This window comes from Periplaneta americana, chromosome 10, assembly GCF_040183065.1.
Source record: "Periplaneta americana isolate PAMFEO1 chromosome 10, P.americana_PAMFEO1_priV1, whole genome shotgun sequence".
Classification (NCBI taxonomy): domain Eukaryota; kingdom Metazoa; phylum Arthropoda; class Insecta; order Blattodea; family Blattidae; genus Periplaneta; species Periplaneta americana.
In genome coordinates this window covers 120,622,591-120,882,627 of record NC_091126.1, presented here as the reverse complement: position 1 = coordinate 120,882,627, position 260,037 = coordinate 120,622,591, and the positions used below count along the sequence as shown (strand labels likewise).

Genomic DNA, 260,037 nt, shown 5'->3' with positions numbered 1-260,037 from the left:
TATTTATGTGGCATATATGTGCTTGTCATTGTATATATTAGGTATTGTCAATATAACAACCCAGCTTTGAAGAAGGACATGAAATGGAAAAAGGAAAACATTATTAAGTTTGGTACATGGAGTGTACAAGGATGAACAATTAGATGACATTTTGGCAAAGAAGGAAATTTCCATAGCTGTATTATCTGAAACAAAGAAACAACTACAAGGCAGAAAGATGATCCAGAATTATATGCAGTTTTATTTAGGTGTGAGGCGTGAAATTCATGCTAAAGCAGGAGTAGTGTTAATGATACATAAAAAATTTCAAAATGTAATAAATGACTACAGTTTTTGGGATGAAAGGATTATACAACTATTAAAATATCCAGAGGTTACTTGTCTGTAATAGGAATCTATGAGCCAGTAGAAGGTGATACTGTAGAGACTAAAACATTCTATAATAAGCTGCAACAAGTTTTGTCCAAAGTTAATAAAAATTATTTTATCATATTAATGAGAGATTGTAATGCATGGATTGGAAATTCTAAAGTAGATCACAATATTGGCACCTTCAGCAAACAAACACATGAAACTCTTATTTGATTGATTTTGTACTATATAATCAACTGAAAGTTATGAACACATTTTTTGCTCATAAAGATAAGTCATAAATATACCTGGGAGGCAAGAGGACAAAAATCCATAGTTTATTTTATTAAATGCAACAATAAACTGTCAGAATTAGTACTAGATACTCGAGTTTTTCATGGCCCAGAATTAGAAACTGACCATTATTTACTTGTATGCCCAGTTCATTTAAGACTAAGATGGTATAGAAGAAAGCAAACACCTACAAATATAACTTGTAAGTCATCATTATAAAGTCCATTTTCTACCTGATTCCTCTATAAATGGTTATATCACAACAGGTTGAATGGATTAAATAACATATCAGTAAGTGAAGAAGAATGGAAGAACATTACAGATATTGTTAAACAAGCAGCATTCGAGAGCATTGGCACTAAAAAGAAATGGCAAAGAAAAAGAGGTTTAAGGAAATGGGATGAAAACATACAAAAAATCATTGTGGAAAAGCAAGAGCCATATAAAAAAAATATTTGACCACAGGGAAAGAAAACAACAAAGCTTTCTACCACTTCAAAAGAACAATTGCTAAACATGAGGTACGTGAATATCACAAACAGCCTTGTAATGAATTTATATCTTTTCTAGAAAATGAAGTACAGGTTGTCCTCACTTAATGTTGAGGTTAGGTTCTGAAAAATGACGTTAATTGAAACAATGTAATGCGAGACGATTTTTCTCGTAAGAAACAATAGCAAAAGAAGAGGTTAGGTTCTAAATTATACTAAATACATTATGAAATACACAATTCTAGCATACAAAATATTTATTATTAGTACCGTACAGTACTGTACATGTTACTTACATTCTATGCCCATTAATCCTTCACAACAATTTCTGAACTGTATTCATCGTTCTTTAGCTGGAATCACTAACCACTTCCTAAGTCATCTGTTCACCTCCTTCCTTGAAGAACGAATGGAGGATTGATTGTTTCATTGCATTCTTCTTCTTTTCTTGATAGATTTCTTGGTAGCACCTCAGATTGTCCATCACATTACGCTGAACTTTTGAGAAATTTTCATGAACCAAGTCTTGTCACCCAACATGTGGAGCCCTTCCCCAATAAGCTGAAACACTGCTGCCAACCCCTTCAGTGTCAAATGTCGCTTCTGTTCTTCTTCTTTCTTGTTGCTTTCATTTTCTTCAAGATTTTGAAGAGAGTTCTGTCCGATCCTCATTGCTAAGTTCTTCTGCATGACTTTCTAACAGTTCTTCTATGTCACTTGGTTCCAGTTCTGGGAAACCTGCCACTCTTGCTATATTTAGAGTTTCTTGATTCACAATGTGTAAATTTTCTAAGACATGAAGTTGTGTGGCACACTGAGGCCATAGTTTTTTTCACACACTATTCATGCACATCTGGGAAACCATTCAGGATTCTGCAATGTTTTCTATTCCTTTGAGGATATTATAGCTCCGTCAATATTCACGAATCGTTGGTTTATCTTCACCATTGGTGGCCTTGACAAGTTGATCAAAAGTCCGGCATACATAATATGCTTTGAAAGTGACAATGACACCCTGATTCATCGGTTGTATTAAATCTGTAGTATTGGGTGGGAGAAAAACAACCTTCACATTCTCATGCTAGGTTTACAGATGTGATGGTGCATTGTCAATAAGGAGAAAGATCTTAAAATCAACATTTTCTTTCACACAATATTCTTTCCAGGCAGGCACGGCATAGCCTGTCAGTCATTGGCTGAAAATGTGTCCAGTGATCCAGGCCTTTTTATTTGCCTTATAGATGACAGGAAGGTGTTCTTTTGAATACCCCTTAGAAGCACGCGGATTTTCAGCCCTAGAAATTAACAATAGCTTTATCTTGAAATCACCATACGCATTTCCACCAAGAAGCAAAGTCAGATGAACCTTCGCTACTTTAAATCCTAGAGCTGTTTTCTCTTCTTGTGAAATGTAGGTTCTAGAAGGCATGCGCTTCCAAAATAACCCTGTTTCATCAACATTGAAAACTTGCTTCGATGTGTATCCACCGTCTTCAATTATTTTCTGTAATTTTTTAATAAAATCGTTTGCTGCAACGCTGTTGGAACTTGCAGCCTCACCAGTAACTTTAATGTTGTGAAAGCTATAGTGGTGTTTAAGCTCTGAAACCATCCTCAACTGGCATTAAATGTTACTTCATTCTGCTCTCCACCTTCACTTTTCACATGTTCAAACAGTGATTTAGCTTTGCATTGTATGACTGCTAAACTAACTGGAGCATTGCGTTGGTTTTGGTCTTCAATCCACATTGCAAGCATTTTCTCCATTTTTTTTCCATTATCACGTTTTGTGTATGAGTTACTTTAAAAGCGGGTGAGTGTGCTGTAGACATCGCATCTGCTTTAGACCTGACTCTCAACTACGGCCATGCTTCTTGACATTAGTCTCTGTAAACAGTGTGCTTCAAGGAAATTCGAATCAGGATTTTAGGCCAAAAATTTGAACACTGTAGCTTCTGAAAAATTAAGTTTCTGTGTTTCTTTTTGCTGAATTCTAGGAAATCGTCTTGTTTCATAACTGTCACGACAAATTTCTTTTCTACTCTGCTTTTGTTGACAACATCAACCCAGTCAGTGGGTAAGAAGACTTGGCTTGCCTTTGGTACGAGGGCGAGTCAAAAAGTAACCTTAATAATTGTTTTATTAATTGAATATGTACAATAAGACTACGAACATTTTATCACTTTTAACATAGTCCCCACTACATTCAATGCAAGTGTTCCTGTTATATAGATATTATATATATGTGTGTAGTACTACAATCTAATGCGAGTCTGATTTGTTATTTATATATTAATGTTACTTTTTGACTCGCCCTTGTATTTCTCAATCATTGCAAAATCTCTATCCGAAGGGAATCGTGTGTGACCAGTAATCAAAAATCTGTGTTCAATTTCTTTGAATTTTCTCACCACATTCTTATGCCTGCTGTAGGTGCTTTGGTAAGTGGGTATACGTAGTATATGGTCATAAACACCTGCTATCACTTCTGGTGGATATTTCCGATAATTTTTATGGTGCCCCCTTTGGTCTTTTTTACCTCTAGCAACTTGCTGTACAATGTTTTCCATTCTTACTCTTGATTTTTGTAGCCCATGTACAGAGAGATATGCTGCCTTACAGACTTGGATGACTTCACCTTGCATCTTAACAGAATATGTAGCAGTGTTCTTTCGAGAAGACAGTTCCTTTTTTCTTCTCTTCGGGTAGGAGCATTTAGGAGGTGATATTGAGATACACGAGGAGATGTAGTTGTTGTGCACATCAAAATTCCCAATGTTCCAGAAGCAGTGGAATATTGTGGAAGCTGCATCTTTTATCCTCGACATGCATTTCAGACGGCAAGCACATGGAGGTCCCAGTTCTCTGACAGCTATTTTCTTTTTTGTTGCATCACTCGTGTACTTTTGACCCTTAAAAATAAAAGTGATGTCCATGTTACAACGTGTTTATGAACAAATTTTATTATTAATATAATATTAACACAATTTGTGTGCTGACTCCCCTAAATATTAAAATTAATAATTATTAATTACAATAAAACAATATATTTTTCTAATAATATTTGATTTTAGCTAATTTAGCTATTTTAAAGTGCATACCAGATTACCCCGGCATTTATATTTAGCCCTTTTATTCGACTCTGGTGTCCGCTGCTGCCATCGTTGCTGTTCATCCTTTGCAGGAGAAATGGGCAGCTCTCTAACAACAGGAGTAAAGTCTTTCTCCTTTTGGGACAAAATACAATACAAAAAGGATGAATAGCATGAACCTACAAAACCACACTGAATAATACAGCTATATAATGACAAGCCACAATAACCTCTAAAGCTCTTCACAAGTATTACAATCATTCGTGGTTAACCCAGATGTTCCTGAATTATTTTTTTTGTTTAAAATTTCGAAAGATAGTGTGTATATTGTTCATAGTGATCCTTAGTAATGGACAATTATGTTTTTGAAGTAATAACCTTCCTAGGTTTTGCAGAAAAGTGCGTCCTTCTGGAAGGACGTCAGGATAATATGACTATAATTTCATAAGAAATGTGAAGAACGATTTTTCGTAATAGACAAGCGAATTTCAGCAGTGCGTACCAAACGATTATACTCATGGTCCTCCAAAAACCTAAGAAATATTAAAAGTGACATTTAGGGGCCTAATCATGTTAAAACTATAGATACCATTGCGCACAATTACATTTATTGGTATTTATTTAGGAATGATAATATGTTGGAATACCACAAAACAATTGAGAACATGCAGACATAAATAAATATCGCAAAGTATAGCATGAATTATCTGTGGATATCCATTCACTCATGCTTATCTCTAATCCAATAACTATGTTTTTTTTACTAATCCAGTAATAATGTTCTTTCACCAATCATTTCACTTGATGTGAAAAGACACAAAACAGCTGACATGGAGGGGCAGATCACACTTGAGGCACATTGTGGTTGCTCTTTTCTGGAATATCCTGCATTTCAGTTGCTTCTTATGCGTATGAATGTCCACATGCAGATCATAAACGTAGTGGTTCCGTCCATCATACCAGGATTCAATTTTCGATACCTTGGAAGGCCTACCTTTGCTGGTGAGAACCCGTTTGTTTGATTCCAGAATAGCTGTAGCAACTCGTCTCTGAAAATACAGATGATCTATATTCTCTTCATTGCACCTGTACAAAAGCAGGCGTTCTGTTCAGCGAAATCTATGAGATGAGCAATGATTGGGAAGTACCATTTCCTCCCTCAGATGGACGTCGGATAGAGAGACATGTTCTGGTCCCCGCGATCAATGCCTCCCATATGATTGCTGTATGACTAAAAAAGACGAGGTTGAGGCACAGCTATCCTTAGTATCTTATCACTTGAAAAGCGCCCAACTTGTCTCAGAGAAAAAATTTCTCTAGGTCATCGTTATCAAACACATGCCAGTTCATCATGATGAAGTCGAATCTGTCTCTCGATATTGCATTTGACACTAGTTCATTGTGACTGTCTTGTTCCCCTTGCCAGTACATTATTCTTCTGAGAACTACTACGTAACCACTAAGCAGGACTATAGCTAGAAACACCATCATTTCATTTTCAGAGCAGTCTCCTATTCTGTTCTTCTTTGCCGCGTACTGATTGGTATAAGTGACCATCATGTTTAGAATTTCGTCATCGAAAAATTGTGTGAAGTATTCTAATGGACTTCTACCGGGTTTGAGTGGTATTTCACACATCATAGGCCATTCCGTGTTTGGAAGAGTTGAGTCTTCATTTTCAGGTTCCCCTGTAGTTTCTCTCTCGGCAGCCTGTGTCCCAGTAATACCTTCCTTGTTTGTCTGCAGAGTTGGAGGGACCATTGTAGAACTGGTGCTTGGGAGTGTTGACCCTGCTTTTACAGGTTCCCCTCTATCTTCTTTCTTGGTAGCCTTTGTCCCAGTAACGTCTTCCTTGTTTGTCTCCAGGGCTGTAGAGGGCGTTGTAGATCTTGTCCTACACTTTCTAGATAGCTGAGATGGACCAGGTAACAGACGGCAATCCTATGTCATATGATGATTCCTCACATACATTGTTGATAGCCATGTCAGTTACAAACACATCGGCACTCATGGGTTGTCTTCTGCACCCGAATCCTCATCAGTCAAATCATCACTTGCATTTAGAGGTGGCAAAAGTGCGACATCTACACCACTGTTTGGAATAGTTTCACTACTGTCTATAATTTCCAGAAGTTCATGCTGTGTAATTTTTCTCCGGGAAACACAAAGAAAATATCATATTATCCTGACGTCCTTCCAGAAGGACGCTAAAAAATGTAACGTTATTACTAGTTATGAATGTACGTTCATGCATATTTCACATAAGTGTATTGAAAGCCCTAATCTTTGAGATATTGCACCATAAATTTCAAAAAAATAATCCGTAAATTACGGTAAATATAATTACCCATTTATAACAAGGTCAGTCAAATCAACCATCGCTGCTGAAGTCCTACATTCAGGTCTAAATTTCTCGCTCACAACTGACGATTAACATGCAGCTGCTGAGCAGTCGTCAACAATGGACATTCAAAAGGCGCGTGACTAACAATAGTGATATTTGGAGTCTAATATTAATTATTATGTCATTATTTCTTAAGCTATGCATTCCGTCCTTCTGGAAGGACGTCGGAACATCTGGGTTAATGATTTCGTGATTACATATATTAATATTATTTATGAATACAGCATGTTCAGCAGTCATGATAAGTCACATTGTCACATATAATAATGTGGCATGCAACATAATAATATTTTGATGATGACGAGAGATTACATGAGTTTGGCCGACAATCACATTAGCAACACTGTCATCACATGAGGATTCACTCTCATTAGAACAATCAACCTCCGTATCGGTTCCTAAATGCATTATTTCACCTAAACAACTCAAGTTGTTTCCTCTGCAAGACGCCATCTTGCCTGTGGCTTACCATAATAAAGCACAAAAGTGACCTGTTGGAGCTTGGTGCAATACGTAACAATGGACTGTGTGCTGTCACCTCTTGGTTTCTTTAATCAGTACTCCGCCAGTGGCTTAGCATTATCTAGATTCAAGTGCCTCAATTATGTTTTAAATTTTCAAACTCTAATAAAATAATATAAATGTGATACTACAACAGAAATGCATAAAGTTTCCAGACTTATGGCTGGCCTCAGTGTATATTGACCCAAGTCATGCTAGAAAGTGCATTAATGCTTGTGAGGAAAAAATTCTTGCAATTACAGAAGAGTTTATCTAAATGTCCCAGACAGCAACACATAATTTATCGAATAACTAGAGCATTGAGTTTCCCCTCTGGTAACTTGGATTCGAATCTCAGTGAATCCATGTGGAATTTGAAGTTGACAAAGACGAAAAGTCCAGAAAGCACTGCAAATGAGACAAAGAGTAGTAAAACTGACAACTTAGAACTAAGGAGAGAAGCAAAACAAGAATACAACTAATTATTTGTCAGATGAAGGAAAGATTTTAATTCACAAACCTTTTAATTGCAGTTACATTATTACAACCAGAAATATTTCACCATTATTACTGTAGTTTTCCCAATAGAAACTTGACTGAGACCTGTGAAGTGTATCCCATCATCATTGACTTAAAAAAAAAAAAAAAAAAAAAAAAAAAGCAACTGAAAACAGAGTTACCCATAATTTATAGCACCAAAGAATTTTATTCTGTATCTGAGGCTGTAGGTTTATGTGATTTCATAGATGTAAACAACTTAGAAGACACTTCCACTGAATGAAGCTGATAATACTGCTCATAACCATCCCAATGACGACTTCATAGACTGAGTATTGTTTCTCTACATTGAAAAGTGTAAAAACATTGTGAGAAATACCATGGAACAAGAGGGACATTAGCAATTAATTTAAATGCAAGTAAATTGCAGGCTATCTTAATAGAATATCAAAGATCGAAGTGTGGCAAACAAAATTTGTCACTGATATTGTAAATAATACCACTATTCCATACAGCTCGACTGTGAAGAACCTAAGAATTTATATGGATTGTCACCTAGAATGGAAAGAACAAGTGAATAACACTTAGAAAAAAAAAAATTTTCGATTATTCATTCATTAAAGCAACTGAAGTTGTATTCTTCCCAATAAACTAAAATTAATCCTTGTACAAACATTCTACTTGACTACTGTGATGTTATATTAAGTAACCTAAATGCAAATTTGAGCAGCAGGCTACAACATGTGCATAATGCGTGCATCCATTACATTTACTATGTTCGTATGTGATCATGTTTCCCCATCTTTCCAAACTCTGTCTTGGTTAAGGGTAAGTGATTGACGAGCCCTGCATTCTCTTATTTCAAATTCTATGCACCGCTACATCTATCTACTTGGCTTCTCGTTTTCAAAATTTATCACATATCATCAGCTAAGTACCAGGTCTCATCACAACAATTTGCTCATTATATCCTGCCACAAGGCATCTTTATTTTCTTCGTTCTATACAGTTTCAGTTGCTATAAATTGGAGCTCGCTTCCTAGTGAAGTAAGGAGTTGTTGAACAATAACTTCATTTAGGTCAAAATTACATAAATTCTTGCTTAACAGATTAATATTTGTTACTTATAATGGAGCTAACATCTGTCCATTCTTATTATTACCATTAATTTCTTTAAATAGAATACAAAACCTCTAATGGCAAAATCTCATTACATTAATATTATTCTCATTATATTAAAATATTTTAGAATATATTTTGCTCCCTATAACATAGTTCCAGTAAACTACTATTAAATTAATTTTCATCATTTAACCAACTAGCTATTTCAACTTAATTATAATATTTTACATATTGCATTTAGATTGAATTGAATTATATTAGCTCATAAATTAAGTTATTACTTTTTCGTATAGGCTTTATCTCCAATAAACATGTACTAGTCGTTAAAATTTCACTCGAGGATGTTGGTGTAGAATCTTTAGTGTATTGTAAATATTTATAATTGAAATATGTATGTCACTATTGTATTGATTAAGGCTGGCTGAGTGGAAGAGAAAGCCTTATGGCCTTAACTCTGCCAACAAAAATAAAACATTCTATTCTTTCTTAAGCATTTTCAAGAAAGATGTTTAATATAGCTATGTGCAATATTGTTTGGTATTTTATAACAGCTGATCTTGTACATAGTTATGTTCCCCCTCTACCCCCATTGTAAAAAGGAATGCCCTTTCTCATATTTCGTTACTTATTTCTTTCTGTTGGGGTTAAATCTATGTTGCATAGTTTGAATGTCATTTTCAGAATGTAAAATTTATAGATTCAAATTATGTAATTGCAACCAACAATAAATTATACCACAAACCGCCCCTGGTAGTAACAGTTTTGAGTAATATAGGCTGTAATTCTGAAGTGAATATTAAATTGTTAATTCTGCTAGCAGGATATTTTAGAATTTCTGAAACCATTCAAATATAGTACATTTTCTTCCAAAGAAAATAAATCAGTAACATGCATGTGCATGTTTTCACTGTGCTTCAGGAACAAAGTAAATTATGTCTTCTGGAAATAGAAAGGAAGTATGATGCATTTCATGTCTTCTGAAGAATGTGTTTGATAACTGAGAGGAATATATTTTAATTAGAAGTGAACGGTATTGTATGTGGCATTCAAGAGTGTGTATCCAGTGATCATTGTATTAGTATTACAAGTTGTTTCATTTGCACATTTTAAATATGGAGCACAATGTGCTGTGTGTGGAAGCATACCTCTTGTTTACGTACTATTTTTCAAAATATTCTGACATTATCAAATGTATATTGTACTCTTTTAATAATTGCAGAATATTAGCTTGGGTGTAGAGTGTAATTGTGTTACCTCTATAGCTTTATGTACAATCTTTATATTATTATTTTAATAATAATATAACAGCTTGCAAGAAATAAGCAGATATTACAATTACAAATTGAGGGGATGGGTAGAAGAAGGACGCAACACGAACTAAGCTCTGCAGTGCCATCTGTTGGTGGTTGAAGGTTTTCACTTGGCCGTCTTAAAATGTCGTTTTTAGGAGTACAATAATGACCGATCTACAGAAAAAAGGACATAACTGGCTTATGTCCGTCTTCCACCCATCCCCTCAATTTCAATCTCGATCTCCATTTCTTTTATATACTAAATTTCAATTCTCTTAATGACTGTAAATGAAAATAACAGTATATATATTTCATACATTGTTGAATGTAATTTGGACGTATTTGTTCATGCCATTTTCACCAAAACATTTTGTATAATTTTTCACAAGATAAAGTCGAGCCAATTCCATAATTTAAATATAAAGTCCTGCTTCTTCTGAGAACAAGATGTCAGCCAAAGCAAGTGGGGAGAATCTTATTTAATAAGAACTAATGATGTGATTCCCAAACTGTTGGTCAAGCAACTGAAATTGTGTGGTGGGTGAGCTGGACATGTGAAGTTGACATCTTTAGTACTGAAAACATTTAATTTAATTAGTAAACCACCATCCTTCAGTTTACGATCCTATGCAGTAAGGTGCAGATCATTAAAAAATGCTTGGACTTAAGAATACCAGATAATACACTTTTAAAGCTTTCAGTAATTTAATATGTATCATACTGTAATATATCTGTACAATATATACAAAGCCATTCATTTGTTTGGTACTGCTCCCAGTCACAGAGTGCTGGCAGCATCAGGTAGCTGCACACACAGAGACCCAGTCCATTCAAGGTCACCAATAATTATGTCAACTGCACGGGACTGATTAATCAGTGCAGTGTTTTCACATATAGTGTTTAAATTTTACTTTCTTATGTATTCTGTTTGAGTCATGGTTCAGAGATTTAATACAGAACAAACAATTCTCATTTGTTGTAACGTTATAAAAAACTGATCAGCTCCTCAGTGTTGCAGAAAATTTCAAGAACGTTTTCCTGGAGTTGAGGCACCTAATAGGAGTGCAGTTCGTAAAATAGTGGACAGATTAAAAAGTACGGGATCAGTATTGGACAAGAAATTAAATCGAAGACTTAACATCTGAACAGAGGAAAAACCTTAATGATATTTGTATTCAAGGGCTACAGAAATCTCTCACAAAGCTGATCCAACAAGTGGGGGTCAGTTATACATCAGCTCAGCATGCTACAAAATGACTGAAACTTAATTTATACAAGATTACTGAAGTGCAAGCCTTATACCCCAGAGACGTGCAGAGTAGAATAAAATTTTTGAACTGGTTTCTTCAATCTGTGAATTGATGGTATTTTAGGTCCACAATTAATATTTTGTAGTGACGAGGCATGGTTCCACTTCTATGAACGACTTAACAGCCAAAATAATAATTGGTACTGATCAGCAGAAAATCAAGACTCATACATGAAAATCCATTACATGATCCGAGAGAGGGGGGGGGGGAGATTGTTTTAATATAAGTTATGTAGTTGCTTTGCTGCTGAATATATAACATGATGACAACATACCACAGACTAAGTCATACCTATGTTACCATCTTACCACATGGTTGCTTTTTGAGACCATGTAGGTTTCTTTTTAGCCTTTTGTTTGACACAAGTTTGTTTGGTATAGTACACAATGCGTGGGTTTTACTTATCTGTTGTTGCACTACACCAATGACACAATTTTGCTGATACTTTACATTGTAATTCTCAGTCAGGCAGTCCGTTGTCTGAACTGTATGAGAAATACCTTTTTAACCGTGGCTAGATACACAGTACAGCAAAGTATTTTCCTCGTTGAAACTTACCTCCTGAAGAAGAAATTCTATTAATTATGTTTATGCATGTTTCAGCAATGTTTTTCAGAGGTTCCACAATCATCAAAACTTTTTTTTTTTACAAATGCTTGCCTTTCACTCATATGAAGCCAGTTGTGTGTGCCAATTTACCGATAGGGTGCACCATAGGAAGCTGGTCTATCCTACACCCTTCTTGAGATGATAGTGGAGATTTGTTGGGATGCCACAGGGGAACTGGAGCTTCCATAGAAAACCCTTGTGTTACCTGGGCTACAGACTTGTTCAACAAGTTTTAAATCGGAGGTACACCAGGGGTCGAACTCAGGTCCATTGGATTATAAGCACAGTGCTCTAGCCACTAGACCACTTTGGCAGTGACCATCGCAATATTGTATTGTTGTATTGTTTAATAAGTGGTAAGGAACAGATTCTTTTCTCAATAAGAAAAAACCGTGTGATGCATGCTCTAACAGAAAAAAACATTTGAGGATTTTATGTGAGGATGGAGTTGACCCAAGAAAAGGTACCCATTGTGCTCTTTGTAGAGGTGACCTGTATCAATGACAGCCATATTTGTATAGTCATGTCAGTTTATAGCTCTTTTGTTTAAATATGATTTTGTAATTAATGTATGTAAAGCTCATAGTAAGTTGTCCTCTGTAGTGTCGTGGTTAAGGCATCATGCCTGGATTTGCATTTCGAAATGAGCACTGGTTTGGGTCTTCATGGGATAAGAAATTTTCTCATGAAATTTTGGTCAATGTGTGGGATCAGTACCCACCCAACATCATAATGAATTTGGGGAGTTACGATAGATAGTAAAATCCTGTTCTGCAAACCAGCTATGGCAACTAGGGAGTTTATTGTGCTAACCACACAATACTCCCGTACCTCTGCTGAGGCATGTTGACCTGAAGCCATCAGTCAGCTGGTCCTTTATGGACTGATGTGCTCGGGATTATTAAATGTCCTAGTTATTCATAAAGTTTGAATACCTGCTATATATTACAACTGCATGCATAGAAACAAGACAATGCCATATAATATTCCAAGTAAGTATTTTGTGTGGATCCTACCTACAATGTATTTCAGACAAGCTGCATATTCATGTTCTTTTGTTTGAAACCTTGTTACACTCATCTATACTGAGAAATTCTATCTCGTTTCAGATTCCCACAGAAAAGCAAAGCACTGACAAAGAAATATGTCACAGCCATAAAGAGAGATAGTTGATGTCCAGTTAATTACATATATTTGTGTTCAACATATTTTGATGTAAAGAATATGTACAAGATCATTGATGGAAAGTGTGTACTGACAAATATCATACCATCAATATTTTTATTTTATGAATATGTACAAAAGAAGCAAGTATAGAGACATCGCCCAGGAAAGGAACCAAAAAGAGGAAAATTGAGTGAATCTTGAAATGTTGGAATTATTGTACAATAATGATGGTTTTTTTTATTTGGTTCTTTATATGTAAGCTCATACAGAAGTGTACCCACAGTTTTCCTTCTATTACCTGAAGTATTTTGTCGCAATATTCCTAGCAAAATCAATGAAATACTTACTTATATCTCAACAAATAAGAATGGAACAGTGGGAGGGATAAAGAGTCCGACAGCCACTTCTACAATTTTTGCGCAAAGCAGGTGACACTTCTAACAATATTTATGTAGATGCAACAGCATCCAAGAATCTTATCTGTTGACATATTATAAAAATACAATACATTACATAAGAGCAAATAAAACAGTGTCTTTAACCTTCATTATATCTTCCCCCCTCCCTCCTCTCCACAGTATATTCGAATCCCATTCCTGAAAAGGACTTGTCACAGATTTACAATTCTGCCACTGACAGGTACCCAAAAATTTGCAAACCATTTTTTCCTTTCTTAATTTTTACTCCTACATTTTCACCCTTGACAAATGGAATAAAAAACAAAATTTGGGAATTCTGAGTCTATTTTGAGTAGAGAATTGAAACTTACAACATAATTATCACTTTTTGAACATCTTTCACCTTGTCTTCTGCGGAGCAAAATGATCAATGATTTTGGACGATAAGCCTATTTTCTCCAAAACTTTGCCATCTATGAAGATAATTGCTAGAGATTTGAGATTGAGAAAGTTCTTAGTCATCTTGTGCAAGTGCAGATATAAAATTTGTGTAGTTAACTTTCTTCTTATTCATTGACAATTCGAGAGTATTTTGGTTATGTTTCTCTTTCAGAAATTAAATTAGAACTTCAAGTGAACCAACACTTCAACCACTGTACAGTCCCTTGCAAAATTATTAGATGCACCTTCATTTTTCGTAATTCATTCATCTCAGAAAACAAATTTTAATAATATTCTTCATCTACCATTGTTGTAATCAATTTCATTACATTGTTATTGTTAAGGAACACTGGTAGTAGTTGTTGTGCACAACAATTAATTAATTTTATGCTTACATTTTATATTTGAAGTTGGATAAGCACAGTTGCATCATTGATTGTAACGAGAGGAGACTTGTTTTCTGGCTCTCCTTTTGCAATTTATTTTCACATCTGTTTCCTGATGAATTTAAATGTAAGGTTACATATTTACTGTGTATTTGTTGAGTTGTTTTGAGAAAAATAATGGGTAAAGCAAGTGATACGACACCACGAAAAATTTCCGAAGTGAAAGCACTGATTGACACCAAAATGTTTTCTAACACAGAGATTTCTCGAAGACTGGATGTGTCTGAATCAACTGTAAGTTGAATAAAGAAGAAAATTGACTTTGGCGAGAATTTAGTCCCTCAAAAGAAGAACAAATGTGGTCAGAAACAGATATTTACAACAAGATCAGAAAGATATTTGAAGAAGGTTTTCCAGAGAAACTGGTTTGCTACTATAAAAGAAATTAAATTCAAGCTCGAGAGCAGTGACATCTGTGCATCTGAAAGAACTATACAAGCTTTCACAATTGAACTTAAAGGCCTACAGACCCGCTCGGAAGCCCAAATTAAGTCCTGTTATGAAAGAGAAACGTCTCAAGTGGGCAAAGGATCACAAAGACAAAGATATAAACTTTTTTTTTATTTGTTTTTTTTTTTTAGTTGGTTATTTAACGACGCTGTGTCCACTACTAGGTTATTTAGCGTCAATGAGATTGTTGATAGATGATATTTGGCGACATGAGGCCGAGGATTCGTCATAGATTACCTGGCATTCACCTTACGGTTAGGGAAAACCTCGGAAAAATCCAACCAGGTAATCAGCCCAAGCGGGGATCGAACCCACGCCCGAGCACAATTTGAGACTGGCAGGCAAGCGCCTTAACCGACAGAGTCACACCGGTGGCCTAGATTTCTGAAATTCCTCCGAGAATGTCTGTCAGTTCTGAGTTAGAGCATACCCTTAAACCAAATAATCACTTTTTTTTTTTGTTTTATTTCAGGTTTGTTTTAGTGACGAGAGCACATTTGAAATTTTGGGAAACAAATCTCAATTTGTGCGAAGGCTTTCTGGTGAAAAATATCATCCAGTTTGTGTGGTACAGACTGTAAAACATCCCTCCAAAGTCATGATTTGGTCTGTTATCAGCGGAGGGCACTGGATGTTTGAACGTGGTCCAGGGGACAATGCGACAGGACCAATACAAGGAAGTGCTGAAAACCAGACTCCTGCCTCAAATAAGACAATGGTTCCCAAATGGTGAACCCTTTACTTTTATGCAAGCTGGAGCCTCCTACCATATTGCACGATTAGTAAAAACGTTTTTGCAGGGTAAGAACATCCCAATGTTGCCATGACCAGGAAATTCACCGGATGTGAATCCACTTGAGAATGTTTGAGAGCTGGTGGAAAGAAAAATTGCAAAAGAAGTTATTACCACAAAAACTCGGCTAATTGAGAAGATCAATGAAGTCTGGAATCATCACCCACAATTGCAGGAGACTATGCAAGCATGTATTAATAGCGTTGCTTACGAGATTATACAAGCTGGTGCATAGCGCTTGAAATAGGGGTCTGAAGTGGTTCCCTCGTAATGCCAACTCCGCCGCTCGGAGTGCTGTTCTATCCTAAATATTCATAGCAGAACACTTAAATGACATTGACATTTGGGACATTTAAAGGACTCACCATTGCTTATTAAATGAAGGGCTCGGAGCAATAAGGTGCTAACCCTCACTTTTGTGAAAATTGAGATTTATACACAAACATACGTGGAATAATACTGTGCACTTTCTGTCAAAAGATGGTTCTGGTATGAGTATAAATTTCGCAGCAGTAAATGCATATCCTTTTTCTAATCAATGTTAAGAGTCATTTGTTTTGAGCAATAAGGCGCCAACCTATACCAAGTTGGAAGGAGAAAGTAGCCAAATGAACATATTCTGAAAAAAATAAGTTAATTGAAACGATGACGTGAGTAACTACACTGATGATAGCATCGACGACCCAGATTATATTATATCTGACTGGAAATGAAGGCACATCGGAAGAGGTGAGGATTATTTTACGATGCTTTATCAACATCTTGGGTTATTTAGCGTCTGAATGAGATGAAGGTGATAATGCCGGGGTTCAACACCGAAAGTTACCCAGCATTTGCTCATATAGGGTTGAGGGAAAACCCTGGAAAAAACCTCAACCAGGTAACTTGCCCGGGAATCGAACCCGGGCCACCTGGATTCGCGGCCAGACGCGCTAACCGTTACTCCACAGGTGTGGACACGGGGATGAATATTGAAAAAATGTATTAGGATTTTTGTTGCAAATAGTGTCCTGAATCACGTTCTTAAGGCTTGACCTGATCTTTTGATACACCCTGTATAATCTTAAATGCTAATACAAAAAAAAAAAGTTTACAGTAACAAAGATGCATCAGTTGGACTTTAAAAATTTTCGTCCATTGACTTATTCAATACTGAAGAAAAAAAATAGTTTCAGATTCAAAGAAACCTCTCCAATTTTCAAACGCCTCTTTGTTTAAGATTGACTCAGCTTTACCAGGTATTTTAGAGGTTGGTTACACTTACTAGCATGAACTGTCATTACATTCAGTACACTCTCAAAAAATGGGGTCGTCATAGTTCAACAATTTCAATTTGTGATTTACAACCTAAATATTCAACACAACTTCATATAGAGAGTCGAAAATTATCAGATGTAATGTTACTTCTGGAATAAATCCCACCAGTACATAATGTTTTCTACAGGAATCTCGTTACTCACGGTACTGCAGGTGAAGAACATTAACCTGAAAATGTGGATATACTTGATGATATATAGTGCGTGGTAAAATTGAATTGCTGTAATGCCATTTAAATTTCGGCCAGTGTATGGGAACAGTGCCCACCCAGCATCGTGATGCACAAGGGAAGCTGCGATAGGTAGCGAAATCTGATTACGAAAGCCGCTATAACGGCTGGGGGGATCACCGTGCTAACGACACGATACCTGCATTCTGGTTGGATGATCATCCACCTCTGCTTCGGCATGTGGACGTGACGTCAGCATCTGGCTGGACGATCATGGTCCTTCATGGACTGTCATGCCTCGGATTATTATTATTATTATTATTATTATTATTATTATTATTATTATTATAAGCAAATCTTGTTGTAAACACAGTATAATACAACGTTAAATTAGAATGTCCAAGTGTAGAGGACAAATTAAGATGATATTCATTATAATTCTAATTTAGTTAGGTTGTATAAGTGTTCAGAATAAAATTATGTTTGTAATTCATTCGTAATCCCTCTCAAAGTAGTGTCCAACCATCTGGTGCAATAAGGTGCTAACCAACATAGACATCCCCAGTTATCAAATATGTCTGTAATATAGGTCTTCCAAATTCGGTAAAATGTTTCAAAATTACATAAATGTAACTTAAGAGTCACAGCTTCACATTGAAAGCAGTTTCAGCATTTAAATTTCAATATTTGGAATTATGCCTTTTTCTAAACTTTAAAATGCTCATATCTCAGAAGTAACTACGTGTGGGTTAACACCTTATTGCACCGAGTCCTTCAAATGCTTCGTACAATATTTTATGGATAATAGACGTAATTTCCAAACTTCTACGTCTCAATTATATTACAATAAAAGGCTGTCATTCCTGATATTAAAAGATATAACATATTATAAACTAAGGTACTACCTTTCTGTTGTTCAATTCATACACCGTACCTTTTCGGAAATAATGAAAGAAACTTAATATATTTTACATGAACACTGTAGTCTACCCTTTTCACATATTCATTTATTATTATTATTATTATTATTATTATTATTATTATTATTATTATTATTCCAATGAATTAAGGTACTGTATTATCTTCCATTTCCCTGACTTCATAATTTAATCATTTGTAAGTAGGCCTAACTTATCTCTTTCTTTTTTAAAAATATATTGACGTTGAAGTGTTATGATTTTTACTAAAGCAAACAGCAGTCACAATACATGATTAGTGCAAATGTGCGATTTTTCTTGCACAATTTGCAGCTGTGAAATAAATATCTAATAGGCCTGCTGATTAACCTGCCACTTACAAATGGGTTTTAAGGAACCCGCAGGTTCATTGCCGCCCTCACATAAGCCCGCCACCATTGGTCCCTATCCTGTGCAAGATTAATCCAGTACCGGTAGTGGGTAGTAATAGTAAATGCTATGATATTTTAGTGTGTGTGTGTGTGTGAACAGTTTTTAAATTAGGAGTTAGAATTAAATTAATTAGGAAGTTAGACTGCAATATATGTGATTAGAAATGGTTTTCGAATTCGACCATTTCCTAAAACATAAACAAATATCTCAGGAATAATATTTTTTAGAATTTTCCGCCCATAGGCAAATGCGCATCTTCTCCCCGATCCCCATTTCATTTTTAGTAATGTCTGAATCTCGCTCCCCTGAGCTGTTTTCTGTCGTCACTCATGACATGTCAATTTAATGAAAATATAAAGTAAAATTTTCGGTACACCATGCAGTGATAATTGTACTTTATCACAACGAATAATTGTAGTAATTATTATTTATTTATTACTCGTAATGTCGTAATAATATTTGATTTGGCTTGGAGGATGAGGGGAGTACATTACACTAAACTCAGCATGCTCATCATTAAAATCGCATTGCTGCGTATGTTGTATCCTAAATAATGCAAATCGTATATGTGTCAATATTCACCAGTAATAATTAACCATTGTCGTGGAATATTTCGCCACTATAAATGATGATGGTAAATCATACTCTTTTCCTCGAATAATGCTACTGATTGCCTTAAGACAAAACAAGCTAAGAACTATATTAATTTTATTTTGATTATGATAATAATAGTAATAATAATAATAATAATAATAATAATAATAATAATAATAATGTCTGAAAGTAGCAGAAATCGGTAGTTCACTTTCAGCAATTATAACAAATTAGAGGGAACGAAATCTGAAGGAAAAACGCAGAACTGAAAATAATCAACTTGCCAAAGTAAATGGACCATATGAACAATGTAGTTTGGAAGCAAAATTTTTAATTCAACAAATTCAGACTTTCGGGAAACAAAATTGTAAATTTCATTAAATTACTCTGAAAATCTGCATACTGATATTTAACAAGTCATCAATAAATCTCAAATAAGACTGTAATATGCTTGGCATATTTATAATTTTCGTACTCGATCAATAATGCACAATTAATCAAACTATTTTCACGATACACAATGCTTAGTAATGGAACTATTCATCATTTCTTAGCCCAGCGAGGCAAACCTAGCGGCAGAAATTGTCATGACTCTCAGAGACCTACTCTCGATCGTGCTATGTGCCAGCTTGTATAATCTCGTAAGCAACGATTAATAGTATGCCAAGGCGAATCAGCTCTTTACTAGCTGCTGAAGGTGCTCGACGAAATACTGAAAATATTGAAAATATGTGTTTTATATACAGAATTGTTCATATGTATCATTTACAATAACATGTATATTATGTTACAAAATAAAGGTGCATCTAATAATTTGGCCAGGGACTTGACTTCGAGATCCTCAGGAAACTGTGAATGAAGGTCTCCTGCCTTCCTCAGCTGATTAAGCTACAACTTTTTAATTTGGTTCAAAGCTTTAAACTTTCAATTTATTTGGATGTATTTCTGTCGCCTTTTTCCAACTCATATTACAATTTATCCGTGATGATGACGAAATATTTATACTGAAGCTGTCTCCAATGCTCAAATGCATGTTGCCTCTTCAGAACTCACAATTCTACAGTTTTTCATTTTCTTATTTCTAACATCACATTCATAAGCTAAGACATTTTGTAAAGTCTCCACTTTTTTTTTTCAAAATAATAAGTTAATTTAATTTACAGATTTATTTTTTAATTTTCGGCAAATAACGAACAATGTATTGTATACAACTCGTACAAAAGTAGCTTCATTAACTCGTGAGTCATAGATCACGATTGGAGAGAGTGATCTAACTTGACCCACTTGGTAATAAAGCTTCACTTTTTTTGCCATTATACGTAATCTAATTAGATATTATAAACAAAGAGCCTATCAAATTTTATATGGTTAAGGATATTCCATTTTTCTCTAAACAAAACCGAGACATCTATACGAAATACTGGCAAAAGGAAGAGAATGATAATATGCCTTAAGAAGCAAGTTGCATTATTAAAACGAAGCAAATGGATCAACCTATAAAAATAATTATTATAGATTAGTATTTTTATTGTACTAGTAGCAAAATAAGGTCAAACTATTATCTTCCTTTTTTATCATCATTTTTTAACCTTCCAGAGTATCTATAGAATACCATACTGCAATTTAAAGAGCTGTCAATTTAAATGACCTGTATGTGATTTATCGATGACAGTTTTCCAATTTTTGCTAAAAATACGTGCCTAGCGATACTGTGTTACGAAACAAACAAGAAAGTGTGACTCCTCCAGGAAATTAGGGACATATGGAATTCCTGCAAATCAAGCTTTCAAGTATAACTCCCTGTAAAGTTGATTTGAACAATTTCGAAGGAAAAATTGTTCCCGGGCATCGAACCAGTGTCGTATACTGGTTAAAGGGTTTGGGCTACCGCTGACCCTATTATTACACAAAATATATCTAACAATTACTTTAATTTTAATTACTATGGTAAAACTAATAATACAAAATTATTACATTATGTTATATTATAAACTTTTTCTTTTGTAATTTCCTTGGGCTACCGCAAAATACGCCCCTGCATCGAACCCGGGACCTTTGGTTAAACGTACCAACGCTCTACCAACTGAGCTACCCGGGAACTCTACCCGACACGTACGTACGTTTAACCAAAGGTCCCGGGTTCGATGCCCGGCCCCGGAACAATTTTTCCTTCGAAATTGTTCATATGGAATTCCTATTATCATAAGATCTTCTATAACGTAATAGCTATTTTGCAATGTTTTGGTAGCAACAAGATGACGTCAGGTCCATTAAAGCGGCTTCAATCCGTCCAATGGTATTAACACAGTTTAGTATATACAGTTGCGAAGCTCAATACTTAATAAATATGCATACATAGATAGTTGCTGACCACCAGGATCACTACTATCGCCTCAGCACAGACCCTTTCCCGAGCAGACGATAATGTATGTTCGGGTTTTCTATTTCAGTGTATGGAGCTCAGTGAAATATTATATTATAACTTTACTGTGTATCATTGCTAAGTAAAATACAGACAAATTGAATGTGCGGCGTATCATACATGACATTATGCTTAATTATAATGTATAATTGCGAATATAGGAATATAAATAATACGGTAACCTATAATTTCCATATGACATAACATAGGCCTAGCTATGTAATGGCAGGGCATTGCAGACTTTGTAAATCTAGTTGCTCTAGTAATAGCGCTGTGAGGTTACCGTATTTCAATATAGTCAAGTGTCCGAAGGCAAATAAGGCAGCACTCATAAAGCGGTGGAACTAGCGCTGAGGTAGTTCCTGCGATTTCGGAAGTGAAAATCGTTGAATTTATAAGAGACTTTTTGTGCAGGTGCAGGTGATCGTATAAGCAAGGCGTAATGAAAGCTAAAACTAACCAAACCTAACCTGTCACTGATCCGTATATGCAAGGAGTATGAGTACAAAGGAACTACCTCTGCGCTAGTTTAGCCTACTAACATAGTACATTAATCAGACTTCAGATTGGAGTACCGTAAGAAGCGAATAAATACAACTGAAGTAGATACAAATTATCACACGTAACTTTATGCTTAATTATAATGTATAAATGCGAATACTGAAATATTGGTACAGTAAACATAACCTATAATTTCAACATATCAAAATATCCGTGCGGTGCAACTGAAAATTATTGAATCGTGCATAAATGAATGTACAAGAATTTCGCAATTTTTAATCCAAATAAAGTCAGGTATTACACATACGAACAACGTAATTTTCACACCAAAAATAATATTACACCTTAACTCGCAAGTGAATTATGTCTGAAGTGTCTCATAATCATTGTTTTAAATTTATTAATGCAATTACACTACATTTTAGAGAAATATAGGCCTATCTTACTCTTTATGCATTACAACTAATTTATATGGTTGAAACGCCACCCTCCTTGATCGGGTTGAGCGAGTCACATGGTCTGATTATATTAAATCACGAAGGCAGTGACACAGTCTATTGTCAATTGATAAATGAGGTCTATTCAGTCAATACTTAAGGGGAGGTGGTACACTCTATCTCCGCAATGTTAAATTTGCTATCTTTATTTTGGATTTTCTCTAAAACGACCAATCCTAGGGAAATGAAATTTGGTACACTTATATATTGATGGTTTCTGTATTGATTGACATTTTTGTAAATGGATCAGGACACATACACATTATATTTTAACCTGCCATGGTGTACCGCCTCCCCTTAACATAAAAACACAATAAAATATGTTATAACAACATTTAAACAGATTAAAAACAAACTTTTCGCCAATTTTGATTGGTATCTTCATGTCGCGTAGGTCGAGTAGAACATGTTATAATAAGTGAACACTTGGTATATAAAGTTAAAAACAGAAGTTAAAACTATAATATACTTAAAACAGAGAATATAACTTAGCAAAAGCCACCACGATGTATGAAGAGGCACTATGTTAAAAGAGGCGTGTGTGACCCAAGGTAACGGTAAACACTTCCGTCATTGCAGGTACAGTTTTCAAGGCAGATTTGACGATGCTACAGACAGGTCGGTCGTGTGGCCGGTTATGGAAAGCAGCAAAAATCCTCTAGCGCTTGAAAGTGGAACTAAACGCTGGCGCACAGAGAAACAAAACACAGGAAAATTCGCTCAGTGTCCATTCTTTATAATCCCTATTCGCTGGGAACATAAACATATTATGTTTAAAGAATGGACACTGAGCGAATTTTCCTGTGTTTTGTTTCTCTATGCTCCGGCGTTTAGTTCCACTTTCAAGCGCTAGAGGATTTTTGCTGCTTTCCATAATCGGCCACACGACCGACCTGTCTGTAGCATCGTCAAATCTGCCTTGAAAACTGTACCTGCAATGACGGAAGTATTTACCGTTACCTTGGGTCACACACGCCTCTTTTAACATAGTGCCTCTTCATACATCGTGGTGGCTTTTGCTAAGTTATATTCTCTGTTTTAAGTATATTATAGTTTTAACTTCTGTTTTTAACTTTATATACCAAGTGTTCACTTATTATGTTCTACTCGACCTACGCGACTGAAGATGCCAATCAAAATTGGCGAAGACGTTTGTTTTTAATCTGTTTAAATGTTGTTATAACATATTTTATTGTACCATTAATGAGGTGGGCGAGACCTCATTCATATTTGATACATATTTTATTGTGTTTTTATGTTAAGTATTGACTGAATAGAACTCATTTATTAATTGACATTGAACTTAACGGAACCAATATGTCTTTAAAATTACAGTCTATTTTTCCTAGTACTCACAGCGCTCCAAGCGGCTAGCAACTATCGCGAGAAATGAAAAAAATCATCCCAAGCTTCGCAACTGTATATACTAAACTGTGATTGTAATAGGGATGGTTACATTTCAAACATTCATGTAAACATGAATATAACGGCTATGTGCAGAGAAGTATTTTGAAATTCCCGCTATTTCCTGTGCAGGAAGTAGTTTGAAATTCCCGCCATTTTTGTGCATGTGGCGCTCCACTGCTGGCGATAAGAAGCTTCTTGATATATTCACGGCCGACTTGATGCTCGCTTATTTTCTCCTTTACCGGCCTTGACAATTCATTTTATCCCTGTGTTAAAGCTGTAATCGAGAAAATATGAAATTCCCACCAGATGGCACTGACTCCCAAGGTTCACTGAGGAATGTGTGTATGGTTTCTTGTACGTTTATAATTAGTAATATTGCGCTTCTTTCGACTGCTATGTGAGTTTATTGTGATATGATTCAAAATGACATATTGTTGTGTACCATTGTGCACTTCGAATAGAAAAAAAAGTGGAGGAACAATATCATTCCACAAATTTCCGACTGACAGGGAAAGATGATTATATTTCGTGACAAGAATATTGTACGAAATGGAAATATAAAAATTGGAGTTGTATCCTTCGAAGAGGTGGAAAAATTCAAATATTTTATTTTATTAGGTTATTTTACGACGCTTTATCAACATCTTTGGTTATTTAGCGTCTGAATGAGATGGTAATATTGCCGGTGAAATGAGTCCGGGGTCCAACACCGAAAGTTATCCAGCATTTGCTCATATTGGGTTGAGGGAAAACCTCGGAAAAAACCTCAACCAGGTAACTTGCCCCGGCCGGGAATCGAACCCGGGCCATCTGGTTTCGCGGCTAGACGCAATAACCGTTACCCTACAGGTGAGGACAAAAATTCAAATAACTTGGAGCAACAGTAACAAATATAAATGACGCTCGGGAGAAAATTAAACGCAGAATAAATATGAGAAATGCCTCTTATTATTCGGTTGAGAAGCTTTTGTCATCTAGTCTGCTGTCAAAAAATCTGAAAGTTAGAATCTATAAAAACAGTTATATTACCGGTTGTTCTGTATGGTTGAAAAATTTGGACTCTCATTTAAGAGTGTTAGAGTAAGGTTCTTAGGAAAATATTTGGGGCTGAGAGCCTTTTATGTTCCTGTGGCGACGAAAATTTTTTCTTGGTGACCTGGCTACTTTTCTGGCGTCTTTAATGTTAAAATTATAAGAATAATTTAGTTAAAATATTTTTTTCACAAGAATATGATCAATTGTACGTAATATTCGTCAGTTATTGTAGTCACGTTAATTTTAAAAAAATGGCAAATTAACGTTCAGATAACTTCCCCATGACACGGGGATCAACAACGTGTATGTATGATTTGAGATGTTTTAATAACATAATTAAGTGGAATTAATGCATATAAATATACTACATTAATGGATGAAATAAGTGGATCTATTATTAATTAAACTTTTAGTTTAAAATACATGAAATCCATATCTATACATTATTTCTAAACTTCGATAATTCATAGAAACGATGTTGAGCAGTAAGCCGTTAACTAATAATAGCGGGGATTCAGCGATTAAGATTTAGCGGGCCTATTAGCAGATTCTTTCACTTGGTTCCTTTCTTTAACTTTGATAACAACGTTTATGTAGAAGATGCCGAAATATGAGAGGTGCAGAAAGTATAACAAGGGGTGGGAGAAGCTGCCCTGGGCTAAAGATAATTGTAGTTTAATTAAAATTATATACGTATTGAAGCCTCAAAATTCGGTGTCGGTATTTAGTCATAATTCAAAATCACTACCATGTGTAAAAATGCATCATTAGACTACAGACACACCTAATGCAGAAAATTAATATTCTCAGGCTGGCTTCAAGAGACTGCAGATTTTAAGAAAGTTCAAATGAAGCAATTTGTAAAATATATAAAATTTTGTAAACAACAGAATACAGCAATAGAATTGTTACAAATTTGTGAATAAATATAAATGGTTATGTTCACAAGTACACTGTAGGTTTTTTTAAGTTTATTACACCTTTCACTATCGATTTCGGAGATAATTGCCTACTTTCTGGCGCCTTGTTTGTGTATAGTTGGCAACATTAGTCTGAAATCATCTGGCAACCCTGATTGGAAAGTGTGGTCAAGTGCCAACATGGCGAAGTTGACAGTTGGAGTTGTAATATTTGTTATTTTAGTGGACAGTATAAGTAAACAAACATTAGCCATATCTCTAAGCGCAGCAGATAGAAGATTATATGATGATCTGAAAGCAGGCCGTGGGTTGTATAATAATGATGATAAGGTTACTGTTTTGAATGCAAAGAATTTCAAAAGTAATGTGTATGGGACTAAGAATGCATGGATTATTGAGTTTTATAACAGTTGGTGTGGGTTTTGCCATAGATTTGCGCCTGTTTGGAAGTCATTAGCAGCTAATATTTATGGTAAGTTGAAGTCTTCCGTTAACCCAAAATTACAATGATATTATACAGTGTGCGGCATAAGTTGCTATCCCACTATGTTCGATTGACTGCTACGCCTTAAGATTACTGAGTGGTATACAATTCGCAACGAAGCTGATCCTAATTTTTTTTGACTACGGTGGGTACTTTCACCAGTACGACTTAAGTTATATTATTATATGCATGGAAATTTGGTTACTTCAGTAGGTTATTTTTTATTTTTTTACGACGCTTTATCAACATCTTTGGTTATTTAGCGTCTGAATGAGATGAAGGTGATAATGCCGGTGAAATGAGTCCGGAGTCCAGCACCGAAAGTTACTCAGCATTTGCTCATATTGTGTTGAGGGAAAACCCCGGAAAAAACCTGAACCAGGTAACTTGCCCCGACCGGGAATCGAACCCGGGCCACCTGGTTTCGCGGCCAGACGCGCTAACCGTTACTCCATTAAACATTTTTTGGGTAGCACCTTATGCCGCATTTTGTATATTGGAAGGGCGCTTGCCTGTCGATCTGGAGTTGAGCTCGGGTGTGGGTTCGATTCGCGCGTGGGCTGATTACCTGGTTGGGTTTTGGTAAAATCGTAATCCAGCGAACGCTAAGCTCCGCCCACGACCTCTTTCCACTTTTCCCCTACTAGCTCACCAGACACTCTACGTGATAGCCGAGTGTTGTGTCGAATGTACATTTCATGTGGGTGGGGATAACTTCCCCTACTGGCGTTCGCTATATTGCGACTTATCCTGGGTTTTTTCCGAGGTTTTTCCCTACCATAATACAAATGTCAGGTAATCTATGTGAATGCTGGGCCTCATCTCGCCAAATATCGTCTCATCGATGCTAAATAACCGAGTATTTGATATAGTATCGTTAAATAACAAACTAAAAAAATATATAGTATGTAATGGACGTCTCTTCAGATTTGAGAGTGTGCTTATCTTGTGCGGTTATACAGCATTTTTCGTCACGTCTATAGGAAAACAACTTTAAAAGGTTTATCTTTTTTTTTTTTTTTTCGGAAAAATGAAGTACATAACGAAGATTCAGTTCATCATCATCATCTTCATCGGTTTTACGACTATTTGGGTCTGCCACATAAAATGCAAATGTTCCTCTTTGTCAGTTAATTTGTAATTATGTAGTAAGTAAGTATTGACGAGACCATCTTCTCGCCCTAGAGGTCCAAAGCACATAAGTTAATTACATTACCAAATTTAATTGAATGTTCGTATTGACATATTGCCAGACTTTTTACGCTCTAACGACAAAGAATGCATCCTGGGCCTCTGTTGCGGGATGATGGCGGCCTGGCCTAGGCCTATGCTTATTACATAATCAGGAAGTTTATTCTACAGAACTTGACCAAAGGAGACATCATTTTTGTTTAACAGTTGCGTACTATGAATAGTATATAGAGTACTAAACATATGGGTGAATGTTACTTGGATGCTCTACATTGACCAGCATATGTAGTTTTTCTTTCTGGCAGCCAGTACTTTCCACAGAAGAGCCTAGAACTATTCACCTGTTGTATGTAGTACTGAATGGATGTAGTGCTGCCATAATGGCACGTACTGATTTAATTATTTAAGTAACTTAAATTTTCTCGAGAGTTCCAGGTGCAAGTTTCTGGACAGTGGGTGTTGAGGGCCTGGACTGCATCAGTATTAGGGAGACTTACGTTTTTACCCGAAACAGTACGGAATTTTTTTAGTTTGTTCCACGTATGGTACAGATTTTTAACCATATACCAAATGTTCTGGTTCTGAAGATGAAGCATGAAGACTTAGAGCAGCCGTGGTGAGAATGTGACTCGCGAGACATTGTGGCTCCCAGTGATAGCTGTGCTTGCTTCTAACCTCCGCCAACCCCCACCCTCTCACTCACTGGAGTGAAACTCCGTTCCATTTGTGTTTGTCTCTACCTGCGAGTAGCATTATCTCTCTCTCGAAACCATATAAGGAAGTTCCAAGTAGGATGGGAAGACGCATTTTTTTGCTGTCAATATGATGAGAATATTAAATGTATGACTTGTTCACAAGTACGAGTATTATGAGGAAAACGGTTGTATAACATAAAACAGCATTATACTACATGTTACTGATGAAACATTAAAAGGTTAAGTGTTATCATCATCATCATCATCATCATCATCATCTCTGTACGTCGACCCTTTTACAGCAGATGTACGAATAATGCGGTTAGCTCTTCAATTTGAACTCAATGATTTACTATGTGATGTCAAATGAAAGCTAGATGTAAGGACTTGACAAATGTTGAACTTTCAAATCTTTGCCAAAAAATAAATATCCGAAGCTTCGTTCTTTCCCTTGCTCTGTTGAAGCCATGTTCGCTACAACTTACGTTTGTGAAAAATTATTTTCAACAATTAAAATAATAAAAACCAAATTTAGATCACGACTGACAGACAAATATCTTCATGATCAACTACGACTGGCAGTAAGTGATATAATTCCTGATTTTGAAACTTTGTAGCAGAGACATTCTGAAGACAGTTAATTTTAGGTTGTGATATTGTTCATTTTTTCCTTCGTTACACGTACTAAACATAGTTTGTAGCCTTGTATTGTATAAAATTATATTTAAGTGCTTGACGTAAGAAAAATGAAAATCCGTTAATAAGTCAGACAGTTGCTTCACTTCCCTTTTGGGTGTCCGCCTCCCTCTATAGGTGCTATGCACATTGCAGGTTACACAGTGGCTCGGCGCACGATCACATTTTCGCCACCGCTGACTTAGAGTATAGGATATGTGACATTTTATTTTTTATATGGTGCAACAGGTGTTAGGTGAATTGGATGACATCTTTCCACATTTTGTCCATAATGAATTTCATGTCAATTGAAATCTCAGTTATATATATATATTTAGAGATATTTATGGTTTCTGATTTGTTTTGTGGAGAAGGAAATGAACAGTTGAAAGCAAAGTTCGATACCGTACCATGACAGTATTGCAGAGATGGCTGTAAACTATGGCACTGATTGGTGCACAAACACTATGGTGCATTCACTTGGAGAGGTTTTTTCTATCATGAACATTAAATGGAAGGATGAGCGAAACAGTTCTTCAGCTGGTGAAATAAATGACGTATACGTCATATTTTAATTATGATGAACAATGCATTGATTTTTATGATTATTTGGGGGAGGGGGCTATATTTCCATCAAAGGAAAAAAACATTAATTTACCTTAATACGATAATTAAAAAAAAAACATCAATTATTGTGCTAATAAGTGATTTAAAAATGTCTCAAAATAGAAAGTAAAGAGGAAAAATGACCTCCATGTCACCAATTTTATGAAACCTTTTTTAGACGTTCTGAGTAGACATACATAGTTGTTTTTATTGTCCCCAAATTCTTTTCATTTAATAGTTACAAAGTATACAATTTTCCATAAAATTTTGCACATTGTTTCATATTAACTTTAATATTTCATATTCTAATTGTTGTAGGAGGTCCATTTTAGGCTCGTTTTAAACGTAATCAAATACGCTTTTGACACATGCTACATTTTATCTATTCGAACATCATGGTCTGGAATTTAGGTTAAGTTAGATTTAAGATCTCTACTGGCACCACATACTCATAATCAACTTATATCATCAGGGTAATGTAATTCCGCCTTCCAGGTGCCCCAACCTCAGAAGTAGCTTACAACTAAGCCAATGCCAGGAGAGAAGACAACCTGGTGGCATTGGTAAATATATATATATATATATATATATATATATATATATATATATAAATTTAAAATGTAAGGAATTTCGCTACTCTAAAACAATATAAAAATATATGCTATAGTTACATTCTCCATTTAATTTCCAGTATGTGTATATATATATATATATATATATATTAATTTAAAATGTAAGGAATTTCGCTACTCTAAAACAATATAAAAAATATATGCTATAGTTACATTCTCCATTTAATTTCCAGTATGTGTGCAAAATTTCAGGATGGAACTCGAAGTTCATTTATTTTATTTTATTTTATTGGGTTATTTTACGACGCTGTATCAACATCTCAGGTTATTTAGTGTCTGAATGAGATGAAGGTGATAATGCCGGTGAAATGAGTCTGGGGTCCAGCACCGAAAGTTACCCAGCATTTGCTCGTATTGGGTTGAAGGAAAACCCTGGAAAAAACCTCAACCAGGTAACTTGCCCCAACCGGGATTTGAACCTGGGCCACCTGTTTTTGCAGCCAGATGCGCTGACTGTTACTCCACAGGTGTGGACTCGAAGTTCATATAAAATTAATTGACTTACCTAATAAGATGTTATGCAGCCGCTGTGTCCCTCGCATGTTGTAATGGAGCAGTGTATAGATGAACATCAATCACAGAAGAGTACATTAGCACACGTCTCTTGCATTAAACTAATGTTATTTATAGGAAAATAAACTGTACAGACTCAGTTCAAAGTAATTGCCACTATTTTCTCTTCATGTGAGACAGAGTGTTGTTTTTTTTATTGCTTTGTTAGTTGAACTGGGGATGGAAGAAAAAGTAGGTATTGTTAACGTTAGGCTGGGAATACACGGACACGCTGCGGCAGTAATGCGGCATTACATGTAATGAGCAGCATGCAAGCCTCGAACATCTTTCTAGTTTTCTAGTTCCATTCTATCTAGCACAATGCACGACCATGGAAAACGAGGAAGCTTTGCTAACTGCTATTTGCGCTTTGGTAGTAGTAGGATACATTTTCAACAGAAAGAAATGTAGACGTACAGACTGTACAAGAAGCGGCTAGGGAGTAATTTGTTACATGCTGTAAACTTTCAAGAAATAAGCGGTCAGTATAAAAATCTTATGACTACTTGGCTGATTTCTACCAATTCTGGAGAATTTTATTGATAAAAATTGGGCCAAACTAAAAAGTCAGCCACCAACGTGCGAGAACCAATCTGAAGTCAAGATAGGGCAGTAGGCCTATTTATTGTACTAAATTCATCCTTTGAAGAATGTTATTGTGTAATTAACAAAGCATGTAAAACACCATTTTTGGTTGATTGTCTGTATATGTCAATATTCCAGGTTCGCTCTGACTTTACGATTCTTGGTGACAGGGGATTCGTTTACAAGCCTTCAATACCTTTTGCGAATTTCAAAACAGATTATCGGAGAAATAATTCCAGAAGTTTGCCCAGCAATTGTCAGTGCATTAAAGAAAAATACCAAGATGAGTTAAGTTACAGTACCAACATAATGTGCTTCTTTAATGGGGATATTTTAATTGCAATAAAAATAATGAAACATTGAGAGAATTACAGTTAAAAAATTCGAAATAGGCCTATCACACAAAGAAAAATCAATAATATTTCGAAGTCGCGTTTTAATAAAGAAACACATACAATAAAACTACAAACATTTTCTTTTTCGAGTAATCAAAATTTGATTGCCAAATAAAAAAAATATGGTCGACACTCGCAACTGCAGAGGTTATATCAGCATCACTGGTGTGCCGGAATTTTGTCCTGCAGAAGTTCTTTTACATGCCAGTAAATCTACTGACATGAGCCTGTCGCATTTAAACACACTTAAATGCCATCGACCTGGGCCGGTATCGAACCCGGAACCTTGAGCATAGAAGGTCAGCACTATAGCCAGGCCGACTTTGCCAAATGATGTTTTTAATTTAAGTGTACAGTCAAAACGAGTATTTTAAATCAGCCAAAGAAAATGATTTTAAAATAAAACGTAGGAATTCAAAATGTATACAACAAAAATTGTTATTCAATTCATTAAAAATAATAAGAAAAAACAAGACATTAAACGTGCTGGTTTTGACTATCGGAGTAGCCTATGTGATGAACATTCTGGGGACGAAGTTTTGGCTGGATGATGTTGGGGAGAGCCAAGAGAGTTTAATTCAAATCCGAAAGTGACAAGGTGTAGTGTAGTAAGAATGGAATTGGAGATTTTGTCATTAAAAGTTGGCTTGAGAAGATTGAGTTGGAGGGCGATGCGGTGATTCGGGAGCTGAAGCATAGGAAGTTGAGAGAGTAATTGGTTGAGTAGGTTGTCTAGGATAACCGATTTGGGAATAAGACATCAAATGAAAGTGCAGATAAATTAAAACATTCTTGTCCATAGTAAGTTGGTATTTCAAAGAAGTTTCGTTTTGCTTTCACCTGAATGTCATAAATAACTTGCTGAATTCCTTTTCTTGTAGTCGCATGACGCGATTATTTTCGATAAAAGAAAGTACAAAATGATTTGACTTCACATTGTTCAACGGTGATCTTTAACATCCCAGAAACCATCGGCGTGGTTCAGGTGGTAGCACGTTTGCCTGCTGATCCGGAATTGCGCTCAAGCATGAGTTCGATTCCCGCTTGGGCTGATTACCTAATTGTGCTTTTCTGAGATTTTCCTCAACCGTAAGACGAATGTCAAGTAATCTATGGCGAATCTTCGGCCTCATCCCAATTGCCAATTTGCTATCACAAATTTCATCGATGCTAAATAGGGCCTAACCAAGTAGTTGGTAGAACGTCGTAAAATAACCAATTAAGAAATTAACGTCCCAGCAGCGGTTTGCATAATTCCAACGGCGTTTGCTAGTAATTCTGTACTATCATTCTGCTTTTTCGCTCGTTTTGGAGCCCTGTCTCATCTTGCGTATTCACTGGCACGATCCGTTGTTTTTATTATAATAGTCAATATTACCAGGATTCCACAAGACGGGACATAATTTATGAGGTCCAGTCTATTTCAGACCACTCCATGCTTGAGGTGTGCGCGCTTCACGAGACAAACGGCAACGAACCCTTCCACACTGCGGCAACGAATCCCTGTGTGTTCGCGAGAAAAACCGACAGGGAACGGATCGCTGCGCGGCATTTGAGGTGTGCGCGTTCTTGCCGCAGCGCGTGCTTGAAATCGCGTACAAACGAGCAAATGAAGCCTCGAATTCTGTTCGACCCTTGTAAGGGCCCGTGTATTCCCGGCCTTACATGTAGTGGTCTCTCACTCCACGTGTCGATGCATGCCTCATTTTCCAGCGTAAACACAGCACCAATCATTGGTTGGGGCGCGGAAGAATTTTGTGGTATGTTTGTTAATATGCGAAGTCTTTATGTACCTATGAAATGAGGATTAGTGTAATTTTCTGCAAGGAAGTGTTTACTCAACAGCGTGATAAATTCTTTTGTGATGGTAAGATATATCTCTTGACAGTTCCTTATTGCTGAGCGGAGCTATGCATTAGAGTGGATCGAAAATGAACTAAAAACACATGTTTTTGGAAATTCAAAGTTGCATAGGGGAAAAAAGTTTTATTACGTCCCAGTACTTAAGCACAAAAAATTTCAATTTTCTAAAAACATTTTTAACCAAAGCACAGAGTTTTCGTAAAATTATTTCCATTTACTAAATAATTATTTGACAGCCCTCCATTTGACATAGACTGTAACCTGAAGTTCTTATGACTCATTTAACACTTGATAGATCATGGTCATTATTATTATTATTATTATTATTGTTATTATTATTATTATCCTTTAGTACTTAGTGTTGCATATATGCCAGAGACTGACATTTAGTATGTCAGGACAACTCCAATCACTGGCAGCAATGAGCTTGAGTTGCTACGTAACCAAATGATGTTAGAATTCATGGTTTGCTCGCTTGGTCTTGATAAAACCGGATCACTAACAGTAATGAGTGAGTGATTCGGTGTTTACTTGCACCTATGGGTTCTCTTTTCTTGCTACTTTTTTATGCATCAGCGAGTGAGCTAGTACATATCGCTGTTTATTGAATCATATATCTATATTTTATAATGTGTTTACTTTGGTGATCAATAATAATAAGTTAATAATAATAAAAGAATGCTGTCCACACCTGTGGAGTAACAGCGCGTCTGACTGTAAAACCACCACTAACCAGTAAGAAAGCATTTTTAGTGCCTGTGGGGTCAGAGATTTTCGAAGGAGGTCGTACTTCGACATAACTTAACGATCGTGTTTTTTATTTAAACGGCAATCTGTTTGCTCGTGACGTCTGATGTGGACTCTATGGCGGCAATACATCGATTCATTACTACTTACAACAGATGAATAGTTCCAGGTTATCCCGTGGGAACTGTTGGGTCCCGGAAAGTAAAACCATGTAATTAATACTTCATACTATTCGTAGTATGCAATTGTTAAAAAATATGGCGCTTGCTTTGGTTTAGTTCTTCTGTAGAATTACCGTGATAGCTATCTTTAATTTGTGCTCAAATTGTCGACTGATTCTCAATAAAGAATGCATGCACCTTGGACCAAATAATCGAAGGTGACATAAGTACAGAACACATGTTGTAATTGCTGTTCTTTTTAGAACTGTGCCCTTGCCCTGCACTTTCATACCCCATCCATAGGGCTTGTCTCATGCAATAGTTACACTCCTCCTGTAACTTGTAGTGGATTCATTCTACATCTCGTGATTGTGAAATTGGACGGAAGATGATTTTCTTGTGAGTGCAAGAAGGACATAAGTATCGGTCCCATGTTCTATGGCAGTGGTTCTCAAAGTGGGGTCCGTGAGCTCCTGGGGGTCCCTGAAGCTCATTTTGGAGGTCCGCGAATATTCTGGATAGGGACAATTTTTTCTTCTTTCAAAAGATTTTTATTTATTTTTATGTGGCAACAGGGCTTGAAGTGGGGCGGGATGACATCCCGGTTCCTTTTGAAATGGGTTAAAACCATCCCATTACTTCTTAGCACTGGAATGTTTTCTTTGTACTGTAGATGTGTTGATTTCAAAATATATTCTTTATTTCATATGCTCACATGAAATCTAAACGGGTTGTCTATTGTCATAATCACTTACTGACGACCTTTGGCTATGTTGGCATCATATAAATTTAAGAAAAGCTTCATTTTCATATTCTTAAGACTGATAGCCTAATAAATTATAGTAATCCGTGGCGCTACATCCCTTGTAGGGTCTAGACCAACCAGCTGGCTGCTGGTCTCATGCCCACATACCGAAGCAGAGGTGGACGATCATCCAACCAGAATGGAGGTATCGTGTGGTTAGCACAATGATCCTTCCAGCTGTTATAGCTGGCATTCGCAACCGGATTTCACTATCTATCGTAGCTCTCCAAGTGCATCACGATGCTGGGTGGGCACCAGTCCCATACACTGGCCGAAATTTGATGAGAAACTTTCTTCCCCCATGAGGACTCGAACCAGCATGCATTCCGTAACGCGAGTCCTAGGCAGGATGCCCTAGACCACAATGCCACGGCGCGGGACCCTAATAAATTATACAATGTCGAAAACAGTTTGTACTCTTGCCTTCCATCCTATCCCATCCTGCGGTGGCCTATTTCTGTTAAGCCTTGTCTTCACTGATAAATATTTAACAACAACATGTTGAATTTAACATATATATAGACATTTCATGCTTCAATTGACTTAACATGTTGACTGAGTATCTTGAAGTTAACACTTTTAACATGTTGGCGTGTTTTCCAGCAGCAATGAAAAAGTCAAGTCAGTTCACTTGCTCGTGCAGCATCGGTACAGTTCAGCAAAGTTCGTACAGTTTCCGTACCAACAAATCCATTAACTAACTTCTGATTTTGTGATGCTTAACTAGGAGCACCTCTTGATCATTTTTATATGATCCTTGGTGTTGGCTGTAAGTTATTCGAAGTAATGGAGTGGACGAAAGAAAATACATTAGAATAAACTTGAAGAATTGATTAATGCACTGATGAAAAGGTCTTGTTTATGTGATGTCTCTATAAAAGAATACAGAGACATGACAAAGAAAGCTGACTGTTTTAGAGAACTGGAATTATTATTTAACTGTTCTCGAGAACACAGTAAAAGAGCTTTCGCACCCTCATCATATCCTGAGCGTTAATGCTATATTTACGTCAGTAATGACATATTTGGTGATGTATGTTAACGTTCGTAAAACTTCGGAAAGCATCATTATACAATATTTACCGCTCTTTTAATATTTATCATGTCGTAGCTCCGATGATAATCAACTGCACTGTAATTTTTTTATTAATAGTTCAGTGTTTAAGGAAGGCATAGAAAAAAAATTCTAAATTAAAATCTTATTTTAAAAGGAAGAAAAAAATTTAACTTCGATGTGATGTGTTCAGATTAGACATTTATACCTTCAAAAGTTGATAAGCAATAAACCTTTTTGTTTTTTACGTTAGATGGGGGGTCAGAGTGAGAGAAATGTTGAGAAAGAATGGAAATTACTTTTAAAAGTGGTTGCTACTTAAAATCCTTACTGGTGTCAGAAGTATGGCAAGTTAAACAAGGGAGTGTTTTCACATGGCAGAGTACTCACAACTCAACCTTTCATCTGTTGGAATCTCAACGAAAAATTCTTTTCTGAGCCTTCTTTTACTTCGGCCAGAATAATTTGTCCATCCTGAGCTGTTCTAAGTAGATGAATATCATTCACAGTGTTCCACTATTGAAATAACGTGAGATGAATGGCTCTGATTGGCTTTTTCACCAATGACGTCAACATAGCGTTAACATTTAGCGAATGGTGAAGGTGTGAAAACTCTTTATAGAAAAAAATCTCATCCCTGTGTTCGCAGTACAACCGGGAGCTACAAAAAATGTAAAAAGGCAGGAAGTCTGGGAGCAGCGTAGACGACGTATACATCTCGAAATAGTTTGCATTTGAGGTGATGAGTTTCATGAAGGGAGGAAATAATCCAAATAAAACAAGGACTGATCTTCCTTCACAAGTGATAAGTTTAATCATATTAAGTCATACAGAATCTAGAAATATTTTGTAGTTAATTACAGAAGCCAAGAAACATAGCGTTATTCCAAGGCGCAAGTGAGGTGAAATGACTGCTCTTAATTGTTTCTTTCTTTGATATAATGGGAAGTATCTATTGCAACACTATATTAAAATCGTGTTCTGATATTTTCAGAAAATTTTTTAATTCAAATCGTTTAACTTTAAGCTTGTTTAGAATGTCTTCTGCATTATATCTTTCATTAAGATATTGCCGCACCCACATTCTCATTTTCTTCCTTTTCAAAGCTTTGTAACAGACAATAGAGACAGTTATAAAGCCAAATCATCTTCATCTGAGTCCATTATCCAAGGTTTGAAAATAAGGCACTACTTACATTAAAATCTCGTAGACTGTGAACTACGCAAGTTTAACATGTTTAAAAGTGTGAACAAAGTGTTAAATGAAATTAGCATTAACATTTTCAATCAACATGTTGGTATGTTAACAGAAAACAGTTTAACATTTAACATGTCATTGAATGTTTATCAATGGAGAGGAGGATTTAGACCAGTTGTTTACAACACAATTTTAAGTTCTTCTATTGTTGTCACGTCTGAATTGTTAGTTGTAAAATTGAAAACCTTGGCAGAAAATGAGGTATACACTCCTCCTCCTCCTCCTACTTCATTGGACAAGAATAAATTTGGTATTGAAATAACATAGCCGGCAAACTACAAATACAATTTATGATGGACATGGGCTGCATTCTCACATCCGGTAATCTGAAAATTTGTAGAATAATGTGAGAACTTCGAAAATTTTTCACCTATCCCATTTAAGCGACAGATCAGATGTTTACAGTAAATAGTCGTAAAAGTTTCTATTGTTAATGACATGTTCCAGCTGTAAGCCAATGAGAATTAAGAAAAAAATGGACGTAAAATCAACCAATGAGGATACAACATAATTATTATATTTTATTCTAGTTCAACCAATGGGAATGGATCATTGCTTCAATCACAGAAACTGCACGAAATGTTATTTCAATACATCATCAGTTCTCATTTACTGGTGAAAATGGAGAACTGGATAATTTAAAATAAGAATCCTAAGTTAAATAAAACTGACAATAACGAACCGTGTGCAAGTTTAAGTAATGAACCGTAAGTAAAAGTGAAACAATTGATGTAAGTTCCATTTCTTGCAATAAAGACAAAACCACCGAATGTGTGAATACAGCTGCAATAGAAAACAGCATGATTCAAAATCAGAAGCATGAAAATGGCGTTAATTATTTCTCTAATTATTGGACACATTGGCTAGAAACATTTAAAATTTACGAGTGGTTGAGAATTGAATCTGTTTTTTGAGAAACCCTTAAGTCATGAAATACAAAGTTTTGGGAAGACACAAAAAATTGTTTAAAAGAAATACATGAGTTACATATTGGAATATTTGAAATGGGAAATGTTGGTAAAACATAACGAATATTTCTGTATGCAAAATAATATTTTTTAAATAGAATATGACTCAATATTCATGTTTGAAAATGTTTGACTTATGGGGTTTCTCAAAATCTGATAAAGATTTATCAAAACAATCTCTTTATTTCATGAAATAATTGAAAATTTGGTTAAAAATGATACGAATTTGATTCTCAAAACCAGTATTTAGAAGCTGACTTCATAATTTTTTGCTTCATGTGAACAAATTTTACTCTAACCTGTATGAAATGTCACTAAGGACATAAATAATAAAGTTCTGCATGAAATAATCTAATACAATAATATATTACACAAAATAGGGGCTACAACAACATTCTAACAAATCCAAAATTCAGACACAAAATAATTAATTTGGGACCGAGTTGCATGTATCAGCTCTAGAATTACCACAGTTATCCAAATAACTGTCCACCATCTAAGGAACCATAACAAATTTCATAAGCCATTCCCGGTTTCACCTTAATGCGGCTTGCACTGAGACATGCATGATTTAATATTTGAGACAAGCATATGATCTAATAAAAGCGCCCCTTCCATCTCCAGTCGAAAATAATTAATTTATCAAACACAACAGCTTAAGCTCTAGTTTTGTCCATTCTGTGTCAGCCTTGTCACTGACTTATGGGGCTTCTCCACGAAACCTAATATTCAAGCACACGTCACAACGGAAATACCATTTGACTTGTGTTTTTCTACATAATGATATATCTATCCCTATAGAACAAGAATTAGCAATAAACTTAATTTTGTTAAAATTTGACATCTGGGGTTTCTCAAAAAACCGATTCAATTAGTGAACAAGGACTAGGCTATACAATATGTAAGTCAGTAGAAACATTAGGGCCCGCAAAAACACAAGGTTTTGAATTATTATCTAATGAATGGTGTAAAGTAGAGGTAGGGTCGGGGAATATGGTGAAACAAAAGAGAAAAAAAGAACAGTCAATTAGGAAGAAACTTTCTTGTCATAAACTATCGGCAGCTCATATTAAAGCTAGTGACATTTTATGCCTTGCTAAAAAAGAAACAATTGAATGTCTAAGTCAAAATACAAGAAAAGCAATACATTGCAACGTGTCGTATATTTAGAACGGCTTATCAAATAACGAAATTGAACTGTTCCATGACAGATTTAACAGCTTTGATTGATTTACAAGAACTAAATGGCTTAGCTGTGGGCTATATCTTGCAGTCTAATCATTGTGCACTGATATTTGTGTACATATAGCATATGAAATTAGAAAGAAACTTGTTAAGTATATTACTGATAATGATCTTAAGATAGGTTTCATGGTCGATGAGACTCTACACGAAGTAAAAATGAAGCTCTTATAATCTGTTTATGTTGCAAACTGCCTGATTCCATGGATACAAGTAATTATTTTTTTGATATAGTGGAATTAGAAAATATTAGAGCTGCAACCATTAGAGGCGCCTTTTTCAACAATCTCCAGAGTAACGGACTTGACAATAACTTTTTATCACGAAATAAGATTTCATTTGCTTGTGACAGGGTCTCAAATTCACTTGAAAGACATGCAACTGTTGCGCAGATTTTGCTCCAAATGTAACCTCAATTGATTGTTTGCCATTGTAGTAATCATCAATTAGAAATAGCGGTGAATGATACAGTACGGGAAATGTTAACAGTGTGCCACATGCAATCATTTTTTGATAATCTCTATTCTGTTTACAGCATGTCTCGAAAGAACAAAGCTGAATTAGAAACTGTTGCTGCACAACTAAGTATGAGATTAAATACCATAGAACAAGTGTTAAGAACGATGTCTAGTGCGCGGTCTTTGAGAGCCAATGAATAATTACCCTGCTCTTTATAAGTATTTTCATAATGTATCTGTAGACTTGAATTGCACAGAAAGGAAGAATCTCAATATTCTGGATCTGGATTGAAAACAAAATTAAGCAACATAAACTTTGTTCCAAATATGGAACTTTTGTTCGATGCTTCAACAGAACTTAAACACTTGTCCTTAAAATTACAAGGAAAGAAAATCACATTGCCTGAAGCATATCATTTAGTTTCTCTTAAGTATCACGTCTTTCAGTCAATAAATATTTCAGGTGCATATTATTATTCTGAAGTTCTAAGGACAGTTGATAAATTAGAATTTAAAGAGGTTAGCCCAGAACATGAAAAATTGCAGAAGATTAGTGAACAATAGTTCTTTCAGAAATTAAGTGACAATATAAAAACTTGAATCGTCATCACTAGTTTCACTTGAATTGACTGGAGTAGTAACACAACATGCTCAAACAAGAAGAATACAGTCAGTTACTGAACAACATGAAAATAATGGATAAATCTAAGTCGGTAAAATATCAAGATTCATGTTTTGCTGATAAAAAGGTTAGGGAACTCGCTGAGTCCTTTATTGTATGTAAGAAAACTTCAGTTCATGGATTCTGTGAATGTTACATGAATATAATGAATGGTGTCTACTCTCAAAAAAGCTGAAAGTTAGAATTTATGAAAGTTATATTACCAGTTGTTCTGTATTGTTGTGAAACTTTTCACTTTGAGAGAGGAGCAAATGTTACGGATATTCGAGAATAAGAGAGATGAAGTTCCAGGAGAATGGAGAAAGTTACACAACGCAGAACTGCACACATTGTATTCTTCCCTTAACATAATTAGGCACATTAAATCCAGACGTTTGAGATGGACAGATCATGTAGCACTTATGGGTGAATCCAGAATTGCATACCTGTGATAGTTGGAAGACCTGAGGGGGGAAAAGTCCTGTGAGGAGGCCGACATGTAGATGGGAGGATAATATTAATATGGATTTGAGTGAATTGGGATACGATGGTGGGGACTGGATTAATCTTGCTCAAGTATGGACCAATGACAGGCTTATATGAGGGGCGGGAATGAACCTCCGGGTTTCTTAAAAGCCATTTGTAAGTAAGTAGGCCTATAATGATATAAGGAAGTAAGTATAATGAATGGTGACAACAGGTTTCCTGATGAACTAAAGCCATTGATCATAGCTGCAAATACTATTGTTATTTCAACTGCATAGTGTGAACATGCATTCAGTAACATGAACAGCATTATTTCAACCATTTGAAGCACGATACTTTTAAAAACAGCATCTAGTTTAATGTTTACTTCATCAGTGAGACCCCATCTTAGTGCTTTCGATACAGAATATTATGTAAAAGAATTGATAAAGAAAGATCGTTGACATGCAGATTACCAGTCTTGTGCAGCCCCCACAGGTGTTCTATTGGTAAATTGTAAAAGCAGTGAAAACATCTGGAAAATATTCTAAGGATAGGTTAATGAATTTGTGACTCTATTTTAAGTGTGCCAGAGAAAATGAAAATAGTGGACGATGTCATAGCAAAAATTGGGAAAATAAAAGTGAAAAGAGTTGTTAAAAATCTATTCCATAAGAGCCAACTTTCAGCGATAGTGGCACAAGTCAACATTCAGTAAATGTAACAGTGCAATTATTATGTATAAATTGACATTTCTGTTGCGTGAGGCACAGAATATGCAGTAAGCCCTACTTTGTTCACTAGGAGGGCAGAGTAAGATGACCTGCGTCACCTTATTACACTATTCATATATTTCCACAGACAGCCATTACAAGGAGTACCCTTGGCTCTTAAAAACCCGTCATTGACAGCCAGACTTAAATTAGTGAACTTCTGATCCACTACCAAGCGTGTTAAATACAAGATATGAAGGAAACTACGAAAGTGTAAATATTATTCACTAAATTTACGAAAATCTGTAATGGTACGGATTATCCAATCTTTTCAATTAACATTCAGCCTACCCCCTTCATTACCATGGATAATAGAGGTACTACTGTAGTCTGCATTTGTTAAGATTACTTAATAGATTTATATGTTCTGGAACTAAAGATAATTACAACAAAATCATATTTAGTATTCTACACAAATTTTATGTTTATACATTTTCTTCGAAAGTAGTACTTATAAACATTTAATTTCTCATACCTCTTCATTCAGCATGTTCTTTATGCCATAAGAAGTACCGCAATATAGTTGGTATATTATTAAATTTATTAGTGCCCAGAAGGATTTTCGAGCATAACATAACAGTGTATGTTCTCCTCTTTAAATAGCAAATGAACTCTTCCTCTCATTCCACATGATATAATCGTTTTTAACTCGTATGCACACACTGCTTTGATAAGCCATATTCTCACGTTAGAAACTTAACAAACCATGTGCTTCTCAGTTCAGAAGCCAGGTCATTGGATATTTTAGGTGGTGTTCAGTTAGGGGACGTAACCCTCAAAGGGTATAAATTACCTTCTCAGATAATAGTAATATATTTAAATTTTATACTAAATCCGCCAGAATAATCCCGAAACATTTTTCCTGAAAGAAACAATTGGTTCAGATTCATTTAGATATATGAGAATTTTAAAAACGAGAAACTAGGCTACAAATTTTATGTTCATACATAGGCTTAAACACCATCCAATTTCTATAAAATAACCCAATTGGTGCCTCACTGAAAATGTCATTGAAATCGGATTTTGTGTTATTTAAAACTGGTAGTAATACTTTCCATTAGGATTATGTTGTTTTGTTTAGTGGAAATGAAAAATAAAATAATAGAGTTTACGGTTTATTAAAATTTAGTGTGGAAGTTGCGGAAAATAGTGATATCGTAAAATACTTCATTTATATCAAAAGTTTGTTTCTATAAAATTCTTTACAATATAGTTTCACTGGTACTATTGTTCCAGTTACTTTGTAGTATAATGTTTATTGCACTATTAAAGTGTATTTGGGCATTAATTAACTTATTGTATATATACGTAAATATAATACATCAACCATATACACGCCCTGTTTCAATGCTTAAATGATTGATACATATCAAAATGTGCCACAATAATATGCATAAACAATATAAGTGCCCTATCTCAGCGCTTAACCGATTGATGTATAACTATAATGCGATCATGTCTATTTTGACTAAGTGCAATATTGAAATATCGTCAATAATAATGCTTTTAACTTAATTTTTATACATATAGTATGAATCAGTACATGAAACATTATTATATGTGTGGTTGTCAAGTCCACAAGAATTAAATATATGTCTCTAGAATTTAAAATGTTTCAAAATCTTCTACCACATTTTTCTCATGTTGCATAGCCTGTTGATGCATAATGCCCGAATATCTATAACATAATTCATAATCATTTTCCACATATCAGCTTATTCTATAAATTTTAACATGGTTGAATAATGTTTGAAACCAGTTGACAATTTATCATAAATGTAATAATTTGAACATGTTAATGCACATTTATTTGAAATGATTAACCATGCATGTGCAAGAGTTCAGAAACTGGAGTTCATACCTGTTTTAGAAAGTATATGTAATATTCATTCAGTTAGTCAGCAACTGTATGCTTAGGAGAGCACACATAAAAATGTAGCTTCGAATAGCAGTAACCTATACAGTGAAGTCAGTGGTCTAAGCTGAAGTAATACAAAGCCATTTCGATCAACAGTGAGTAGAACAGAAGAATGGGTGTGGATATAAAGTTGTATTGGGCAAGAATTGAAAGCTTCAATGTAAGAAGAATTAATGAAGAGAGAAGACAGGAGGCCAGTGAGAAAGTTGAATTAAAATGGACGGTAGGAGCAATTATAGTAATGATATTAATAATGAAGAGGAATTGAATTGAATCCAGGTTCTGGAAGCAAGACAAGCGAAAAGATGGGGGAAGTGATTAAAGAAGAAATGAAGGTAGGATTCACTAAAATCAACCAAGAAATAAATCAGAAGTTACAAGAATTCAAACAATCAATTGAGGATATTAAAATGCGCTTAGAGGCCAACAATTTAATGATCGAGGAATTACAACAAGTAAGAAAACCAGTTGTAAAATAAAATAATGTATTTGGAAGATAACCAAAGAATGAAGAATCTAATAATTTTCGGACTAAGGGAAGAAAGAAGAGATTTTGAGAAGATACGTATAACGCAGTATGTGAATTGTATAGGGACCTATTCGAGGTAGTTGTCGAAGGCCACATTGAAGAAACATGTAGATTAGGCAAGGGAAACATATGTCTAGTACTAGTAAAATTTCAAAGTTTAAGAATGAAAGAAGTAATTATGAATAAATTGAAATACATTAAAAGTACAAATTTGAGATTTGAAAATGATTTTATGTCGTAATAATAATAATAATAATAATAATAATAAAACGTTTGGTATCATTTCTAAAAACAACAAGAAGTAAAGGGCATTTTTCAATAATGATTAAAGACAAATTAAAAATTAACGAAAGAGTGTGATCTTGAATGCTGTTGAAAAACTGAGTTTTGGGCTAAATTGAACAATCGAAGTTAAAGAATCAATTAATACAGAGGAAGGGCAACGAACGGAGAAATATGCAAGTGACAACAGAAATAAACCAGACATACAATGAAGAGAGAATTGGAAGAATGGCATCTAAGTCCGAAGGAGGAAACGAGACAGCAAATGGAATCAGAACAGATGGGAAGGCGAAAAGTTTAAACGTAGAATTGGAAGTATTAGAAAATAGGACAAAGATGCAGAAAAAAATCATTGACGTGAATTTAGGGAAAAAATGAAGACCTTTTCTCAAGATAACAGTCTACTGGGCCAAGTCACCGAATAGTCTCAGAGTTAAACCTTGAACATTGCGAAAGTGAATGTGTTGACATAGGACTAATGTCAAAGCGAGCTTTAGCCAAGGTCAGGAATGTCAATGACCAGAATAGAATGGATGACAGCAGACTCAAATTTCAATGGCCGAACATAGTCATCAAACTCAGAGATGAGAGTCTAAATAGAAAGAAAATGGGAAGCTTAGGAAATTTATTAGGAAAAGCGTACAAAAGGCACACTATAAAGAGAAGCAACATTAGAAATGCAGGGACATAAAAGAAGAAAGATGAGGGAAAAAGTAAGAATGTTAAATCAGTAATCATAAGTGAGGGAGGAATAAGTAGAAGAAATGAAAAAGAATAAGGGTGAATCAGATGCAGTGAAATTTCAGTAACAAGGTTGAAAATTCATGTGATGCAGGTGGGAGAAGAGAACGGGGAGCTGTGGATAGAAATGGGATAGGTAAAGAGAAGAAGAAAGAAGGCAAGGGTAAAACAATGTGGAGCAATGTAGGAGCTACAGTTCCCAAGGGTTTCGATGAGTTAATGAAACTGTTTGGTGGGGACAGGAAAATGTGAAATATCATAACAGGGAAGACAGAAGGTTACAGTGTAAAGCAAGGACTTGTGAAAAGTATTAATAAGAAAGGATAGAAAGTTATAAGTTGGAACTAAAAACGAACATATTGTAAAGGTGAAGCAAGGATTAATAATGTAAAGGTAGATCAATAAAAGTCAATGAAAGGAGTTAGTAAAATTGTACAAATAGAAATAATTGAATTAATGATAATAGATCGGATGTAGATTAAGATAGAAGTATTATTTGCGGTTAGAAATAAGAGACTGTAGTTAATAGTGAAGGGGAAAACGAACCTGTTTCAATTGGAAGCAATGAACAGGGATAAGTATTAGTAGGCATGGTTAGATCAATATAAGTTGACTGAGAAAATGATCAAGTAAAGAGTAAGTAAAAGTCTTAGAATAAATTGGATTAAAGGTACTAGGTTTGTAGAAAAGATAGTTGAAAAAAATTAGTCGTGATAGAAATTAGATGTAGTTAACAATGAAGAGAGGATTGAAAGAGGGAGATAGTACTATAACAAAACAGAGAAAAATAGAGAATATTAGGGTTAGTTCTTAAACAGTAGTTAGGCATAAGACTGACAAATACAGGAGGGAAGAAATCAATACGATGTAATTTACAAGATGGCGTAAGAGTGTTTTGTGTTAATGTAACCATACAGAATGTTCTGCATTGTAAGTATGTATGTAATGAATGTAGTAGTGACACTGTATACAAAATATGAGGTCAACTGCTACTTGAAAAAAATTGCTGACATGAAATATATCATTCATTTAAGTTATTCGTTAACTCGTTCAAGCAGTCTTTGACGAAGTAATCTTAACAGCATCAGTAGTATTCAGACAAGAAACATTCCAGAAAGTTCTTACATATCAGATATCTTTGTTCCTTTTTGTAATGTAATTTTTCATCCATAATAAAGCTTTGGTTATTCAGAAATGAGGTTTTATAATAGAGCTTTTATTTTCATGTTAGCACATTTATGATCTTAGTATATGAATCTTTTGTTTCAGAATGGAAGGATGTTATTACTGTTGCAGCTGTTGACTGTGCAAATGATGACAACAATCCACTGTGTCGTGAATATGAAATAATGCATTATCCCATGTTAAAATTCTTCTCTGCAAACTCAAAACCTGATCATATGGGAGTTACAGTAAACAAAGGCAAGAATGTTGATGAAGCACGTTCCACTCTTGTGGAGATCTTGGAAAAAGAGCATATAGAAGGTAGAGGAATTGGTTGGCCAAACATTGCTCCATACAGAAGCAGTGACATTAAGAACCTATGGAAGTTAGTTCCATCATCAGTGAAGTTCATAATTCTAATATTTGAGGATACAGAATCTTTCATTGGCACAGAAGTTATCTTGGATCTGCACCATATAGACAGCATCCAAGTGCGGTCTGTGCTTAATCAGAATGAGGCTGTTTCCAAGCTCATGGGTGTGTCCACATTCCCAAGTCTAGTAGTTGTTGAGAGGAACATGCAAACATTTTCACTTTCTGTTAGTGATGAGAGTCGAGAATCATTTCGCAAAGCCATCAGAAGTTTTCTGCAATCACGTCACATAAGTATTCCAGAGGAAGAACCATCAACATCTCCTGAAGAAACGCATAACATGGAGATTTCAGATTTATTATCGATTATGGCAGCTGAAGAAGAGAAGAAGAAGCAGCAAGGCATCAAACAAATGGGAGACATAGTGTTTCAGGTGGATCTGGAAAAGGCAGTTGCCTATAGCCTTCAGCATGAGGTATCTTCCTTCAAACTTATTTCAGGGGAGGCTTTCACTTCTCTGAAGGATTATCTTAATGTTTTGGTTAAGTATCTTCCCTTCAGCAGCAGAGGGGTGAATGTCTTGAGTAACCTCAGGAATGCTGTGTTTAGTCACGCAAATGACATTGGGGGGGAGAGAGTACTGGAATATTTGAAGAAATTTGACAATGGAGACTCCTCTGTTTTCTCATCACATGAATGGATTGGTTGTAAGGGAAGTAAACCACAGTATCGAGGTTATCCTTGTGGCTTATGGACTTTATTCCATACTCTGACTGTAAATGCAGTGCTTCAGAATCAACAATTAGACAGTTTGGAAGTCCTAAACGCTATGTTAGGTTACATAACATATTTTTTTGGCTGTCAAGATTGTTCAAAACACTTTCAAGAAATGGCAGCAAGATCAATGCATTCTGAAGTAAATAGTCCCAAAGAAAGTATCTTATGGCTCTGGAAGGCCCACAATGAGGCGAACAAGAGATTGTCAGGAGACGTTTCAGAGGATCCAGAACACATTAAAATCCAGTTTCCATCGCGAACTAACTGCCCTACATGCAGAAACAATGACGACTTCTGGAACATTGATGAAGTCTTGCATCACCTCAAACAGATGTATGGCAAGAGCAACATCAGCTACATTGGAATCAGCAGTGACAAGAGGCCTCAGGAATACACCCTCTCCAACGAAGAGTCAAGATTTGCAGAACAGTTCATTGCCAATGATGGAGAAAGGAAAAGACTCGGATGGAATTTCAATTTCTTTGACATTAGTTTGTGTGTAGTTTTGTACGCATTTTCAGCCACAATTTTAGTGTTAGTTTGTATAAAATTTGTAATGAGAAGAAGGTACAGAAAAAAGTTGTATATACACGACATATTGGGCAAAGTGTAATTAGATGTCCTTTTTTAGGCAGTGTAAATAATTAAATGTTTACATAAGAGCATTTTATACTATGTGTCATACAACGATTTGGATGCATTTAGAACATAGGCTTCAATGAATTATTTAAATTAATTTTTAGACAGGAGTGGGCGAATGTTTTTGACTTTGTATGAAAGAAAAAGTAGTAGTTTTAAATGTATGTAGCTTAACATAGACATAATGTCCACTGTGAAGATTTCTGTGATAACTGTATACAGTGCCTTCCTACTGTTAATGTATGTGTGAGTGGTTTTATTTACAAACTTCACGAGATAAAATTATATGTTGAAGACTGAAATAACATGTAGATTGATCATGCTTTGATTACCGATGGAGTCATCCTTGGCAGTCTCACAGTTACTGTGTTGGCCATTGGACCTAAGGTTCACTGTTTCAAACCTGCCAAGGACAATAAAATCCCAGGAGGGAAGTAAAGTTGTGGGTCCCATGTCGAAGATTAATAGCACATAAAAGAATACTGTTCAAGTTAAAATTTCTGACCATTTCTTACCCACATATTTTGATGCTGAATAACCTCTGCATTTAAAAGTGTCACCAAATAAAATACTATGACAGCTACTAATGGAACCTCTGCATTTGAAAGTGTCACTAATTAAAATATTATGACAATTACTGATGGAAGGAATGTGAGTATCTATTACTTTTGTCCAGCCATATATTACCAGTGGTGACTGTGGGAAATGCTAAAAAATATTACTTAAGGCTAAATTGGATCCTACAATCACTGGAGCTTTTGAGTGGCTATTACTTCTGCTGTACTATGTACTACCTTTCTCCTAGCTTTGTAGAACATGCATTACTTTACAGTAGCTATGCAACTCAAATGATACTGAGAGTCCAAAACAACTTTTACCATTACATTCATGCAACACTTTACTGCACCTTTGTACAGTTTCTTGCCTAGGATTGTAAATTCAACAACATCCACAATCCTCGTATTGCATATCTTGCCTTCTCCCTAAAGGAACTTTATTAGTGATGACTTCAAACAAAACGAAAGTTGGTGGCATTATACAATGCAGATATTCAATATCATTATACTAGGCTATTCCCTAATCTTTGTCATATAAAAGCCTATTTTTGGAATACATTGCACTGCGTAAGAAAAACATTGTAACTCACTTTTCACAGTTTTACAGGCAAGCAAAAGCAAAGTTTGGGGACTCGTAAAAAATCAGGATTTGATGATAACTTTTTTAACTTATCAATTATTTATTCCAACATTAATAGTTAATACATTGGTGATAATTTTACATTTGAAGGCTTATAAATATGTTTTACATTTTGCATCTTATGTCTTAGTGTCACGCATGTTTTACACATTCTGCTGGTTAACATAACTAGGTACTAATTTTACTTTTACTTCAATACATTTTCGTCATAATATTAAGAATATGTGTATGGACAACAGTATTATACCGTACTGAACCTCAGATGCAGTCATAATACAGTAGTATTATACTCAACCTCAGATTTCAAGAAAGAGACAATCATTACAATGTCATATAAATCATAATACAGTGCTCAAAGAAAGTGTTGCATATTATTTTATTGCAAACTTATGGAAAAATATGGCTATGTAATATTTTTGTGAGTCACTGGCGTAGCTCAGTCTGCTAAGGCACTTTCCTACCGATTCAGAGTTGCGCTCGGGCATAGGTTCAATTTCTGCTTGGATTGATTACCTGGTTGGGTTTTTTCAGAGGTTTTCCCCAACTGTAAGGCGAATGTCAGGTAATCTATGGCGAATCCTCTGCCTCATCTCGCCAAATACCATCTCACTATCACCAATTCCATTGACGCTAAATAACCTAGTAGTTGATACAACGTCGGTAAATAACCAACTTTAAAAAGAAATAAAATAAAATTTATTTATTTTTGTGCTAAAAATATTGCATATTTCTTCATAAGTTTGCAATAAACTAATTGTCATAATATTTTTAGCAAAAAAGAAATATTGCAGTATTTCTTGGTAAGTTTACAATAAGATAATTTGCAACAATTTCTTTGAGCACTGTAATTGAACTTCAGTTGTTAGGGTAATTTAATTATAATTAATAAACTGTTTTAACTTTTTTATATATAATAATGTTACATACATCATGTTTCAAATACAAATTCACATAATCACACAACAATATTGGTTACTAAGAAATGGAATTTATGTTCAAGGAAAATATAAATTATAATTCAGTAAGCTTTGATACTGCTATCTTATCATTTTTTTTTAAATTAGAGTTAAATTTCTAGCTGGTTGCTGTGTGTGTGTTTCAGATTCTCATAGAATGCATGATATGGAACAAAAGGATATGAGATCCTTCTGTTTTACACTTGAGATAGGTATTTCTTTAGAGTAAGCGTATCGCATAATCTTTGGACACCTTTTCTGGAATTGAACAGGTCAAGAGTTGGATCATCTTTGTCGAATCCATACTAGAAAGTGTTTTCTTTTTGTGGTTTTCCATGACAAACAGTAAATTATTTGGGCTGATTGCAAAAACAGTATTTAGACAATATTTAAGGTTGAACAACTCCTAAGTATGACTGCCACTTGTGAAGACAATGTTTAATAGCAGACACTGTCTGAAGTCCCGAAGTTTTAGCAGTCGATGTTTAAACAAGTCATTTTTGTTATCTTTGTACTTAGTCCATGTTTTGTGAATTTCCAGAGTAAAGTCCAATAAAGGAGGTGCCAGGAGACAGATGAAATGATGAGAGAAATTCATGCTACACAGTTGCATGTATTAGAATTACAGGAAAGAAAGGTGTTGTTGGGCATGTTTTTTACATGTGAGGCAGTTATCGAACTTCCTGAAGGCCTCCTGTTTGCTTTTCTTGTCGAAGTTGCTTTTCACTTTGAGCTTTAATCAGTGCCACAAGGTTGCAAAGATATCAAACGTAATTTAGCACACACCTAGCCACTAAACAGTCAATTTTCCACTTTTATATTTATTCCACAGGTATCATTTCACACTGAGCTGCCTAATTGTTATTCTGATGAATAAAATTGCAAAATTATAATTTTTAACTTACCCAATAACATCTTGCTACTATGCGGCAAGTTCTGGGAAAACTGTTATTGAAAACATTAGTTTTTTTTTTTTTTTCACTAGACTGACATCTTCTCTAAAGTATCACTGCTATACACTTCACTCTCAGCATCATCATAACTTTTCATCACATCCAATAAGACGGTCTTCTCTTCCATTAAGAAGTTCCCCACACATTTAACCATGGTGTTTATGTCGTAAATCGAGTATATTTACGTTTGGCACCCATATTAATGAAGTGTTTCCATTGGCGGTGATTGGCAAAGAGTCATAACGCAAGATATTCCATACTTCCTCTTCCCAGCTGATATCGTAACTTAAACGATGTCTTGCTACTTGCAAATCATCAGCTGAACATTGTTTAAGCAATGGAAACTCGCACATAACTTAGATGGTGTTTAGGTAGACAGTGTCTAAGACTTGAAACAGGTCATTGTTTCTGCAATCGGCTCTTTTATTTTAGATCAATTCTTTCACCATTGATGTCGATGGACCAATTTCTAGTATTAACATATTGCTTGAAATGAAAAAAGTTACTGCTGCCCATTTGCTTTACTATGTATAGTTTTCTAGTGACCAGCAGATCTCACATGTACCATTGTTGGGGTGTGAAAATCTGTTTTTTCCTTTGAAGAAGGGAATGGATAGAGTCTCCCTCATTGTGAGTATCGCCTTTTTCAAACAATTGTGTGAAATATCAATCTGATAATGCTTAGATGCATGCATACACATGGTGGGCAAACACCTAGGCCTATTTCTGTTTTGACTACCACACCGCCAAAGTTATCTGAGTATAGGATTACTGTACTTTTTTTTTTCCTTTCTGCTTTTGTTTTCCAATTAAATCAAACAACTCTCAACTTCATTTGCCTATTTCATACCGTATGTAATAGTAAACATTTATATTTTCCATATCAATTGTACGTGGTTAATTTCCTTTTCTAATAGAAAACACATAATCCATAGGGGTTTGTAAAAACCTTCTGCATATCAAAAACTACACGTACACTTTCTGAATTATTTTCAAGACACTTTTCTTTGTCTCGTTTTTCATTCCTATGTTCTTCATAAATCACCTTTCATAATTCTTTTTTTACTGTTCAGATTTTTATATGAAGTACACAAATTTCACTGGTGTTTTTTTAGGCTTAAAAAACTTATACTCTGTGTTCAGAATTTTTTGTACTGTCTTTCAGTAGTGAATTTTTATTTTTTAAACCATTAATTATGAAGTCTATGCATTTTTGAATAGGTTAAATTACTGTTTACATGGGCCCATTGCCTTTCAGATTGTTTCCACAAATAATGAGATTTAACTTTTGGTAGTGAATCACATGAATTATTTATCGGGAATAAAATTATGGAGTTAAATCATGAGAATCATCTGTCTCAAGCCTGGAAGACCAAGTAACATATGTCCAGGTACAATTTAATAGTACTGTTGAATCTTCGTGGAATAACATTGTATCTCAACATAGAATTCTTTCCGTAGTAAAAGCAATGACTTTTTAAAATAAGATAAAAAAAAAACAACATGGGAACTAACGAAAATAATGTAACAATAATAACTCAAAATCCACCAAAAGTGAGTTACGATGTTTTTCCTTGCACAGTGCGATATGAAAACCTTCTGTCCTAATTTAATGCCCAGTTTATAAATAACTATGATTTTCTCCATGCTGTCATTGAGAACTCCAAAGGGGATAACATCATGGTTGCAGAACATTGACTAGTATATAGTATTACAAGGTATGTAATAATGCCATCATTATTCACGTATGAATTTTGTTTTGTGAGAACTTCTGTCACTCTCACAACGTTCTTCTATTAAATTTACATCTAATGGATGGGTCATCCTAAAATTAAGGGCAGATTTGAGCACCTATAATTAAAAAAAAAAATAAAAGTATAATTTTGTTGTTAACAAATTATGTACATGAGTTCCTTATAAACCTTCATTTACTACTATACATACTGCCATGATCAAAATTGCCTATTTAAAATGAAAATAAAATGTCTTATTTTTCTCTGAAACACAGAGGTGACCTGGAACTTAAGTCACCTTCATGATCACTAGATTTTGTGTTACAATCTTGAAATAAGTACTCCACTGTGGGGTTAAATGATACCTACGAAGTTTACTTTCTTAATTTACAAGTTTTCTGAGAAACAGTCATAAATAGTAATATGATAAGTAATTTTAAAATTTCTTAATATTATGTAACACAAAAAAAATAATACAGTTCATATGTATTAGGATATCATTACAGTCAGATTTGCCTTCAAATGATCGATAGTGTTATACTGATGCCTTATATTTGCTACAGGTTGAACTGATTCATGATATATGGAAGTTGAGAAAATAATTCTTTAATAGGCCTAGTTATTTCAGTTGTTCCTTTCCTTATTTTAATAATATCTTCTACCAATTATTTTGCATTCACTTTCTCTTTTTCCACTGCTCTAATAGCATTGCTTGTGGTTGCTTGTTCTTACAATAAAATTATGAGTACATTTTGTCATCAAATACTTTATTTTGTTAGTTTTATGCAAGCATCACAAAGACTATAAATTCATAGAGGCTACAAAATTTGATTACATTCAGTCTGTTGAGCTACTCAACAAACATAGTGAAATTCTCATATTTCACACATACACATGTGTTTCGCTTTTATTACGTGCTACAAGCCAAAGAGATCGCAATACACAAAATATGGAATAAGGAATTTCATAGTCATGACTCAGACTTTTTATGTAACACTTTAAATTGTTACTCATGATTTCCCCTTGCTTCTTTACTGTAAGTACTGGTAAAGTTATGTCCTCCTTCCCTGACACTAATCTGGTTACATCATATCTTTCGAAAAATGTATAACTTCATTTTTATGTTTATTATATAAACTTAAAAAGTGTCCAGCTTCTTTTCTTTTTTGTTCCTGAAAGCTTTTCCACATACCAATATCATAATACGCTCATAACATGCTATTTTTTTTTATCTTCCCACTCAAAACACTTGACAGTATATATAACATTTATTTTTCTTGTAGTTGAGAGTTATTTGACGAGGAAGCACTTCCCTAAACTGAAACTGCCGAACTACTTTGGGGGGGAAATCTTTTCACACCCTAACAGTTGTTTAACTTTTTGAACGTGGTGTGTCATTCTGGAAGTTTTCTTTAATTCTATAATATCTTGCTTTGTTAGCTTCTTGAGTTTTTTCTGTAGTTTCTTAATTTTTTTGTAAGCCTTAGCCTTTCTTTATTCACTCACATTCGTTCTACTTGTTTTCTACTTCTGCTAAGTCCTGTTTCTTTATTGTTTCCAATTAGCTCCACTAGCACTAGCTGGGACAGTAGGCTATCTTCTTCAGATCTTTTGAAAATAACTTTTACCTCTGCTTTCTTCTGGGTACCTTCTGGTTCTGTCTGCACAGTTCCTTTGAGCTCTCTTTGATTTTAAATTTCACTTATTGTATTCCATAGATCTCACATTAGGATTGAAACTTTAAGATGTTAAACAAGTCAAGAGTTATGCAATTTTTGGCGAGATTATCGAACACTTAAATCATATATGGTCTGAATTTTTTCTGCTTCTTTTATTTTAGGATGCCTTTCTCGTTCTTTATGTTTCACTTCTTGATAGAGTATCAGATCAGATCTGATTCTCTCTGTAGGTACATTTTCTTCTGTTTTTCTTTTTTTCCTTTAAAGTTCTCCTTCATACTCTCATATACAGAAATTGAAAAGAAGTAACATCTTTTTAACCTCCACCTTTCCCACACATAAGGAATATTTTTCATATATTAAATAAATTGAAGCCTACAGTTTTCTACCTTGAACTAAATATTTAATGAGACATACTACCATGATAAAATAATAATTACTTGAAAAATCTGTTATTAAAGATTTTGTTCACCATTAATAATGTAAGTAGCTTCCCTTGGAGGTGACATATTTCATGTTTTTCCTGATCTGTATGTAAATCATAACCTCAACTCCCATGTGCTTTTGTATATGACATTAAAATTCAGTTCCACACCATCCTATCAAGAAAGTAATGTTTCACTAAAATAGTTTAGTCAATAAAGAGGTCATGGAGATGACAAAAAGAAAAGGTAGGTAACTTAGCGAAAGTGGTTTCTCAATGTTATTTGAGAATCTAGTGGTATTTTTAAGAAACTTGTCTGAATTTCAGTGGAGGTGACCAAAAACTAATTACACATATTCACATAAAAATCTACAGCCATCTAGTAATGAGGATGTTTTCTTTTTACATTTTCTGATAAGTATACAGTTGTTGCTGTGATTGTAATATGTTAAGAGTAATTTGAATTTATAATCTTAGAAATGGGGTAAAACAGAGGTAGTTACATGCATAGAGGTGACATTAATCTGTAACATTTAAAGCCCCAATAATACAAAGCCATTTAAGAACAAAACCTCCTATGTGACAGTACTGGTACAGAAAATAATTTTTCAGGAGGAAGAAAAAAATAATTAATGAATGGTCGTACTTAAGAGTATGAAGTAATTCGGTAGAAAACGTTGGTGAATATGATGAACATAAATGACATCATCGGGGATCAGTGTAGGCCTATTATTTAATTAATTTTTTCTTCCTCCTGAAAAATTATTTTCTGTGCTGTCACATACAAGGTTTCATAAAAACGACGAAATGTTTTTTTTCTTCTTCTATTTATTGGTGATATATTTTAATTTTCAGGCCTTAATGTTTCTGCTTAAAGAATAAGTTCGCGAAATTTGCCCTTAATTTTAGAAAGACCCGGATGTATTTCATTGATAAAATTGTGATTCTTCTATTTAAAGTGTGTGACACAAATCATGCTGTCTTATTGAGCACTCTTAATTTAATTTCATAATTTTAAATATAGATGTATTCTGCTCATACATTAAATTTTTTTACTACTGTGTGTTCTGTTTTGTTAGGAAACATTGTAAATGTGATTTGTAAATTCCACAGTTAACAAAACATATTTTATTTAGAAAAAAACTCCCATTATTGTTGAAAACATATCAATACCATGGTTGAGAAAAATACTCTATTTAGGACAAACTTCTTTTGTTGTGCAAAACATTTTTTTTTTTTGTGCTTAATTTTAATTTGTTGTGGGAGGGGAGATTTTAAGACGAATTACATACCAGTATTTTAATATTTCCTGAATAGCTGTCTACATCTGTTTGTATATACTGTATATGTATAAGTGCATGTGTGTGTGTCTGTATATGACAATATGAAATGGTTTACGAATACAGTGAAACTTGTTCAAACCAGAACCTGAATAAAACAGAAACTGTCTGCTACTGCTCAAAATGGAAATAATTTTTGTCACACTACTTTAATGTGAACTATATTTTGAAACTGTATGTGCTTTCAAGCAGTGTACGAAATATGTAGGTCACTAAGCTAAAAATAAGTTTTCTTTGCAAAATTTTATAGGATGCGAGGTTGTGTTGGCCTGGTGGTCATAAATGTTATTACCCTGTTGACTAGGCAGAGTCCCATTGAAGATTTTCAATGCTTCACGCCCATATACTGTCATAGCTTAGCAGAACACATGTGTAGTGATTTCGAGTTAAAAAAAAGTTGCGTAAAAATGTGGCAATATCCTTAAGTGTTGAAGTAAAAGTTGTCGAGTTAAAGGAAAATGAGAAACGAAGTGTATGGGAAATACTGTTGATGTTCAGTTGTAGAAAACTCAGGTGTAACACTTCGAAAAATAAAAGCCAGATCATGAGTGAGTGGCTATCAATCAATAATGGTGACATAAAAAAGGAAACAAAACAACTGGTTATGTGAAAATAAGTCAACTGTTGTGGGAGTGAGTTCTTATACCCTTCCAAAGATCATGTCAATTTCTGGACCTATTTTGCAAAGCAAACCCTTGAACTGGCAAAGAAATTAGATAAGTCAGAATTCAATACTTCTAATGGATTGCTCCTAGTCCAATTAAATGAATAATGTGTAATGATATACAGCATAACATTATTCTATATTGTTAGACATTAAATTTAGTGTAATTTGTAAACTATAATAGTATTTAATGAGTGAGTTACGGTAACATTTATAAAGAAAATGAGATTCTCATCAAAATGATTCACCAATGAAATAAGTGACAGAAAGCTGATTTAATGTCAGTAGTGTTAAACAGAATATTTTGTACTTCTTGCAGTTTGCGGTATTCCATTTTGTTTTCCATTTATAGAAATGATAAAATATTCCATTTTAACTTCATACCTGAATAATATGGAAACCTATCCACAAGGGAAAAAAATTCGGACCATGTCACTTCCGTCTTGAACAGGTTTTACTGTATTAGTCTAAAGTACAAAGTGAAGTAAAACGTTAGCCAGTGTTTTTCTATGACGAAACAAGAGAAAGCTTTTTTTCCTATGTTTTGAACAAATTTACTATTTAGTTTACATAAATCACAGTAAAGGATTCAATCGAATATAGTTTGCATATTTATGAAGGTTGTTTTACATTCCAGAATTTGCCACTTATTAGACATATACAATTAATAGAGTTTGTACAGATTAATAAAAAGAAATTGTTGTATTTCACTTGGTATGGTTGTACTGGTACTTGAGCTATGATGGTTTATTTTCTAATACCTGATACCTCTCTTCTCCAAGCATTTTACCACTGTATTGTTTATATGGTTCAGCTAATTACTTACAGCATTACATAGCTTATAGCATTAATATTGTATGTCGACATTTCTAACTTTTGGGAGACCTTGAAAGAAGTGTTTCCCATTGCATACACCTTATAGCATAGTGCACTCTCGAGCTAGCATCTCTTACCTGCAGGTCTCTTACAGCACCAGCATGCACCCGTGGCTGCTGGCGGGTATGCTGTCTCCTTATCCCTTCTGCATAACAAGCATATTTTGTTGCACTCTATCCATTTCAGCGAGTGCTTACGACCATTGCCTTATAGGAGTAATGCAGGAAAATATAATTATTGTTATATTAATAATGCCTCATACAGTACAATACAATACTTGTGCAAATGAATATTTAGCCCCATACTACTAGTACATCACCATATCTCAGTGTTGACCAGAAATGGACATACAATATTTGTGCTTTGAGCCATCATGTTTGCAGAGTCAGTTTGGGAAATGAGACATGTTTTATTTAAATGTGTTGGTGGTGGTAGCAGTAGTTTCAGTAACAGCAGTAGAAAATGATTTGGTTATTGGATCTCTTCCATTAACACTGTCGAGCTTCCTTACTTTGATGTGTTGTGTGTTTGGTTCTGAATCGATTTTTGAATTTAAATTTTCGTTGTAGTAATTTAGGAAAGGCTGAAAAATTGTTTAAGGAATATTGTGCAGACTTTAATACAAATCATTAACCCTAATCTGAAAGGTGTTATTTCGTGCGATAAAGGTTAATGATGTATCTTTTGAATCTGCCATGCATAAGCATTTTCTACTATTTCGTTGAATTTTAAATATATGCAGGGCTCTAACACATGCATTTTTGAGTTCTATAATTATTTCAGTACTTTTTATGGAAACTAACATTCATAAAAGTTGGAGCCACATGACATTTCTCACAGACCTGTTATCCTACTGCCTTTATAGATGTCAATCACTTGCAACTGGATGTATTTAGGCCTTTTCTAGTATGCAAGGAATATGTCATGCCTCTCATGCAGCTTTCTGCGACAGGTATTGTTATGCATTGTTAGCATGCAATTCTGTAAGTTTGAGAGGTCTGAAGTCCTTTGAAAGAGACTTGAACTGTTTTCATTAGTACTGAAAATTTGTTTAGTTTTTACTATTTGGACATGACTGTTACTAAAAATTCATTGTCACTATTGAAGAGGAAGTGACAGTGTGGAGTGTCAAAAATGACATGGCATTTCGAAAGATGATTTGAAAAGAAAATCTTATTGAATTTTGGAGTTTAGATTTTAGCTGGATATTAAGAGTTGATTGGCCTTTATTCTGCCATATACAATTAATTTTTAAGCAATATAAAGAAAACTGCAGCCATAATACTGACGTAGATGGAAAAGAGGGGTACAATAAATCTTGACCTTCGTGTTATTAGCTCAATAAATAGCTTTGTACTTCCAAAATAATTTTAGTATGACTTTAAAGCTGAGAATAACATCTCCAATCTCGAACATTTAAACTTATTTTTTGCTCTTTCATGATGGACAACATACTACAATAGTCCTTGAATAGTGGACCTCCTTTCCTGTAATGATGCAGATAGAACCAATCTTCAAAGCATTATATTTCCTGCAGACATATTGGGAAAACGGAGCCAAGGTCACCCTAGTAAAAGAATACTGGATGGACAATGAGACAGGAACAGGCCCTTCGAACTAGATCCTTGACTGTTTGATGATAATTAGGGAACAGATTTGTAGGTGCTTAAAAAAGAGAGCTTTAGGACTGTATAAAATTTAAATTAGGACTTTTAGGAGTTTATGTAAAATTAATAATTTTAATTTTAGTAAATATTCCATTTTAGTTAGAATTTGTGTACAAAGAACTGGTGCTGAAAATGAGTGCTACTGAACTGAAGACTAAAATTCTATCAGTGAAAGAGACTGATTGCTGATTGGCCAGTTTCATTTCCCATAATGGGGTGCATTGACGCAAAAACTAATTTGTTTGCCTAATCCCTTTTATGCTCGGATGGACTTTTCGAAACAAGCTAAGGTTCCAGGAAATTAGGTAAAATCTTCTCTTCCCTTCTAAGACTAATATGGAACGAACTTGCCAGACCAGTGTTTGTCTGTAAGAGAACTTTTTTTATATTTTAAATAGCATTTTTGTAGTTTTTGGGCATTTTTTTATTTTTTGTACTGGTATTTGTATTTTAAATATATGCAAAATACTAAAAAGCCGCTTTTTAGGCACAAACAGTTTTTAGCACTTTAAGGTTCTTTAAGGCGTTTTAGGTTCTTTAAAATTTTAACAGGGGGGTCCTATGTACATGAAATGTAGAGATATCTGAATAACATACGTCTTTGACGTAGCAAATCCCGAAGCTCTCTCATTTATAGCTTGCACTTGAACCATAAGTCCCACGAAATAAATTGGCTGGCAAAACGTTAGCAAGTAATAGAGCCAGAATGGTCAGTGAACCCTTGTTCACGTGTCTTCCAGTTCTATTACTTGGAGTTGCTTACAGAACAAATGTCACTTATGCAGTCAGGAGATAAGAAAATTAAGTTTTATTTTGTTTGTGTAAACTGTCGTCGTAGGTTTATTCTTTAAGTTAAATTATTATTAATTAATTACTTATTAATTATTGCTATGGTGTTTATTAAGTAATCATATATTTTTCTTAGTATTAATATTTATTATGCCTTAGAAATCAAAGCTGTGCAGAAGAACTTCGCACATTCGAGCTTGAGAAAATTCTTCCTGATGTGTACACTTTTTTATTTAAAAAATCAGTGTGAAATACTAAATGAAATTGTAGCTTCATAGTACCATACAGAAGTATTGACTGAAGCACAGTCGAGAATGGCAGAAGCTACCAGTATCCCCGAAAGAATTATACCATGGTTTCTAAGTGAATAGAAGTCCGCCTCCTTGGTCTTGAGGTAGTGTGCTGGACTCCTGATCAAGGTGGTTCGGGTTCGATTCCTGGTTGTGAAGTCAGGGGGATTTTAATTCGGACCTTTTCACAGGGACTGGTTGTCTCTTCATTGTCCAGGTGTGTATGTTGTCTCACAGTGGCCCCCGGGTATCCTGACCCCGTAAATAGGGGAATCCTGCAGTCTGTGCGTGTGTTCAGTAGAGTTGTGGGTCTAGGTACAATAAGCCTCAGGCTGCAATACCGAAATTAGTACAAAAAAAGTGAATGGAAGAAACATGCTGCTGAAGGAACATCATTTGATACCTTGTGAAAGAAACACAATGGCCCAAAAAGAATTACTGCCATGTATTTCGATAAAGTCACTCCATACCTTTTAAATCCAAGAAGGTACAGTGCTAACACTCCCTAATTCTAATATGTTTGAAGAACATTGTTTATAAAAAGGAGAGCACAAATCTACAAACAAATTAAAGAAAACGAAGATTAGCAGGCCAGTATTACATGATAAGTTTATGTAAGGAAAATTCATGTATTTATTCATTCATTTATGATGTTCTGCCCAAGGACAGGCCTTTCATAACAAACCCAGCATTTTCCAATCTCTCCTGTTTTCTGCCTTCCTCTGTTTCTGCATACAATCCATGGATTTTAATGATGTCTATCATCTGATATCTTCTTCTGCCCCAAACTTTTTTTCTGCTCACCATTCCTTCCAGTACATCCTTCAGTAGGCAGATTTTCTTAGCCATTAACCCAACTGATTTCTTTTCTCTTTGTGATCAGTTTCAGCATTATTCTTTCTACATCCATTCTAGCACAGCTTCATTTATTATTCTGTCTGTCTATTTCACACACCCCATTCTTCTCCTTATCCACATTTCAAATGCTTCTAGTCGTTTCTCTTCACTTCATCGTGTCCATGTTTCTGCTCCATACAGTGCCACACTTCACACAAAGCACTTCACTACCATAGTCTCTTCCTTAGTTCTTTTTCCAGAGGTCCACAGAAGATGCTTCTTTTTCTGTTAAAAGTTTTTTTTTAGCCATTGCTGTCCTCCTTTTGACTTCCTGGCAGCAGCTCATGTTACTCCTTATAGTATACCCCAAGTATTTAAAGCTGTTCATTTGTTCCACTGTCTCATTTCCAATTCACAAATTTACCTTCTTTATTTTTCTTCTGATAACCATGGTCTTTGTCTTGTTTGCATTTATTTTCATCCCATACTGCTCAGAGCTGTCATTTAGCTCCAGTAGCATATCCCTTAGTATCATCTCTTTGTCAACAATGTTATATCAGCAGCAAAATCTTATGCTCTGTATTCGTCTTCCTCCTACAATCACCTTTCCCATGTTCTGAAAACAGTTCTCCACTAAATCCTCCAAGTAAATGCTGAACAGGATAAGTGATAAGGGACATCCTTTTGATACTCCTCTCCCTCTTTATTCAGCTTTCCTCTGATATTTCTTTTCCAATCCTTACCAGTTTTCTTCAGCATCTCCATAAGTTTATTCCAATCCACTTTGTCAAAAGCCTTTTCCTAATCCACAAATACTACATACACTTCTTTATTTTTCTCTGGGTAACTTTTGCTGATTGTTCACAGCAGTCCAATTGCATCTCTTGCACCTTTTCCTTCCTGAAGACATAGAATATGAATTGATTCAGTATTCATAGTAGAATCTTCACACTGTGCGATATCAGGCTGATAGTCCTGAACTCATTAATTTCTTGGCATTTTTCTTCGGTATTGGCAGCAACACTGTTTCGTGAAATCTTCAGGTCATTCGCCTATTTCATATACATATTTCATTGCATAATTGTAAAGTCACCTCTGATTGAGGTTCTGGCTGATATGTACATCTATTATCAGGCTGAACATCTCACTTGATATGTGTTAGAGGAAGAGCAATTATATATCTGAAGTTTGATTAATGTAATATGTTACTAGTCAGTGATGTATGCAATGGAGGGGGAAAGGAACTGGCCACTCTACTCCATTATCTCCTGACTTAGTTGCCTCATGCATGATGTCTTATTGGTGTCACTTATGAGATTCAAACCTATCTTGGAACATTTGATAAACAACATTAACTCAATAGGGATGCAATCAACTCCTATTGCTTTCCCATTCTTCATTTTCCTAAGCACTAAACTTCTTCTCTTACAATAGAATATTCTTTAAGAAAAATGAGGTATCGTAGAATAGAAGATCCTTTAAGGAAACTGAAGAGTTATTATTTGTAATGTTTCAGACAACAAGGATGAAGGATATTCTACTGTGTATGAAGTTCAAATTTACATTCCAGCCATTTCACACCAAAAATCTGGTCAGATGACAACTCTAGAGCCCTATTGACACTAGTGTCTAGACTCTAGAGCAAGTGGTTCTCAATCTTTTTTTGTTCACGGTACACTATCCTATATACTGAGTTCCTGCGGTACACTAACGTACAAGTTGGCAACAATGCAAGAGTCTCGGTCTAGCACTCTCACAGATTGTCTTCACCAATCAGTTGTTTGTAGACTTGGAGTCGTAACGCCATTTTGTCAGTATAAACAATACACTTCGAATGAGATATTCTGTATACAGTACTTCAGGAGCATGAAATATCAAGATTAGGTGAGCACAAATTTAAATTTTCATTACAGTGTTGTCATGCGACAAAATTAAAAATATTAATGTACCAGTACTGAAATAAAAAAAATTAATGTGCATAAAATGACCAAAGACCATATTTATTTTATTACACTTTTACCCAGGCAGTGTAGTCCACACCTGTGGAGTAATGACTAGTGCGTCTAGCTGCAAAACCAGGTGGGCCAGGTTCAGTTCCCGGTCAGGGCAAGTTACTTAGTTGAGGTTTATTCAACCCAATATGAGCAAATGCTGGGTAACTATCGGTGTTAGATCCCGGACTCATTTCACTGGCATTATCACCTTCATCTCATTCAGATGCTAAATAACCTAAGGTGTTGATAAAGTGTCGTAAAATAACCTACTAAAAAAAAAAGACACTGTAATTCAGTCTTCTGCGTTTCCTTGTTCATTCACATACATTTCCTCATGCATGTATGTACATGAGAGGCAATCTATTAAGACATTTCTACCCTATGCTGTCCTTAAGATAGGCCTACGGTTTTTTAGTGATGAAAATGTCCTTTTAGAAATGCAAGTAGTTACAGGGAGAGTTGCCATTATTGTGAACAAGTTGTGTATTACTGGAAGTAAGTCACTGTTATAATGTTGCAGAGCTTGAACATCGTTTTTTCTTTTGTCTGGAGAGAGGAAGTTACCCCCAAACCTCCCCTCTCATTTGTGCCAGTGGTTACGCCAACATTGCTTAGTATCAGAGATACGACTAATAAAATAAGAGTTATTTTCACATATACCGAACATTTATTGCCTCAAAAATCTGAAAATCCGTGCAGAAAATAATGCTGATTCACATGGCAGTCTTAACTCATTTTCCCCAAAAATGTGAGTTGCCTCTTCTGTGCTTAGTATGGCAGTATAGTACCTTTAATCCTAGTGATCTGACATCTATCAAGATTTATTTCTTGGAAAGAGCTATGTAATTGGATTCTACATTATTTCTTACATAAAACATCTACAAAAATTTAACTTCTGTGCCTTTTATCAATGATTGCACAGGCTGTTTAAGTGGATAAGTAGAAAATGTCTTCCACGGATTTTTTTATAAATGCATTCTCAGTACATAAAACTTACTTTTATGTTTTATAATTTATCATGTGGCCTGTTGGAAATATAAACATGGTTCAGTTCTATTTTTTCTTTTAGCAAGTAGTTAAAGTGCACAGTGTTAATTTAAAGATTTGAATACGCTCTCTTAACAGCTCTGCTACACTTTCCTGTTCACTTAACTATTTGAGGATCAAATATTCATGACGTTGCAATATATAATTTATGGCAAAGTTGTATGCCACTGAACGAGCTGTTTATTACATTCTTTGCTTTGTGTGATATAAATGTTTATTGAAAATTCGTCAGAAATTATGAAATAGGAATGAGTGAAGATTAGAGTTTGTATATAACAAGATGTCAAGGCAGTTTGCGTGTATAGAAGAAGTACAGCATATTTATACATTTGGTAAACATTGTTAGGTTAGGTACAGGAACAACAAGTTACTTGAATTTTTTTACATTAATTTCACAAACTTAAAATAGTGCATAATAAACTCGTTAATTTAATAAGACCATGAATTCCTAATAGCCTTCCGGATGAATTGTTACACATGAACAAAGCAAGACCAAGGTAAATCTTGTTTGCTTACAGAACTATGCTTCATATGTGAGATGCAAATATGTAGGCTAGTAAACTTGTGCCCAGGTGGCAAATCCGTAGGGGTAGAAAAATTTTGAGAAAGAAAAAAGCCGAGCTGAAAATAAATTTTTGATATTTTTCTAATTTGCAGATGCATGCTTTAGATAATAGCATATCAGTGACCTAGAACTAATATCACAAAAGACATAAAACTGTTATTTATACATTCTATCTATTTGAATCATTGAAAAGCACAATAATCAGTAAGAATGTAGAATGTAAGATCTAGGCCATCGATATGTTGAATTGTTATTACATGTCACTTTTTTTTTTTTTACAGTTTGACTACTAAATATCTAAGATTTGCTTGCTTGAGGGTGAGGAGCGCAAAATTTTCGGAACCATGGGCATAGCACTACCTAAATAAAAAGCTGAGTAAACTACATTCACTTTGGGGTGAGTGTTTTTCGGACTAAGAGACCATGGTCTACTGGCAAAGCACTTCAGGGCGTAATGATCTCAGTGTACCATGGACGACTGATGTTTCGATTGGTTTCGTGTCATAATTTATACACCACAGCTGTAAATGAAACATTTGAACATAACATTGCCAGTAGACCACGGTCTCTTAGCCAGAAAATACTCACCACATTTATGCTGGCAGTGAAAACTTACATTCGAAGATTACATTCACTTTGTTATTAATTAGTGTATCTGACAATATTTTGAGATTCAATAGTCCTTTCACAGATTGAAATAATTTCAGGGAGAATTTGAAAGAAAAGAGCATAGTAATGAATATGCCTTGTCTGTTGTAAATGTATAGCAATAAGCATGTTTGAACCAGTGGCGAAGCTAAGGTGTAAATACTGGGTAGGCTGAAAAAATCTGCTTACCTTATATCTTTTTATGCAGCAAATATTTCTCGGTTTTTCTATCAAAATTTATTGTGACACAGACCCCACAAGATGATGACCACTCATTTCCATCTCCAAACAGAATATAGGTATAACAATGTAACTTATTTGTCTCAGAGCACCCTGTTGGCCAAGAATATTTCTTATACCATGAGAATTGAAATTTTCTATTTTGTCTTCCTCCATCCGCTATTTTAATATGTAAATGTAGTGTTGATCTCCTATCTTTGTAAGCTCATTTTGTTTCATACACCCAACTTGAAAACGGTTTCACTTTTAATTTGGCAAATAATGACTTCAACATTCTCTCGATATAAGCCATTTTACACAAAATTAGTATGTAACACACACACATGCATGCATGCCTGCACTTTTGATTAAACTAATACTCAACAATGCAGCTCATTCACAGTATACCAATATAGTGCGACATATTATATCCAGATGTTGAGCTAGCCACACCTGCTGCTGAGTCATAGCGAATTGATACCCCCCTTCTTCCTGGCCTTCCCTCAAACATGTGAGTGCCACTGCCTGTAAGCAAGGCCATTGCGTATCACTATGAGGCTTCTGCCATAAGCCTCTCGCACTGAACTATTTAGCCAGAATGACTGCCAACAGCGAATTTAATATATGGAAGGATCGAAGTGAAACTGAGTGTTACTAGATATAATAACTCAAATTTTTTGGGTAGGCTAAGACTCAAAACCTCTTACAAGCGTCTCCACTTTAAACAGATATAATATGGAAAGTGTTAAGCTACAGCTTGTAATGAAGTCTATGGAATGGGATGGTGGTGGCAATGTTATTGTGTTGTTGTTGTTATTATTATTATTATTATTATTATTGTTATTGTTATTATTATAGGAGTTGCCGTACATGTATTTTCACTTCCTGTTTTGTTTAACTCTAAGAGTAAACAAATGTTTGGTGGTAAATATGTTCGTGATTTAAGTGGTATGAAATAAAGACTTGTCTATCTAACATCATACTTCAAGTTGAAAGAGGTATGAAACAGTATGCATAAGATTATGTCAGTGTAGAAGAAGAATTATGTGCTATTAATAATTACTGAGATAGACTGTTAAAATAGTAATAGGAATTACAAGCTCATATCATTGTTCTTTGTGTAGTACAGATCTTTGTAATATATTCTACTGTTTTTTATTTTAAGCATAAATAATATGTAAAGCAATGTGAATGTAATGTATAAACAAATCTCAGTTTTTTTAAATCTGAATGTCGTACAAATTGAAGGCTTTGGTTTGTGAACCCCTTTTTTACATTACCGCAATTTACTTTTTTTTTTCCACCATTTGCACTATTTTTGTTCAATTCCTTCATGTGTATACTAGTTCCCTTACTCCATATCGTGTTTTTCTATTTTGTGAAAAGCCTAATAGAGGGTCCAGTTGTAATGGTTTATAATTTTAATATGTGAACCATCCGCGATAGTTTAATTGAAGTATTTACTGTTCCAGTTTAAGGATTTGATTTGTTTTTGCAAGAATAAACTAAAAAGAGATATAAACTGTATTCATAAATGAAGTAAAAGTGCGTTTAAAAATGTAATTAACTTACTCTTCCATTTTATAGTACCGGTATTTCTAATATTCCACATATAATTTGGAAAATCATTGTAGGGTAGAAATTAGTGGTAGAAAAATTTATTTAACGATGTTCGTGACTTTTTGGATCTTGGATTGATTAGTCAAGAGAAATAGATTTCGAAACCATATGATGATTATGAATTGTATAGAGTTTCCTACTTACAAGTCACCCATGCTAGTCATATGCCAACAGGAGAGCGGTCAAGCAGGTTCCATGAGTAGAAACCATTGGATGATAGAGTATGAGCAACAGAAAATTCATTCACTATATTCACTTCTGTCTTTACACAAGATCTGAAAATACCCTCCATCATAGTCCAGACACAGTTGGCACCTCTTGAGTAAATTCTGGAACATTCCTAGTTACCAAAGCCCAAATATTTTATTTTAATGCTTCTACTATATGCGGATTATTTTCACACACTTTCTCCTTCAGTGTTTCCCACAGATAAAAATCGCATGGATTTAAATAAGATAATTTCGCAGGCCAGAATCCTCTGCTACTTATGTTACAAACAAACAAGTCTCTTTTTGCATTCAGTGAATTTTCCGGCCTTTCGATTTTCCTTTTATATTTTTATATCTTTACCATTTGATATTGCAAACTACAAAGACTAACGACTTCTTGAGGTCAAATCCATGATGTCTTGCACTCGTGATGTATATGGTTACCCTATCACTCATCAAATTGCAAACAAAATCTCTCCTTTCACCAACAGAAACAAACAAAAGAGATAGCAGGGCAACTTAAAAATAGGGGACTCTATAAACGTTGATAAAATTTTCTTTGCACTGGCATCATGGAATATTCAATTCGTGTTCTGGTATTTCAGCTGTTGTGTAGTTAATCTTTGAATGTATGTTTTTGTATGTTACAAAATTATTATTAAAGTTGTGAGCGTTTTGCACTAAATGACTGAAAAGCGAATGTATAAATAATTGTATTTTGTTTTTGATATGGAGTTGAGATTCAGGAATTAGGATGAAACACAGGCAGCATTTCATATCAGAATTTTGGGAAAGAATTCTACTTGACGTTTATTTATTTAATTCTTCAGGCTTAGTTCATTATAGTTATTTTACATTTCCACATTGATCAAGGTGTTTGTTTTGACAGTGATTTTTGCATTACATAATTCTTAAGACATTTGGTTAGGAAATTAAAATACAGCTAGAATTTTTTAATGTCGTTATGTGGGCTATTTAATGAAGTTTTATTGAATGAAGACTGAGTTAAATAGCAGCAGATGCTATGTAAATGTTTTTAAATTTCATCTTTAAGAAAATAATTAATTTGAAGGGACTGCATTTTATATAGAATACTATAAAGTACTCTGATGTATATAAAAGCAGGTAAGCTAAAATATAACAATTTTAATACCTGCTACAGACTTCGAAAATATTTGTGAATATATTTTTGTTGTGTGAATAACCTTTAACATTCTCTGGTATGAAAATATACACTTCAATGATTCTATATGCAGATGAGTTACATTCTTGCATCTGACGTGTATTATATATTTCATTCTTGTAATAACATGAGCACTTAATGTTTCTTAGTTGTGACATGTAACTTATTGGAACCTCCATTCACTTCGTTCTGTAAAAATGAAAAGTACTATACCGTAACATGAATGCTATTGCGTTGTTTTCAAGGTTGTGACTATGTAAAGTATTAATAATATTTGATTTGTTGAGTTTTAATTTTTATTGTACGCTTTAAGAAATTTTGTATGGAACTACTGTATGTAAGGAAAACCATTATTATTATTATTATTATTATTATTATTATTATTATTATTATTATTATTATTATTAATAAACTTGAATCCTAAGAATAGTTTTTTTTTCTTTGCCATTACATTACCAGCAAACCTTCCATGTTATTGGTTAACACAGACAGATATGAAGGAAAATGGCATTCTTTGTTCATTTAACAAAGATTTCATGAAATTATGCGTTTTTAACATAATTTTTAAGTCAATGGTTCCCATATTGGTGGCACACGGACCTCTGGAGGTCCATACAGTTTATCCAGGCTATCCATGGCACTATATCTACAGGAAAAAAACTTCATTGATGAACTACGACTGCTTTTTATTCAAAATCTTTATGTAGATAGATGAACAAATTTTGGCTTCCAAGGTTATGATGTGAAAAATTTTATGGACATGTGGAGTTCAGGGTGATAGCCTCACTAATATACGACCAAGACGTTTTTGTGAAATTGAATATTTCACTTCGGTTCAATATATAAAATTATGAAACTGCCCACTGACGAAGAATTGCTGCCAGAAGATAAATATTATATCACTGAAACTATGCTTTATTTAGCAACTAGCTTCAAAGATTACTTTTCTGCACCCAAATCCTGCAGATAAGTAATCCTTTTGAGTTGATACTGGTAATCTATAACTAAAATTTATTTATGAAAAAGCAAGCTGCACTTATTGATGTGACTTGTGATGGCTCAATGGAAACATTTTTTTGAAGAATACACCCTGGACCAATTATGGGTGAAGGTTTTTCCCTATTTATAAGATGTTTGACGAAAAAAAGCTTTGAGACATTTAATTCCCTTTTGTTGATATATTTTCTATACAGGATAGAAGGTAACCTCTGCACCAAAATGAAACTGATCATGAGAAGAGGTTTGAAAAATCTAAATAAGTTTTTTTCTAACATTCACCGTTTGAGGCGAAACTGTTACGTTTCTCTGAAGCATTTGGCAACATCACGGCTACTGCAATAACTCTAGCAAGAGCGCTCACCCATCCCTTACCTTCCTTTCCCTTCTTCTGTACTCTGTCTCATGCACTCAACAGTGCACTACATTGCAAGATTTATTTTAACGATTTCGAAATTATTCAATTTAAATTCGTGGCTACTAACTATTCAGGTTATTTTTACCTCTCTGGTTGTATAGCAATCAGCCATTTCTCTCTGGCCATTACCGCAATAGAGCACTGCAAACATTGGGCAAAGACTATTTTTTGCCTGCTTAACAGTCCTTCATCGAAGGAAAAGTGAAATAAAAGTTTTGTTATATTTAACACATTGTAGAATCACCTCTTAAATGTTGGTGCATGGGTCCCCTTCCACTCTGTGTACTGTTATATAAAGAACAAGCATAGAAATTGATTTGATGTTCATCCAGATTTGAAATTAAAGTAGGAAATATTGAACCAGATGTGGCAGAGACTGTTTTAAACAAAATCAGACATGGTTTCTTCCATCACATTTAAGTTAAGTAGCTGCTGAACATATTATATTTTATTCACTTGTAATAGAAAACAGCATTTACATTAAATTTATCTTTTTTCTCTAAATAAATCATTTTAGTTTTCATTTTATGGTCTGTACTTACTTATTAACCTTGTTACTTTTATTAAATTAAAGAAACTAGAATGGGCTGGTCATATACAAAGGCTCTCAATATACAAATTACCAAAAACAGTGCTTACAGCAAGTTTTATGGGAAGTAGGCGAATTGGAAGGCCGAAGAAAAGATGGGAGGATGGTATTAAGGAAGATGCTGCAAACCTGCATAGCTGTCGCAACTGGAGGCTTGCCGCCCAAAATAGAAATGACTGGAGGCAGAAAATCAGGGAGGCCAAGACTCGAACTTGAGCCAATTAGTCATTGGATGGATGGACTTACTTATTAAGGGCCATTCCACACTTTATCCAAGAAAAAAAATCCTTTTCATAAACACTTAACCATATGGGCTACTGGAACTTAATTCTAGGGTCATATGAGAAGGTGGCACTCAGTCAGAGCAAAGAACAAGAGAAATTTTGCTACTTGCAATAAATTGCTTTCAAAAATTAGTGTCATGTGTAATTTATTTCTGTCCTATGAAATTATTTCAGTACCGTATAATGATTAGGATACGCAAAATATGAAATTTCATATTCTAAACCATTCCTGCTTGCATTATGGGAACAAGGATTCACTGTGTAATCTCATATATACACGATTTCCCCCCCCCCCTATTAATATTTGTATGACTACCACTGAAACAGGCTTTCCGGATATTGTGAGTCAATAGCAGTGGTGTGTGGTGATAAATAATCCTGGCGGTGCACAAATATTTATTATTATGATTATCATTATTATTACAGTAAAACCGTGATAAGACTCTGTTCAAGGGACCAGGTGTAAAATGCGTATTAGGCAGGTATACTCATTTTGACTTATATACAGTATCTATTAGCATTTTTCTTTATTGAAATACATGATTCATGAAAGGTAATATAGTATTACTCCATTATGTAATTACTGTACTGTACATCAAAGACACTTACAATATGTACTGTACTAAATTCTTTCGAAAAAAAAAAAAAGCCATTTATAGCCGTGTGTGTGTTCTCCAAGTCCTCATGTTTACCACACTTCAGTTTCTGCGATTACATCCTCCCGACGCAGCTGTAGTGATTGAGTCGCGATTTTTTATTATCGTCAATGATGGGATTTCTGATGAATCAGAGTGTTGTTTCTGAGTAAGAGTACTGTTCTCATCGTACTTTCGTGATTTCTAATTTTTCCGACACACAGAGGGCTTTTCGTTTAACACTCAATGTAATCACATTCACAGACACTTCAATACACAAAAGGACAACAAACTGCCCAGCAAAAATTTCCATAATTTTATTATGGCCAAGTGAGGAATGCTGTTTGAGAGAGAGGTTTAGCAAGAGAGTGAGGTATTGTAACTGTATGTAGGCTTTAACCACGCAGATAAGAAGTCGAATAAGAGAGCATAACAAGAGGGTGGGGTATAGTAAGATATGAAGTATGAAGGTTTAAATGCGCGGGTAAAGGGTCGAATACCAATACTTTTCAGGTTAATGGCACCAGTGAGTTCAATGACCAAGATGTTTTCATTGCTGAAAATTACATCCAAAATATTCCACAAAAACAGCGTATTATGCAGGACTTGAGTGCAACAAACGGGGTATTTTATAAAGGTGTTATATATGAAATGTGCAGGGACCGGACAAAAAAAGCGTATTACATGGGATAGTGTAATAAGCGGGCGCATCGAGGTTTTACTGTATTATTATTGTTATTATTAGTGCTGTCAATCGATTAATAAATTAATTGAGCTTTGTTCGATTTTGAAAAAATGTTTAATATACCTACTGTAATACACAATTATTGTTAAATTTAATTTATGTTCGGTGATAAACATAATTAAGTATAAAATGTTATATATCTGTATATACAGATCGCTATATTACCAAAAAAAACTATTTTAATTATTTACTAACATATTTATTATGTAGACTTATAATTTATTGTGTCAATTTCTCCGGGGATTTTTAGACAAACACAAATAAAAAAAGTATGGCAACTCACCTAGTTAATAGTGATTCATCCATCCTTTAGTCTCTCATCTGAAATAATATTGATCAACCAACTTATCCCTTACTTTCTATTTCACTATTTTGTATGTTGGTTGAGCTTTTTTAAAACAGAAATCGGTTGGGCTATGAAGTGATTTAAATTCGACTGAGATGAGTGGGCCATAGGAGCAGATGATTCAGTACTATTGTGTAATGTAATGGATGGGCGTGTTTCAAGTGCTAATTCAAACTTTTTGCACTGCCACTATCACTAAAAGATTTTCCACAAATTTTACAAAAACTTTTTTTCTGTCAAGCATTTTTCCACGATCGTTCAATTTAAATCCAAACGTTTCACCGAGTTTACCTCTCAAATTCTCATATGACATAATGGAGTTTTCACTTTTCACAGAAATCTGATTTCTTTCTTTAGCAAACTAAACACACAAGCATCATCTACAAACTCAATAAAGAAATGCAGCATTGCAGTGGTCAAAATAACAGACTAACCCCTATTGTATTTGGATTACAAAATTGTAGAAAGAGAAGAAGATAGTTACTCTCTCACTTGTCACAGTGTAGCCAAGGCTAAGAGATGGGGGGGGGGGGGGCGAATCCCAGAAAAGTATGTATTTCTTATGCTAGGAGACGAGCTGACAGCAAAGTGAAAGTTTTCTTGGAAAACCATAAAACTTAATAAGGATTTTGCAGTGTGTTTCAACTTTCAATAGAGGTAGACCAGGTCACTGGCCTTATATCTCCATCTCTTTCTGAACTCGATTATTCAATTAAATATTTTTGATCGATTAATTTTACAACAATTTGATCGATTAAATCCCGCAACACTAATTATTATTATTATTACTATTATAGGTACCTACTAACTACTAAATAACTATTAACATATGTTATATATAGATTTACATTATTTTGTTAGTCAAGACATTACAGTTAATCAGTTTCTTATGCAGGTTCATTAATAGCAAAATAAAGTGTTCAGTTTATATTGTAGCACACCGTAAATAATATTGTTTTCGCTATATCGCGTTTTATAACGAAGCTCACACACTTCTGTACAAAGTGATCTGTTTCTTTTGTAGCACAGTATAAAATATAATATTGTTCTGGCAATGTTTATAGAAAATTAACACACATTTGTACAAAAAAATCGGATCTTCTCCCTTTCGATTTTGCAAATTTGTCTGTGACTTTGTTGTTGAAATTTGGGATTTCAGAAATACTTTTTTTTTCTCTGGATAACATAGAAAGATAATGCTGTGGAGCATTGAATTGCTAAAAAACATTTTGACATGTTTAATCATAGGAAAACATCGCTCTGCCTCTGATGTCATCAGAATTGTAATTATAATCTTCGTAAGTCTTAGACATTCCCCATATGTTTCAACTAATTTTCTCTTATGTACGAAAGAGAAGAGTGCATTGGCTCTGGATATACATCTGAACTCTTCCTACAACAATTCACTCCCAATTCTGTGTGGAGCTTTTTCTAATCCAACTGAACTGTTAAGTTAAGGTATTTGTCAGGGAAACACTGCACATATCTTGGAAAACATTCTGGCAGAAACAAGTTAGCAGCTACGAGATGACCTGTGAAAGAGTACTTTTTGTTTGCTTGGCAGATAATTATTATATCACAGACTTTGGCTTCCATGATTCTCGAAAACTTGCCTTCTCACCTCTACTTTGCTGGACTCTCTTCTTCAAGATTATTTCAATTTGTGCCTATACTGTATCATTTCTATTTTTTTTTAAATCACGTATGAACTATTCTGTGTTTCCTTTAGCGACAACTGGGTCTAATTCTCTCATTTGCATTTGTATGAAAAGTAGAGTATGTCAACGTAAGGCATGATTTAATGAAACAGTGAGTTAAAATACAAAATCATCTTTTAGTATTCTTTTCAGCTCAGTTACCTGTTCTATTGTGGTTTTGTGTTTGATGTCTTCCTGCATTTCGATTGTCTCCATATATTCCAGGATGTTTTCTCTGTACTCGTAAACAGAGTTGGCTTCGAAAAATTAAAGGACACAGTATATCAAACAGCTCTGAAACAAAATATCTGAAATTCGAAAGTGGTTAAAAGCTTTTATTTTTTCCTATTTACCAGCGTCAGAAGTATCAGATGTCTTTGCAGAGCAAATATCAGAGGCTCCTCCGGTTAGTGAATCTTTTGAATTTTCTCATATTCTGAAAAACTATATTTTATTTATTTTATTAGGTTATTTTACAACGCTGTATTTAGCGTCTGAATGAAATGAAGGTGATAATGCCGGTGAAATGAGTCCTGGGTCCAGCACCGAAAGTTACCCAGCATTTGCTCGTATTGGGTTGAGGGAAAACCCCGGAAAAAACCTCAACCAGGTAACTTGAAAAACTATATCGAAACATCAATTTTCCCCCCTGAATTATGGGCTGAAACACCACAATTTCAAACTGTATGAACTACAAACTCTGCAGAATGTTACCACAATGAACTGCAGTATGAATTTTGTAAGACATGAGCCCACCCAGTAATTTGTTGTGTTATTATTAGACTTGCAAGATTTATTTATTTTTACTTATACGGTACCTCAAGTGTACGAGCTCACCTATTGTTTTCAAAAAGTTGTCATCACTGGTCACAAATGTATTAAAAACACAGACTACATGTGAGGTACTAATAATGCGAGAAGTAGAAATAAGGACAGTAAAAAAAAAAAAAGCTGAATGGACACACATCTTGAATCAGTATGAACAATGCACCTCGAACACTACTTGACCATGTGAGCACAGGTTTAAATTTTCATTACAGCATTGTCATGCGACAAAATGAAAAGTATGTAAAAAAAAAAAAATAAATAAAGTGCGACAAAATGACCAACGGCCATTTTCCTTTTATTTTACTTTTAAGCTGGATACAATGTATTTCAACCTTCTACATTTCTTAGCTACTTCCTTGAGCACATCATTTTCATTCACAGAAACTTTCTCATATATGTATGTACAGTACATGATAGCCAGTCCATTAAGGCGCTCCTCCCCTGTGCAGTTCCTGAGATACCTATGATTTCTTAGTGATGAAAGTGACCTTTTAGAAGTATGAGTAGTTGCAGGGATAGTTGTCATTATTTAAACAGGTTGTTTATTACTGGAAGTAAGTGACTCTTATAATGTTGTAGAGCTTCAACAGCGTTTCGTTTTTTCTTTTTTACAGGGCGAGTTTTTACCCCAAATCCCTCCCCCTCACTGTATCAGTGGATTGCATATAAATCACTTACCTGTTTCACTATTTCTGTAGAAATGTGGAGATCTGGACAGATAATTTTTGTACATGTGGACATTTAACAACGAAAGCCATACTTTTACACCTTCATAATCACAATCACTGTTCCCAACATGCAGCAGGCACAGTTCACAGTGTATTAGCGAAAGTGTTGGGGGAACAAGGTAGTAGTTAAAGCGCAGTGTTACAAAGCTGAAGATCACTACTTCGATCTGATCCTTCTATCTGCACTTAGTTGAGAGTGTTTCAGTCTTTGTGAGAAAATAATATGTAATGCTTCTTTACAGTGTGAAGAATTCAGTAGTGTAGAGGCCTAGTTTCTGTGATAAGGCCTTTGAAATAACGCATAGGAAATATTCTTTATTACAGCAAGTGTTTCTGCATGATACATTTGTTACAAGTGAATCAGTTGGTAGGACAATAAGACTGTTTCGAGGTAAATTTCCTTATGTTAATTAGAGAAACTGTTCAATACCTGTGAAAAGTTTGAGAGAATTGGGAACATTACTTGAAAAGAATAGAAACATGAAATGCCAGGTTTTGATGAAGCAGAAGCTAGACGAGCTAGTTGAACAGTTTAAACACACACCAACAAAATCATATAAATGTCTTGCCCAAGAGATTAGAGTGTCTAAATCGTCAATACGAAATGCTACAAAATTGCTTAAATTAAAACCATCGGAGATAACCTCAGTACACCAGCTTATTCCTAGAGATAAGGCAGTAAATGAAATTTTTGTCACTGGATTTTGCGATCAGTTGAAGATAGCGAGTGTATGTGTGTGCTGAAGGAGATGATTTTCAACACTGCTGTAAATAAGGTAAGATTCCTTAAATAAAAACCTTTGATATGCATGCATAAGTCACTCTTATTACTGGTCTTGCCTAACACTGTTTAATAGCAAACAGCAATGTTGTGGTCAGTTACTAATGTGAAAACTGTCTCACAAACAGATAATTTCACTATATATTTATTAAGAATGTTTTCTATGACCATATTTATTTTTAGATGAAAGTCAATTTTAACAGTTCCAATAATAATGTTATTACAAGCCTTGACCATTACACACTATGTAGTAGGAATGCTGCTGGCAACAGAATCAGTTGCTTGTGGGAGGGAATGGTTTTTCTGACTCATTACCAGCTTGCAAAGCAATGACCCACAAGAACTTGCACAGAAATGTAAACCCATGCACCATTCAGTCCCTATCCTTACTGTTTGAGTGGCTGTACTATTTAACTTCTATGCAAAATATCTTACAGGAGCATCAAAAGAAAACGTATTGTACTAAGTATCGAAAAAAGTGCAAATAAATGAAAGGTTTGGCAAAATAGAAACTGTGTAGACTGTGGCTCATCTCACATCAGAATACGAGATTGGCATTACAATTGTGCCCGACTTAATAAAAGACAAGGATAAAGTACGAGTATATAAATCTACAACACGAGGCTTCTGCTATTCCTATTTTAATGCAGACAACCATCACAAGTAATTTCCTTGGCTCTTAAAACCCGTTGTTGACAACTGGACTTAAATTAGTGAACTTCTGATTCACTATCTAGCATATTAAGCACTAGATAAGAATTATGAAACTGTAGATATAAGTACAATGCACTTAATTTATGAAAATCTTTTATGGTTTGGATTACCCGATTTTTTGGATTAACCATTCAGTTCATCCCTTTCATTACCACGGATAATAGATGTTCTACTGTACATTGATTGAATTAATATGCCTTACATTTAGTATCATGAATGAATAAGAGTTGTATAACAAAATTATTTTAAAATGAAATGTGTTTACTACCACTAAAAATACTGGTAGCATTTTCAGTATGTACTGAGTTCAAAATTACACAAACTTATTATTTTGCACATCTGCAATTGAATCGGTTACAGTATTTGGAAAAAATACGAGGGCTATTCATAAAGTAACTTCCATTTATTTTTTACAAACCTGTGAATGACGTTACAGAATTGGGTTACAATGCATTTGAAAGTATACACTCTAGTTTATTTTTCCACATAATTTCCAGTCACATTGAGACACTTATCATAGCGTTTGACGAGCTTTGAAATTCCGCAATTGTAGAATTCGGCTGCCTGCGACTGAAGCCAACCTATGACACTGGTTTTCAACTCTTCGTCATTGTCAAAGTGCTTCGAACCAAGCCACATCTTCATGTGCATGAAGAGATGATAATCGCTAGGTGCCAAATCTGGGCTATAGGGAGGGTGATCCAATACTTCCCAGTTGAACTCTTGCAGTTTGGTCTCAGTATGACGTGCTGCATGCGGCCGGGCATTGTCATGCAGGAAAATCACCCCAGAGCTCAACATGCCACGACGTTTGTTTTGAATGGCCCTTTTCAAGTTTGTTAGTGTGTTACAGTAACGCTCAGCGTTAATTGTGGCATTCTTCTCCAAGAACTCCACTAGCAAAATTCCTTTTCTGTCCCAGAAGACAGTTGCAATGAGTTTCCTCGTGGAAAGTGTTTGACGACACTTTGTGGGTTTTTTCGGGGAATGAGTATGGCCCCACTGCATTGATTGAAGCTTTATTTCTGCATTCATATACCGCACCCAAGTCTCATCTCCTGTCACAATCTGATCGAGAAAAGCAGGGTGTATCGAAAAAGGCCGAAAAAAAATTTTTCTTCCGAAATTAAAGATTTAAGAGTTCACGAAAGTTGCATAATGGTGCCAACATTTCGAACAAAAAATGTTGACGACCTAGAACCACTTTTCACCGAGCCACAGAGGGATTTGTTTTGATTACCTACTATAATTTTTTCTAACATAAGCATGTTTGCAAGTCTTCACTTGATGCAGACTGCTATTTGTTATTATTGACAGATAAAATAAAGTGAATATTATTTTAAGTTCCAAGAGATGGCAAGAATGCAAAATTAAAAGTACAAATATGTTACAGGCTGCATCAACCCATAACTTACCACGGGTGATGACTGCTAACAAATTCCATGCATCCACCCACCGACTACTATTTGTTTATTCTGTTCTTATTTTCATTTTACTTTCCGGAAAAATAATCTGCCTTCTTCTCACAGGATTGAAGTAGCTTTCTTGTATTCAGTGTGGATCAGATAAAAGTATTTCTCTTTTTCACCAAAAATTGTAGCCCAAGCATTGTTGACCAGTGGCGTATACTGGTTAAAGGGTTTGGGCTACCGCTGACCCTATTATTACACAAAATATATCTAACAATTACTTTAATTTTAATTACTATGGTAAAACTAATAATACAAAATTATTACATTATGTTATATTATAAACTTTTTCTTTTGTAATTTCCTTGGGCTACCACCGGTAGCCCCGGTAGCCCGCAAAATACGCCCCTGTTGTTGACTGTCTTTGCCAGTCTCTCAACTGATTGTGTATGGCATGGCAAACGAAGGTTTTTTTTTTCCCCCACCAAATTTCTGATCATACACCATACTCTGCAAATCTTCAGTACTTAAATAATGGAGGTTCTGGTATAATGAAGGTCATAAGTAGGGTGCAGATGTTGATGAAAAGTTATCTTATTTTTCATATTAGGATGATGCTTATTATAGTCCCGTCGCTCTAATTTCCAGCAACCAATCGCATTGCAGGTCGGCTACATTTAAACGTGTGCATCTTGTGATTCGCTGATTCATTTCTTAAGGCTCGATAAATACTTAATATAATCGCCTGCCATTTTAGCTCTTTAGTTGGTGTTCGCAGAAAGCACACGAAGACGTTATTTGCCGCTCAATTATTTGCTGAATTACATTGCGTTTGATTTATTATCATAAGAGTTACGACATGATAATGTTTAACAGTGTTGCAAATAGATTCCTCGTATGGTAGCTCGGCAATGTAAGAACAAAAATGGCGAATGATACTACCTACCTAGACTTTATAGAGCCTTCACTTTCTAAGACGTAAGCAAAGAGGCGGAGTCATGCTGGAAATAACAGCGTCGGGACTATAATATAGAAATCACTCCTAGATGTTAATATCAACGTAAAAAATTAATTTCTTATATTGCATTTTTGAACTAATAGGTCATTTTTATATTTTTTTCGGCATTTTTTTTATCAATTTTAATACTTTGAAGAACTTTTAGATCATTTAAAATGCATTTTACTTTCTTCTTTGCTGATAGGCCTGTTAAATCTTTTTCTAAGTAAATAGATCAGTAGTAATTACTTATTAAATAAGTGAATAACAGTGACGTTCGAGTTTTATAGTCTGGAACAAACCCTATGTCCATCCCTCATTCCACCGAAGGCTTCACATCACACAACGGAAGTAATATAAAATGCTTGACAACAGCTTATTTTAAGTGTGGGCTTTGACCACTACTGTTCTTTTGTCGGTACTAGTGTGTCTTTAGAATTTATGTTTGGAAGAGGAAAAACTTTCACCATTTCCTTGACAACAGGACGTTGTGTCCCCAATACGGTTTAGAAGGGATGTACTGTAGTAGACAGTATTTTTAACACAAAGATTGCAAGAATGCACGCTGTGCCCACAATTTGTTTTGTCATTCACACACCCTCATCTGGAAGGTCTGGTAACAAAAGTGAAGGGCGGAAGGAGAATGAGACAGAGAATGAGGCACTGACATGGACCACCCCTGATTGAAACACATTGTAAACCTCATTAAGTTTTCCCTTAAAACCTTCATTTTGTTGTATGCCCTTTTCCTTTATCTTAGTCAAATTCCAGGAAGTTGCCTTTCTCCGAGATTTGCAGGACAGTTATTGAAACAAGGTGACTAATTTTTAAGAAGTTGTGTTGCGAATACTCTGAATAATATTTAAATGTCATTTTTTTTTTCCATTACTTTAAGGGCATTTCATTGATAATTTAAAGTCGATTTTTAGGTCATCAACATCCTCCCCCTATTCATAAGAATGGAAAGACAAAATATGAGTTCTTACTGCTCATTCAGTCCTAAAATGTATTAAATATTATTAAATACTGGTACTCAGTCTTTTCTTATATGTATTATTATTATATTCTATTTGTATTTATTTATCTGTATTAATTGAAGAGTGTGATCCAAAACTCGCTCAGTCCATTTGGCCATTTCTATGATTTATACATATATGATTGCACTTGAGACCTCTATCATTATATTTTAAGCTTGTTTTCTTCCAAAACAATGCCAATCCTTGTCTAAAACTTTGAGATACTGTGCATGTCACTTGAAATCGCTCAGTCCTTAGATGAATGGATAGAAAAACAAACCCAGTCCTTTGATAAAAATGGACAATGCATTTTGGGATCACACTCTTCAATTTTATTAATCTAGTCTGCCTCTCTTCAGTAAATAAATTGCACAACTACATTTCATTCGATTCTTCCTCACTCCTCTTATGTTTCAAGGTATGTTTTCCCATGTCCGTCACGGGGGGGGGGGGGGGGGAGGATCAGTAGTGCTTGGCCTTTTATTCTGAATGATATGTCTGACAAATTTCTCGTGTTTATTCAATATGCTGAGAAAACTGGTATCCTCTGAAAATTATGGATCTCAAAACTGTAATTGTGGCTAACAATCCTTTACTTTTAAACCATTTTCCTTTCTAGGTCTAATGATTTTTACTTTTTTATTATTGACATATTTTGCGACAGATGCAACCCTTTTATCATGAGTACCAAGAAAAGAAAATATTTTTTTCTGATATAATTTTTCAAGAACCAGAATGCATTAAGTGGTTTCATATCCCTTGCATATACTTCCTTTTCATTAACATTAATATATGATTGCCAAGTATTTGAAAGAAGTGTTCAATTTATGCACACTGCTTTTAACCAAAAACATTGCAAAGAACTGGCTTCAACATTGTCATTGCTCGTAGAAGAAAGCCCAACTTCATCATTTGAAGCAGATGTTTCCATTACAGTTTGGGGAACAGTTTTCAAAATGTGCTTTGTTGCAGATCTGAACCATTATGGGAGACTTTAACAATAGCTGTTTTTATCTTATCTTATATCGTCCCTCCTCTGGCAATATAGACCTTAAGTGCAGGGGCGCTTATTTTCACTTTCGCTAGTTTGCCAGAGGAGGGATGATATATTAATTTCTCCAGACTGCTTTCACTTTCTGATCCTGGGATATGTTTGTCTCAATCGCTGTCATTATTGTAATCCATAAAATCTGACAATAAAGTTCTTGGTTTGTTTTCTGATCTTTTATCCAATGTTTTCCTCCAACAATATATTATCTGACAATTTTTCCTACTTCGACTGGTGACAACAAAATATTTATCATCACAACGATTCATCTATAACAAATTTAATTTTCGTAGGAATTCAGTGCATTCAATTTCCTTCATGTCTGTATTGTTATTACTGTTGTTGTGAGAAATGAAATTTGAAGAAAATTTTATTATAGTAGACAAAAAATAACCCATGCAAAACCAGATATACGTAGTAAATAAATATCAGTCACTAAAATCACTATTTTAATTTGTTTCTAATATATGGAGTGTGTCTATTTGCCTATTTTATATTAAAAACAGAAATACCTACAGAAAATACTCCTATTAAAAACATTTATCAAACTCTGTCAATGTGAGCTTGCTTTGTAGAAGAACCATTTTCTCTCTACTACAGAACATCTTAACAACACTTTCAATAACTCGTTTCTTTCATATTCTAGAATTTAACAAGAGTGGAAATATACATCTTATAAGCATCCTCATTAATAGTGTGTTGAAACATGTTAGTTTAGGTGTAGAGGCTTAAAAGCCTTAAATGGTCAACATAACATTTCTCTAGTATATTATATAGTGATTATAATACTAAGGGCATATGTCGACATAAACCATTAATACCGACAAAATGGTTACAGAAGAATAAGACTTAAGGCAAACTGATAAAGTATTTAGACTTATTTTCTACCCACATAAAAGTCCATAATACCAAATGAAAACTGAAGTTTTTCTTTTTAATAGCTTATCAGAAACTAAAAATTGTAAAAAGAATGACTTAAGCACCATTGACCAAGCACAGAATTATTATGAAAATTAGAATTTTACTTTATATGCCCATCGTTAGACCTCCTGTGGCTCAGTGAAAAATGTGATTAAGAGATAGTTTTTTTCTGTAGAGACTACAAGGCAACTTTTGTACACCCTTACGTTTTGAATTTTATTAATTTTTTTCGATACGTCCTATTGTAGAATCTTCTCACGATATGAGAAAAAAAAAAACTATGATTCTACATATAATTAATTCATAGTGTATATTTTAAAACAGGCCAATGGAATGAATGATCGGCTGTATTAATATTATTATTTTCGTTTATAATAAATAATGTATGCTTTGTTATCTCTTTGTTTTCTACTTTTTCACTTACTTTAATATAAAATGAAAATAATGAACGTATTGTGAGTGTGTGTGTGTGTGTGCATTAAACTCTCAATATGATGACTAGGATTTCTTAATATAAATTTCTCATACACGTCAATTGATTCTAAATTTGTATTAAGTACTGTGCTGCCTTTTACCTGATTACCCATTCTGTTCACCATGACGTATTTCTGAACAGTGCTTCAGTTGTGTTGGAATGTTGTCAGCTACTGAACCCTGTTTTTTTTTTTTTTTTTTTTTTTTTTTTTGTAGAGATTTCACGTCAAGTTGCAGTTAACTTGCGATAAATGTCTAAAAGAAAGTCCACAGTCTATTAATTATCTACTCTGGTGATTAGAAGCTCTAAAGAGCCTAGTCCATAAATGTTGCCATCCAAACATAGATTTAAAAATCTTTTTTTTTCTAAGCTAGATTATCTCTCTAACCTGTAAAACAATGTCAATTAATAAAAAATATTTTCGTAATTTCGGGTTGTGCATATTAAATGCCGCCATTATAAACTTTATTTCACTCAAATATATGAAAATGAATGGAATATAATTTACAAGGCAAATTTTTTTAGTAATACGCATTCTCGAGAAGAAAGCATTAAGGGCACTTAGCACAACCAAATCAATTTAAGCGTATCTACCTTCTCTTCCTCCTCTCTTTCTAGATGTAAACATAGCCAGAATTTTTAACTTCTTATAACGAATACAATAATTTCATAATCATTACATATTATAGGTATAAGAATATTGTAGAGATTAACTCCAATACATGCAATTGCTGTTTTATTTCACAACATACTCATGGATACAGCAGTCTATTGTAAGTCCAAAAAAGCATTACTATTATTAACAATATCCCTACTTTTTAATATTACAGTCTGTTTATTTATTTTTCATTCTTCTGATATTTTCCATGTTTTTGGACGTTGTTCTGTGATGGTCCAATCATGACGAGAGCCACGAAGAGACCCATATGTGCGCATTTTTGGTTCGGTTACAAACTGCCACCCTTCTTCTACTGAAATCTTCTTCAAAAGGGCGATGACACTAAATAGAAGTGAAGCTGAGAAACCGGCTGTAACACTTCTTCTCCAAGCACCAAAAACTCCTCCTGCAGCACAAGCCCCAAGAACATAATTCAACTTATCATCTTTCTGTCTGAAAGAAGTGGCAAGACAAGTCGTTCCCGTAAATGCTGCCGCCATTCCAATAAATGGAAAAGTAAAATGTGCAAATCTCGCAGCAGTTGGATAAAGGCCTTGGGTGTGTGAATAAAGACGAACATCAACAGCAGATACAGCTAATCCAGCAATAGCTGCTAATTTTGTCGTGTACCATAGTTTCGGAAAGCAATCCTCTCCATCTGGAGTATCGTAATAACTGTAACCCATATTTATTTCTTAATTTGTTGTATTATATCCTTACTTTAGATCGCTACTTTACGTATTAACCAAGGTTAAACTACAGTAGAACTCAAGAGCTCACTGAGCAGAACTCATTCTGCCATAACAGTTCACTTATCAGTGTCGCCAACACACGTTTGCGGAAAGTTGGCAAACAGTTGTACAAAAGTCGCTAAATTCCTTATTACCAATAGATAAACTCATAGTTTTGTAACTGAGAAGGTAGATAAATCCATATTTAAACAATATAAAAGTTGAAATATATTATCCCCGAAAAAGAATAAAAAGTAATTAGATTAGTAACAAAACCGTTACGTTGGGGACGCTAGACAACATTCATTGCAGTATTGCATGGCTGTAAAACCCAGGGTTGCCATACGTACGACTATAGTCGTACGCATACGAATATTTTGACTAATTGTACGAGGTACGACCACAGTCTAGTATATACAGTCACGAAGCTTAATACTTACTAATTATGCAAACATAGACAGTTGAAATATGCATCCATAGATAGTTGCTCACCACCAGGATCGCTACTATCGCCTCATCACAGACTCTTTCCTATAGCAGACCATAAAATGCATTGTACTTTCCATATCGTGATTTTTTTTTAATTAACACCTTCCTTCCACTATTGAAATGGCCCTAATGTTTGTTCGGGTTTTCTATTTCAGTGTATGGAGCTCAGTGAAGTATTATATTATAACTTTATTGCTTATCATTGCTAAGCTTCATTTAGTGTAATGTATCCAAAAGTTCTCTTTACTTCTTGTTGCATAATATGTTGCATAAATAATTACAAAACTGTGTTATTTAATGTGAAGAGAATTTTACATGTTAACATAATCTGTTCGCGTCAACATTTCAAGTTTAGAATGGAAGCTATTTTGAGGTTTAATAAAAAAGAATTTATATTGTGATTTCAATTTAGCACATCTACCTTCCTAAATTTTAGACAAAACATTTACCATACCACTCCTATGAAATTAGTGTACCTACGTACAATTGTGTTACCGTACTTTGTCTCTTAAGTAGTAGATAAATACAATAATTCAGTACTCAATTGTAGTATTAAAATACAGACAAATTGAATGTGAGAGGTATCATACATGACACTATGCTTAATTATAATGTATGATTGCGAATTTAGGAATATAAGTTAAATATAGTAAACATCATCTATAATTTTCATATGAATGGCAAGGCATTGGAGATCATTAAATTTAGACAGAAAGGGGCAACTGGTACAGTAAACATAACCTATAATTTCAACATATCTAAATATCCGTGCGGTGTAATTGAAAATTATTCAATCGTGCATAAATTCATGTACAAGAATTTCGCAATATTTAATCCAAATAAAGGCAGGTATTACACATACGAACAACGTAATTTTCACACCATAAATAATATTACATCTTAACTCGCAAGTGAATTATGTCTGAAGTGTCTCATAATCATTGTTTTAAATTTTATTAATGGAATTACAGTACGTTTTAGAGAAACATATGTTACTGTTTATGCATTCCAATATATAATTTATATGGTTGAAACGCCGCCCTTCGTGATCGGGTTAAGCGAGTTAAGCCTGGTCACAGTCTAATATATACAGTCGCGCAACAGAAATCACTTTTTTTGCCAACATTCGCGACACTAGCGACCAAGCAGCAGGCAAGGCACTGGTCATAGGGTTGATACCAAAGACGTTATAATAGTATACGGTTGATGCACCCAGCACGTGCTTTAAAGGGATGCGAGATGTTATAATAACGTTTTGATCATGCGTCGGAATAAAGGCAATGTGTGCAATGACGAAAATTGTAGTAACTACAAGTTTAAATCTCCGAATTTGTCGTTCTTCAGATTCCCTTAAAGACCAAGAGAAAATCATAACCCAGTCATAACCAATAATCCACGTTGTAGGTAGCCTACGTATTGTGTTCTATAAAACATTTATTACTTATCAGTTACCTATTTGTATGTAAGGAAGGACAGTTTAAATAAAAACAAAGTAAATACCTGTTACAGTATATATTTTTTTGCAGAGATCATATGTGTAAATGTGTAACCATTCCGATTTTGGATAATATATCTACAGTTTTTAATGCAAGTAATTCCATAATTTTTTTATTCGTGTTTTTTTCTTTATATTTTTCAAGAATGTTATATAGCATTCAAGTACGTATCATGGTGTTAATTTTGCAAGAATTAATGGAGTATTGTAATCCTTTTGCAAAATGTTCACTTCTTGAATAAATCCAGATTGTGTCGATAAATTTCTGATGTGTTGGTGTAGATTCATGTGGCAGACGTATGAAGTTCTCAAGAGCCTTTTTAAAATTTAATATAAAAAGCAATGTTTTCTGTAATAATTTGCCTGACTGTTATTGGTTGTGATTTTACATTCCCAGTGATTATTTGAGCCGCTCAGTGCAGAAGTGGTAAGTCAAAATCAGGTAATGAGGTTTAAAGTAAAAATTCTGTAAAATACTGCGCAAAGTAGCAATTAATATATCCTTCGTGCTATTCACTGACTATTAATAGTTTAAATACATTCAATATTAACTGCCACTTTGCGCTGTATTTTACATAATATTTACTTTAACCCCTCATTACCCATTTTTGACTTACACCACTTCTTCTCTGAAAATAAAATTAGGCCTACATTTTCTGAGTTGATTGAAGTTACAATTTTTTCAACAAAATTGTGTTCATTTATTTGTTCTCACCTACGTCACATTAACAGTAAGTGCATGTAAATTACGTATTATATAGGTAGGATAAATTAAAATTAGGCATTATGTGTGAAAACTGTAAATGTAATGTAAAATGCGGTAAACTTGCCATGAAAATTTAAACCATAACATCAGCACTATTTGTGACTCAAAATAATAAAGGAAATACCGGTTCTTAAGAAATGGAAAAATAATGAACTTCATATTAATGTTTAAATTCTCCTTTTTTTTTATTTTCAAGTTTACCTCAGCGGCCGAGTTTACCCCAATTTGCGGTATGCAAAATCGCTAATTTCTCAGGAAATAGGGAGAGGAGTTCACCACGCGATGTACCCTACGAGATATGCCCTACAATTTTGAAGCTACTAATTTTTACTCTTCTCACAGGAAATACAAAGTTCCAATGTTTCATAAATATATTTAGGAATGAATTGAATTAACCGACCACGCACGAACAATTATATTATTTCAAACCATGATACGTGATCAGGGCCATGATTCAGTTGTAAGGAGCAGAAAGAATTACGTTTATTCCCAGCTTCTGAAACTTGTAGATTAACTGCATGTGAAATTCTTCCAGGGTTCTAAAGTAGAATTAATAAGAACCATATACACTTATTGTATAGCATAAACATATAAAATAAATTACGCAAAACCCGTTTTCTGATGTGTTATCATATGTCGTGTGCACACTTTTAACTTGCCTGCCGCTAGAGGGCTACTGTCGCGCCAGCTGCAAAAAAAAAATGTTATGGTTTATTAACGACGCTCGCAACTGCAGAGGTTATATCAGCGTCGCCGGATGTGCCGGAATTTTGTCCCGCAGGAGTTCTTTTACATGCCAGTAAATCAACTGACATGAGCCTGTCGCATTTAAGCACACTTAAATGCCATCGACCTGGCCCGGGATCGAACCCGCAACCTTGAGCATAGAAGGCCAGCGCTATACCAACTTGCCAACCAGGGCGATAGGTGTCAAATTTTGGCATATTTTACACGTATGAGTTGCGTGACTGTATCTATTAGACTGTGAGCCTGGTTTCTGTGATGGATTCCAAGGTGGCTGCGCGGATGGGTAGCCTGCGTGCTGACTGGCTGGCTCCCGTGTCGCCTACGGTGATGGTAGTCCACGAGTTAGAAAGAGAAGACTATAGAGTGGTCATGTTGTCCTGTACAGCGCTCTTTGCGGTGCCACCGCGAAACACGGCATATCTGAGCTAAGCGCCCACCTTTGTAAAAATTCGTCTGCTTACAATGTTGTATAACGGAGATAAGAAGTACAAAAAAACGAAGAAAAAACATGCCTGTTGTGTGTGCTGCATATAACTGCAATGTCAAAAGGAAAAAGACAACTGATCTATCATATTTCATGTAAATTTTATGAAGTTAAGTCCATAGTTTTGTTAATTAGCAGCATTTTTTTTCATGCATAAATGCGTAACAACGCCCGGCATAAACAAAATAAATGGTTCACTGGTAATGTACTTAAACTAAATACGGATAAAACCAATACAATTCCATTTCAGACCCAGTGAAAAACAAATAGCAATACAATATTAAAACTGTATTTCGACACCGGCATCCTTTATTTCTGCTATTCTGTCCTTACTGCTTATAGAAGAAGACGATGAGCTGTAGCTTATAAGAAGTAGGCCTTTTTCGAAGACAAACGATTAATCAAATAAATGGTTCACTAGTAATAAAGTTAAACTAAATACGGATAAAGCCGCTACAATTCCGTTTCAAACCTAGTAGAGCAATCAAATATTAAAATTGTATTTCGACACTCGCATACAAAATAACGCAAAACTCTGGGGTAGGTCGTATTGTTGTTAGTATTTTGACTGGAAGGACATGAAAGAACATAATTGAGCACCCACGTGCAATAATGGGGTAAGTATGAATATATTTCGTAACTACTTACCCCATTACTGTACGTGGGTGCTCAATTATACACTAATAATTATCTGTGGTGCCACAGCCCTTGAAAGGCTCAGACAGACCAGCCGGCTGTTGGCCTCACGTTCACATTTCGATAATAATTATACTTTACTGTAACAAAAAAACTGAAAGCGTGTTTTGTCATGTTTCACCCACGTTACAAGCTTGGAGGTAAAGATTGTTTACTACAGATAGGGCCTACTTTCATTCTATATCTTATGGTATAGTAAATAGTTTTGCAACGTGTAGAGACTGGGAAAACAATTTAATAAAATCTTCAGAATCATACTCGTTCATTTTATAGGCAATCTTGCAGGTCGCATTTAAAAGAACCTAGGAATATTAACATTTTCTTCAGTATATTTGCTAGGACTTCTTGTCATACTACATGACAATTTTGCTTAGGTTATTCTTTTAAGCATTCCTTCTAGGAATAGCTAAAGTGTTTTAAATTTAGCGTACATAAGTTTAGATTAAGTTCCTAGCACGTATTTGACGAAATACTAGGTTCTTCCACTTCAGTTTAACTGATTTATGCAAACGAAATTAAGACAGCTGACGATTCTAATGTCAGTTATCACCACGCCCACTTTGTTTTGGGAGTATAAGTTCATTACCGACGGTCGTTCAATTTTCTTCAAACATGGCGGCGCAATGACCCAACGAGCACAGAATACAATAGAGTAGACACTAGCATCTTAATACCATTGGACGGAGTGAAGCCGGTTTGATGGACCTGACGCCATCTTGTTGCTACCAAAACATTGCAAAGTAGCTATTACGTTATAGAAGATCTTATGATAATAAGAATTCCATATGTCCCTAATTTCTTGTAGGACTCACACTTTCTTGTTTGTTTCGTAATACAGAATCGCTATGCACGTATTTTTAGCAAAAATTACGAAACTGTCATCGATAAATCACATATATACAGGTTATTTAAATTGGCAGCTCTTCAAATTGCAGTATGGTATTTAATAGATAATCTGGAAGGTTAAACAAACAATAATGATAAAAAAGGAAAATAACAGTTTGACCTTATTTTGCTACTAGTCCAATAAAAATGCTACCCTATAATAATTACTTTTATAGGTTGATCCATTTGCTTCGATTTAATAATGAAACTTGCTTCTTAACGCAAATTATCATTCTCTTCCTTTTGCCAGTATTTCGTATAGATGTCCCGATTTTGTTTAGAGAAAAAATGGAATGCTCTTAACCATATAATATTTGATAGGCTCTTCGTTTATAGTATATAATTAGATTATAACGGCGAACAAAAGTGAAGTTTTATTACCAAGTGGGTCAAGTCAGTTCACGACCGAGTTAATGAAGCTACTAAGTCTGTAAAGCATAAGTCTGATTTCGTGATTATAAAAATTAATTACAATAATATTAATACACTATTTCTTTTTCTTCATCAAACGAATACGTGCATTCGGTTTAAGAGAAACCTCAGTACACCAGTTTTCTATAGCACGCGACACAAACTTCCAACATGGGTTGTTAGGTTAGCTTCGCTCGTAAATGCTAAGTCTGCAAAGCATGTCTGATTTCGTGATTATAAAAATTAATTACAATAATATCAATACACTAATCCTTTCTATTAATCAAACAAATACGTGAACAATACGAATCTAACCGACTAACTTAGGCTAAATCATACATTACCGTATCTAGCCTACCGGTAATAAGTACATTTCACACATGCATATTTACCCGTGAAAAGTTATTCCAGGAATTTTTTTTGGAAACCTGTTTGTGCAGCCATACGCAGAACATGTAGGCATATTGAAATTAGTTAATTTATTAATTAAAACAACGATGCAACATCACAATCAACTGCCCATGTGCTAACCGGGAGCGCAATGTTTTGGTAGCATCATAATGGCGACTGTCCACAAAAGCGGCTTCACCTCCAAGCTGTTTATATCTACTCTATGCATTCTGTGCTCGTTGCAATGACCACTCTATATCTTTCTCTTTCTAACTCGTTGATGTATAGGCATGGTCGACTTTAGTAGGTCGGAATGCTGAAACTTGGCAACATGTACATCAGGCATCGACCAACTCAAATGGCATATGCGGTTTAATCTTTGTTTACACTTATTTAAGAGTATTTGCAATTTATGGTGATTTTTACGTGTGTTTCGCCTTTAAACCAATGAACATTCAGAACAAATAGTAACTATATATATATATATATATATATATATATATATATATATATATATATAATGTTATGTTTTATTTAACAACACTCGCAACTGCAGGGGTTATATCAGCGTCGCCGGAAGTGCCGGAACTTTGTCCCGCAGGAGTTCTTTTACATGCCAGTAAATCTACTGACATGAGCCTGTCGCATTTAAGCACACTTAAATGCCATCGACCTGGCCCAGGATCGAACCCGCAACCTTGGGCATAGATGGTCAGCGCTATACCAACTCGCCAACCAGGTCGACTATATATATATTAGGTAAAATCATAATTATCTATTGGCTCGTTTTGCTTTACTATTCATTTTTTTTTTCCAGGAATGCATTAATTATAAAATGCCAGATAAATGTTGTGTTCCTAACTGCACTTCAAATTATCCGAGCAAAGGAGGTTATGTTCCAGTGTTCAGATTTCCAAATGAAGAGAAACTTCGCCAAGCCTGGATAAGAAAAATACCACGCAAGCACTGGCAACCTTCAAAATGGGCTGTGGTTTGCATACACCATTTTCATGAACAAGATGTAATAAAAGTGGAAAAATACTAGGATTCGTCGGGAGAGCGGAAGGAACGTCCTATAGATAGGTTGAAATTAGTAACAGGAGCACTCCCTACAATTTTTCCTCATTTGGCAGCTTATTTGTCAACTCCAGAAACAAAGAAGCGGAGGGACCCTGAAGAACGAAGAGCCAGACAGACTGAAGCACATGCTGAAAAAGAAAAAGGTTTTCTTGAAAAAGACATTATTAAGGACTTCTCTACGTTTACCGACAATGTTAGTGGAAAGTCACAGTAGCTAAAGTAGTAGGTTATTTTACGACGCTTTATCAACAGCTTTGGTTATTTAGCGTCTGAATGAGGTGAAGGTGATAATGCCGGTGAAATGAGTCCGGGGTCCAACACCGAAAGTTACCCAGCATTTGCTCATATTTGGTTGAGGGAAAACCCCGGAAAAAAACCTCAACCAGGTAACTTGTCCCGACCGGGAATCGAACCCGGGCCACCTGGTTTCGCGGCTAGGCGTGCTAACCGTTACTCCACAGGCGTGGACCAGTAGCTAAAGGGTTGGTTTATTTATTATAATATTTATTACGTAATACTTTATCAGTGCACTTTCGAAACCATACCACAGATAATAGCTAGTGTTAAAATAAATAATGATATGAATTGAGAAGTATGTGTCAATCAGAACATAGTAGCTAGAAGTGAACTGTTTGACATATTAACAGGAAATATGAAACTCACCCGCTGGTCTCAGTTAGAACAAATTTTGAAGAAATATGAGTCTGTTGAGAAAGACTGTGTAACTGCTCAAAGTGTCCAATCTGTACTATCAGTTATTACGAACAAATGAAATTCACTTCTTTTATTATTGGGAGAGTCCAGTGATATACAACCGAACATTGAAAGGCAAATTAAATTTGCAATTGAACATTTAAATTTAATTTGTAGCAAAGCTAAACATTATTCAACTGATTATATTTTCTTTTATGTTGTATATGCACTCTCCAGGTTGTTATGCGGCAATCCGAGAAACATCTTGGATTGTTTTACCATATATGAAATATTTGCAACATTTGACTTCTTTGTTTTCAGTGTCTCCAAATTCAATGACAGACAATGAACATTTTCTAAAAAATGCCATAAAAACTTGACAGAGAGAGAACGTTTAGTTAGTTTACAAATTGATGAAATGCATATCAAACCACAGATTGATTATAAATCAGAGCAACTGTTCGGATACGCTGATAACCAGGAAAATACTGAAGCTAAAACTGTCCAGGCATTTTTTGTTTCTTCTCTATTTGGTAACTTCAGGGAAATTGTTGCTCTTTACTCAGTAAAGAATTTGACAGGCAAAGATTTATATGATATGATAAATGTTGTAATTGATTTATTAAGAAAGTGTGGGTGCCATATACTTTCTGTTGTTTCAGACAATCACAGAATAAACAGAAATACGATGACACTGCTTCAGGGTTCAAATGAAGGGTATGTTTCAAATGACATTGATCCACCATATAAGACATTTTTTTTTTACATACGACTGTGTTCATATTTTTAAGAACATTAGAAACTGCTGGATCAATCAGAAAGATGCTTCTCAAACATTGATTTTTGCAGATTTTGAAGACACAGATACACATTTGACTGCAAAATTTTTTTCAGATCTTAAGCAACTGTATCACTATGGTAAGAATGTCAGTCCTCTCTTGAAACCTGCTCATAAATTAAATCATAAATCTCTGTACGTAAGCAACTTAGAAAGACAGAAAGTTTCATTAGTTTGCAATATTTTCCATGAGTCTACTTACAGTGCTTTAAACGCTGAATTTCAAAGTCAGTCTGGTATTGTGTCAAGTCCAGGTACTTGTCAGTTTGTATTGATAATACTGCAATGGTGGACAATTGTAAACGTGAAATCCAAGCTGTTGGGTACCATGAAAAAAAAAATGAATTGACGAATCCCCTTTATAGGGTTGGAGATGCCCGCCTTAAATTTTTAAGACACTTTTTACAATGATTGCAAAAATGGGAGTGCATTAGAGAAGGTGGTTAACTCCTGATATTTTCAGGGCTTTGTTTCAGAGAACCTCTGTGTTAATTGAATTTATACAATACAGTTTGCAAACTGTTAATGTGAAATTTGTACTGCCAGGAAAGTTACAAACCGACAATCTCGAGCAACCCTTCAGTTGCTATAGGCAGTTATCAGGTGGTAACTACAATGTTTCCTTTGTACAGGTCTTAGAGGCAGAAAAAAAACTCAAAATGAAATCTCTTTTAGGTATAAAATCAGCCAAGTATGGAATTCTAAAATGGTCCTCGCAAACATTTGAAGCAGCAGAAAATATAGACCTAGAAAGGAATGAAACTGTAGATGTAGCTCCACTTTTTAGTGTCATCCAAGTTCCCGATACTTTTACCTTTGAAGCTGATAACTCCAGCCTTTTGTACATATCAGGTTATGCCTCTTTCAAGGTATCTTCAAGGTTACAGTGTCCACTTTGTATTGATTATTTGGTAGGGAAAGAAACCAGCAATCAAGATATTTATTTTGACACTTTGAACCGAGGAGGACTTACTCTTGCTTCAGATTTTGTAATTTACATTGCAAAAATTGCATATACTGCATTGTAAATGCATTGATTTCAAGGGGTACAAATGAAGAACAATTTGTAAAATGTGGAAATCAGAAAAAATTGTTGTTGTTACTCTGCAAAACAGTTTGTGTGGTGATGCTGGTTTTGTAAATGATGTTTGCCCATGTGGTATGGAATATATTGAACTTGCTGACAAAATTGTTTCAGTCATTACGAACATACTGTTAAATAATTATGATAACATATCTGCCAGTAAACCAGTTTATGGTAAGAGAAAGTTACAGACATTTTAGAAAAGGATGTAAAAAGTGTGTGTGTGTGTGTGTGTGTAATGCTTAATATTTAATGGTGAAGTCATTCTCCTTCTTTCTTCCCAATTTTTAGATGTAAGGTCCATAAAATTTTCCACAGATTTACAGATTTTTTAGATATTCCATGTCCATGGCATCTTTTTTATTGCACAATAAACATTTAGCAGAGTCCAATAAGCTGATTCGATGTAGATGTTTTGTAAGACAGTCGTGATCAGTAATCAGTCTGAACATAGCCACAGTAGATTTTCGTGGTAGATCAGGAATGGATTTTAAATCTTGTAGTAAATTATTTCATCTTGAATTTTAATGTTCACTTGGAGAATTAGTGTGGTAATTACTGGTAACTTTCCTTTTGATAACTCTTTATATGGACTCATATGAAAAACTGTAGTTCTTCTTTACGTTTTTTCTAGTTCCTTTCTTGGCCAACATATCAGATTTCTCATTACCATATATTCCACAATGCGTTGGGATTCATTGGAGAACTAAGATATTATTTAAATGTTGAATGTACTTAACATACAATGGATTTCCTTAATTTTTCTTGATATAGCAAAAGTAGTTGCACTAACTGCCTTGATTGCAGCTTTGGAATCAGATAAGAGAACTATATTTTTGCATTTCTGTAATCAAGGAAAAAAATTTTGGAGAGAGACATAGATAGCTTGAAGTTACATTTGCCAACATTTTTATAAAATGAAAAATATGGACAAGTAGCACCTTCTCCTTCATCTGGATTCATGAGTGAGTCATCTGTGTATATATGTAACCAATCTTGTGTTAATAATATAAAAAATGTAGGCCTAAATAAGGTAAAATGTAGGTATTATAGTCCCAGGAAATGTAGGCCTACAGTATGTGTATGAGTTTTGCACATGATGTAATTGGATAATGTATGATGTAATTGGATATAGAAATTGGAAATAAGATTTAAAAAATGCTAATAATAAAGACATGACTCCTTGTAAGTTATTTATTGCGACTTTTCATAAATTGACATTAGCCTACTGAAGTCTGAAGAAGGTGGCCTAGTCTAACTGGATAAACCCATTAACTCTGGCTGGAAAGCAACGTAAGTCTAGGATCTACATAAGGTAAAATGTATTTAATATACACGCTTATGATCTGTGTATGAGTTTAGTAAATAATATAATGAGATTTTTTATAAACAATGCAAAACTATCCTGCGAAATGAGAAGAAAAAATGACACGGCATAACAGTTACGAACACTCTTATTAATATACAGCACATTTATTACGAGTTGACATTATTCTAAATTGAAAAAAAAAGATAAAAGGAAAACTTTAATTTGTTGAAAAAAATATATATATATCCACCTATAATTCGTAACATACAGTATTATATTGTAAGTGTTTGGTTATAATGGTGAGTATGACAGCAGTATGACCTAGACCTACATGTATTATAATATGTGTTATAATATATGTAGGTCTAGGTATGACTGACAACAGCAGGCGACACAGTGTGGCCAAGTTGAACCTTCCGACCTTCTACCACAGTCTGCCATCGTGATCTAGACCAGGCCGTAATGCAGGATGTGTGACGTCACTCGATGAGTCGGGCTTTTCTATTTGAGTATACGGAGCTGAGTGAAATATATTACTTTAATGCGTGTCGGTGCTCAATTTCATTTAGTGTAATGTGTGTATAAGATACGTTCACTTCTTAATGCATAATATATTGCAGAAATAATTACAAAACTGTGTTATTTTAATATGAACGGAGTTTTACATGTTAACATAACCTGTTTGCCTCAACATTTTAAGTTTGGAATGGAAGCTATTTTGAGATTTAATAAAGAAGAATTATTCATATTGTGATTTTAATTTAGCACATATATCCTCCTTATTTGTAGGTAGAAAATTTACCACAGTCCCTCCTATGAAATTAGTGTAGATACGTACGGTTGTGTGTTACTTCATCTGGTAGGTTAGATAAATAGAATTAAATACGACCCAGTATAGTAGGGAACAAATAAATAATACAATTAAATTGTTATTCAATGTAATGTGTGCAAAAGTTTCATTTATTTGTTGCATAATGTGGCAGGAATAATTATAAAAATGTGTTATTTTTATGTGCAGAGAATTGACCATGTTAACATAACATATTTGCGTCAACATTTTAAGTTGAGAACGAAAGATATTTTGAGATTTAATAAAGAAGAATATATTTAGGATGAACTTCAGAACACGGTTATCTTCCTTACTTATAGGTAGAAAATTCACCACAGTCCCTCCTATGAAATGTACATACGGTTATATTACTTACTAGCGCTGAAGTATAGTTCCGGTAATTTCTGAACTGAAAACAGTTGAATTTATATTTTGTGGAGATGCATTTAATCCTCTAAGCAAGGGATAATAAAAGCCTGAACTAACCGAATTAATTAGTATATGCAAGGTGTATGAATACGGAGGGAACTACCTCAGCGCTAGTTTAGCCCTGGTAACATGTTAAACTAATCAGACTGGAGTACCGTATGAAACGAATAAATACAATTGAAGTGTAGACAAATTGCATTTACAAGTTATACGTCGCGTTATGCTAAATTATGATGCATAATTGCGAATATAGGAATAAGGCAAGTACTAATAGAGTAAACATAACCTTCAATTTCAACACATCAAAATATGCGTGCGATGGAAGTGAAAATTGTTGAAACGTGCTTAAATGAATGTGCAAGAATTTCGTAATGAAGCGAGCGTGCTTTATTTCAATTAATTGCAATACTAGATACTGTAACAGTAATGAAAACTATAAGGTATAATTTTTCATAATATACTATATGTATCTCGCTTTTAGTTCAAATTGTGTATATTATCTAACGTCGTATTATTTATAATGTAGATTATTCACACATAAGAAGGGCGCAATAATTCAAATTTAATAAAACAAATACGGTATACTAACAATAATGGATTAGACAAGAGTAACATCAGTAACGCTACACTTAGGCGTAATCATAATTTACTTTACATCCCAGTCAATGTTTCACTTTCACGTGTACATTATTACACATATTTACTGTTTATAACACCAAAAATTCACTTAACCACATAAGGGCGCAATATTTAATCGAAATAAAGGCAGGTATTACACATACGAACTTTGCCTGCAACAACGTAATTTTCACACCAAAAATAATATTATACCTTACGTTGCAAGTGAATTGTGTCTCAAGTGTCTCATAATCACTGTTTAAAATTTTACTGACGCAATTACACTGCATTTGAAAGAAATATATTATTTTTCATCTACTGCAACTAATTGATATGGTTGAAAGACCGCCCTTCGCGATCAGCTGTTAAGCGAGTCACGTGGTCTGCCTTACGGCCTGTATTAGATCACGATGGCATTGACAGTCTAATACATACAGTCACGCAACTCATACGTATAAAATATGCCAACATTTGACAGCTGGCGCGACAGTAGCCCTCTAGCGGCAGGCAAGTTAAGAGTGTTCACACGACATACGATAACACAACAGAAAACGGGTTTTGCGTAATTTATTTTATATTTTTATGCTATACAATAAGTGTATATGGTTCTTATTAATTTTACTTTAGAATCCTAGAAGAATTTCACACGCAGTTAATCTACAAGTTTCAGAAGCTGGGAATAAACGTAATTCTCTCTGCTCCTTACAACTGAATCATGGCCCTGATCACGTATCATGGTTTGAAATAATATAATTGTTCGTACTTGGACGGTTAATTTAGTTCATTCCTAAATATATTTATGAATCATTGGAACTCTATATTTCCTGTGAGAAGAGTCAAAGTTAGTAGCTTCAAAATTGTAGGGCATATCTTATAGAATACATCGCGTTGGTGAACTCCTCTCCCTATTTCCTGAGAAACTAACTGTTCTCCATACCGCAAATTGGGGTAAACTCGGCCGCTGAGGTAAACTTGAAAATAAAAAGGGGAAGATTTAAACCTTAATATGACAGAAATTGATTTATGAAGTTCATTATTTTTTATTTCTTAAGAACCGGTATTTCCTTTATTATTTTGAGGCACAAATGGTGCTGATATTATGGTTTAAATTTTTATGGGAAGTTTACCGCACTTTACATTAAGGCTCATTCACAATGAAAATTAAACATAACGTAAACATTAACATAAGCACATAAACATGTGCCACAAACTTAAGTAGCCAAGGCCCATTCACAATGAAAATTAAACATAACATAAACATAACACGTGTGTGGAAACAAACATACCGAATCAACAAAACTACAGAATCTATTACATAAAAATGGAGAATTGCACAATGACTGACGATGTAGCTATTCAATTTATGTTTCTAATAACTACAATGGCATCAATATATGGCTTTCAATACTTGAAATCAAAGAAACGGAGATGTAAAATAATAAACTTTTCGTCATATGATTCCATGTTGCGCCCCTAGCTATCATCACGGCCAATAGATCAAAATATTGCCTGTAGGCAAAGCCCATGTCATGTTAAACAAAAAGTGAAAACACGCTTTCTGCTTGTGTACTGTTTCCAAATCGCATAAACATAAGCATGAAAGTTTGGAGTTTGCAAACTTTCATGTTAACGTCTTATGATTAAGATTAAGTTTATGCTTATGTAATTCATTGTGAATGCTCTCATTAAATAACAATGACACAAGGTTTTATACTTACGTTATGTTTATGTTTAATTTTCATTGTGAATGGGCCTTTACATTTCCAGTTTTCACACATAAGCTTAATTTGAACTTATGCTACCTATATAATACGTAATTTACATGCACTTACTGTTAATATGACGTAGGTGAGAACAAATAAATGAACACACAATTTTGTTGAAAAAATAAATTGTAACTTCAATTAACTCAGAAAATGTAGTCCTAATTTTATTTTCAGAGCAGAAGTGGTGTAAGTGAAAAATGGGTAATAAGGGTTAAAGTAAATATTCTTTCAAATACAGAGCAAAGTAGCAGTTAATATTGAATTTATTTAAACTATTAGTAGTCAGTGAATAGCACGAAGGATATTCTGTATTAATTGCTAATTTGCACTGTATTTTACAGAATTTTTACTTTAAACCTCATTACCTAATTCTGACTTCACCACTTCTGCTCTGAATGGCTCAAATAATCACTGGGAATGTAAAATCACAACCAATAACAGTCAGGCAAATTATTACAGAAAACATTGCTTTTTATATTAAATTTTAAAAAGGCTCTTGAGAACTTCATACGTCTGCCACATGAATCTACACCAACACATCAGAAATTTATCGACACAATCTGGATTTATTCAAGAAGTGAACATTTTGCAAAAGGATTACAATACTCCATGAATTCTTGAAAAATTATCACCATGATTCCTACTAGAATGCAATATAACATTCAACTTTTGAAAAATATAAAGAAAGAAACACGAATAGTCTACAAAAATTATGGAATTACTTGCATTAAAAACTGTAGATACATTATCCAAAATCGGAATGGTTACACATTTACACATATGATCTCTGCAAAAATATAATATACTGTAACAGGTATTTACTTTGTTTTTATTTAACAAATAAGTAACTGATAACTAATAAATGTTTTATAGAACACAATACGTAGGCTACGTACAACGTGGATTATTGGTTATGACTGAGTTATGATTTCCTCTTGGTCTTTAGGGAATCTGAAGAACGACAAATTCGGAAATTTAAACTTGTTGTTACAGCAATTTTCGGTCATTGCACACATTGCCTTTATTCCGACGCATGATTAAAACGTTATTATAACATCTCGCATCCCATTAAAGCACGTGCTGGCTGAATCAACCCTGTGACCAGTGCTTTGCCTGCCGCTTGGGCGCTGGTGTAGCGAATGTTGGCAGAAAAAGTGTTGAAGTTGCGTGACTGTATGTATTAGACTGTGCTTCTACTATAGTCGACCGTGGCATACGTAAAAAAATTAGTTAACCTTCGGCGCTAAGTTCGGACACTCGGTACACTGCAGGACGTGGTGCTTATCACACTGTGCACCACAGAATTTACACATACACTTCTCGGACAGTGTGTGGTAAGTAACTATAACGTCATTGTGGAACCACAGTCTAGTATATAGTCACGAAGCCTGAGTTGTTGAGGGTACTAGGAATAATAGACTATGCCGGTACTATTTCGCATTGTCTGTGATCCGATAGTAGCGATCTTAGCGGCTAGCAACTATCTATGGATGCGTATTCCTTACGTATTGAGCTTCGTGACTATATATATATATATATATATATATATATATATATATATATATATATATATATACTAGACTGTGGTGGAACTGAGTCGTGATGCACACTTTGAAGTGGAATCCCTACTCCGCTATAATCTCAATACGACATGCCGCTAGTGGCATAAAACTCGTAGTCCATATCATTCCTCTTCTGAATGTTTTCTATTCCTTGCAGGCATCGGTTTATGGCAGGAGTTGAGTATAACGTATTTGCAAGGACATATTCATCCATGGTCTTTGGTTGAGTGCATCCTTTGAGTGTATAACAGATTGGCCATTCCCATGTTAGAATTGGTAACATGTGGAAGAAAACAACCACCAGGATCGCCACCGTCGTTTGGGAACGACCGCTATATAAAAGTAGTTACCCGATGCAACTCAAATGAGAGTTATAACGTGACTTCTTATGCGGTAGCTAGATGGCAACATAGTGAAATTGATAAAAGTTGTTGCCGTAAAGCGTATAAGGCTGAGCAATATGTTATTTGTGATCTGATGTGTACCGTGGGCACAAGTGCAATATATTATATTACACATCATGTCTCTACACATAAATCTTATATCATAATCATGTATGAAGTATAGTATACTATAGTACTATACTATACTCTCTGGAGTCATGAGAATAACTCATCAACAAAATTATATCACATTTGCAAACATATGCAGGAGATACTCACCATGTGCAACTTTTTGGACATTGAAAAGGCATTGGACAGTATATGGACTCAAGGCATAATAATGAAATTGATAACATAAATGTAATAGAAAATTTAAGATTACTATATAACGTTTTTTATTCTACGGTATACCTACACCGCTATTTTAGACCATATTTTGAAAATGTCTAATATTCTCTACACAAAACATAAACTCTTAAACTGGGTCGAAGAACGGCAAGAATGACCATTGAAAAAATTGAACTCTATTGTCATGTACGAGTATTACACGTCTTTGTACTGTATTGTATTTATCTATTCTCAGTACAATCCATTACAGATTATGGGTTCGTCTGTAGGAACTCATACAAACAGAAACACACACAGATAAAATAAGATTTATAATATTGATTAAATTTCAATTCTAACATATTTAAATTATTCAAGAAAATAGTAAAACTACCAAAAGATACAATAAATAACAAGATATATATTGTGGCAACTGTGCTGGAAGGTCCTCGCTGCCTTGGGAGTCGAGCGCGCGTCCGGCAGAAGGGAGCGCGCGTGGGAAGGAAGGCGGCGGAGAGAGGAGACGCAAGTCGGCGGGCGTTGGGCCGCGCAGAGAGGGGTAAGGAAATCGACTGCGGCGGAAGTAACGAAACGTCTGGAGGCCGATTGTTGTAGAGACTTCGGGAAACAGTACATTCGAGAATGTGTGATCTAATAAATAGAAGGGGCAAGTGAGCCTCAGAGTTTTAGTTCATTTGAGCTAGTATAGTTAGATAGTCAGCTGCGAAAAAGTTAGTTAGCGGAGACGTAACCAGTGGAAGTCTTGGGTTCGAAGTACAATGAACTTAAGTGAGTACTGTGGCAGCGTCCAGGGAGGGCAACGCGTCCGGAAGTCATGGGTTCGAAGTGCAGTGGACTGTTATCTGGAAGTCTTGGGTTCGACGTACCGTGAACTTGAGTGAGTGAGCTAGAAGAACTAGCCAGGGCGAACGAACTGTGACCTGACAGTTTTGTTTTGTAAATAGTGCTTTGTGAACATTAGTTGAAATTAGGAGTACATTGTTGTTCTTCTCAATAATAAACGTGAATAGTCATTGTCGTTCTGTGGAGTGCAATAACGACTACTGTGTTGCAGTGTTGAGTGGAATGCCCATTGTTGACGGATGTGTGGTTGTTGTAATAAAAAGCCATTATTGTTGAAATATTTACTTTTATTTGTCTAATGGTTAGTACATGATATTTACTAGCATTGACTGAGAGAAAAACAAGAAAGTGGTGAACAAAACTACGGATTAAGTAATTAAAAACATTCGGGCTCTGGCTTCCCAGTAGCGGTCGATTTCCTTGGAGGATTTCAGAGCAGGGCATTTTGCAAGATGTTGTCTATCTATGTCTTCCTGTTGATGGCACAAAATGCAGGATGCTGATGGAAGGATGCCAAGACGATTGAGACGTTTACCCAGGATGTCATGTTGAGTGTTAAGACGAAAGCTTGCAACTGCTAGTCTTCTGGGTTCAGGAGGTATATCCTTCAATAATTTCCTACGTTGTTGCGAAATGTTTATGTCCAGTTCTTGTTGGTGATTATTTGTTTGTAGTTGCTTCATATGTTGTTTTACTGAGCTAAATGACAAAGGTTTCCGTGGGTTTATTTTGAGATTGGCACTTTTCTTAGCTAATGTGTCAGCCTGTTCATTCCCATGTATTGTTGAAATATAAAAGTTACAATATAATAAAGTTCAGTTTACAAAGACATCTAAATAAAATAGAATAAATAACATATACCAAATAAAAACAAGATTTGGTAGAAATTTCCTGCTGAATTCGTGCAGTCTATCCTTCATGGCAATGAAAAATGAAATAAAAATACAATTATTAATTTCACGTTTTTTTCGTATTATAAAATATTCAAGGCACACAAGAGAGAGTGCATACATACGTATATTGTATACTTGAACTTCATCTCTGCAAAAAAAAAAATAGTAATAATGTATATAACTCTTGACTTGTTGCACAATCATCCAAAGCTTCAATGCTAATGTAAGAGCTATGGCGTTGCCTACGCTAATATGAATACTATAGCGTAGGCAACGGCTATGGAATACAACAAATGAAATGAAAATGAAAAGTGAATATACTTTTTGGACGATTGTGCCTTTTTTTTATTATTTATCATTGTTGTTTACATGTTTCGTACGTTGAGAATACCACATGTTCTGTTTGCTATAAAATTAAAAGAAATCAGTGCTGTATAACTACTTACCGCACGCCAGTGTGGTTGGTTTGTGGTAAGTATAAAAAACGAATAGAACATATTTTATTTAGGAAATACACTTTTTCATATCTTGACTTTTCCGGTATTAACTTGGCGCAAGCGATCGTCTTTACTTCTTTAATCTCTTTAGCCACCTAATCCTCAACTAATTCTTTTGCCATAATCATTAAATGATTTCAAAACTTCTAATTAAACTCAATTATATTGATCAGATCAATACAAATTTAATTACCAGAAACAACATTGCCAACGAAGTTCAAAATTTTTTACAAGAGAAATGTTTACGTCTTATCAAGCAAATTTATGCAATAGTCAAAATTAAAAACAAATTTATTTAAATGACGATCGTTCAAAATATAATGTACAGTACCATATGCGTTAAGTGCGTAACAGAATCTCGGAACTTGAAAACACTTAGCTTTGCCTCGTTTTTTTAAACTGTTTCCTCGATTCTCTTTTAATGCACTTACCACACTTGAATCGCAATATACTATTGTTTCAGTTTGGGTGAAAATATGAAACGCGCTAAGGGTACGACTTTGTTTGTAGCCAATTCTTGTGAATATTGATTTCTAGCTTGACTATTGTCATATCTGCTTCATCGTGACACGTCAACTGTATGTGATCTTGGTTTCATCAAACCGTGCCTCTTTCGCGCCAATATTCTTCTATTTGGCTAGCAAACCATCGTAAGAGACTGAACATTAATTTGAGAACGCACTTTGTTGTCGAGGCGTTTGTGATCAATTGCTGTGATAGTGAATTGTAGCTATCATAGCTGTCGCCATATTGGATTCAAAGTACGTTAGGATTCGTTTGTCGGTGCAGATTGGGTCGGTACTTGTTGAAACTATTGAATATAAGGTAAGATCGCTAACTTCTTGATTGTAAAGTAGATTATTCAAGAAATACATGTTAAATTAGTGTATACCATATTCTTATATGTGTTTAAGATTGTGTAAGTTTGAGCGGCTTTTTTTTCTTTGCACATGGGTATTCTTCGAGTTTTGATAACGTAGTGCGGTTTCAACGAACATTTATCGCATTAATGCTTTGTATTTACTAATTACTTGTGTTACTATGCATATAACTATTGTGTGGATTTGATTTATACTGTTTATTTTATAGTTTCAGCTAAAAGGCGGTAAGTAGCAATTGCATTTTGCAAAGTACCGTTTTTCATGGAACAATAGCAGTTCGCATAGTTCCTGCAACATTGGGTGTGGTTAGCACGCCATGAGATATAGCAGATATTTTATATCTAACTTAAGCTTTAAAAATACCAGTAATAATAGCTATTGTATTCAATGTTTGTCGTATACTTCATTACTCACCCCATAATTAGGCGTACATTATGCGAAGTAGGCCCTGATGTGCGAATCGTTTTCTGCGAACATATATTTATGAGGTTAGGATTATACTGATTTTATTGGAGTAATTTTACTATACTCGCTGATTGTTTAGAAATACTTTTACCATATCCTTCAGGATATTTATTGAAACTGCTTATCGCGCAACTTTGCTGTTCAACTTAAACTTACATTTTTTTTAATAATGTGCATAGATATTATTACATTATGTTTTTGCAACTTCCATTGTACCTATGAATTTTATTGGTATGTGAGGGGAGGACTTGTTTGGAAATGGCTGATCAACATTACTAGGTCAACCATTTCTCTAATTATTGCTGGTGGTTGCCTGTTGGGAAATGTGTACTTGCCAAAAATTTATCTTAAAAGAGCAGATTTTTGTTGAATGCGCATAATCACGCTTACGAAAATGCACTAAAAGGTACTTTTTAGTGCCAACAGTTTTTGTGTGCACAAAGTAGGAGTGGTGAGGGTAGAGAGGAAGGAAGGAAACCGTAAACTGAAATTTATCTGCGTGACTTGGTTTTTACTGCTAGGCCTACGACTCACGAAAAAGTTGTTTGTTAGCTATTCAATGAGAAGCGAACACTGCAGTGCTTGTAATATTCACAATACAAAATTTCGGATCTTCCATACAGTCTACAATAAATAAAAACTAATACTGGATAAATCGCAAAAAAGAGAACGCCAGTAGGGGAAGTTATCCCCACTCACATGAAATGTGCATTCGACACAACACTCGCGTAGTGTGTCTGGTGAGCTAGTAGGGGAAAAGTGGAAGGAGTGGTGGGCGGAGCTTCTACGTTCTGTTTAATGCGATTTTACCCAAATATTTTACCTGAACCAAAAGTATAATAAAAGTTCAATGGCCAAACTATTACCTTTGTACTCCACTTATATGCCGTGCATATATGAATCTGTGAGAGGTTAGATTAGATTGGCTTGGCTTAGCTTAGCTTAGATTAGGCTTTGGAATGCCTTGCATATACGATCGACTGTATGGCCACAAAACATCCCTTATAAATTAAAATATTTTCACTTCCGTAGTTACCAGAATTACCTGTAAGCTACTTTCTCCCTCGACCTACTCCTAGTTTACTTATAATTCTTGTATGAAAGAAATTGCGATATTTAAGACGAACAGGTGGGTCATACACGTGCCTAGAGGAAGAATCTCAAGACAATCCTAGTAATCTCTTATATTTATTCTATGCGCGGTAACCGTTTTCTGCAATATTACTTGTTATTCGAGATAAATAATTTTCACATTCCTCGGCCTTGTATTACTTAAATAATTCCCTCAACCCACCCACTAACCTTTTCCCATACCTCGGCATAGTGTCAGCTATTCTCTCATTTAACCAATAAAGAAACAAAAATCAGACGTCAGTCCCATGTGTGGTGTGGAACGATATCGCAGATTGACCTAAGACACGAATAGGGAATATTTCATAAACTGTTACATTAGCGTACTGTGTGAGACTATAGTATGCGACTCTGCTCATTAGTACATGAGACGTGTTTGAGAGTGAGGAAGTACTGAGAATTGATCAGAGGTGGTATGAGGGAATGACGTAAGCCATGCAACATGTATAATATGAATGAAAATGTTTTGCTTTTAAACATGGTAGGCCTAATATTTATACCATTATACATAATACTGTTACACGCAAACTTTCATAGTCCAAAATCATGGAGTTGCTGAAAAATCGAACATCAAGAAATGTACGAATATATGTGTGTGTGTATTTTTTTTTTTTTTTTTTTTTTTGCAATTAAGATTTATATCATAGCATAAAGTTTCTACAGTGTCAGAGTTTTCTAGACCTGCTTGTCACATAAGCGGTCCTGATTCGAGTCCCAATCAGGCCTGGGACTGTCCATTGAAAAAATTCATCTAGTGACACTTGTGGTAGGACAATTACTTAGAGCTGCGTTTTCTCTGGGTTCTCCCGTTACTCCATATTAGGTATCAACATCATTGTCTTCATACCATATCATTCCCCAGTCAGTGGGATTGCCTGGTCGAAACCTGGAAACTCAGCGAATCTTAGTGTAATCAGCTGGTCAGCTCCGCAAATAGGAATTATATAGAATGGATACTGAGCGAATTTTCTGTTCAGTTTTTCTGTGTTCATGTGCTCCGTTGGTGTTTAGTTCCACTTACAAGTGATAGAGGTTAGTGTAATTCAGCACATGCCAGAGTCCGTGGATATCCAGAGTACAGCAATCATATGCGCCGAAAATGTCGGCAAATTGTCGTATACAGTAGTATCGGGAATGAATGTACCGGTAGCCTAAATTGAAGTCTGATATCTTTAATTTTAAGGACCACGGCACGGACACTGGCCTAAATTGAGTTTTACTTGAAATGTTTCTACCTCAAGTGTGTTGAAATGGAATAACAGTGGCATTCGACTGTTTTTTTTTTGTAGTAGGTTATTTTACGACGCTTTATCAACAGCTTAGGTTATTTAGCGTCTGAATGAGATGAAGGTGATAATGCCGGTGAAATGAGTCCGGGGTCCAGCACCGAAAGTTACCGAGCATCGACTAGCTGATAGCGCTACTCTGGCACACGCAAGTGTTCCTCGATAATAATTGAATACAAGAGTTGGGACACAGGATCCAAACATCGCCTACCTTGTTGCATAATCCATTAACGACTTTGCTTCCAATAAATTCAAGTTAACATCTTTTCTTATTTCTCAGTGATAAACTAGCTGTAATAATTTTTATGTTTTTTATATATAATAAAATTATATTATAAAATAATATACATTAAAAATTATCTATTAAATTCGTTTAATATTTATATACAATATATAGGCACATGGTTTTATTTCTTATAGGAGTTTTGTTTTTCCATTTTCAGCACTATCAAATCATTACATATTTTAATTGTGATGCTGTTAACGTCTCAACTCTCATTGTAAAGGGACTCTAGACATTACAGATAATGACGGATTTATTATTTCATCAGTACATAATGTACCTAGATGTATTAATTGTATGTGTTATATTTCCACTGTGTCGACTGGTAGCTGGTGTGATGTCAGCGCCAACTCTAGGGAGAAAGCAGAATCTCATGCTCAAGCTGGTTTGAAGGTCATTGAAATCAGTCATGCTACATCAAAGGTACCGACATGAAGTGTCCATACTTATAATTCCTATATGGTGGTCAGCTGGTGTGGGTTGGGAATATGCCCTGTTGGAGGTCAGTATACCTATATAGCACAGCTCACCACTGAGTCCTTTGCATCACTATCCATCACGACAGCACCTAAGATCATCATCGTCGTCATAAGCAGCAGCAGCAGCAATCACAATTTTGGTCCAATTTGGCTTGTTCCACCTCCAAGTTACATTAGTTGTGATATCTGTAACATTATTTAAATTTCCCTATTATTGATCGTTCCAACTTGTCTTAGGACACCCTACACTTCTGTATTGCTGTGTATATTTTTGTATTTCTTTTGGTAGTTGTTATTTTCCAGTTTTTGATGTGGGTCATTTCATGTGAAGTGACCCACAAGTAGGAAAATAATAATTTTTTTTTAATGGTATTGTGCTGTATACCATTTGAAGCTAAATTAATGGGGAACATTAAAATGGTAATTATTTCAATAATGTTCTTTTCATGCTTGCATAACTTCTCCATGGAATGTGGGTAATTGTGAGAAGAAAAATTTGTACAGTCAACAGCTCTGAATTTGTCCTCACAGTAGACGATTCATGCTAATGCCACATGATAATAAATACTATAGTTACGTAAAACACTATTTTTCAACACCAGAAATGAGAATATAAATTTCAAAATGGTCTTGATATGTTGTCATTTAATGCCACATAGAAAATGCAGAAAAACTTTCATAGTTGTTCAATTTAGTGTATATTCTTCAGACTTCAGAAAGATGCAGTTAAAGATATGTTTTACAAATTTTAACAAGAACTTGGGTCATTCCAATGTAACAAACGTTACATTCTTACATGGACTTGAACACTTGAAATTTTTCTTCAGTCAACTACAGACCAGAGCAATGCTTTGGAACATACCTGGTAATAGAGGATAATGTGAAGATTATATAGTACCAAAAATATGTGATGGCGCGTGTTCTTGGGTTTACAGTTTGAAAAAATGTAACAAACATTACATCAAAGGACATGGATTCTTAAGTTGTGGAAGACTGTTGTGATTCTCTGTTCTTACAATGTTTTATGTCAGGTAAAAAAAATACAGCTTGAATCTAGGAAAATTGCAGAACTAAATGACATAAACATTTTTAATTCTAGAGATGTATGTTACTTGAAAATAATTAAAAACTTAGAGTAACAAATGTTACAACAGTGTAACAAATGTTACAGAGTCAGAATTGAACAGTTTGTAAAGAACATCCTAGTGATAATTTAAAAAAAAAAAGATCAGTTTTGAGAGTACAATAACTTTCTTACTCAACTAGCACAGTAAAATTTGTGTTGAAAATAAATTTTCCCCTAACTTACTTACTGTAGGCAATGTGCTTAAAACCAGGTCTGGGTGTATTTCATCTATATCGTCATTTGTTGGCTACACAAAGTAAGTGTTCTTTTCTTCTCTTCTTCTCGTGAACTGTACACTACACATTACTCACACAATTGAGAAGGATTATGTGTCCGACATTATATTGTCCAGTTTTGGGTAATGAATCAATAAGTAGTCACCAACTGATAGTTCTGAAAATTTTGAATTCATGGCATGTTCAATGGAATGAGTAGATTTTATAGGATTGCTTGTTTCTTCCTGCGTTTCTTTTATTTTATGTTTCTTAAATTGTTCAACATCTCCAGTATTTGAGAAGAGCCCAACTGTGTTTTGTGCAGCAATTTTCACACATTGGGCTTGTTGGATTCCTATCACTGGCAATGCACTTTTCCATTCTTCTACATATTTTGCAGCAATTGAGTCAATTTTACCAGCAGGGACATGAAAACAATGTATATTGTAAATGTTAGATTTTGTGAGTCATAAAATTGCTCAGCATTTTGCACGGTAGCATTTCCTTACAGAACTTGCTTCCATACACTCCACTTAAGGGTAGCTCCAACATCATCGTGTGGGCCCTTACCATTGGTAAGACTCGTAGTTCCACTCAACATTACATCCTAGAATTTTAGATAATGTGCACAAGTATGATATTGCCTTTCGGTTTTTAAAATGTCCACAGAAGTTATAGGAGACTGCTTTAATGTAGGTAAGTAGTTTAGTAGGATTTCATTGAAAGCAGCAACTTAAGCAGTGCCATGGTTCTGTGTATCACTAATGACTGCTAAACATATTGTTGTGACATCAGTAGAAGATTTTCGGAAATAGCAAACTGCAGTATAGATTGTTGTTGATGTTTCAGCTGATGTGTGTGTGCATTGTGCTGCCATAACTGCATTCTGAAATTTTGCTGCATAGTTCTCAGCAAAATCTGTTAGGAGAATCAGCTGTCTTGGATGATTTTTGATTCTGCTGTTCCCTTCATTGTCTTCTTTTATTGTATATGTGATTGGATAGTTGTTAGCTGATTCTTGAAAGAAGTGGAGATTTCATTTATAGACATATCTTTTTGAACCAGATGTCCACCTTTCCATTGCTTGGTGTGAACCTCATCACAGTCATCATCAATTTTTGTAATGAACATGGATTCAATATCTCCACATTTTTGGCAACTTCTTTTCATACAGTTCTTATTTTTAGTTTGACAAACTGTTTCTTTTAGAAGCTCCTGGATGGTTTTTGGTTTTTCACTCCTTTCTAGAGCGCTGCTGAAATCATTAACTGCATATTTTCACAGTAAGGACAGTAGCACATTATCTGATCCTTATCAGAGACCAACCTGTCATGTTTCGATCACATTTCACAAAATTTTGATAGACCAGTCTTTACATTTGGATTCTGCTCTTGAAAATGATACATAAGGAGCCTTTTTTGCATATATTCTTTCTTTCCATTCTCGCGTACTATAATATCTTTGTTTCAGGGAGTTGGCTGGAAACATCGTCACATTCATAAAAATCCTTCACCATTTGCATAGTATCTGCAGTAATAGACAATGTAGAAGATGTGGAATGTTTTGGTAGCTGTACTAATAGATTGAATGATTCGGCAAGCTTTCTTACTACTGCTATTTGTTGTCGAGGACTCCTTGGAAGGTTTCTTTGTGCTCTTTTTATATTCTTTTCAAAAGAATTTGCACTCTTATAAGGACTTCTTCTTGAAGGACTGTCTTTCGAAATACATGAATTTAAAAATCTTGCTTTTTGTCTTTCATGATATTCTTCTACTCGCTGCCTAGTGGCTTCTCTTTCGGCAGATTTTTTCGATTTTGATTTTGACTTTTACCTAAGTTTCCTCTTAATATATTACGATACTTTTCTAGTCTCTCTTGAGTTTTTTCTCTGTGTATTCTAGCTCTATACTCACGCATTCTCTCAGCAGCAGATTTCGGAATTTTTTTCATTCTGAAATGCATATATGGCCTGTCAGACATGAAAATACACTAAAACACGCCTTATTTTAAATATAGGCCTGCCAAACATAGGCCATTAATCAATAATTTCATGTATTACATCTGATTATCTTATTATTTTTTGTGTAACAAATGTTACCACATTGATATGTAATGTTTGTTACTATTGAATATAATGTTTGTTACACAGAATTTATATAAAATTATTGTTTTGAAAAATCAGAATGTCCAGTATTTATGTAGATTACATGAGGAAGTAAGATAAACAGAGTTTTATTTTAAAATAAAAACAGTTTTTTAATTATGAAATAAAATTGATACTGTTTGTAACAAATGTTATGAAATCTAATATTTCTTTTAACAGTGGATAACTACTTTAATAGATTATATTTCCACTCAATGTTACTACATAGAGGCACTGAAACAATTACTTTTAAAGGTAATATAGCACTAACTTCATGGAATTTAATATTCTGATAACTACGTCCTAAAATCAAATGACATAATCTTACCAGAAATCCTCTGTAGCAGCCATGTCAACTTTGCTTGTTGGGAAGAAACAAATTATGACGCCAAAATTGAAATTATACCGTGCTGCAGGGCCACCGAGAAGGGGGGCAAAGGGGGCAAGTGCATATGGGCCCGTCAGATTAAGCGAGTCTGATTACTTTTTATTATCACGAATAATTATTCACAGATACATACCAGTACTATAAAATTTTGTAAGAACATTGTTACATGAATCTGACATATTAACCAACAGTAGTACAATTAATACAAATTATCACTTCATTATGTAAATGTTTAACTTTTATATAATAGAATATCGGTTTCCCACGCTAACAATCATCGACACGACACTTGAGGGCTCCGGGATTTGTCTGAAATATGTTCCAGTCACTTGTACCAAACACTTTCAATTGGCTTGTCCTCTTAACTACCAACTCCTGCCAGCGCACTGCAATATGCTAGTGGACTCTCCCAAATCCAAGCCGGAGGATTACGTTTCCTTTTCAGCAGAGCCTACATAGTACGTTTCGTGACGAAACTTTCGTCTTTTCGTTGTCATTTTTCTAGTAAATTCTGTTCATTAGTGTTACCAGTGGACAATGGACAAGTAGAAGCAAGTTGGGAGCTGAGAGGCCCAAGGAGAGACAGAAAAATTGGAAGATATTAAGAAAGGGAGTAGAACTTTGACGTTTGTGTGAAATTGAGCGACCTTGGAAAACTGAAAAGTAGCAGACAAATTGCGTCATTGAATGTGTTGTTCGAAAACAAGAGCCTTTCCAAAAACAGTATTACAGTATTTTCAAAACTCAAGGATGGAGAATGTGTTCCCAGAGACTGGCTAGTGTGGAGTGAAACAAATCAGGGAAAATAGTGCAGTGACTGATTTGTTTCACTCCACACTAGCCAGTCTCTGGGAACACATTCGTCATTCTTGAGTTTTGAAAATAATACTGTAAAAGCTCTTGTTCCGTCACTTAGAAGGTTATTAGGCAGTTTGGAGGTACTTTTTCTAACAACACATTCAGTGACAATTTGTCTGCCACATTTTAGTTTTCTAAGGTCACATGTTATTTGCCATGACTCAGAGTTGGGAACTCTGTGTGTAAATTTGTTTCACTTGCACATATTAACATATCATTTTTACTATTGTTTGCTTGTTCTGATTCAATACTATTGTTATCAGATTTTTTTTCTAGAAAGCCACAGCCATCAGTATTCGCTTCTAAGTGTGAACTGTCTTCATTTTTGACAACCTCAACAGACGAGGTTGAGTTGGTTCATTTTCTGCACCTTCACTAGCAACGCTCAATTTCACACCAACTTCAAACAAAATGAAGGAAATAAAAATGTATTCAGAGTAACAATGTGTCAAGAAAGACTGAGTAATCTTGGCCTCCTTAGTTTGGAGAGCGATCTTGCTAGTTCTTTAAATTTTGATGATATAATTGATGATTTTGCATCACTGAAGTCAAGGAGAGTTGTTGTTGGCCTGCAAATCGGAAATTACAGCTGTTTAAGAATAGTGTTTTATGAAAACGAAACGAAACAAACGACAATGAAAAGACGAAAGTTTAGTCACGAAACATACTATATAGGCCTACTGAAAAAGAAGCATGATGAATATAATATATTGTGCTAATATGATGTTTTGCTAAAAGTTTTCAATGTAACAAAAGTGTATATTTTTAGATTCTTATCTATGTATGGGGTTATCTTTGATTTATTTTGCAAATAATTATTATGGCCAGAATAATTGGTAACTTGTCCTTTTTAACTTTTTTTTTTCAACGGGGCCCGACCACAATATTGCTCAGGGACCCATAAATCCTGTCGGCGGCCCTGCTGTGCTGTATAAAGTCAATGTATTGCAGAACTTTTTAATGCAAAAGAATAGTTTTGTCGATTAAATATAAAATTTTGTCTTTATGTCACTTATCTTGTGAAATGACCCATTTTGCTCGATAAATTGTGAAGTAATGTACTAAAATGCGTTGTGGGTATGGCAGTACATTTATGGATCATATTCCTTAACAGCCTATTAATTAATTTTAAATTATTCCTCCTGTTATACCTATTGAGCTAGTATGTTTTTATTTTGTTAATGAGTAAAATATAATTTGGACATGAAGTTACTCTTGAAATCTATAGGTTTTGCTGTTCTTTCATTGTATTTGATCTGAATTGACAATATCATCAAAAGAGAGGGTGAGGTAATTTAGATGAAAATTGAAACATAAGGACAAATATGAAGGGATGGGAAGGGGGGGAGAATCAGTGAAGGGAAAGGACATAAGTAATATTATTACAGAATGATGCAAAAGTTAAGAAATTGAAATTGCATGGAAGATAGATGCAGAATGTCAAAAAGTCGTAGAAATAAAAGCAGACAAACCTGGTTTAACCCCTTATAGAGGTTCTAATTAATCTTTAGAAAGGCTCTAAGTAAAGTGAAGAAGAATTTGCCAGCAAGTCAAGAAAAAGGCAGCAGTTGTACACAAATTAATGCTAGACTAATTTACTGATATTGAAAAAAAAAAAAAGGAAGAAATATTCAAGAAATGTTAAGAAAAGGCATGAGTAATGACACGGAAGAAAGAGTTGTGAATTTCTTTGTTAAGGATATGCTCGCCAGGCCACAATATCCAAAGTTTGTATGAATGTGCCAAAGAAGTGATACAGTGTTCAAGTTCTCTTTTGTTCAGCAGAAGATGTGAATTCTTTATTGGCAATGTTGGATGCAAGATGGAAAAATGCCCAACCTATTCCTAAATTGCATAGTCATTCTTTATCTTCCTCAAAGAAGGTGTGATTAAAGTTACGACAACTAAAGGAGAAAATCCAGTAGTACCTAATCCTTTGCCGAAAATGTCCTAATGAAATGTTATGTAACTCAATTTCATCTCAGTCTTTCATCAGCTGTGCATTTGGTATGTACATGTCAATTTGTATCAGTAAGTTTGAATGTTAATGAAAAGACTCGAAATATGAAGAAAGAGTATGCTGTAGTACTGAAAGTTGGTATGGAAAGTGAATATGTGATCCTTAAATATAGATGGATTCTATGTGTTACATACTGACATTCAGAATACAGTTTTCTATAAAAAATCTTGTTTAAAATATATGATACATTTAATAAATTAAATTTGACCATACGGTGTAAAAAAAGAAACTATTGGAGGTTGTTACTTTAGAAAATGCATTTCAGAAACAAAATTTGTGTCCTATATTGAATGTAGTATTTTCCTTAAGTATGACATAAATGCAAACTCGTTTTATACTTGACCATGTTCTTTCTCAATTTCTCTAAAAGTTCAGCTCGAAAATTGTTTTCAAAAAATCCAGTTGGAGAGGGTTTTAGCTTTCATGTACAAAAAACCAAATTCACTTATACTTAATATTAAATGAGTTATGGTGAAAAAAGTAGTGTGTTATGTACTGACATTTCTGAATTTTATACTGGTGATTATTATTTTGCTGTGTTCCTAAAGAAATAAAGTAATAGCTAAGTGCAAATGCCTAGTATAATATATTTTAAGAAAATACAAAATGTATATTCAATATGCTACCTGTGAAATGGAACCCAGAAATTATTGTAAATTATAAATTTAATGTTATACATCTGGATAACAGAGAGGGTTTGGAATTGAACGGGGTACATCAGCTGCTTGTCTATGCGGATGACGTGAATGTGTTAGGAGAAAATCCAAAACAATTAGGGAAAACAAGGGAATTTTATTTGAAGCAAGTGAAGAGATAGGTTTGGAAGTAAATCCTGAAAAGACAAAGTATATGATTGTCTCGTGACGAGAATATTGTACGAAATGGAAATATAAAAATTGGAAATTTATCTTTCGAAGAGCTAGAAAAATTCAAATATCTGGAAGCAACAGTAACAAATATAAATGAGACTCTGGAGGAAATGAAACACAGAATAAATATGGGAAATGCCTGTTATTATTCAGTTGAGAAGCTTTTATCATCCAGTCTGCTGTCAAAAAATCTGAAAGTTAGAATTTATAGAACAGTTCTATTACCTGTTGTTCTTTATGGTTGTGAAACTTGGACTCTCACTTTGAGAGAGGAACTTAGGTTAAGGGTGTTTGAGAATAAGGTGCTTAAGAAAATATTTGGGTCTAAGAGGGATGAAGTTACAGGAGAATGGAGAAAGTTACACAATACAGAACTGCACGCATTGTATTCTTCACCTGACATAATTAGGAACATTAAATCCAGACATTTGAGATGGGCAGGACATGTAGCACGTATGGGCGAATCCAGAAATGCATATAGAGTGTTAGTTGGAAGGTCGGAGGGAAAAAGATCTTTGGGAAGGCCGAGACGTAGATGGGAAGATAATATTAAAATGGATTTGAGGGAGGTGGGATATGATGATAGAGACTGGATTAATCTTGCTCAGGATAGGGACCAATGGTGGGCTTATGTGAGGGCGGCAATGAACCTCCGGGTTCCTTAAAAGCCAGTAAGTAAGTAATGTTATACATCTAATATCAGAAAATATAGAATTGAAATTATAAATCATTGCTTGAAGAACCAGTGCATAGAAAATTTTGATAATTGTGCCCATGGGAATCACAACTCACAATCAGTTACTTTTCCTCTTCTATCTGTTGCGCTTCAGATGTTCTTACACTTGTAACACGTACAAGCTTATCAGTCACAGAAATGCACTTCACAATGCTGCTTTGACCTGTAAGTTAAGTATATGAAACTACATCTTGGCCTTCACTCTGTCACTGAGATAAAACAACACACACACGTCCATTACACCATTATATACTGCAGAAATCCATTAGCAGGAAGCTCATCAAAAAGTAAAATACATGACTATTTCACACGTAATTTTTTACATTATCCTGTTGAATTTGTGGACCTTTCTTATTGACTCAACACATGGAACACACTATTGTGTTTAAAGCTAACACTCTTGCATAATGAACTTTCTGAATTCTTGGTACAGGTGAAATGTGTGCCCACCTTTTATCCAGAAACTTTTTTGCAGCTTCTATATCAGCTTGAAACACTTCGTGGATATTAATACTACCAATTTTTGCTCACAACTTGGACAAATTCTTTAGAGTTTTGTATTGTATATTTCCAGATTTTGCAGCCAACCATGCTATCCTTTTTACATGCCCTCCAATAGAATCTACTGCCCCTTTCCTGTGATACGATTCAAAGAAGTGTCGAGTTGGTATAGCATTGGCCTTCAATCCCCAAGGTTGCGGGTTCGATCCCGGGCCAGCTCAATGGCATTTAAGTGTGCTTAAAGTCAGTTGATTTACTGGCATGTAAAAGAACTCCTGCGGGACAAAATTCTGGCACATCTGGTGACGGTGATATAACCTCTGCAGTTGCGAGCATCATTAAATACAACATAACATTTCAAAGAAGTGCCATTCTACAGGAAATCCAAATATTTCAGACAAGTACATCATATAGGTTAAGGTAAACTTCTGCTTGAAATGGCTTGCAGCCCCATCAGAAAAAAATGTTGACTTGTTTTAGGTTGGGAAGAATTTGAATCATTTCTGAAAAAAATTGTTCTTATGCAAATGTCAACAGTATACTTATGTGCCAGATAATCAGAAACAAGAGCAACGGACTGTGTTTGACTCTCACTATCACACTCCCTTTTAAACCAAGCAACAGCTGTAAAAATTGAGATCTGACAATTGTTCAATTGGGCAGCCTGTATCTCGTCTTGTTCCGTGCAGGTATAGTTTTCAGAAAAGTAAATTTGTATTAATGGCTTCATTATTGTCAACATTTTCTCGAGAACATTTAAATGTTTGTGATTGCTGTCTTTTCACATACACGTGGTTCAGGAAATGGGGAAGATGATCAAGCAGCTGTTCTATGCAAATCAATGACAGAACCTTCTTTCCCCTCAGTTTGGGCTCTTCCACCACTTATTGTCCACGGATTTCACTCACATTATTAATTAGCATGTTTGCCTGTTATGTCTATTTCACATATGTGGGTACTTCTCACAGTCTAATTGCATACATTCACTTCTATCCTGATCACATACCGCTTGAGCTATAAACTTGTGAAACTCAATCTCAAAAGATACATGCTTCTTGTGCAAAGCTTTGAGAAGAAATTTGTTTTCTTGTATTATGCAGGTACATACATTGTGGGGAATGTCACACTGTAGACTCACATAAGCAAAATGTAGTTCTGCAAATTTAGAAAAAACTCACACGCATAAAATGATCACTGTTCTCTAGAAATAGTGCATGTGCTTCTTTCACTGACACCAATAAATATCTAATGCATACGTCTTGGATTTCACCATTTCACCTTTCGAAATCTTCTCCCCCAGGAGCTTGGTATGCTATCGTATCATCCTCATAGAAAAGGAGAATTGCCACTGGTGTAGCTCAGTCGGCTAAGGCACTTCCCTGGCAATCTGGAGTTGCACTTGGGCTCAGGTTCGATCATCAATCCTATCTATGCTAAAACATCTAGTAGTTGATACAGTGTCGTTAAATAACCAAGTAAAAAAAAAACAGGAGAATTACTTAGTTGAGGTTGCTTCTTCTAATCGAAGATACAAAATGGACCAACCGTGTTCATTGTTGACCAGTATTTCAAAATTTGCAACATTTTTCTGGTTTCAGATATTTTATGCATGTTAATTGTGGTTCTACTTTGCCTACTATGAAATTAATACTGGCTTATTTTCTAGGGGGTGAAGTGTCTTAACATGACTCATCTCTTCCTCACATTGACTTACGCACTTTCTTGTCTGGGGAATGAATTTCTATTGCTAAAAAAGAGAGATTTGGGGTCTTATAAAGTCCAATTTAGCACTTTCAGGAGTTTATATAAAATTAATGTATGTATGTATTTATTCACACTGCAATGGGTATATACCCGGTGGCAGTGGTAACTAATTACTCAATAATGACAATAATAAACTTATTAATTAAAAATACAATTAATAATGATACTAATAATTAATACTAATAATAATAATAATAATAATAATAATAATAACAACAACAACAACAACAGGGAATATACTAAATTAAATGAAACGATCACTAAAAATAATATTTGAAATATTCTAATTTAACAATTAATAATAATTTTAATTTTAGTAAAATTTCAGTTTTAGGTGGAATGTATGTACAGTTGTCAAAAAAAAAGTGGCCGCACTCGTGAACAGCGAATATTTTCAAAGTCCACTTCGGGTCACGGCGATGTTACACGATGCATGTGCTTGTACAAGCAGTTCCGGAACTATGAAAGTGTTCCATATCTGCGCCTCATAGACCAGCGGTAGAGTGCTTGTTTAATGATTCAAAGGTTGCATTCTTCAAGTTTTCATTTTATTTTTAATCGTTCTTTAGCGATGAAAATTATATTCAAATTATCATTTATATCCAGTTATCGTTCTTTATGGATATCACGTTATTTATATTTTGTTATCGTTCTTTAGAGATATGAATAAAATTCAAGTCATCATTTGTATTCTGTTATCGTTTTATAACGATATGAATAATAATTATTATTATTGTATCTCCAATGGGGGTTAGCCCTATTTTACATAGGCTATGTATGTTAGGGCTATAGTTTAATACACAGAAAAGATAAGCATAAAGAGAAATAGAAAAGAAAATTAAATTAGCTTACGCGATGTAAACAAAACCTAAACAATCTGTAAATTAGGCATTGCTATTGTAAAACAAATATCAGTTATCAATTTGAAACATACAAAAACATTAACAACACATACGTAACTCTTCTATAACACAAATATGCAGCTTTCCGTACCATACATCATAAATTAATACACAATAGTCACACAAACACAATCTTCTATAACACAAATATGCAGCTTTCCCTACCATACATCATAAATTAATACACAATGGTCACACAAACACAATCAAACTATAATTACGACATTGCGACGACATCAAGCATCCCATAACTGACTCACATACATAACAAATCAAGCATCCATTGCAACACATACACTTCAACATAGTAACCACACTTTTAAAAGTTACAAATTTGGCTCCAAGAAGAATAAATAGGACACTGTTACTAATTACTATTCTTCTACAATTTCTTAAATATGTCTGTAATAAATCTGTGAAATTCCGATATGAATAATATTCACGTTTTTTATATTGTTACCATTCTTTAGCGATATAAATAATATTCAAGTTATCATTTATATTCTCTTTTCCTTCATTAGCATTATAAAATAATATTCAAGTTATTTATATTGTTATTGTTCTTTCGCAATATAAATAATCTGTATTTTATGTAATTATTATAACACAAATAACCCATCTTTCTTTGTAAAATACTGTAGGTTATTTTATTTAGATAATTAAATACGTATTATATAATATATTAATTAAACAAACCGATATTTATCATTTATATTCTGTTATCGTTCTTTAGTGATACTGTATAAATAATATTCAAGTTATTTATATTGTAATAGTTCTTTAGCGATATAAATAACATAAATTTAATATTAGGTTTGGAAAAATCCAGTTGCAGAATACTGGTTTTGGTTTTTTTTTTTCGCATTATTACATTATACTATCTTGAACCACAATAAAATGAAAAGGAGTAACGAGGAATTGAACCTGAGACGTTGACATCTAAATTCCGACGTTCGTCCACTGAGCTACGAGGGCAAAAGTGTGGAAACATTTTTGGAAAAATTGGCTCAATCACACTCTAAGATTTTCTGATGATTCGTAGAAGCTAGTCCAGGATGTGGGGGGCAAAGGCTAATTGAGATTTCCCGGTCTCTGATTGGGTCAAACATCATGATAGAATTAATATTTAACCCTTGCCGTGACTTTCGGTGAAGTCCGGAGGGCCCAATTAGTCAAATCCACTCTCCTCATCTCCACGCTTGGGCCCCCTGGAATTTAATAAGATGCGAAAGAGATAGTGGTGTACGGAAAGCAATGGGATGTTACCGCATTTAGACCTATCCTTCCCAAGCAGCTTTCCGTACCATACATCATAAATTAATACACAATAGTCACACAAACACAATCTTCTATAACACAAATATGCAGCTTTCCCTACCATACATCATAAATTAATACACAATGGTCACACAAACACAATCAAACTATAATTACGACATTGCGACGACATCAAGCATCCCATAACTGACTCACATACATAACAAATCAAGCATCCATTGCAACACATACACTTCAACATAGTAACCACACTTTTAAAAGTTACAAATTTGGCTCCAAGAAGAATAAATAGGACACTGTTACTAATTACTATTCTTCTACAATTTCTTAAATATGTCTGTAATAAATCTGTGAAATTCCGATATGAATAATATTCACGTTTTTTATATTGTTACCATTCTTTAGCGATATAAATAATATTCAAGTTATCATTTATATTCTCTTTTCCTTCATTAGCATTATAAAATAATATTCAAGTTATTTATATTGTTATTGTTCTTTCGCAATATAAATAATCTGTATTTTATGTAATTATTATAACACAAATAACCCATCTTTCTTTGTAAAATACTGTAGGTTATTTTATTTAGATAATTAAATACGTATTATATAATATATTAATTAAACAAACCGATATTTATCATTTATATTCTGTTATCGTTCTTTAGTGATACTGTATAAATAATATTCAAGTTATTTATATTGTAATAGTTCTTTAGCGATATAAATAACATAAATTTAATATTAGGTTTGGAAAAATCCAGTTGCAGAATACTGGTTTTGGTTTTTTTTTTTTTTCGCATTATTACATTATACTATCTTGAACCACAATAAAATGAAAAGGAGTAACGAGGAATTGAACCTGAGACGTTGACATCTAAATTCCGACGTTCGTCCACTGAGCTACGAGGGCAAAAGTGTGGAAACATTTTTGGAAAAATTGGCTCAATCACACTCTAAGATTTTCTGATGATTCGTAGAAGCTAGTCCAGGATGTGGGGGGCAAAGGCTAATTGAGATTTCCCGGTCTCTGATCGGGTCAAACATCATGATAGAATTAATATTTAACCCTTGCCGTGACTTTCGGTGAAGTCCGGAGGGCCCAATTAGTCAAATCCACTCTCCTCATCTCCACGCTTGGGCCCCCTGGAATTTAATAAGATGCGAAAGAGATAGTGGTGTACGGAAAGCAATGGGATGTTACCGCATTTAGACCTATCCTTCCCAAGAAAAACTGCAAACATGAACAAAGGAAGCTTTTAATAGAAGAAAAAGGATCTTCTGCGGACCTCTGGAAAAAGAACTAAGGAAGAGACTAGTGAAGTGCTTTGTGTGGAGTGTGGCATTGTATGGGGAAGGAACATGGACATTACGACGAAATGAGAAACAAATTGAAGCATTTGAAATGTGGATATGGAGAAGAACGGTGTGTATGTGTGTGTAGTGGACAGACAGAATAAGAAATAAAATTGTGTTTGAAAAAGTGAGTGAAGAAAGAATGATGCTGAAACTGATTAGAAAGATAAAAAGTATTTGGTTGGGTCTCTGGTTGAAAAGAATAATAGACGACATTAGGATATGTGGATCATATGCGGAGACTAAGAGGAAGGCAGAAAATAGGAAAGATTGGAGATTGCTGGGTTTGCAATGAAAGACCTGCCAATGGTCAGAACACCTATGTATGTTCAGAATGCCTGGAATATCGTGTCTAAGAACAGTCGCTATTTGCAAAGACTATCAATTCCATGCCCACTCGACTGCAAGATGATCGATATAAGAGGAAGGTAGACTAAATATTGAATTGTGGCTTTTTGTTTTGTTTTTTTTTTAACGCTTAATTGTTTGAATTTTTTAAGGCTGACGCCAGTAAATTTGTTTTGTTTATGCGACGAAAGATATTTTTATTGAGAATAAAATCTTTTTTCTTTCCATTTGTAGCCACAATATCATAATGATAAAGTCATGGCATAATATATTAATGAACCTGATGTTAATTACTAAAATAATCGTAAAAGAGAAAGGAGACATGTATAGTTTGTCTCTTTCAAAAACAGAACAAAAAAGAACATAAAAAGCACGAGGTTGTGGTCGAACACAGGACCTCATGAATAAGAGGCCTGAACGCTACCATTACGCTATCGAATAATACACAGAATACTTCAATTATAACTGTAGATATCAGACAACTTGGTCCAACAACATGTAACATCGCCTGTCTCCGAATTGTAGCGAAGATACCCGAAGGGAACTTTGTTTCAGGAGAGCGGCCACTTTTTCTTTTGACAGCTGTACAAAGAACTGGTGGTGGCAATGAGTATTACTGAACTGAAGACTTAGGTTATATTGGTGAAAGAGGCTGATTGGTGATTGGTCAGTTTCATTTCGCATAATGGGCGTGCACTGATGCGAAAACTAATTTGTAAATTCTCGCCTAACCTGAAAAACCAATCACTTTTATGCTAGGATGTACTTTTCCAAACGAACTTCGGTGATGCAGACCAATGATGCGAGGTAATACAACATATGTCAAAAAGTAAGCACATAGCGGCTGCATTGTGTGTTTTGTCGAGACAATTCTTATAGGAGAATCATCATCATCCTCATCTTCCAACGTTCCAAAACACTCAGATTATTATTCAGATTTATATAAAGCACTTTTTTCAGCTAATGTTCCCCTTCATAAGGTGAACAATCGCAAGCTCAGGAAATTTCTTACTAAATATGCGAATGTAAGTCCTCCTGATGAGTCGAAGCTAAGGAAAAATTATCTTCCAAAGTGCTACGATGAAACATTACAAAACATTAGGTCTGTATGTGAAAATAAAAAAATCTGGTTATTGACGAAACTACTGATGCCAGTGGTCGAAAAGTGGGAAATGTAATAGTAGGTGTACTTAAAAATGACTAATTATTTCCAAGCAATTTTTCTTGCTAGCCTATAAAGAAATGCCAGCTGCAGATCATGTAACAATAGCTATGCTATTTAATCAATCTTTGGAGATCTTGTGGCCGAATGGTGTGAAGTATGACAATGTAGGCCTATTGCTTTTGGTTACTGACTCCGTAGTGAAGAAAGATGCAGAAGATCTTCGTGTAAGTTACCCTAATGTGATTCATGTAACATGTGTTGTTCACGCCCTGCATAGATTGTGTGAAACTATCCGACCCATTTATCCTAATGTAAACAAGTTAGTGTCCAATGGAAAAAGTTTTTGTAAAATCATCACAGATTGATCTTTTCAAAAAGATAAATCCTGATCTTCCATTGCCTCTCCTACACCTTTAGTTACGCGTTGGGACATCTGGCTTAACGCCGTGTTGTATTATGCAGATCATTTTGAAGCAATTACATCTGTAGTAAGTGAACTGGACAAAGACGATGCCTCTGCAATTGAGATTATTCAGAATTTAATATGTGATACTACTTTCAAATGTGACTTGGCCTGCATATCTGCTAATTTCGGTTTCTTGATTCACTCAAAGAAACTAGAAACTTCTGTAGATTTATTGAGTATTTCAATTAAAGAAATACAGTATGTCGAAAGACAACTTAACACTATCTCAGGTTCTAAAATAGAAGTTCTAAGAAAAAAATTGAAGGATATGTTTCAGGAAAATATGGGCTATCAAACTCTCTGCAAAGTCGCTCAAGTTTTGGAAGGCCAAAACATAAGTGAACTTGATCGTGTGTGTTAGTGATGACCCCTCTTCAAATTTGCAAGGTTAACATTGTCTTCGGAATATGTATGATAAGTACTTTCTTGTGTTAAATTTTAACGTACCTTGTTAACATGTTTCGACCTATTTTCGGTCATCTTTGGAACTGGTTATTGTTGGTCTTGACTCCTCTTGTTTCCTTTACGGGTGCGTTCGTAGTCTAGAGTCAAAGAGTGTATGTGTTTTGAAATTGAGTTGTGTTTTGAGAATATCGTTGGAGTGTGTTAACATCGTGTTATGTAGAACGTTCCTTTTCTTTATATAAGGGATTGCCCTTGGATGATAGGCAAGGATTTGTGATTCACAGTCTGGAGATGACATTGTTGTGCACTGCATCTCCAGTCAGGTTCTGGAGCTTACATCTGATGTTTATCTCCAATTGGTGAGTTTCATTATAATTTTTTCTGGTAAGTTACGAACATTCTGATATTTTTGTTTTCATTTTTAGAAAATATTTTTTCGTTTTAGCACATTTTTTTAATTTTTAGCACATAAAAAATAAATATTTTTAAGTTTTTTAGCACAGAAATCCAGGCCAAATGAAAATGGAGAAATCCATTAAGACAAATAAAACCTGGTAGTTATTTGGAAATCAAACACAGAAACTGAGTGTAAAGAAAATTATGGAAGAATAAAATGAATGACAAAAGTAACAAAATGTTGAAACATTAACTTTTTAGTTAGAAGTAGGACTGAAGATTAAATCTCCATTAATGTTGTGTAAGTGAGTGTAAAGTTCCTGGACATCATAACGAAATTCTTCTGAATCTATATCCTAAAGCAAATTATGAACAATTATACACATTTTCATTGGTACATATCATTGAAGAAATTAAACACTGCTCTGTGTTTATGGATAGACAACTTGGTTTGGTGTGTGAATCATACATGTGTTCGAAGATTGTGGCTTCAGCTATTAGGGTACATTAAATTAATTAGCACTGTTTTCTTTGTGTTATTGGTGTGGAATAGACTTTGGTTCACTTGTATCTCCATAAAGAAATATCAAGACGATTTAAGGTTGGTCAGTGTTCAGTGCAAGGCTCTGAATTGAGAAGTCTGGCTCACAGTCAGTACTGATTGATGACTTGGTTTCAAAGGTCGTCATTAGAACATTAACCTAGTGTTGGGTATCAGATAAGTCTGTATGGCTGCCACGTGATATGAACACACACTGGAATTTGTGACGTCAGGATCTGCACTATTCAGATAGCTGCAAGTTGTTACGCCAAGTGTTGAGTATAGGTCTACGTTCATATAAACTTAGTTTGCTTATTGTGATGTGCAGATACTGGTATTTATATTCTTTAATAAATGGATGTTTTATTCACAACATGGACTAAAAGTTCATGTCATATTTTATGCATTAAACATGAGCTAATTATTAATGCGTACCATCAGATTACAATTTATCTTTTCCAATACAGTGTCTCTTGTGTAGATTATATCACTATATTTCGTCTCATGTTGCATTTCTAGGTGAGTTAATGTCTTGGCTTCATGCCTTCTAAACTGAACCTTGATTTTCTTCTTTTTAAACTGAACAAGTTATAAGATTCATTAAGTTGAGGAAATATATTGGTAGAAAATGTTGCATCGTAACTGTCAAAAATTCTTACAATCTAACAGTGCCACAAACTGGAAGTATTTCTGAGGTTCAAATGTTAACATACAGTAGTTTGAGTCATGACATTGTCCAAAACTTTACAAAATATTCTTGAATACTTGACACTGACCTCTTCATCATTACAGTTTCTCCTTATAGACCTTGGCTCTTCTCTTTCAAATTATCAGTGTCAGATTTTGTCTACATTTCTTCAAATTCCGAATCTCTGATCTTCTGCAATGAGTCAACAAATTAATTTATTTTTCTTTTACAATGAGAAATGTTCAGTGTCAATGCTCTTTTGTAGGATATCAAAGAGTACACGAGAAAATACAAACATTTTAGAGGGCAAGGCAAAATTTTGCTAGGATGGAAAGAAATCTCATGAAGCCTGAAGCTATGTTGGTTTTTTGGCTGAAGAGTCATTCCATGTCAATTCATCCAGACCATGTCACCCACTGTTTCCAGTTTTGCTGAGACTTTGCAAATGTGTTACATACCTCAGTGAATGGCTTCCTTTAAAATCATATTGAAATCCGTGAAGTTGTTGAAGCAGAAAATAGTAATATTGTTATGAATGTAGTTGCATGTCAGCAGTTGGAAAAAAAATTACAAATAACGCCACAGTTTCCAATGTAATCATTGAATGTTAATTAAAGATGGTCTGTAACTGAGATTTATATTGGAGATTATAAAAATTGCACATTTAAAGTACTATGATGCTTTTACCTTTTTTAGGATATTTTTTTTTGCGTTTATTGGAAATTAATTTTTTTTCCAAAGTGCCACACCTTAGAAAATGCTGAAAATTATGTATAGCAATGAGAACATAGTTCTGTATCTGTAGACAAAAGAATTATAATGGGGGGGAAATGATAACTTACTTTTTGGCAGAGAAATATATAAGTGTAAGGCACAACATTTCTCAAAATGTGAACAAAATGTAACTTTCTACAACTGAGACAGTTTGGCTTCAATTCTCTTGTAAGAATATTGGTTTAAAGTACAGGTCCTTCTTGTAGCTGTGCTGACATCAGTTTGGCACAAAATGTTTGAAAATGAAATTTCACAACTGTCATTGTCAGGCCAATAAAATAATGGACAATTCCATATTCTTAGATTCAATGAGCTCTTCAATGGTTGTACTTACTGCATTGTGATTGATATAGCCCCATTTGGGTAAATGACCATTGAGATATCCTAGTAGGGCATGTCGATTTTTTAAAATGTCAAATTCGAAAAATGTAGAGTGCTATGAAGTTGTGACTTTTGGATTTTTCAATATAACATGGTCTTGCTCGGTAAATAACTACATGAAAAATAGTTTTTGTCAAATTTCCAATAATTTATAATTAGTGCTATTTAATACCCCTTATGAAAAAAATAGTGTGTGAAATATTCTAAAAATCATTCAAAGTGATTGCCAAGTACTTGTAGTTTATTTTATAACATTTTTCTTGCTTTATTTTATATGTTTAACAATTTCTATAATTTTGAAGAAATCACTCTGTCAGTGTTACAATGGTATCTAGAAGATTAGGGACATTCATACATATGAGCAGTCTACTTGGAAGTGGTAAAGAGTTATTGCCCCCTGAGCTCCCAACTCTGCAATATGTTTGGAAGTATGGACTACTGCTAAGAGAAAAAGATGGTGAGGATGTCTGAAACTACCCAGCAGCCAGTGTCGAGTTGATCCTAGACAGTGCAGCAGAACTTGAAATTAATGTTTTATTCTTCAAACTCTCAATTGGAGAACCTCTTATACCACTGAGTGACAATGTCGTATAGAACCTGTCTACTGATCAAGCCTGTGGGTATTGGATCATGCAGGCCATAAGGACAGGACAAATTCCTACGAATCTGGCCCTTCTTGAAATTGGTCCAGTGAATCATTCAAGGTGGTTAACAATAACAAACAGGGTTTGGCGCATACGAGTTTCAAAACATGGTCTGAGAGGAAGAACACTCAACTTAAGACTGGTAGTAAAATGCATCATTGAGATCTACTATTTCTGTTGGGTTCTATATCAAAGTTAAACACTCCTAGACAGAAGGGCCACATCACATCTTGTTTCAACTACAATGAGTTTGCCTGCAAAAGAAGGCTGTAGTGGAAGCTGTTTTGTCAACCATCCAGTCCTCGGCATGTTGTGCATTCAGAGAAATAATTGTCTAGACTCTTGTGTGCAAATGACCATGAGGATAGGAAAACCAGTGTCCAGAAGATTATTGACTTGAGGAGTGGAGATGATGACACGCTAGGAGAGATATCTGTATGTCCAACGAAAACACCTTCCATCAACCCCAGTGCTTTGTCCCTGTTGGAGTTGAGAGACTGGTCTGATGGAGTGTATGAACCTCCTTTGACATGCAAACTGACTACAGCAGAAGTAAAGAAGTTCATTGACGAGCCCTTGCAAGTTCCACAGTGATCTTGCCATGGTCAGTCTATAGCGAGATGTGTGAAACAAGTCTCAGAAGCAGCAAGTAGGGCATATACATATGAGAAATGTGAGGGCAACATCAGAGACCAAGAAGTAAGTTGTCGGCTGATGGCCAAAAATGAATCAAAGCAAGACTTGATGAAACTTGTTTAAATATTTTATTGACTGTAATAATACTTTCAAATATAATTTTTATGATAATTAGTAGCGATGATATGATAATGGTATATTTATTTATGAAAATTAATGTTCTAGTTGTTTTAATATAGGCCTATATATTTTTTGCCATTTTGAAGAATTGATTATATAATCATTGCCTTTACTTCTTAGTACTGTTTTGGATAATATAATATTTATGATAGTGATATGATTTCTGTTCAAAAAATGAAATTTTATTAAAAAAAAATTTTTTTTGACATTTTCTGAAGATGAATTAAATTTTTTTCACCACGCCAATTAAGTGATTTTTAATCAAATGTATATTTGTCAAGCTAAATATTGTCTAAACTGAAAAATAATATGGTACCATATTTGAATTCGTCACAATCTAACACATTTTTAGGACCCCTCAAAGCAGAAAATATGAACAATTTAATTTCATCCTTTTAAATGACACACTTTAATGTACTGGTATCGGCATATTTCTTTTTGTTTCTGTGATGTCAACAGTGGGCTGTATATTTCATGGACTGTAAATTTCCTTTTTGTTTTCCGGATTTCTACTTACACTATTTCTGCCATATGTATAGTGTTCATGGTTTTGACTACTTGAAAATATGTATTAAAGTATACTAACTCCAATTTGTTTTGTGAAGAAAATAGGTGGAATATTGGTTGATGTAATCTTTATAATTTTCATTACTAACATTAGCTTCAACTAATATGAGTAAGTCAGTGTCATGTTCATGTAGTGAGTTTTCTATAATGGTCTTCTTGCTCTGTGACATTCCTTCTCTGTTGTGTTATAGCATTGATAAATGCTGTTTTCCATCTTTAGTTCTTTATGGGAAACTTGTCACATTGTAACTCTTATAGAATGAACCAGGTGCATCATGAGGAGGTGGAGTTACACTGCACCCACAACCAGTTCTTTGTCCATATTTTCGTATTTCAAGATTGCAGTGAATCTTTTAACAGAAACTAAACATTATTGAAGCATCACTAATTGATGCCAAATTGTATTGCTTTCACAATCTGCAAACCAGCTACCAACTTGCTGTGGTGACATCGCTTTGAGTCAAGCATTGTCAAGGGAGGCAGGCATATGAATCAATGTATGAGGTGTAATTGAAAAGTTTTTAGAGTGGGTTTTTAGTATCCAAATGACAGTACATACAGATTATTGTGATGGAACTCTTCAAAGTAGTCTCCTTATAACTGAACACACTGACTTCAAAGGTGTTTCTACTTTTGGAAGCATTCCTGGAGGTCCTCCTAAAGGGTGTTAAGAACCCTCTCTGTATTTGCCTGAATATCTTCAGTATTGTGTCGAAACTCTTCCCTTTGAGTGGCAATTTCAATTTTGAAAATAGGTAAGATGTAGGGGTCTTATCAGGAGAATAGGGAGATTGGGGAAAGGAATTTGGAGTTCAGCAAGGAAATTGGTGATTATTGGAGCCTGAATGTTTGGCAAAGTGCCTTTTCTTACTAGATTGATGTATGTCAGAATACAGATTTACGAGTGATAGGGACATATTTTGATTTTCCTATTTGTCTATTTAAGCTCTTGCTGCTTATTGTAAAAATGTGCTTATTTTTGCTTTTCAAAAATAAACTAAAAGCTTATTTATTTGCTACTTTTATGTTATTCTAACAATCATCGTTTTAATTGCCTTCAGTTTTCTGTCACATGTGCAAGTGTATTGTTCACTAATCCACTCTTGTACCCCTTTAAAGAACTCATTTTATTATACAAACGGAATTACCAGTATGCTTACAATCTCCTCCTACCCAAATCATCGCATCTGGATCTTCCTTTGAGACATAATGACTTGTTCATAAAAGACTAGAAGCGTGCAGGACAGCATACTTGGCCACCAGTATTCTGCATGCACATATGACCTTGTAAATACAATAAGTATTCTTAATAATTTTTTATGCGACATCACGGATTCTATAGTATGCTCCCTTATATTATGTTAAAGTTAAAAATAATTGAGTTTATTCATTTATCATGGATCTAACAAGAGGTTTTATGCAGTGTCATAATTACATAATATTTCTTCTGTCAAGATTTGACGAGGGCTACAAAAAAGAATTCAACAGAGTACCTATTTGTTAGCTTCAAATATTGAGATTACAATATAAAAAAAATTAGCTTTCACAAATTATCACTTTGCTAAATAAGGTATTTTGTTCACAGGCATTCATGTGAACATCAATACTTGTGATTCTGAGAACAGTGTAAAAATCGTTTAAAATGAGCTATATTTAGTGTTAAAAGAGAACAAATTCTTTGTTAGTCCATGCAGAATGTTATGTAAAGTTTTTCAATTTTGGATAAATGTCGTAAGTGCTCTTCAGACAATGAAGAATGTACAGAAACTAAGTGAAAGTGTTTGTCAAAACTGATTAGAAAGTAGAAAGAGAGTGAACAAATTCATGATGCATTCACAAAGAAAAACTATCAATGACTAAATCTAAATATAGACATAATTATTGCGAAATTAGGTCCAGACAAGGATGATTACATTCACATTCAAACTGGAGTACAGACAAAATCTGTGAACATAATATACCCACCATATAATGCAGTAGCTCAAGTGAAACAACAGTACTGTCCTGAAAACATATCCATTACAGAGAGCAAAGCTGAGATATTTCCACGAAATCTTTAGACCATACTGTTTAGCATTTGGTGCATGCACAAAAAGAAATAATGAAACAGCACATTCAGATAATACGATCAACATTAAGTGGGGTTTGGATGGTAGTAACAGACACAATATTTAAAAACAGATTTTCGGTAATACCACTACCTATGAAAATTCTTATATTTTATTGTGCTCAATAGTTCCATTAGAAATGTCTGTTAAGAGGCAAGAAACTTATTTTTTTTTAGAAACATTAAGGTGTGTCCACATTTTTGATCGGTGTGCTTATCAGCAATGTGGAATAGGTGGAGACATGTAATTCTGACTGCTAACTGGCCAATTTGTGCCAAGTGGCTAACAGAACTGAAGCAATATTTGCAACTATGGAGTGGTTGAACAAGCAAATTATGAAGAATATTGCTTTACATGAATATATTCACCTTCATAATTATTATTTGGTATTGACTATTTTCTTACAGTTGCACAGTGGGATAGAAGAGCTGTTTTCGTGACCAAAATTGGGGGGGGGGGAGGGTAAATAGTTTTTATTTTTTAGGAAAAGATTTTTTCCAGACAATCTCTGATAGTTACAGCATCTTATAAGCGTAAATTTATGCAGATTAGCATTAGCGTTTTAGTGTAATCCTTCTCATAAGTTAAACTTCTGATCAACTTAGAAAATTTGTGTTCTCTAAAATTGTTAATTCTTTGTCTTGTATGTTTCTGTGTTTTGTGTTATTCATATACCAAATACTGGACCATGTATACCATTCACCATGGTATGCTCTTATGTTTTCATTCATTATGTCTGGCATAATCTTGTTATATATTAGAGCCCATAAGGTTACAATGCATTAAAGTTTTTCTTGATGAATGCAGTTTATGTTTCAAGTTCCAACAGGCTTACAGTAAAAGTGCTGTGATATGCTGATTCTTACTCGAATGTAAATCGATAGTTGTTCATCACTGATAATGACTGAATGCTTTTGTTTTGCAATCTCGTGCACTTTTGTCTGTTCTTACATTCTTTCAGAGAAGTGTCGCATGAAGAAGTACTATTCAATACATGTGATGAAGTTGTAAAATTAAATAGGAAAGTGCTGCTCTGTTAAAAATATTGAACCAGTGATAAGACAGTCTTTCAGATGATTATGTACTTACTTACTTACTTACAAATGGCTTTTAAGGAACCCGAAGGTTCATTGCCGCCCTCGCATAAGCCCGCCATTGGTCCCTATCCTGAGCAAGATTAATCCAGTCTCTATCATCATATCCCACCTCCCTCAAATCCATTTTAATATTATCTTCCCATCTACGTCTCGGCCTCCCTAAAGGTCTTTTTCCCTCCGGTCTCCCAACTAACACACTATATGCATTTCTGGATTTGCCCATACGTGCTACATGCCCTGCCCATCTCATACATCTGGATTTAATGTTCCTAATTATGTCAGGTGAAGAATACAATGCATGCAGTTCTGCGTTGTGTAACTTTCTCCATTCTCCTGTAACTTCATCCCGCTTAGCCCCAGATATTTTCCTAAGCACCTTATTCTCAAACACCCTTAACCTATGTTCCTCTCTCAGAGTTGAGAGTTGAAGTTTCACAACCATACAGAACAACCGGTAATATAACTGTTTTATAAATTCTAACTTTCAGATTTTTGGACAGCAGACTGGATGATAAAAGCTTCTCAACCAAATAATAACACGCATTTCCCATATTTATTCTGTGTTTAATTTCCTCCCGAGTATCATTTATATTTGTTACTGTTGCTCCAAGATATTTGAATTTTTGGACAAAATTTTGTACGACGTCAACAAGAGTGATATTCCTCGAAAGTTACCACAGTTGGTTTTGTCCCCCTTTTTAAAAATAGGTACAATTATGGACTCCTTCCATTGTTCTGGTACAATTTCCTTTTCCCAAATAGCAAGTACAAGTTTATAAATTTCGCTATATAATGCACTTCCACCCTCTTTTATTAATTCTGCTGGAATTTGATCGATACCTGGAGACTTGTACTTTTTCAGATTTTCTATCGCAATTTCGACTCCTGAAAGCGTGGGTTCGGGTATAAATGGCTCAGCAGTTTGTATTTCAATTTCGTCCCGATCATTTCTATTTGGCCTATGTACATTTAGTAGTTGTTCAAAATAGTTTTTCCATCTGTTTAGGATTGATGGAGAGTCTGCAAGCAAGTCACCATTCTCATCCTTGATCACGTTTACCCTTGGCTGATATCCGTTCTTAAATTCCTTTATACCCTTATATAGATCTCGAAAGTTTTTATTCTTACTATTTGTTTCTACCTCATTCAGTTTTTCCTTCAAGTAACCTCTCTTTTTATTCCTAAGTGTACGACTTGCTTCTCGTCTTTCATTGAAATAATTATCTCTCTTTTCCTCAACTGGATCCTGTAAGAATTTCAATTTTGCCTGTTTCCTTCTTTCTACTACCATGCAACAATCTTCATCAAACCACGGTTTCTTTTTCTTAGTTTCATAATAACCTATGCTCTGCTCAGCTGCAATTTTGATACTATCTCTGATATTTTCCCACACGCTATTAACATCTAATTCTTTCTCAACTTCGTCGGAACTTTCTAAAGTGGCAAACCTATTCGAAATTTCGACCTGATAATTTTGCTTAGCTTCCTCGTCCTTTAATTTCAAAATATTGAATTTAGTAATATTAACTTGTTGCTCTACTCGCTTGGCTACTGATAATCTTTCTCTTAATTCTCCAATCACCGAATAATGGTCAGAATTACAGTCTGCACCCCTGAAAGTTCGAATATCTACTATACTAGTATGCCTCCGTTTATCTATCAAGATGTGATCTATTTGGTTGTGTGTCAATCCATCTGGAGAAGTCCAAGTATATTTATGTATATCCTTATGGGGGAATGTTGTACTTTTGACAATTAAATTTTTCGATGTGGCAAAGTTGACTAATCTAATTCCATTGTCACTACTAGTTGCGTGTAGGCTCTCTTTTCCAATAGTTGGTCTAAAAATATCCTCCTGTCCTAGTTTAGCGTTGAAATCCCCCAATAAAATTTTCATGTGATATCTAGGTAACTGATCAAAAGTATGTTCCAATTCCTCATAGAAGCTATCCTTTATATGGTCGTCTTTCTCTTCTGTAGGGGCGTGAGCATTTATAACTATGATGTCGCACCATCTACTCTTAAGTACTAAATATGATAACCTGTCACTGATAAATTAGATGATTATGTATACAATTCAAAATTGAAAGTTGAATATTTTTGTCATAAGATTTTTGTCTAGGAACACTTGTTGACTTTCGAAGGATTTTGAATTCCTTAAATGGAAATCTGCTTCTACAAAGAGTTCAAGACATGAATCATGTCGCTCTGTTCTTTCTTATGAAAGGAAATCAGAAAGTACTGTTGTTCATCTTACAGCGTAGAGCAGTCTCAAAATTATCTTTATCCAACAAGAAGTCGGGTTTATGGTTAAGTGGCAAGTGTGGATGCCAGATCAATATAACAGTTAAATATTGTGGTGTTACAGGAAGTGAATAAAAGATCCACTATGCCAACTAAAGTTAGAGAAATATTTTGATTCCGATAATCTATCACCTGTACCTTTAAGTAGTGATGAGGCGTTGGCATATTTACTAGATAATAATCTAAGGAAACAATATATCATCACATTATATATAAAAGTCAAAATGCCAATATTTTCAATCTTTATCAAAACATTAAGGAATCAAAACTTTCATGCAAATCTTTAGGCCTGCATGAGCTGAAATTCCCTTAAATCTCTTGCTAGAACACATTACTAAAAGATTAGTTTAATTTGAGGAAGGAGTACTACTGGGAGACATGTTAAATCATTGCGAATTTTGCAATTTGGAACTAATCTGTAGCTATGGATTTGATGACAGTTCAGACCAATCACTATACAAACAGAAATTCTTACATCCCTAGTTATTAAGCCACGAATTTGAATGTTGTTTGTAATAACTACAGTTCCAATTCGAATAATTAGTTCATCATTTAATATTATTTGGAACGACCCAGTCTCTCAGTACGATTTTGTCACCCTTTGAAATTACAGTATATCAAAGAAACGAAAGAGCATGTCTTACAGGAGAAGGCTAATGTTGACAAAAAATCGACGAGATAAAAACGTTTAAATAACTCTAAGCAATGGAAATACAGCATATGTAAAATTTCGTCTGCTGTAATAATCTTAATTGCTGGGGAAATACTAAACATTCTAACAAACACAAAATCTAATCAAACATGCTGGATTTGTGAAGCAAAACCCTGCAATTTAAACATGCAAAAACTTTAGATTGACCAGTATTTGTGTCTGAATGTGAAACACTATAACATGGAATCAGAGCCCGTCATCCCTTGTTTTGATTGATTAAATGCATTATACATATTCCACATCAATTGAAATAAAACTTCTCAAATTAGATTAGAGGAATTTATGTACTTAAATGTCGACAAGCTCGAGCCAAATGGGAGCTGTTCAGCTAATAATGGGAACATTGTCCAAAGTGTGTTTGCTTAACCAACATTATTTTCGGAAGTTAAAGATGTTAGTATATAATTTATTGAAAGGTTTAGAGTTATTATAATAGCTCTCACATGTTGTTAATATAGTCTTGATACTCGCTTATTTGAAAAATACTGGACTGAAACTGCTGAAGTGTACATGAAACTATGAATAGCTTCCAATACCAGTGTCTGTGCATAAAGTACTCGTACATAGAAAACATATTCCTGTGAACAGTGTTTTGCCATTTGGCTGTTCGGCAAAGGATGCTTTAGAGAATCATGGAATAAAGTATACAAGAGAGAGAATTTCATGTGAGGAAAAATATTCTCAGACTCTGTTTGATACATGTTTACAACAGAACCTTGAAAACTTCAGAAATGTGGGAAATTATGTCTTAAAAATGGTAGAAAGTTCTGATTCCAACATTCCGAATAAAGAAAATGGTAAAAATTGATGTTTTTAATTTTGGCCGCAAATAAGTTCATTCTATCCCACTGTGAATTGGTTTAAAATTGATTTTGAATTTCAAGAATAATTTCTTCATTTTATGACACTTGGCCTTATCGAAGCTGTATTTAAATGTCCTGCTATTGATTACAGTCAAAATGAGGCCTATAGTATGTTTTTCAACCAATGGTCGCTGTTTTGTTTCCTCTTACCTTACCAGCATTACCCAGGTTGAATACATTTTTTGTGTATGTGTTTTCCAGTAATTGATAGAAGTGGATCTCATTTATGTTCTAATGCTCTCGTAAATTTACCGAATTTGGTAATTACAGTCTCTTATAGAGACAGTCATTGATAATGACTTGTCCACTGGCACAAAATGTATATTTTTATATATTTAAACATTATGCAGATAAATATGAACTTTCAGAAATGTAAAATGGGCGTTAAGTCTTTTCCTAGACATAAATTCTAAGACCTCCAACTCATTGTATATGATCGAGACACAATTGAAATTGTAAGTGAATTTTATTTCCACTGGTGGCAATGTATGTGAATACAGTGGTTGATAGTTAAACTGAAATCCATAGTCAGTGCATTCCCTCTGCTATCCGACCTATTTACATCAACTGCCTGTGTCTTTATTCAAGCATAACAGGTTTGCCAATATCCAATCACTGGCCATCTTAACAGAAGTGGCTAATACGGCTACTTTGTCTCTAAACCAAAATTCTAATTTGCCTATACAAAAATACCATTTTATACTTCAATAATACAATTGTAAAACTGACAAATTCTATAAATGATGGTATTCATAATATCTGTTTAAAATTGTCAGATTGACAACATAACCAGTTCTTTCCCATCATTCCCATTGGCACACAGCTAACAACACTCCTACGCCAGTGCGGTAAACTAATGTTTATGATACGCCTTTCATCATGAGTTGAACCTCCTCTATATGCAGTTAAAATACGTCTTTTCTTGGCATTCCGTAATATACAGTACATACCAATTGTTAATCAGGCACAGATTGGTAGATTTCGTATTGCCATCACTTCTGGTCAGATGCTTGATAAAAAAACTATACAATGTTAAATGTTGGATGAATATGAAAATGTGATGTTCTTAAACTAGCATTTCATTATTTTGTTTTCATTTGTTTCAGGTGTGTACAAATCCACATCATCTTACCTATCTGAATATACTAGTAACAGTAAGTTTAGAATTCATTGAAATTTTTGTCAGTTGTAAAGTTTTAACAAATGTAATTTTATTGTGAAAGTAATTGAACATAGCGAATTACAGATCTTGTATTCTCTCTCTGCCTCTGTGCAATGTTACGTTTGTGCAAGACCATCTCCAATAACCAGACCTTAATGCAGGTATAATGATAGTGGCCAAAATGGCGCCGGTTGCGGTCCAAGCATGATTACCACATGGTTTTGTTATGATTTTTCTTGTGTTAATTACGTCGTGAAATGGGACGTTCGTGTTGTGTACCGAGTTGTATTTGTAATAGTGGATCTGTTTCTCATTTCAGCATTTTAGTTCCCGAAAAATACAACTTTACACGATTAATGGTTTAGGTGCATAATCGTGACAATTTCTAAGTTAAGGAAATTACAGTTTGTTCTTTAGTCAACTGTCCAAAGACAGGTCTGAACCTTTCAAATGATACCAACAAGGCACCACTTATGAGCTAATGGGGTAAGGTGGCCAGTTCCTAACCTCCTAAAATGACAGTGTTACACATATAACATTTTGAACCTAGGTTAGTTATTAGAAAATAAATTTTTCTTACCATAAATGGTGATGCTTTTCGTATTCCTTGGGGAAATTTCTAATCTTAACAATGATGCCTAAACAACCATATCTTCTAACCAACCTTCAGACCCTACTGTTATGAAGAGTTAGGCCTAAGTCTAAAAGTGACAAAACATAAAGAATTGAAATTCAGGACGAATTAATTCAAGGACCCTAGGTTGTCAATATCCGGTGGTGGTGGTGGTGGTGGTGGCGGCGGTGGGTATGTGTTATCCTTTTGTATGCCCAACAGCTATTAGCGAACATTTGCATTTACTGCAGTAACTTATATGGAGTTCAGGGTATGATTTTCAACTTATTGAAAACTATTTTCAGGCTGTGTTTACACTCAAGTTCACAACATTATACTGTACTTATCTTGTTTTCTCACCTTTGAAATTGAACCTAACATTGCTCATAAGTTAATGCTGGATGTTTATTTAAGACATAGTTAATAATTTAACTTAATAAATACGAAAAATATAACTTGATATTTTGTGTGTGTGTGTGTGTGTGTGTGTGTGTGTGTGTGTGTGTGTGTGTGTGTGTGTGGTGTGTGTGCGCGCGTGCGTGCGTTTTTTTTTTTTTTTTGGTCTGAGATTGGAGATGGGCTGGGTTTGCGGTAGGGAGAGAAAGAGAATTCAAAATGCTTTTTAATGCTCTGACACACATGACATTTGTCATTTGAAATTTACTCGTCATTCACTGGCAGAGGTATAATAAAAGAGCCATATATAATAATGCGTTAATGCAGCCAGTTGAAGAGTAAACACTGTATTCTTATACAATTAAATGAGCAATAATTGAGGTGTTGTCTGGAAGAAGTACTTAACTACAAAATCTTGAATTTGAGATACAGAGCATCAAAATTTTAGATCTGGAATACCAGAGAGAAATAATATTTTCAGGAGAAAGATGTCCTATTAAGAATTCAAAATACTGGATGGAAATGGAAAAACGATTTAACATTATTCCAGGGAATGCCCCAATAAATTCTTGTTCGCAAATTTTATCTTGAAAACTGGATTTTGATGTAATGGCATGTGAGAAAGTGAGTTAGTGAAGTCTCGACTTTAGGAGCACTTAAGAGTTAAATAACCAGTTTTAGGGGTTGCAGAATTATTATGTAAATTTATGATTGCATTATTTCACAATGACGTGCAGTGTTGCTCACTTCAGTGATTTCCCCACTGAATCTGGTAGTTCAAGACCGTGATTCCCAACCTTTTTTGACTAATGGCACACTTTACTGAACACTCACTATATCGCAACACACTTGTTTGTTTTCCTTAATAATAATAATAATAATAATAATAATAATAATAATAATAATAATAACAATAATATAATAACCAGTGCTTTTCTTCTGGAGAGAAAGGTGGTGGAACTCTGTGTAGAATATTTTATAGCAGACAGGGAGATGATTCACTGCACGGGGATTTTGTCGTTTTAAGCTCCTTTTCGTCCAACTAAGACTTTCAAGGTCTATGAGGAATTGAAAAAAAAAATATATTAAAAACGTAGTTCACACATATTTCGATTTCATGATGAAAAATGCAGGAAAAAGGTGTTGGAATGCCGTTCAAGTGCATTTTGCCAGAAAAAAAAAACTGAACTTCTCTGTAGTGTTGGACATCCAATGTTGTAGATAGGTTGATTTTAACACAAAATCAAAATTTCTAAAAAAAAAAAAAAACAAGCAGCAACTTGAGTGGCATTAGTAAAAAAACAGGTGTCAAAAATCCCAACCTGTCTTTGCTGGATGTCCGATAAAAGATTTTTATTATTGTTTCTGAAAATTCATCTATTTAAATTAATGTGAAGTCTGTGCTTGGTGGATTGCACAGAGTTTCCCTATATGTAGCCTTATGGTTGACAGACCAACACCTAAATCATCATCAAGATGCAGCAGTCCGTTCTTTTGTTTAGATTTCACTATTTTCATTTAGACAATTTCTTTAGTTTATTTGGCACCATCGACTGATTTGACAAAACATTTCCCCATATAAGACACTCAGGATATTGTTTATATTCATTGCCATACCATGTAAAACCATATTGCAAGTATTCATCGGTATATTCACTAAACATAGTATGTTTTTATGAACCCTGAAGGGAATTTTCGCTGACATTATTTGAATTAGCATTGCTGTCATCTAATTCGAACTTGATTTAGATTGTCTTTTTCGAATTAAAAATTTGTCCATGATAAAATCTAAATAAAGCACTTTTGATAAAATAATCGTACTATCACCTGCTCACACCTATATACTGAAACTAATTTAGGAAAGCTTAGTAAAGACATCATTTTGGTTGTTTATAGTTGAGTTTCTGAAGTTTCCGAAAAGTCTAACAACCAGTTTAATTTAAAAAAGAAGCAAAAAGGGGCAACCCGGGCAATGCCGGGTGCTTTCGGCTAGTTTTATATAAAATGTGAAGATATTTAACTAGTTGTAGTTTATACCTACAGAAAAAAAATAGGCATTTAACCTAAAATTCTAGGTCTACTGATTAGTGTAATACGGGCGTGTCCAACCTTTTTTTGAGTAAAGGGCCAATGTCGTTACGGTGGATTGGTTTGCAGGCCATGTGATTTAATTTTTTTAAATATTTGATCATTTTCATGTTTATCCAGATTGAACATTATAAAGATACATATATCTAAGATTAATATAAAATTTATGTTTAATTGATATGTTATATTGAATTTAAAACAAATTAATATTTTGCCTGGCACTGCTCCTCACGAGCGAGGCTCCCAATATCTGGTTTAATTGATGTTGTAGCAACTCGAAGTGAACTCTTCAGATGACTGTCAGTGATTTGTGTTCTCGTTGCGTACTTAATATGCTTCATCCTGAAGAATACTTGCTCACATAATTATGTATATGCTACTGAAAAGTGACGTGGAGCGAAGTGCATGTCTATTAATGCCAGGATTTTTTCCCTGGGAAAATAGTTATGATAGAATTCTAGTAAGGGAACATTGTAAAACTTATTCCTTAGGTCTGAGGCATATTGAAAATCAATGCACTCGGTTTGCACATCCTCGGAAAGCTACATAATTGTGTTATTTTCAATTTCTGCAAATTTTACCAACCTAACAATCATAAAACATCTGGCAGACACTCTGCTTTGAAAAGTAGAAAGATTACGGCGCATTCAACAATGCAAGGAGACTTCAAAGCTATGCGCGGTTATTAGATATCATAAATAACGATCTTGACATGTCCCAAAACAGTTGGGATTTCTTTCTTTTCTTTTACGGTAGGATGAATAGGATGAAGGTTCGCACACAGGCCTCCATGTGCTGGTAACAATTTATTTTATATATATATTTTTTTAAATATTATCTTGTAGGTTCAGCTTATTCCAAACAGATCTACTTATTTCCAAAAAGAAAAAGTAATACAGTATAACTTACAAATATTGGTATCACTTCGGGCTGCATGTGATGGCTTCAAGAGCTGCGTGTTGGACACACCTTGTGTAATATGTAGCTAGTCAGGGATGTATGCAAGGGAGGTGGAAAGGAATTGGCCACCCTATCCCATTATCTCCTGGCCTATTTGCCTCACAAGTGGTGCTTTGTTGGTATCACTTGTGAGGTTCAGACCTGTCTTCAGACAATTGACTAAACAACTACTGTACTCCAACCAGGAAAAAGTCTCAGGGGAATGAGACGCAGCAGGGTAATGCTGTGAATGAATGTTGTCATAAGATGTCATAAGGTCACACACGTGGGTACACGCATCTTCATTGGCTAGCTCTCACAGCACAAACGATAACATTGATACACACATATTTATACTACCCTAGTTACAAAATTAGATCATGGTTAATCTCCTGGTCTTTTAATCCCTCCATACAGGAAATAACATATGCATGTTTTTTTAAACTGATGTTATAAGGGTAATATCTGTCTACTTCGCTCCAAAAGATGACGCAATAATAAGCACATTCCTTTCACGGTTAATCTCCTGGTTGGAGAACAGTACTTTGATATTGTATATGTCGTAATGGTCTCCAACATTTATTTGAAAACTTCCTGATGTATAATACCTTAAAGCTAAGAAATTTGTCAGCTGGAGAAAGAGCATGGTTTCTGTCTGTAGTTGATTTGATTCTGTCTTCTATTTAACACCATTCTGCAGCAACCTTATGGGGTCTAAACCAATTTAAAAAACTCACTTTCATTTCATTCTTGAAAATAATTTAGTCTTGGCTTGAAATTTCTTGCTCTAGGCAAAATTCTTATATCTGCATCTTCAATTTCATTAAAAATTCCCATCAATTCCTCCATCATATACAATTACTAGCAATATTTTTTCCAATAAACAATTCACTTTAGGTTATAGTAAGAAGTTTAATCTTCCACATAGTGTAAAACAGTGGTATTCGTTCTTTGTCTCCTCCTCCTTCCACTCTTCACTTTTATTATCAGATCTTCCAGATGAATGTAAATGACAAAACAAATTTGTGGGTGCAGCTTGCATTCTTACAATCTTTGTGTTAAAAATACTGTGTACTGTAGTACATACCTTCTGAACCATATTGGGGACACAACGTCCTGTTATCCAGGTAACTCTGAAAGTCCCCCCCCCCTTCCAAACATAAATTCTGAAGACACTCTGGTACCAACAAAAGAACAGTAGCGGTCAAAGCTCTCACTTAAACTAAGCTGTTGTCAAGTAACTATTTTGTTTCAAACTATGAAACTCAAACTTCACTGTTATTCATTTATTTAGTAGGTAATTACTAGTAAGGCCTACTACTGATCTGTTTGCTTAGAAAAAGATTATCAGGCCTATATGTAAAGAAGGAAGTAAAATGCGTTCAAAATGATCTAAAAGTTTCTTCAGAATATTAAAAATGACCAAAAAATGCCGGAAAAAAAATGTAAAAATGCTCTATTAGTTCAAAAACGTCAAAAAATGCAATATAAGAAATTAATTTTTTACGTTGATACTAACATAGAAAGGATTTCTATATTAATAGGCATCGTCCTAATGTGAAAAATAAGATTACTTTTAATCAACATCTCCCCCCTAGTTATGACAAGGGAAGAGAATCCTATTACAATGAGACTGTCTTCACTCAGTGCAGTGATTATGTGGCTTGGTCTGGAACATTTGTCAACAAACAAGTAGAAATAATATTAACATCATATTTTACGACTTGGATTAAGTCAAGAATGTTCTGATTTCAAAATGCTTTAATATTTGTCTGATCAGCATTTTCTTGGGCATCCTATGTTTCTCCTTGCAATTGATTTGTAATGAAGCAGTTTATATGGTATTCCAGATAGTTCTATTCATTCTACATGTTCTCTCTATTTATTATTGTAGTCTTCTGCTTATTGAGACATTTAATTGTAATTTCCCCCCCCCCCCCCGTGTAGCATGGCTATAGTTATATAAATAATAAAATTAATTTCTGCGAATTATAAGGGTCTGGCAACTTATCATTATTATTTTATTACTGTTATAAAAGTGCTATGGTGAACACATGAAACTGACTATAAATTTTGTTTACTTATATTTGATGTGCTTCTGATTTTCGAGAAAGCAAATAAACTATTAATTTTGTATACAGGCCAGGTCGTGCCTAATAGTAGCCCACACATGATGAGCTGTAATATGTTTGCAAGACTTGCATAACCAAGTTTATTAACAAATTCCATTAATACTTGTCATTAAAAATATAAAATAATACTATAAAAAATCGATCCTACCAGGAAGCGAACTTACAACCTCTGATCCTGAAATCAGAAACCTTACCCCTGTGCTACAGCACCTCGTTGCCCTGGCTGCATTATAGACTGATCACTATCAAAGAATCAACCGGAACAAACATCACAGCATTGCCTGCGAATGCAGTGAGTTTACTCGTGTGAACCTGGCTTAAAAAACTTTATATTTAAACTACCAAGCATCGGCCCATTCTTTTTAAACCCAATTCTTCAATTAATCATATAGGTTGAATATTAGTAGCCATAAACATTGGAGAAAATATGAGTTATCTATTTTCTGATTTACTCAATACTAACTTTAACAATTATAATTGTTAGATCACATCAAATTTCATTTATTAATCAAACATTTTTGATAGGAAATGAAATACCTATAATAAAATTCTTAATATTTACCACTTCATTATCAGGGGCCTGTTTCTCAAAAATACTAGTTTAATAGTTCACCAGTTACTAGTTACCAGAGTATATTTCACCAGCTCTAGTAGATTCTGTTTCTCAAACTATTTTACCAGTCTAGTACTTGTGACAATTTTTTACTAGTCACATGATCTCGCTCACTAGTCAGCTGATTAAGTTCATTTGTTTATAGTCATTAGCAGGTATTGTTATTTAAGGTTAGAAGGCTAAGTTGTTTGTGTTTTGGTTTTGATTTCTCTTTTCGGTTGAAATTCCATCAATTGAAAGCAAATTAACTATACTCACTATGATATATATATATATATATATATATATATATATAATTCGGTTGTCTTTCAAGCATATTAACAAAAAAATATAAAGTAAACGAATGGACAAAAAGTTTTGTAATGTGTGAGGCTATGGAACCAATACATCAGAACAAAGATTATGCACACATTAGGAACAATTGCTGGCCCAACATTAAAGGCTGGTTCACAATAAATCGGGAACGGAAACGACAATGAGAACGAGAACGGAAATATTGTTAAATACATTTATTTTAATATTATTTCCGTTCTCGTTCTCGCTGTCGTTTCCGTTCCCGGTTTATTGTGAACCAGCTTTAAGAAAGAAACACTGATAAGTACTAAGTAAAGTTCACAGTATCATAATATGAACATATTATGTAACTGGTGGGTCTACTGCCGACATGAGTGCCACTTATGTCTTGATGAAAACTTGGGTTTTTTTTTTTTTTTTTTACATATTTGATCTATTCATAAATTAATGTCATTTTATATTTAATTTGTAGGCTAAAGTTGACAATGTCAGAAGAACTGGCAGTGGAGGAGGAAAGCCAGCAAAAATTACTGCAATTGATGAATTGGTATTAGATTATTAGGAAAAAATTCTTAAAGTGTTGCTCGTCTAGAATAGAAAGATGGCATTGGAAAATCAACATCCTAATTTGTAGAGCAATTTGTATGTGAAGCTTTGTTGATAATGCGTGAATTCTATTTGTTTGTCTTGTTATGGTAAGTCCCACTATATTTAACAACGCTTCAAGCTTTTCAGCACTTTACCTAAACCGTTCATTATATTTAAACAATGCTCCCGTAAAGGAATAATAATAAATTGTTCTTTCTTGATGTAGTTTTAGCTCTTCTCACAACTTCATCACTTCAATCGGAATCACTAAAGCACATATTAAAAAAAATAACTACAATATTTTGTTTTGATTATCTGATAAAGATTGTCATTGGTAACTGATAATATAGAAATCACCAGTCTTTAGAGTCTTGTAGGAATATTCCTGTTGAATACTAGTGTAATCAACTAGATTAGCATTTTGAGAAACAGAATCATTTATGAACTGGTGAAATCGACCTGTATTACTAGTCTGTGAACTGGTAACTACTACTTTATCCTTGTAGTTTCTAGAAACACAAGATTGTAAAATAAACTAATATTACTACTGTACAGACTAGTATTACTAGTCCATGAGTTTTGAGAAACAGGCCTCAGGCGTATACATGTCACTTGACGATGTGTCAGAGGAAGAACAGTTGTTTGTCTACATCTGAAGTCTTATCAATGAAATATGTTACTAATCAGCGATGTCTGCAATGGAGGGGAAAATAAACTAATCATCTTACCCCATTATCTCCAGGCTTAGTTGTTTCATGAGTGACGTCTTATTGGTGTCACTTACGAGGTTCCAACCTGTCTTCGGACAGTTGACAAACAACAAGCACATTTCCTCTTTTAGTTGTGTTTTATGGCGTTAGGATCAAGATTAAACCTCCTTTGTGCTAAACGTTGAGATGTATAAAGTGTCTTGAGAGCAAGCATATGTATTGTAAACTTCGCAACGTTCAGTGACCATTCTTAAACAAATAAAAGAAAAAGTAAAAGTAGTTCCTTCACATGCCAAGAAGATACTTGAGGGCATGGAGGTAGAACCTCATGCTTTCTTGACCTGAACACTAGACATAGGTGGTATGATCGGCACCACAGTCTGACTGCCTTGTACCTCGGGAAAAGATCCAGTACTCAATTTGACAGGAGGCTGAGTGAACCTTAACGCCATTAAAAAAAAAAAAACAAATTGAGACTTTTGTAATAAATGTTTACTTCTGCTCTTTTCAAAATATATTTCTTTTAAAGTATATATTTTTTTCTTCCTACTAATGTCGACCTAAAGTAACCTTCAGAAATAAAAAAGTATAGAAAAGCATTCTAGTTAACCCTTCACAGCAATTTAGTGTGGTAAAAAAACATACAATTTTATTATTTTACAGAACAGATCTCATATCCTTTAAACATTTTGTAAACACACTTCCTCAGTGAGTTATAGCTTAGGACATATGGGTCAAGTTTTTAAACTGTTTTTACTCAATGTTGAGATGCTATAGAAATGTTTCTTGTCAAGAGAAAAGCATGTCTAATCTGTTGTAAACCACTGCAATGCTCAATGGCCATGTTACAGAAACATGAAGAATTAGGTCTAGACCCTTATAACAACATGCCGCATTCATCTAGTTAAGTGTCCCTCAACCGGTGTGCGTGTGCCTCCACAAGGTGAAAGGTGTGATGTGAATATTTATCTAATATTGTAATAAATTAATAAAATTAATTAAAATAGTATGGTGACGAAACATGCCTAATCTCAGAGTGTTGTGTGTGGTGAAAAACTCAGTAATGCTGCTATAGTTCCCAGTAAATTGAAACTACATTGTTAACAAAACATTTCTTTCTGTCAAGTAAAGATGTGAATTATTTTCACGGGTTGGAACAAAATAAAAAACAAGTGACGCTCATGACGACGTCGGTACGTGTTTCGCAAAAGTACAGGAAGCTAGCTGTAAGGTAGCCGAAATTATCGTAAAGGCCAAAAAAAATAAAATAAATAACTGAAACGTTGTTAGTGCCTGCCTGTAAAGAATTCATGAATATTTTCCTGGGTTCAGAATCTGCTATTGAAATTTAAAAAAAAATCCTCTCTGCTGACACAATAAGCAACCGGGGTAGTAACATGTCCAGTGACATCGAAGACATGGAGAAAATAAAGAACAGTCAGAGAAGTTCTCACTTCAGATCGACAATCCCCGATATTAGTAGTCACGCACAACTTCTTTTCTACATTCGGTACATTGATGGGAATGTAATTGCAAATATATATATATATATATATTTTTTTTTTTTGCAAAGAACTGCCCAAACGAGCAACCAGTGAAGAAATATTTCGTATAACTAATTAATATGTGGTCCGTAATGAATTACGTGGGAGGATTGCATTAGTGTTTGTACAGACGGAACCGCTTCTATGACAGGTCGTGTGAAAGGATTCGTGGTTAAAGTATGTGAAGTAAATCCTAACATACGGAGCGACCATTGTCTCATTCACTACGAAGCCACTGTTGCTAAGTCTTTGTAATCTTCTCAGAAAATTTTGTGGGACTAAGTAGTAAAAGTCGTGAACTTCATTACATCGTGGCCCCTAAATGTACGTGGCTTTTTTCCGTTTTGTGTCAGGAAATGGGATCAGAGCACACTACACTCCTGCTACATACAGAAGTGCGATGGTTATCACGAGGTAAAGTGTTAGCGCGAATATTTGAACTAAGAGTGGAATACTTGCATTTTTTACCATTGAGGGGCATGGGTACGCGGATTTATTTGCAGATGATGAATGGGTTTCTAAATTGACATATCTTTACGATATTTTTGTACATTTGAATGAGGTTAACAGAAAAAATGTAAGGTAGGAATGAAAGTATTGACTAGTATGGATAAGATTGAAGGATTTGTGAATGAGCTGAATTTGGCCTGAAGCCGTTCAGGCTGGTATCCCCAACCCAAAATCAAAAAAGGGTTGGAATAAGGCTACCCAAGTAGAATAAAAATATTTAACCAATCACCAAAAGCAGCTCTAAAACTAATAAAAAAACACCTGCAGTAACTAATGTTGAATTGTGGATACAGATTATTGAAAATGGGTCGTTTGAGATGTTTCCAACTGTATGGCCCCTTGCTGACGGTAATAAAGTGTTGATAGACTTTATTAAGGAACACTTTGTAATTTTGTAGCCGAAGTTCAAGAATTATTTTGAAGAGATTATTCAAGATTTCGACTGGGTTCGTGATCCATGCATTATGGATTCAAAACATCTTACGAATAATATACTCGTACAAGAGGAACTGACAGATTTAAAAACAGACAGAACATTGAAATTAAAACTTTTCGAAGTGCCGTTGGAAACATTGTGGTTGTCAATAAGGAGTGAATATCCGGCTATCTTCGAGAGGGCAGTTAATATGTTATTGCCATTTTCAACTACACACACACACACACACACACACACACACATATATATATATATATATATATATGTGTGTGTGTGTGTGTGAACTGGACTTCTCGTTAACTGAAATTAAAACATCAAAGAGGGAGAGACTCAAATCCATTGATGAAGAAATAAGGCCTGCACTGTCAACGATTCTGCCATGGATCAGCCACCTGTGTGCAGCTAAGCAGGTCCAAGCATCACATTGAAAGTATAAGTAGTTATTTACTTTAATATTAGTAATAGAAATCTGTATTTTCCAAAGTGAATTAAAGTTCATAAATTGACGTTTGAAATGGACAGGACATGTAGCACGTATGGGCGAATCCAGAAATGCATATAGAGTGTTAGTTGGGAGTCCGGAGGAATAAAGAAAGAAAGAAAGAAATACCTTTGGGGAGGCCGAGACGTAGATGGGAAGATAAAATGGATTTGAGGGAGGTGAAATACGATGATGGAGACTGGATTAATCTTGCAAAGGATAGGGACCGATGGCGGGCTATGTGAGGGCGGCAATGAACCACTGGGTTCCATAAAAGCCATAAATAAGTAATTGCAAATATATGCAAGAGTCGATTTCTGTTTTATAATAGGCCTAATGATAATAATAATAATAATAATAATAATAAATTTGATTACATTACGTAATTACATAAAGATAGTCACATCATACGTTTTTGAGAGGATTAACATATTGGTGTGCCGTGAGTAGAGAAAGGTTGCGGAACACTGATCTAGTATTATCACTGCTGCTGCTTGCCTCGATGAACTCATGGATCCTGAAATGTACACGTAAAGTTTGGGAATGCGCTCATACTATCTTGTGTGGCGAAATATATCCGAGTCCGGCCGTGAGCCTGACTTATACGTGTATGAGCAAGAATTCTCCAGGAAAGTTTATGCAATTGTTAATTTATTGTTCTGTCAACTGTTCGAAGACAGCTTATTAGCGACACTAATAAGACCAGGTTTGAACCTCATTGACGACACTAATAAGGCTCACTCGTATGGCAACTAAGCCGGGAGATAATGAGGTAGGCTGGTTAGTTTATTTCCCCCTCCATTGCACAAATCGCTGACTTAGTTACATACTACACTAATCAGACTTCAGATGTATACAAACAATATATTTCTTCTTCTGACACAACATATCGTCAAGTGAGATGTACTGCCTGATAATGGATGTACAGTCAGGAACAGAAATATAAGCACATTAGCAGAATACAGATTTACAAATTTATATTTCACTCTTATTATAACATTTAAACAGAAAATAAATTAATTTCCACTCCTGTAAGTATAAAATAAAATTTAGAAATCAAAAAGTTACTTTAACACATAAAATAAAATAATTGTTCTTTTTGTCTCTGATAATGGACAAAAGTATAAGCACAATACAATTTTGGTCAATTTTTTTTTTTTTTGCTTCCACACGCAAAATGATCACTCATTTAGTATTTCGTTGGCTTCCCTTTTCTGTGAATAACGATCCTAAGCGTATTTTGCATGGAACCAATAAGCTTACCTGTAACTTCAGCCCCTATTTCTCGCCACTCTTTCAAGAAGCATCTCCTGCAATGGTTTTTGGCTAGTAATGGCATGCTTACGCATATTTCTGCCAATTCATTCCAAAGATGTTCGATGGAGTTAATGTCTGGTAACTGGAGGAGTGTGAAGCTGATGTGGGGTGTTGTAGACTGCCCACAGACGAACAGTTTCTGCAATATATTTAGGATCGTTGTCCTGTTGGAAGTAATAATTGTCTGTCAGACTGTTTGCACTTCTCTCGAGATTGTTTTGCAAAATATCTTTATATACAGGTGTAACAGAATAACTATTCGTGATATTCTGATGTGATAGAGGACATGGAATTAAACATTTTTTCTTAATAAAGTTATGTCCGGAAATGTTCATTTTCAAGTGATTGTGGTATGAAGGGGAAAAAAAGAAACGAGAATCTCAACTTTGAAAGATACTTTTACTTTCTACGGTTACACAATAATTTTTTAATCTAATACCAGGTATTAAGAAAATGGTATTGATAAACTATAGGAACTGTTCAAAATTGTGGCCGCCATTGTTGACACACAAAGTATAACGCCGTATGATTTAACGACGAATCCTTCGAAATATGTGGTCGATTACGAAGATCGTCACAAGCATGAATAATTCTAGCAACTAATTCTTCTGCTGTATCGATGGATGTTATATAAACAATTGATTTAATGATCCCAAACACAAAAATCAACTGAAGTCATATCTGGGGAATGTGTCGCCCAGGCAACTGGGCCTGCTGTCCCTATCCAACGATTCGGAAAATGTACAGTAGTGGCAAAAAAACCGGACCGACCCTTGTAGCTGATTTCAGAGCCTTGTTCATTCCAGAGCACGATAGACTGGTAACTAAGATTTTCGTGGTTCGAATCCTGTCTGGGAAGAAAACTTTTTTTTGTTCCTTATTCAAATTTATTCCTAACACTTCTCGATTGCTGGTAAAATTCATGTTCTGGGAATAATAAGTTAATTAAGTAGTAAAATATCGCTGCAATCGAAAAGTATTGGGAATAAATTTGAGTAAGGAAGAAAAAAAATGTTCTTCCCAGACAGGATTCGAACCACGAAAGTCTTAGTTACCGGTCTATTGTGCTCTGGAGTGAGCAAGGCTCTGAAATCAGCTACAAGGGTCGGTCCGGTTTTTTTTTTTGCCAGTACTGTACATTTAAATAATTTCGACAGTTTAAGTTTAAATGTACAGATGCACCGTCATGTTGAAAGATCATGTTTCTCCGAATATTAATCGGGACATCTCCAAGTAGCTCCGGAAGCATTTCCGCAGGAAAAATACCATAAACAATATTAATTTAATCGCGCAGGCATAAGATATGACCTCACTAGATAGTTATCAACAAATTCAACGCTACAGAAAACTTCCATTCATTGCGGAGATTTTTCATAGCTTTAGGATTCGTGTCACTCACAGACGATATTTTGTGACCAACAACAAACTAACTTCAGTCATTATTACCATGGTAACAAGAACAGATGAAAAACAAATGTAGCCATAATGTGAGTGATGAGCTCTGTGTTTTATATGAAGCATTTCCGGACACTACTTTATTAAGAAAATAAAATTTTCATGTTCTGTATTACATCAGAAAAGAAGGAATAGTTATCCTGTTACACTCTGTATATATTTATCCATTGTCCCATCAATAAACGCAAGTTCACCTCCATTAGCTGCCATACACTCCCATACCATAACGCCACCACCTCCATGTTTTACAGTGGATTGGATATTCTCCAAATCCCACTCTCTATTCCTTGTTCTCCACACCAAAATTTGTCAATTATTCTGAAAAATGTTAAATTTGCTCTCACCAGAAAATATAACTTTTTTCCCAGAACTCAAGAATATTTGGACACACATTCATTTGCAAAGAGCACACTCTTCTTCATATTTACTTTGCTTATATAGGGCTTCTTTCTTGCCACTCTGGCATGGTACCTATTTTTGTGTAGTACTTTTCTTCTTGTACGGGGATGTACGCATTTTCCTAAATATTCTTTTAATTCTGCTGTTGTGTTGAAGTAAACCTAGGATTTTGTTTAATTAGCTTAATAATCTTTCTCCTCTCCCTGTTGTCTAGCTTAGATGACTGCCCTGTTCGCGGCTTGTTTATCAATGTTTTTGTTTGGTTGAATTTCCTGATTACTGTTCTTACTGTAAAGCGGCTTCTGTTCACAACTTCGTCTATTTCACTGTAATATTTTTGTTGTGTATGTAGTTTAATTACAATTTCTCTTTCCTTATTTGTCAACTCTTTTCCCTTCCCCCCCCCCCTCCCCCATTGTACTCAGTATTACAGTGAAGTTTTTGCTGGATGTATATTCCATAACTAAGACAGTACTGATGCCTGTTTCCTGGCTGTAGTTTGCTGTGCCTATATTTGTGTGCCATAATAAAGCGCTCCCTAACATATTTTAATGTATTATTTCCTTTGGTGTTTTCAGTTTTTGTTTGTATGTAGTATCTTGTACAACAGAAGGTTGAAGTGTCCTAACAGCAAAATTTTTCGATACCTGTACAGTATAAACATAAATGTTTGCACGAAGTTCATATTTGGGGTTCCTCTATGTTTACACTTGTCATAACTACATATCAGCCAGAACCTCAGAGATAAATTATTATTTTAGTTTATTATTATTATTATTATTATTATTATTATTATTATTATTTCATTTACTTGCAATGCATAGTGGCCAGAAGTACTAATATTCGCCCATGCGAGAACGTAAATACCAGACCTGACATCGTAGTTCATTTTTTTCATGTAAAAATTAAAGAGCTCTAAGATTGATAAATTGTGTAAATATATTTTGGGATGCTACAGATTTCATATACAGAATTGAATTTAAAAAACGGGGTCTGCCACATATGCATTTATTAATTACAGTTAATTACAGGGAAGGATAACATTAGAGAGATCGATCACATTGACAGGATCGTTTCCCCAGAAATTCAGGACAGCTCTGAAGGTATACTACGTATTTAAATTACTGTTATTCGGGTGAGCCATCTATTAAAATTGAATGAAGGACCATTTATGGTTTTTTCTCATTGTATAAAGATTATGCGATATATTCACACGGGTCATCTAGTAATATCTTATTTTGATTTTATACATACGGTATACTAAGAAATTTTCTTTGCACAACTTGCTCCCTTCACACCCATGCACATAAGTATGATTCTACTTTCAAAAGAATTATGCGACCTGCTTGCGCCTCTTGATTTTAATTTGGCCTTCTGTCTACAAAGGGTTGAAGGCCACTATCATAACATATTTACATTCTTGTTTTTTTTTCTCTCCAGATTCTTATTACATTGATGACGACTATATAATTTGATTTTAAAATAGCAAACTCTACAATTAATAGTTGTTAAGAACAATTATACAGTATGTAGAGTTAAGGAAGATTCCATTATAACTGAGGATTTGAGACTTAAATTAAACATAAAGTAGCAACGCCACGTTTGTCCAAATGGACAGTGAACAGAGGCTACTGTCGATTGTTTATAAATATTCTACTGTATATGATTATTCATATAGAGATAATCAGCAAGTTGCGTAACATTTTTCTTGCGAGAAACGTATTTTGGGGACATCACAATTTATTTATACGTTCTTACTTTCACCTGTTAAAAGAGCCAGAGTGACTAAATAAAACAAAAGCAGGGGAAACAACCAGTTAGGGCGTGACTAGCAATCGAACGTCTCCCCGCTGGCGTGCGGTAAACAAAGCGTTGCCAGGCTACTGTTGCCATCACAAAGGAAATGACGGTACCGATCGGTTTTGTGAAGCGTTGCCATTTACAATAAGTACAGTTGCGTCCATTTCTATAATTTAGGTCACGGGTGTTCGTAGCTGTGTTGTATAAGAAACAATATTGTGTTGTAATGTAGAATGTAAAATGGTTTTTAGGAAAAAAAAAAAAAAAAAAGCCCATTTGCGTCGCAACTATATTTTGCTCGGAAGATTACATTTAAAGTTAAATTTATTGTTAATCAAAAGAAAATTACGTTTTAAAATTTCCGTAAATTTTTAAAATCAAGTTTTATACGAATGTATTCTTATTCTTAAATCAAAGAATGGGGTTTATTTCAGTTTCTGAATTGTTAGAGAAAAAAAAGACAGTTTCCAAGAAGATAAATTTTTACATACTCAGTTTCATATTTCACATTTGTGCAAGTTTCTCGTTTCCGATTGACATTAGAACCTTTGCATTCTTAAGTATCAAAATACAAATTATAATATTTAACTAAATAGGTACTTACATGTTTTTCACAAAAATCGCAGAACGCGGTCGTTCCGTCTGTCCTCTAGCCTTCTTTATTTGTTACCCATTGCTTCAGGGTGTTCTGGAACGATGATTTTGTAGGTGGCATCGTGAATTCACAAAAACCACACAATTGTCCTTGGACTGATATATTAAGCTTGTATCTTAATCGAGAACAAACGTCTATGTTATATTTCGCGCATATTGAGAAAAACGGCATCATAGTTGATTGTTGTGGGCAGAGTGAATCCACTTCATATGAGACTACAGTAGATCTTTGCTTGGTTAGAGAAAATATTATACTGAAAAAAAAATTGAAGTTTGCATATTTGGCGATTTGTGCAACAAAATCCTGAAAATATGTTACAATATATACAAAAGTATGCAGTATTAACTCTGCGTATTCTTAATTACAGATGTTCGAAACTTATATAAATCTGTTTTTGCATGACTTTAAAAGAGTCTGTAAATATATGCATTTGCATCTGAGTCCTGGCCCTACTTAAAATTGAATCTTCCAGGACGTCGAATGACTTGGTTTTCGTCATGACTGCCCTAAAACTAAAGACATTATCTGCCAGGTATCAGACGCCCTGAACAGGAATCAACTGTGGAGGGGGATGTCTTCTTAGGTTAGGATTGCCAAACCTGTTTAAGTTTTGCTCGTGCATAAATTTAGTACCATCTTGCATGGAACCTATGTTTACTTGAAAAGTCGGAACTATTTTTAACAGTACATAAATTGACGTGTGCTTGTGAAATTAATATATTTTGAATGTCGACAAACCTGTTGATCGTACCTAGTAGCTTTAAAGACGGAGGGGTTAGGGAAAAAAACCCATTGCTTTATGAATACATACGTGTTTTTATTTTAAGTAATTTGTATAAGATGCATCGCGTAGCTATTTGGGTCATTAGGTTCCTGAATGTTTGACTGTAGACTGCTTCTAAAAAGCGACAGAGCTACTTTGACCCATTATGCGTCCCATCCATATGGATTAAGTAGGCAATGTACAATCGAACATAAACTTGCATAAATTTACTTGTTTAATTTTTTTGAATTACTCAGGTTGTTGACAAGATAGGTGTTTGTATCTTTGTTAGTCCACTGTTTCTTGGACTACTATGAAATCTTACTGATCGAAAATTCAAGTGTTTGTCTTTAAATTTCGAGAATTTTAGTTTTTTGATACTTCATTCTCCGTATGGATTATATATTTTAGTACGAGTAATTTGGTGGATATACTTCTTAGAGGAAATATTAAGAGTTTAAATTGATTTGATTCAGGTACTTTTTAAGTTAATTTGAGGTACTATTAAATTTTTTATATCGTGATTGTTTCTGTATGAGTTTGAACATGTGGACGAAGTACACGTATAATTGCACTCCGAATCTGACTAGATTTTATAAAAACAAATCTATGGCGAAGTTGTAAGTTCGTAATTTATATGTTTTATTTAAAAAATGATAGTTCATGTATTCACTGCCACAGCGAACCAAGCAAATACTGTAGTTCAGGTACTTTTTTAGAGATGGCACCTCAGTCCAAAAGAGATGAAGTAATTTATGTAACTTTCACAGCCAAACTGAACGAAGTCCGTAGTGGTGCAGAATATTATTTCATTGCTGTCAAACAACGTTTTAGTGAAAGTGAGTAGTGATGTTGAGTCTTCTGGTGAAGAACGTGTTCCTGATCCATCGTCTGAATCCTTAGGTAATATTTTAATTATGATAGAACATTCAAACAATTACAATAAGTATAATTTGTTTACTGTTGAAGTTATGTTTAAGTAGTGTGTAATATTTAAAATATGAAAAAGTTTTAATAAATATTAAGTTATGTATTTTTTAGAAATTAGTAATTTGCATTATACTGTACAAAAGGCACTTCCTTTTCTTAAGCTTTCAACATCCATAGAATATTGTAAACACAATCTGTATGTTCATAACTTTGACGTACATTCCTTCAATGATAATGTCGGATACATGAACGTCTGGGACAAAATGGAAGGAGGAAGAGGCGTTTAATACACTTACAGGATTATGCTAAAATACCTTAAAGTGAAAGCCTCTAAACATAAAGGCATTATTCTATATTCTGATGCCTACAGTGATCAAAATCGGAATATCAAAATGTCTCTTACACTCTTGAAATTATTAAACAGCACAGACATAGCAGCAGAGACAATTGATCACAAATTCATGGTGTCCGGACAATCTTTCCTTCCAAATGGTGCACACTTCGGACTGATAGGAGCAGCAAGTTGCAAGAAAGGGCACATCTATGTTCCTGAGGACTGGAAGGAAACTATCATGAACGCAAAAACGAAATGCCCAAAATTTTGCGTCATTGACGTTAAGAATTCTGATTTCCTTTTTACTGGAGCTTTGGAAGAAGCTATCATAAACAGAAGGAAGGATACCGAGGAAACGTCTTTCAGTTGGATGGAGATTAGATGGCAGCGAGTTGTGAGAGGTTGTCCCTTCATATTACAGTTCAAAGAAACCTTGAATGAAGGCATACCTTTTCACAAAATAAATTTGGAAAAGCAGGCTCGTGGGCGAAAGTTGCACATCTTGTCGCATGTCATCCAAGATGTATTGTACAGGGCCATAGAAGGATCGGTGTGGCCAAAAAGAATATATATGCATTATCATCTCCTATACATTCAGCCGATTCATCATGCGTACTTTGAGAATCTTCCAGTAGAGGCAAATACTAGACTCCAAGCTACTTCCACTAGAGTAGAGGAAGATGATAATATTGTGTACTGTGATTGATTTGTGACAAATAGTAACATGATTCACTTTCGTTGTTTGATTTACAATAGAAATGCAATACATAAATCAATATCAGTAAATACCAAGTACTTTTCAAAACATGTAAAGCAGTTTTCAATTTATACTGTAACATAATTTTTCCTCAAAGTTTCACAGCCATAATGAACCAAGTCCTCATTAATTAAACAAGTATGCAATATAAAATAGAAATATTAATTGCTATTTTCCATCGCAGTATATTACTAAGTTTTAAATGAATATTTCCTTATGTATTATTACATTATCACTCAACCTGAATTATCTACCTAAAACTTTAAGGGCTGAATTCTCAAAATATGTACTGTTAAATGGACTTGGTCTACTATGGTTCTGAACCCCTCATATATTGAGCAATAATGAATCATGGTCTCGTTTGGTATCTATTACATGACATCCATCATATTTTAATGCAAATATGATTGTTACCTTTAGCTTATAAAATATTGCTCTTTCTTTTAGAGTGCTTGGTAAAACAATATTGATTAAGTATATTTTTAGTAACAGGAAGTGGAATGATTTCAACATGTGATCAGTCAGTCACATTTTGGTAGGGGTCAGAATTACTTTCGTGACCTTGGTTGTACAATTATTTGATAATTTTGACGACCCGGTATTCCTCAGACGTTTTTAATATTACAAAAGTTTGTTGAAATTGACAAAATATAATATAGGATTGAGCAACGATCTTTTGTTCGAAAGCGATTCTTCAGTTTTAAGAGTGTCTGTACTAATTTTGTTCTTACACTTATGTTAAAGAAACGCTGATTTGGAATCCAATTTTAAATACAGTACATTTCATCAGATATACATTTCGTTTTTTGCGCATCACATCTTTTTATTTATAGAATTTTCAAGCTTGCGTCAAATGTAAACTTCATATTTAATACTAATCGGATATTGTGACTTCTCGTGCACGTTATGTTGAATTCATGGTTCCATTAAATTCTGCAGCGAGTCAACTTCTGATTTGTGTCCAGTGTGATTGATAAACGTTAATACGACGCTGACGCCATTCACAAGTGCTTCACTTAATCACTAAAGGAGTTGCTTGTTATTTGCACGTTATGTTCTTTGAATTTGTGGCGCTTTTTAAAATGTTACTGAAATGAATAATTTAAAACTATACAGTTACTTGTCACGCCTTCAACAGCCGTTCTCTGGTTGACAGACCTCATAGGTGCAGCAAATTTTATGATGGAGGTATGAGCGACTGGTTGGAAGGTGCGATGTCATATGCTCGATGCCTTGAAGGGACTAAGAGGTGCCTACGCACTGGTCGTAGGTTCATTCAGTCCTGAGTCATATATATATATATATATATATATATATATAATTTAAAATGATTAATCTCTTGTTGCATTGCAGAAGGTTATATTTTACAAGATCATCATCTTTAACCAAAGTTTGGGAAACAATTCAGTGTGCGGTCATTTCACTAGGTTTATGTTCTCGCCAGGCACACGATGCATTTGTTACTATGTTCATTTGTTCATATGACTAATGCTTTTGAGAAAACGATGTAACTTAATATCTAGACACAAGATTGAAACTGTGTTCTTAGGCTCTCAACATTGAAGACAAAACAATTCAGAATACAGAACAGTAGAACAAATTAATGGCTTTACACAAGAAATATGGTATGACAGAAAAATTTATATTCTATAAAAGTATGCCTCTAACGTCTAAGAATAAGAACCGAAGAAAACACCTTGCAATTTATAAAACAATGATTCCTTCCTTATGTTGAATAGTATACTCGGAGACGAAGTTACTAACTGAAAGAAAAAAAAAAGAAAATTGCTAGCAGCGGATATGTTTTCCAGTGATAAGAGTAGACTTATTTAAAAAATACGAAAAACATTCCCCAGTGATGTGGGAAGAGATTTGTACAATAATTATTTAGTTTATTTTGGAAGTAGTAAACATTTCGATAATATAAAACTATGTAATAAAAAATCTGCTTGCACAACTCGTTCGCTATTCTTTATTAAAACTGTCATTAACCGCCCTTGTTAAATATAGAGACTGTTAAAGCTCAGTGTGATATGTTGGTAATGGTACATTGAAAATGGCAGTGAGAACGGGGAGTATTAAGAGGAAACTTAACCGAATTCAGCGAGGATTTAGTATGTCTGAGAGCTCTGTTCTAACATTTTTTTGTATTTTACGTATATACTAAGTGCTGCGAATTTGACCAGTTTTGACTCGCATGTAATACGCTCGATTTTTTCAGAATATATGCTTGACTCCATACAATATGACTTGGTCTATATGCCTTTTTCTTCTAAGTAACTTTAAATGAAATAGCGTAATTGCGCCCAACGGGTTTGTTTTTTTAATTTGTAAAAAAATTACGAGAGACCATATTTATGTATTTAACTCAGGTAGAGATAAGGCTATCAGGCCTTCTCTTGCCCTCTACCAGAGGATTACAACTGCAATATTAAGAATACAATTACAATTAATATTAAATTTACAGATACAATAAAAATCAAAGTACTAAAAGATTAACTGATTAATAAAAGCTAGACAGTTTATTGTAAAAGTTAAGAAGAGAGAAGCATTTGGGAACGTCCATGAGAAAATGTCCAAAAATGAAAATAATAAAAATATATTTTCGTCTACGTATTATATATCAAATGAAAGCTTGAAATTACTATTTTTAGGCTACATATCAATTTTCTTCATTTTAAGAATGTATTGTTCACTACATTACAAGAAATATGACATGGTCCAACACTTAGCATTATGACAATTCATAACATTATTTCACGTTATGTTCAGAAGTCTAATAAGTGAGGCACACATAATTTTTAGGCACCAAGATATCCACTCTATCTTCTATTTAAAAAATATAATCCTTTTATGTAAGTACACAATAAGGAAAAATCAATATTTTTAATTTTGAAAATGGTTGTCTTCATGTCACACTACTGACAAAATATTTTAAAAGTTTCCGTAACAAGATTATTACTGGTGCAATTTACTGGTAATTTTAAGAAATGCTAGTTTATTGAGTGGTCCATAGGTGGTGCAAAAAGTTTTTTCGCTAGCAACGTCGTTTTTTTTTAATAATTGTCCAAACATTGGTCACACTACTGACGCTGCTGCTGTTTGAAGTGTATTCAGTGCTATATCATCTGAAAAATTGCTCTATTGAGTCTACTAGCCTAATAACAAGTAGTAAATATTGTATTATATTATGTGTGCAATATTTAAGCTAAAGTACCTCAGTTTGAATCCATACTTAACATAACTTTACAAGCAACTTAGATTATTGTAGATTAATTTAAATATTTTTACTTCATCTTTTTATTATTTTTAAAGTTCTAGAATGACTAAAACTGGAGCTGAGATACAAAGGGCATATGCAGAAAAAAAAAAAAGAATGATGAAGACTACAAACGCCATAGAGCTGCGATTGATAAGCGTTATAGAGAGAAGAGAAAATCGACAGAAACTATCCAGGAACGGAATATAAGAAAATCTAAGGCTGCGATTAGGAAGCAGAAGAGTCAAAGACAAATTGAATAGCTGGCCCAGATGGCTCAAGCAGTAGGGGCACGGCATGTCTCTATCGCTTGTTCCGAAGGGTTGTGGGTTCGAGTCCCGCCTCGGGCACGGGTGTTGTGTACGTACTAGTTTAAGAGAGTGGAAAACAGAAAAAAAAGAGAGAAACGGAAAAATAAAAAAATAAAATAAAGAATTACTCGAGGATAGTAGTGAAGCTTCACCATCTGCACTGGGAAAGGCATTCAAGAAAGTTGATAGAAATATGTCTCGGTCTCCAAGGAAGCAGAGGGCTACGGTTGTAAAATTAGCCACAAAATACGGTGTTCCATTACAAAATAAAGTATTAGCTATTAAGAGGGAAAGACTTTCTGATGATGTAACTAATCTCATTACAGGATTTTATGTAAATGATGAGATCAGTCGTGTTGATCCAAGTCTGAAGGGTGTCTCATCACAAAGATTCATCACAACAGCACGACGACACCTTCTCTATCCAATTAGGGAAGTCCATAATCTTTTCTGCAGAAATATCCAAGCAAGAAAGGTGGTCGTGGCAAGTTTGCCTCTTTGCGCCCTCCACATGTGAAACCATACAGGGATATGCCACATAATGTGTGTATGCCGCATCCATGAGAATTTCTCTAATCTTCATGAGAAGATTTCAGGTGTCCTGCCAGGATTTGGAGCATCCATTAAAGACTTCATACAAATACCTGTCTGTAACCATCAAAAGAAAAATGAAGCGATGAAGAATGTTAACATATTTTCTGATGGGTGTGCTGGACAACTCAAGTCCAAATATAACTTTTCAAACATTACTCTTCTCAAAGAACAGTTCAATCTGTCCAATCTGACTTGGACATTCTTTGCCACGTCACATGGCAAAGGTGCCGTTGATGGTATTGGTGCTGTAGTGAAACGAAAGGTTTGGAACTTGGTTAGAGCCAGAAAGGTAACCGTGCGAGATGCCGAAACATTTGCTCGAGCCTGTAGCACACCCAAAGTAAATGTGCTTCATGTTAAGAGTGAGGAAATAAATTCTGTGACGCAGAAACTGGGTAAAGCTTGGGAAAATACCCTACCTATTACGAGGACGCAAAAAATTCAACGTGTTATTCCTGTGTCAGCCTATAAGATCAAATATAAATATTTTCCGCAGAACTCCAGTGAATTGGAAGAGTATCTTCGCTCTGAAGTCCGTAAGAGACAGAGAAAGCGTCCAGTTCATCACAAGTAAAGAAGAGTGTGTCCCTGGTTGTAAGAACACTTGTCTTGCACATCAAATAGAAAATGCAATTGGAAGTCACACTACTGACGTCACACTACTGACGCACATTATATTTTAAAATACTTTTTATAATTAAAATAGTTGTAGTTAATTAAACAAAACATTATGCAAGATACATTGAAAGACTCATATTTGTGTCACCAATCACTGTAATTAGTTCATTTTCAATTTTGCAGTAACATATCAAATTGTTTTCTACTACTTTACACCAGTCTAAATATTGTCACACTACTGACGTGTAAAAAAATTGAGGTAGGATTGAGTTCGACTGTTGTTAACAAAATTTTGTGCATGACTTTGCAAGTTCTCAAAGAGTATATACATACATATGGTAAATGAGATTAATAAGAAATAACTTGCTAAATTTCATACAATAATAAAAATTGTGTCACACTACTGACGGTAGACGTTCCCATTTCTCTTATTGATTAAGTACAAATTAAACCTACTCTATGCAGTAAGAAAATGCTTAATAAGCTTGCTTTTGAACGCTACTAAATTCCGACATTCTCTGATGTCACTGGGTAGGGTATTCCACAAGCGTGAGAGCGAGATTGTGTATGATGATGAATACGATGATGTCTTATGTGTATTAAACTCGTATTATATTAATTTGGGTAACCGTACACTCTGATAAGCATGTTAACCGACTAGATGTTGAGAGCAATATAAATACAATGAACTTTCATATTCGGAAACCAGTCTGGAAGTTGATATCTGAAGTGTTTGTTACGAATATATTAGAGAACGGATTTTATAAAATACTTCTTTCTTCCAAAGTAGTCATATTGCCTGTAAAACACTATTGTAAATTCGCGGAGGCAAATAAACGTTTGTTTTGGATACGCCTATTCGCGGCGTTGTTTCAGCGACAATATTTGTGACAAACATTTCTGTTCATATTATATTCCTCGTCGGGATGTAATTCAGATATACAGTACATGTCTGAAAACACATCAGAGAATTATGATTCAATATTTTTCTTTAATGTTCCGTATTGTAGTTGTTATAATGAAACATTTTGAAATAATTTTGTTTTGTTAAAAAATGAAGTGAATTGTGAGTGGCATTGAATTTTAAAAATATGTTATTGCTTTATTACGAACACACTATGGTGCGCAAAGTAAAAGAGTCCTCTGTCTTTAGCTGAAGGTACATAACACACGTCGATAAACAACGATCGAATGCGGCCACGCTTCGTTTTTCTCTCTTTTAGTGTGTGTGTGCCTGCGTGCGTGATTATATGTACAAGAAAATTTACGGATTATAAAAGCGACCTTTCAGCCATCATGGAAACACCCTAGGGTCATATTTTCGTCAAAATATTCTTGACCTGTACATTCAGAAACTGACTTAAAATGTCCTGAAATTACTGCATGAACATTTGCTAGGCTTACGAATAGAATTACAGCAGGGTATAGATTGGGAAGTGTGTGTAATTTCGTATTTTTCTGGCATTTACCACTGTTTGTGCCAACATAATGGGGAGATGCAATTAATTTGAAAGTAACGGACGCAGCTTAATGTGGAGTTCATTGCATATGGTTAGGTTTACGATTAAATACAGCTACATCTGCAAACATATCTAGACTCCCAGGCACCTCGGGTAAGATACGAATCACGAATCCATCAGTAGTAAAGCGTAATTTCTGGAGAATAGTTTTCTTTACCGTTGTCGATAGGTAGTTTCATACCGAGTACGTCCAGTTTATGATAAAGATTACGTTGTACAGTAATGTATTCTGCAAGACACCGAAATTCGAAGATGTTGCGATTTGATCATTCCAGAGATTGCAAATATTACGTATCGAATAGAATTCAAAGGGAATGTTAAATTAATAAGAGCACATTCTTTTGGAAGATTTGGGAGACGGTTGCTTCGTTTATATCGATTGAAATGGTACTTCACGACTGATGGACGTAGAATGAATGCTCTGTTAGCAGTCTTGGTGTAATCCATTATTATTATTATTATTATTATTATTATTATTATTGCAAAGTATTACGCAATTTATGGACACGTGGTGCTGTTTTTCAACTGAAAGGTGCAGTACCGGTTGATGACCCGTTTGCGTGTGTTAAGGCAAAGTTTGTTTGGTCTCCAGGGCAACCGCCTATCACAACCCTCTCCCCACCAACCCTTCTGTCTGCAGCCGTAGCTTGTTATACACGATATCCCCACCCATCAGGTCGTCCTCACCCACCCATACATCTTTTATGATCGACTCCTCATGAAAAATTTAGAAAACAAATGAACGTATGATGGCGCAAGTCTTAAATCCCTCCTTCCACTACTCACTTATTATCGACCGATTATTGGCAAGTAGACACTGATACCGTAGAAATGAAGTGGGCTTAGGAAAGTGTTCCTTTTGCAAGCAAGAAGACACAAAATTAGTTAATTTTGTATAATGAGGTTTTACCAGCGGTTTAAGTTTCCTCCTTTCATGTATTGGAGCAAAAATTCGAATCTATATCGTTTATAGTTAACGATGATTACCACGAAATTAGAATTCCATTATTTCGAACACTGAGAGCTATGTAAGTTATTTTTTCTTATTGAAATAAATACATAGGATATTTCAGAAATCGGTACAGAATTTTTTGGGATGATAGGTTGAGTTTAGGCACTTCAGGCGATCATTTTAAGGGCAGGAACGACATCTGAATAAAACTGGTGAATCTAATTTAGAGTAACTGGCCTCGCCTGACTAACATCTCATTGTGCCAACCTAACAGTTACAAAATTACTATCGTGATATATGTAACGTGTATATTCGAGGAAGTGATATTATCGGCGCTCTCAAATGGTTAACATCGGCAATCCTTTGCTACTGAAATTTACACCGTTCACAACGTGTTTATTTTACTCGTGTACTTCTTACTCGCCGAGCCAGTTATCACTCGGCAATCGCCGAAAAAGTCGAGTTTTTGCAAAGTAGTTCTCTTGGAATAGAGTTTCTTCAAGGAGCATGACACCCTCTATAGCTATGATGATGATGATGATGATAATAATAATAATAATAATAAAGGTAAAAAAAAAAGGTAAAGGTATCCCCGTAACATGCCATGAAGGCACTTGGGGGGCATGGAGGTAGAGCCCCATGCTTTCCGTGACCTCGGCACTAGAATGAGGTGGTGTGGTCGGCACCACGCTCTGACCGCCTTTTACCCCCGGGAAAGACCCGGTACTCAATTTTATAGGAGGCTGAGTGAACCTCGGGGCCGTTCTGAAAGTTTGGCAACGAGAAAAAATCCTGTCACCACCTGGGATCGAACCCCGGACCGTAGCCAGCTGCTCTACCAACTGAGCTACCCGGCCGCCAATAATAATAATAATAATAATAATAATAATAGCAACATTACTGATACTAAAAGATAAAAATACAGTCAAGGTATTAGTATTGTGGAACATTTGGTACACATAAACTTCAACATAATATTTTCGACCTTATTTCTACGGAATGTAAATGCTGCAGGAAACACTGGGGATAAAATGTTGCAGCATGCTGTTGTATTAGGACGTGACAAATGTATACATACAGATTTCGGTTACAGAACTGTAATCCGTGACAAGAAAACTCAAGTCTAATTCATTAACTAGTTATGGAGGCTACATCTGTTCCTACTACTGTAGTTATGCTTTTAAAACTAAAAGGTACCTACTTGTAATTCCCTAACTTCAACATCTCATCTTACACTGCTCGGTTATTAGCCAGTTTCGGGTAACAATCTGTTAATTTGGTAAAGGTATCCTTTGTATACGCCATAAAGGCGTTTAGGAGGTATGGAGGTAGATATCAATTTTCTCATGGTTTTAGGTACTAGAATGATGCGATGTGGTCGGCACCACGCTCTGACCGTATTTTTATCTTAGGAAAGACCCTGTATTACATTGGACAGGAAGCTGTGTGAACCTTACGGCCGTTTTTTGAACTTTTGGCAATGAGAAAAAAAATTACGTCATCACGTGACTTTTCAATCATGTTATCAAATTCTGAACATGTGAATACAACCTATGCAACCAAACGGTGTTAAAAAAAACTGAAGGGAAGCGCAGATGTGTTTTAATGAAGACCTAACGAAACTGCCAATAATATTCTTACGGTTAATGAAGGTTGAATCACATGTCTGTTACTGTAAATGGCTAGGTTTTTGTAATCGTCTGAAGGACAAGATGTTTCATGATTCATTGTATCTCATTCTTCGAAATTTCTAGATCGGCAGGTGGAATTAAATAAAATCTCCGAAGTTAGCATGATGTCGAACACAGGAAATAAGAGTTGATCAGTGCATACAAGGATCATTTATTATTTATCGTAAGAAGGGGAATTCCCGAACTATACCCATTTTTTAAAGCGCTGGGACATGACATTAGCGCTGCGATAGGAAAAACAACAGAATATCACATAGCGTGGTAGGCCTATTGCTATGGTACAACGTTTAAGTTGCCAAAGTTCCCACATGGTGAATGCTCAGTCTCTCTCTTGGCGACATTTATTGTGCACACAATGTTAGCATTGATACGTTTCTTCTTTCATTCTCTTGATTTTGTATTGTTTTTCTACCTTTGCGTAAATTGTCAATGTTTTAACGTCAGCCATCTAACGTCAGTTCCATTGGCAACAGAGCGCTGTAGTTGCAAGCTCGACCGCGTAACTGTCATGTCCCATCTTAAAAAAGAAAAAAACAGGTATAGACTCTTTGGGGCTGCAACTTACATGCATACCGATATAGAGAGTCCTGTTGCTAAATTTCTTGTAAATCCTATGTTTTATAATTTGTCTTCAGACCGACTGAGACCATTTTTCGTACACTCAGTTTTAAAATTTGAGGGTCATATTCATAGACATTCTTAGCACGGGCTTCCGGTGGATGATTAGCGAACTAACGGTTTTCATATTCATAAACCAATGTTAGCGATGTTATGATATGAATGCTGTACAAGTAACCACTCGATAACCAGGGCTAGTTTAGTACGCTCGTAGTGCGGGCTAGCGAAATGTCTATGCATAGCACCCTAAGAAACCAGACTGTTGGTAATGAGATACCCTCGATTAGCGAGTTAGAACGACTGATACACGCACAATAAATTTGTTCTAATTCAGTTTTCTCGAAACTAACCTATAAATTAACGTTGAAGTCAACAATGAAATTAAACTCCCATTTGTTATTGGTCTTATCTGCATTTGCAGCATTCCAATTGCGTCAGTTATATACAATGGACACAAGGCGAAGCTATTCTTTGTTTGCGAACCCACGTTCCTCCGCGGTCAAAGCGACGCCGCAGAGAGCGTGCATGTCTCCTTGAAACAAACTAAGTCAATATATTGATCATTTCATGCTTTTAAATGTTCATGGGAAAAAAAAAAGTTCTCGACCGTTTGTACGGGATTAATTATAAAACAGGTCGCCCGGACGGGGCCCTGTCTTTAGAGCTCGCAACTATTACAGATATATGTCGTGTCTACAACTCCTCATTTGACTGTCGCCATCGAGTTCTAAGGGGCAACCATTTTGTTTTTGACTTATTATAAAAATTAAAAAATCACCTTAAGTCGCCTGAATCTTGACAAATTAATCCTGCGTTTCAGACAGAGACTTTTGTCCTCACAGAGGGCTTGTAAATTTTTTGCAAAATTCTTCATCGTCTGTTGATACAGCAAGTCTCTTGGTTCACACGCCACTTTGGAACTACGTTCTGCGGTGCTTTGGATGTGTAATAATTAGTGCTGCGGTTTCCGTCTCTGAACCTGGAAGTTGTGACACTATTGATAACTAGAGGAAGGAAGCATAAGCAATAAAGTTTAAGAGTACTGTGCCGAAACAGGCCACCAAAGCATAGTAAACAATGTCAGGCAACGAGACCATGTGGACTAAGAGCCAATAAAAATCGCATCTCATTCCATAATCACTTAACCCGACTCAACTTGTGCTTATTCTGAGAGAAACATACCGGATATATCTGACAATATTTCGGGTTGGAAATCGCGAGGCCTGGTAATAATTAAGAGTATATTTGAATATCAAGAGAGGGATAAAGTGCCTACATTGGATTAACTGAAACTGCAGTTACACAGAACTGAGCAAAGGGTCTAGACGGAAGACAGAAACTTCGCTAAAGTAACTGCCAGGTTTTAAATTGACAGATAATCTATTACTGAAACATTGTGTACGTCTATACAAAAATGTTACAGAGTTGGCTACATTTTTATATACGCAGAATGTAGTAATTCAATGAATGAAGAATCTCAACTTTCATCTGTTTCCTGTTGTTTTTCGTTCTCATATTTAATTTTTGAAATTTTTTAAAATTTTGTAGTAAACTACAACAAACTTAGCATGTGGCATGTGATGTTTTGAATCCCTGAACCATTTCGAGGTATTAAAACGGTTTCTTTCATTTCCGATGTCATTATGTCGTCCACACCTGTGGAGTAACGGTCAGCGCGTCTGGCCGCGAAAGCAGGCGGCCCGGGTTCGATTCCCGGTCGGGGCAAGTTACCTGGTTGAGGTTTTTTCCGGGGTTTTCCCTCAACCCAATATGAGCAAATGCTGGGTAACTTACGGTGCTGGACCCCGGTCTCATTTCACCAGCATTATCACCTTCGTGTCATTCAGACGCTAAATAACCTAAGCTGTTGATAAAGCGTCGTAAAATAATTACTAAAATAAAAAAATCATTATGTCTTTACTCCCTTTTTATTTGTAATTACAGTGTCCCGAGCATACAATTGGTACTCATTGTCCTGTGACATGTTTCATTCTTGTCAGTTCATTTTAAATATACATACTAGGTTCAAAAAGTTCCCGGAATTTGCTAGCATCATAGAAACAACGTACCTTAAACACTATTCTACAGCATTCCCTTCAAAATAGTTGCCTTCCGCAACAACACACTTTTGCCAACGCGTGTAGAGTTCCTGGAAGCAGGCCTGGAAGCCATTTTGTGAAACCCGTCTTAGTGCTCTCGTCGCGTTTGCGATAACCTCTTCAGCATTGAATCTCCGTCCTTTCAGATGACTTTTCAGACGGGGAAACAGAAAGTAATCAGGTGGTGAGAGATCAGGAGAGTATGGTGAGTGATCCAAAGCAGTTATGTTGTGCCTGGCAAGAAAATTCTTTACAATAATTGCGCGATGAGCAGGTGCATTGTCATGCATAAGGAACCAGTTGTTTTCTACCCACTTTTCTGGACGTTTCCTTCTCACTGCGTCCCAGAGGCGACGGAGGGTTTCTACGTACAATTCTTTCGTTACAGTACGACCTTCTGGAATGAACTCATGGTGCATGAGACCCTGAGAGTCGAAGAAAACTTCCAAAATAACTTTGCTTTAAGTGTGCCTAAATGCGACAGGCTCATGTCAGTAGATTTACTGGCATATGAAAGAACTCCTGCGTGACAAAATTCCGGCACATCCGGCGATGCTGATATAACCTCTGCAGTTGCGAGCGTCGTTAAATAAAACATAACATTTAAAATAACTTTGCCTTTGGAAGTGTCCCTAGGAAATTTTTGCTTCCGAGGAGATGTTTTCGATTTCCACTCAGATGACTGTCGTTTAGGGACTGGGTCGTACAAGTAGCACCAGTTTCATTTTGTTTAAGAAATCACCATCTTCATCAGCCATACTGATCATGTCCCCAGCAAAACACAGAACTTGATGTTTGTACTTTGCTCTGTGGACATAATTACAAAATGCGACGAACAAACAAAACACTATGATAAACAAATGCCTACAACTCAAAACCAATAATTGCCATTATCAACAAACTTTAAAGAAATGACATCATGAATGTTACCAACAAAACAAATGTATAATATCCCTTGTTATATATTAATACGAAAAATGGTAGTAAAATTCCGGGAACTTTTTGAACCTAGTAGTATTTTACAGCGAGCATTAATTACTTAAAAAAAATTACAGCAAGTCAAAATAAATTCTATGTTCAGGAGAGTAGGCAAAACCAAGAAAATTATTGATAGGTGTTCTATAAAAAAAAAAAAAACTTTGTTACTACTGGCTTACATGTTAATCATAGAAACGAAAACGTATTTCTGTTGTTACTAAGAAAACAGAGGCCTTGCCAGTAAGAAGCTGGTTTGAAATCATCATGGCCTCTTCCAAGATTAAATTTCACATTTTCGAGGAAAAGGAACGAAATAATGACGAAAACTCTGAGACGTCTAAGCTAGAAATAGCAGAATAAAGAAGGAATGTTTCCTTATTACAGTTGCACAACATTTCAAAATGTATTTATGAACAAAAATTATGGAACATGCAATTTTGCGTTTAATGCGTCAGTTTATAATTAGCAATAACGCAAAAAATTTGTTTGTTGTGCAATAGCAAAATATAAAGAAAAACTTACAGAAATAAATTTTAGTAACTAAAGAAATGTCGTCGGCTTGCTTATAAAACCGCGTAAGCCCAGTTTTTCCCGATCGAAAAATCGAAAGAGAATTGGGAGGACAAATTTAAAAGGTACGCAAAACGCGTCCTTGCAAGGGGTTGGGGGCTGTACAAAACTAAATATGTGAGCTCCAAGCCTGTTGGCCACTAGTCTCACTCCGGGTTACGCTGCTCCCCTGAAGGAGCTCTAGAAAATTTTGAAGGGGAAGCCGAAATTGGACGTAACCTCTTAGGTACCACATACGCGAGGGGGACTGAGATTTGATCAAGTGATCACGGAACGGGGCGAGGAGGAGTTGGCTGGTGTTTGCCGTTAGGGTGGCAAGACGCTGTCATCTGTTGTTCGATGACAAAGCATGTGAAGGCCGTCGGAAGAAGCGCCGTGAAATCTAAATCTGCAATTTGAGAGGTCCCTGTCCTTTCAATTTGCGACTAATTGAGTGATCTCGTATGTTAATAGACAATTTATAGGATCTGAACTAGGGCATACGTCGTTTATAATAAGGGGGGAATATATATGGGGAAGGGCATATAGGTCCGTGGCCCATTTCTTATAGGGCTCATCCCGACATTTGTCTTACGCCTGAGGAAAACCATGGAATACCTTAGGCAGGATGAGTTTTCTCATATATAAGAGACTAGCCAATTTGGCTATTATGTAGGAGGTGATTGTTGTCATGAGCCTTGTTGAATCGTCTCAATTTTGAGACAAGCCTTTTGGCTATATGATGGCTCAATTACGAAGAGGGGGGAGAGATGTAATTGTTAATTTAATTTAGAGTAATTAGGGAGATTCATGGGGATATGAGTGCAGGTCCGTGGCCCATTTCTTTTAGGGCTCATCCCGACATTTGTCTTAGCGCCTTAGGAAAACCACGGAAAAACCTTAGGCAGGATGAGTTGTCTCAATATCCGAGACTAGCCAGTTGGCTTTTAGGTTGAATGACTCTATATGAATCGATGGATATATATTAACCAATTGGCTCTATGATACTTCCATCGATCAACAGATGTAGATATTGTTAGGGAGGGATTTTGTTTAGCCCAGTTAGACAAGGTCATTTTAAAGCGGTTGCACTATCCAAGGAGTCTCCTGGAGTTGAGTCGTGGCTACCAAAACCTGGGAGTAACGCCAGCCTCCCTGTCCTCCTGTCTCAATAGTATAGCTAATGGACCTGTCTGGTGTCTACGCCGTAACCTAGGATCATACTGGCCGAGGCCAGATATGAGCGGGTTGGGGTTAGCACGAGCTTCCGCATACATGTTCCTAGCCAGTCGAGCAATGAACTCGTCTATGGTTGGCAACTCTAGTTCATCATGGAACTTTCTTCTCGAGGCGACTCGGGGAGATGGGTAATGAGTCGAATCACCTGGTTTTGGATAACTTGGAGTTTACGGAGATGGGAATGTTGACGTCTGTATATGTGCGACACTCCATGGGAAAGGGGACCTTAACTTCCACTTTGGCGAGGAGGAAAAAATAATGAACAAGATTATTTTTATTTGGTTTAAACATTCAAAATAGTACAGAAGTTACACATGTTTTTATTTTAAGTTCCGAAAATTTTCATTTTGAAAAAAAAAAAAAAAAAAAAAAAGAAAAACAAATTTAAAGTTTAACAACTCTTCAAATTTAGTATTCAGATCTAGTGTACACTCCCACAGGATTTTTTTTTTTTTTTTGTTCAATCCAGATTTGATATCAGAATTGTAATAAGTTAATTCTCATATGAATTATGTTTTTGTCTCTCCTGCAAAATTCCTTTTCCCCTTTTCCCATGGACTGTCACATATATTTTGTAAATTCGTTCTCTGATAACACGTAAGTCTATAAGTGTTTTTATAAGTAACAAATGCACGTGCTGATATTGCGCCCTTCCACGTCGACGAGGCATACCTGTACTAGCTTTCACGTTTGCATTTCGTTTGGAAGCTCTGCACTGACTTAGCAAGCATAACACTCACCTGCTAGTGACACAAAAGACGTCACTGCTGGGCTTATGTGTACGCCATCTCTCTGGAAACGTAATCAATTATTGGTGGTACACTGTTCTACACATCTCTCGAGTTTGGAATCGTTCGGGCCATTCTTTCTGGGTGTTGCACTTTTCACAAACACTAACATATTAATGAGCGATTTCCTTCCTGACCTACAATATCTTTATTCGCCCCTTCAATTGGACTCACATCTGTCAAAGATTTGAACTTCTCTTTTAATTTTCGTGGCATTTTGTCTGCGAAATACAAAAAGAGATAAAATGAAACGACTCACTACAACTTCCTGCCTCAATTCCTGTTACTTGGCTTAAAAGAGAACATTAACAATAGTCACATTGAATTGTGTTTGATTAGATTTAGTCAAGTGTAGAAATGCAGAGAGAGAACTAATGAATAAAATATCGGCAGTGAAAATTCATTTATGAAACGAAAAAAAAGTTTATTTTACCTGAAATTATCGGAATGAAGAACAAAATCAAACTGAGATTTGAACTTAGAGCGCTTTCAGAATAAGAAGGCATATAAGGCGGAGCTAGTTCAGGCCGGTCTATCCTCGACTAGCCAGTGACAATGAAGCGGTGTTGCCTAGTTAAATCGTCGCGAAGTCTCGCTGAAGCGTCGCGTATTAGTTTCTTTCTTGCGCGCACAATACTTATGGCTAGGAATGAATTTTAAATTGTGCCATTCGATAGAGCTCCGAATTCTGAATCCAACAGTACAAGAATGGCAATTGTATGTCAACTGGTTCGCGTGTTATCGCTTCAAGACTAAACAGAGATATCCAACCTACAGCATAGAACATGTTTTGCTCTGAATTCAGTCTCTGTAAACGAAAATAGATTCTGTTTATTTTCAAATTCAGATGTGGACTGTTTTCTCTTGTGTGATGTGTAACTTACCGTAACAATGTCTCTTGAAGGGATTGCAATTGGCTCTGGTGTTTCATCTGTTATACGCAAAGGGATAGTCCAACACTCACAAGCGAGGAGTATGGTATTTTAATATATAATTTTTTAAAGGTCTAACTTATGATTCAGTGCGTGTCAGTTCTTCACAAACAAAGAATCTGATTGCAGAGACGTGTGGTTTAGAAGTGCATACGTTATCTCATATTCTCGGACAGGACAAAGAGACAATTAAAATAGGCGGTATACTTGAATTTACTTCTCCTGGAAAATAACGCAAAACAAACGTGTTAATTATTTGTAAAATTTTCAGTACCGTGTATTACTTCATCGTACGATATTTTAAATACATTAGTAGTATGTGTTAGCAGTGCCATTATAATAGAATGTGGAAAGAAGAAGAAAGCTGAGAATAATCATAGGTACGATTTTTACTTTTCATTGAAATATTATACATGGTATAAGACGAAATATTGCATAAACATATGAGATATTTGGATGATATTGTAAACATAAACACTCCTGCCTCTTTTTCCATGAATTATACGAAGAGCATTAACAACATTCTTCTTTAAGAGCATTAGAAAACTTTATAAAATGAAGCACATTAACTACATTTCACTTTAAAAATAAATACAGGCATGCTAGGAACGAGGAGATTTTATAATTCCAAAACTCAATTTCTATTTTAAAAACCTTTCGTTATATATATTACACTTTATACGATTTTTCTAATATACAATTTTATCTTCAATATATTAACGATATTATTGGATTACGGTTTTCATATTCGCTTCTGTACAACTACCTTCACTCGTAGATTTATATTGCCATAGGCCAGAGTGATAGAACATAGAATCCTGGACTTCTAGGTAGGTATAAGCTTGATGATTAAATTAAATTAGATAGGCTTGATTAAATAATGTAAAAGAAAGTAATCTTCAGTTTCAATATGAGTACTGAATTAGGCCTACATATGAACAGATATGCTTATATTCTTATAGCCGGATTCTTAGCCAGAATATGGAACACTGGACCTCTAGATATGTAAAAATTATATGATAGAATAAAATTAGATAGACTTAGTTTAGCAGAGAAAAATAAAATAATCTACAGTTCCAGTATGAGTACTGAATTATATATGAACACACATTATGATTACGTTGCATTATAGCCAGATTCGTAACCAGAATGTAGAACCCTGTACCCCTAGGTATGTATAAGCTAGAGAATTAAATTAAATTATATAGGCTTCATTTAACGGAGGAAAAATAAAAGACTTTCCAACTTCAATACTAAATTACGTATCTACAGATATGTTTTCGTTTTGTTATCGCTAGATTCTTAGGCTTCCCTACAAACAAACTGTACCTTATATTTCCTCTCGAGAAATAAACAATAATGAATTCAGCTTGGCTGTACAAGGAAGTCTGAGTAAGAATTAAAACATTCTTTCTCAGACATTAGCAAAGTAAATTTCTACATATGTCACTTTATTTCGCAAGTCAGTGACTCCAAGAGCTACTGATCTATGAAACGAAGAAGTAATAAAAATTGAGATGAGAATTACTCCAGTAAGAGTAATTATATTTAAATATTACACACAGTGAAGAAAGAGGTCTCGACCCGCTCTCTCAGCGAGAGGGCTGCAACTGATATGTTCTGTCCTTATCTGTTGTGTCTGTCTTCCACGTCTCGTGCATGTGTGACAATGTCTAACTGTTCCTAGCACTCAATTGGCTTAGGCCATATGCCTTCTTATTCTGAAACCGCTATAATTATTTTGTGAGCAACCAAATTAAATACAGGTTTAATGAGATTTGAGATCTGAAGATAGATTTACACAAGACAAACAACTTTATTAAATTCAGTAAACCTTACTTACAAATGGCCGCCCTCACATAAGCCCGCCATCGGTCCCTATCCTGTGCAAGATTAATCCAGTCTCTATCATATCCTACCTTCCTCAAATCCATTTTAATATTATCCTTCCACCTATGTCTGGGCCTCCCCAAAGATCTTTTTCCTTCCGGCCTCCCAACTAACACACTATAATTATGCATTTATGGATTCGCCCATACGTGCTACATGCACTCCCTATCTCAAACGTCTGGATTTAATGTTCCTAATTATGTCCGGTAAAGAATACAACACATGCAGTTCTGCGTTGTGTAACTTTCTCCATTCTCCTGTAACTTCATCCTTTTTAGTCCCAAATATTTTCCTAAGGACCTTATTCTCAAACACCCTTAATCTCTGTTCCTCTCTCAAAGTAAGAGTTCAAGTTTCACAATCATACAGAACCGGTAATACAACTGTTTTATAAATTATAACTTTCAGATTTTTTGGCAACAGACTATATGACAAAATAATCTGCTTCACAGGGAGCTTTACCTGAAAGACTAGATTTGCATAATATATGACAAAAGCTTCTCAACCGAATAATAAGACGCATTTCCCATATTTATTCTGCGTTTAATTTCCTCCCGAGTGTCATTTATATTTGTTACTGTTGCTCCAAGATATTTTAATTTTTCCACCTCTTCGAAAGAAAAGTATCCAATTATATTTCCATTTCGTAGAGTATTCTGGTCACGAGACATAATCATATACTTCGTCTTTTCGGGATTTACTTCCAAACCTATCGCTTTACTTCAAGTAAAATATCCGTGTTTTATTTTATTATTTATTTAAAGTAAACAGAACAGTGTTTATGTTACTGAAGAGGTTGGTCTGAACCCTGGAAATCATACTTTTATGATGACTATTACACTTTTACTATGTCACACTACTTTTGACCAATAAAACGGTACGAAAGAACGTCTTTCAACCAATCATGGCTGCTTATCGCACAATTTTATCGCGTCCCTAGCATTTGTTTATTTTTATCACTACCCTAGCATTTGTTTCTTTGTTTGCCAACATTTCGAACTGCTCTGGTCTGGACGTCAAAAAACAGAAAATTACAAACCACTCCAGTCGATGCACAGCACTTTCAAATATGACTCGCATTGGCATTCAAAAACAAGAATTAATAAAGATCACTGGTCATATATGAAGAGCACCATTCGGAAATCCTGAATAAGTTGAGGGATACACCATGTACATCAACGAGTTCACTTCTTTTACGCACACGTCCAATATAACATCAACTGAACCACCAACCACTAAAACATTCAAATTTGAAAATTGTACTTTCAATAATTGTTTCTTTTAAAATTATTCATGTTTATTTTTATTTCATCATCGTTAATTAAAACGTTTTTGTTTATTTCATCATCCCTAATTGAAACTTTCGACATTGGTCTGCCGTGGGTATTATCCAGTTGTTCCGTGTTTGTATTATTTAGGTTATGTTATAGCTTCTGCTATATGATATTATGAATAGTCACGTATCAGAGATTGTTTAATATGTACTAAGATTTATTGAAAATCATGTCAAGTGACGGTTCATTATTGGGATCCGGATAAATGAAGTGGAATGCAACTGTGTTAATAAAAATGAATCAACAAAGCTTTCTTGACTAGTAACCGTCCACAGTGTTCAATGAAGATTCCATATTTGGCACAACTGATAACAAGAAAACATGATAAAAAATACTACTGCCATCTAGCGTAATGTTGAGATGGTACAATAATACATTTGAAGACAGTTGTATTTTCGTAAGCTAATTAATATTTTATTGTATTGGAGTACTTTGTTACTTCTAATCTTGTACTTTCTTCTAATCGTGTAATAGTCGATTATATCCCACTCGAGTTTTGATTTTCTCTAGATAAATCAAAACCTCTAGGGAGATTACTGTTGATAAAATTATTATTCTATGGTTAAGTGGCATCATTATAACATACAGTGTGTCTCAGCTCACCTCCATGGCATCAGTGTTACATCCACGGAACTTCGTTATCCGTGGAGGGGACATAAAATAATACTTAGTTATAAAGAAATTTCAAATAAAACTAGTATATTAATGTTATTGAAAACATGGAGGTGACTGTCAATAAAAGTACGCCTTGTTTTCCCTGTGTATTTTTGTTAAAACCAAGAATAAATAATTCGTTACCGTCTGTCACAAAGATCCTCAGAGAAAACAAGATTCGTCCTTCATCCAAGCACATGTCCATGCTTGTGTTGCCTACTAGTGAGTTTTCACTGAACCTGCACTTTTATGTGCTTGCAAAAATAAAACAGGTTTATGGTTCTTTCTGAGTTATTTAAAATAATAGATAAAGGTATTTTGATTTATTTACAATAGTTAAATATTAATTTTCTTTACAATAAGATACATAATAACTCAGTTTTGTTTGTAAGTAAATTCTGTTAAAGAAAATCTATAAATTATTACTTTCTGGCTCTTGATAATGGTAATTCACTTGAGAACATATAATTAAAAGAAAACTATTTTTAATAGAATACAAAACAGAAGAAACGAAAAACGCGAACACATATTTCCACTTTATTTCAGAACTACCCAAATACATTTTTGTTGCAGCATTATAATAATTCCTTTGATACTTCGTATAATAGTTTTGATGCTACGTTTATTCGCGAAAAAGAAAGCTTGGAGTTCTCTGTGTGTGTGTGTGTGTGTGTGTGTGTGTGTGTGTGTGTGTGTGTGTGTGTGTGTGTACCTACAGTTGACCAGTGACTTCACAGAATGTTCAGAATTTAAATTGTGATTATTTCATTACAGTTGTCATGTAATTTAAAACGCGTTATATGATTACGTCAGTGGTTTTCAACCTTTTTTCTCTCCCCGTACCTCCAGAGACACATTTTCTCTCGAAGTTTGTACCCAAAAGTTATGCTTAATTCGAAATGTACAGTAGTGGCAAGAAAAAAACCGGACCGACCCTTGTAGCCGATTTCAGAGCCTTGTTCACTCCAGAGCACGATAGACTGGTAACTAAGACTTTCGTGGTTCGAATCCTACCTGGGAAGGAAACTTTTTTTTGTTCCTTTTTCAAATTTATTCCCAATACTTTTCGATTGCAGCGATATTTTACTACTTAACTTATTATTTCCAGAACATGAATTTTATCAGCAATCGAAAAGTATTGGGAGTAAAAAAAAAAAAAAAAAAAAAAAAAAAAAAAAAAAAAAAAAAAAAAAAATCCTTCTCAGGCAGGATTCGAACCACGAAAGTCTTTGTTACTAGTCTATCGTGCTCTAGAGTGAACAAGGCTTTGAAATCAGATACAAGGGTCGGTCCGGTTTTTTGCCGCTACTGTACATAAGGCTAACTATATCTAAACTAAATTAAACTCAATTGATCAATGATTAAAAATCACCCAGCTTTAAACTGTAAAAAAAAAAAAAAAAAAAAAAAAAAAAAAGAAAAAAAAAAGAATCATGTTATTAAATATATAATTAAAGGAACGTTACAGATATCATAGAAAATGAAAATTATATTAGCGTAAGTGCTTCTGTCCTGTTCATGAGGTCTGAGGTTGTTCTCTGCACGTCAGCTACTCGATTATTGGTCGCAGCTTCGTAAGTGCGAGTATCAGAAGTGATCCTGCATTCAAGGAACGTTACAGATATCATAGAAAATGAAGATTATATTAGCGTAAGTGCTTCTGTCCTGTTCATGAGGTTTGAGGTTGTTTTCTGCACGTCAGCTCCTCGATTATTGGTCGCATCTTCGTAAGTGCGAGTATCAGAAATGATCCTGCATTCAAGCGATTTCTGTATTTCGTTTTGATTGATGTCAATGCAGGAAAGCCCTGCTCACAAATAAATAAAGGGGAATGGCAAAAGTGTGAAATGAGTCTCACAAAGTTTCATATAATCTTTGCGATCATAACACCAAACGTCACAAATTGACAAGTTTTTTAATTTTATTTCTAGGGAAACTAATCAGCGGACGTTACTAGCGGGCTTTCTTTGAATTGTAAGAGAAGTTCAGGGGTATTAATGGTTGTGGTGGAAAACGCATTTGTAATCCAAAATGGTGTTATGTTCGTTCTCAATTTCTGGAAAGTATTTGAAAACTATCCTGAGATTTTCTAGGTGTCATTTGATATTACAAAAACTACATCAGCAATACTAACTTAATTTTTTCTTTTATATATTCAGAGTTGGAAAAACTGCAATATTCCCTTTATTACGCACTCAATTCAAAGTAAAACTTCTTATAAAAATTCTTTCACTTTCTTATGGGCTTCGAAAATCTGCTTGATTATTTTCCAAAAATATTCTAAAGATCTACATCAACAATATGGTGTAGGATCTTTCACCTATTCCTTCAAGAAATATTTTTTTTTTCCTAATCGTTACCTTAAATATTGAATTTTCTAAAATGTTTGATTAAGAAAAAAATATTTCCTGAAAGAATAGGTAAAAGCTCCTAGAGTATGTTGATGTAGGTCTTTAGAACACCGGTTTTTCTGTAAAAGAATCGTGCAGATAATTGCAGATTTTATTATGTGAATCCTTTACGGTGTAAAAAAAAATATATGCAAATTTAATATATTTAGATAATTATTAGCTATTTTAATATTCTGAGTAGTGTTTTACAAAGTGTAATGTGGTTTCAGGTCATTTTTCCGAAATCAACTTTTCGAATGTGAATTTTTCCGAATGTCCTTTTTTCTGAATGAATATTTTTCCGAATTCATTTCCGAATGACCATTTTTAATAGGACCTGTTTTCCGAAATCAATAATATTAAATGAAATAATTAGTAGCCTAACGTTAAGAGCACATTAAATTTATTGTGATTTTACACTTGTATCCAATTATTCTTCTTAGTACTAAAGACGGCGGTTTTCTTCTTTATATGTTTTGTATTCCAGTATTATTGCCCTGATTCTGTTTTGTACTGCTGTCCACGGCTGGAAGGCACTTAAAGGCACTTGATGTAATTCGTTTCTTAAAATCTGTCCTGGATGAAGCTCTGGGTGATTCTGTGTCGTTCGTTTCAAGTTACTTTTCCTCAACTCTGCTTGTGCTTCCTCTCTATTCGGAGCATGAGAGTGAGGCGACACACAAACCCCTTTTTCTGTTCGTTGTGGCTCTTGCTGAACACTACTGTCTGTCTTACACATTCCCAATATATGTTTCCACCAGGACCATTTTTATCTTGATGATATATATATATATATATATATATATATATATATATATATATATATACACACACATACATACACATATAACCGTTCATTAATAATTTCATACCCCGTTTACCTAAAGTGATAATTTGTACATCCATTGCGATTTGTTAAATAAAAAAATGATGGATTATTTAACGACGCTCGCAACTGCCGATGTTATATCAGCGTCGCTGGTGTGCCGGAATTTTGTCCCGCAGGAGTTCTTTCATATGCCAGTAAATCTACTGACACGAGCCTGTCGCATTTAAGCACATTTAAATGGCCTCGACCTGGACTGGGATCGAATCCGCAATCTCGAGCACAGAAGACCAGCGCTAAACCGATTACGCTACCCAGGCCGACGCGACTTGTTAATTTCACGATATTAATGGACACTAATAATTTTGTATGGTTACTACGAAAACCATGCTAATAATGTATTGGTTTATCAATTTCGGTAAACAGTGAACGCGTGAAAGAAATAGTCATTTGGAGAAATGACCATTCGGAAAAATGTACTCTGAAAAAAATATATTCGGAAAAGTAGGTTTCGGAAAAATGGTCATTCGGAAAGTTTATTTCGGAAAAAAAGGGGGCAAACGGTGTAATGCCGTGTATCAAGCATGAAAAGTTTTGTTCATTTAGCTTTCATAGTAGCAGAGATAAAAAAAAATGAATTTCACTAAATTTTTTGCAGGCCTGAAGTTTGTATTTACATACAGTCATTCATTTTGCTAATTTTAATAAGCAGTAATTTACATATTGTCATGGTTTCTACTCTTACTGTACTACTAGTTTTTATTATGAAAATTTGTATCTCTTAATTTATTGCAGTGTATTTATAATTTGGTTAATAAATTGTACTCAACAAATATTGTAATAGATTAGCAGCTTTGAAATAGTGTAATTTAAGTGTGTAAAGCAGCTTGAGCGGTCATGGAGATCGATTCCTACCGACTGCAGTCGTTGCGCCCAGCGCCGAGTAGCGTCGGAAGGCCGATCGATGCCGAGCACGGCTCTTTGCGTGATGGGACGGCTGAATTCGTGACGGGCGCCGTAATGACGGCACGCGGGTGGTAGCCAGCCCTCCCTCCCGTCCGTCCGTACAACTGTCAAAGTACATTAGCACATTATCGACGGAATTATACATATAGCATTCTTGTTCGAAAAATTATTTGGCTTGCTTGATTGCTCTTTGAAGGAAACTCTCCCCCACCGTGAGAAATTAATTACAATTAAGACTACTTCACTACTTCCATACTTCGCCCCCAACTTTTTTTAAGAATAAAAAAAAGTGCTGAAGCAGTTCCAAGTCCATCTTTTCTATGCCTTCTTATCTTGGAGGAATTGAGTGCGGAGCGCATCATTTTAAAATACCAAGGCAATGTAATTTTATTCGATATACTTGCATGTTACTCAAAGATAAACGTACAGTATAATAACGTTTATTATCCGAAAACGTTCAACAGAGAAACAATGAATTAAGTGGATAATGCATTTTGCGCAACATATAAAATCTGTTAACAATTCTGACTTCTGTGTCTTTTTTAGACCCGAAAAAGACTGTTACAGTAATTTAGACTTCCGCCAGAAGAGTGGAAGGGCATTCTGAAATTTCAACTAAAAGTGTAGCAGGATCGATCAATAAGATTTAGCTGTTTGTAATGACCCCAACGGGAGATTTAGCTGTTTGTAATGACCCCAACGAGTAGGAACCCCTTCTACTTCTTGATCACCTGAAGACGACGAAACGTTGTGAATTATTCACTAACACCAATGGAAAAAGTCCAATCTATACCTATCCTAAAAACTTAAACATTACAGTAAATATTTAATATAACAAGTAATATTAAAATCAAAATCTGTATATTATCTTACATTTCATTTACAGTGCTTCTCAAAAGTTTAAGGCACCCCCCTTGAAAACAATATTATTGTGAATATCAAATGTATTTATTTATTTTTGGTTTCTCAAGTAACGTTCTGGGTGCGTGGATGCAAGCATTTTGAGGTGTGATACAACTATTAACTATATATTCTTGAGATATAGTAAGTTTTATCTTTTTAAAAATGTTGCAATTTTTAAAATAAAATATGCGAAGATTTCTTCCGTCTTCATGCATGAGAATTAAGTGTAAATGTGGATGAGATATCGGTAATTAATCAATAAAAATATCAGTTTTGTTTGTCATCATGCAAGGAAAAGCCAAATTTGACCAGTTTATTGGAATTTTAATGAGACTTGCCAAAATTGAAAATATGTAATATTTAACTACATTTTAGAAAACATTTTCTCTCCAGTATTTAGATGGACCACCATTTGCAAGATAGCATTTCTTCACCCTCTGTGGCATAGTCAACAAGCTTCTTACAATAGTTCTCTTCAGCAAGCTTCAGCTAATAGGTTAATTGCGTTTTTAGTGTCTGTAGTGACCCAATCTTCTTCTTGCTTACTAATTTTTCCAGGTGATCCCCTTTCTCAGTAACTTTGAGATCTAGAGATCGAGCGGCCATGGCAATAGGGGGACCTTGTACACTGATCCCGGCTATACTGTGCCTTTGTGCATTGACATTCAATTCTTTCGTCTTACAAACAATTTCTTCTTTAAATGTTAACTGTTATGTTATGTTTTATTTAACGACGCTCGCAACTGCAGAGGTTCTATCAGCGTCGCCGGATGTGCCGGAATTTTGTCCCGCAGGAGTTCTTTTACATACTAGTAAATCTACTGATATGAGCCTGTCGCATTTAAGCACACTTACATGCCATCGACCTGGCCCGGGATCGAACCCGCAACCTTGGGCATAGAAGGCCAGCGCTATACCAACTCGCCAACCAGGTCGACTTCTTCTTTAAAGGGAGGATGTAATATTCCATATTATCCACATATTTTGCAGAGTTTACCATGCCTTCCACAAAACAAAGATCACTCAGATCTTTGGTATTCATGCAACCCTATACCATCACCATGTTCGCCCCCCCCCCCCAGGATAATCTCCCACTTTCCTGGTATTTTCTAATCGTGTTTTGAACACAACGCCTAGTTACATTCAATAATTTCGCAATCTCATTTTGATTTTTTTCTGTCTTTGTAAAGTTCCACAATTGGTCACTTCATACTAACAGAAACTGATATTTTGCACATTATTCCACACGATATGACTACAGTAGAAATTACAGCAGACTAAAGGTGCTGTGTCGTTATTTTTCTGCAGCATGCCTTCTGCTATTGTCAGGAACTAGGTAGCAGGTAATGATCGTAAGGGTGAGGGTGGTTTCTGACCTCAGCACAAAGAGGAGGATTAGGGCGCATACTGTAGGCGGAATGGAACCAGTCTGCTGCGGAGCACGACATAAGCGCGAAATGATAGAAAATTGCGTTAGCCCACAAACGCAAATAAAATCACGCTTATGGGCTGAAGTCCATTCCTTTTTTCTCGGTTATAGACTGATAATTTCTCTGCTAATATTGTTGGAATTAAATATGGCAACATAGGCAAAGGAAATTATGAATTTCCGATATCGGGTATTTCATTATTTTAAACATCAACATTAGAGAGCGTAGAACAACAGTGTGTTACTTCCAAGGCCGTGTTTGTGTCGTGATGGAGGATGTAGTTGCATTCTGTGAACTGTTCAGGTGATGGAATATGTAGATGCGTTCTGTGAACTGTTCAGCATAGATCCTACTCATCAAAAAGCATTCCAATTTTCCGATTTTGTGCTAAACACATACATTGAAACATATCTGCAGATTATCACCCGAGTTGTGGGCTGAGCCTCCGTTAACTCTCCGCACACAAATATAGCAGAGTCGTGCCATAAGCATCTGAAAAACTTATTCCATATATCGCATCCCTCTTCACACGTGCTTACAAACACATTAAATGAATTAGTCAGAAATTTACTTGAAGAAATTACACCGATCACTAGTCATGTAATAACACAACAAAGGACAAGTGAACAGTTCGTCAAGAAAGCCTGGAATTATTATACAAATAAAAATATAACCATACTGCAGTTCCTAAAAAAATGGTGGGCCTCAAGTTTCAACACAGTAAGATGTAGACGCTGTCACACATCACAAAGAACTACTTTGTTTTTATTATAACTTTATCTATTCGCGTTTATGGGTTCTATATTACACCCAACATTTTCACGCTTTTGAGGTCTCATTAAAGATTCACACCGTGCCCTGCTTAGAGGGATCGAGAAATAAGCGATAATTTGAATGTAAATAATGGATTATTAAGATACCTTTTTACATAACGATGTAAAAACTCTCCGAGTTTCGGAGAATGCTGAATGCAACTTGATATGTGCACCCTGAGTTGCTCTGTAGACATCTAAACGGTATTCAACCTCCCGCCAAGTGTTCTGTAACATTTGTGGAGTCACTAGCGCAGCTGCATTATTTTGTGATGCGTTCTCAGTTCCTTCAAAGTGTTAGCTTTGCCTCTTTGGTACACAACATCCTTCACAAAGCCCCAGAAAAAAAAAAAGTGGCCAGGCAAGAGGTCCACGTTTTCCGATTCACCTATCTGGGAATTTTTTCATCCAAGAACTCACGAACCCGTTGATAATAATGGGATGACGCCCCATTCTGCTGAAAAATCGATCCTGGGGGAAGTTGGTCAACAATAAAGTTCTGCAACATGTCCAGATACATATTTCCTGTGAATGTAGTAGCCTCTATGAAGAATAATGGTCTAATGACGGAGTTCCTCGTCAATTCACACCAAACATTCACTTTGGGCATATCTCTAATGTTCACGTATAACATGAGGATTCTCTGAACCTCATGTCCGGCAGTTGTACTTGTTGATTTTTCCACATAAGTGAAAAGTTGCTTCGCCAGAGAAAACAGTGTTGTCTAGATACGAATTGTCATCAGTTCGTAGAAGCGTTTCAGCAGCAAAATTTTCCCTAAGCGACGATCGTTGGACTTCATCTGGTGACGAAGCTGGATCTTGTAAGCATACAAATGTAGACGCTTATGCATGATCCTGTGATCATGTCTATCTATGGATCTGAAGCTCGGCACTAGCTCTAGACTTCTGTGGATTCCTAGTGAATGCCGTTCGCACACGTTCGACTGTCTCCTCAGTTACCGTTTCGCATGTTTACTAGTTTGCGGTAGCAAAGATCCTGTTTCTCGGAGTATTGTGTCCCACTTGAGAATTTATTTTTTTTTTCCAAGTGGATCTACATTCCGTGTACGGCGAACACGGCGTTGTACTCGCGTAATAGAATTTTTTGCTAGTCCTAGCATGCACTGAACTTTCTGTTGTGGTGTCCACATGTTTACCATAGAGTGTTCTCTTACAAAATGGCGCCAGGCTTGTTTTAATGCCCTAGCAACAAACAAACGAAAGTTACGCATGCAGCTGTTTTCAAACTTCGTTGCTTAAGCTTGGACAGTTTCTCTAACTTGTCAGATGTAAATCAGAACGATATCTTTATCGGATTTTAAGTGGTGAGCATTTATTTCTCGATCCCTCTAGGCGGGGCACAGTGTATTTTCACTTATGGGCTCCAGCCGTCTGCTGCCAGTAGCAGGTAGTAATGCTCTGTTTCCTTCAAATAAACATTCGACATATTTTCCGGGCATTTTAAAGTGGGATATTTGCCTGCGTTTGTTTAAATTAAAGCAAAGTGATATTAAGTGCTCATTTTATCACCAGTTATATACTGATAACATTTTAAAATTACTTTTTTAGATTACGTTTTACGAGTATTAAAAAAAGCAAAATTTCTATTAACATAAACTTTGACATATATCAGAAACTAAAACACAAAAAATTACAAAAGATCTCAAAATGCTTGTCTTTACCACACAAATATACAACTTCAACTTTATTATATATATATATATATATATATATATATATATATATATATATATATATATATATACCTATATTCATAAAATTATTGTTTTTAAAAGGAGTGCCTTAAACTTTTGAGAAGAACTGTACTCTTGTCAGGATCTAATTGCTGCACTCACCATGGATGTAGAAACCTAACTGGACACACGACAAAGATTTTACGTCATTGAAACATCAAACCTTGACCTAATAATGTAAGAAAATATATCAGACTGTGTGCCATGACTCCTTTTGAGATTCTCCTTTAGCTTATTTTGTGTAGTACTTGATTGGTTACAATCTCTACACCCTTCATTCGCTCTACAAAGTAACGTGTGTACGATATCCTTCAATTGTGGACAGCAACAAAAAAAAAATATATATATACGAATTTTGGTCACTGCAAGTACTTTCCTTTTTTTTTTTTTTTTTTAATAAAAATATACTTAGTGTCCTGCCACCCGATTACCATTTAGAAAGTAGTAGGAAGGAAAAGTGCTTTTGTACCCTAGCATATTAATCTCCGTGCCTAGATAGGAATGGAGCCTAAGATTTTCTTCTGATCGCACTTGATCTGGGCTTGAAATATCGTGACCGTTCACTGACCCATATTTATTACACGAATTTCTGTGGACAACTATGAGGAGGAAGGCGTTCAAATTTGTATAAAAATTGTTTGGTTGGGCAATCATTGCGGAAATACTGAATATGTTCCGAAGAAAGAGAAGAAGCAAGGGGGAACAAGGGACGCTATTTTCCTGGCCATATGTGGCTACAAGGAAAATAAACAAAACGTTATAGTAGTGTCCACACCTGTGGAGTAACGGTCAGCGCGTCTGGCTGCGAAGCCCGGGTTCGAATCCCGGTTGGGGCAAGTTACCTGGTTGAGGTTTTTTCCGGGGTTTTCCCTCAACCCAATACGAGCAAATGCTGGGTGACTTTCGGTGCTGGACCCCGGACTCATTTCACCGGCATTATCACCTTCATATCATTCAGACGCTAAATAACCTAGATGTTGATACAGCGTCGTAAAATAACCCAATAAAATTAAAAATTAAAAGTTATAGTAGTTGATAAGCCAAGACGACTACAAGTGCACAACTGGGACTAGATTTAAGTTAGATGAGAGAAGATAAGAGAAGCCGAAATGAGGTATCACTGCTAGTTGGACCTGTCTGACTTCATTGTTGGATTATAAAACTGCATGATATACTGTATTTCATGACGTCAGCGCATCGTAAACTCTCAGTTTGAGACAACGGACAGCAACATCAGAAAATTAACATAAATACTTCTCGACTCAGCAAACATCCATATCGGTGTCGATTGGAACTACATCTGGCTAAGTACTGTTACGTACGGGGACAGTCTGCATTAAATTGTGGTAAACATTTAACAGTGCTGCAACTATCAGTCCTAAAGAAAAGTTAACATATGTTACTACTGTGTGAGTCTTTTAGCAACGGTCTGTTTTACTTAATCAAGATAAATATATGGCTTACTATTTTAACCAAGTATTGTGATACGGAAACAGAGAAAGATGCTACAGTTATTTTTTAAGCAAAGTTGCAACTCGTGCAGCGGTTACGTTTAAAGTAAATAGACAACAAGCAGGACAATTATGTGCAGAACAGGAGACGGGTATTATTACATCAAGGTTACAAAAATAGGAAACCGACAAATAAAATAGACGATATAGCAGGATTAAGGAATTGTTTGAAAACTATTTCCTTCACAAAGAAATTTCTACTTCACGGAAATTACTGTAATCACTGTAAAAGAAAATTGGGATTACAGGTCATAAGAACAATAAAATGGATGGAAATTTTATTTCAAGAAATTTGAAGATGAACGACACGTCTTAAGAGAACGTCCCAACGTTGTTGCTGAGCGAGCAGCTTATGTCCAATTCTGAAATGAAAGAGAAGAATAAAAGCAGGTGGTGTTGGAACACAGTTTCACAACCTTTACAGTATTCACAAGTGCTGGCAAGAAGTAAACATCGATAGTTATAGAAATAATAGTCCATACCAGAGACTACTCGTGCATCATGCAGGTGGGGAAATAAGTGTATGTCAAATGTATTTTTATGTATGATGCCAAATTGAAATCAGTTTGTCATAATTAAATAAACACGAACAATTGCATTAAGTGGACGACTACTGAAGACATTCCAGACGGGAATCGCCAGCAATAATTTGTCAAAACACAAAGGACAAACGAATGTTAGGCCAGTTTGTCACTGGTGAGTCGTGCCTTTACACACTTCATTTCTCCCAATCCCACTGTTGCCAGATAATAATTCATAAACAGTCAGTAATCCTGTTAACAGTTGTACCCTGTTAACGTCTGTTAGTACCAGTTAAAATTGCTACCTAATCTCTGGTTAAGCATTTTTACAGTGCATCGACCTCGTTTAGAACTTCAACAGGAGGTTATCACTATAATCTCTAACCGGCCATATTCGAATGGTTAAAGAAGATGACCAGTGATCAGCAAGCCTAGTAAAACAAAATGGTGGCCAGATCTACATCTGATTGTTAGAAGGTGATTAGTTTGTACTTTGACAGGGATGATGTTGAGCGTTAAGTTTTATTAATGGCAAGAGAATTCTTACGAGGAATTAAGGGACAGTAAATTTCAAAAGGGTTTCGTTTATCAAAATCTATCGTGTCATCTTTGCTGCAACAAATTGATCACTTGGAATAACCCACAAACAGTACTATTTTTTTCCACGAATCGGCAGTTAACATTATTATTTGCAACTTGTAGTTTCAGTATTTTAATGGGGATAATTCTAATATCTCTTTTCGTACATCGCAGCCTGAACAAAGAGAGATTATGGATGGAACTTAGGATATTGCATACTTTTCTGGTATAATTGGGGCCTGGATTGTATAGACCAAGAAACAAAATTTGGGCCACCTGAATTTTCCAAGTTTCAGTTATAACATACTGCTTATACTCATCATCCATAGCGTTACAGCCTGGATCGGGCCTCGGCTTCTTTAAGAATTCTTCTCCATCGGTCTCGATCTTTAGCCACCGTCCACCATTTCTTCACTCCAAGGCTCTTAATGTCGTCCATAACACAGTCCATCCATCGTAGCTTTGGCCTTCCAACTCTTCTTCCTCCAGCAATCCCATATTCCATAACCTTCCTAGGTATTTCACATTCATCCATTCTCTTAACATGCCCTGCCCATCTCAGACGAGCAATCTTAATGGATGTTATTATATCGGGAGACTCATAAAGCTGGTATAATTCGTTATTATATCTTATTCTCCAAATTTCACCATACCTTACAGGTCCAAAAATCCTTCGCAATATCTTCCTTTCGAATGCGGCCAATCTAAATTTATCCCTTTACTGCTTATACTCAGTTCACCAAATTTTGCTTCTGGATCTGTACACACATTTCTTCTAATCTTCGTCCATTTCCTTATGGATTTGTTTTAAATATAACATATTAAGGATTCCCCATATTTAAATCTAATAATGAAATCTATCAACACTTCAAATTCACATTGATATATTATCATTTTCGCTTTTAATTTTCCATTTCGTACGATACTAAACTAAGAGCACTGAAAAACAAAGAAATGCAACCCGTAAATATAACAACTCCCAAAGGCAAACAAATGCAACGCGAAGATACAGGATACGTTCGTTTCGATGTAGAACAGAGTAAGCACAGTCGTTTTTAGACGGTGACTGTCGTCTTTGCAGTGCTTTCCTTTCGTCATTTTGTAGAAACAGTGTACCATTACAGGCTTTTACCCCGGTTAAATGAGGTATCGGCTAAACATGATTAAGTAACCGGTGCAGAAAAAAATCATTTTATCCATGGTTATTACATTTTTAACCGACGTTGATGCACGTGCTCCCAACCCCGCTGTTGCCTGGTAGTAATTCATAAACAGTCAGTGATCTTGTTAACATAGCCGTAAAAGCATTAGTCTGGCAAAGGACGGCGTTGGACTTTTTCATTCCTCATCCTCTCCTCCCTTCCTCAGAATCCTTTCGTCTTCTCTATTAATTGTGAAGTATGAGTTTGTGCAGTATACGAGTTTCGTTTTACGATGCCTAAAGTAAAGTACTCTGATCGTGTTAAATTGCGTGGATGTGGATTTGCTAAAGAGTTTGGTAAAAGTATTTTAGTACTGATGGGGAAATTTTATTTTACAGAATTCATGAGGTAAATGATAAGGCTTAGAATCAATCCAACAACATTGCAGTATTTCTAAAGACAAACTGTCTAAATAGACAATTCGCTGCTGAAATCGGAGTGCATCTGATTTTTCTAAGGATGTTTGTGAGATTATAGCTTCATCAAAACATTCCTTTACTGAAAGTAAATAAATATCAATATTTTCCGGAAGTTCTTAGAAATATACATAATTATTCTTATTCCTACCAAGTCCACATTAAAGGAGTTAATATTCATACATACAATTTTATTGAATGATGAATAAAAAAAAATAAAAATAATATTTGGACTGTATTTACTTCTGCGTCATATTTCCAGTTTCTATGTCATTTTGGTGCTTTTAGGGCATAAGTTTATGCGTATTTCTGGAGCTTTTAGGTAATAGAAATCCGAGCCATTATTATTATTATTATTATTATTATTATTATTATTATTATTATTATTATGTCAATGGTGCCATATGTAAGAGAAAATTGACATTTTCAAGGAAATATTGTTTAAGAGACAGATTTGTTGATTTCAGTTCACTGTTTTTGAGGTAGAGTTCCTCTTAATAGGAATAGTTTGACTCTTTACATGGTTACTAAAAAGAGTTTACTATTTTAGAATACATAGGTTGATTTTTTAGTTCTGGCAACTATTTTCTTTCTCGCTACATAGCCTACTTCCATGGTTAGGCCTATAAGTTTTACAAGCCTTCGATGTAGTCACCAGCATTGCGTACGTGTTCCCAGCGATGCGGAAGCCATTGGATCCCGTTGGCACTGCCTAATTTGTTGATAGTGCGAATAGAGCGGTCGGTTGCCTGTAAAACGTCAACTGTTCGGAAGCGAATCCCGCGAAGTGGATCCTTCATCTTAAGGTGTCATGTAGGCAGAAAATACTGAAAAATCATATATTTTTTTTATTTTCTCTTTCCATAGTTTAGATATTCAGTTATCATTTCCCGAAATTTTATGTTCCAATTCGAAGCCCTTGTGCCCCAAAAAAATTAAATACCATGGTGCTGTCATCTGCCACGCCCACCTTCTCTGCTCTCTCTCCTGTCATCTTTGGTTCTTGTGTTGTTTTACAGTTTTTCTTGCAGGCAATTCAAATTTATTATATATAGTAGGCCTGTTCTTGAAGTTACTGAACAGGCAAGAAGTCTAAACTCAGCAACCATTGTGTAGAAGGCTATGGTTCATGGTTATCACGTGCGAGTTTTGTGTTTATTTGTGAATTACATGTTTTGCACTCAATGAATGTAAAATTCTGATTCTCTACTTATCTATAGGTTGATATAATAATGGGGAGGCCGAAAAGAGTGTTCAAAAAAGTTCCAAAGTCTCATATTTTTAATACAAAACCTAAAAACTTACGAGAGGTTAGGTTTGTTCAATCACAGACACAACAAAGTGCTTCGAAGAGAAAGGTTGGTGTAGGCATAGATGTAAATAGTAGTGTTGATGAAATAAATAGTGGTTTTAGAATAATAGATTTATCATTACTCTGTGAGGCAGTAACTCATGCCTGTCAATGCTCATTTTGTGGAGGAAAAAATATAAAAATTGTAGATGATGGGGAAAGAGAGGGTGTTGTGTGTAACTTGCATATTGTATGTCAAGATTGTAATACAAACACAGCATTCAAGACATCTAAGGGCATAAATAGAAATTATGAGGCAAACATCAGACTGACTTATGGTCTTAGGTGTATTGGTGCTGGAAGAGAGGCTGGAAATTTATTATGTGGTATTATGAATATGCCACCCCCTCAATCAAGATTCACTGCTGCAAACCGTAAATTGCACAATGTCTTACAGGAAGTGTGTGAAGAGAGTATGAAAGAAGCAGCTCAACAAGCTATTTCTGATAATTCAAATGTTGAAGATTGTGTTGCTACAGATTTATCAGTTTCTTGTGACAACACATGGATGAGAAGAGGCCATACGAGTCTTCATGGTGTATCGAGTGTAATTTCTGTAGACACTGGAAAGGTATTAGATATACAAGTTATGTCCAAGCACTGCACAGTTTGTGCCTTACATAAACCTGATAGCAATAAAACCAAAGAAAAAGAATGGTCCAATCAGCATTCTGAAAGCTGCAGTAGAAATTATTCTGGTTCAAGTGGAGGGATGGAGCCTGCTGGAATGAAGCTGATTTTCCATCGCTCACTACAAAAGCACGGAGTCAGGTATACAAAATACCTGGGTGATGGTGACTCCAGTGCTTTCAAAGCAGTGAGTGAGAGCATGCCCTATGGAGATCAATGCATTATACAGAAATTGGAATGTATTGGTCACATTCAGAAGCGAATGGGAGGAAGGTTGAGAAGGTTAGTAGAACAAAATAAGGGTAAAGTTCTAAAAGATGGAAAGCCAATTGGGGGAAAAAATAGACTGACAAAAAAAAGAATTGACAGTTTGCAGAATTACTATGGTAATGCAATTAGAAGCAACCTCAATAACCTCCAAAGTATGCGACAAGCTGTGTGGGCCACATGGTTTCATTACTTGTCAACTGACAACAAACCACAACATGGACTTTGTTCAGACACATGGTGTAAGTACAAAATATTGCAGAAAACTGGGGAAAGGTATGTCCACAAGAACAGTCTTCCAGAAGAAGTAATGCTGACAATTAAACCAGTTTACCAAGCACTTTGTGATTCAGATTTGTTAAAAAAGTGTCTGCATGGCAAAACGCAGAATCCGAACGAGTGTTTCAATTCTCTCATATGGAAGAGATGTCCAAAAACAACATTTGTGTCAAATCTGGTTGTTAGGATAGCAACCTTTGATGCTACTGCTGTATTCAATGATGGGAATATAGCAAGACTCCATGTCATTGAGAAGTTAGGATTTACGCCAGGAGTGTTCATGAGACAAATTTTGCAACGGGTCGATGAACAACGGATAAAGTTTGCTGAAGTGAGGACTGAAAAACTTTCCCAACAGGCTAGGCAAAGGAGTAGAGGAAAGAAGAGGGCTGCAGAAGACCAGGACGAGGATGTTGACTACAGTTATGGGGGATTTTAAGTAAGCTATGTTCAAAAATCACCAAACATCATTTTCTTCTATCGTTTTCTCAGTTTTTAAATTTTCAATACATAGGTACCTTTTTCTCAAAAACTATTAGAGATATTTTAATGAAATTTGGCACACACATTCATGTTAATATTATGGATTTTTTGCTGCAGCAATTTTCTTATATGATCATTTTTATAGATTTTGTGCTTTGAAATGTGCATTATTTTTAAGTAAAAATTTTAGTTCACATTAAAAAATCATTTAAAATTCAATGGAAGCAAATATGTAAAAACTGTTGCAGTGAGATGTAGTACTACTTAACTAATATATGTGTGTGAATTTTCATTCATTTTCTTCAAATGGATGCCGAGGAAAATGCACCTAGATATCGTAATGTATTGGAAAATAAAATGTGGTGTAACTTTCTTTCTTATAATCTAAGATATTTGAAAAAAATTACAGTAATGGAAGATATAGATATAAACAACTGTACAAAATTTCATTGCTGTATGTAAAAAATTGCAGTCGTGAGAGGGCATTAATCATATGAGGACATTTCTGCATACGTGTCACCTTAAGGATTAGATCGAAGTCGCAGGGACTTAAATCCGGAGAATATGACGGATGATAGAGCACTTCCCAGCCTCAACGATTAAACAATTCAGACACAACTCCAGCTGTATGCGCCCTAGCATTGTCATGCAGAACGATGGGTGGGTTATCCATAAACTGTCGCCGTTTTCTTCTCAGAGCTGCTCGCAGATTGTTTCGCAAAAACGAACAGTAGTACTGAGCATTAACGTTCTGCCTTGGGGGAACGGTGTGCTTTAAGGTCGCACCATCCCAATCATAGGCAAGAATCAGCATAGTCAGATCTGGCCCAGACCTCATCAATGATACGCCGTAAGAAGATCTCTCCTTCGCGCTCATAGCGCTGCAAGAGAGTACGAGATGCGTCATATCGCTGCTATTTTTGCTGAACCCATTTTGAGACAGTTTTCTGCAGTTTTAGGCTGTTCTTCAGGATGTTAAGCACAGCCGAAGGCGTCAATCCTGTATCTTGCGCTAACTTACGAATCGTGAAATTCCGATCCGTATCCACTAACTCGGACACAGTTTATATATGTTCGTCATTTACAGGTGGGTGACCAGATCGAGGCATGTCCAACACACTTTCGCGTCCTTATCTGAAAGCTCTAACCCAGCTTGCTATCGTTCGGTAAGGTAACGCAGCCGCACCGCAAGCCTCTTGCAGTCCTTGATGACACTGTGCGACTTCTAGCACATTGAATTTTTAATCAGACTCTCTGTTCCTCCGAAAAAATTGCGACCGCTTGCCCACAACTGCTCACCTTATTGTTGTCACTGTGAACGGTCATGGAGGTGGGGGAGAAGGCATGTGGTATAAACGATATTGCCGGGCTCCTTTGTACGGCATCGCTGCAGCATAGTTGCCACTACTAAAAAATCAACCCATGTACTTTGCTTCCTAATTTCGGATAGGATTTCTAATGAGAATGGGAAGTAGATTTTTTACACAAATAATTCAATATTTAAGAAAAAAAAAAACTTCTTTTATAATAGTGCAAGTAAAATGTACATACAATTAAAAGTGTTTGGAGGCCCTTACGGTTCCAGGAGGGTAGGATACGTTTACGTAGAGAATTTCTCATATTTGAACATTTTCCATACGTTTTTGCTAATTCCTGTACATAAGTTCCCGTTCGTCCTGGTTTGACACGTTTAAATATGTCTCTTGTAGGTTTAGCGAAGAGTTTAGGGATGAACTTACTTTCCTAAAAATTTTTCCAGTGAAGATGACAAAGTGAGATGTTTGCATTGCGGATCCGAATTTTCTATAACGCACGGCGGCCGTTCGGACATAAAAGATAAATTGATTTCTAATAAACATAAAAGAGTTTGTCAGCAGTTGTTGGTTCTTCAAAAGTGAGATGATATTTTAAAAGTACTGATTCTCTTGAGAAAACTTGCATTCGGCAGCAAAAGAAGCAACATTTGCTTACCATACCGCCAATCACAATATGAGTTTTAACTCAAATTTCTGTACTTCCAAATTGATATCGAAATTATTTGAACGCAAGTTTACACTTGCTAAAACAAAATGTGAAGCTGTAATTTTAAATTGTCATTGCGCCTTTAGTGCTTCATGAACTTTGTGAAGATTTGAATTAAGCAAACTTTATAACAGTGAGCATGAATGCTTCAAACAAGAAAGAAATAAAGATTCTACCTGCTGTGCGTTATTTTCAGTCGCAATCTGGATTAAAAATTAAACAACTAGATTTGAAGTCGGTGACGGGAGAAACCACTGAAATTGTTTTATAACACCTCGTATCAGTTTTGAAAGTAAAGAACTGGACAAGGTAAGTGTTGTTTCTGCGAAGATAACTGCAACACGATTTTCGGAGTACGAAGAAGAGTGTGAAAAAACGTTTACACACGACTGAAACAACCGGAAAGAGAGATAAGGGGAATTTGGTTGCGGTGCAGACATCGTACACAACTGCATACAGACTGCAGTTGATGTATTTCCAATCGATATCGAAGCCCTTATTGTGAAGATCAAGTACTTTCATGTGTATTCCGTTTGGGTGACTAAGCTGAAGGAGTTTTTTGATTTTGTGCAAGTACGGTATCGTAAGGTTCTGCAGCATGGAAAAACACGTTTCCCCCCCCCCCCTGATGTTAGCAATTGAACGGATCTTGTAGATACTTGAAGGGTTAAAAGGCCACTTCTGTTCGCAAGAATTGTGTCCAATCCTTATAAAAGATTTTGTTTGAAAATGAGCAAGGTGAAATGTAACTTTGATTCATTCATGGTCAACTAGCTCTCTTCAACAAAACCATCTTGTCCGTGGGGGGGAAAAAAAACCGATCAAACACAACGGATGTGTTCAGTGCTTACCAGAAACTCCAAGAAAACTTTACAGAGAGAAGGGATACTAAATTTATCCCTTTTAGTGCCAACCAGATCTTGAGCAAACTTCAAGATCAGTAAGTCAATAGTGCGAAAATAAATGACAACTTCTATTTTATAATCAGTGTCTGTCGTACCTGTAACTTTGGGAAAATACTTTTGGAGGTGCAGGTGCCTTCACTTGAGTAAATGAGTACTTCTCATGTTACACAGTCAGATAGGTAATGCAGGCATCCACAATACCAACATCATTAATATTATTTCCCATATTACTACCCAAAGGTAAAGCGCGCTGCTAAGGAGCAATGATACGTTGCGGGTTGCATCGGCGCGCCCACGCTAAGGTGTAAGGTGTGCGTAGAGTATTACAGAAATGACAGTGGACATTTTTCCCGAATATGTGTCAACTTAAACGTTCCACGTTAAAATAATTTTACAGTAGAATATTGCTTTCGGGAATGAAAAAATTTGCACAGTGGAGGTTAGATATTTATTGTTAAAAATAATTGGCATCTTCGCTGTTAAAATAAATTATGACAGTTCAAAATTGTTTTCATATAGGCTAGAGAAGTAAGATATTCTTTATTGGTATGGAAACTGTAGCCCATATTCTGTTACTTCTCTGTCGCATACTCAATTTAAAATTGACTCGAAACTTCAGCATTCTTAAAAACACACTCCTCGTAAATAAGATTAAATTAAGTGCCCACGCTTGTTACAGAAATTCAGTTAGCAACAATTATCTAATGCGTAAGTATGAGATTCGTTGCTTGTAGTTGCCAGTCCCTCCGTTTTGTTCCACGTTGAGACGTTCGTTTTATGCCGTATTGTTGATGAAAATGTCCAATTCTGAGAGAAAATAAACTCTCCTATAATATGAGTACTGCAAAAAGAAATTAAATTGTATATTAATTGAGGTTAAGATATACAGGGTGATTCAAAAGATTGCGCACAAACTTAAAGAGCTTATAGAGCTTGAAATACAGCTACTTTCGAATAGGAACTTACGGTCTAGGAAGTAATCCTGAGTCAGTGCACGCTAGGAAACGGTAGGAACTACGTTGCAGCTATACGCTTACGTTGCAATGAGACACTGAATTCGATACATTATGAAATGATTAGCCATCCAGTTTGTTGTCATACTGTTAAGGTACAGTACAGTACTGGTGTATCATATTCTTTTTGCATCTGCTAGTCATTAGTGCGTTCTGAGACAAGTGGGTTGTTTGTATTCTGGTACTGTATGGGCATTGTACACTACGACATTACGTACTTTGAAGATAACTACTGTTTGTGTTACTCTTCGTGAAATGGAACAACCTATACACATCAGAATTCCGAGACATGTATTTCATGTATGGCAGAGCCGCTGGTAATGCCCAATGCCTGTACACTTGTACAGCGCCCATTATCCTAACATACGTCAACCACAGCCTCGAACGTTCCAAAACGTTCACCACCGACTCAGGGAGACAGGGTTCCTTACGTCCAGTGCATCATGTGGGCCGGCCACGTAGGACTCGAACAGTCGCTATGGAAGAGGAGGAGGTACTTACACACGTAGAACAGCCATCTACCAGCACACGTGAAATCGCTCATACCATTGGAATTTCCCAAAGTAGTGTGTGGCGTGTCTTGCATGACAGCCAGCTGTACCTCTTTCATCCACATGGTTTGAGAGTGGATGATTTCCCACGACGAGTTCACTTTTGTAAATGGATTGTTGACCGTTGTGAGAATGAGCCCAATTTTCTAAACAACATGTTGTTCACAGATGAGGCACAGTTAACCAGAGATTAGTTCTTTAATTGTCCTAACAGTCATGTCTCATCGCGGCACAATCCCCAAGCTGTATAGCTATTGTTGCACCATCGAATCTGTGCCCCTTCAGCGCTGTCGTCGTTCTTGAAAAAGTTAACGCCTCTACTCACCCCATTCCACCCGCTTCTCTCCCACTACGACAAACAGCAGGCCACGAACCTTGCCGAATAGGGATGTTTCCAAACTTCCTCCAAACAGTGTCATGTCTCTTGAATATTGTTTATAATAATGTAAGGTTAATTATTACTTATTCATAATTTAATTTAAGTAGGTCTAATGACGCTGATTGACTTACGATTGTTTGCAGATAATTATATTATTACAGTGAATATTTATTGCTTTAATTGAAATTACATCAGAAACATTATCGCTTTGCCAGCATTTTTAACAGTATAATGTGGATGTATCCATGTTTCGTCTAAATACACAATCTACTTTCCTTCTCTGCGAAATTTCGCAATTTTTCTTAAATAACTGGCCCTCCATGCTACAATATAATTTCTTTCAATCAAAATACATCTTGTATTTCTACAGTTTTAAAATCTAAATCCCATGTCTCGAATCACTTTCCGTAGCGTTTCTCTCCCTCGGAAATTTATTGCTTCTCTCGCAACCTTCAATAATTTGTCCAATGTCGGAACTTCTTTCTGCATCTTATAAAATTCTTGTATCTTTCTTCTTAAAATACATCTGTCCATATCATCTACAAGAATTAAAGGTTCCCTTGGTCTGTTCTTCCCTGGTGACTCTAGCTTTTCATCTCCTGCACAGACTCCCTCTCTCCTGATTTTCTTTATTAGGCGCTCTGATCTGTCTATATAAATTACATAAAAACAGTTGTATTATATTAGTATTAGTTAAGTAAGTAATTTTAATACGTAATCAATTGAAATAAAATAAGCCTCACATGTGATCGCAGCTGCTCTTTTCGTTGCCTGATTTATGGGAAAGAAATATTGACCTGTTTTTTTTCTCTTCATCGCAAAATGCTATTACTTGCTGAATAATATTTCTTTCACCACTCCGTGCTACAGCATTCATGTTGAGTTGGCAACACTGGACTGCAAGTGCAAATAAACTGTCCCGCAAGAAGGCTCAAAATTGTGGGTAGTGGGAGAGAGAAAGAGAGAGGGATAGAAAAGAGAGAAATAGGAATACAGGGAGAGAAATGAATTGCCGAGGCTGAAAAGGAATTAAGGTTCAGTTCGCATATCTTACGGGGGCACAGATCCGATGGTGGGACTATATAATCGAACACCATCACCACCAACGTAGGTTTGCAGTTAATGTATGGGCCGGTATTATCGGTACCTCCTGCCACCACGTTTAAATGGAGTGAGGTACAAGGTCTTCATACGAGACGGTCTATAGAACTGTTAGAGGATGCATCACTTATCGTGCGTCGTCAGATGTGAATGCAACTAGACGGAGCATCTGCACACTTTCCTCCTCAAGTACGTGACATACTAAATGATACATATCCCTGGCGTTGGATCGGAAGGAAAGTTCTAATTACATGGCCACCCCACTCCCCTGATATGTCGCAATTTCATTTCTTCTTCTGGAGCATGTCAAAAACCTCGTGTACGAGATACCAGTTTCCGACCAAGAAACATTTCTCGCCAGGATACTTGGAGCATCTGATGAGGTTCGTGAGATGCGTCATGTACTTGGTAGAGTGCTCCAGAAATTCCTACGACGTTGGTATGCCTGTATTGATTGTGGTGTTCGCCAATTTGGACAAAGTTTGTAAAAAAAAAGTAGAGTAAACATTATCTTTGATTAACTTCAGTGTATGATTGTCTATTATGTAGTTCCTGACATTCCCAGGCTTGCACTGACCCAGGATTACTTCCTAGACCATAAGTTCTTATTCTAAAGTTGTTGTATTTCGACCCCTCTATAAGCTCCTTAAGTTTGTGCGCAACCTTTTGAATCAACCTGTATATTGATACTTCATCGCAGAGGTTGAGCAAATACTACTTTTGAATTGTTTCAATAAACAATTAGGAGTGATAGTGATGGCATGGAGGGAGACCTTTTAAAATAGTGCAGTATCTAAGGTTGAAATTTGCTAAATGAGCACAGCACCGCATTTTGTACTGTATTTTTGGTCCAGGGAAATTACTAATCTTTTACGAAAAAACGTACCTTTTAGACCAGTATTTTCTCTGGACCAAAAATAGTTTAATACCAGTGGAGTAAACATTAATATTTTGCCGTAGACCAATTTGCCGTAAAACGGTTCAAGTTCAAATGCTACGAAATTGCAGTGCTGTACTTATTTACTATATAGCGTGAGTTACATTTTGCCCCCCACCCCCGTAAATAAATATAAACTATTTGTTCGCTGTAGATTCTCATATTTTCGTACTACCATAGTGAACAGGTAGTTTATAGATATTAGTAGGCCTACTTCTCTGGTTTTTAGTTGTTGTTGAGAAGCGGATTGAAATTAAATGTAAATGTTGACTTTAATTACGATTTTAGATAAAGCATTTTTTTCCCGAAACTTTGGCCATTTTTTTGTGAAGAGAAATAACATAAAACTTATTTTCTGACTGACGTTTGCTGCTTAACGATTAAATGTAGATATTTAATATGCCCGAAATACTGTGATAGTTTGGTGGTATAATTTCGATAATAAAATAGGTCAGAGTCGATAAGTAAGCGACTATAGGTGAACCAGCCGATTTGTTTGGAATTCGGCGAACAGTGTTGCCATGGGAACGTATAGTTTGTGGCATGCAAAACAATCAATCCCACCGCTATATTATGCTGCCTTTTTCCCCTGTCCATGAAAGGCGTATATAGCATGATCATGGGCATAGCCTATCAGAAAACAGGAAGAATGTGGCCAGCCAATGGCGATTCTGTTTGACTTGAATTGGAGGGGTTGTTACAAGTGTTGTACGTGGCTTAAACTTAGAGGATCGCCGTGTAAGTGGACTAGGGCTGGCGTCTTGTCCGCATTCTGCAGGTGTCTGCCACCTAGACCACGTCATGGCTGGAGGCTGGTCATTTGTTTTTGGTCTCTTTCCTACAGGTAAGCGTAATTGGTAAAACTGGCCTTTGTCTTCGTTGGCGTTGGAAACTTTTTTAGGTAGTAAGAGAATGAGATATATATTACCATTTGTAGGTGCTTTGTCCTCGGACACTTCTGTGCACTGTTTCACAAAAGCACTTGGGTACAAATTTTTAATGTTACTCAGTTTTCTTGATCATTGTTCACAATGTTGAATGTGTTCAAAGTGTGTGATAAGTACCAAGTGGTGTGTAAGTTTTCATTTTTCTTCGTCCTTTATGATAGATTTATTGAATACAAATTAACCCATAGAATTCCAAAGCATATGCTGTAACAAATTTGAGGGAAACAAGTTAAAATGTATTTGTACAGTACTTCATGATAGTTTTCCCACCTTTAAACACAAGATTATTTTTATTTGAATAACGTATTAATAATACTTAGAAAAAATGAAATCTGCTTGTGAATGAGGCCAAGAATGTTTCTACGTTTCAAATGATCATGGTTGTAATTGTAAATTGCATAAATTTTACATAAGCGATACTTCATGAAAATTGTATTTGTAAGCGAGAATATTTTTTTTTAGTCTGGATGACTTGATGAATTCATCTAAAGTGGAAGACTGTTACGCTTAGGTACTATAATAATATGTATATTTCACATGGATTTTGTTGTACAATAATGCAATTTTTACGAAACAAATTTAAACTGTGCTAGCGCTTGGGAGTATAATAATTGTTTACTTTTCCTTTCAAAGTAAAAATATATTTGTTTTGATTATTTTTAAATCTGAAAGCTTAATTTACTGTGAATTCCTTGGATCAGTTACAAAACATGTACTGTTTTGTGTAACCGTCATAATATTGAAATGTGTTTTATTATTTAGCGTTGTTTCTTTTACAGTAAAAATTAAAACTAAATTCTTCTATTTTGCAGATTAGAATCCAGCTGCTAGCTTACGTAATTTGAGTTAAGTCTTCATTGTGCTACCTCCGTACCTCTAACTAGTTGGTAAGTACAAAATTATAAAAGTATACTTCTTATAATACCTGAATACTGAACGAAGTGTAAGTTTACGCACCATCTAAGTGTTTTAATACCGAGTTGTGAAAAGTTACGCCCGATTTTAAATGCAATAAGTATTATTTATTTGTTTCAACACCATGATTACATGAAAGGAACTGTAACCATGACACGGCTCACACTCAACAAAGCTTCAGAAAATAACAATAATGTAATCCTTATACATGAGATATGCTTGCATGAATAGAAATCGGGCGTAAATTTGTACACACCCGGTAAAACGTGGCAGCACTAGTGTGTTACAAGCAGGTTTAAGTGTAGGTAATCGTGAATTGCTTGACAATGCTATCCATTTGGAATGGAATGTTGCAAGAAACCAAATTTACAGATGCTGACCGGTATTCAATCTGATTTTGGTGAACATTTCCAGTCTCTCTCTTTTTTCATTTTTAAAATTCTCTCACAGTAAAAACATAATCAGTTTTCTCTTAAATAAATTAATGGAACAGAAACTGAAGGAACATATGCCACTAAATGTACAATTGATCAAAGCCTGTCCATGTACATATTTCCTGATAACAGTGAGTAATTGGCCTGAAATTTACTTTTCTGAAGGACGTTATTTTGGTATTACCTGTGACACCGATTTGGAGTTCATGTTGCTTTACTCGACATTTTTTGAATGCACCTAGAAAAGGAGGTTCTCTTTGCTCTTTTCACATTTAGATATTGAATTCTGAGCTCTAGCAATCAATCCGAAACTAAATGTCTCTCTGTAATTAATTGTGATTTTTTTTATAGATTTTAAAGTAACTCTTTGAAGCTGAAACAGCCCACTGGATGGATCTAAGGAGCGTAGTTTGTCACGATGCGTCTTTATTTTTTTAGAAAAGGGGAAAGCTTTAGTATACATTTTCCTCACTGCTAACAATTTATCTTTAAATACAAATAGCAAATTTGTCTGTGTTGAACGCGCATCATCACACTTACGAAAAGACAATTTTCAGTGGAATTTTGGGGGAAATGGGAAAGGAATGGAACTGTGTTCAGAATTATCCGAGAAGGGTTGGATTTTAAACTGATTTTCATTTGCACTCAATATGACATATATTGTTACTTTTTCATCCAGGAAATTAATTCAAAGTGAATTGTGTGAATAATGACAATTCTTTGCATCTGTAAGAAAATTATTGCTCTCTCAACCGCAGATTAACTTTGTGCATATAATATGGTCGTAATATTAATCTGCCAGACATTTTAAATTGAATTGAATGCGTTTAGAAATATCACTGTTCGGACTTTTTTTTTGCTTACAATAAAAACTGCTTGTAATTAGTTCGTCATAAAATAGGGAAAGGTGTTAAAATAATTTTTCACTTCGTCTACACAAAAAGATAATTATATTTCAAGCTTTTTATCGTGTTGTCAGAGCAGATTGTGATGATTTGGAAATCAAAATGAGAGTTTTCGTTTAAGAATGCCGTACATTAACATTAAGTTATGTTCCATGTACAATATAATATGTACAGTCTTAGAAATAATTGATGGCGCACAGATATTTTCAAAGTCCCAGGAAGTACAGCGCATGATTGAGGTAATAACATTCATTCCGTTCCGTTGTATGATGTCCCTAAGTAGCTAGAACAAATGCCAGAAAAAAAACATTTAGCGTAAATATGTAGTGCGATGAAAACTTTTTCATCACTAAGAGTCGCGCTATCAGTTGTTTGTAAGATTGTACATTATTCCAGAATTATCCATAAAAGTAAGTCTTCAAAATATTCGAAGGGCATGCATGTTTCTGTCCGGTTTGAATATTTTATATCAGATGTTTTCAAACCACATTGTGTGTAGATGTTACGCTTGCCTCGCTAGTTTTTTTTATATAGTAGACATATTTGTGTGTAGATGTCACTGTTGCCTCGTAAGTTTTTTATGTATAACTATATTTCGCCTTCAATTCTATTGAATATAACATGTTTTTCACCATTCGATCTGTGGTGGAGGTTTCGTATATACTCGTATTATTACATCGAGACTTAGGCGTATAATATATTCTCGATTATCCGTGCGCGGTTTATCCGGTTTACGGATTACCTGTGCATGGTTTATGCCCGAAAATAATTTATTACTTATTAATATAAAGTGATAATAAATCATGAAAAAATAATACGAATTGCAATAAGAAAACGAATGATCAGAAGCAGAAAAGTATCAAAAACTACTTTAGGGCATAAATTATGGACGTAGGTACTGTAAACCAGTAGTAATGGTACGCGGGTTTACCTGATCCAACTGACTAGATATGTAAAAATTGACATTTTATTGCAGTTTACATATTTTACATAATTCATTACTGTGATTATTGTATCAGTAACCTCTGTATAATAATAATAATAATAATAATAATAATAATTTTTCATACAAAATCAATCATAATCTTTCGTAATTTCTTATATACAGTAATTGCAATGCAATTTGGGGGTACAAAGATAAAATAAATGTATTTTGGGGGTACTCAAGCAAAAAAAAAAAATAATAATATCACTGCTGTAAACAACAAATTTACTTTTGTTTCCTATCTTAAATTGTAAGTGAATTTTAATCTTATGTGTAAAATAATATACTCCTGTGTATGTTACAGTAAATATGCAGTTAAATGTGTAAAATTATATTACACCTACTGTGTGTATTAAAGTAAATATGGAGTTAAATATAGATTTAGAAGTATTTGTTCACCAAATATGCCTGTATACTACATGGCATCGTCAAAATAATGGAATTTCGTATTTTAGTTTTTTCGCACTATCCGAGTACTTCGTCCCGTCATTAGCCAGAATAGTCGAAAGTATACTGTATTTTTAATGTTGAATATATGGAACCTAGTAACTTTTAATTTAATATCACGATTGTTGTTTAGTCACCTGTCCGAAGAAAGATTTTAACCTCATAAGTAACACCAATAATACATCACTTATGAGGCATCTAAGCCAGCCATAATGTGGGTAAGGTTGCCAGTTCCTTTCCCCTTCCATTGCATACATCGCTAAATACAGTGCGATCAGTTTTTCTTTCCGCTGGAGTGTTTTGCTTATGGGCGAGCTTAGCCAGTTAGCCGGGTCTCGGTGATTAGCGGGAGGGTGAAACAAAACAAATCAACCATACAACAATACACAAACAAATTTACGCCGCATTGTGGTGTGCGAGTTTGTCTTGTACACGGTATTTTTTTTTTTATTTACTCCGGCGATGATAATTGCAGGCTGTTAGATTGGGAGACCGAGGGGGCCACAAATCCCTATTAATAACTCTCTCTTGTTTAAACACATTGTGAATTTCTCTCATGGAAATATTCGCAGTGTGAGCAGTGGCAGAGTCCTGTTGAAAAAATGCATGATCACGGTCCCTGTCGGTTAACTCTTTGAAGAAAGGAGTTAGTATGGTATTCACATAAGTAACAGAATCAACTGTATTCTTAAAAAAAAAAAAAAAAAAAAAGTCCTGTGATTCTTTCACAACTGATGACGCACCATACACCGACTTTGTCATCATGGAGGGAGGTAACGATTGTTTTGAGTACACATAACCATGAAGATGGAACCAGGTCTCGTCCGAGAAAAATATTAAATGTGGGTCTCTTTGTCCATTGTACACGTTTTCAGAATCCACTCGTACGTACGGAGTCATCTGGCTGAAGAAAATGTGCCACAATTTATTTTATACGGTTTGAAGTGCAATAATTTAGTAGCCTTTTGCACAGACCCATATGAAAGTTCCACTTGTGCAAGACGACGAAGAGATTTTCTATGAGAATTTTCTAAACTATTATGAATCCCATGTAATCTTTCTTCGGTGACTCGAAGTCGTAGCGCAGCTGTTCCCGGGTGTGTGTTTTGTTCATTTCTCAATTCGACAATATAGATTAAGCGTATTATGCCTCGAGTTGACAACCGCACAGCGTGTCTTTATTTACGTTTCATATGTGTTAACTCAGCTCGTGAAGTTCGAAGGCGGTTTCAAGAAAGATTCCCCCAGATCGTAAAACAATTCACAATCTTTATCATACTTAAATTTCAGGAAACTGAAGTGTTCAGCCTAAGAAACATAAAAGTAGCGTAGAGTTCTCACCTACAAAGTCAACAAGTGAGCACGCAGACTTGCTACTCCCTCCAGTACGCGGCAAAGGAGTGGGAGATCGCTCATAGGAAAAATCCCATGACGCGGGGGAAAGCATAACTGATCGCACTGTAGTAACATATTACAGTAATCAGACTTCAGATGTATGCAACCAATAATTCTTCCTCTGACACACATCGTCAAGTGAGTTGCACACCCTGATAATACTGGGTGTTTCAGAATGGCTTTCATAAATTTAGGGCGTAATAGAGTATGCTGTTGGGAATATTTATTAAGGAACCCATAGTCGGGAATGAAAAATGGCGCCTGTGCATGAGGTGAAATGAAATCATTGGAGGGAAATGTAGTTATTTTAACGTCAATTTGTTCATTGAACGTACCCTACATCGAAGGTTAAACACACACCCTGCACATAAGATGTTACAGTTAGGATGGTAATTAATTTTTTCGTCCTGTAATGACTCCAGCATGAGGTATAATTGAAATTATTTGGTAACTGAGGTAATTTGGTCTTTCTCATTATGTTGTCGATCATGACAACAATATTTCACAATTTACTGCTGCTTAATTTGCTGTTCGAGTGTATATTCTTTGACAGTATAAAGTTGTATGTTACCGTTTTGTGATCTTAATCATATCCTGTGTTGAAAATTGTTCCCTCCCCCCCCCGCCCCCAAGTTACTAAGTTTTCAATTCGAACTGTTGCCCCGTTAACCAATTGATATTGTACAAGGTAATTCAAAAAGGTCTCCGGGGTTTTATAATGTCGCTACATCCAAACTACTAAACCTATATTGAGACAATAAGTACCAATAGAACAGTATCTGTGAAGTTTGCTTTGTTACCCACAGATGTTCAATGTATTCACCTCGGGTCACACGGCAGACCTCAATGCGTTACTCAAGTTCCTCCCACACTCGACGTAACATGACACCATCGATAGTCTTGACGCTATTCCTGATACGCATATTTATATCATCCAAGTTAATAGGAAAGGGTGGCACAAAGACCATGTGTTTAATATACCCCCACAAAAAGAAGTCGCAGGGAGTCGGATCTGGCGACCGCGAAGACCACGACATTAACCAGTTATCGCGATCACACCCACGCCCGATCCAACATCGTGACAGTTGGTTGTTCAGGTACCTGCGAAACCTCAAGATTGAAGTGTGGGGGCGCTCAATCTTGTTGGAAAATTATGTGTGGTTGATCTTGTAATTGCAGCATCAACCACAATTCTAGCATATCCAGGTATTACATTCCGTTCACAGTGTCTTCCTCGAAGAAGTACGGACCATAAACCTTATTGTGCGAAATGACACAAAGCACATTGATCTTGAACGAATTGCGCACATATTCCACATAAACGCGCGGATTTTCGGTACCCCACACTCTAACATTGTGGCGGTTAACTTTTCCACTTAGGTGGAAGTGCAGTCATCACTGAAAACCACCAGCCCGCGAAATCATCATCTTCCAACATGTTCTGAAATTCATTGCAGAGTGCTTTCCGGCTACTGTAATCTGCAGGTTCTAGGGCTTGAAGTTGCAATCTGTATGGCTTGAAATGTAAGTGCTTGCGATGAACACTTCAGAAATTATCATTCTGATTCGAAAATTTGTATTCAAAATATTTCCATTGCTTAAGGTTTTCGAGTTAATCGTGAGTTTTGAAATGTAATTAAAATATTCTTAGTACAATATATAAATAACATCTATATTGATTAAACACTAGTATGGCATAATTTGAAATTGAGAAAAAGGAAAAGAAAGAATTTATTATTGTATTACTGTCATCATTATTATTATTGTTATTATTACTTACCTACAAATGGCTTTTAAGGAACCCTCAGGTTAATTGCCGCCCTCATATAAGCCCGCCATCAGTCCCTATCCTGTGCAAGATTAATCCAGTCTCTATCATATCCCACCTCCCTCAAATCCATTTTAATATTATCCTCCCATCTACGTCTCGGCATCCCCAAAGGTATTTTTCCCTCCGGCCTCCCAACTAACACACTATAATTATGCATTTCTGCCCTGCCCATCTCAAACGTCTGGATTTAATGTTCCTAATTATGACAGGTGAAGAATACAATGCGTGCAGTTCTGCGTTGTGTAACTTTCTCCATTCTTCTGTAACTTCATCCCTTTTAGCCCCAAATATATTCCTAAGAACCTTATTCTCAAACACCCGTAACCTCTGTTCCTACCTTAAAGTGAGAGTCCAAGTTTTACAACCATAAAGAACAACCGGTAATATAACTGTTTTATAAATTTTAAATTTCAGATTTTTTGACAGCAGACTAGATGACAAATCTTCTCAACCGAATAATAACAGGCATTTCCCATATTTATTCTGAGTCTAATTTCCTCCCGAGTGTCATTTATATTTGTTACTGTTGCTCCAAGATATTTGAATTTTTCCATCTCTTCGAAGGATAAATATTATTATTATTATTATTATTATTATTATTATTATTATTATTATTATTTTGAAAACAAATTTGAAATCAGAGCGATGATTTCTGTGAGAATCCGCAGTGCTAACAGATAAAAGTTGTCGCCCTGCAAGAAAGTCCGCCACGCAAACTCCCGCATTAAACTCGCCGCAACTCGCAAACCGATACAGGTTTTGAATATCAGCCACTTTTAAAAGTAATTTCCATTCTATCTAAACATTTCTCTCGCTTTGAACCCACATCTAAAGTGAAAAATAAAAAAGTTTGTCGCTTATCAACTTTCGATATGTCAATGCCTATTTTGAACGGGTGACTTCGAAGTTAGTATTTTTTTTTTTCACTGTCCATAAAAGATTTTGATTCCAATTTTTTTCTATGCTTTCCTTAGACATTTATATATGAATCCTAAAAATTACAGTGCAATTAATTGTCTCTCATAGGAGCTAAGACATTGTTTGAGAGCAATGACTACTTCTCTATTCTTGATGACGCATGCAAACTGACTGTCACTTGCCGTTAAGTGTGAATGAGTTTGCATTGGACGTGACGGTGACGCTGATGGTCCGTGACGTTGATGTTCCGTATAATGTGAATCTTGCTTTAAGGTATGCATCGACTCTTGGAGTAAAAATTTACAATCTCTCCTGAATCTAATTCAAAATTCATTTACTAATTTCTTACAGTTAAATGAAAGGAATGCAGAAGGAAACAGAAAAAGAAATTTGAGAGCCCAGGGAAAATATTTTGTGAAAGAAATATATTCTTTCGGCAAGCATTTCTTTGCTTCCAATTGACCTAGATCATTCAATTTTCACCAAATTGATCCCTAAACAATGAAGAATGTTGTAGTCTAGAATGAACTTGATAGCATTTCTCACTTATTTTTTATGTAATTTTTTTTGTAATGTTTAAAAAAGATATTTTTTTTTATTTATAAGGGAGACAATGATTTTGCTTTGAACTAAATTAGTTGATTTTAGATCACAACATATGTAGCTCTATGTCTAAGCTTCAATTTTGTGCTTGAAGTCATTAGCTCAATTCTAAGCGTACTTTTTACTTGCTCAAGACTGAAAAATGTTGAAAAAAACTGAAATAGGGTAAAAATGAAAAAGTTTTAGTTTAAGCGAGGTTACAAATAACTTACTTTTATGCTTCTAAAACCCTCCTGGAACATGGGTGAGGTCTTTTCTTGTGTCTTGGTCAATTTTCCTCTTTTTCACAGCCCTCCTGTACAGTCTTCTCTGTTGTTGCTCAGGTGTGCACTGTATGTTGCCCTTCAGGGTTCGGGTCTCGTCTGCAGCATTCACTCTAGCTATTGTGTACTTTTCTGGGATGATGCTCACCTTCCGGAATATGTCCAATTCAACTTCGTTGCCACAATTGAAGTGGCAGATAACATCCATGACCCCAAGCTTCAGGGTTGTACGGCTTAGATACGTTTCTTTGGGTCGACGTCTCCAAATCAAACCATTGAAAAACTTGTTTGCATTCTGAGTCTTGTCATGCAAACATCTGCTCAGCATACTGGGGTCTGTAAGCCATTCGTAAATAGATTTAGTCCACTTCTTGGCGCAAGCAGCTGTGTATGGAGTATGAAAAAGTTAGATTTCATCCATCAATAGTGAGAAAACTTAAACATGTTATATATGTTTAAAACTAGAAGAATCAAGCTAAAATATGAGACGAAAAACAAAATTTTCATTTTTTGAAGAAAAATTGCCATTCTAGGGGTCGATGCATACCTTAACCCGTCCTTAGGGATTCATGGATGGGCTTCAGAGGGTCCATGGAAGTCACATAAAAAAATTAACATTTATATTCACTATATTATTTTCGTCGCCTTTTTACATTTTTCCAGGGAGAGGATCCATAGTTTTCACCAAAAGATTAAGAACCGCCATCCTAGTGGGATCTACAAGAATATTTTATCACTTTATTTCAGCATCTCTCTTCAAATTAGAGAGTTATATTTATAATATATTTATATCAACACAACAAAATGTTTTGCCAGTTTGAACAAAAAAGTCATTTTAAATGTAGTGCTGGTACTTGTGCTGTCCTCTTTGTAAATAGCTGTCTTATTTTAGCATAAAGTACTTAAATCTTCAGTAATTTCATCCATATAAAATTATTCTACGTTTAATTTTTACTTAACTTTTGTAATAAATTGTCCAGTCTTTATTAATCAAATAATATTTTAGTATTTCGATTTAATTGTAATTGTAAATTTAATATTATTTGTAATTTTGTGTTAATATTGTACAGAGTGCGCACAAAGTCTGCATACACATTACATTACAAAGTCTGTATACATGACAAAACACGCAACGTCCCTCTTAGGAATCCAAAACATCCGTATGTGTCCTTCCGTGGTCTTTGTGTAGTCGAATGCTCTGCCATGTTCTCTTGTTCATGTTAACCAACATTCTTAGGGTCACTGAAAAGCTGCGTGCACCGCATTTTCCATTTCGTCAGCGGGAGCTGTGATAAATCGCGCATTCGTCAGAAAAAATTACCTTTGCCTGCTGAGCCATTGTTGGAAATTGTTGCACATCCGACCACAAGAGTCCACATGTCTCTCCAAACTACCATCTGATAATTCATTAACATCCAATGGACGCCAACACTTCAATTTCAGGTCCAATTTAATGTGTTTCCGTATGTTTGATTCTGGTATTTCCAACTCAGCAGCACGTTTCCGTGTGTATTTGACCGGAGATTGTTGGACAGATTGTATGTACTACTTCTGCACAACATTCAAGCCTTGTGGATGGCCTTCCACTTCTCGACGCTTCGCGAACACTGTCCGTTGTGAAAGATTTCTTTTCCCACAGCAACAAAATCTTCCTCGTCGATGCTGCCTTCTCAAACCGCGCAGAGAAATTGTGCATGATATTTTTCATTTATTTGCCATTAACTTGACGCTCATGAACCCACACAGCGGGCACCAAACGTTCCTCATTCGTGTACTCATTTCAGCTATTCTTTCAACTAACAATTTGCTGCCATGCATTACGATTCTCAGAGCGTCAACAATGGACAGCAATAGTGCCAACCTCACCAGCACGAACATGGTACGTCAGCGTGAATTTACTGTAAATAATTAAATTTAATTTAATGAAAGTATACTGTACTTTGTAATGTGTGTACGGACTTCGTGCGCAGACTGTAGTTGCAATACCCTGGTAGAGGGGAAGAGAAGTCCCGATGGCCTTATCTCTACCAGGTTAAACAAAAACTAAATACTGTGTCAGTAGACCTATCCATGTTACAAATCGCCAGCGACGTTACTGCTTGGTTACGCAAGGTCTGAGTGCGCGAATCCGTCTGTTTACATATACAACAGGTTTCCTGCGGACGCCCGTCTCCTGCGTCGGGCGCCCAGTAGCAATTTGCCCGCCGTGAGCACGTCTGATCTAAGGTCATAATGAAAGTTATGAGCAGGCAGTGCATTTTCGTTCCCAAACAAGTTAGGGAAATTATGGGTTAGTATATCTTGGAGTTTTAGGGTTCAAACTCTGATCCTAAATGCTTACGTCGTCAGGACGCTTCGAAAAGTATAACCTAGTGCGGTACATAATAATAATAATAATAATAATAATAATAATATTGGAGCATGATAACTGTAAGTGGGATTGCTACTAAATTGAAATGGTCTGTCCAGCTACTTTTTAACCATATAAACGCACTAACACTGCGAAACTAACTCTGTACAAAATATTAGTGCTACATATAGTTAGATCGATAATAATACTGAACTACTATAAACAATATATATTATAGAACATAATAGTAAACATGATGCACATTAACTGTAAATACGTTATGCAATATATATGCGATTAATTCATTTAACGAAATCAACTCCGTTACGGTGAACAAATACATTATATTCTGTGATTATGAAATTAATATCTTTTACTAAAAAGTAAAAGTTTACAGGGACAGAATAATAACAAAAATCAATATAGAAATTTACATTTTGCACAATATATACAAATAATTCATTTATCAAAACCTAATCCTGTTGCAGTGAATATTCTGAGCTTACGAAATGCAAATTTTTTACGAACATGATATAAAATTTGTTTAAACTAAGAGAATGTTCTTTCTTCTACGTCATATGACGTTTCAGGGACATATTTATAATACATTGCATCATTGTTATTTAATGACCCCATGCGTACCTGCTTGCAATTCTACCCTGCTTATGCATCCACGTGACGTAATAGACGTACCAGAAGAAACTACTCGATCCGCTGTACGTTTGGGAACGGATATGCGCTGCCTGGTTATGAGCAACAATTTTTCATAAATCAGATTAATTTATTTTTGGGGAAACAAATACATAACTTTATTTTTCAGACATTTCTATATTTTTCCACATACTCTCTATTTTTAGTACATTTTTCCTACCATTGTGGGAGCTTGAAAATTCCCTTACGATAGAACTCCATACCAGCTCTGCGAAAATACTGTTTTCTTCATGGCCTCAAATGCAGCACCAAAGAGGAGGGTTCTAATTCGGGGCTGTAGGCAGAATGCGAGAGAACTTCCCATCTTATTTTCCTGTTTTCTCCATGATGTGAAAAGCATTGTGGCGAGGGCGTTCTCCTGCTACGGAATGTACTTCTTGCAATGCACGACAGAGTTTATGAAGTGTTGTGACATACCGAGCAGCATTAATGCTTTGCCCAGATTCAATAAATTCCACCAGAATGATCCCGTCTGCATCCCAGAAAACAGAGCCATAACTTTGATGATGCCACTGTCTTGGTTCTTCTTTTAATAGGGAATAGTGATGGTGTCATTGTGACAGTGCTGGTACCTATACACATCTTCAAAGAAATCTGATGAATTTCTGCCACGGAGATTCCCTCTTTAACGAGAAATTCGATCATAGCACACTGATAGATCGAAACATCAGTTGCAGCCAGATCACGTGACGGAAGCTAATGATGTCAAGACTTGCTCATGACGCTGTTTAGTCTATTGATTATGCATATTTTTACTGGCCAGCTGAAAGTCATGCAAAAACATTTTTGTATATCAGGACTACCCGTATCAGCCTTTTTTCTCGAAAAATATGATGGTTGCTCATAAAAAAAAATTGATAACCAAAACCTATGTAAGGAATCGATGATGACAGTACCATTTCTCGTAACAAACCGGAAGTGGGGGTACCTGTGGTCAACTTCGAAATTTAAAATGAGAACATGGGTTATTGAAGGTGCTATTTGAAACTACTTTTAAAAAGAAACAACTTTTACTGAAACTTTATTTTCTAACTTTTATTGTTTACTCACAAAGCAACAAAAATGGTATTTTCTGAGATGTATGTTTCTGTACGTACACTCTTCATAGTAAGTGTTGCAAATGTCCGCCATTCTGTGCTAAACAGTGTTCTGATCTCTTAACATCCGTGATTGCACGGGGATCTTCAGCACACCTGAAAGACATACAGGCTTCTCTAATTCTTTGTTTAATATCGTCTCTAGTTGTTGGTTGCACCTAATAGAACATGTCTTTAATTCTCCCCCACAAGAAGAAGTCATTTGGAGCGAAATCAGGAGATCGGACAGGCCAGGTTACTGGTCCTCGTCCAATCCACCGTAGGGGAATAACCGGTTAATAACTCGCTGAGCCTTACGTGAAAAGAGAGCCGGACAGCCGTCCTGCTGAAGCCACATCGTTAATCGAAGCGCAAGGGGAACATCATAAAGCAACTGGTGCAAAATGTTGCGGAGGAAGAGAGCTTTCTACCATTCAAGTTCTCAAAAAAATATGTTCCTGTGACTCTGTCTTAGGAGGCCACACCATATGTTGGTAATCCACTTAACGTAGCCAGTGTGGATTAACCGGAGACTAGTAATGGGCATTGTAGAGATTCACCTGACCATTACTTTTGAAAGTAGCCTAATCAGTCCACAGAATTAGGAGCTCGAAATCACTGACCATGTTTAGAAAACAATTGCAGAAATCAACACGAATCTGGAAGTTATGTCCCTTAAGTTCCTGATGGAGATGAATGTGGTACAAATGAAATTTGTTGTCTTTGAGAATACTAAACACTGTATTATGGTGCAATCTTGAGTCACGGGCAATCCTCCTTTTAGGGGAGAATTAAAGACATGATCTACCAGGCGCGTCCAACAACTAGAGAAGACATGAAACAATTAGAGAAGCCACATCTTGTATGTCTGTCAGCTGTGCTGAAGTTCTCCGTGCAATCACGGATGTTGGGAGAAGATCAGAATATTGTTTAGCACAGAGTGGCAGCATTCTGAACATTTACTATGAAGAGTGTATGTACAGTTTCCCTGGAAAAGGATGAGACGATTGAATATTCCTAAGTCTCAGATGTAAGACACTGCGCATGATCGGAGACCAGAGCATCGATACACAAGATAACGAATATTGAGTTACTTAAATTCAGGCTATTTGGTTTGTTACTAGCATCGTTCCGAAATTCAATTAAACTGCAAAAAATATGATAATATTACGTAAATAAAAGATAAATATATACATAAATCGTGTAGTTAAATCGACAATGGACCTTCATGACTAGATCGACACTCCGCACAGAAAGGAAAGCTTTCATGTCGTTTCCATAGCTCAGACGGTAAGACTTCTGCGTGTTGTGTAGAAGAGTGCGAGTTCGATTCTTAGTCTACACAACAATTTTTTTTGTCTAAATAACGTTGAAATAGCTAAGTCACGTTGAAATATAGTTTTACAAAGTCCTGAGATTAAGTGTTAATGATCGCAAACAATACAAAATTACAAGTTATAATATTATAAACGTTAATCTAATGAATGCATTTATACACACACATATATACAATGTAAATGCATATATATTAAAAACTAACAATTAAAATGAAATTAAAAAATATATAATAATAGACAAACTTTTACAAAGATTTAGAGTCCTTAGGCTATGTCATTTGTTGAGTAATTATTACAATAATTTATTAATAGCTTTCCTATATGTGTAAGAAATGCACTCGCAAAAAACAATTTTTGTTAAAAGTATGGCTTTGGATTATTTCATTCTCACACCTGCAGTTAATTTTAACTATTTTATCTACGTGTTTGCATTCAATTTTATTCATCTTATGATTGAATGTATAAGCACTGTTGCAGTTATTGACTAATTACATATATTAATAATAATTATTAAATACATCTGTTAAGTAACCAATTGCAGTATCTTTTGCAAAATCTTGAATGTTTAAGTTGTCAATAATATTTCTGTACTATATACTATAATACGTTAAAAGAATTTGCAATAGATTTGGGATCCTCTACTTTATAATCATTGGTTTTAATGAAAAAATATTTTCTTTCTTAGGATATCTAGAAGTTTAAATTTAATAATATTACGAATAGGTTTAATTGCATTATCTGAATTTTGTACTTTTCTACTCAAATATATTCTATTTCCCTCTTTCATATTTTTTGATAAATTACACTGTACTTCTTGCAGTATTTAAGAACATGAAGATCATTACATTGCAACTCATTACACATAGATTCTTCTTTTTAATACATGAGATTTTGAAGTCCCTGCGTTATCTACATGTTTTAACTTTTGAATTTTTTCACAACATTGAGTGGAGAACATCCACTGAAGTGATTATGAAATTAAGTGAAAAATGCAATATATTTACTCTTAATATCAGTAGTACCAGTATCATATATGTTTTTCCAAGATTCATTTTGTAGACATAAATGTAAATAATCACTAGATACAGCAATTACGATCCTTTCTTAGTTTTTAAATTAATATTTTGAAATTGTTCAGTGACATTGGAAACACATAGGATTTGTTTATCATGGTCAGACAAGCCATTGATTATAGGTTCTGTCGAATAGGAATTCAGTCTAATTATGTGTACAAAACGTTTATCAATGGCTGTGTTACTTCAGCTTGTATGCTATGGGAAAATGACCCTACGAATAAGGTTTCCAGTTTCAAGGAGTGAATTTAATTTACTTTTACGGAAAAGTTCCGAGAGATAATCTATGTTTATGTCACTACAGATCACAAATTCCATATGAGATTTCTAAAGTCTTTTCTTTACAAATTCAATGTTGGCTATAAATATTAATAAATAATGTAAGAAATATGAATGATTGTAGTTATAAGTCTGATTTACATTATAAAAAGCAAGAAGTTACATTCCTCGGCAAGATTCGAACTTTCGATGTTTGGTTTTGTCGTCCAACGCACAACCACGGACCTATTCAATGCTTATGTTAATAACATACAATTTAGCTGTAGCAATGTGGTGTCATAACTTGAGGTTTGTTTATTTAATGTAATTAGATTTAATTTGATTAGTTTCGCAACAATTGGACTTCCTGTTATATCCTGTTATTTAGATATTTAATTTAGGGTTGATTTATTAACTCTTACTATGCAAGATGCCTCTTATTTCAATAATTCTATATCATGTTAAATAGTCATTGTCTACACTAAAGTATTATCGTCATCTCTCATTTCTCATCGTAATGGCGAACCGACGTGACATGAGACAGCGAGTTATAGCTCTAGTTGAGGCTGGATATGGGGCTAGATCTGCTGGCCGTTTGGTCGGTGTTCCTGGAAGTACAGCCGCGAGATGGGTTCATCGTTACCAAAATTTTGGGGAGGTCGAAAATCGCCCTATTCCTGGGCGTCCGCGGATTTCTTCATTGGAAGAGGATGCTCTTTTATTCGAGACAGTTCGACAGGACCCCTTTCTGACTGCTAACGAAATAAGAGCAGCATCTAACTTCCCCGGCTCTTCACAGACTGTGATCAGCAGGTTGAGGAACCGCGGTATTAGGAGCCGGAGGGCTGCGCAAATGGAAATATTGGGGGAAGCACAAGCTGTCGACCGTCTTGCCTTCGCTACCAATCGAGTGGATTTCGATTGGAGGAATGTAATTTTCTCCGACGAAACAACCATCTCGAGTGATTACGAAGGTCCTGTCCGTGTCTATCGTGAGGATGGTCTCCGACATGATCAGCGCTTTGTGCACCGACGTGAAAGATCGGGGCGCTTTAGCATATCGTGTTGGGGGTGGATGTCTTACGATGGACCTGGCGTTATAGAACGCATCGATGGCCGGTTTAATGCGGAAACTTACGAGCACATTCTGGAAAATATATTCCTTCCCTCCGCCCGAGAACGTTTTCCCGAAGGAACATTGCTGTTCCAGCAGGATAACCAACCCGTGCAGTATGCTGCAAGCATTCAAAGATGGTTTCAAAGGAGACCCGAGATCGAAATCATTAATTGGCCTCCGAAGTCACCTGATTTGAATGTCATCGAAAATTTATGGGCGGAATTGAAAAAGAGAAGGATAGCCACCTATGCCCACCGACGCCCTCGAAATCGAGACGAATTGTGGGATCAAGTTGTTGACACCTGGGAAGATCTCGCTGGGGATCAGAACTTATTCCACAATCTCGTGACATCCATGCCGGATCGACTTAGAGCTGTAATAGAAGCTGATGGCATGTGGACAAGATTTTAAGTTAACAGGTCTCTCTTTGTTTCTTATGATTTTTGTTTGAGGAAGAATACTTTTAACTTCCAAGTAAGATTTATTTTTTTTTGACGAGGTTCAGCCCACTTGTAAGACCCAGAAATTGGGCATAAATTATTCCATATTTTTCGACAAATTAGACAGTCTAGGAACTCTGAACAATTAATTACACCTCAATAAAAAAAAGTTTTACCTGGGATCGAACACGAGACGTTTCGGTTATACAATAGAACCGGCACGCTACTATATGAGCTATCGAGACAAGACAGTGATAGCAGCAGTCCAGAATGTAGATCCCTTAGCAGGCATTTGCCATTCGATACAGTGAAGCAGTGATATTTTGGGACTCGAGCTATGTTGTGAAATCCTGGCCTTAAATGGCAGCCTTCTTCGTGATCCTTATTCTGGTCCTTGTCCTTGTTGTGGTCCTTATAACAATTCTTGTACTATCTGTCTTGTTATGTATCCCTACGTCGATATCGAGTGAACCGCGCTGTAGAACTTTAACTTCCGACGACCAAGAATCGTCTCATTCTTTTTCAGGGTAACTGTACATAAATAACGTACATTATTTCTCAGAAAATACCATTTTTGTTGCTTTGTGAGTAAACAATAGGTTCGTTCCAACAAGCGGTTCATGGATCAGTTCATGTACGGTTCCTGTACCATCTTATGCGCATGCGCTAGTTGAGCATCTGCTATGGGATTGAAACTGGACTGGACGCTGTTGGAACGCTTTCGCGGATCGTTATGTACTAAATCCAGAGATGCTATAACTGTGATCATCTTTGCTAAGAACGGGATGCTTAATTATTATCGTTTCGCAGCTAATTCTAATTGCAGAAAATAGAATTTCGATCATTTTCTATAAAAAGATGACAAAAAATATGGAAGGCAAGAATTCCGATAATTCAACGTCGTGTAGTGGGGTACTCTCATCTAAAAATAATTCTTTTTTAATTATTAATGTATGTACGTTATTTATTATATTTTTAATCAAAGCTGCATGTTGAAATTGTAATTAACTGTGTCAATACCCAAATAATTTCCATCCCCTTTCTTTTTGGCGAAAATTTAAATTAAATCTCTAGTTTCATTATTCGTCTGTACTGTCACTTTTCATCTTTAACCTCAATGATGTGAACAGTCGATCATGTCTTTCTTCAGTATCCAGGAGACGTTGGTGAGCTTGCGTACTCTTCCGTACATGCCTCAATCCACGGACTATTTTTGACCGTTCCGAACCCTTGTCAAAAGCTTGTTGGAACGCCCGACTGCAGTACATGTTTCCGGTTCAGGACTGGTTCGGATTGTGTTGGAACGCTTTTTTTGTACTGCGCATGCTCACGATGGTTACGGATTGTTCCTGACTGTGTTGGAACGAACCTAATAAAAGTTAGAAAATAAAGTTTCAGTAGAAGTTGTTTCTTTTTAAAGGTAGTTTTCAATGGCATCTTCAATGACCCATGTTCTCATTTGAAATTTCGAAGTTGACCACAGGTACCCTCACTTCCGGTTTGTTACGGGAAATGGTATTGCCACCAATCGATTCTTTACATAGGTTTTGGTTGTCAAAATTTTTTTATGAACAACCAGAATCATATAGTTTTCGAAAAAAAGGGCTGGTATGGGTGGTCTGAAACGTCTGGTATATGTTTTTGAATGTCTGTGTTGAATATGCAAAGTTAATCCTGCATATTTTTCAATATTTCAAACGTTCCCGCACATAATAGACCATTGTATATATATTTTTTATAATATAGTTTCAGGATTTTGTTGCATAAACTCCCAAATGTGCATATTTTGTAAAAACATTCTGGATTTCTTTGTTGACTGTACTTGATGACTGAAAATTCCTTGCATACGAAGGGTAGCTGTGGAAAATTCAAAACAACCATCTCTTCTTTTGTTCCACTTGCCTTTGAGTCTGGAATGGAGGACAATAAGCATACCCACTTGCCTCTACTCAAAGCACCTCGTTCCTATCTCTTCTCTGTTTCACTTATTCTCAGTTGGTGCACTAACAGTCAATGTCAAGTGCGTGATTTTGTTCTATTATGTGTGCGGTTTGTGTGAGTACGTTCGTTCCTGATCCTTCCTGCAAAATTATTGGAAGTAGAAGAATCCTTAACAAATTTTCCATGCACAAGGGTCACTGGTAAGGCTTTCAATATAAAACTAGACGTGATGCTAGTACAGCACTGTGCCCAAAGATGATCTTGTGTCAAGAAAGTGTAGCTTGCCTGAGGCAGGATCTTGCAAACTTAAAATGTGTAGACTAAAAATTTTTCCCAGTAATCTCGTGTGATGTTGAATGATCATTTTCAGCATTGAGAAATATCCCTGTAGGGTGACCAGATTTTCAAAATAAAAAAAAACGGGACACTTACTAAAGTTGATATGAATAAAAATTTTATCTAAATGTTCATTATTACTGTGTTTATATAATGTTAGTGAGCAATAAGGTACAGTTTGATTTATTTTAAAATATAAATACTATATTGTTTACAATAACTAGACTATAATTATGCAAGTACATAATAAAGTAGCATGGATACTTGGCTTAAGTCAGTGCTGACAATTTTTTATATTGCAACTAGTCTGGATTAATTAGGTTAACTTATCTGTTTAATACTTCAGGTTAATTGGATCTTACATCATATCCATGTCATTGTATTCTGAATTTACTTGATAAATTTTTTTCCTCGTATTACCAGTCTATTATATAAAGTCACGAAGCTTGAGTTGTTGAGGGTACTAGGAACAATAGACTGCGCCGGTACTATTTCGCATTGTCTGTGATGAGGCGATAGTAGCGATCCTAGTGGTTAGCAACTATCTATGGATGCATATTCCCTACGTATTGAGCTTCGTGACTGTATATACTAGACTGTGGTATTACCTTGAAACATTCTCCACGAAGATCAACTGTACAATCTTCATCATATTTCTTTGATGAGTGAAATTTGCTCTAGAAATGTTCCTTTTCTTCAGTACACTACAAAAGTCCATATAAGACACATTTTTGAAATAACAATTTGTGATTAATATGGCCTTTATGGTTTTAACTGAAAACTGATTCCTTTCGTCAGACCAAATTGAATTCATCAATGAAAACACTCTTTCTGATTGGTGCCAGGTATTCCTAACACAAAACCTACAATCTGAATTAAATTTGTAAAACTAATGTACTTGTCTTTCACAATTTGTAATGTTTCAGTCCACCTCTCTTTGTAATTTTAACATCACACTCCTATCAATGTTCAAGTTTTGCTCCATATATGTTCTTCACATGAATCACTTGATAAAATAGGTCATCTTCATTATTGAATTGAATTCATTACCGCAACATCTGGTGGAAACAGTATAGAATTAATGTTTTACGTGATTATTAAATAAAAGAAATTGAAATATTTTAACAATAATTTAGGGAAGCGGGACGCCATTTTTAAAAAGTGGTACATGCTTTTCTCGGGATAGGGAACAAGCTAAAAAAAAAAGGACAATCTCGTTAAAAAGGGACGTCTGGTGGCCGGGATTCCATAGAAATATGCACTGTTGCTCGAAGAATCTACGTAAAGATTAATTTTTTGGTCCTACAGAATACGTCTGTTACGGTAACAATTAATATTAAAAAAATTTGCTCCGGCGCCGGGGATCGAACCCGGGTCCTTGATTCTACGTACCAAGCGCTCTAACCATTGAGCTACGCCGAAGTTCAATCTACAGCACCGAATCTAATCCGTCTCCTCCAGTGTTTTTCCTTTGTGTTTCAAAATAACAGTTACGTTATTTTTCCCCACCTCTAGTGCACTCTGTACAATACATAACTGTTTCAATAAGTAATGCAAATTAATAAAACCAATAACATTGGGCTCGCAGATGAAACTCTACAAGTTTTATTCCCATCGGATTACGAGTATGGGTGATCGAAGCAGTTGAAGATACTGAGACATGTAGATTTTACTTCCATGCGGTTTTCTCAACACTTTTGCGGGAGTGTGAAATAATACCCCATAATTACGATAGGAATAGCATTCTGCCTTTCCCTTAAGGGGTTAGGTACAGCTTACAGCAGTAAAATTTTGGAAGTATTCAACATTTTTTTCTCCATTACTGTATCTTGTACAATAATGAAAATTAGTTTGTGTAAAACACTGTCCTTACAGCTATACGAAATAAATATATATATATATATATATATATATATATATATATATATTTACGATTTAAAACAATAAATTATTTACATTTTTTTTTCCAAAATTCAGTTCTGTGCATTGATGAAGCAATCCCACATAACTCAAAAACTATCCAACAATCTGGATGAAATTTTGTGTGTATTTATGCATGTCATAATGTACAATATGATGCAAGATCACTTCTCTCTCTACCTTTGATAGATTGATAAAAAAAAAATATTCATTTTAAAAATTGTCAAATATCAGTATTTTCTTCTAAGACAAAATAATAATAAAAATATTATTCATTAAGGAATGTAGTTGAAAGAGCATGATATTGTAAACATGAATTTCAGCAATAAAATAAAAGAGAGAACATGAAAAAGTTAACAAATTCATGAGTTATGAGGGAAACGCTTCATCACTGCATAGTGAATTGCCATCATTTTGAATTTTGAAAAAAAAAAAATATATATATATATATGTAAATAATTTTTTTAATCGTAAAAATATTTTCTTTTTCATATAGCAGAAGGACAGTGTTTCACACGTCATACCAATTTTCATTGTTGTACAAGATACAGTAATGGAGGAAAAAAATGTTGAATATTTCCAAAAATTTTACTGCTGTAAGCTGTACGGCTGTACCTAACCCGTTAAGAAAGGATACATTTCATACTGAGACATTGATGTCTTACTACTGAAGACGGGGTAAGTGATTTTCCATAATTTTATGCTCTCCGAGTAGGTGTGTAAGTAGTGATGCTTCAACAACTTGTAGCTAGATCATATTTTGTTGATGTCTAGATTATTTTAAGAACATCAGACGAGATATGAGTGAAAGAATGCAGTTTCTATGAATTTTCAAGGATTATCGCTATGTCCATTGCGATTGATGATTGTTTTACCATTGGGCGCTCGTGTTCCGTTTTTATTAACATAGGCTAGACTTGCAGGTTCTCCCTTCCTCCTCACCCCTCTGTCCGTCGCTTTGCCGTATAACGGCTGACGAGCCGGGAGTGTTGGGCGAGATGCGTTGCGGGATGGTAGTGTGTGTTGGGATGTGTATCAGTTGGATGCGTGTGTGTGGCATGTGACAGCTGTGTGGTGTTCAAGTAAGTACGGGTGATTCGCCTTGAAGGATTGTGTTCTTCATATATTATATTACGGTATTTCACAAATTGCTTATTGCGAACTTTTTTTGTTTTTGCGTGTGGGAGTTATCTTCAGGACGTACTCGTTTATGGGTATTCGTGTTCTAAAGGAAGATGTAATCGCAAGGAATGAAAATTTATGTATTATGGTTCCTGAGTTCAATTTCCTGTGAGAATAACTGAGATTTTGTTTTAAGGATTCGAGTGTGCTTTCATAATCAGATGATTCTGTGTTGTAAAAAATTAATTTCTGCCACATTTTTGTCTTACAGTCCTGAAGTGTAGAGTCTCTTCCGAAAATTGGGGGCGTAGCAAACATAAAAGGTCCAGTATTCTGTTGAATGGTGGTTTAACGGTGGATAGTGCAAACTCAAAACCAGTACTGTGTGATACATTCGAGACTTTCTCTTGAGGTCTTTCTCTCCAAATCACTTAGATCTTCATTCATAGTCACACTTCTCGTACGTTAAGAATGGTTTCACAGTTTATGCTACGTCACATTGTTACTAATGGTAATACGAACGTACGCGAGATAAGAACTTCATTGGAGTTCCTATTTTGCTGTGATTGCAGAGAAACAACTTCGGAGGCATGTCGACTGTTTTTTTCCCTCTCTAGTCATTGGTTTTTCGCTGCTGTAGGCCGAAGATACATTGAAGGAATTCGATACTTTGAAGTTAACTTTGCATGAAACCATTACAGTCAAGAGAAGCATTAGTTCACTACCGTGTAATTATGTATAAAAATTGCGGTCCAGTTATCTATATCTGGTAGTAGCAATATTCACAGATTAAGCCTGTCTTTCATTTAACCCTAAATAGGCCTTCGTTTATTAACCTTAAAACACTTTTAGATTAGCTCTCATTAGTTTGAAGTACCGTGCTTATGTATAAAAACTACGTAAATAGCCCTTGACAATATAGCATGTTCTGTTCATTAGCGACAGACATTTAAAGTCTAGACAGTTTGGTAAAATTATATATTCTAATTTTAGTATATCGCTGTTTAAACTACCGTGATCACAATATTTTCATCGCATATTTGTATAGACATCCCTTAATAGAACGTGATCAGAACTCAGATGCGTTTGCATAAAAATCTATAAACATGTTTTTAAGCGTGAAAGTATATTAGCATGGCTAATATATGAAATGTATTTTAAGTCGTTCAAAACTTCTTGCCCTATTCGGACATCAACATTGGAACTAAGATTAATGTTAAATATGAAGTTCTTCCAAAATAGTTCAGTATGCACAATTTTATTTCTCAGGAGAATACTGACAAAATCGATTCTTCAGATATATTGAAATTAATTTCTTTTTATGCCCCAGTCGTTAAATCACGTATAAAAGTACTTTTCCATATTCTTAGAGCAAAGACAGTCATAAAAATTCACCCCTAATCAGAATGGTGTCCCTTTACAATAAGTTAAATAATCCCAGTAATATTGATTTATTTTTCAGGAACAGATGATATGTTTAAAAAACATTTATGCAAATTTGGTTAATTAAGAAGCTACTTCTCTCTCTTTTTCAGATTATTCAGCTTACTCATTATAGAGCCTCTATGTTATAATACTTTGCTGCAAATATAAATTTGTTTACATTATTAACTAAAGTGTTAAGAAGGTGCTTTTATGGCTAGTATTGCCTGTGTACTTTCAAATAAATAAATAAAATATTGGAAGTTTCAAGACTAAACTAAGTTTTATTAGTAGTCATAACATGAGCATTTGCAAATATTAGTATTCTTTAGCTTTACTATAAAAATATATCAATGCATAACTTCAAATGGATCGTTGTATTAGAATTTCGGGTAAAATTAAAATTGAGAACTGCAAGAAAGAGTGTTAGCGTTAGTTTGTAGCTTTCTTCGTAGTAGGTACATGCAATACTGATTGACTCCAGTGTGTATTTGGGTGAAAGTTAAGCTAGGATACACTACTTCATAGCACGTATGAAATGTTTGGGATAACCTCAGGGCTACGTGTCACACCTTTGGACAGTTCTGCCACAGATCTCATGTTACTTAGCCAAACTTTCATCAAACCTTCTCTTAACCTTATCGCTAACCTTCCTGTGAACCTTATCGCTAACCTTCCTGTGCCTCTTGTGGTTGCGAACTGATGCACCTGAACTTAATATTCAGGCATATTTGTGTTATAAATTGTAAAAATAAGGATTTTTTTTCCCATGGTTGAAACATGCTGGCTAACCAATTGTTGTCGGTTTATTTCTGAATAGTGACTTGCAAAATGATTTGTCAACCAGCCGTAAATAAAAGGAGCTCTGGGCTTTGTGTAAACCAGCGTGAGTTCAGTATTAATTAAACACTAGCTTCGCTCTGTTGAAACCGTGTTCTACTTACCCGTGATGGGAGAGTACATTAGTGAAAATGGTTAAAAAAAACTTAGTAACTTATTCTGTATCATTGCGTGCCGTTTTTCTGTCCCGAGTTTCTGGATCGCGTTCTGGAGAATATTTAAGAATAATTGGCGTGGTTGTGATTTTATATTTAAGGAAATGAAGTGATTGTTTCTTTTTACCCAGTCAGTGATACGATTAAACATGCCGAATAACATTTGTAATTGAAGTCGTTATTAAAAATCTATCATTTTAAACTTTAGATACTATTTCTTTTTCTAATACTGTATCAGTGATCCTATCAAACGGAGGCTGAATAAGAGTTCCGAAGAATGTGTTGCTGAGTGAGATGGATCAGTCGTAACGCACTAGTCTCGCTTTTGGAGGTCCCAGGTTTGAGCTGCATTGCCGGCCAATTTGGTCGAGATTTCATCTATGGTTTTGCTTGACTGAACACAACTAATTTCTGTTAAAGGAAGACGAATATCGGATTGGACCCCAGTTACGAAAAAATAGATAGTTGAAGTACACTGACAGGCACAAAAACTCATCACTTCAATTTTTTTTAATGAAGTATTATTTTATGTTTCAGAATTTTATCTCATTCTTTATGGTACAGTATTAAGTTATATTCAAATTTAAAATTTTGTTTATGAAAAAAGTTTATTTTTATAACAATTTAATTGAATTTTTGCAAGAAGAGCATAAGTTACACAATGTTTAAACTGTTTTGTTTCGAAAATTCACTCATTACTCATTTTAACACTTGTTTTTCTCTTTAATGCACTTCACTGACACTTTCTTCTCACCTTCAGAAACGTGTATTACCACCTCGCATTAATTAGGTCATTCAGCATCTCAAGGGTGCTCCTGATCGTAGTTGCAATATTCTCCCGGTGAATGAGTTCCCACTCTTCTTGGAGAGCTTCCCGCAAGGTCTTGTAGGATTTCTGCATAATGTTGGCGAACCCTTCCCAGGTTACCCCACAGCTGCCCGATAGGATTCAAATCCGGACTTAGGGCGGGCCATTCCAACATGAATCCTCACTTTATTAAAGAAATGTTGCAGACATTGGGCCACATGCGAGTGTGCGATTTTGTGCATCAGCAGGAAACAATCACCAATAAATGGAGCTAAAGGCACAACATGCTCCTGAACGATTTCCTGCAGATACCGATGTGCTATAAAGCTCCCATTATCAATGAAGACCAGCTCTGTTCTTGCTGTCTAGGTTATTCCAGCCACACCATCAGAGAGCCACTCTGGAAAGCGACTCCGGACAAAAATATACAGGAAAATATCTTTCACCAGGCCTCTTTCACATTCTCCCTGCATATTATCGTCCAGGGTTGCTTTCCAGGGTGGTTCTGTGTTGGTGTAGACTGGAATAAGCTTGTCAGCAATAACAGAGCTGGTCTTCATTGAATGGAAGCCTTACAGCACATCTGTACGTTCAGGAAATCATTCAGGAGCTTGTGCCATTTGCTCCATTTATTGGTGATACTTTCTTGCTGATGCACGATATTACACACTCACATGTGTCCCAATGCAACATTTCTTGAATAAATTGGGGAATCATGTCGTGGAATGGCCTGCTTGAAGTTCGGATTTGAATCGTATCGAGCAGCTGTGGGGTAATCGGGAAGAAGGGTCCGCCCACGTTGCTCAGACACCCTACAAGACATAGCGGAAGACTCTCCAAGAAGAGTGGAAACTCATTCCTGAGAAGAATATTGCAAATTTGATCAGGGCGTAATTAATGCGAGATTTGGCAATACAATCCTCTGACTGTGAGAAGAAAGTGTCAGTGAAGTGCAGTAAGCAAAAATACAAGTGTTAGAATGAGTAATGAATAAGTTTTCGAACCAAAACAGTGTAAAAAAATGTTGTGTAAGTTACGTTTTTCTTGCAAAAATTCAGTTACATTTTATAAAAATAATCTTATTTCATAAACAGAATTTTAAATTTGACTTTAACTCATACTGTACCATAAAAGAATAAGATAATATTCAGAAATATATAAAATAAAACTTCATTTAAGAAAATTGAAGTGTTGCGTTTTTTTGTGTCAGCCTGTGTGTCAGTGTAGTTTATCGCTACAAACTTCTTCTATTAACGGGGTTGCCACAAGAACAGTGTTGTTACAAACAGATTTAGTGAATGTAAAATGTTCAAGTTTACAAATTAAATTAGGGTTCACAACCAGAGTGGACCAAGTCCATCTGGAATAGTTCTGAGATATTGAGTCTTAAAGTTCCTGGCTCACGCTTAGCAACCTTCACCTTCCATAGGAAATGCTGCCCGCTGTGGAGTAACAAAAGCCTACATGCTAAGAGCAACAAAATGAGTTATGGACTTTGTTTGTTATGGCAATGAATAAATCTAAGTTTTCTTCATTCGAGATTGTATTAATCCACAAACTGATAACTGGTGGACTTTGTCCACTCTGGTTGTGAGCCCCTCAAATATGAGGTACCTATTATCACAATATTCAACTAATCCTTAAGTAGAACACATTCATTGTTAAATCCATAAACACTGATTCTTCAAAATTGAAACAAACTTCCTAATGGCGATAGTAGCCAATCTAATGAGACGTGCTTTATTTAACCCCATTGATATCCAGAAATTAGCAACAAACTTTGAAACGATTCCCCGTAATCCAACCATCAACACTGTTACTGTCAAATTGTGCATTACCGACATTAAACTATAGACAGTCGCGATATGATCTGGGAGTTAGACCTATTTGCGTCCTTTGTTTTGTTTGATTGTATTCGGTAACGACGGTGAAGATGATTAATGATTATGAATAAAATTTGGACGAGTACGTTTATTGGATATAAATGTGTATCTGGGTGTATGAGAATTCATAGTAAGTATTTTCGGAAATATTTTTCTGAGGGATCGAGTGGGTTTTATTTTCAGATTGAGAAAATTAATATATTGTTGATTCTCCATGTGAAGTTACAAAAGACGTGTTTCGTATATACACTACTTCGAAAGGTGCAATAAAAGAGACAAACAATACAGATTTAGTTAATTTAATATGAAGTTTTGGATTAATGCTTCACATTAATGGTTTCTTAATCAGAAATGATCATACAGTGATTGCTGTTTTATTTTATGTGAAATCCACTTTATTGTTTTGTACAGTGCATTATACATTACCAACATTAAGAAACCTTAGGAGTGTAGACGATCTAATCTCTCTGTCGATATTGAATGTAATGTTAGGACTTTACGTAATGATGCTAGAGATTTCATTTGTACAAATTAGTTGAAAAATACAAATACATGATCACTCAACAGTACACTTTGTATAGTAGCATCGTTGAAAAAGATGAAAGTAACACGATGCATTTGTTTAATAAAATCATAACTTATACTTCCACAACACAGAGTAGCCGGCCTGAGTGGCGCAGTCGGTAAAGTGCTGTCTTGTGCCCGAGGTTGCGGGTTCGATCCCGGTCAAGGTCAGTGGCTTAAATGCGACAGTTTCATGTCAGTAGATGTACTGGTATGTAAAAACTGCTGCGGAACAAAATTCCGGCACACCAGCGACACTGATAAAACCTCGGCAGTTGCGAGCGTCGTTAAATAAAACAATTTACAACATAGAATACCTCTAATAATACGTAAAAAAAAGTGTAAGACTCACTGATGGCAATTTATTCCTGTTGTGGTGCAGCGAGAGAAATATTGTATTAAATAAATAATATTAATTGCTAGTAGACCGTTCAGGATTTGTTGTGAATTAAACAGTTGTGGCCAGGTGTCCTCTGAGCACTTGAGCTTTTTCCTGTGGTCATACCACTACGTTATCATATCAGAATTACTTCTTTTAATACTCGTATATGTTCTGAAAAGTGTATTAGGTTTGTGCAGCGAGTGAATCATTGTGTGCTATTAAATTTATGTGAACAGAAGACAACACTTCTGTAGCGCCTATTTTATTTTGCTGTCTAAGTTTGAACTTACTGTTTCATACCAAATTCTTATTATACTGTATAGTAGTGTCTTGAGTTGCTTGATTTCGTAACTGTTCGTCCTTTAATTTAAATGGAGCTTCGGTGCTTCTCGTGATTACCGTATTAGATGGCAGTAATTACGTTCCGGACGTCATAGTCATGGTAAATAGTCTGAGTGGAACTTCAGCCCCGTTCTGAGATTTGTGATTGACAGAAGTGTCCCGGAACAGGAACTTCTTGATTCTATCCTTATCTACTTTTCCATAGCCAGAGCTATTTCGACTCCAGTAATATTATATTACTAGGCAATTTCATTCTTTGTCAGTAACATTTTTATTGTTGGTATATGTCGCACAGGCGGTATAGCGCTGGCCTTCTGTGCTCGAGGTTGCGGGTTCGATCCCGGCCCAGGTCGATGGCATGTAAGTGTGCTTAAATGCGACAGGCTCATGTCACTAGATTTAGTGGCATGTAAAATAACTCCTGCGGGACCAAATTCCGTCACACCGGCGACGTTGATATAACTTCGGCAGTTGCGAGCGTCGTTGAATAAAACAGTTTTAATTTTGTTGGTCTGTGGAATTATAACATATGTACAAGGCTAGATGTGAAACTAGTTTTTAGCCAATGCTTTGACATAAAATGCCCAAACGAGAGATTCGTTGGTTTTTTATTTGGTAATTTAACGACGTCATCAACGGCTGGATTATTTGGCGTCGATGGAATTGGTGATAGCGAAGTGCTAATTGGCAAGATGAAGCCGAGGATTCACCATAGATTACCTGACATACCTTTACGGTTAGAGAAAACCTCGTAAAAACCCAACCAGGGAATCAGCCCAAGCGGGAATCGATCCCATGGCCGAGCACAACTCCGGATCATCAAGCAAACGCGCTACAGTCTGAGCTACGCCTTTGTTTGATCCGTTGTGTTAAAAACTGGAATTCTGCTTGAAGTAACTCAGATACAACAGGTCAAATTGTAAAACGATAGTATCTTACTTGTATTTCCGGTTGCCAGGCTAATTTAAGTAACGTAATTCCCATATTTGTTCTTGTTCTGTCTGCAAAATAAAAATCCATTCTGTTTTCAGAATATGTGATACAATTATATTTAATATGTACTCCTCTAATTTCTCCTTGTGCCCCAGTTCAGGTAAGGACGATGTTGTAATCTATTCAGAATTGAGTGGGGGATTTTCCCAGTACACCGATCGAAAGTTCTCAGGTAAGTGCGTGTTGAAACAGCCGACGCCAGAGCGGCGCGGCGGCAACCCCTATCCCACACACGCCGCAGTTCCCACAACCCCATCGCAGACATTGCCCCACCACCGGATGTCCCGTATTGATCGCGCACTAGCACAACAAACAGGGAGAGAGAGTAGCTTACACACTGTCCACAAACACAGTTTCTAATATTTTCTTTCACTCGAGCTGTAGAAACGACAAAAGCCACGATAATTATGCACTTCGCTTCCCCTTCTCTCATTGGTAGCGACAGCATGAAATGTTGGGTCCGTCTCTGTTGCGACCCCGTTGTGGTTCTCATGTCCATTAGTACAAATAAAGGACATGAACATTTTGTTACTCCTATTAATTGTAGATTTCCGAGCAAAATAAAAGATTACCGACAAGTTGCAATTGAAAATATGTATAACCTCAACGGAATTAAATATGACATAGAACAACAAATAACCGAGTTGTAGATAAAACTGGAGTGTGTTATTTCTCTGAACAAGATTATAATTATCTTAATACAAAATGATCGTCTTAAGTATAAACTTGTGAGTGTTCTTCATTCTGGAGCAATCGAGACAGCCTTGTTTATGGATCTTGGATACTAACTTGATTTTGGCTGCAAGTACGATTCACGTTTAAGGGAGTCACCCAGTTGTATGCAGCGGTAAAAAAAAAAAATCGAGGTGTCACTCTGCCTCCTCCCCGAAAAGAATTACCGCCCGAGAGCGTGTGTAATATTGTTGTCCCTTTCGAGTGTTAAGGCTGGTCCACAATAAACCGGGAACGGAAATATTGTTAAAATGTATTTAAATGTTAGCATTCACAATTAACGATAAGCTTGCGGGAGCCCGGGAACAGGAACGCGAAAGTTAATTGTGAATGCTCACATTTAAATACATTTATTTTAAAGGCTGGTTTACAATAAACCGAGAACGGAAACGACAACGAGAACGGAAATAATGTTAAAATAAATGTACTGTATTTAAATAAATTTATTTTAACAATATTTGCGTTCTCGTTGTTTCCATTCCCGGTTTATTGTGAACCAGCCTTAACAATATTTCCGTTCTCATTTTCGCTGTTGTTTCCGTTCCTGGTTTATTGCGGACCAGCCGTTACAGATTAGTTGCTTTGAAGACGAGTTCACCTACTTTTCAAACTTAATAACCATAATTACAAAATAATTAGCAAATCAGTTCTTATCCGATAAATCTAATGTTATATCGTATTAATTTAATTTGTCGTTTTTATTCAAATGACTTGTCTAATTAAATTTTTACAAGATATAATAATTTGTTTTTCATGTTATTTTTAATGCGAACGTTTTCGCCTCAATTGCATCTTATTGTTAGAATGTGTGGCCCTTATAGTAGAAGTTAAAATTACAGTAATTATTACTAGTAGAATATCATTATAGCTTATGCATAGTTATCGCTGCGAATTAACAAAGCTGAATGTATTGCCATAATATTATGTTCGTAACTAAAATACATATGGCATTGAAAAAAAATCATGGATTCTCATATTAATTATAATATTAAAATTACAGTTTCAGCTTTTATATCACGTTGCATATTAGCTTTTCTTATTATACTACGTTTTGTGTTCTAGTTACAATTCATTTGACATGCAAACTTGAATTAAGTTAATTGTGTGATATGATTTGCTGATGGTAACTTGGATAATTTACACTCTTAAATACTTAAAACTGTGCTATAATATTAGATGTCATTTAGTATTACCTGCCGAAAGCGAATTGGTTTATATCTCAAATGTTAAGGTTTTCATTAATGTTGTGCTGATTAAAATCTTACAATTTTTTGTGCATCGTTCTTACCATAATGTTAAAATGCTTTTGGGGGTGATTTCTGAGTGAAGGCATTCGTATTTTACACAAGAGTCCGGAGCTTGTGTGCCATCTTTTTAAAGGTATATATAGTAGCGTGCAAATTAATCCGAACAACGTAATTACTTATGCAAAAACACTCAAACGAGATAAAAAAAAAAGGATCTAAGACATACCTCAGTAATCTATGTGTCCTCCCTTGTTCCTAATAACAGCTCTGAGACGATCTGGCATGGATTCCACTAATTTCCCACAAATATTCTTCATTTCTTCATTGCGAAACCATACACCAATGAGGGCAGAAATCATCTTCTCCTTTGTAGAACAATCCATTTTTTTGCATTCTTCTTTTGCAAATTGACCACAAGTTCTCAATGGGGTTGATGTCGGGTGAGTTGCCTGGCCAGGGGAGTACCTGAATATTCTTCTTGTTGAAGAATTCCTGTAGTTTTTCGAGACGTATGGCATGGTGCCAGGTCTTGTTGGAACACACCTCTGCCATCCGGAAATGATTTTTGCAGCTGGGATACGATTCTGGTTTCCAATAAGTGAATATATTTGTCAGAATTCATCATTCCCTTGATAGGTATTAATGCTCCAGGCCCTTCATGTGTAAAACAACGCCAAAACATTACTTTAGGGGGGGGGTATTTGGGTGCTTGTTGGAGATGAGCTGCTGTTACTTTTTCGGATCCTTTCCGTACGTAAGAAACACGGTGGCCGTGGACCTCGAAATGAGACTCATCGGAAAAAAGTACATTCTTCCAAGTCATTCACTGTCCAGTGTTGATGTAATTTTGCCCACATTAAGCGTTTTTTGCACATAACAGGGGTTAGCAGTTGCTTCTTAATAGGCTTACGAGCCCTTCGTCCAGCTTCCAAATGCCTACGTCGCACTGTTGTGACGTGAATATTCGCCCCAGTGGTAGCCATTAACTCGCGGGTTAAGTCGACAGCAGTTAGTATAGGATTTAATTTACTTTTCCTGACAATTAAACGATCATCTGCAGGTGAAGTCTTCCTTTTCCGGCCACAGTTTCCTTTTTTCTGGGGTGTGATGGATCCAGTCTCCCTGTATCGTTTTATGATCGAATTAACAGTAGCCAAACCGATGTGACATTCTGCATCAATTTGCCTCTGTCATAGAAGAATGCTCTGCTAATGTTATAATTTTAGATCGTTTTCGTGGAGTTGTATCCATTTGTGAAGACGACAGAATGTACACAGGATTGCAGTATTAAGTCTTCAACACAACTGACATGCTTATAAGTACAAGACGACAGGCAAAATGTCACATATTATAAAAAAAATAATGACAGACCTTCAACAATGGAATTACACGTACTACATATGTCAATTAAAGCGGTATGAGCAGCTGTGAGGCCAACAATGACAGAAAATGTAAAAATATGTCGTGCTCGGATTAATTTGCACGCTGCTGTGTGTGTGTGTGTGTGTGTACACATGGTTATGTCTTTGTAACATGCACCTAAGCTGAGAAAATGCGGAGAATTGAACGACTGGTTGAATCATAAATGAAAACAGACGTTTGTAGTTTTCATGCTAGAGCTTGTTATTTTGGAGAGAATATGGATTCACAATCGATGTAAATTTTTGTCTGATAGTCCATAAATATCTGCAGTTTACCGTGTGTTGATTGATAAGTAAGGCTCAGAAGTTGAAACCTATAATTTGCCTAAAAGGACCTTTAAAAATATCTAAAGTATCCTAAAAAGGACCTTAAGACTGGAAAAAGGGACGTAAAAAGTCGATTCAAATTAATTAATTTGTTTGTTACATTTTTAATGAATATGTTTTAAAAATAACAAAATTCTGGTGGTATGCAACATACACTGCGAAATAAACTACATGAATGAAATGCTTCTTCTTTCAGACATATTATATTTTTTAGATCAACATTATTTGAAAAAGGAATTTCGTGTTTTTTTTAAGTACTTGGAGAATTTAGAATGAACGATTTTTGTCACCTAGAATGTCAGCATACCCGCAATGGACATCCTGGAGAAAGAAATTGAAATTAGTATAACTAGAATCATAATTGGCTTAACATCACTGGGGTTACAAAATTTGAACTTCGGAAACCTTAAAAAGGCAAAAAAGAACAAATAAAACCCACCATTTTCTAGCCTACAATGACCCAAAATAAAAAATGTATAATGTTGGGCCTCATATTCGGACACTCGAGGAAAAAAGTATTTTTTTCTCAACTTCCGAGCCTACAAAATATTGTATAAGCTTGTAGGCCTACGTCGTCTTTATTCAGCTATTCGTGAGCCAAATATACAAAGTGAACCGTAATGTTAATTTGTTCCCAACAAATATAACATTGTAAAATTCCTTTGCAGAACAAAAAGTTACATTTTTGTTGTAATCAAATTTTTGCATATTTGAAGAACAAAAATAAAATTCTTTCAATAATTTATCATAATTTCATAGTACACTGTTCTCTTAAATTGACTCAACATATTGGGAATAAAACTCTATAAATGGCTTTCCGAAAACACGCTATTAAACGTTTCATTCATAGTTTTCTGCCCAAGGGCAAGTCTTTCACTGCAAATCCAGCATTCTCCAATATTTCCTATTTTTGCCTTCCTCTTAATCTCCGCAAGGAGGGGGGGTTTACCGGGTTTGAACCCCCCTCTCGAATTCTTTAAAATTTAAATTCTGATTTATTTAACAACGCTCGAAACTGCTGAGGTATCAGCGTCTCTGTTGTGCCGGAATTTTGTCCCGCAGGAGTTTTTACATACCATTAAATCTACTGACATGAGCCTGTCGTATTTAAGCACACTTAATCGAACTTAAAAAAATGACGTTTCTAGATTTGAGTACTTGTTTTGTCCATAATTGTTTTCTCTTCTCTTTAATTTTTCACTGTCAAGAGTAACAAAACCTACATCAATATAAGGCGTAGTCCTTCTACCTCTCTTTCAATATAATCCCTGTGCTTGGTGCTGCGGCACGTTCGAGTTACTATAACAATGCTGTCTTTATTATAGAGAACTCTATCGCCTAGTACGTACCGACCTTGTAATAAAATGAAGCCAACATAATATGAAATGTAACTTGTTAAACATTTTGAAAAGATTGTTTTGACAGTTCTGCAGTGCAGATGTTAAATATTGTGCAATGTCAATTTTCAACTCATTTTATGAGCGGTAGTTTTGACTTTATTGTGAAACGTTCGTTTAACGTTTTGTGCATTTGACAGTAGATAGACTATACAGTAGCGTGCAAATTAACCCGAACAACGTAATTACTTATGCAAAAACATTCAAACGGGATAAAAAAAAAAAAGGATCTAAGACATACCTCAATAATCTATGTGGCCTCCCTTGTTCCTAATAACAGCTCTGAGACGATTTGGCATGGATTCCACTAATTTCCCACAAATATTCTTCATTTCTTCATCGCGAAACCATACACCAATGAGGGCAGAAATCATCTTCTCCTTTGTAGAACAATCCATTTTTTGCATTCTTCTCTTGCAAATTGACCACAAATTCTCAATGGGGTTGATGTCGGGTGAGTTGCCTGGCCAGGGGAGTACCTGAATATTATTCTTGTTGAAGAGTTCTGTAGTTTCTCGAGACGTATGGCATGGTGCCAGGTCTTGTTGGAACACACCTCTGCCATCCGGAAATGATTTTTGCAGCTGGGGTACGATTCTGGTTTCCAATAAGTGAATATATTTGTCAGAATTCATCATTCCCTTGATAGGTATTAATGCTCCAGGCCCTTCATGTGTAAAACAACGCCAAAACATTACTTTAGGGGGGGGGGTATTTGGGTGCTTGTTGGAGATGAGCTGCTGTTACTTTTTCGGATCCTTTCCGTACGTAAGAAACACGGTGGCCGTGGACCTCGAAATGAGACTCATCGGAAAAAAGTACATTCTTCCAGTCATTCACTGTCCAGTGTTGATTTAATTTTGCCCACATTAAGCGTATTTGCACATAACAGGGGTTAGCAGTTGCTTCTTAAAAGGCTTACGAGCCCTTCGTCCAGCTTCCAAAAGCCTACGCCGCACTGTTGTGACGTGAATATTCGCCCCAGTGGTAGCCATTAACTCGCGGGTTAAGTCGACAGCAGTTAGTATAGGATTTAATTTACTTTTCCTGACAATTAAACGATCATCTGCAGGTGAAGTCTTCCTTTTCCGGCCACAGTTTCCTTTTTTCTGGGGTGTGATGGATCCAGTCTCCCTGTATCGTTTTATGATCGAATTAACAGTAGCCAAACCGATGTGACATTCTGCATCAATTTGCCTCTGTCATAGAAGAATGCTCTGCTAATGTTATAATTTTAGATCGTTTTCGTGGAGTTGTATCCATTTGTGAAGACGACAGAATGTACACAGGATTGCAGTATTAAGTCTTCAACACAACTGACATGCTTATAAGTACAAGACGACAGGCAAAATGTCACATATTATAAAAAAAATAATGACAGACCTTCAACAATGGAATTACACGTACTACATATGTCAATTAAAGCGGTATGAGCAGCTGTGAGGCCAACAATGACAGAAAATGTAAAAATATGTCGTGTTCGGATTAATTTGCACGCTACTGTATTTTTAATATAAACTTGTGTAAGTGTAATAATGACACGATCATTTTTTGTTATACAAGGTTAAACAGAAGTCAGAATTTGTTAAAAATGGTATGACAGTGAAAAAATTGTTTCAAATATTTTATAAGGATATTCATGAATATATTCTATTAGAACATAGTATAATATTAATAAATATAGCATAAAATAATCTTATACAGGGTGATTCAGACCACCCGTAACAGTCATTTATTTCGGAAACTAGTGCATTAAAATTTTCGATGAAAAAAAATATTTATTAACTAAACCACATGTGAACTTTCACTTGAGCTTAATTTCATCAATCAGCTCTAACAGGAAGTAGGGTCAGTGGCGTATCACTTTAAAATTTCAAATGGGAGTCCAGGTCAAATAAGGTATCATTTGATAGAGCTCTTCAAAACAAACAACTTTCATAGGAAACGTTTTTACCACTTCCTACTCTTTCAATGAGAAAACGTACAAAAAGGTAATGCCATCAATATTGAGAAATGTTAAAAAACGAAAATGTAAACAAGACAATTAATGTTGACATCTTACTGAAAGACTGGACAATTCCATTAATTTTTATAAATGTTCAAACTGTCTGCCGTTCTGAGCAGCACACACCCGTGCTCTTCTTCTAACACTGCCAGTGACTCGTAACACTTCGGCGTGGTCAAGTGACTGGCAGGTCTCCGGGATTCGCTGTTTTATGTCATCTCTTATTGTGGGACAGTCTCGATAAACGATGTTTTTAACCGTTTCCAAGAATAGAAATCCACAGGATTCAAGTCAGGAGATGGTGCTGGCCATGCCACAGAACCGCATCTCCCAATCCATCGCCCAGCGAAGAGCTGATTGGCTGTATCACGTGCCACCAAAGAGAAATGAGTTGGGCAACCATCCTGCTGAAGCCACATTACTACTCGTGTTGCCAGTGGTACGGCCTCCAAAAGTTGGTTGAGGATGTTCTTAAGTCAGCATAAATGACACTATTCAGAGCACCTTCAAAGAAATAAGGTCCAATCATTCGGTGTCCGAAGATGCCACACCAGACATTAACACTCCACCTATGCTGGTTGTCCACTTCTCTCAGCCAGAGAGGACTGACTTGAGACCAGTAGTGACCATTATGGATATTGACATCGTCATTTCTCTTGAATGTCACTTCATCTGTGCAAAGAATACAGCGATGAAACCGACAGATTTTACCTGACAATTAACTCTATTTTTGGGGACGGTTAGAAAACATCATTTATTAAGACTGTTCCACAATAAGAGATGACATAAAACAGCGAATCCAGGAGACCTGCCAGTCACTTGACCACGCCGAAGTGTTACGAGTCACTGACAGTGTTAGAAGAAGAGTACGGGTGTGTGCTGCTCAGAACTGCTGGCAGTTTGAATATTTATAAAAATTAATGTAAAATGTCAACATTAAATTGTTTTCTTTACATTTTCGTCTTTTAACATTTCACAATGTTGATGGCATTACCTTTTTGTACGTTTTCTCATTAAAAGAGTAGGAAGTGGTAAAAACGTTTCCTATGAAAGTTGTTTTTGAAGAGCTCTATCAAATGGTACCTTATTTGACCTAAATTTTAAAGTGATACGCCACTGACCCTACTTCCTGTTAGAGTGATTAATGAAATCAAGTTCAAGTGAAAGTTCACATGTGGTTTAGTCATAAATATTTTTGTCTCGAAAATTTTAATGCACTAAATTCCGAAATAAATGACTTACGTGTGGTCCGAATCACCCATTGCCTTTTCGTACGTTTTCTCATTGAAAGAGTAGGAATTGGTAAAAACGTTTCCTATGAAAGTTGTTTGTTTTGAAGAGCTCTATCAAATGGTACCGTATTTGACCCATACTCCCATTTGAAATTTTAAAGTGATACGCCACTGACCCTACTTCCTGTTAGAGCTGATTGACGATATTAAGCTCAAGTGAAAGTTCACATGTGGTTTAGTAATAATTTTTTTTTCTCGAAAATTTTAATGCACTAGTTTCCGAAATAAATTACTGTTGCGGGTGGTCTGAATCACCCTGTATATAAAAGTCAATGTGGCTATGTATATATGTATGTATGTACTCAATACAAATCTACACGCTTTGACCGATATTTGCCAAAGTTGGCACATTTAACCTTCATAATCCGGAGAAGAACATAGGCTACATTAAAATTTGAGATGGACGTTAAATTATTGAAAACAATAAACAATTAGAACGAAATGGCATGTATTATATTACAATGGCCTTCTATTCTACAGTCAACTGTCTTTTATTGACGTCATCCAATCACGTCTTCTTCCGTTGTAAAAGCGGCCATATTGTTAATATTAAATAAAATAACATTAAATTAACATTACGTAAATGAGGAACGATTTCTTGATTGAATGTGTCATGGACAATAATATACAATAAAAATAACATAAAACACATATTTTGTTTAGTTTTTATAAATTCAAAATGAAACATAATAGACAGCAAATGTGAAACATTTATAATACTTAAATTCAAGCACTTACATATTATGTAGCTCTCTGTAGCGTTGTGATAAGATGAATGACTTTAATGTATGGGGACCAAAGTTCGAACCTGAGCAAAACTTTTTTTTTATTATTATTATTTTGATAATTTATTTACAGTATTTTATTTTAATCCGCCATAAAGGGAGTTTTACTATGTAATATATATCCATAGTATTATATATCCGTAGTATTTTATTTATGCTGTCTCAAACAAAGTTACCATACAATTATACTGAAATCTTAATATATAAAAGTGAATGTGGGTATGTATGTTCTCTATACAAATCTACACGCTTTGACCGATATGTGCCAAAGTTTGCACATTTAACCTTCATAACCATGAGAAAACATAGGCTATATTAAAATTGTACAAATGGACGTTACATTAATAAAAAAATAGAAATAAATACAATCAAACATTCATGTGTAATATTAAAATGCTATCTTCTATAGTCAATTGTTTTTTTATTATTGTCTTTTGTATTCAACATCGACTTTCACGAGGCCATGGAAATTATAACACGAATAACTTTGTTGGTACACATCACGAAGACTAAAACTAGATAATTCGTACAATAAATATCTTTACGCAGTCCAGGACCGAATTATGAATTTCTCGATGCAGTTGTAGATAGTGAGCAGGCTGTGTTTTATCCAGCTGAATTCTAGAATTCCTTCAAACTACAAGGATTGCTACCACATAATTTACTTAATCTTGAATAACCAGAAGTACTATTGCGAAATATTAACCCACCAAAATTATCCACCAACATGAATTGGTGTGAAGAACTCATGCGAAACGTAATAGAAGTCGCAATATTAACTGGAAAAGCATTACCAAATGTCCGAAATACTTTTTGAATCGAGCACAAACAGAATAAAGGACTTAAGAATATTTATGTATTTCGTTGCATAATGACAGAATTTCCTTCCTGTCTTCATTCAAGCATTGCATGGGGATTCCATAAACTGCTTTTCCATTCTCCATTTTTCTAAGCGTTTGTTCAACTTCTCTTAAAAATATAAAATCATTTCTCGTTTTCTACATACAGTGGCTCCCATAAATATTCGGTTTGTGGTTGATTTTACAGTATTTTTCTATTGTTGTTTTGTTCTGTGTTCAAGCGAACTTGCATTTCGTTGCAGATTGATCATTTAAACATTTTGTACATAACGTTAAAGAATTTACAGCGAAAGTTTAATATTTACGATGTAATAACAAATAATCGGTAAGTAACATCAAAGTTCACTCTCTTTAATATTCGGTTTTGAATTATTTGCTTTCAATCTAATGCACGTTTTCTGCTGACAGAATTGTAGGGTTCAGTAGCGAACGTGCAATCATTCTGTCTACACGTTGTGCACAGCCCAGGCGAGGTTGGATTAGTCTACAGGTCGTCAAATGGGTCGCAAAGGAAACAACACAACTTTTGTGATTTATCATGACGAAGAGGGGCTAAAATACGCAAAAATAGCCAAAATATTAGTGTGAGTAAGAGTACAGTTGGGGATATAGCGAGAAGATACAGAAACGAAGGCGGAATCGAGTCCATACCAAAAAAAGGGCAGCCAAAAAAAGTAACTGAACGTGAAGAACGCTCCATCCTGAAGAAAATAAAAGAAAATCCTCGACTAAGTGTACGAAACTTGCAGCATGTGTTCGTGAAGAGTTTAGCAAGCAGGTAGGTGCCGAAACAATTCGAAGAGTTTTGGGGAAAGAGGAGTTTAATGGGAGAGTATGTAGGAGGAAACCTTACATAAATGAAATAAATAAAAGGAGGCGGCTTCAGTTCGCAAGGAAACATGTCCATAAAGAGGAAAACTGGTGGACGATGTGATATTTGCCGATGAAAACCAATTTAACGTCTTCGGGTCGAATCGACAACAGTATGTGTGGCGTAAGGAAGATGAAGATCTCGAAAAAAAAGAATCTGTTGCCAACAGTGAAACACGGTGGGGACAACGTCATGGTATGGAGTTGTATGACTGCAGGTGGAGTTGGTGAACTTGTTTTCATAGAAAAAGGATGGATCAGCATGTGTATTTGGACATTATGAGAAATAATTTAAAACGAAGTGCAGAGAGTCTATGGATTAAAGACAGTTTCAAGTACTATCAGGACAATGATCCTAAACACACAGCTGAGAAAGTGCGTTTATGGCTTCTATACAACTGTCCGAACCCCAACACAAATCACCGAATTTAAATCCGATTGAGAATTTGTGAGAGGAACTTAATCGCAAGATCAGACAAACTCCTATCACTTCCAAGACAAAACTGAAACGGAGATTAACGGAAGAATGGAGAAAAATTAGTCCTCAATTTACTACGGAGTTATCCAAGAGCATGCCAAGGCCTTGGAGGACTGTTTTGAGGCAAAAGGGGTATTCAACAATATACTGAATTGAACAAACCGAATTTTAATGAGGCACTATGTTCTATCAGAAATAATGTAATAATGCTTATAATTTTTTATTTATGTAACAGAAGATTTTTTCATTTTGTTGTCATTCTATGTAATTTAACAGAGAGTATACTTTTAAGTTGATTATAGTGCACATTTTTATTTTCATTAATTTTTTTTAAATAATTAGTGTATTTATTTTAATCTTACATGCCAGTCAAACCGAATATTAATGGGAGCCACTGTAGCTAAGTCATCTGGACGATTCACTGTCTCATATAACTTCAACATATTTCGTTCGTCTGTTCAATATTCCTTGTTTGTTATTTCCGATTTCGTCCTCTATCAACCACATGGATTTTCTGTTCTTATTTGTGAAGTCCAAACATTTTACATCGCGGTACATTAAATCATATCTTCCTTTTCTCTCTAGATCCTCTATTTCTTTACATTTCTCTTTCATCCAGTCTTCCTTCGCTTTTTCAGTTCCTGTTCGTTGTTTAGTTTCCTGTAGTTTCTTCTACCTTATTTATTCTGTGTTCATGTTTTTTCATTTTCTCCTTTTCTCCATCTTTCCAACATATTCCCTGTGACGCAAGGTTTCTTAATACTACACCTTTGTATCCTATTGTTTCTTCTGCTGTTATGTGTGAATTCTAATATAGCGGCTTTCTCTTGAAAATTTTTCTTTCAAATTCGTCTTTCCTCTTATCTTATCTTATATTTAATACTTTATTTCTTACAAACCTCACATGTTTACTTTCCATACTTCCCTATTAAAAAGGTCTGATTTGTATTTTAGCTATTTTATCACATACCAATGCTCTTTCCTTTTAAAACTTTAAGCATCAGGTAAAGAGTCCTATTTTGTTTAAGACCGATTTTGCATTCCTAATAATTTACATTTCTCATTTATTTTGACATGAAAAAGGTCTTATGTTTAAGTAGTTCCTTCTTCTCAGTTTGGATTCTAGTCTTAAAAGGGTTTAAGTACGGCTATTTTTGGAAATAATTAGGAAAATTATTATTAAATGAGCAACATTACCTATTTTAGAAGAAATATAAACAAATAATATCCATGAAAAACCTCTTAATTAAAAAAAACTATGACACCAATATCAGTCTTTCTACTGCTCTCCTGAAAAGTATACAAATTTTACTTAAGACCTTTTCCCTCCCGGCCACAGAAATAATTCGTGTGTAAATTCCTGGCTAATAACATTGGTTGACAAGGTTTTCGTTACATGGATGAATATAGGCATTTTAAGTCAATTTCCATGTGCTATTAACGAATATGAGTGTGAAAATGTTCCATGACCCTCATTTTTTAAATCATGAAAATATGTTAAATAGAGGGAAAATTATTTTAAAATGTGAGTTACTGCATATTGGAGCTTTTAAAGAGCCTAGTGAAATCTTTTTTTGCACGTAGTCTTACTTTACATTCTGGAAAGAGCTCTGAGTCAGTAGCTTCATACTGTTTGTGAGTTTGCTACAAGGTATAATCTTTTCGCTGTAAGAAAAATCCTAATGTAAACAATAGCACGTGACTGAAGTGAGGCTTCATTGGCCGCTGTTTGGCGCCATAGATTGTCAGTACGTGTTCCCGCCTACTGTTGTACATTCTGTCTCTTGTTAAACATTTCCCGTTACTCATCCAGTAGGCCTAACCTCACTACTGTGCATTCGTTTGCTTAGGAAACATTTACTTTATAATGACTGCAATTAAATTATCACATAACTTATTATATACCTTTAAGACTATTTGTTTTTCCGCTTTTGAGAGGATTTCCACTCTTATGATTAATAACCACACACACCGAGGATACAGAAGCCATACTATGACAACTACGAGCTCAAGTGACGCCAGCTTGTTACAAGAACAGACTACCGCGGTGTTACTTTTGGTATTCATCCGCGTTCATTGTACATAATAATATATAAAACTAGTTTTTCTTTTACATAGCATTTTACGTATGAGTGAAATTATATGTTTCATCGTATTTAACAACTAGAATTCAATTTTTTATTTTCAAATAATACAAGATTATGGTTTCCAAATACGAACTATATTTTCCTGCGTCGTGTGAGTGTTTCGACTAGGAGCCAATCACGGGTATGACAGCAACGTGCTTATGTTTACATTAGGATTTTTCTTACAGCGAAAACAGTATAGGATGTTTGCTCCTTTTATTGCTTTATTACTCTAAGCGCCAGATGAGTGTCAAGTTCTTTTTTTCTCTTGTAATGGAGAAATCTCGCCACGTGTGTGTAAATTTGCTATACATATTGTTATATAATTATGTACGCAGTTTGCAGCGTCGATCAATAACAGAAAAAGCAAAAGAAGCTTATTACTCGTACAAGTATTTCGAATGCCGAGCAGGTGATTAAGACAAATGGTGACAGAACTGGAACTATGCCTTTCGCGATTCCGATTGGCGTGAACCAACTGGCCATGCTGAAGATTATTTCTAACAAAAATTGAGGCCATTCAAAAATAACAAAATCTAATACTGTGTATTCTAATGTTTAATTTGCAATTAAGCCCGTATCACATGAACCTGTTGGCTTTGGTGGCGCAGACGGTAGGGTGCGACAGGTACATGTCAGTAGAGTTACTGGCATATAAAACGACTCATACAGAACAAAATTTCGGCATACTGTAACGATGATATAACCTCGGCAGTTGCGAGCGTCGTTAAATAAAACAGTTTACAATTTTTTTTACATATGGACTTAGCTCCTCATCCCTAGTCCGCCTTCAGAATTAGGAGAATTCTCTCCACGAGAAAAACAGATAAATCTTTTGAACTAAGTACAATCTTAGAAAAACGTTTTGTCGCATAGATACTTCGTAAATCCCAGAAAGAAGGCAGTGCGCATGATCAGACATACAACGAAACAAAACTAATTGTATTACCTCAACTACCTCTTGTGAACCAGGTTACACGTCCTCTGATCATGCGCACTGTCTCCTTTCTGGGATTTACAAAGTATCTGTGCGACAAAACTTTTTTCTAAGACTGTACATTCTTTGAAATCCACAAATGATTAGGGAAAACATGGAAATTTTACTTGAAGCAAGTAAAGCGATAGGTTTGGAAGTAAACTCTGAAAAGACGAAGTATATGATTATGTTTCATGACCAGAATATTCTACGAAATGGAAATATAAAAATTGGAGATTTATCTTTCGAAGAGGTGGAAAAATTCAAATATCATGGAGCAACAGTAACAAATATAAATGAGACTCGGGAGGAATTTAAACACAGAATAAATATGGGAAATTCGGTTGAGAAGCTTTTGTCATCTAGTCTGCTGTCAAAAAATCTGAAAGTTAGGATTTATAAAACAGTTATATTACCGGTTGTTCTGTATGGTTGTGAAACTTGGACTCTCAATTTGAGAGAGGAACAGAGATTAAGGGTGTTTGAGAATAAGGTTCTTAGGAAAATATTTGGTGCTAAAAGGGATGAAGTTACAGGAGAATGGAGAAAGTTACACAATGCAGAACTGCATGCATTGTATTCTTCACCTGACATAATTAGGAACATTAAATCCAGACGTTTGAGATGGGCAGGGCATGTAGCACGTATGAGTGAATTCAGAAATGCATATAGAGTATGTGGTGGGAGGGAAAAAGACCTTTGGGGAGGATGAGACGTAGATGGAGGATAATATTAAAATGGATTTGAGGGAGGTGGGATATGATGATAGAGACTGGATTAATCTTGCACAGGATAGGGACCGATGGCGGACTTATGTGAGGGCGGCAATGAATCTCTGGGTTACTTAAAAGCCATTTGTAAGCAAGTACATTCTTTGATCGTAAGAGTGGAAAGGGTTTTGCTTATCTCAGAAGACAGTTTCCAGAACTAAGTGATGCGAAAGTGAAAGAGGGAATATTTATAGGCTCTCAAATGGGAAAACTTCTGCTACATAAAGACTTTCAGAAATAATTAAGTTTAAGGAATTAACGGCTTGGATGGTCTTTTGTGCAACAATAAAGCTGAAAATTATCAACAATTAGTGCAAGAACTGTTAGATATCAACAACTAGGATATAAAAATTTCCTCCAATTCCACCTCGAGTTTTTCCTTCAAAACTTGGGAGCTGCGAGCGACAAACAAGGAGAGAAATTGCATCAGGATATTTAAAAAAAAAAAATGGAGCAGAGGTATCGAGGAACATGGTATCCTTATAATATGATGGGCGACTACTGCTTGTTTCTGGTTAGAGGAAGTGATGTGGTCTACAAAAGAAAACGTAACTGTTTCAATTTATACGAGATAAATAATATGCTTTATACTTCAGTTTAATGGCATACATGCTTACAAAGGTTTCTTTAGACGAAATTCTTCTTTTTAGTCTAATTTGAAGTAATTTATAGAATTAAAGTAAGATTTATTGAGTTATTAAAAAAGCAGCCATTTTTACTACATAAAATGGAAACTCATGCCACTTTTTCGATATCAGCATAAATTTAGAGCACTCCGTTATTTTTTTCTGTGAAATGCATGTATTCTCTTACGTGTATTGCTCAGTAAAACAATTATTACAATATTGCTAAAATAGTATTACATCTAAAATAAAACATTTGTTTTTGGGCAAAATCTACTGCACCTCTGTAACGCAAAAACATCGTCTTAAAGACTTTTTTACTATCATTTTCACGTTCAGGAGAGTCGATTTAGTAAAGATCTGATTTTGTCCATGTTACTGACAAAAAGTTGAAATTTGTCGGCTAGTGTAATACGTCTGCAATCGCGGTTGCTAAACTACACAAACTAAGTTAGGATATTGCTGCAACTCACCTTTTCATCACACCTCGCACCTTTATACTTCTCCCCCCCCCCCCCAAGAAAGTTCAAAATTCACTTGACTGGGAAGAAATTTTCGTCAATTGATGAGGTTATCGCAACAGCAGAGGACTTTTTTTTACAGTCCTGGAGAAATCTGTATACAAGGAGGATATAAGAGCATTGCAGCACCGGTGGCCTAAGTGTGAATGTCAGGGAAGATTGTTGAAAAATAGACTTGTTTCACAATAATCCATTGCAGATATGTGAGCAGTTGCATTGTCGTAATGACATAACACTTCTTGGTCATACCCTGCCTCTTGTTTCGAATTTCCCCTTTCAGTTGCTGTAGGAGATTTAAATAATATTCTCCGGTTATTGTTCTCCCCTTTGCTAGATAGTCAATCATGATAATCCCCTTACAATTCCAGAACATGAACGCCATGACTCTCCCAGCCGATTGAACAGCTTTTGTTTTCTTTGGAGGCAGAGAATTACTGTGCTTCCATTGTTTTGACTGCTGTTTCGTCTCTGGTATATAGTAGTGGATGCAGGTTTCATCAGTGGTCACAAACCACCTAAAAATTGGGCGTATTTTTCTGGAATCGAACCAGTTAATTCTTCGAAATTTGACATCGAAGTACTTTTGTTCCGTGTTTACGTGGAACCCACTTTGCAGAGAACTTTGATATGCCCAAGACATTGACTAAGGGTTCAGTTCTTGGACCTCTACTTTTCACGATCTACATAAATGACATCACAATCTATTAAACACTGTAGACATATTCTATTTGCTGACGACTTACAAATATATATCTCTGCACCTACATCGACACTAAATTACGCAATAAATGAAGTAAACAATGACCTAAAATCAATTATTTCATGAACGAAAAAGTTTGGACTGAAATTGAACTCTGGGAAATCACAGGCAATCATAATGGGACATCAACGACTTTTAAGTAAATTAAACACAGGAGACTTATCTCCTGTTAAAATGAATGAAACTATTATCCCTTACAGTGATAAGAGTAAAAAATCTAGGAATTTATATGGACAATAACTTAAGTTGGAATATTCAAATCACACATATGTAAAATAATTTTTATGAAAATTCACGCACTAAAAAGAATTCGAAATTTCCTTCCGTTGCTTCTCAAGAAAAATTTAGTGCAGTTGCTCTTGATGCCCCATTTTGATTACTGTGACACTCTCTACACTGACCTTAACATGAAATTGACAGACTACAGCGTGTTCATAATGCATGTGTTAGATTTATTTGCAACGTCCGTAGATCTGACCGTATCACACCTTCACTAAATATGCTGTCCTGGGTCCGTCTCAAAGAGCGAAGAAGTATTCACTCTCTCACTTTACTCTTCAATATTCTTCAAAACTCTAACCCTAGCTACTTAGTTTCTCGTTTTCAATATTTGTCCTCCTATCACGAAATAGATACTCGCTCACAATGCTATATCACACTCTCCATTCCTAAACACAGAACATCCTTCTACTCTTTATCTTTCACCGTCTCTGCAGCTCATCTGTGGAACTCTCTACCACGACATGTCAGAGAACTGTTGGACATTGTCTAGTTTCAAAAATAAATTAAAATTGCACTTTTTCAACTCAGATTCCTTTCAGTTATAAGCCCTTTTCTCTGCGATAATTATGTAAAAATATAGGCTATATATTTCTTTTCCTTCCTTTCCCCTTTTTGTTCCTTTATCAGCTGACGAATTTATCATAGCCTTTTATTGTGAATTTTATTTAATTTTCTTTCTTTTTTATTTTATTATATTCTATTTTGTTATATTCTTCCTTAACGTTTTCCTTATTAACCATTTGTGCTAAATGAGTTGCTTTTACTATATTCCAATGTATTTTACTTTCTTTTTTTTTTTCTATTATGGTATTTTCATGTTGTTTAGTGTCGATTTTATTATGCTATTATTATTTCTCTTTGTAATATGTTAGTATTGTGTTCTGTAACTTTTTTGTTAAATTTTAACTGCTTGAATACTTTGTGACCTGGTAGAGTGTAAGAGAAGGCCCTATGGCCTTATCTCTGCCAGTATAAATAAAGAATTATTATTATTATTATTATTATTATTATTATTATTATTATTATTGTTATTATTATTATTAAGATGTGACGCACCCGATCAGTTGAGATACAACCTCATTAATTTCCCGCATTTTTATAGTGACTGCCATTCAGTTCCATATTGTGGATTTTTCTACGATTTCTTCACTTGTTGCTGTTTTAGTGGGTTAGTTTACTATTCTTTATCAACTACTTCGGTTATCTAGCGTCTGAGTGAGATGGTGATGATGCTAGCAAAATGATTCCAGGGTCTATCACCGAAAGTTACACTGCATTTGCTCTTAATGGGTTGAGGGTGGCTGGACGTTCACTGCGGAGTTCGTCTTCCACACACCCTCGACTATGTTTAAATAGTGCCGCCCGTTTTTTAACAGTCGAAAACGCGGGAGCTGATTCCCCCAGTGTAGCATCCAAGTTTACTTTAATTTCTTTGGATTCGTTCCATTTTTTTACGAAATATTTAATGACAGCACGAAGCCTGATATTTTCCTTTTTTGCCGATCTTTTCGGCGCACTAAGTTCAAAATTGAACTACATAACATGTAATCAGCAGAAAATTATTATTTTTCGTGCTTGAATTAATGTAAAATGACTGCTAAGCATGACGACATTGTTGACACGTGTTCAATACATCTATGTGTTAGGCCAAGAACTTTTCAAACGCACCACCTGTCAGAATCTCAGAGATAGAGTGAATATGATTCCTACTATATCCATACGTAATCGGCCTCTGCACAGCTGTTTTGTACTTGAGAATGGGCAGTATTTCGTGAGCAAAAGCCGCTCTCCTGTGCTCCACGGAGTGCTCAATTGCTCGTCACTGCAGTAATGGGCTCTCAGGACTGATTTTTATTCATTGTGGCAATGAGTGACATTGATATAGGAAAAGGAGGGGAAAGAAGGAAAGGTAATGGATGATTGTTGTCCTGTCCAAAGTCATGTAGTCATTGATGAAATTGATCGTATAATCATCATGATATTCCATTCAAGGATTGGGCCCCTGATCCCTTCCGAGGCTAAACTTAATCAGACCATATTGTTTTGGACTGTCCAGTGTTCTTCGTCCTTATGGTCTATAGCAGATGTTCTCATGGTGGGCATTTTGCCCACTGTGTGCCTGGGGCACTAAGTGTATGTGTGCTGGAAACCTGCTGCACATGTCAACAGGCAGTTTCCCGCCCTGAAACCTAGCATAACCAAGTATGTAGTAATATTGCTGGCAGTTTGTAAAATGGATAGGTCTACTGATACGGTATTCATTTATTTATTGATTCATTCATTCATCGACTTATTTATTACTCAGTTACTTATTTAGTTACCGGACTTATTTCATTCATTCTTCCTTTATTATTTTCTTTTTCTTTCTTTATTTCTTTTTTTCCCCCCTTTATTTATTTCTTTTTGTCCTATCTCTATTTATTTATTTATTTTATCTGGTAGACATGAGGTCATAAGAACCTTCCCTTCCCCTCTACCAGGGGATTACAACTACAATATCAAGAATACAATTAAAATAAATATTTGATTTTATTGTAATTCTAAATCTAAGTAGGTAAAACATTAACTCATTAATGAAGACATGGCAATTTATTGTAGAATTTAAGAACAAACAAAGTATTAGTTCCTGAAGTACAAATTAAACGTAGAATAATTATCTAGGTATGAAATTACTGGAGACTGAAAGTATTTTATGCTACAGCAACTATTTACAAAGAGAACAAGTACCAGCACTGCATTTAAAGTGATTCAAGATTCCCAATGAGAGGAACGGTTTCTTTCTGTTGAAACTGGAAAACTTGCCAAATGCTTAGCATGTGGACACACTGTTAAAGTAAAATACATTAGTGCTGTTGATCGATCAAAATATTTAATCGATTAACTATTTGAATTTAATCGAGTTGAAAAAATGTTTTAATATGCTGTAATACACAATTGTTAAATTTAACTTGTGTTTGGTGATAGGTATAAGTATTAAATGTTGTATATCTGTATATATTGTATTGTTATATTACAAAAACATGTGAATGCATTCATGTGCTCCGAATTATGCCGCTCTACATTATGTAACAATGTTTACTGCATCACTAAACACGAAAAAACTTTTTTTCTGTCAAGCACTTCTCCATGATCGTTCAATTGAAATCCAAACGTTTCACCGAGTTTACCTCTCATATTCTCATATGACATAATGGAGTTTACACTTTTCACGAACCACAGAAAACTGATTTTTTTCTTTATCAAACTACACACACAACCTTCATATACAAACTCAGTACAGAAACTGCAACTGCAAAAGTACAGTGGTCGAAACAGAAGACTGGCCCCTATTGTAATCCGAATTACCAGATTTTAAAAAGAGAAGAAGGTAGTTACGCTCTCACTTGCACACAGTATAGTCATGGCTATTTTATAAGGGATGAGGGGGACGAATCCCAGAAAAGTAGTCCACACCTGTGGAGTAACGGTCAGCGCGTCTGGCCGCGAAACCAGTGGCCCGGGTTCGAATCCTGGTCGGGGCAAGTCACCTGATTGAGGTTTTTTCCGGAGTTTTCCCTCAACCCAATACGAGCAAGTGCTGAGTAACTTTCGGTGCTTGACCCCGGACTCATTTCACCGGCATTATCACCTTCATTTCATTCAGACGCTAAATAACCTAGATGTTGATACAGCGTCGTAAAATAACCCAATAAAAAGTCCCAGAAAAGTAAGTATTTCATATGCTAGGAAGATGAGCTGACAACAAGGTGGAAGTTTTCTTGGAAAACCATAAAACTCAATAAGGGTTTCGCATTGTGTTTCAACTTTCAATAGAGGTAGACTAGGTCAATGTTCTCATATCTCCATCTCTTTTTGAAGTGTTTGTGCAAAGATTTTCCCTACGCTACCTGGTTTACAGTTAGAAAATAACAGTACTATTGTGCTTTTAAGTAAGCAATTTCCGAGAGAGAAATATTGTCGGAATTTTTAGTATGAGTTTGTATTATAAAATAATAATTAATATCAACTACAACCGATTAATTTTAATCGAATCGATTATTCGATTAAATATTTTTGATCGATTAATCTTACAACAAATTGATAGATTAATCGATTAGATCCCACAACACTAATAAAACGTTGGACCAGACAACACCAGGCATGCTCAAACAAATAATAGTACTGTTTGAGATGAGCGTATGGAACTAATAGAAAATTTCAAGCAATCCGTCGTGAATGATGTAAGTTTGTTTTAGGAAAGTAAATTATTGTTTCAGATTTTTCCTGCTTATTGCAAAACACAAAACAAAACATATAAGGAAATAGGCTACATAAAGCAAAATCATAACATTTCGTTGTGCAGATAATGTAACTATAGTGTAAAAACAGCTCTCCAATTTGAAAAGACAAATTGAAATGAAGTAATTAAATATTTTTGTCAAAACATAAAAGAAAGTGCATAAAGCAAAACATTTTGTTTTTAGATAACGTAAATAAATGCAACTTTCAAATTTTAAAAGATATAATATTGAAATAGTGGTAAAATATTCTTGTCAGTCCCACTAGTACAGTGGTTCTTAATCTTTTTTGAGTCACGGACCCCTTCGAAAACCTGGTGAAAGCTATGGACCCCTCCCTAGAAAAAAAAAAGATATAGAATTTTATATACACTTCTGCCTTTTACGTTGAAACAATACAGTGAATATACATGTTAATTTTATGTGACTTTCACGAACCCTCTTATGTCCATCCATATACCCCAGGTTAAGAACACTAGGAGATTCCTGCCCACCGTGAGCACATCTGATCCAAAGCTTGACGTGAATACCTATCCCTGGTCATTCTTAAAACACAATTCTGCCACTTTTTTTTTTTTAATAGCTTTCAATTTCTACACCAGATCATCATCTCTCAATAAAGTTAAACTGCTTAATAATAATATATATAAACTTTACGAAAATAAAGTTTTACCCTACGAAATATAGTTGCCCAGTGACTTTGTTCTTTTTGTATAAAAGTGATAGAAATGTGGTAGTCTGACCTTGACTGATACCGAATTATGATGTTAAAATGTCGCGTATCGAAATTAGTTTATTAATTACGTAGAAAAAATACACATGTATTTTACCCTCCATTACTTTCATCAGACAGTTCCAGATCATTTTCGTTTTCGTCAGAAGAATCATAGGAGTTTTCATTGTAGGATGAATGGATGGATAATGGCACTGACATTTCCATGCGTATTTTTACAGTATTTGAAATCATCCCGAACGATGTTCTTGGAAGAGAAGAGGGGTGTTCTATTTCGTATATTACAAAAGGAGAAGATTACGCAAAGTAAATAAATTCTAAAAAAAAAAAAATAAGTCTTATATCATGGGGAAAAAAAAATTTCTCACGAAATTTCGGCCAGTTTGTCTTTCCAGTATCGTGATTAATTTGGGGAGTTGCGTCAGGTAGCCAAATCCGGTTTCGAAAACCACCTAACGTCTGCGGGGATATTCGTGCTAACCACACGCCAACTACGTACTGATTGATCGTTCATCTCTGCTGAGGCATGTGAACGTGAGGCCAGTAGTCGGCAGGTTGGCCTTGGTCTTTCATGGGCTGTAGTGCCAAGGATTATTTATTAAACACCATGGGCCGTATTCATAGACATTCTTAGCGCGGGCTTTCGGTGGATGATCAGCGAACTAACGTTTTTCGTATTCATAAACCAGTGTTAGCTATATGATATGATATGAATCCTGTTTAGCACGCTCGTAGCGCGGGCTAGCGAAATGTCTATGAATAGCACCCTAAGATTCTGAAACATGGACCCAATTTACTGAAAGTGATGAGATGTGTTTTGTCATAGAAAGAAAAGATTCTTTTAGTACAAAAACAAGCTCACGTTGACAAAGACAGGTATGTTTTTACGAGTAATAGTATTTTCTATATATATATTTAACATAAAGTAGTCATATTTACTCGATCTATAGATTAGAATCAAATTAAAATCCTGATTTTAGTAATTCATATTTATTTACTACAGGTAACTGGTTCTGCATGGATTATTTTTTGTCTGCTGCAATAAAATTTTCTTCGAACTTCACTTTTCACAACAATAATAACAATACATACATAAAGGATATTGAATACACTAAATTCCTATGAAATTTAAATTTGTTATAGATGAATCTTGTGATGATAAAGTATTTCGTTGCCGCCAGTCGTACTAGGGAAAATCGTGAGATAATACGTTATTGGAAGAAAACTTCTGATAAAAGATCACGAAACAATCAAAAGATTTATACTCTGTTCTTATGAATTACAATAATGACAGTGATTGAGACAAAACATACACTCCAGGATCAGAAAGTGAAAGCAGTCTGGAGGAATTAATATATAAGACAAGAAAAAAAAAGTTATTACTAAAGTTTCCCCTGATGATTCAGATGTATTTTGAAAACTGTTCTCCCAAACTGTAGTGGGCTTTGTTCTATGAACAATGACAATGCTGAAGCCAGTTCTTCACAATGTTCTTGGGCAATAGCAGTACGCATAGAATGAATACTTCTATCAATACTTGGCAATCAAATGTTAATATTAATGGAAAGGTTATATAATATAATAGGAAAATGAAATCACTTAATGTGTTTTGGTTAAAGGGTTGTATTTATCGATCATCAGATTCTAAAAAGAAAATGGTTTAAAAAATAAAAGAATGTTACTTGGGATTACAGTTTTGAGATTAGTGTTTGCAGGATACCTGTATGCAAACATGTTTTCTCAGTTTAATAAATAATATTCTTACATGTTAGTAATCTTGCATCGGTGATATATGTTTAATGTATTGCATTTCTGGTGATGTGCAAGTGAAGGCCTGATGACCTTAACTCCACCAGAGTAAATAAATAATCAGTGGTATTTTGTTACAAGTGAAAATTTCCATTTCATGTTTGTATATTGAGGTGCTCAGTGCACAAATGGCCCAACACACAAAGTATTTCCACCTTACCTCTTTGTAATTATGCGCGAAATGCGATACACAAACGAAAATTGTCTTGCAATCTCATGGAAAAACTGGGAATGATGACTAGGCTGATTTAGACTTTGAAGAGAACAATATGAGGAGCTTTTAAAGCAATAAACTCAATATGCAAATTTTGTGGGTTGGGACATTTGTACGCTGAGCACCTTATATGTTGTAGATTAATGTATTCTCAATTTTCACTACACATCCTCCTGATTCTTATATCCCTGAAGAAATTATGTTGACTTTTTAACAGGCATGAAGCGTGAAGCAGATGGTGATATGGGCTCCCCACAGAAGCGGTCCCGCAGTGGGGATGACACAACTGTGCGTCTTCTCATACCTAGCAAAGTGAGTATGAAAACTATTTGCCATAGTGACTTCGATGGTATTAAGACTTGTAATTAACCATACTAGTCAAAACAATACACGTAAGTAATAAAGGAAATTGTCATTGGATGAACACAGGAGTGGCTGAATTTGTGTTCCAAGGCTGTGCTTGGGAATGTGTTCAAATTCTCCTTGGTCACATTGTGTTGGATTTTTCCCCAAAGTTTTTCTAATTAAGACGAATATGAAGTAATCCATAGCAAGTCCTTTGACTCTCCTTGCTTGCTGTTACCGAATCCAGTGATGCTAGATATTTGTGAATTTGATGCAGTATTGTTAAATAACAAAAACAAATGAATTAAGGTAGCTATTGCTGTTGTAGCTACAGGAACCTGGAAAACAAAATTAATCATATGTAAAGAATTGAAGAAAATAAACTATACAGGGTTGTCCAGAAAGATGTTACCACTTATATATAGGTTATGTTATGTTTATTTTGTTATTATGTTTGGGATCGGTTCAATCAGTGAACATCTTCAACGTGGGCACCACCATTCTGGATGCACATATGCATCTGTTGAATCATGCTCTCGATTACTCTGACACATTGCGACAGGCACTGACTTAATCACATTGGTGATTCGTTGACGAAGATCTTGCAGGTATCTCAGTTTCTCAGCATAAACACATTCCTTCACCATCCTCCATAACCAAAAGTCACACGGCGTGATGTCGGGAGATCGTGCTGGCCATAGAAGGGGCTCAGCTTTTCCAATTTAGCATTCTGGAAATGTCTCGTCCAGGTACCGACGAACCACCAGAGAGTAGTGAGCTGGTGCACCATACAGTTGGAACCTGCGGTGTGATGAAGCGGGATGTAAGTGGGAAATCAAAAACAACAGACGTACTGAGGCTTGTCTCTCATCAATATTACAAGCCATTCTGAAAATAATTTCACCCTCAGTGCTGCTTTCGTTCTTCAGTGTGTACAAGTGCAGTGCGGTAGTGTTTTCTTTATGTTGTAGCAACAAGCGATAGTTAGTGTTTTTTTTTTTTCCATCAAGTTTTATATACAAATCTTAGGGTAAAGATACGTGCATGGGTACATCAGGAGAAATGTTGCCGCCTAAAAATGTTAGTCATTCACCGAGAAGGCATGGAAATTATTGCCAATATAATTGAAAAATGTGACGAAGAGTTGAGGAAACACCAGTTATTGTTACCACTGAGTAAGGTAACAGAGAGCATCTGCGTATTTGGGGAAATCTCGGTCGTCCATTATGGGAATACGAAAGTAGCACAAGAAAAGGAATATTTCAGATCCTACTCAGCTCCTCAAATCACCAGGAAAGAAGAGAGGAAAGCTTTCACAAAATGTGGTTTCTATAGATGACTTTGATAAGGATGTTATCAGAAGGGCAGTACAGGATTTCTGCATCGAGGAAAAGAGTGCTAACGATTCCTAAATTTCTGCCAGTAATAAAACAGAAAATCGACTTTCCATGGGGGGAAGAAGTCTTTGGAACGAATTGTGAGTATCTGGGTTTTAAATGGAGAAAATGCCAATCCAAAAGAAAGATTCTGATCAAGAGAGCAGATACCATAGACTGGAAATCGAGATATCTGGTGAAAATAAACGAATTCCGGAGCAAGGAACATTCAGTTTTTTATATCGACGAGACCTGGGTGGATAGCAATATGACATTTCGAAAATGTTGGCAGAATGAGAGTGGAAGTGTCCACATGAATGTGAGCTCTGGACAAAGATTAATCTTGGTGCATGTAGAAGGAATTAACGGCGTCCTTCCTAACACAGAACTTATATATAAAGCCGGAATTGCAATGGGAAATTACCATGGTCAGATGAATGCAGAAAATTTTGAAAGATGGGTAATACAAAAGCTGATACCCAATCTTCCTCCTCAATCAGTTATTGTTCTCAACAACGCTCCATATCACTGTCTCCAGATCGACAAACTGCTATCTGCATATGTAGTAAAGGCAGACATGATCTCTTGGCTTCGCAGGAAATGAGTGAATTGTGATGAAAGTATGAGAAAGAACTACCTCTATAACCTTATTCTTCCTCTGAAGCCAAAGCAAAAAAATTACAGAATTTACAACATTTTGGAACAAAGTTCTTAGATTGTCGCCTTACATGTGCAAGTTGAATCCAATTGAATTGGCTTGGGATAAAGTGAAACATATTGTCATAGGTGTTTTAAATTAAAGAAATTAATGCAAGCGACAAAAATTACACTTTCACTTGTGACAAAAGAAGACTTGGAAGGATTCTGAAGACACATTAAAAATATAGAAAAACAATATTGGGAAAAAGATGGAATCCTATCAAATGTGATTTATAATATTATTATAAATTTAAAGGCTGACGA

At 35.3% G+C, this 260,037-nt stretch overlaps 1 protein-coding gene, 1 long non-coding RNA gene and 1 other non-coding gene across 4 annotated transcripts; all 3 read left to right on the top strand.

The window, feature by feature from the left end:
- The first annotated feature begins 26,046 nt into the window (after positions 1-26,046).
- Positions 26,047-58,222, top strand: LOC138707982 (sulfhydryl oxidase 2-like). 2 transcript variants are annotated; one of them, XM_069838069.1, is made up of 2 exons: positions 26,047-26,345; positions 46,883-58,222. In XM_069838069.1, exons 1-2 carry the CDS (start codon positions 26,054-26,056, stop codon positions 48,538-48,540), a joined length of 1,950 nt encoding a protein of 649 aa, XP_069694170.1. In that variant the 5' UTR covers positions 26,047-26,053; the 3' UTR covers positions 48,541-58,222. The 2 variants fall into 2 exon arrangements, with proteins under 2 accessions (XP_069694170.1, XP_069694171.1); XM_069838070.1 differs by lacking the exon at positions 26,047-26,345 and adding an exon at positions 38,152-38,283.
- A 47,365-nt stretch (positions 58,223-105,587) lies between these two features.
- LOC138707981 (uncharacterized) lies at positions 105,588-257,687 on the top strand. The gene is made up of 3 exons (XR_011334515.1): positions 105,588-105,832; positions 203,895-203,969; positions 257,571-257,687. It is a non-coding gene; the product is annotated as an uncharacterized lncRNA (long non-coding RNA).
- On the top strand, positions 138,007-138,144 carry LOC138708287 (small nucleolar RNA SNORA16B/SNORA16A family). The gene has a single exon (XR_011334692.1). It is a non-coding gene; the product is annotated as a small nucleolar RNA SNORA16B/SNORA16A family (small nucleolar RNA).
- Positions 257,688-260,037: the final 2,350 nt, after the last annotated feature.

Coding starts and splice junctions, on each gene's coding strand:
- LOC138707982 (XM_069838069.1), top strand. CDS start 26,054: ATGGCGAAGTTGACAGTTGGAGTTGTAATATTTGTTATTTTAGTGGAC. Junction 26,346..46,882: donor ATTAGCAGCTAATATTTATG/GTAAGTTGAAGT, acceptor CTTTTGTTTCAG/AATGGAAGGATGTTATTACT.